At 38.0% G+C, this 288,358-nt stretch overlaps 4 protein-coding genes and 1 pseudogene across 7 annotated transcripts; 1 reads left to right on the top strand and 4 right to left on the bottom strand.

The window, feature by feature from the left end:
* Window positions 1-12,949: 12,949 nt before the first annotated feature.
* Window positions 12,950-13,824, bottom strand: LOC100729154 (small ribosomal subunit protein uS5-like; annotated as a pseudogene).
* A 60,275-nt stretch (window positions 13,825-74,099) lies between these two features.
* On the bottom strand, window positions 74,100-77,216 carry Fancf (FA complementation group F). Its single transcript, XM_005008573.4, has one exon. The coding sequence runs from the start codon at window positions 77,095-77,097 to the stop codon at window positions 76,009-76,011; it is 1,089 nt and encodes a 362-aa protein (XP_005008630.2). The 5' UTR covers window positions 77,098-77,216; the 3' UTR covers window positions 74,100-76,008.
* A 22,715-nt stretch (window positions 77,217-99,931) lies between these two features.
* Window positions 99,932-223,756, top strand: Gas2 (growth arrest specific 2). 4 transcript variants are annotated; one of them, XM_063256773.1, is made up of 9 exons: window positions 99,932-100,296; window positions 108,149-108,314; window positions 118,861-118,982; window positions 149,174-149,315; window positions 159,700-159,763; window positions 167,179-167,320; window positions 173,240-173,347; window positions 185,126-185,179; window positions 222,590-223,756. In XM_063256773.1, the coding sequence occupies exons 2-9, from the start codon at window positions 108,170-108,172 to the stop codon at window positions 222,806-222,808; spliced, it is 996 nt and encodes a 331-aa protein (XP_063112843.1). In that variant the 5' UTR covers window positions 99,932-100,296; window positions 108,149-108,169; the 3' UTR covers window positions 222,809-223,756. The 4 variants fall into 4 exon arrangements, with proteins under 4 accessions (XP_063112843.1, XP_023418737.1, XP_013002730.1 ...); XM_023562969.2 differs by lacking the exon at window positions 185,126-185,179 and having other exon boundaries at window positions 99,975-100,296; XM_013147276.3 differs by lacking the exons at window positions 99,932-100,296; window positions 185,126-185,179 and adding an exon at window positions 101,238-101,480.
* Window positions 223,757-226,942: 3,186 nt separating this feature from the next.
* Window positions 226,943-234,724, bottom strand: Svip (small VCP interacting protein). Its single transcript, XM_003465002.5, has 4 exons — window positions 234,550-234,724; window positions 233,176-233,226; window positions 232,583-232,696; window positions 226,943-229,111 (listed from the first exon to the last, which is right to left on the bottom strand). The coding sequence occupies exons 1-4, from the start codon at window positions 234,601-234,603 to the stop codon at window positions 229,097-229,099; spliced, it is 234 nt and encodes a 77-aa protein (XP_003465050.2). The 5' UTR covers window positions 234,604-234,724; the 3' UTR covers window positions 226,943-229,096.
* Window positions 234,725-239,676: 4,952 nt separating this feature from the next.
* On the bottom strand, window positions 239,677-245,970 carry Ccdc179 (coiled-coil domain containing 179). Its single transcript, XM_063256774.1, has 4 exons — window positions 245,836-245,970; window positions 245,208-245,252; window positions 242,541-242,645; window positions 239,677-239,860 (listed from the first exon to the last, which is right to left on the bottom strand). The coding sequence occupies exons 1-4, from the start codon at window positions 245,884-245,886 to the stop codon at window positions 239,849-239,851; spliced, it is 213 nt and encodes a 70-aa protein (XP_063112844.1). The 5' UTR covers window positions 245,887-245,970; the 3' UTR covers window positions 239,677-239,848.
* Between the last annotated feature and the right edge of the window lie 42,388 nt (window positions 245,971-288,358).

Raw genomic sequence — 288,358 nt, 5'->3', positions numbered from 1 at the left:
AAACCACCACGTGGCCTCCCTTACTTGTAATATGCTAATGTTGCCTAGTTTCTTCGCTTTTACAAGTAACACAAAAGTTAAGGTAATTATACGTATTGTCTTTTACCTTTTTGAAACATTCCTTTCAATAAATTACAAAGGAAATAATTATTCAGATGAGTTATACAAAATGTTTTACGATTCTGAAATTTATTGCCAAATTCTTACCCCTATTATTTCCAAAGCGAGAGGTCCAGCCTGGGCTTTTGTGCATGCCTGGAAAACCCTGTGCCCCTAAGTTGCATTTCTGGTCGCTAAATAATTTTTTGATATGTTACATCAAACATGACCACTGGTGAATGCACAAATATTTCCACAGGTTTTTAGCATAAACTATGTATTTAATTGCTAAATTAATGGATGTAAAGGACATCAGTGTTCCTCAATTTGCATTTTCATTATGTTTATTAACACTGCACAACCTTGTCTAAGATTTCTGACGTTGTACATTTTGTATCATTGTTGTTAAGCCATTTGTAATCTTCATTATTTCTTCACTCATTTGTGACTTTCCAGTATTTTTCTCTGATTTGAATTTGAATAAATAATTTCATAACATATTGCTAAATTTAAGGTTACATTATAAATTCCATTATTTATACAGAACACAATACTGACTATAATTACTTTTAGGCTGTAGTGTTTTTCAGACAAAATATTTTTGTCAATCAAGGAAGTTGTTATAAGCCGTGTATTCAAATCACATTATCACTTGTAACATTTTTTTCAAGTTAACTCATTAACATTTAATGACACTAATTCACTTTCATACATATTCCTTCAAACTATATAACATAACTAATGACACACAGATATATTTGAAAGGTATGTTTTTGCCATAAAGAAATGACAAATGTTTGAGGCTGGTAGGAATGCTTAACCTAATTTAAATAACACACAATATGGTCATGTTTTTTTTATTAAAAAAATTTTAAAGAAGGAGATTAAGATAAAAGAGGACATAACAACATAATAACACAGGTCAGAACAGAACAATTTAAGCAACGTAGTGTTTCACCACAAGATAACCCAACATAATACCATAGTGTCTCTTTCCTTGAAATATTTGAGTGTAACTTTGAATACTATAACATCAAACATAAATGACAGTGTAAAACCATTCAAGAGAATGAAAGTATTTCAGGGTATTTAGAACCAACTAACAAAAAATGAACAATGGTTTCTATATTATCTCCTTGTCTACAAAAAATTTTGTTTATACTATAACATATAATAAAATCCAAATAAGATACAACATGATAAAACCGATGGAAACAGAAGAACAAAAGCTTGATGGGACTGCAAAACAAGATGATATTAAATCAGCACTAGCTATTATATTGTCTTGTTTTCTTTCAAAATAATTGTTCATACCATCACAGATAATAAAATCAAACAAACCAGAATAAAACCATTTAAATTAATGAATGGAAACATTATAAGACCTCAAAGCAGTATAATGGGGAATTATGATTACCACATACTTTTATGTATTCTTACCATTCCTTACATAGAAATTATTTGGTATTTATATATGTGAGTTTGAATTATTTTGCTTATGAGTATGGTCTCAAGCTGGGCCAATTTATTTATAAATATCTCAATGTGATCATTCTTTATAGCTGAGTAGTATTCCATTGTATAAAAATACCACAATTTTTCCTCAGTTGATGGACACTTAGGTTATTTCCAAGATCTGGCTATTACAAATTGTGCTGCATAAATGGATCACAGATCTGAATATTAAAACAGAAACACTAAATCTATTGGAAGACAAATTGGGTAAAAACCTTGAAGACACAGGGCAGGTAGAGAATTCATGAACAGGAATCAAACCGCAAGGGAAATACTCCCCAGAATCAATAACTGGGATCGCCTCTTATTAAAAGTTTCTGCACATCAAAAGAAATCTCCAGCATAATGAAAAGAAAACCCACAAACTGGGAAAAAAATCTTAGTGAACTGTCCCTCAGACAAAGGACTTCTGTCTAAAACATATAAAGGATTTTAAAAAATCAGACCCCCAAAATTCAAAAAGCCAATCAAAAAAATGGGCACCTGAGATGAATACACACTTCTCAGATGAAGAAATACAAATGGCAAATAAATAAATGAAAATATGTTCATCATTACTCATTAGAGAAATGCATATTAAAACCACACTGAGATTCCATCTCACTCCTGAAAGAATGGCTAGGGTAAAGAAAACTACCAACAACAAATGCTGGAGAGGCTGTGGTGGAAAAGGAACTCTCCTGAACTGTTGGTGAGAGTGTAGACTGGTGCATTCATTGTGGAGGTCAGTCTGGAGATTTCTCAAAGAGCTGGGATTGGAAGCCCCATTTGTTCCAGCTATTCCACTTCTAGGCATATTCCCAGAAGAACTGAAAACATCATATCACAGTGATATATATGGTCATGTATTAAAGCATCACATTTCAGGCCATTAATATGTATAAATTTTGTTTTAATTGTCCGGTTACTTAAAAAATAAATTTAATTTTACAAAAAGCTAGTCAATCATTGAGTTGATTAAACAGTATTGAAGTAAACTTCGTATTATTTTCTAGAAGACCAATACTAATTTATGAGTTGTCACTTTAAAAAACTGATTTCTTCTCTGCTCGTAATCTCTTTATTGCTGCTACAAGACAGCTTTAGCAGTGCCATAACAGCAATTAACTACCTCATAACTTAAAATAATACCCACCCTTTTCTAAAACCTTGGATTTGAATATTAATTAAGCAATTAGAGGCACAGGGCACAGACACCAGATGATGCCTCCTCATAGAGTTAACTCAGCAGGCAAAAATGATGAACTCTATAAATACTGGGGTCAAATTAAATAAAGAATCTCATGCAGCCTAAAATAAACACTTAACAGCAGTCACAAAAGCAATGGAGAAACAAGAGAATGGTTTTTGATGTGTGTGTATGTAAAATGGGGTCATTTTTATGTAAGTGTTGGCAAATACATTGACAAAATGTAGATAATAGGTGGTCATGCAAGATTTTCAGTTTGTAAATAGTTTTTAAACCACTGACTTGAGAAACTCCTTCAGAGTGGACACCAAATTAAAACCAAGTACATAAGGTACAGATGGAAAAGTCAAGCCCTGCGCGGGTGTTTCTGTTGTGTGGAGGAGCAGTTGGCTCTGAACTGTCTGGCTTTTTAATGAATTTCCCTATCTTTACATAATCCAGACTATATTATCAGCCCCCGAAGCTCCTTTGCTGAAATTGGTCACCCTCCTGTTTACCTACTCAGTCCTCAGCTCCTACAGGGCCACGATAGTGCATGGAGTACCCCAAGTGCTCCACTTACCCACTTTATGGGCCATTCAACAGCTGGAAGTGTAAAGCAGAAATGCACCTGTGTGTAAATTACTCACCTTCAAAGCAAAAGGCATCCTCTTTTGGGATACAGAGAAATGCTCTGGACTAACAGTTTGGAGAGCAGAGCATAGATTTACCACTCTGGGTATAAACTCTGCAGTCCTATGCTGTGACCTTAAGTGAAGAGATGAGAACAAATTTTGAACAATTTTATGTTTTTCCCTGTTCTTTGGAAAAGAGGTGGAGTCTCCTGGGTGCGCTGAGAGCAGGTCTGAGGGAGACCACACACACTCACAGTAGATATAACTCTCTGACGTGGAGTAGGTGGGGAACTGGGAAGAAATTTTATGCTTATCCGTCACGTGGCTAGCAGCCTGACTTGCACAAAAATTTATGATTTTGGAAAAGTTATGACCAGTTTGTGAAAATAGCACAATTTTAGCATTGTGTCCCATGAATGAAAAATGTTTATTAGAGATTCTTGAGTTCTCTCAATATTTCACTTAAGCCAACAGCATTGAAGGTAAGACTCGTAGTAGAAGCCTTGTCATCTGTGGACAGTGACTTTGGCTTGAATTCTCCTGTTGTGTCCCTTAAAAAACTGATGGCATTGTCTTGGTTACTTTTTTCCCATGGCTGGGACAAAATACCAGATACTCCAAATGAAGGAAAGAAAGGTATATTTAGTTGACTGTTTGTGGAGGTTTCAGTCCCTAATCAGTTGGCTCCAAGGCACAGTAGCATGGCACCAGGGCAACACTTCAAGGCAGCAGCCAGCAAAAGCAGTCAGAACAAAAGAGGAGCAAGCGTAACTCTCTTTTCCTTCTTTATGTTGTACACAGGGCACCACTCCCCACCCCAGGGCAGGTGTGGCCCTCACAAAACCTTTCTGCCTTCCTCTTGCACAGAATGATGATATTTACAAAGTAAGGACCCTGGCTTGCTGCTGAGGCTCTTGGTTAAAGGATTAAATTCTCAAGTTGACACAATGTATCAACCATAACAAGCATTGGTAGGCAAAAAGTAAACAAAGCCAGAATGAGGGAACCTAGTATCTGGGAAATCTGGAAGAGTTATTTCTGGAATTACAGAATGATCAAAGATGTGCATATTAAATGACCATGGTTTGCCAGACAACAGTTCAAATGATGTGAATATTACCATGATGATTTTGACATAGTCCTCATCTCAAGTAGTTTATAGTGAAGGCACTCAAAAATGGTAAAAAAAAAAAATACAGATGAGTATAGTCACAAGGGCTTGATAAAATCTAGTGAGTTAAGATAATTATTGAACTAATCAAATATCATGAAATGTCATTTGAAACCAATGCAATTAAAGGATACCTCTAAGTTTTCTCCCTACATACCATATGTTCTATTTTATAGTTTTCATAAGCTTTGAAAGGAAATAACAGTTTACCTCGTGGCACTGACGAAGAAAAATAATCAGCAACCCAAAGCATGAATCAAAAACTTAAATGAAAAGTAAGATTTCAGGGCAAGAAATCTCAAAATCTGGGTAAAGGAAACTTGGACATTTTGCGACTACCATTGTCTCCATCAGACAGATTGCAACAGGCAGTAGGATCAGAGTACCCTAAATGCAGGCATATAAGCCGAGAGAGAGAGAGAGACAGAGACAGAGAGAGAGAGAGAGAGAGAGAGAGAGAGACAGAGAGAGACAGAGAGACAGAGAGAGACAGAGACAGAAAATAACTAAATACGGATTAAAGAAAGAAAACAGACTATGAAATGTACCTTCTGAAACCCAGTTTTTAAAGCTAGAGGCTCTCTGGGAAGGTCTGTTTTTGATGTCTGCAGCTGGACAATTTTGGAGAATGGAAGACGATGAATCACATCTTTTAACTTCAATGTCAGAAATAACTAAAAAGCAGGACACATGGAGAACATAGCTCTAAAATGTGGCCAAATGAGCTGTTAGCATTTCATCAATGCATTATATATAAATTTTCCCATCCTTTGGCTTCTTGCTACCTGTCTTCCCTCCAGCTAGAGTGAGATACCATCAGAGCGTAGACAAGAATGAAATTTTCCTGTGAATAAGACCACAGAATTTGCAGAGAACATTCTGAGCTTGGTGGAATTCATTACCCTGTCTGTTAATCAGATAAAGCACAGCTGATCTGGGAGGAGAGGGTGACAGGGAAAAGCATCCGTCATTGTTATGAGTTCAAATTCTTCATAATCACCTCCTACACTTATCCAGTCCAACCTTCCAGCCTACTCAGCTGTAGGACACATTGACTCTTGTGAGAAAGGGTATGGAGCTCCTGATGCATCTGAATGAGGAGAGCGGAGAGGAGTGTACAACACTTACTCTGTGCTGGACATTAAGAACTGTACCAGGAACCCACAGAACTTAAAAATATCATATGAAGTTTCGTTGCTTCTGTTTTATAGATAACAACAGTAAGATGCAGAGATGTAAAATAAGACGCTCCAGGTCACACAGTTAATGAGGAGCAGAGCAGAGATCTGATGGGGCTCAGCTTCCAGCTCGAGTTGCCCAGCTCATCAGTCCTTCCACTCCTCCCCAAGAGGCGCAGAGGACAGACACAGGCTTTCTGGTCTCTCAATCCTTTCCCGACCAGGGCAGAACCCCCCACACCACATCCGTCTAGAGAAACAGTGAAGCAGAGCGTTTTGTTTCCTTCATCACCACATCTATCCCCACAGGCCCTTGCTATCAGCCCATCTCATGAATAATGGCAGAGGAAGGGTAGGAAGTAAGCCCTGAAAGCTGCCCTTATTCTCGGGCTAACAAACCCCATTTCTCACAGCTACTTTTTTTGTTGCCGGTTGGCTCATTTTTCATCTGATTTCTGCATCCTTAGCATGTCACTGTGTTTTTGAGTTAGCAATCTGTCTGAAAACTTTCGAGAGACAGAAAGAGGGAGAGAGAGAGAAGAGAAAAAGAAACAAAAAAAAAAAAAAGAGAGAATCAGCTACTATCTTTGTTTTGTTTGCCTTTACTTCCCTGGAAAAGTGACTTCAGAACCTAAATATTTGGGCAATGAATTCAGAGAATGAAGAACAATGAAAAGCCAAGTGCATGGACCAAGAAAATGAAGGGTGAGTTTGGAAGGATGTGTGTTACAGCCTCTGAGAGTCCCACTGGGATGTACTTGGATTTCTGTATCCAAGGTCCAGTCACGCTGCCTTCTTTCCTCCCTTCCCGTTTCCATGAACATTTGCTCCATAAATCCAACAGTTGCAATGTTAATTACTTCTTTTTACCTCTAGTGTTAGTTCTTTTAAAATACCTTCCTCTGAGATTTATTGCACCATTCTAATCCTATCCTGTGAGTACTATCATAGCAAGTTGGCCACTGGCAATTTGTTGTGCACTTTGACTTCATGGAAGTTGGAAAGCCATCATTCCAGCTCACACACACACCTAGCCTAAAACAAAAACGGTCTGGGGGGCCCTTGTTCTGGGAGACCTCCTTTTCTCTGTCTCTACCAACACCCAGCAGTGAGTGTCTCTAGACCTCTTCACACTGGTCTCTAGGCACAGTCTCTCAATTTCTGAGCCAACCTTTGGCAAGTAAGAAATACATAGAGCAGGGTGACTAATATTGATTACACTTGAGCATCTGTTTTGTGACAGGAGGTGTTAAGCATTATTCACAACACTCTTTTTAGACCTCTTTTTACAAATGATAGAAGTAAACCAGGAAACGGTTCAACAGTCAGCCTCGGTGACTGATGGAACTGAAATTTAAGCCATCTCTAAGATGTCCACACATCCTGATTTCCAAAGACAGATCCATGATGTATTTATCAACTCAATGTTAATTATTATAGCAATCATTAACAACCCACAACCTCACTCTCACCTGGCCAGCATCCTTATTTGAGCAGGAGTCCTGTGGTTCCAGCCATGCTTCCCATTCAAATTCTCTTGAGCCACTTTTTACTTCTTCCTTAAAAATCTCACTGCTTTGTGCTCAGGCAAGAGATCTGGTACAAAAACATTGCAGGACAGAGATATCCCTGGATACAATAAATTAAGTTCTTCCATTCGCCTAAATTGGGCCAACATTTAATTCTGGGTTCCAGCTAGCTTGTCTCGCAGTAGTTGCTCAGTAGCCATCAGCCTGTCTAGCATTCAAGCTTCTTTGAAAATAGAGATCTCCCCTTAATTAGTTGTGGTGTTAGTTATCCTAATCAAAATCCTTACCAAACCCTTAGACCTAAGATTAGCTTCATGTAACCTTTGAACACTTTGGGGAACATTTTCCATGTATAAAAGACCCTGATGTTTTTGTTTGCAGTTTGACGTAGTGTGAGCTCTTATGCTTGAAAAATAGGGGCATATATAAAGGTGAAAATGTAATAGCAATAGCAGAAGGGAAACTCTCTCTGTGTGATGGTAGGGTGAAGCAGGGTCTTCTGCTTACCAACACTCTAATGAGCTCTTGGGTTACATTAAATAATCATAATAGTATTGTTATGTGACAGACCCACTTTAAATTCTGCTGATCAAAGAAATCCTGTGAAGGTCTCTTCTTTCAAGATAAGCTACGTTGTTGTTGAGATGATCAAATAATATAGGAGAAATCCTTTAAGTTATTCCAAGGCTATTTATTGAATGCCTACTGTGTACCAGACAACTGTGATTCAAATGCACAGTTCTGTGATCAGTAATGGAGCATCTAGGAGAGGCTGCTACTGAGCAACCCTTGTGCCATCGCCTCCTGTCTTACATTGAAGCCCTAATCCCTGATGTGATGCTATTAGGATCTGGGACCTTTGGGAGATAATTAGCCTTGATAGTCTCAGGAGAGAGGAGCCCCTTTGATTAGATCAGTATCCAGGTGTCTTAGTTACTTTTTACTCATCGCTGAGACAAAATACCTGATGTACCAAGTTGGGAAAGGAAAGGTTTATTTTTTACAGTTTTTTGGAGGTTTCACTCCATACTCAGTTGGTTCCAAGGCAGGGTGGCATGGCAAGGCCACAGCTCATGGTGGCTGCAAACTGCAAGGCAGAAATTGGCAAGAGAATGAGACACACCTTCTTCCTGCCATTACATTACATCCTGGCTCCACCTCTATGCTGTGTAGCACTCACACCCCCAATCCAAGCACTAGACAATGAACCAATCACAAATGCACAGTGCAAATGCCTGAGGCCTGGAGGCCACCAACAGAAACCATGACACCATGTAATAAGAAGGCGAAATACCAGAACTTCCTCTCTTTGCCATCTCAGGATTCAGTAGATGTCAACCATGCTTAAGTCTGGACTGAGCAACTCTCCAAGGAGCAAATCTTCCAGATCTCAATTTTTGCCTGCCTTGTTTCCAAAACATTTGTTTTTCAAGCTGACTAAGCTATGGTACATTGTTAAAGTAGCTTGATTTCACAAAGACATGGACACAAACCTTTATGTAACAGTCACACAGATATAAAGAATGAAGGAAATGCAACATATTTTTGTTTGTGTATTTGTTTTTGCTTTTCCCTTTCAGTGCTGGAGATGGAAAGCAGGGTCCCCATGCTGAGCTACACCTCCAAATTTTTGTGTTTATTTATTTTTATTGTGAGTCAGGGACTCACTAAGATTCCAGGAGAGATTGGGTTTGTAATCCTCAAGCCTCAGTCTCCCAGAAAGCTTGGATCGCAAACATGCATCACTACACCAGGCTCCGTGTTTCTGAGCTTATACTGAGGAGCACACTGGGAAGTGCCTGAGATTGATTCGCAGAAGAAGCAGTAGTTGAGCTGAACTCTGAAAGCCTGGATACAGCTGACTGGAGGAAAGAAGAGAGAAGATCCCAGGCTGGAGAAAGTGTGTGCACGAAGGTCTTGTATCAAGAAAGAGCCCATTAGCAGACTGAAAGAAAAGTTAAACCAAAAGTTAAACTCTCTTCTCTAGAGTCAGAGAAGAGCAGATGGGAAAGTAGGCTGACATGAAATTGACCATGGTGAGATCTTTCCAGATAACCTGTCTTAGTAGCGAAAGGTTAGCTGGATAGAGTTTCATCCCATAGGAACTTTGCGATGATATTTTAATTTAAAACAAAGTAAAACTTCTTCCAGTGTTTGTTTGGAAAGCTATGAGCTTCTCCCTACACTGTTTAATTACAGACAAGATTACAACTTGGAGGCAGTTTTATAGAGATGATTCAAAGGTAGGGAGGTTTTGTGAACCACTTACTTCCTCCAGAGTAAACATCTGATGAGAGGAAATAATATTAGTAAGAATTTCCCAAAAGACAAATGAATCATTTTGGAAATCTTTTCTGGTAAGACAATCACAAACCTTTAGGAAATTTATTGTAACTACACTTGTAGAGTTCTTGAGAACATGACATTTACATTTTTAAAATGTGGCTTTCTTCTTAGCTTCGACCCTTGCAAAAAAGGTGAAAAAATGTGAAATGTGACTCTTGCTGGTTGAGATTAAAGCCAACTACCTGCACGCAGTGCGGTGAGCCAAGAAGAGTAAGACTGGAGAGCATCCATCAGTCCTGGCAAAATCAGAGGCTTTGAATCAACTACTGAAGACTCACGTGTGACCTAAAAGCTACAGATGGTAACAGAGCTCTCCTTAGAAGTCCATTCTTTTCTTTAGTTTCCTTCTGTTTGAGTATGATAGTTTCCAACCTTTTCTGATTGTGAATCAGTGGCTACAGATAATTTTAACATCTTTTTATGCATATATACTTCAGCTAATCCCATGCAAAATCCAATGGTGCTTTTTATAAAAGCCCATACAAATTTTTACCAGTCAAACTTCGATGCTTTGGATTTTACTGAAATAAGACACTGAACCACACATATTTGAAATACACACACACACATACACACACACACACACACACACACACCTGCATCTGAAGCCATATCTGCTTTGTAATACTTTTATTCATTGAGGACTTAGACACCTTAAAATGACTTGGGATATTTTTCCCTGGATACATGTTGGAAATACAAGTTTAGATTTTGGTGAGATATGCAAAAATTAGCACTTTTCTTTGTGTGTTTTTATACACATATAAATGCTTTTCTCTATGTACCTTTTACTAAGAGGATGCCTTTAAAATGTCAGAAGACTTGGAATTATATATTCTTTTTTAGAAAGTAATCCGTGTTATCAAAGGCCTTTACAATGAATTTCATTGCTTTTAATGGATGAAGTATTTTCTATATTTTGAACTCTGAATGTAAAGCTAACTTTCAATTAATTAGAAAATCTTGTGAAATATGGTCTTATATTCCAGTTCAGAAGTAAGTATTTAGGGTTCAGTGATAAATACAATTTTGCCGCTTCTTGATGGTTTACTTACATAAGAAGAACCTAGCAAGCACAAAATAACTAAATGATACCCAATGACAAGCACTAATAAAAATATGAACAATATGCATACTGGGGATTTTTAACCTTTTTTGTTCATAGACTTTTTGAGAACATGAGAGTCTGTATTATTTATCTGTTGCTATTCAACAAATATTTACCAAAATGCTTAGCAGCTTAAAACAATGAACATTTATTATGTTACACAGTTATTCAAGATTAGTATGTTAACAGTTTTATTTTGCTGGGACAAATATCTGATACTCACAACTTGATATGCTATTAGTCATTTTCTTTTGTTAAGTAGATACCTTGTCTCAATTTGGGAAGTTTAGAGGTTTAACTAAGAGACTAGGCAGGGAGCCAGGATCCTTACTTTGTAAATGTCTTCATCCTGGCCAAAAGAGGGCACGGAGATTTTGTGAATGCTAATTACATATGCATGAGTGGGGTCTGCATAAACGTGAGGGAGGAAAAGAGGCTTGCCCACCCCCATTTTTCTCTGGTTGCTTCTGCTGGCTGCTGCCTTGAAGTGTTGCCCCGGTGCCATGCCACCCTGCTTTGGAGCCAGTTGTTTATGGACTGAAACCTTCACAAAAAGCAAGCTAAATAAACATTTCCTTCCTTCATTTTGGGTGTCAGGTATTTTTGTCTTAGCAGTGATAGAAAATTAATCGAGACAATTATTTTATGAAATTATTCAAGATCAGTGTATTAGTTATTTTCTTTTGCTGGGACAAATATCTGACACATGCCACAATTAGATCTGAGGCAGAAATGTCATGGCAGCGAGATATCAGAAGAAAGTTGCTCACTTCATGGCAGCCAGGAGAAAGAGAGAAGGAGGAGCCCGGGATAGGAATATACTCTCCTGGGGCAAACCCCTGTGACTCTAACTCTCTTTGACCAGATTTGCAGTCACAACACTGATCTGTGAACTCATCAGTGGATTAATTCACTAATGAATATGTTCCCAGCCCCCACAATCTAGCTACCTTCTAAAACTCCTACCTTTGAGCACCTGAGTCTTTTGGGGAACATTGTAAAGCCACATCATAATCTTTGATCCTGGTACCCAAAAGGTTCACACCCATCTCATTTTGCAAAGTGCCTTTAGTTCACTCCTAAGGGACTTAACAGTTCCAGCATTCCTGAAAAGTCTAAGTGCACAGCCTCCTCTGAGGTTCAAGGCAAGTCTTACATATAATCACCTATGAAAATCAAAAGGAAAGTTAAATTACTTCCAACATATAAAGGTGAAAATAAAACATTCCCATTTCAAAAGAAAAAAAATAGGCAGATAGAAGAAGTAACTAAGCCCAGCAGAGTAAACAATAAATCTTTCATTTCCATACCCAGGACCTGGCGTGGGTATGGTGGGATGAGAACTGCAAGGGCTTAGCTGGTCCTACTCTTATGAACTTGCTAACTCTGGTCTGTCTATAAGGTTTGTTTCCCTTACTACCTTTTTTTGCACAGCAGATGTTCCAATTTCTGACATCTTTTACTTATTGTGGTTTCCACTGTTCTTCAACTTTGTTCCCATAGTTTCAAGCATCACTCTCTCAGAGGCTCTTGGCAGAAACTGTGACTCTCACACATTTTTGCTTGTCCTCATAGGCATTTTCCATTTATCTGGGTGGAACCTCTATAATTCAGTATCTCTTGCATTTGGCACACCTCAGAAACTAAGCATCATGTAGACACTGCCCAGCTTTAACTCCTGCTAGAACAATATGAGGGCCCCATTGTATCATAGCTGCAGTGGCTTCAAAGGATCTGGATGACTGAACTCAGAGAAACACTTGGGGGTCCTTACAGAACCCCAAGTAAGCAGTGTTCTAGTGCTCTCTTTTCATAACAGAGTCTTTCAAATGAGTTTACCTTTTGTGCCCTTCAGCCTGTGAAGGATGAGGTCTGGCCAATTCCTGCAATGCCTTCAAGCCATCTTTGCTATTGTTCCAGTGCAATGTACTTGGCTTCTTTATGTTAATCTTTTCGGCAACTGTACTTTCCTTGGCCCCAACTTTTCAGATGTTTCCTTTCCAGTGAAACTGCAAATGTGTCACATCATCTAGCTATAAGTTTTCATTCTTATTGTCAATATAAATATGACTAAATTCAGTCAGAAATGCCCACACATAAAGGGTGAGTTCCCTTGAAACTTCCTTCACCATTTGAATTAGTCTGTAACTTTTTTTTTTTACAGACTTCATTCATTTTTATTTTTCTTATATAAAAACCCTTATGTTGTAGCTACTTCTGAAGCTTGAGTCCTCTGGACAGAGACTCTAGTGTGGGTTTCACAAGATGGTAGGTAAACTCCTGATAGGGAGCCTTTGTGAACACAGTCTCTTTCCACAGGTCAGCGGTCAGGTAGCTGTAGGTCTTTGAGATGGCATCAAAGGTGGTCTTAGCGAAGTTGCCCAAAGTAGCAGTAAAGCCCCTGGCAGAGGTGTAGCAGTCATCAATACCAGCCATCAGCAGCAGCTTCTTGGGCACAGGGGCTGAGACAATGTCAGTGCCTCTGGGGGCAGGGAGACACAGCTACACAGAGCCACAGTGGCCTGACACCTTGCAAGGGACTGTGTGGGGCTTGCCAGTCTTGTTCCCCCAGTAGCCTCTCCACACAGGAACAATGGAGAGCTTGGCCAGGATGATGGCCCCGCGAATGGCAGCGGCTACTTCTTTGAACACTTTACACCCAGACCAACATGACCATTGTGGTCCCCAGTGGCGACAAATGCCTTGAACTTGGTCCGCTGGCCAGCACGAGTTTCTTCTGCACAGGCATGATCCTCAGGACTTCATCCTTGAGGGATGTGCCCAGGAAAAAGTCAATAATCTCAGACTCCTTAATAGGTAAGGAGAAGAGATAAATTTTCTCCAGGGACTTGATCTTCATGTCCTTGACCAGCCGGCCCAGCTTAGTGACAGGAACCCACTCCTTGTCCTCGGCCTTCCTGCCGTGAGCTCCGTGGCCTTGGCCCCTGCTCCTGCTGCACCCGCGTCTGCTGCCTCAAGGCCACTTCCGAAGCCTGCGTGGAAGTCACCGTGGCCTCGCATACCTGGGCCCCTGGGGCATCTGGGCTCTCTTGCTGCACCAGTGTCATCTGCCATTTGGTGTTTCCTGGAGGAAGAAGGAGTCTGTAACTTTCATTTCAGCCTCACATCAAGTCTTAGCATAAGGACTAAATATGGACAAATTATTTGCCAAAATAAAACAAGCATGGCCTCTGAACAAGTAGCTAAGTATCCCATACGAAATTTCATGAGCCTGGACTTCACTGTCTCTACGTTCTGATCTTTTGAGGTTCTACAGTACCTCTCACCAATACCTGCTTATAGTATTCTAAAGTTTCTCTAGCTATCATCTCCAAACCTTCCACAGTGTCTGAATCACATGATCAGATACAGCCACAGCAAGATCCCCACTTGTATAGCACCAATTTTCTATAGTAGCCACTTTCCCACTGCTGAAACAATTCCTGACACCTTCAGCTTAAGAAAGAAGATGTTTGTCTTGAGATTCTCAGAGGATTCCGGGTATGGTCAGTTGACTCCAAGACAGAAACAGCGTGACAAAAAGTAGTGGTGGAGGAAAGCTGCTCGCTCCATGGCAGCCAGGAAGCAGAGAGAAGGAGGAAGCTGGAAATACAAATACACTTTGGAGGTCACACCCCAGCTGACCTGAGTCCTCCCCCTCCAGCCAGCTCCACCTCCCAAAACACATTCAGCTATAAACTCACTAGTGGGTTAACCCCCCTGCTGAGTATAATATCCCATAATCCAATCACCTGCTTAGAGTGAATGATCCCTGAATGAGACGAGAGAAAGCTGTAATACAACTGATGAGCATAGAAGCATCCCTTAGGTAGCACAGTATTGGCTGTTTGGACTAACATGCAAAGAGGCTAAACAGGGGCAGATGAGCCCTAAAAGCAGGGGTCATGGGAAACCATTGGTATAGTTGACTACCACATTCTCCATGGACCGCTTCCTAGAAAATGTAGCAGGGACCCTGGTTTAGGAAATCTTTACTAAAGAGGATCAGTTATGTAACTTGCACTTTTGCAAAAGAGATTAGTTTAGTTATAGCCTTGCAGACAGTGTTATCAATTAAAGAATGTATATAAAGTCAACAGGCTGACCCTCCAGGAAGGTGAAAAGGGAAAACAATACATATGTTAAAAAAAAGTTACTCTATGTCAGGAACACTGCCCCCCCAAGCAGTCCAATCTGATTAAAGCATAGAGAGAGTCAAAAATATAAATAAGAGTCAGATCACAGAAGACTTTGAAAGCCATGCTCAGGAGGGTAACTTTCATTGTTCATTGTTCATCGCTGTGAAGTTCTGCTAGGGCTGGATTTATAAAACCTGATCGTGCTTTTAGAAAGGTTGTCCTGGCCCTCATGCGGGAATCAGTCTGGAAGCTGTCACCCTGTGCAGTGGAATTGGAAAGGAGGAGGTCATTTCCAAGTGACTGCTTAGTGGTGAAATATAAAGGAACTAGCAATAACTTGTGGGAGGTAAAATAACATGAGTCACCGAACAAGCTTGTGCTTTGAAAACCCAGAGAATTGAGAAGTAGCACCGGGTGTCTCACCGGTGATACAAAATTACAAGTTCAAGGTTTTTTTTGAAAATGCATCTGATGAATGCTTTTCAAAACATACTTAGTGGAAGCCTAGTCACATGAAAACTTCAAAAAGTAATTTTCCATTGTTAAATAAACAGGAAATACTGTAAATATGCTTTTGGAATTTACAATACATATGAATACATTAAAAATAAAGTTTTTGGGTTTGCTGTTTTCAATAAAGACTCATATTCTCAAGGTAAAATTTGCAAAACAATATTTAGCAGTAAAACATCCTTTTTAACTTAACCTCTACTAACATACAGCAAATCTAGCATGCTAGGTAATAACATACGGTTTATAACGCTTTACTGTTTGCCCAATGCGTCGCTAATGTCTACAAAATTTGCCAATAGTGACACTGCAAGGAGGCAGTTAACATCACTTAATCTTTACATTTATCATAATGACACTTTCTGGAACCAATTTGGACTTAAATTTGCAAATAGGAGAAAACTGAATTTTATCCTTTCAGCCATTTCTGTATATTGCAGTTCCATCTCAGGAAAACATATACAATGATAGTTTTGAAACCATGCAATGAGTTTTTACCTTCAGCCACAAAATGTATCCTTGCCTTAAACCTTTTATGAAACCTTTAATCTAATTGAGTCATTACCAGCTACTGCATAACAGATATCAGTTCCCAAAGCACTATCCTGTGTTGAGATGTGAAATGGAAAATACTTCATGGCTCTGAGAGAGACAGTGATGTTTCAGCCAGTGTTTTCAAGTGACTGCTGTTTGCAAGAGGTTGACAGCAGGCTAGCATTGAAGATCTTCACCGGCTCACACATCCATCACTTAGCAGAAGGTTTGCAAAACTGACAGCAAAAGCAGAACTCCACGCTGGCTCCTGATGCTAAACCGAAAGTATTTCTTCACTTGTAATTAAATGGAAACACTGATGAAAATACAGAGAGGAATAACTTGCTTCCGGTGTACTGTGAGTGGTTTTTAAGCTGCAAACTTCAAGTCATAATTCCAAAAAGCCCAGTATGAAACGTGGAGAAGCAACAGTGTGGTAGTAGAAAGCCCAGCTCTGCAAGAAGGTCTGGACTAGGTAAACCCTGGTTATTATTGCTAAAGTAATATAAATTTGTCATGCTTGTTTCTTCCTTTATAAAATGGAGATAATGATGCCAAGGGTATATGATTCTGTGAAAATTAAAAGAATAACTCATAGAAGCATTTCATTAACATAAGCTATTGTCATTACCAAAAAAATGCAGTTTACACACACATGCACACACAAACCTCCATCACTCTAGTATAAAAACATAGACTTCACAGTAGTAATAAAACAATGGAAAGAACTTAGATTTAAATAGTGTCCGCAAATATCCAAACAGCTCCACAGCTCCGAGCCCATTAATAATAAAGCATAGTTCTCTACAGAGAATTGTGTTAGCAGGGCCGTGCTCTGCCACTGGTGGGAAACGGGTGAGCACAGAGAGCCAGGCTCACTCAGGGCCCACAGCCATTAGTGAGAAGTAACAGATGGTGTCTCATTTTTTTTGCTATAGGCAAGGAGCCAAATGACATGACTAAATAGAAAGACGGCCCCAGAGGATTGCATTTGGTCTCCTACTGAGCACAGAGCCTGAAAGGCAGGGACATTTTTAATAACCTTTCTTTGACAAGCTTAAAGCCATTTAATGCTTAAATCTGTCATACATATCCAGCCAGGAGACCAGGCCCCCAGGGAAAACCCTTCAGCACATGGTCTCACCTCCTAATGAAAAAATTAAAATTGCACACACACACATAAAAAATGCATTACACAGCCAGGACACCAAATATGAGCTATACATTTAAATAAAGACCGTCCTCCATGGCAGCTTCTGGACCTGTTCCTGTGCTATATGGGATGCAAAGTTGGGTTTCTGTCCTGTCATTATTCAAATAAAACCATCAGGGACTCAGAGCTGCGTTAGCTCAAATTTTAGTTCAGTCTAATTAGAAGGAAATGTATTGTAAATTACTATGTGTTGAAAGTCTACACCAAGAGGAAAAAAAAAAATAAAGAAGGAAAGGAAAGAAAATGGGCTCATAATTCTTTATGCCTTGGGCTTCACTTTTTCAACAAGACAAGTGAATGCTTTATTGTAACAGGTTTTGAAGTTCATGGTCGAAAATCAGTAAACATTGTGATTAAAATATTTGTTATTCTATTATTCTACTATTAAGCATTAGTGAGCAAGTGATCCTGAAAAACATTCACCATAGCAAATGTATTTAATAAATTGTATTTGTTTTGCAGCAAGTCATTGCATAAAAGCATTAGTGTGGACATGGATTTGATTTTCCCTGGAGTCTCCGGCTTCATTTTGGCCCAGCTGTTTCATTTTTCTTCTCATCACCAAATCATTATAATAACTCTTCAGTTCTCCACAACTCTATATGACTGTGAGGACACCAGAGAGACTTTCATGCTGAGCAGAGGTTTGAAGGTTTGCATTTAAATCGCACCTTCAATGTTTGTCAGAAAGGAAGAGGCAGGGGAAAAAAACTTTTTTGTAAAATATCATTTTTACTATAATTTGCCTATTATGAGAAAAATAATTTTATAAGGATTGGGATTGGGGAAATCACATTTGTAAAAGCAGTCAAATACCTGTTTAGTTCTGCAGGTTAGCAAAATTAAATAGATTAAAAAGCTATATTCACTGCTGTCTTAAGAAAGACACAAAATAACAGACGCATACTTCTTTTAATCTCCTGTCAAAATAAAAGGATGTTATTCCCACAATACCTGCTATCTGTAATTTCTCTAAGGCAGTAAATTCCACGAGGGAACAGCTTGTTCACTGACTGCTGAGTCCCCATGACAGGCTGGCATGGTAGGTGACCCAGGCCTCTGTTGAATGCCTCATGTCATCAGCAGCAGCCCTTGGACAGGAGCACAAAAATACAGTGAAGCCACAGAGCCAGCTGAGTCCCACCTGGTCCTTTACACCAGAGTCAGGCCTCAGATAAAAACTGAGCGTCCTGGTGATGGACAGGAAACACATTCAAGCCCTTCCCTCATTCGGGCTTCATCCTTTCTCATACATTCTTTCCATGTGAATGTGTGGGACGTGTTTTACACAGTCTTTTGTTATCTGGAATATCCGTGGTTATTTGCGGACCTCAGGTCATGATACCTGCTCATCTTACTTTGATGAACCAAGCGTTTACTCTGTCTGGTTGATACAATTCCTGGTAATTGGACTAAGACTGCTGCTTCTGGTCTGCTAGGCGGTACATCTGCAGAAAAGAGCTTTAGACAAATGTATTATGGTCAGCTCACAAATACAAGAATTTTTTTCTTTTTAAATCACCACACATTGTGTGCATCTTGTAAAAGCTCTTATAAGGAACAACTGGGTTAGGTAAACCCTGCAAATTTTTCTGCATATGAAAATAAATATTCCACAACTAAATTGAAACGTAGTGCTTTGTAAGACACAGTGGCACATCCCACCCCAATGGTACACAGCTCTCCACAGTGTCTTGTTCTTTTTCTGATGAATCGAAAATCGTATCTCCCACTTCAAGGCCTCCCCCAGTTGCTTCTACCAAAATGGCCTTCTCTTATGGGGCCCTACTTAAACTTGTTCATGACAGTCCAACCTGAATTAGAGTGATGCCACTTCTCTCACTAGAGTTAAAGTGGCCTGAGGACACGTCAAACCCACATGACTTCCTCTTTGTACGTTTGGGTATTGTACAACTTCCAACAGTGCCCATAAGTGCCTTCACACTCAGGCCAGAACTGAAACCCACTGCCTTTCTAATCCATAGGAGTCGAGGACTAAGACCCATGTGGCACATTACTTCAGGACTTGTTTAAAATCCATCAAGCTTATGGCTCACATTTTCACCCTTAAAATTTGCATGTTAAGTGTGACAACACTGCTGTGATGAGGAACTCACAATTGGGTCTGTTTATGAAAGGCAGCGCTGAAGTTCTGATGCTCGTCCTGGGAGAAAGGTCAGTGCGGTCCTGTACTCTTGTATTAAGCTGATGTGAAAATTGGTTTTAGTAACAAAAACAATTGATGATAATAAAACCTCATGTATGTTTGTGTGTGTGGCTTCACCACCACAATGCTAACTTATCTCAGTTTATTTTACCATGACTCGTTACTTAATTAGTGGGTAGTTTTTGAGGCCTCCTTGTAAGCCAGGTACTACACGGAGGGCTGATGCTACAAGAATGAACCAGAGAAAGGAATACCAGGTTCTCACAGAGTTTCTGATCCAGGAAGCGCCAAACTTAGGGGTGATGATTTTGGAATTAGAGAATACTATGTACTTAAAGGCCATTACAAGGAAAAATGTTTATATTCATTTTCTAATAAAAGACCTTATAGGGAAACATTATTTTCTTTATGTGTAGCTTACGCTCAGTTTCAGAGGGTCGCAGCATTATCTAGGTCTGCCAGGGTCATGTGTTAGAAAACGAAGAATCCAAGCTTGAACACTAAGGGCAATGCTTGGGCCTAGCATTTGGCCCAGTCTCTGAAATACAGGAGACATTTTGATTCTTTACATGGTAAGTGATCCCATAAGTTAATGCATCAACCAGGTGTTCTAACCTCGCACTTACCCAGTGAGATGTGTATCAGCAGCATCGTCAGTGTTTTCAGATTAAACTGCAAAGGCTCAGCGACTTCAAGTAACTTATCTAAGTTCCTTGAGAGACGAGCAGTAGCTAAGATCCAAATCTTGACCCAGTCTGAACTCAGGTTCTTAGCCCCTCTACTTTTGGTACTCTGAAACTTCACTCTCTCCTTTACACTTGATACTACCTACATATTCCAAATTTTCTGTCTGTATGCTTCAAGGCACTTTGGTCCTGTTCACAATTTTCATATTACCATGATTCCTCTTGCCATCTGTGTTTTTTCTGGATACCCTCTCTTCTGCTTTCTTTGAAGCTGCCTGATACATCTCAGTAGCATCTTCATTGCTAATAACTGGCAACTGTTCCAATTCTAAAATTACTTCTGTAACTTTTGTCCTATAATGCACGTTGCATATAAAGTTTGAGTGCTGTAGAAAGCACCTGGGAGGCTGAGGCAGGTGGAGTGTTACAATTTCAAGACGACCTGGGCTACAAAGAGTCCAAAGCCAGCCTGAAACACATAGTGAGACCCTGTCTTAAAAAGATAAATTAAAAAAAAAGAATAATGCAGAATAACTGCTGCAGAACAATAACACAGAAATCACTAAGTCAGTGTTTTGATTCAGGTTAATGTAAGTTTCAATCTCAGCCCTGCTGATGGGTGCATCTTTCTTACATCCTCTTAACTCACCCTTTACTTGTAAAATGAGTATAACATATTTACTTTAGAAGTTAGATTAAGTGATGCTTTTAGTTTCATGATTGGTGGGCATTGTTAAGAGTTCAATACATATAACTCAATGAATATCAATATTCAGATATTTTAATTAAATTGCATGGCAAGCTTTTAATAATAAAAAATGTACTACATGGCTCCAAATAAAATTAAACTCTGACTGTGGATGAAATAATGGCAATATCTTAATATTTAAATAAGGCATATGCAAGCAATTACAGATTGATTATACTATGTTTTTATAAATATGAACTTGGCTTGTATCCCAAGCTCTTTTTACATCGCTAGCCATTGACAATAGTTCATAAGGCATTTTCAGAGTTATGGGGAGGAGACTGGAAAATGCAGCAGTTGGTCTCCTAGACAGCCCTCAGTAGAGTCAGAGCTGACCTTTGAGATCAGTTCAATACCATAGATGTCATATAGAGTGATTTTCAAAGTAGGTCAGAAAAAGCAGAGCTTTTGCTCGGTGTGTTGAAATTCTCCCTCTGCTAACATGCTGTGAGGAGAGGTCCTGCATAGAAGCCCTCAAGGATAGAGAGCAGGGATTCCTTGCAGCCACTAGCACTAATTTGCGAGACACTAAATAAAACTCCTTGGAAATGGCTTCTTCTGCTATGGATCCTTTAGGTAGAGTAGCTTCAGCTGCCTTCAGACTTTGGTCTCAGGACAGAACCTAAGTGGATCCCAAATAGGTGGCCCACAGAAATGGTAGTTTAAAGTTGGCCTTGTTACTGCTTTAGAACACTCAGTGGTGTGACGTTTTTATCCCATCTTTGTTAATGCAAAAGAGAGAGACAGGTTCCAGAATTAGTCTCGTATGTGAATTTGCGCGTTTGACCCCTTGCTTGTTGTGATCCTTAATAACTTCTGCTTGTTCAACTGTCATTTCTTGCAGAGTCTCTGACTTAGTCACAGACACTCAGAGATCTTATAGTCTCCTCCCATAAGTAGGCAATTTCCAATTAATGTTACCTTTGGGCTTCTCTTGACTCTTGCTATGACTCCTTGCACATCATTTTAACTCTTAGCTGTATTCTTTGTTTTGTGTTTATATATTGATTTATAGAAACTGAACTTATAAGATCATGCTCTGTCTCCACCCAGCTTTTCCTGGGCTGTGTTGTCATGGAACATAAATCCCAATAGCCACGTTTTGTTCGCAGGGCTTCTTGGAACACATGACAGTGAGCGTGGAAGAGGAGACTCTAGGCCATTCTTGAATTTTACTTTTTACTCATATAATTATTCTACCATTTTTTAATGCCATGAGTTATCAATAAGAATCCTGCAACTGTATACCCCTGTCATTTTACTATTTACTCAGGTTTTTTCATATGAATGATCGCTCAGAAGATGGGTTATATAGTACTTTCTCATAAATCCCCTACATATCTAAGATGTTCAAACACTTAAAGTACCCGGGAAAGTTCAAATAAGATTCCAAAATAGTATTTTCACTACTGCATTTTACCTTCCTTCTGTGTCATAAATAATCAGCACAGTTCAGTGGAAAACCCAAAATAGACAAGTAATCAGAATTCTCTGTGACTCTGCACACTGTGTCTCATCCAGCTTCTATTCCTCATTAGGAAAATAATACCTTCTGTGCAATATTAGAGTGAAGAGAGGATCTCAGATTTCTCCCATATACTCCCAACTGGTAGCAGTTTGTAGAATACTTTTCCCGTAAGTCAGAGCACTGCACATTTTCCCCTGAATTGCCTGTGCAGATGCAAGTAATTTACTTTTTATTCCTTTTTAATGATCGCAAGACTTTTGGAAAATGTGAAGATGATTGTTTCAGTTAAAAGAACCTCAAGGAAGGCAACTGCAGTGGTCTTAATTTGAGTTTCGTATGAATTATTAAAGTTTCTACGAGTCACCTAAAGGTTATTATAGATCAGGAGACAGCTCACCAGGACTGACAGCTGTGGAGTGCGTCCTCCAGGTCAGTGAGCTGTTTGTTTTATGTAAAGTTTTTTTTTTTTTTTAATTTTTTAATTTTTTTGTCTTTTTCGTTTTTATCGTACCAGGGATCAAACTCACAACCGCACACTTGCAAGGAAGGTGTTTATGCCACTGAGCTAAATCCCCAGCTCCAAGCTGCGTTTGTTTTAATCTGTGCTATTTTCTCATCAATGGCCTGGAATTTGACTTCCTGGTTTCAGATTCCATCATGAACATCTGCAAGTTCGTGATAAATTACTTAATCCTCACCTGTGTGTGTGTCTGTATGTGTGTAAAATAGAGATAATAGTAGTGTCTTCTTCACCAGATTTTTAAAGGAATTAACTGTGGTGCATATTGAGTACTGGGCACAGCTTTTTTTTTTTTTTTTTTTTTTTTCTCGTACCTGAAATCGAACTCAGGACCTCATGCTTACCAGAATGGCACTGTGCTGCTCAGCTACATCCAAAGCCCATTGGCACATTGCTTGAGACAAGTAAAATTAAATACTGCTCTCCATTAAAATTCCAAGAGACACATTGCTGCTCTGGACACGGGCTCTCTGTGTCACCTTTACAATTTACCTTTCTCTTTTTTTTTTTTTTTTGCAGTTAAAATAGTAAATTCTCTAGTTTCCTATTCATTAGATAAATAGCACCTACAATGGTCCTTGTATAACACAGATTTTAAAATGTATTTAGGGTGTGCTCTGAAAAACAATATTAAATCCATCTGTAGGTCATACTGAAGAGTCTTTCAAACAGAAAAGCATTGTTTTGTCATTCTATTAAAATACTCTCTCTCTCTCTCTCTCTCTCTCTCTCTCTCTCTCTCTCTCTCTCTCTCTCTGTCTTTTTAAGACAGGGTTTCACTATGCAGTTCAGTCTGCCACTGAGCTCATTTGGTAGCCCAGACTGGTCTTGAACTCACAGCGATCTTCCTGCCTCAGCTTCCCAAGTGCTGAGATTACAGACGTGAGCCATCACACCTGGCTATTAGAATAGTCTTAAGGAAGAAGCTACACTATATAGGTAATTAGGTAAGATTTGATTTTTTCCCTCTTGTGTCTATTTCTGTCAAATATTTTAAAATGATGTATTCTGTCTGTGGTCTTTGAGGACGTTGTGCTAGGGAAGTTTTTCTAGGTCATCTCCGAAGTTTATTTGTTACAGTTTGTAGATTATCAAACATGTTTCACTGCATTTCCATCAAAGCTCCTATTAGGAATAGGAACTGATTGAGTCTCTGAGTGTGTTCTTGAAAGCCACCCACTATGGCTAGGCGGGATTCCATCAGAGAAAGCCTGGCACATTTATTTACTGTAGAAGAGATACTCCACGCACGAGTTACACACGTCCTATGTGGAATGTGCTTAGAGATGTTGCTGCACACATATTGCTCAGAATTTCTGAGTGCTGGTGTGTGTGTGTCTGGCTGTGTGTGCACATGTGTGTGCATGTGTATGTCTTTCAGCATCTCTCCCAAGAAGTATCATTGTTAATGTTTGACTTCTTCTTGCACATATTTCCAGAAAAGAATGCATATTACACATATATATGGCTACCCCTGGCTGGGGAGAACTGCATAACATTCATGTTACATCAGTCATTAAAATTTCTATTTCATCCTAACTCTGTTAAGGGTATACATTTCCCAGTCTGTCTTATTCTATTTTTTGACTGTATCAGTTAACAGGTTCTATGCAGGAGTTTGTTGTGTCATTGCTTTGATTCATGTGTCTCCAAATACAGCGTTTTTCCTCTGATCTAAGATACTATTTATTGCTTTCTCTCTCTACAAATCTCTGCCCTTTCAGTCCTACTTTCATCCAATAATATCATTTTATTACTCATTAAGAAAATAGAATTGAGCCAGGCATGGTGGTTTATGCCTGTAATCCCAGCACTTGGGAGGCTGAAGTGGGAGGATCATTGCCAGTTCGGGACCAGCCTGGGCTACAAAGTGAGCTCAAGGTCAGCCTGAATTGCACAGCGAGACCCCGTCTCAAAAAAGACACAAAAAAAAAAAAAAAAAAAAAAAAAAAGAAAATAGAATCATCAAATAGGGTGATTTGTTTATCTCCAAATAATCTACCCTATCTCATTTACATGTACACCATTTGTTTCTTCCCTCCTCCTATATTGCAAGAAACATGCAACTTTCTGCTGACATCCAATTCCTCTGCATGCACTCTATATCTCATCCTTCCTCACCTACTTAGATATAGGTAAGGATTGGACACAGCCTGTAATATCACCATGAAGATGGCCATTCCTTATCTACCTGTGTCCTCCTCTTTCCAGCACCACCATTTCTGCCTTCTAAATCATCTGCAGCCACACCTGAGCCATCTACAACAATAAGCACAATATAAAGAACCCACGTCTCACATGTCACGAGTTATTAAAATTTATTCTTTCCCAGTTTTCATGTGGAAGTGCTAACCCACAGTACCTCCCAATGGGATATGTTCTTATTTGGAATAAGGTGTTATTAGTAAAGCAAAGGAATAAGGAGAGACCTCAATGCAACGTGATTGGTGTCCATACAGGAAAGAGACTGTGGAACTCAGACACACACACAGTGCACAGGCCCACACACGTACACATGGACAATGATACGTGAAAATTTAAGCAGAGAGTAGTGTGCTATTCCCACAAAGTAGTGAATGACAAATATTGCTAGTGAACCTCAAGAGGCTGGGAAAGATGTGGAATGGACTCCTCCTCACAGAGCTCGGGTGGACAGAACCTTGGCAACATCCTGATCTTGAACTTCAGCTTCCAGAATGAAATACTCCACCAGTGGTATTTTACAGCCTGGGGGAAAACTCACCAGGAAGCCCTTCATCTAATGGTCCTTTTCTTTCTTAAAATTCCATTCTATTTCACATAAAATTTAGATTTCAACTCTCTTCACCTTAGAGTGTTTAACTCATTTGTTGTCTTTTCTATTTTAAGGAGCAATATAGTCACACAGCTTTTAAAAAATATTACGATAAAGAGGCTTATGTTGAAAGATGTTAAAATTCAGCTTCGAAATTTTCATCTAGTTTTATCCCTCGGAGACAGACACTCAATTGTAGCTGATTTTTCTCTCATCAGAATACTTTAATCCCATCAAGCACTTAAAATATATCTATGTGCACACCAGAATGAGCCCATTTCCTTTTCTACCTTGTTTTGGGGTATCTACTACTGGCAGGGGACTGTGATTAGAACTTCATTTGTATGTATCACTTTCAGTTTTCACAGTTGGATAATTATTTTCATTTAGCACATGAGGATACTCACACTCAGAAATTTGATGATACAAAGTTAACTTGCAGAATTAGGAAATTAATTCCTCCTCAGGATAATACATCAATAATATTAAGTGACATTTTTGAACAAGAGTTAGTAAAGTGCAGGAAATTTCAAAAATCTCTAATAGTATTTGCCCTCATATTTATAAATAATATTTATACACTATTACTTTTTAATAAACAATTTTATCTGTCACCATGTTATTAATGTATCAATCACTTTGCAAATGTATATAAATGAGATTTTGAATAATGGAAACATGTTAAATCATCTGTCAGTTTTATTTGGCTTTAAATATTTCTCTACCTCAGCTTCAGACTTCTCGCTGTAACATGAATTGGACAGTCCATTGACCTCATTAGACATGGCCATTCCCGTGGCTCAGCTTAAGTGCAGACTTCCCAATTCCTAGGGTGCCATCATTCTTAACCCCTGTCGTATTTCCTTAGTTTTTTGAAGAATATTCTCCAAAACTGGTGTGGTGGCTCACACCTATAAAGCTAGCCCAGGATTATACCTATATTCCCCAAGGCAGCAGGATTGTGAGTGTAGCCAGACATGGAAATTTAGCAATTTAGTGAGACCCAATCTCAACTGTAAGGGTGGGGATATAGCTTAGTTCAAAGGCCCCAGGGAAAAGGAATCCTTCGCTACTGTTGCTGGGAGTGTAAACTGGTACAACCACTGAAAATCAGTATGGGAATTCCTCAAAAAACTAGAATTGGAGGTTCCATTCAATCCAACTATTCCTCTTCTGGGTACTCTCCCAGATGAATTAAAAACATCATACTACAGCAATATATGTACACCCACATTTATAGCAGCACAATTTGTAATAGCTAAATCTTGGAAACAATCCAAATTCCCATCAACAGCAGAATGAATTAAAAAGTTGTGATATTTTTACACAATGGAATACTACTCAGATATAAAGAGGGATAAACTCGAGGTTTTTAACAAGTAAATGGATGCAACTTGAGACCATACTCATAGTGAAATAAATCAGACTCACATGTATAAATATCATATTGTTTCTGTAGTGTAAAAGACTAAAAGTGTACATATCACATATAAAACATCCCATTCTGGTCCCAGTTCCCACAAAATATATCTTTATGAGGTAAACTTTGAAATTCAGGACTTCATGGTTCACAAATGTCTAGCTCACTTTATGTGATGCCTCTGCATGCAAAGTTTTGTGAACTAAAGCAGACCATATCCAAACTTAAGCTTCAATGGTGGAAATAGAAATAGGTATCCCCTTTGTAATAAGACAATGACATCTGTGCTCCACTGCCATTTGGAAGGAAGACTGTGAGGCGTAAGTAGCCCAGCTGCCTGTCTCTCCTGCAAGGAAACACTCTCCCAGCAAGCCCACTCAGGTCCCAGTGAGTGACCGTCCATCTGCTATTCTTCACAGCTTCCTCTGAGGGGTCCTCCAGTCTTGTTCTGCACACCTCTTCATTTGAGCACCCTGAGCTCTTTGCCTTGCTTTCTGAGCAGTCCTTCCTCTTTCAAAAGGGAAAACAAAATAGGTCTAGGTTCCATTTACTTTATTTTTTTAACCTACTTTGTCAGGCTTAAATTTGGGGGATTCATTTTTTGATAATTTAAATAGTTTCTGGAATTCTTAATTCAAAATGACACTGGTATACTTCTAAAAAGAATTGTGAAGGAGTAGGGATAGCTCAGTGGCATAAGCACCTGCCTGGCAAGTGCAAGGTTGTCTGATCCCCGTACAAAACAAACAAACAAAAATTATGTGACTTCTCTATGTATACTATGCTCATCCTATGTCTCAAGCAACATGTCTATGCTTCTTTTTGTAACAGGCTGTCTGTACTTTTGACATCTCAGAAAACTGCCAAAGAATACTGATTCTTTAAATTCATTTCTTGTCACTGAGAATCACCTTAAACATTGAGTATCATCTTAGATATTAACAAAAGTTTTATTTTTTATACTCATATTTAATTGTTGCCTGACCTGATCTCTCTGAGACAATCATTCTCCAATTTGACCATTATAGATGAGAGAAATGGTTTTCAAGCTCAGCAGGTTATGGCTTCTCTATATTCTTCTAAATTCTGGTTCTAAACTAAGTTAATTCTCTAGTTCAGCCCCTCACTTCCTGCCCATAATTGGAAATAACAAATCAAATAATACAAGCATTTAAGTGTCTTTGTGCCTCAGTTGCTATCAATTCAGCCTGTGTTCATATCTGATGGTTGCTTTCAGTGGGGGAGGAGGGGCAGGGGTGGAAGAGTCTTGATTCTCAGCTGATGCACAGGTCAGTCCATGGGAAAAGTGAACTAGCATCTGTCTTTCTGGACCCTGCATGGTTTGTGCAACTTCCACGGAGGATAAATTGGCTCCTTCTTATGCTTCTCCCCGACCCAGCATGGCTTCTGCTTAACTCAGTGGTAGACTGGCTTCTCTTTTGGGTGTCAACATGGGAGTTCTGAAGCAACTTTCTTTGGATACAAGGAAATATAAAACCAATCAATAATATCTAATATAATGATGGCTTCCTCCATTTAAGCTACCATGTTAATGTTACTGAAGTGCTGGGGTCATATGATAAAAATGAAATCACAGTTGGAGGAGGTATACTGCAGCAAATTTATTTTAAAATATAAAAGGCAAAAAATCAAAAGATAGAAAGGCAAGGCAGTGAGGCTCCCACTGGCTGGGAGAGGGTTCTGAAAAGGGCATCCATTAGATGTCCTGCCAAATGTCTCTGCCAAGGACATTTAAGGCATTTAGAAGGGAGCTCAGGCTGCTTTCTCTGCAGTATAAAAGACTACGTATATTTTAGGGTTACTGCAGTGTCCGTTCTTCCTGATAACACATCAGGAAGTTCTGAGACACTGAGGGAGGTCTTGCAGGTGTTTCTGTAGATCCCCAGGAGGCTGGGACTCAGCAGACTCCAATCTAGGTTTACCACTCCACTGTGGTGCTGCTGTCCTTGCTGCCTCATGAAACCTGACTCATCGATTCCTTTTAACCAGTAACAGCTTCTCCTGTAGTCTTTGTAGCTGCCTTATAAAGTAAGTGCACACTGTTTGCATTTTACCAATGTGGGAACTTGCTAAACTGTGGACCAAAAACCTATGAGAATTTAGATTTAAAAGCAGATTGCTCCAATTTAGGAATCTAAGATCATTTTTTTTCTTGTTAAGTGCTAGATAATAATGTGTCTCTCTCTCTGTCTCTGTCTCTGTCTCTCTCTGTCTCTGTCTCTCTTTGTCTCTCTCTCTCTGTCTTTGTCTCTCTTTCTCTTTCTCTCTCTCTCTTTCTCTGTCTCTCTGTCTCTGTCTCTCTCTCTGTCTGTCTCTGTCTCTCTCTGTCTCTCTGTCTGTCTCTGTCTCTCTGTCTCTCTCTCTCTCTCTCTCTCTCTCTCTCTCTCTCTCTCTCTCTCTCTCTGTCATTATCTATGTTGAACCTGTACAGGCAATGATGTGATTTCTAGATAGAGTACCAAGGAGTACCAAGACACTTTATGATTCTCCTAGTTTCACAATATGAGGGAAACAACTTCATAAGTGGGTTTTAAAAAATCTGTGTGCATTCTATAAAATGTTTGAACAATGTGCATAATTTTGAGTGAATAAATGTTAAGAATGAATTTTCTTCATCATCTTAAAATTCAGATTTTTTTTTTTTTTTTGGTACTGGGGATCAAACGCATGACCTTGTACTTGACAGGTAGGTGCTTATGCCACTGAGCTAAATTCCCCACCTAAAATCCACATCTTTTAAAGAATTTGGTACTGTAAAACATCCACAGTTTCAAACACAAATTAACAGTTCTGTAATCAGTTTTTTTTCCTACTCTGCTATGTCTCTGCAATTAGCTATTCAAAACTGAAGTGGCTTCTTTTGTGAATGGTATGAACAAGGAATTACCGTCACAGAAATTCTTAAATGGGAAAGGAAGTCTTAAAAAACCATTTCCTTCTGTATCTAAGGGTTTTAAATGGGAAACAATGTTGAAACTGATGACTTTCAACACTACAAAACTGCTCTCAGAAGAGAATCAATGACACCTCACATTTACAAAGAAAATCTTCTAAAATTTCCCTGATACAAATACTTCATAGGCAGAGACACAGAGACATTCTACTGTACAATAAATAAAAGGATGAGTGATGAGAATGAACAACAGACATGGAACACAGAGGAAATACAGATACAGAACTCAAACCCAACAATGAAGAATCAACAATGGGCAAAGGGAAATGTTCATTGCATTGACCAGAAACATTGGCAAGACAAACTCACCATTATGAGAAAAGTGTAACCCTAGGAGAAAATTTTCCAAGGCTGTATGCCAAGGTCTGTAATGATACTATTGCTTTCTGTATAAATATATGTTCTGTAAAATGAAAGTAGGGTGATTTGATATGAAGACCAAGTCATTAGTAATATCCAATACAGAGCAGCTGTGACAGGATCTCTCTCAGGGCATCTCATCATGAGCTGAATTTTACTTCCAATATTGGCCCTCGCTACAAGTCCCAAGTTATTAATTTTGAGACTTTATAGACTCTTTTAGTAGATTCAGTATTGCCAAGGGATAGTTTTCCACTGAAGCCAACTCCAATAATTCCAATAATTCCAAAAACTACATATTCTAATTTACATGTGATTGTTTGTGCATAAGCTCTGAGAATGAGAGAGAGCACCTGGCTTAGGGTTCATTTATGCAAAAAAAATTGAGTAACTACTGCATGATTGACCGTGTCTTAGACTCTGGAGAGTTGACTGGGGAACAAGGGAATTTGTACGTTCATTCTTGTGAACATATTACCCTGGAAGGAGTAGGGTGATGTAGAGTTAAAACAATAAATAAGATATTTTCTGAGTTTGGCAAGGTGCAAAAAATAAGACACAATAATGTAATAGGAAGCAGTGATCACAAAGCATGCATATCTGATTTTTAAGAGTCCATTAAGGTAAAATTATCCAGATACATCTTAATATCAGGAAAGATGCAGCAATGCAGGTTGCATGAATTTTCCTTACTTACTTTTGATCCCCCACCCGATTGTGTGTGCTTTTTATCTTATTTTGTTTTCATGTGTGTAACCAGGTCTGATCTCTAGACCTAAATCCTAAATCCTCGCAATACATAGATCTGACCTCCCTTTCTAACCCATGTTCATAATGGCTCTTTGCACCTCTATACCAAAACCCCATACACAGTCACTTCAGAGAATTAAAGGTTTCTAGCATCCTTTTAAATATGTGGTTGAAAGAATTGATGGTGTTTAAATTTCACTTCAGGGGATAAGATATGCTTAGCTTAATAGTAACTTGCAGTGAATATAAAGTCATAGAAAATACAGAACAGGTTTTGTAGGAGGTTAAGGAATAACTAACTGATCAACTTGTACAGCCAGAAGAACAGTCAATTTTTCAAATACTGGAACATTTATGCCATTTTACCCAAGGCGAACAAAATGAATTCCAAATCCATTATTTTACTTCCTTAAATAGTGTGCACATAGTGCAAAGGATTTTTAACCAAAGGCAAAATCAAACCTATGGGGAAAAATGAGGGCATGAATACTTTTATTAATGGATTTGGCTTAGGTATTCACAGCTACACTATTTCAGGGTTGTACCGTAGATGTGTTAGCCAAACAGTATAATATTACATCTTTATAGCTGAGAAAACAGATTTATGGTTCACATATTGTGCATTTTAAAATACAACCCTGGATTATCCAATCTTGTCAGTCATTAACAAAATTGAAATTCTTTTTCAAACAGAAAAATCATTAAATCATGAAAAATTAAAAGATGTCTTAAAATTCCCAAGACATAGCAAGGAAATTAAAATGAATAGAAGATATTTTCATTAATCATTCCAATGACTTTCTATAAATGACAAAGGAAGAAGCACACTTGGAAGTTGAAATCTTTCATATGCCTTTTTTCTGTAGTTTTCCGTTTTACATTTCAGGTTTCCATCTTACATTTGCCAGTTATCTAAAACAAAAAAAAAAAATGTGGTTTTTCTTTTTTCCTGTACTAAAGATCAAACTTCACATGAGTTTTTAAATTTATCTTCCATTTTTTCTTTTACTTTGGGACAGAATCTAGAGAAATCTCCCAGCTGATAACCCGGAGCCTCAGCCTTGCAGAGTGTAAGGTTTACAAGAGACTGCCACCACACCCAAATGAAAACATCATTTTTTAATTGTGAACGTGTTGTCGGTTTTCTAGAAGGTTCTTGGAGGTAGAGGAAACCATCATCTACTCTCCAGCCTGACTCCACACTTCTCCTCCAGCCATCTCATTATAGTTCTTTCTATAGACAGAGGCTTTTGGAAAAGCTAAAATGGGACACACCACACTCACGTTCAGCCAGAGCTTCAGGTCTGATACTGGCACTGCCAAGCAGAGGAACTCTGAGGAGACAGTCAGGAGCTGGACATCTCTCACTTGGGCAGAGCCAGCGAGTGGAGTACAGAGCTGAACCCAGTCTTTCCTGCAGGGTCCTCCTAACCTCCCCATCACTGTACAGTGGTTTCCTGGATGCACTTTCCTGCTTCGGTGTCAGATAAACATCATGGTGCTCAAGACCACAGAGGGTATAATGCTGTCTCCATCCCCCAGCTTTCTGATGAAGGGAACCATAGCGGCTTGCTCATCTAGCTTTTCTAATGATTTTCCAGTACCCAAGAGGTTGCATAAAATCTCTTTCTCATGACAGACCAGCTAGGTTTAAGGTTTTAATTAAAGGAATTTTCTCTTATTGAAAAAAATCAAGTTTGTAAGTTGAGGTAAAATTTGTTACCTGAAATTAAAACCAATATTCTTGACCACTTTATGGATGAAGATAAATGGATTTATGGATAATTCCTAAAATCGGTATTTATTTATTTTTTATTCTTTTAAAGGTAAAAGAAGAACTGTGTACTTGTATTAAATTATCTTTCTTTTTTTTTAATACTCAGAGGCCTCATGGTTAAGTTTCTACTGGGTGTCCTCAATTCAGATTAGGTTTTGGTGGTGATGACCATAAAGAACTCCTTGAACGGGAGCCACACAGTCTACCTGAGGGAGGTTGTTGTAGCCTTGGTCTGGGAAGGACTCCTCAGTGCTTCTCCCATGTCAGTAATCAGCTCCCACTGTTTGGATTTTTATACATTTTATCAGTGCTTGTCAATATTCCATGATGAGGAGCTTTGCCTTGGAAAGTTGTTATATGCAGTTATCAAACCTTAATCAATTTCAACCCCCTGGCTTCCTTTCCTGTTTCTTCCTCTTCCTGTTTCTGTCCTGTCTTATTTCTAGAAATCTACTTTCTGGATTCTGATCCTCTATACTTTAACTCTTTATTAATATAAGTATTTTTCAAGTTTCTCATGTAAGACAAAAATATATGATATTTAATTTTTCCCAACTTGATGGTTTTTAGTTCTATACATTTTCATGCAAGTGACATGATTTCTGTCTTCTTTATGACTAAAATTCCATGTGTACATACACCACATTTTATTTATATGTTTGTCTGGGGACAGGCTTCTGTGAACTTTCCTCAGCTTGGCTATGGTGACTTGTGCTGCTATAAATATGGATACACATGTGTCACTACTGTATGCAGTACTTAATTCGGCTGAGTCACCTGAATTTCTGTGTTTTTAGGAATCTCCATACTGATTTTTCACAGTGGTTGTACTAGTTTACATTCCCACCAACAATGTGGAAGGATTCCTTTCTCCTACATCCTCATCAGCATCCATTGTTTATAATAGCTATTATCACTTGGGTGACTCTATAAGCCTGGCTGGTCATATTTACTGCTGATTGGATAATAGCAGGAGGTATAGCCGCCCTGTGTGCACTGCACTAATAGACAGGTAAGCCAAGTATTATTCCCTCAGAGCTGACTCAACCATCTGACATTTTGCCTCCCCTTTCTCCTATGGGGCAATGGTCAATATATTGTATCAACTTGAGAAGTTTAGAAGTTCAATGAAATGACTTGGCAGGGAGCCAGGGTCCTCACTTTGTAAACGTCCTCATCCTGTGCAAGAGGAGATGGTGTGAGGTTTTACCTAGCCTAGGGGAGGTAGCCTGCTTACAACAGAAGAAAGGAGAAAATGCTTACCCTCTCTTCTTTTTGCTCTAGCTGCTTTTGCTGTCTTCTGCTGCTCTGGAGTGTGGCCCCAGGGCCATGCCACCCTGTGTTGGAGCTAGCCAATTACAGACTGAAAACTCCACAAACTGTGAGCTAAATAAACCTTTCCTTCCATAATTTTAGGTGTCAGGTAATTTTGTCTCATCAATGAGAGAAAAGTAGTGAAGACATATGCAAATAGCTGCTAGAGACCAGCTAAAGATTCATTTTTAGTTTGAACTAACATGATAGATGGAGACACTATTTAGACCTCAAATTTCAACTGATTTTACAACAGAGCTTTATCAGAATTCTTCATTAAGTGATACCAAGCATTTGTGCAGGTATCTATCTGGCTGTTACTTGACTGTAAAGCTTTCTGGCACACCTATTGGGACAGAGACAAGCCAATAGTTATTCTTGAGTTATTGCTTTTCCTTTCACTAAAATTTTTACCTTGTATCCAAGATTGAGGAACAGATAATATAGGCTTCTTTTTTCACTGCTTTGTTAGTAATCTGGTGGCCTAATTGACACGTGGAAACCTAAGTTTGAACTATGAAATGAAGGGAAGTGAGTGATCTTAGCATATCCAAGGAAAATATTCACAAGTAAAAAGATAATATTTGCATGAGTCCTTGACCTACTTGGGTAAAGACACTTTTAGAACTGTCAGGCATTCTACTTATAACACCAGGGAGTTAGAAATGGAAAATCCAGAAATAACTAGGACTCTGGCACTGCTTAAGAAAAGGTAATGAAATGCTCTACTGAGTTCTTATTATTTTTCACTTTATTCTCTTTTTAAAAGAGATACTGATTTTCCATTGTAAACTCACGTCACGGTGAAAATACGCTCTTCAACTGGTTAGTAAATACAGTGCACATATGTTCAGCTGAGTACATGTTTTCACTAGTAAGCAAATACCATATTGCTAAAATCCTCTAAGAAATGAGTGATTTGGTCTAAAATCCAAAGTCAGACACCTTTTTATTAGTTGCATTCAAATACCTCACACAGAGAGAGAGAGAGAGAGAGAGAGAGAGAGAGAGAGAGAGAGAGAGTTTAAACCTTTCTAGAAGGACCACTTCTCCATTCACTGGACAACAGACTGCACTATACGTGAACACTTTGATTAACAATCTCATCTCTTTCATTCGTGGACTCATTTGTATCCCAACTGTAAATACCCCAAGCAAGTATCAGCTTTACTCTTTCTACCCAAATATAAAGCTTTCTCAGACTAAAAATCTAGCGAAAATTTCTGGAATAAATGAAGTGTTGATTTGGTATTCCATGAGGGTGATGACATCAGACACTCTAGCCAAATGTTTCTCTTGCTCATGTGAGTATTATTATCTGGGAATTTTCTTAAAATGCAGATTCTGATTTAGGGGATCTAAGGTAGAGCCCAAGATGCCACATTTCTAACAACCCTTGGGAGATTTTGATGTTTTAGTCGCTCAACTTCCTTTTCAGAACAAAGTTCACCCTCCAGGGTCTTATTTCTGTCAGGCAATGCTATTGGTCAGTTCGGTGACCTCTGGCTTGTAGTCAGAGATAGATGCCCAAATTCTCTTGTAGCCACTAAAACAGATTTTGGAAAATTACTAAACTTTTCTGTGTCTCTACTTTTACATGAAATATTGATAGTGGTCATGATATTTCATGTGTGCACTTTGTATCTAAGTGAAATAACATATGAAAATATTTAGTAAAGTGCCTCGTAGAAAGCAAGCAATCAGTAATCAGTAACTATATATTCTCATGATTTTTCCCTTTCCTGTGCCTAAAATTATATGGTCATAGAATTTTCTGCAGATGAGATGAGGTTACATTTCAAGCTTGACTTTTCCAAGGTAGATTCTTCCAACTACCTGCAGAAGCTGATAGCAAAAGCTGCCTGCTATCTGTTGAGACTTAAGATTGACAGAAAAAACAGAACTAATAAGAAAGAAAGACTTAGAGACACCAGATATCAATGTGGGTTTTATTATAAAAAAAAAACCAGTTGTGTAGCAAGATAAAGAAGAAAAGTGTTCTAAAACACAGCATAAAGGAGTCAGCCGATTGAAGTAGGAAATGAAAGACCCATGCTAAAAACAAGGATGTAACAATCAAAGTGTCATGTCTTTGAATGCTTTGCCCAGATTTTCAGAGAAGGTTCCATGTGCATGGTGAAAGAGGGAAAAACTGATACAGAAAACCAGGCAGACAGAGTGGGAAACTGACTGTGGTAAAGGGGAAGACCACAAGGGTGGGACAAGGTCCCCTGGGGGAAGCTTCAATGGAACCTTCCAGAACTCCCCAGAATGTATTTTCCCCTCAACATCACCTTACTTCAAGGAAAGGGAACCGTGGTTTTATTCATGGGTTACAGCCCGCACCAGAGAAGTGATGGAAACATAAATTGAAATTCCCACACATTTCTGATTTATTCCCTGTGGGCTGGGAAAGCTGGTCCCAGGACCTGAAAGTAATCTTCAGAAAGAGTCCAGGTCTTAGTGGTTCACAGTTAAATGGGACAGTAAGAAAGGAGGAGAATACAAAAATGATAGATGTTAGACGACTAAACACCAAATTACATGGAAAGTTCTATTGTTTATACTTTCCCAGGCAACAGTTAACAATGACTTATTCATCGAGGATTCTTTCAATGCCTCCAGCTTCTTCTGAGACACTGAACAGAAATCACAATGTTTCTTGAAAGTCAGAGTGATTTTCAAACATCAGCTGCTTATTTGGGTTTATTTTGTTTCTTTTTTTTTTTAATTAATTCAGAAGCAGAATGGTAAAAGCAAGTAAAATGACAGTATTAGTAAGTACTACTAGCATAAACTAAAACTGCAATGAAGACCTAAAATAATTAGATTGCTTAAAACCTAGCATGGTAAACAAGACATATAATGACCAAAACCTGTAAACTGCAATGAAAAGTACTACTTATCTAAAATGCAGTTAGTTTACGACTTTTAAAAAATTATTTGCCTCAACTTCTGGGAGAACATGGCAGATAGATAACAGCACCTACAGAGGCTCTCTGAGATAGCCAGCTTAAATTCCAGGAATGGTGCAGTGTGCAGAGTCCTAAGCAGGGGAAGATATACCCTGCTGACCCAGGAACGAACTAATGTGAGAAAAACTAATTGGAAATGCAATCCCTATGACTGGAGCAGCTAAAGTCTCAGTGCCGAAGCTGGAACTCACACCTCTGGAACTCTCACAGCTTGAATTTCCTGCCACCACTGCTGCATCTGAGTCAGCACAACAGGGATAGAGATGCAAAAGCTCTGAGAGCAAGAATCAGTGAACTGAATTCAGAGCAGAGTTGGTGGGGAGCCCTGCATCGACCTGCGGTAAATGTCAGGAATGGGGACCCTTCCATAGACTAGAAGGCTCCAACAGAGGACTTTCTGGGACCGGGCAGACTAGCCAGAACAGTATGCTGCAGTGACTTCAATCACATATTCCCCTCTCAAGCAGGATTGATGGGGAGTGCTTGACCTGGGAGAATCCATGGATTAAGACCCAGTAGGCTAGCCCAAACCAGGTCCCTGCACCTGGCAGTGCACCCTAACACAGTGAAACCTTCAGCAGGTTGATTGACCTGGAGGGGCAGGCCCAGCATAGGCTGCCCAGGTCTGTGTCTCCCTAATACACTGCAGTGGGTGGGAACTCCTAGCTGGTGCAATTCAAACAAACTGTAACCAACAAAGAAAGAGACTGGGCCTCCTATATATGCTTTTATGGAAGGAACAAAAAGTATGGGAAGAGGGAGCAACAAGAAAGTGTCCTCAGTCCCCAATCCTGAGAACACTGATCCACAAAAGGTAAATGCAAAGGAGAATGAGCACAGAAAACATGCAATATCAGGCACAGCCCGAATAGACATAAAGCAATATCTCTGGGACCTCATAGGTGAGTTCAAAGGTGAAATATTTAACCAAGTAAAGCAGGATATAAGTAGAATAATTAAAGAAATGTTAAGCACCTCCCAAGAAAAAACAGATGGTGGAATGGAAGAACAGAAAAAAAGGGGAGAATTGTTTGATGCAGAAAATAGAGAAAATGTAGAATACATGAAGCAGGTTCAAAGAGATTACCAGGAAACTAAAAACTCTATTGAAAGCTGGCATAACAGCTTGAAAGAAACTAAGATAGATTATCTGAACTGACGGACAGATTTGTATTGTGGGAGCATGAAAGGAAAAACTTCTTACAAATAACAAGGAAACAATAACAATACAAAGGCTAGAAGATGATAAGAGGATCTATAACTTAAGAATTAAGAATGTAAAGGAAGAAGCAGGGATACAAACAAATGAAATGCAAAGGCTATTCACAGAAATAATCAAGGAGAACTTCCCTAATACGGTAAAAGGTAAAGATACTCAGATCTATGAGGCATACAGGACCCCAGCCACCTATAACCCAAACAGAACTAAACCCAGGCATATAATAATCAAAATTCTAGAAATCCAATATAATAACAGAATATTAAAATCTGTCAGAGACAAGAAACAGATCACTTACAAGGGAGCACCCATCAGAATTAGAGCAGACTTCTCGGCACAAACCATCAAATCACAAAGAGCGTGGGGGGAAATAATTCAAGCTTTGAAAGACAATAACCTCCAGCCAAGATTGATATATCTTGCACAACTGTCCCTAGAAATTAATAGAGAAACAAGGTTCTTCCAGCATAAAGAGGAACTAGGGGAATTTGCAGCCACCAATTCAACTCTACAGAGAATACTGCAGGACATTATAAAAGAGAAAAATACCAAGATTCCAGAAACAGTGTCAGAGAGGCCACAATGAATGGAGCAGAAAGTGAAATGAAGAAGACAAACAGACAACTAATGACAGAAAAAGAGCTCAACAGAAATGAGGCAGAGAAGGTTGGATGGTATGAACAGTTATTCTGGAGAAAACAAGACATCATAATAGCTAGTGCTGATCTAATATCATCTTGTTTTGAAGTCCCATCAAGCTTTTGTTCTTCTGTCTCCATCAGTCTTAACATGTTGTATCTTATTGGATTTTATTATATGTGATAATATAAACAAAAACTTTTATAGACAAGGGGATAATACAAAAACTATTGTTCATTTTCTGTTAGTTGGTTCTAAATACCCTGTAATACTGTCATTCTCTTGAATGGTTTTACACTGTCTTCATATGTTTGATGCTACAGTATACGAAGTTATACTCAAAGATTTCAAGGAAAGAGACACTATGGTAACTACTTTTATGTTGGGATATCTTGTGGTGAAACACTATTTTGCTTAAATGATGATGTTCTGACCTGTGCTGTTTTGTTATTATGTCCTTTTTTATCTCAATCTCCTTTTATTATAATTTTTTTTATTTTTATCTTTTTAATTAAGGGAAAAAATAAAGAAAAAATAGCAGGATATATTACAGTAGCCCAGTTTGATTTCCTATTAACTTGATTTGAAACCCTGTATTGCTCTCACCATCTTGTTTTGACTGATTTTACTCTATTCTGTTTTGCTTGATAGTACCAAGTTTGAGAGTACAGGCAACAACTATGAAGACAATAAAATTCACTATGATGCCCATTCTGGTTTGACTATTATCTTCTTTTGAAGTACTGTAATGTCTCCAATGTTTTGGTTTAATTGGTTTTGTTCTTTATTGTTTTGTTCAATTTTGTTATAACTGATGATATCTTTTTAAGATAGCAAGAGGCATTATGGTAACCATTGTTGATCACCTTGTATTTTGTTTTTACATTATGTAGTATGTCCATCCTTTTGATTTGACTGACTCTGTTTTGTTATGTCACATTTGGTTTTATTCTCTTCAATAAAAAAGTAATAAGAACTGTGGAGTAATAAAACCCAAAATGTGCAATTGTCATTGTAAAAAACAGAAGAAAAGATCCTCTAAAGGATATAACTGCATGTATATTTAGCATATAAGATAGATAACCATATTACTGAGTTTTTGTTGAATCATTGAACACAACTGTTTGCAGTCTCACTGTTTGAATGTCCACTTTATATGCTTTAATTTTGTAACTTGAACAGCTATTTCTAAGATGACAATATGTAATCTATTAACTAGTGATTTCTTACTGTTTATTTTTTGAAATTCTGTATTACTTGTACCCTTTTTGTTTTTTCCTTTTTCTCCTTAAATAAAATTTAAAAAAAAAATATTTGCCTCAATTTTGCAGCACTACTGTCTGAAATTGAAATGAATAACCACAAGGAAAAATATAGAGCTGAATAAAAGATTTAAAACTTGTCTAAAATAGCTATAAAAACTTATATTTCTTTTATCTAGCAGAATCTTAGGGGCCTATCATAAAAATAAAATAAAATTCTCTTGTGGCTGGAGATTTAGCTCAGCAGCATAAGTGCTCACCTGCCAAGCACAAGGTCGTGAGTTTGATCCCAGGTGCAAAAACAAAACAAAACAAAATTCTCTTGATTCAAGCAGTAACATAGTTTCATAATTCATATTACACATAAACTGAATCTAAAGTGAAAAACTAAATGTACTTAATTGCTTTCTCTATTTGTTATAGAAAATATTGACACCAGAACAAAAGAAGAGATTACTTTTTTCCAGGGATAAGAATATTAAGAGTTTTATACTGAAATTTTGAAGAATTCAATTATGTGAGCAAGTTTTATATAAATCCTCAGATAGCTGAAGCTCAAGAAATGAACAAAATTATATTTGTATACATAACATTAATTTTCTCAGCAATTTTTTATTTAGTAAAGCAAAAATGTTAACTACAAGAAAGGATTGGCACAAGTGACTGTCTCTCAGAATCCTTTAAAATACCTTAAAGCAAAGATAACTTCAAAACAGCACCAAAATTAAAATATTTATGAAGGAATTTAACAAGCAATGTTCAAGATCTATTTATCTATTCAACAGAATAAATTCAATAGTATAACATATAGGATAAATATGTAACCCAAAGAACTTAAAATCACTGAACAAAAAAACACAAAAATTTCCAACATACAAAGACTCAAATGCTACAAAAATATTTTCTGTAAATTAAGATGTAAATTCAATAAAATCCTATGGAAAAGTCATTACATTTTTAGATGAAAATTGTGACACTAATTTTAAAGTTCAAAATAGAAAATTTTCTAAAAAATTATTGATCAAAAAAGTGCAAGAAATATTTTCTTGGCAGATATCAAATCACCTTGCAAATACACAGAAATTAAAAGGGAGATTTTAAAGTAAAGAAATAGATCAAACCAGAGTCTGAAAACATTTGCATGGGAATCCTAAAATACAAAAATTAACATTTCAAAGTAATGAAAAACAGCACATAGTATTTAGTAAGTGATGTTAGCATACCTGATCTCTTTGTTTCTACTAAAAATAAATAAATAAATAAGTTCAAAATGGATTAAGGATAAACTTCAAATTAATTAAACACAGAGCTCAAGAATATTATATGAATGGGTAAGAAAATGTACAGACACAGTAAGATATTGTTTAGCCATGAAGGAGGAAATCTTGTCATTTTAGCAACACAGATGAACCTAGAAGATATTATGTTAACTGAAGTAACACAGAATAGAATAGAAACATCAAAGGATCTCATGTATGTGTGGAGTGTAAAATACTTGAACTTATAGAAACTGAAAATGTAGTTATAAGAGGCTGGGTTTGGGGAGACTGGAGAGATATTTGGTCAAAGGGGGCACAAAATTGCAATTAGGTTGAATGAGATCTTCTCAGAAATTATAATTAACAAGAATACATTGAATATTTGTAGATTGCTACATGAGTAATTATGTGACTTTTTCACAATTATTTGAAGCACATGCTAAACCTGAGTGGGCCATTTTTTTGATGCATACAAGTATCAAAACATCATTTTGTATACCATAAAGATATAAAAGTAAATAAAATGATGTGTAAAAGGATGACTATTATAGGTTTTGAATAACAAGTGGAAACACAAGTATCTTTATTATGGGAAACATATATATATATATATATATATATATATTATACATGTACTTTGTGCATACTACATATGTAACGAATCTATCATAATTTAATGATCTATATATATTATAGAATATTATACAATTATTAGAAGGAATGAATTAGATCTTGATAAAGCAAGTTGAAAATAAATCAAAAACACATCTTAAATGATGAAAAGAGTCTGTTACTGAACATATGCATACTACAATATGTAGTTTAAAAATTATATATAAATACATATATTCTTTGTTTTGCTTTTCTTAGGTTTTTTGAGACAGGCTCTCACTGTAGTTTAGACAGGTTTGAATTCACTCTGTAACCCAGGCTGGTCTGCAACTTGCAGCAGTTTCCTGCCTCAGCCTCCTAAGTTCTGGGGTTGGGGTTGCAGGCGTGCACCCACACACCTGACAAAATATTTTCCATTTGGAAGAATACATACCAAATTGTTGAAAAGTAATACTCCTGAGAACCGAAGCGAGATTGAGTGCAGGTGACGGAGCAGTGTGAAGAAACATTTCACCCTTTTGTCTCTTTACAGGCTTTAAGTGATTTTTTAATAACCCCGGACAGATGAGGACCTTCTTGAAGTTGCTATGAAAGAGGCGAGCTGCGGAAGTTCCTAGCATGGTCACAATCCAAAGGTGAGTGGAGACTGCAGCTGGCAGTGTGGGTGACGAGACGCAGGACAGGATGACAGCATCCCAGGCCAGCCCAAGCAGCTGGGTGAACTCTGCCGCACACACAGCGTCCGCTCAGGGCCAGTGCGCGTCGCTTTTCAGCTGTAAACAGCGAATTGTATCTTAAACTACAAAGCAAAGGAAAAGGCATAGTCGTAATCTTTGCAATTTTAAATGATAAAATGTAACTTTGGCAGAATATATAAATGCATTTTATACAAAAGGAAAGTATGGAACAAATAAAAACATTTTATAAGTTATTTGCAGTCTACTACTTCATATGGATCTACCATGCGAAGCTACACTTACACTTTATAAATGTGAAAAATAACTAAACTAGTGGGAAACAATCATTTCCTTCAGCAAAAAACCATATGCCAGGTATAAAATCAAATAAACACATTCCGTAGTATTGATCTGAGCTCCTCCCTGCTCAGCAATAGAACTAGCGCTGAACCATTCCATCAACTTCATGTTATGGATTCTCACTTGTGATGTAACTCAATAGGATCCGTAAGTACAGAAGTCTTTCTGTTACAGATTTGATCACCTGACAATCTCCACAAATGAGATGCAGTCCATGGTAAATGTCTGGGGACCGTGGCCATGCTTCCTCCTCCCAGTGAAGCTGAAAGAAATCAATCTGCAAACACAGAACTCCTCTGCAACTCAGCTTCATCTCTGCACCCTAAGCAGTTACTGTGAGTCAGACAGTAACACCAATCTGGCTGCAAGTCAAAGAACTCCATTTGCAAGTTAGAGCTTTCATTCTATTTCAATTTTTGTAGATCAAGATATGTGACATATGCTGATTTTGATCATTGCATAGTTTGGGCAATTTTTATAGATTATGAAACTAATAAGACAATCAGATTCAAATGAGAAATTTTTTCCTTGTCATTTTGAAGTGATTTTGTCATTACTTTTATTATATAGTGAGTTTGTTAACTCACATGCATGGTGGAATGTTAAAAATTTAATGATTTGCATAGTATTTTTAGGGCCGTAGATTAAAGAAAAACACGTTTAAAATCTTTAACTTGTTCTCTAAAATAATTTTCCTTTCTACTTTCAAAGTTATCATGTCTAGTTTTTTACTTACTATATTGAAACTTGTCAATAAGGAATACTTGACATTTTAGATCATTTGCTTTCTAATCTATTTGACAAAGAAACATCATTTGCAAGTATCGTAGAACAAAAAGCAAGATTGAATAGTTTTGGACTCCTCTGGCATCTATCATTTCAGTACCTGTGCTTGTGTCAGTATTACAGCCTTTGTGCTTTCATTTGCTTTATTTTTAATATCTGTAGATAAGAAACAATGTTTATAAGGTTTCCAGTATAATGTATTTCTTACTTTTCTAATACTAATTTCCTAAATAGAACTGTATGAAATGTAAACAATCAGATGAATAATAGCTTACCAACATAAAACTACACTTACAAAATGTGTAACAGGATTGTTTTTACATTTCCATTGTCAAAACCAAAATTGTATTAAATTACAATAACCCATCAAATTTCAAGCCTTGTAATTAATTATAATTATTGTAATTGTTTTTATTACTTGATAAAAAAACACTTAATAGTATATTACATTTTTGGGATAGTGAATAATTTAAGTATTAACATACTTTTTGTGCGGGTAATAATGTAACATTATACAATACAATTATCTCTATTACGCACTTGTTATTTCTTATCATCAGAGTCTTACAACGAGGCAACTGTGGTGAGCTATTGATTGGCCAAATAATGAACTAAGCATGTTACTGGTAAAATAACCAAGAAAAACATAGCTGTTTTGGTAAATAGGTGTTATATATTGATTATAAACCTTCTCAGGCATTGCATGGAAAGGGTAAATAACACATTATGCAGTCTTATAAATTTAATGAGAATAATAGAGCATGAATTTATAACTGAATCATACCACTATTATTCTGCATGCCAACAATGATACTCAGCAGTTTATATAATCTTAATTATTTTATTAGTGTCTATTAATAAAGTTAATTATACTTCTGGGAAATGTTATTTCTTAAATTAAATGCACATATTCACATCTAGTGTGGTGGTTAACCTGCTAACAAATGGTCTCATGTTTGCAGGAAATAGAGAAGTCTTAGAACTTGTCTGACTGGTACTATGTCAAATACTCCTCAATGGTCACCTCTTTACTCTAGGAACTTGAAAATGTAGCTGGAATTGTGTGCAGACACACTCAATATTGAATCGTAGTGATGAATGGTCTGAATAGCTTTTTTAAAAATGCTGTAGTTAAAATACAGAAGGACTTGACAGATGGCATACATCACTAGAAAATTGGGATCAAAAACATTTTCTTAAATTCTACACTGTGGGTTAGTCATATATACTCAGATACTTGGTACACATATATCATCTCTCACATAATCATTTTCCTTCCAGGAATAATTGACTTAAGAGCCAGAAAGTGACTCAAAAGTAAAATATGTGTGCAATTGGAAATTTAATTTTATTAATTATAGTTTGAAAAACGAGAACACAAAGTCCCACTTGTGGTCTCTTCTTTGAATATATTTTAATATGCACTGAAATTTCATCATAGATGCTATCATTTTTTCCAAACTTACGAAGCACACTCAAGATAAAATTAGCTAATGCTGAAAAATTTACGGCCATTAACGGAAATAAAAATCTTTTTAGAATTTAAAGTTTAAAAGATAATATATCAAGCTGCAAAATGTGGTTCCTCTTGAGACCATGATTTATAGAGGAATAAATGAGACATAGAAAATTAAATGTCACAGGGTTTCTTGTAGGAGAAAACCAAAATATAAGTAAAACAGCAAAATGAAAGAAGATAAGAAACAGCAAATCAAACTTTATGGAGAAGGAAAATGATTTGACAGTTGAAGAAAAGAGCCAGGAGGAGAAGGGGAAATCAAAGTGAATAAGACAAAATATATGTATGCACCATTTCCCAAGATGAATGTGATTATATCGCATCATAAGTATATACCAATAAAATATAAATGTGCTTCATATGTGATAGAGGATATATATCATATTAAGATAAAATGAAAGTGAATTCTTTCGCATTAATAAATGTCTATATTCAATGGGTAACTAGAGAGTCAATCATTATTTCTTTTGCAAGTGTCCCCAGAAAAATGAGATTTGTTATAATTGTTAGTTTTGATTACCATATGCTTATAAAATTGCAGTAAATTCCGCATTATTTTTATTGGTAGAATTTATTCATGATTTCCAAAACTTTTTTTTATACCATGGTTGGAAACCAATGAAGAAAAAATACTTTATATTTCAAAGATATTGTCAGCTTCTAGATCACATTTTTTTTGTACAGGAAATGTCAGAATGTCACAGTGACCAGCACACAAAAATCACTGTACCAAGTAAGAAGAAATATATTCCAAGCAAGTCGCACTTATCAGATTCAAAAGACAAATATACTAAATCTACTAAGATGAATAACCAGATAAGGAAATTTGTCACCAAAATCTACTGCAAGTGTCCACAACAACAGTAGTCTGAGGTCCTGTGAGCAAAATGGTTCTGTACACTTCTTCACGGCAAATACCATATTGTCCCGCTGCGTATGTTGAATTTCTGTATGTTTATCTGTGTGTTGTTATGTGTTTATTTCATGCCTGCCATTCTCATTCATCTAGAAATCCCACAATTCTGGGGCCTCTGGCTTATTATACCCAGCAAGAGCTGTGGTAACCAATTTAAAATTTCTCTTAAATAGAAATTAGTGATGTCTACAAGTATGAAAGTTCCTGACTAAATCATGAAGAAGAACAATTCTGAACACTTATCTTACAGACCTCCTTTGAAATTAGTGCTTATGAAATTGATATTTGGAAAGTTAAATATGAATTGTGGACTTCCAAAGCCTACAAGTAATGTGGTCCATATAAATACAACTTAAGAAGATGACTGGAGGACAATCATCTACACTGAAATACGGTGTTGCCTCGTTCCATAATCTTAAATTGTTCTACATCCTGGAAAGCATGGCCACATTTGTGTTTGTGGGAAAGATGACCACATCTGTGTCCACCACCAGATGCAGAGTTTGCAAACAAAAACACAATTTGCCAAACACTCCTGTTTGCAAATCACATTGCTCACAAACCAGAGCATCTGTGAACTGAGATATCACTGCCTACATTTAAGGCAGAATGACTCTGTACTGTGAGCTGGCATGAATCAAATTCTGGCAATTAGTTGTTATATTTCATATATTTAACTTAATTTTTTTCTTATGTGAATGCCATATACGTACTGCTAGCTACAAATGAGCAAATTACTGCCTTTGTGCAATTTTAACATATATTTACATTTATGTTAACCTAAGGTATATCTAAATGCTACCATATGAATCCTGTTAATTGGTGTGCTACCTTGTATATTTATGGCATGGATTCAATAATTGATAACAGATGAGAATGCTTATATAAAGATAGCACATTTCTATTGACTAATATTTATTTTTATTATGCCGATACCATCAAAGATTTGATCTTCTAGAGTTTAAAATAAATCTGCTTCTTGTATCTATATTTGTAATCAAATTTTACCAAAATATATATCATATGTATTATGAACTGTGTTAAGTACTTGTTAAATATATCCTATAGACCATACATTAAATAACAATGTATGTGTTATGGCTTATGTCTAGCTATCCTCTCAAAGCCTCGTGTGCTCATAGATGGGGATTTTTAGAGGAGACTGGATCTAGGGTGTGTACATGTGGATTAAGAGTATGATACGTAAAGGAATCCACTGATTGGCTTAGCATAGTGCTGGCTGTGGATGATGGGAGGATTCTTCCTGTGTGTGGCTATGGATGGGTCTGGGGATTTATGGGTGCTGCTTCACGGGTTCCTGCTTATCCTATTACAGACTGTTTCTCCTCTGCGTGGTCCCTCTGCCAGGCCTTGGAGCCAGCCAGCTATGGACTGAAATTTCCACAAAGTGTGAACTAAAGTAAATCTTCTTTCTTTAACTTATGAGTGTAACGTATTTTGTCTCAACAACGAGAAAGCAATAAGATAGAGTGTATATATAAAAACCTTTGTGTTCCAATTTTCCACACTTACCTATGCCTTTGTTTTGGGTTTTTTTTTTTTTTTTTATGATTCTAAACCTATCCATAGTAGCAGATGTAGCTATTTACAAATGAAAGTATTAGCTTTAGTGACAAAATTACTAATGATAAAGAAATACAGTTTATCAAAATCTATTCAATAGATTTGTCATTCAAATCAGTAAATACACCAAAAATAGAAATGAATTACTTCCTAAAACAAAAAAATACGCATGAAGAAGAAGTAATTGTCTATGTCTTTAGGAAATTTTCGTATTCTTTCCCACCTGTGAGAAAAGTGTTATTACATGTCTTAGTTACTTCTTATTGGTCGCTGAGACAAAATACCTGATGCCAAAAGTTGGGAACGGAAAGGTTTATTTCTTACAGTTTTTGGAGGTTTCGTCCATACTCAGTTGGTTCCAAGGCAGAGTGGCATGGCGGGGCCACAGTTCACGGCAACTGCAAATAATAAGGCGGAAACTGGCAAGAGAGAGACACACACCTTCCTGCCATTACAATACATCCTGGCTCCACTCATAGGCCAGTGTAGCACTTGTATCCCCAATCCAAGTGCTAGACAATAAACCAATCACAAATGCACAATGCAAATGCATGAGGCCTGGAGGCCATCAACATAAACCATGGCGTTACATATGCAGAAATAGGTGTTTTGTATCCTAATGACACAAAGCTACTTCTCTGCATTGTAAAGTCACTTGTTAGAATTCTACCTTATGCTCTTTTTTGCACAGTTCTATGAAAATGTAAATGAACAACTACTCCTTAAATGGCCCTTATATTCAGAGGTCCCAAATGATACTGATATGGCCAGATGTGTCTAGTTGCTGCCCTAAAGCCTCACGTAGTCATGGGTGGGGCTTTTTCAGAAGTGGGTGAATATTGGCTGTGTGACTGATTCATGGTGCGATGTTAGAATTAAGGGTGCTAGGATTAAGGGTGGGAATTACTAAATCGGTCCACTGATTGGTTTGGTGCCACCCTAATCCTGGTAGTCTGGATATGATATAAGAGACAGAAAGAGGCTTTTCTACTTTCTTCCCATCATGAACTGTTTCTCCTCTTCAGGGCTTGTCTGCCATTTTGCTTTGGAGCCAGCCAACTGTACTCTACAAACTGCGAGCTAAGTAAACCTTTCTCCCTTTAATTTTTGGTGTCCAGTATTTTGCCTCAACAATGAGAGAAAAGTAACTGAGACAGATATCACATTTTAGTCACTCATATTTTATAAACATAGTAGCACAATTTCTTATCTGATGGGGAACATATTGTGATGCTGACCACCCAAAATGTTATCAGATCGTCTGAATTTGAACTACATTTCTCCTCTGCATTTTCATGTATGTCCTCTACAATTTTTTAAAATTACCTATCCCATCTCATTTGACTGCATGTTTCTGGCAATGAAAAAACCTCATTGTTAACAGTTGTATGAAGGAATATATAAAATTAGAGTAATTTGTATCTCCTACCATTTTTCCCAATTACTTTAAATTTCCTTTAGAAATATTTCTTAAAAACAACATATAGTACATAATTTTTCCAAAAAACATTAAATTATCATTTAAGACTTTAATAATTTTGGTCATAATTTCCTCTTTTAACTTAGGATTTAGATATTATTTTTCTTTTTTTAGGTTAAACTGGAAATATAGCCAGGCTTTATATGTATAAAAATTACAAATTCATTTTACAAACAAGTTGAAACTATAACTAAAACTCAGCTATTTTATTTGACCTTAGATTACTACCTGTAACCATTATTAGTGTTATTCTTGGATATTCTATATACTCTTAATTCACTAGATGAATAAGATGTAATATATAATGCACTACATAAATAGTACACAAGAATAATATACTAGATGAATATGTATACAAGATATATCTTACATAAGATGTATATCAGCTAACCTGTATCTTCTAACACAGTAGCTGCTAGCCATATATGACTATATTTTATGTAAAGAGAATTTTTAAAAAATTGATCAGTTCCTTAATTACACTAATGTAACTAATGTATTTCAAAGGCTTAATAAGTACATGTAATTATCATATTGGACAGATTACATGTATTGAATTATCATTCTCATAGCACATTTAATCATCATAAAATTTCTATTGGTCAATTTTGTTACAGAAAGGTGAGATAAAAGTAGATATAAAAATTAGAATGTATTTTTTTGAAAATTTAGTGTTCCATATAAATAAAGTCTTCCCTTTAATCTCCTCACTGTTTCAACAACAAAGAAATCCCCTACGTAAGAAGTAATGCTTCACACACCTTTCTGACAGATGTGGCAGGAATGTAATCGTTTTTCCATTTCCTAAGAGCATGTCATGCTTAAAACTCACTGTGCACTAATTCCAAAGATTTTGTCACTCTTTTGGACTCAAACTTTTCACTCTGATTGAAAATCATATTTTTTAACAGACTTGATGTAAATTACTTTTTTCCATTACTTGTTGCCAGAGAAAAGGGATCCTGGATAACATTATGTTTATTGATGCTGCAGGGTTTATTATGAGAAAAAATAGAGTTCTTCATGCTCTCTCTGTCCTATAATTAAAAATGAAATTTTTATGCCAAGATCTGAAAAACGATTTTAATTTTATGAGTTGTTTTTCCAGATGATCTTTCATGGTAGTTATTTCACACCTTCTTAACATCCCACTCATTTCCCTTTCTCACTTAAGAGTGGATGATAGTATAGTAATTTTTCTTTTGTGCAGTCAAGTCCATTAATTTGTGTGTCCACACATATACTTCCATATAACTTTAATTTCCACATATTCTTTTTTTTTTTATTTTGAAGGTAGTAAAATATAACAAAACAAGACAGAACAAAGCCAATCAAAACAACGCAGTGAAATGGGTACAGAACTTCAGGGAAGGATATCGGGATAACACTGATAGGCTCCATAGTGTATCTTATCTTCACAGTAGCTGTCCATTCAATCAGGGATAGCAAAATCAAACCAAAGACAGAACATGATGAAACCTATCAAAACAGAATATTGAATAGAACAAGACAATTGATCAGAACAAAGCAAAACAATGAAAACAATATTTGCCTTCAAAGAGAAGATAGAAGGGAATCTCCTATATGTACTATATTACATATGGTCATCCTCCCAAGAGATGCTCAGACCTCTGAACTCAGGTCAACAGAATCCACCCAGCAATATAAGCATTTTGTTACTCTACGTCCCGTAGTTGCTATCAACTCCAGCGGTCCTCAACACCTTCCATTCCAGCTGCTAAATGGGGAGGCGGGTTTGATTCTCAGCCCTTGCATTGCTAGACCCACGGGAGACACTGGCTTGTTCTCTTTCTGGCATGTGCACTGCTCTTTCCACTGCTTGCTCGTGCAGCTGCTTTCCAGGAGGAAGGACTGGTTGATTTCTTGCTGTGCCCCTCAAGTTCCAGCATGGCTGAATCTCAGGAGACGCTGACTTGTTCTCTTCCTGGCAGGCGACCTCCACATGTTGCTGTCTACAGTTCTGTTCTCTCCGCCCTCTGCTGTCATAATCTTAGATGAAGGAGGGCCTAATTTTGCTCCACAATAATTGCTTCACCCACTGTTTTAAATTCTGTACACCCTATTTGTCCTTACTGTCTTTTTAAAGTATATTTTATTAGTCCACATTTGCAGTGTCTAATGACTACATCCCTCACAGTGAGTCAGTACACGCACATGATACATCTTAATTCTTTTCTCATTCCCTTCTCTTTCCCTCCCTCCCTCCTCTCTCCATCTCTTGGTCCCCTTCCCATTTGAGAAAGATCTGTCTCCCTACTTCCTAATATCTGTATTACATTTTGCTCTTTATATTTTCAGTTTTTCATTTAAGAGAAACTGTGTGATGTTTTCGGTCTGATTTATTCCACTTAACATGATGGTCTCAAGGTGTTCTTTCCATGTACCTCTTTATATAAAGTACAATTATATGGCTGCAAACAAAATATATTTTCCCTGGCTAGTTACAAAAAAGAATTTATGGTATGGCTATAGATTCCTCACTAAATAACTGGAATAATTGTGTTCAAAAAAGGGTGTAGCCAAGAACTAGGGAAACTTAAGGACAAAAAAAATTGATGAACCAAAAACAGAGGAAGGTAAATTGATTCCAAGCACTTCTCTCTTTTTTCACATTCTTTTCATATTTTTATGCAAGCAATAGTTGAGGATCTTAATCAGAGTCCTACGAAAGGGAAACATCATTTTCTTAAACGTTATGTTACCTGAAGAACTACTTGCAACTACAGATACTTACTATACCTTCCTTCAATCATGCACAAACCATTTTAAAAAAATGTATATACGAATAGAAACACAGCACTATAATAGATCACCTTCCTCTTCCTCCTTTTTCCTTTCTTCCCCCTCCATTTCCTCTTTTCACGCTCCATAACATATATATTATTCTTTAAACATTTAGTGTTGACAGTGTCTTAAATATTGTACATTATATTATTTTATTTTATTTCAAATATTCTCATAGTAAGTGCTTTTAAGATTCTCATTTCTTATCATCTGAAGAAACATGAGCTACTGCTTAATAGCATTCCAACTGAATCTGCCTGACTTCTAATACTGTGTACCATAATATCTTAAATTGCAATGGGTTTTCAAGCCATTTGTCTGTCGTGTTTTCCAGTTTCTATTGCATTATTACATGTTCTTTAATCTTATAAAAACTGTCTCCTTTTACCCTAAAGCCCTGAGATACTACAGATTTTGCAGTTTATCAAAATCTAATTACCCTTCCTTGATTATTACAGATTGTATGCCTAAATTGAGTTATCATGTAATATGTAAACCTTCTGTCTTCTGATGACACCATGGGCCATTCTTGCCATGAATGCCCATGTTCTATTGTGTTCTTTTGTGTCTACCTCACATATTCCTGCATGTCAACCCCTGAAATCCTTCCTCCTTTTGCATCATAATGCTTCAGAAGCCAGTGGCCAAGCCAAAGAGCCTAAGGCTGAAAAACATGCCTGCCTCTTCAGGGAGCTGATCAGTCCTGTTCCACTATTTCACAGTGTTTTCCTTGCCAAATGCTGTAGTCTGTATTTAGCTCACATTCTTTCCATTCCAATCTTGTGTTTACTGTTGTTTGAAGAGCACTAGACTCTAAACTCGTACACAGATTGCACCTTCAACATCTGGCCTTTGAACGTCTCTGTTTCTATAGCAGCACCATTAAGCTACTAAATCTTATCCACTCCTTAAATTGTTTCATGACATTTGCCTAGATCATTCAACTGCCTTGCCATCGGGACAACTGTGATCGTTTAATATCCATTCTAGGTCTTTCCCCCCCATCACTCTGATCTCGTATATACACTAATTCACAGCCTATACTCTACCCTGCCCTTTTGTCCAGGAAACCCTTTCTATGACCTAGAGCTTGGGTGATGTTTTAGCCACCATAAGCTAATTTCCTGAGGGGTATTTTTGAGCACAATATCTACTCTGGTGCTTTAAAATGTATTATCTTTAACCTGTCCTAAGGAAAGTGGTCTGTTGTTCTCACAGTTTTTCTACAGTCTGTTCCAAAGAAAGGATCTTCTTTTGTAACATGGTTGTTACAAATATATAAGCTTGACTGAATTATTTTACTTTAAATTCTTCAAGTTTTCTTATCTGTGGAAGGAAAAGATAATCTGTGGAAGGAAAAGATAATGCCATGTACCAAATAATATGCTATCACATAAATTAAAAGAGTAATCAAATAAATGAAGATATAATCCCAAATAATAATAAATACTATGATAAAAATAAAACAGACTTGTCGGGGGTAAGTGGCAGAGCAGAGGTTATTTCATAACAATCAGTGAATGCTACCTGAAATCACTCAGCTCATATTTCTCTACCTGGCCCACAAAGATACCATGAAATATTTTCACAACAATAAATTTGGTCTATGACATTTCCAACAACATAGGCTTAGTAAATTTCATGTAAATGAGATGACCTTTATCTGTATGACTTATTGTTAGATAATCAACCTAACTGCCACTGGTTAGATTGTATTTTCTTTTCTTTCTTTTTTTGAAAGTACTGGGGATCAAACCACAACCTCGCACTTGCTATGCAGGCAGTTGTGCCACTAAGCTAAATCCTTGGCCTATTTCACATTTTCTTAAGTATTCACCAAATCATCTCTGTAGAAATGGGTTGGGGATTTCAAAATTGAAAATAAAACACAATATTTGTTTCTGTATTTTCTTACCTAGTCTCAAATTATTTAGAAAATTCTGGAAAATCTACTTCTATACATTTGCTATATAATCCTACCGAGATTCTGATAGGAAAAATTTGCCCTCATACTTTTGAAAATGATGTCTCTCTCCAGCTTGGACTGTTAATAACAGAGTTCCATTTTCCAGGATTTCTTCCTCAGAGATCTAGATTCCTGGAAGTCCAAGATCAAGGCTCCCCCAGATGGTCTGTCTAGTGAGGGACAGCGCCCCCTACTGGTCCTCTTCCGGTGTCCTCCCTTGGTGGCAAAGCTGAGGAAACTCTGGGGTCTCCCTCCTACAGGCAGTAATCCCACTCTTGAGGGTTCCACTCTCGTGGTCTGTCCTCTTTTTCCAAGGACCTATTTCCTGATTTCTTCCCTGTGGGTTAGGATTTCAAATTAAGAAGCATTAAGATCATATCAAATGGCAAAATGATTTATTCAAGACTGTAGTTGAGAGAGCTCAGGCTCTATCTGAACATCACCAGGGTACCTCGGGATTGGAGCAAATGACCGCAGTGTGGGGAGGTCAGTAGATGGAAAATTACCAGGCGGAGACTTCAAGGGTAGAGGTTATTGCTAAACTAATAATAAAGCGTTTCTGATGAAGAAAGGCCAGGTCATTAAATGTGGGCAGTGAAGAGCTTGATAGCCGTCACGATCAGAAGATGATTCACTCAGCCAGGAGGGATGGGAGTTCACATCAAAGAGGTCACAGAAGCTCAACTAAAATTTGGTCACAGACAGTCTTTTTCAGATCCAAATTACATGACTTGTGTTGCAAATTTCTTTGTACCATGGTGTGGGCACGGAATTGAAAAAAAAAAAATCCAAAAGAAATAACTGGCAGTAAACTCAGTGACAGGCAGTATTGTCAGAGACATTTGTAAGTCTCATTGGCAGTTTCTGGACTTAGTGAACACTTAGCAAGATCCTTTCTTTGGAATAGACTGAAGAAAAACTGTGAGAACAAATTCTCAAGCAGTATCTTGTTTTTAAAAATCTATAATTGCCTATTTTTGAAAGTCATTCTGTAAGTGTCATTGTTTAAATTATTCACAATGCATAATCATATTCCTGAAATGCTTTTGTAACATAGATATTCACAATGAAGTATTTTAAATATAGCAAATAAACTATTTAATTTCTTTACTGTTTACAAAGTGTAATGTAAAAATACATACAAGAAATTGTTAAGTGCTCTTTTTTTCCTTTTTAAAAAATTTATCTACATTTATTGGTACCATTTAGGTATCCATAATGATCACATTAATTACAGGTTGTATACTCATATTTTTCTAATTATAGCCCTGTGCATCTTAACGCATTCCATAACTAGAAATCAAGAGATAAAAATTTGCTTATTAAATAATTGTTATCTTTAAAGGCACATCACTAGTTACAAAAAGGTCACAGTCCACATTTCTAAAATTTCTATAATTTTTACATTTCTATCTCTCTTTTCCTATGAAGATAACATCTAAAAGGAATCTATTTGGTAGATACCTGTTTGTCAAAGTTATAGATAACTCACTTTCAATCAATTGAGCTGTTCAATTCACAGGTACAGAGAAGATATGCCAATTTTCATAAGCATTCAAAAAGGAATGTAGCTTTTAGCTAAATAAAATACATGTTCAATAAGATTGATTGCTAATTATATACAACTCCACACTGCAACACACACATTTTATGATTTACCCATCTCCCTCAATTTCTCATTTTTATGGTTTTATCATAATTTGACAGTAGCCAACTACTGTCACAAATACTATAAATTGATTTTACATGATCTATATTTAAAATTCACCAGATTAATTTCCCTCTAAGTAGTGTAAAAATGCCTAATCACAATTTTAAAGGTTACTAAATTGATTATATGGTAAATATATTGACATATTTTCACAATTTCACTGATTAAATATTTAAGTCATATGTATGTCATTTTATTATATATAAAATCACATGCATATTTCTTTAATTCAATAAAACCTCAAAAAAGAAAAAATAAAATCATATCTTAATATCTACAATGATCATGAAATTAAACTGAACTACTGGATAGCTTTTGTGCATAAATCTGTCTATATGTTGATATCTGTATCTGTAAACACATCATCATAGATCTGTACAGGATTAAATATGTGGATATTAAGTAAGCAGGTAGACATATAAATAGCAGTACAAAAATTTGATTCAGCAGAAGAATCCAGAAGTTCAGCTTTCGAAATTATCTATACATCTTTCCCTTTAACGTTAAGAACTGTTAATGACTTAAACACTACCAGACAGCTCCATAGAGAAGATGTAGCCATCACAATCTAATCAAGGATTAGATCTAATCAAGGAGCTCATTCAAGAGGCCCATTGGAAGACATTCGCAGGGAAACTTAATCTAGGGAGTTAGTTAGAGTCCTCAAGAAGAGCATTATAATTCAGTTACTAATAGGAGCAAGAAGCCACCACCACACAGGATACGAGGACGCAGGGGGGCCGAGCACAGATGTACGAGCAGCGCACACAGAGCTGGTTTTGGGGCGACGGAGGCAGAAGCTCTTCATGGGGAGGTGGATTCACATCAACACAGATATTGCCAGAGATAGCAGAAAAGCAGAGGAACATAGAGGGAGACGATCGTCCTTCTCAATCTGCAGCCTGTGATTCCCTCTTAACCTGTTTGAAGCCCATGAGTCAGGGAGAGGGACCCTAAGAAACATACCGCGTAGACATGAGCTTCCAGACACACAAGTGGAGTGTCAAGCAGACTTAGAAACCAATAGGCAGATCACCAGTGGCCGTCTTTTAAAAGCAGACGTGAAAGGAAAAAAAGAGTTACCAGGCAAGGAAATGTTTGAAAAGATTATGAAAATGAAGAGCCGGAGACATTTGTTACCACATTTCAGTTTTGATAGTATACTGGCTTTTTTGTTAGAAAAGATGAAGAAATTCTCTATGCCCCTGTCTCACGCTTCCTCATTCCATTTTCCATTTTTAAAAGTGATACGTATTTGTGTTACTTGGTCAAAGTCTGTAGTGAACATTATGCTCCGCGCGCCCGTGTACACACACACATAGTACACACACACACACACACGCACACACACACTGTAAACGATGGAACATTGCCCGTCTCCATATTTGTGTTCTTCAGCTCAAGAGTTCTAATAATTGGCTATAATTAGTATTTAAATATTTATTTAGAACTATTTTATATATATTACTGTGTGATGAGTTGTTCCTTGAAATGCCCCCTCCATGTGATTGCTGCCACGGCATTTAAAGACATTGGTTGTAACATTTCTGATTTAGATGTTGTCATGGTTTATGTTTGTGTCCCCCAGGCCTCATGAGTTTACATTGTTCATATGTGATGGTTCATTGTATAGTGCTTGGATTGATGGTGTCAGTGCTCCACCCACATAGGGGTGGAGCCAGGATGTGATGTAATGGCAGAAAGAAGGTGTGTTTTTCTCTCTGCTGGTTCGAGTTTGCTGTTGCCGGCTGCCATGAACTGCATTCCAGCCATGCCTGCCTGTCTTGGAGCCAACTGAGTGTGCACTGAAACCTCCAAAAACTGTAAGAAATAAACCTTTCCTTTCCCAACTTTGGGCTTCAGGTATTTTGTCTCAGCGAGGAGCATAAAGTAACTAAGACAGATGTGTTTTCCCAAAGTGAAGCCCAGTGGACTACTCTTTTCTGAAGCTCTTACACCCATCTTATTTACCTAGGTTCTTCTATTTATGTCTTGAATAAATCTCACACATAAGTAGGCTATCTTGTCAAATCTCCTGCCTTCTCAAGATTGATTATGCTCACCTGCTTCCTGCTATATTTTGCTTGACAAAAGACCAAAGCTGATGTAATGATTTCCAGCACCCTCTCCCTGCCTCAGAGCTTTATTTATATAGTCTATATTTCTGGTCACTTTCACTCTTCCCGAGGAGAAATTTGAAGCCACCTTGATCTTTTGTTTCAGAATTAACTGACTTTTCCTGCCCGAGCCCCTGAAAGTTTATCTGTTCCTTACAGTACAGTAACTTAATCAGCATACATTGCTTGGATTCTGTTGTGATCAACTTTTGTTGTATGTGGCACATATTTTCGGTCCTTAAGTTTAGTTTTTTTAGTGTTCAGGAGACTTTTTTTCTACAGTATCTTTGCAGCCTTCTATCTGTAGTTTGGGGAAGGGGTCATCTACTCCAAGCATATCAGACAGCCTTACATTAAACTATGACTATCTCACCACATTCTTGCCCTCTAATTTCATTAGTGTTTTTATCTCATACCCACCTCTTGTTACTATTTAAAATTTTTCTCTGTATCAGCAAATTAAAATTGTTTATTATCATTTTATTATGTATAATTGCTCATTTGATTCACAATTTGCTTCCTTAGTTTTTTCAGTATCTCAGTTCTGTGCTGTCACTGAGCTCACTTTTCCTTGACTGTATTAACTTGCTATGTTCATATAACATGAAGAACTACTGGAGAATTTTCCCCTTTCCTTGGGTTATACTTTCTTCAGAATTGTCGCAAACACACCTCTCCTATCCTCGTTATCCTCTTTCTCTCCTCTCTTCCCTTCTCGTCTGTCTGTCTCTATTGCCTTTGTGTCTCTGTCTGTCGGTCTGTCTGTATCTCTCTTTCTGTTTCTCTTTATCTCTCACACTATCTTTTTGTGGTGGCACTAATTTATTTTTTATTTTCCATTGTTTCTTTTTTTATTTATTTAAATCTTGGTCCTGCTAAATGCTGGCAAATCTTGTCTAGACTTTCCATTTACTTTTGCTGAGTAGTCTTGTTCGTATTTGTAATGAAGAATAGCATAAGTGAATATGACCTCGAGGACTCTCTGAAGGGAAGGAACTATATGGCTCAATGACCTGTTTGGGGCAATTCATCACAATGGAGGAAACAACAAAGTTTTAGAAACAATAGAGGTAAAGCCCTTTTATTTCACTTCTAGTTGATCTTAGACTAGAGATTTAACCCCCATGAACTCTGCTTCTTATTTATAAGAGATAATGCTATTCATTTTGCAGGCTTATTATATCAACAAAACACAATAATATAAGTATAAAGCTTAACAGAGTCTCTGACAAATGCTAGAATTTTAATAAATATTTGTGCGTCTTCCTCCAGGCACCAAGACTGTCTGCCCATCATCCTGGAATCCAGAGACAAATGAGGACTCATCCAGAAAATTCTGAGATGTATACTACAAGAAATGTCATCTTCAGTGGGGTTATGGCTTAGTCCTAAAAGGTCCCCGAAAAAGTGTCCTGTGCTTGCAAGGGTCATGGAGTGCTGTCCTCAGGCGTGAATCAGTAAGTTCATAGTTGAGAGCACTGTGAGAAGCTGAACTTGGCTGCAGGGAGCACAGGGAGTGTGATACAGACCATCTTCTAGTCCCTTGCTCTTCCTTGGTCTCTCTGCTACCTAGTGGCTATGGGCTGCACAGCTCTCTTCTATCAAACCCTCTCACCACGCTTGTTTCTGCCTTAGTGTCAGCCATCTTTGAACTAAACCCTGGAAACCATATGCCAAAAAAGTCACTGTCCCTTCACGTTGTAGGTGCTGGGTACCTTGTCCCTGTGATAAGACAGTGACTAATACTACTGCTAAAACTTCATGTTTAGCCAGCAACAGCAGTCAAGGCTTAAAAGTTAAGTTTCGGGGCTGGGGATTTAGTTCAGGGGCTGGGGATTTAGCTCAGCGGCATAAGCACCTGCCTTGCAAGCAGGCAGTCGTGAGTTCGGTCCCCGGTACCGATAAAGACAAAAAAAAAAAGTTAAGTTTCAGTAGGAAAGTAAAATTATACTTCTAAACACATGAGTATGTAGTCCAAGATTTTAAAATGTTTGCAGGGTACTCAAAAAAAAAAAAAAAAAGCTTCATCATTTTCACAGAAATTCTTATTTAAAAAATGGGAATAAAACAGTATTCATCACCAAGAGCTGTTATAATGATTGAATGTATTAATGTGTAAAAATAATGAGTATTAAATAATAGTAAATGCTCTGTGTATCCAGGATTGAGTTGATTTTGGTAAGTCTTACACATCCAAGGCCTACATAGAGCTGGAAGGGTCAACACATAATTTTTTTAAATCATTTGCCCAACTAGAATTGGAGGAAAGCTGACAAGTTCTCCTTACAGAAGGCACTTCATGAGCACTAAATTTTACATATAATTGAAGGAGTTTGTGGTTAACTCAGCCCATCCACCAAGCTTCAAAAGGCCAATGGGCTCCACGTCAAGAGTCTTTTTAACAACACAAATATCTTTCACCAAGGAATTCAATATTCAAGGAGCTAAGGTTTTTTACATCTTGCAAAAAAAATAAATTTGTATCATCAAAATAAATATTTACCTGTGGATTGAGAGATAACAATCTACAAACATTAACCCTGAGGCACCATCAATGTTGGAACTATCTGACAAATTTATTAAAGTAACAATACTAAAACTGACTCAGGTGATAAATACTTCCAAAATAAATGGGAAAACATAATCTCAGCATAGAAAGAAGAGGCATTAAGGACAAAATGAAAACTTTGAAACTCAGAACTAAAATGACTGAAATAAAAATCAGTGGAGAGCACAACCTCAAAGTGAAATGAACAAGGGGAAGAATCCATAAACTCAAGACATAATGATAAAAATTACCCATCTTTGGATAAAAGACAAAATAGTGTTGTTGGGTGCATAAACAGAAACTCAAGAACATGTGAGTTCAAACAGAAAATCTAACCTCCCTGGAGTCTAAGAAGGAAAGAAGGGTGGGGTTGAATAATATCTCAGGAAATAATGACTGACATTTTTTACAAAACTAGTCAAATATGTCTACAGATTTAAAACAACAACAACAACAACAAAGGAGCCAGGCATAGTGGTGCATGCCTGTGATTCCAGCACACAAGGTTGAGCTCAAGGACATAGTAAGTTTGAGGACAGGATGGATTACATGCCAAGACACTCTCAAAAAAAATCAAAATAATAAATAAATAAAACTATAAGAAGACTCAGAAGATCTGAAACAAGATAAATACATAGAAATTCCAAAAAGATACACAAATATATGACTCCTGAAAAGTACTGGCAGAAAAAACTTAGAAACAATATTTTACCTATAAAGAAAAAAATCAACTCAAACAATATATTAGTAATCAGATGCTGTGAATGAAAAGAATAAATAGCACAACATTTTCAAAGGCTGAAAGAAAAAACAAACATCAGTCACAAATTTTATATCTGTTTAAATTATCATTCAAAAACTAACACATTCTTCAATGAAGCACAGTGAAGACACTGGGTCACCAAGAGATGACTCTAAAATCACTGAAGAAGATTCTGAATGTACATGATCTCAATTGTTTTATTACAGGAAGATTAGTTATTCTCACTCAAATTATATAAATGAGAAATAAGAAGCTTAAAATAGGGAAATAACTTATCCAAACTTGTTTAATGATAGTGGTATAAAACAAAAATTAACTTTGAAAAGCATTTAACAAGTTTTTTTAAACATACTTCCCTTTTAGTTCCTTAGTTACCTTTTAGTTTCCAGACCATGAAAACAGTGTTTCTTTAGTCTTTCTTTACCCTGGAATGGAATACTAAATGTCTTCGAATTTTAATATTCTCAAAATAATTATAATGCTCCACTCCCTGAACTAGACAATACGGACATAATTCTTTAACAAATTATGTAAACCACATTCTTCAAATGTCCTGCCTCAGCTAAGTTGTAGAATGACAAACAATGAAATCACTTTGAATCTAGAGGGGCCAATTTGCTGGTGCAGTGTGCTAGGTTCTCTGCTTCCCAGTTATAATTAGAAAATGGTGCCTGCTCTTGATTAGTTTATGTTACTATAGTGATTCCGTGTGTTGTCTATGTCTGCTGACTAGTGAACTGTATCATGTACCTTCTGGAAATGGCTCTCGTTAGTCACTTGTAATTTATTTTATGTTTTTAACAACAATTTCAAATGTGAAGTGTCAGGAATCCATGTTTTTATAATGATTTGGAAAAACAGACCAGAGAATCCACACTGTCTATATTACCCCCACTCTTGGATATTAATGTTTAGATACATTATTGAATGTCTTTAAAGCATCAACAATGTAAACATTATTTTATGTTTTTATACTTTTAAATACAAGCTAGATAACTCCATCAGGACTAATTTTTACAAATTTTATAAGATTGCTTCATCTCTAGAAGAAATTATAAGATGATTCTTAGTCTCCACTGATTTTCCCATTCTGCATTTTAACATTTAACTTATTAGCTAAATATTATTGAAAACTTGATCATGTATTAAAATTCACTTAATATTTTTCAACTATCTAATGGACACAAAATTGGCAAAAACTTTTACTCTTTTTTCATGGATGCATTTACATTCTTTGAAAGCTAAGAGCACACTGTGTTTCTATTTTCTCTGAGCACATCCTCAACATTCATAAAATATGTATAGTCTCATACAGAATATCTTACAAAAAGCATTGATAATCTGTCAAATTCTTAGTATAATAATGAATACCTTACCAGCTTTCCCATAGGGCTTTGAACAATTGTGCAGGGAAAAATAATTCAATATTCATCAGCATGCATCTATCTGTCCTTTTCCTATTACTTTCTAGATGTGCTTCTTAAAAAAAGAGATGTGCTTTCTTAACAAAAAAAGAGAGAGAGAAATTTAGTCCCTAACTGTAAAATGTACAAACTGTAGGCCTGGCATTTGGCACATGTCTGTAATCTCAGCTACTCTGGAGATGAAGGAAAAAGGGTCATAATTCCAATTTTATCATACTAAGTCACATTGATATTTGTAGGTGATCAAATGCTTGTGAATAGATAAAATTCAGCAATACAAAATATTAAAAATATACACTAAAAGGTTGCATGTAAAATAATGCTTTTTGAGTGATAAACATATAAACTTGTTTGTAGGATAAGTTTAAATATTCTCATGTAGAATACAAATACAACTTTCAGATTAATGCCTCAATTTAAAGAATAACATGAAGAGCTCACTATATCTTGTGTGTTAGATGTTCAAATAGAAGCTGATTCTTCACATTATAGCTCTGTGCTTTATACTTCGGATTCACTGAATATAAAAAATTTCTAAACTTCAGTCTAAACTTCAGTCTGATCATTCATGAAATAAAAGACAAACCCACGATGGTACTTTAAACACTGTAAGCTCTTCTTAAATCAAACCTGAACCTCAATATTAAGATGAATAAAGGTCCTGGAGACTGCTAAGACACATTCATTATTGTAATGATCCAAGCTACTTTCCCCTAGGGCCACCATATTTCTAAAACAAAAGGGCACTGATAGCCCACTGTGACAATAAGTACCTGATGAACGATGCAGTGCCCCACTTCTAATGTAGTGATTGATCGTTTCCAATTAATTCTTGAGCGAAATCGATGGTTTCTTCCTAGAGTATTTACATTAATTGATTTATGTTAATAATGAATACCCTAAATCCACAACTTGCTAGGGAAGATAGGCCCTTTTATTTATAACTTGTTTCTACTATTGAGCATTAGTATGTAGTTCCAGAGCTCAAAAATATATAAAATATATATAAAATATTAACTAAACATAAGAAATTTAATGACAGCATCTACATTTGGACACTGGTAAATGTTGGGCTGATTCAAACGCAAGGAAAGTGTTGGAAGAGTTTTGCGTTTGTTCGGATGTAGCTTGGAAATGTCATCATCTACTGGGATCCTACTTTTAATTTGGATTCACACTCCTTACAACCACTACTAACATAATTTACATCTCTTATACATAATGATACGGAGGATAAAATCTAATCCAATATTCACTCTACTTTTGTTCTATCAAACTTAGTTTTCAGCTGTTTAATGTATGTTAGCCGTAGTGTGCAGTGCTTGGCTGACTAAAGGGGAGGAAGACAGGAGCTGCAGTGTCCTCACTCAGTGTGGGGCCCAGTACAAATGGCAGCTCACTTGTATAAGGAAACTGCAATCCCCAGGAAAGTCATTGTCTGCAGGAAAGAATGAGGCGGTATATTTAGAGAAGAGTATTATGATGCAAACACAAAGCTGCGAGTTGAAAGATCCCAGAATGTTACTGGAGGAAGGAATAACATAAGTAAGCTGCTAAGACAGAAAGGGAACAGAACAAATCTGCCTATTCCAAAAAATGAAAGAATTCCTGTGGTTTTGCCAAGCATAGAAAGAAGAATGCCAAGAGACAGGCATGTCTGGGTAAGGAGACTGCACCCTTGATCACGTAAGGCAACCCTAGGGAACTCTGGCATTTGCTCAATTTTTGGAGATATAGTTTTAAATAATTGTGCGTACACGGCTGTTTTTGTTTTGACTTTTTATTTGTTTCGATTTTTTTGTGGTACTGGGAATTAAGTTTGTACTATACTATATGCCTAACACCCTTCACTTTGTTATTATTTGTTATTATTAATATTATTTGATTATTTGATTTTGAGATAAGCCATCACTAATCTGCTCAGCTGTGCAGGCTGGGTTTCTATTTATAATCTTCTTCAGCCTCTCAGTCCTAGGATTATAGGTAAGCACCACCATCTCCAACATAATCTATTAAGAAAAAAAGAGCACACCAATGTGGCCCCAGGAGAGTTTAAAATCATGTCTCCCAGTGCTTTAGGACCCAGCTTCCAGCCACACTAGACTGTGCTCTGTAGGTTTCCCAGGCCAGACTAGACCACGTCCAGCAACCTTCTTCAATCAAGGGAGCTCAGGGCAAATAAGGTGAGTTCCAGCATATCAGTGCTAGCCCAGGGAGATCTTTGGACCATCATCCACAGTAGTTAGGAGCCCACCCAGCTTCCTGGAACACTGGAGTTGGCACAGGAGGTCCTGCAGGCCTGACTAGACCACGCTCAGCAACCTCTATTCACTCTCAGGACCCCAGGGGATAGAAGCCAATGTCCAACATGCCCAGGGGAAGCTTTGGAACATCACTTGAAACGGAAATACAGGAAAATGACAAGACAAAAGACCAAAATGCAATCTCAAACCTCCAGCCCATCCTAAGAAAGCCTAGGAGCCATGTACATAGAAGAAAATATATGCCATAAACCTGAAATACCTGAAATAATAGCAACTGAAATAAAGAAGCAACTCCAGGAAGTTTTAAAGGAATTCAAATTAGAAATAATCTAATTTATAAAAGAAGAAATGATAAAACTAATGAAAGACAGGCTGAACACATCTAAAGAAGACATAGTTAAAAAATTAGAGGAACAAAACAAAAAGGTAGAATCTCTAGATGAGCAATTTAAGAAACAAACAGAATACATGAAGCAGATTCAAAGATATAAACAGGTAATCAAAATTTCCATTGAAAGTTATCAAAACCACCTCAACAAAAGTGAAGATAGAATTTCAGACCTTGGAGACAAGATTGTAGCTAGTGAGCAGGAAAGGAAAGATCTTTTAAAAATAACAAGGAATCAGGAAATAACAATTCAACAGCTACAAGATGATGCAAAGAAAAACAACAGAAGATTGATAGGAATAAACAAAAAAGGGACAACACAAATGATATCAAGAGGCTATTTACAGAAGAGCTGAAAATTTCTCAAACATGAGAATGGAAAATGATATACAAATTAGTGAAGCATATAGAACCCCAAATAACCATAAACAAAATAAAACTACACCCAGACATATAAAGATCACAATCCCAGAAATCCACTGTAAGAACAGAATATTAAAAGTGTCAGAAAAGACAGCTCACCTATCAAGGAAAACCTGTCAGAATCAGAGCAGACAAAATACGATCAATGAAGTCAAGAAGAGCATGGAGTGAAGTATTTCAGATCCTAAAGGAAAACAACTTCCAACCCAGACTGATGTACCATGAAAAACTGTCCTTCAAAATGGATGGAGAAATAAGATACTTCCACAACAAAGAACAGCAGAAGAACTTCATGATCACCAAACTAACCCTGCAAAGAATACTGAAAGACATTCTAGATACACACAGGAAAAAAAAAAAAAAAAAAAAAAAAACACTAAGCAAGGCAGACAATTAAACAGAATGTCAAGGTAAAGATGCAACAGCAAAAGATAACATGTCAACAATAAACCAATATAGAAGGATCACATTGAGATATTTATTAATAAATGGGCACAGCTTGAGACCATACTCTTAAGTGAAATAAATAAATTTCGCATGTATGAATACCGAACAGTTTCCCTAATGTAAGTAATGATTCAAATATATAAAAATATGTGGTAATCATGATTCCCCATTATGTGGCCTTGAAGCCTTATAAAATTTTCACTTATTAATTAGAAAGGCTTTATTCTGGGCTTCTTGATATGGAAATATTTGAAGCTATAGTATATGAAGCTTTATCCAAATATTTCAAGGAAAAAGACAGACACTATGGTAACTACTATTCTTTAAAAAAATTATTTAGTTATTTCTTATGTTTATTTTAATTAAGGGGAAAAATTAAAAAAATTGGGATATATAATAGTAACTCTTTTTGATTTCCTATTAACTTGTTTTGAAGTCCTGTAATACTCCCACGATCTTGTTTTGACTGATTAGACTCTGTTCCATTCTGTGCGATAGTATCAAGTTTGAGGGTATAGGCAACTACTTTGAAGGCAATAAGATTCACTAAGATGCTCATTCTGGTTTGACTATTGTCTCCTTTGGAAGTCCTGTAATGTTTACAATGCCTAAGTTTTATTGGTCTTGTTCTCTACTGTTTTGTCCAACTTTATAATGTCTAATGAGATAGACAATTCTTTTTAAGGAAACAGACAACGTTGATAACCATTGTTAATAACCTTGTACTCTGTTCTACATCATGTGCTATGTTTATCCTTGGTTTTGACTGACAGCTTTGTTTTGCCATATTTGACTTTATTCTCCCCCCCCCCCAAAAAAAAAGTAATAAGAACTAAGGAGTAATACAATCCAAAATGTGTAAATTTTGTTGTAAAAAAGAGAGGGAGGAAAAAAAAAAAAGAGCTCTAACGGATATAACAGCAAGTGTGTTTAGGGGTGTTAAATAGCTGACTATATTAATGTTTTTGGATCATTGAACACAGCTGTTTGCAGTCTCTCTGTTTGAATGTCTACTTTGTATTCTTTGATACTGTGATGTGAGCAACTATTTCCAAGATGATACTGTTATGTTTTTTTTTGTAGTTCTGTATTATGTGTAACCTTACACCACTATGTTTTGTTTTGTGTTTTTCTCTTTTTCCTCTTAAATAAAAAAAAAACAATAAACCAATATATACTAGTTATACCCATTAATTTAAGTGGTCTCAGTTCACCAATTAAAAGAAACAGACTGGCATAATGGATCAAGCAATAACATCCAATCATATGCTGTCTACAAGAAACCCATCTAACCCAAAAGGAAACTCATAGACTGAAAGTCAAAGGGTGGAAAACAATACTTCATGCAAATGGAACCCCCACAAAAAAAAAAAAAAAAAAAAAAAAAAAACTGGGGGTAGCTATTCTGTTTGCAGACAATGTGAACTTCAAACCAAGAATGATCCAAAGAGATAAAGAAGGTCACTACATACTAGTTAGGGGAAAACTTCAAGAGGAAGAGATAACAATCGTAAATATATATCCACCAAATTCCAGAGCATCCAACTATATAAAGCAATTATTAACAAAAATGAAAAATCAAATAAGCAATAACACAATTATAATAGACCTTAACACACCATTGAAAAGACAGCTCACCTGTCAAGGAAAACCTGTCAGAATCAGAGCAGACAAAATACGATCAATGAAGTCAAGAAGAGCATGGAGTGAAGTATTTCAGATCCTAAAGGAAAACAACTTCCAACCCAGACTGATGTACCATGAAAAACTGTCCTTCAAAATGGATGGAGAAATAAGATACTTCCACAACAAAGAACAGCAGAAGAACTTCATGATCACCAAACTAACCCTGCAAAGAATACTGAAAGACATTCTAGATACACACAGGAAAAAAAGAGACACATCGACCAGACAGAAAATCAGCAAAGAAATAACAGAACTGAATCACACCTGTGAACAAATGGACTTGGTAGACATATAGTGTTCCATCCAACGATATCACAATATACACTCTTCTCAGCAGTACATGGGACATTCTCTAAAACAGACCACATACTAACCCACAGAACATATTTTAATGAATGCAAGAGTTGAAATTATCTGACGCATGTTATCGGATCATAGTGCCATTAACCTAGAATTTAATGATAAAAGAAATTGCAAAAATCTCACAAATGCGTGGAAATAGAATAACACATTCTTGAGTAATCAGTAGGTCTCAGGGGAAATTAAAGAAGACATTAAACAATACCTACAAGCAAATGAAAATGCAAATAAAACTTACCAGAATCTGTGGAATAAAATGAAAGCAGTCCTCAGAAGAAAATTTATTACACTGAGTTCCCACATCAGGAAAACAGAATGAAAACAAATAAACAACCTGATACTACATCTCAAACTCTATAAAAAGAAGAGCAAGTCAAGCCCAAAGCCAAAAGAAGGGAAGAAATTATACAAATCAGAGCAGAAATTAACTCAATAGAGACTAAGACAACAATCCAAAGAATCAATGAATCAAAGAGTTGGTTCTTTGAAAGAATAAATAAAATTGATAAGCCCCTATCCAACCTTATAAAAAAGGAAAGAAAAAGATCAAATTCATGCAATAAGGAACGAGAAAGGTGAAATCACTACAGACTCTGTGGAAATACAGAAGATTATGAACACCTATTTCAAAAACCACTACTCTCATAGGTTCCATAACACAGAAGAAATGGACAGATTCCTAGAAACATATGAACTACCAAAGCTGGGTCAAGAAGATGTAAAACTGCTGAATAACCCAATTTCTATTAATGAAATTGAAAATGTAATTAAGTCCTTACCTACAAAGAAGAGCCCAGGCCCAGACAGATTCGCTGTGGAGTTCTACAAGAAATACAAAGAAGACTTAATGCCGACACTCCTCAAAGTCTTCAATGATTTGAAAGGGAAGCAATCTTTCCTAAGTCATACCTGGAAGCAAATATTACTCTAGTACCAAACTTGAGAAAGAACCAACTAAAAAAGAGAATGACAGGCCAATCTCCCTATTGAACATAGATACAAAAATCCTCAATAAAATATTGGCAAACAGGATGCAGCAAATCAAGAAGATTATATACCATGACCAAGTGGAATTCAGCCCAGACATGCAGGGATGGTTCAACATATGTAAATCAATAAATGTAATCCACCATATCAACAGAGCCAAAAGTAAGAATCACATGATCATTTCTATAGATGTACAAAAAGCTTTTGATAAGGTCCAACATTCATTCATGATAAGAATCTTACAGATACATGGAATAGATGGTATTTACCTCAATTTGATAAAAGCCATCTACGACAAACCAACAGTCAGTATCATACTAAATGGCCAAAAACTGAAGGCCTTTACCTTAAAATCAAACACAAGACAAGGATGTCCTTTATCATTGCTCCTATTAACATAGTACTGGAAATACTAGCCAGAGCTATTAGACAAGAGAGAAATAAAACAAGTAAAGATAGAAAAAGAGGAAGTTAAATTATTATTATTTGCAGATGACATGATACTCTACATAGAAGACCCCCAAAACTCTATTGAAGGACTCCTAGATATAGTAAATAAATTCAGCAATGTAGCTAGATACAAAGTCAATACTCAAAAATCAATAGCATTCCTATACACTAACAACAAAATCACAGAGAGAGAAATAAGAGAAGCCACACCCTTCACACTAGCATCCAAAAAAAATGAAATATTTAGGAATCAATCTCATGAAAGCAGCAAAAGATCTACATAGGGAAAATCATGACATGAAAAAGAAACTGAAGAGGATCTCAGAAAATGGAAAGACATCCCTTGTTCATGGATAGGAAGAACAAATATTGTGAAAATATCCATTCTCCCAAAACTGTGATACAGATTCAATGCAATCCTAATGAAAATACCATCAACATACATCATAGATCTGAAGAAATCACTCCTAAAATTCATCTAGAACCAGAAGAGACCTAGAATAGCAAAGGCAATGCAGGAGACATCACAATCCCCGACTTGAAGTTATACTACAAAGCTACTGTAATAAAATCAATATGGTACTGGAATAAAAACAGATCTGAAGATCAATGGAATAGATTAGAAGATACAACCACAACTACAAACACACTCAACCACCTTATCTTTGATAAAGGGGCCGAATATGTTCAACTGGAAAAACGACAGTCTCTTTAATAAATGGTGCGGAAAAAATTGGCTCTCCACGTGCCAAAAACTAAAACTAGACCCATGCCTATCACCATGTACTAAAATCTAAATGGATCAAATATCTGAATATTAAAACAGAAACACTAAATCTGTTGGAAGACAAATTAAATTAGGTAAAAATCTTGAAGACATAGGAGTAGGTAGAAAATTCATGAACAGGAATCAAACCGCATGGAAAATACTTACCAGAATCAATAACTGGGATCACATCCTATTAAACAGTTTCTGCATGTCAAAAGAAATCTCCAGCGTAATGAAAACTCACAAACTGGGAAAAAAATCTTAAGTGAACTGTCCCTCAGACAAAGGATTTCTGTATGAAACATATAAAGAAGTAAAAACAACAACAAAAAAATTAGACTCCTAAAATTCAAAAACCAATCCAAAAATGGGCATCTGAGATGAATACACACTTCTCAGATGAAGAAATACAAGTGGCAAATAAATACATAAAAAATGTTAATCGTCTTTACTCAATACAGAAATGCAAATTAAAACAACACCGAGATTCCATCTCACTCCAGAAAGAATGCCAGGATCAAGAAAACTACCAACAACAAATGCTGGAGAGGCTGCAGGGAAAAAGGAACTCTCCTGCACTGCTGTGGGAGTATAATTTAGTGCAGCCACTGTGGAGGTCAGTCTGGAGATTCCTCAAAAAGCTGGGATTGGAAGTAGCATTCGACCCAGCTATTCCACTTTTAAGCATATTCCCAGAACTGAAAACATCATACCACAGTGATATATGTATACCCAATGTTTATAGCAGCACAATTTGTGATAGGCAGATCCTGGAAACAACCTAAATGTCCATCATCTGAGGAATGGATTAAAAAACATGGCATTTTTATACAATGGAGTACTACTCAGCTATGAATAATGATCACATTGAGATATTTATAAATAAATGGATGCAACCTGAGACTATAAGCATACTCATAATCAAAATAAATCAAACTTACATGTATAAATACCCGTATCATCTCCATTAGTATAAGAAATGGTGAGAGTATGTAAGATTTTATGCTAATCATGATTCTCCATTACCTTGCTTTGAAGCCTTATATTTTCATTCATTAGTTGGAATCGTTTTATTCTGTTTGATTTTATTATGTGTGATGGTATAAACACCTATTTTGAAGAAAATAAGACATTATAGCAGCCATTGCTGATTTAATATCATCAGGCTTTGAAATCCTACCATGCTTTGTTCTTGTTTCTATTCATTCTATCATGTAGTGTCTTATTGGATTTTAATATGTGACAGTATAAACTAATTTTTTATGGAAAATGAGATAATCTAGTAGCCACTGTTCACTTTCTGTTATTTGATTCCGAATGCCCTGTAATACTTTCATTCTCTTGAATGGTTTTATACTATTTTATGATGCTTGATACTATTGTATGTGAAGGTATGCTCAACTATTTCAAAGAAAAGAGATATTATGGCAGCTACTGTTAATATCGAGTTGTCTTGTGGTGAACTGCTGTGTTGCTTAGATTGCTGTATTCTGATCTGCTTTGTTCTGTCCTCTTTTGTCTTAATCTCTTTAAAATTTAAAAAAAAAAATTCCTGCAAGAATCCAAGAGATGATGGTTTGCACCAAGCAATGAGGATGTAGGACTTAAGAAAATGTAGCTAGTAAGGAAAAAGAAACTGGTAATGGAATAGTGCCGTGAAAGTCATGATTATAGAATTTCAAATCCAGTTTAAAAAGGTGAGCTGATCAGAAGTATATGTTACTCCGAGCAAATAACTGAATACCAGGAGAGAGTCCTTTGAATTTGCATGGAGAGGACTGCAGGGCAGGATGAGACCGACTTCAGAGGTGTTGGGAAAACATTAAATTGATGTGGGTTAAAAGGACATCTGCACTACTGAAATGAGGGCTAAATATTCCTTTGGTTCAACTGCTGTAAAACAAACAGAATCTCAATGCAACCCACTTTTCCACTTCCTTTACATTTCAGGAAATAAATTCCCAAGATAATCACAAGGTAAGAACACTGAAGTCTCAAACTTCTGTATTACAATAATGGAATCACAAAAAGTGCAAGTGATACAAGATTATCAAATATGGTCAGTCAAATTTGGGAGCAAGAGAGCATAGGGAAAATTTGGGGGAATTTTTGAAGTTTAAAACTCGAGGAACTGTTTAAAGATCAGATTAGACAGAATTACCAGTTCTTAACCTATACTGCTTGGGATTACAGGTAATGTGGATTTGATAAAAACACCATGAATGAGTGATTTGAGTAAAAGAGAGGTGTGAAGTGTATTTTTCCTTATGCAGCAGAATGATCTAGGCAGCTGGGCTACTGCCACGGTGCACATGTGACTTTATCTCAGTTACAGCAGCCACGGTTCCAGGCTGACCAGCAGCACACTTTTACTGCGGCCCATTTAAAGGAAGAAACAAAGGATTAAAAAAAAAAAAAAAAAAAAAAAAAAAATTTTACATTTCTAAGATGTGAATCATGTACGTAGCCAAAAACTAGTTTTATAGCGAATCTAGTATTACAGAATTGTTTCTTCCAACAATAGAAGTTGCAAATTTTGCCCTTAATTGGGGAGGCTCTTTTCAACCCAGGGGTGGCCTTGTTTTTTACAGTAAAGGAGAAATAACAGCAATTCCCACAGGGCTCAGAGTGACAGGGAGACAGAAGCCAGGAAAGGGAACTTGTAGAGTAAGTAGTTCTAACAAAGGCCTGGTCTGTCATGGGAAAAAGGTTAGAAAATGAGGAGGGAAGAAGACACTGAGGGGAAAAAGGCAGGGATATTTGAGAACAGAGAAAAAAACACATCCTTAGAAAAATGAAATATCACATATATAATGAGAAGAACATAACAATTCCCAATTAGATATACTGTAGAGAGGACCATCTGACCAGCAAACAGAAAGGAGATCACTTAGAAAAGACCTGCAGGTCCTCTGGCAGTGGCTTTCATGTCACATACTAAGCAAATTAATCCACTCTTCTCTTCATGAAACCAGAGGAGAGTGGATTAATTTGCTTAACATGTGAATCTAGAATCATATACATAGCAAAACTACTTCCAACAGATACGTCAAAACTATTTACAGACAAATATTTTAAAAGTTTGTCTTTGGGCTGGAGACGTAGCTCAATGGTGGAGCACATGCTCAGTCAGTATAGGTGAGGCCCTGGGTCAAACCCCAGCACCAGGAGGGGAAATGTTTATCAATGCGAGATCTCCAAAGGACTCACAGTAAATTGATAAAAATGCAGGTAAAACAAAATATACTTGTCTGTATAAAACATTAATTACATGTATAAAATATTAATTACAGTTTGAACTAGTTGGGTTTCTTACAAAGAAAAAACCAAACTACTGAAAAATGACTTTGAAAAAGTCTAAATTAAGTTTCCTAAGGCCCACTCATCATTAAGAAAGATCAACATGGAAGTAGTAACAGATACATTTAGGTTAAATAAAGCTTAGAAAGTAAAGTCCTAGATATGGAATGTTCTAACTGGTAAGGCAGAATAGATTAAGATCACAAAGAAACAAATATTCCATCATTCAGCAAGAATTAAGAATAATATATAAAAGAAATCAAGACAGAAGAAAGACATCTAATAGGAAAAACAGACCACAATATTTTTATATTTATCAAAGGTTTTCACATTTATATAGTCTTTCACTTTATTTTCCTCCTACTCTATGCATAGATCCCTAGATGGATAACAAGGTTATTAAATTCAGTAACATCTTCTCAAGTACTTATATTTTCAAAATGAAATATATAAACTTTTAATGCTGGCTCCATTTACTCAAACATTAGAAGTGTATGCTACGTGCCAGACACTGAAAAATTTCTGAATCACAAATAAATAAAGACAAATACGACTTCTATTCTCAGGTAGCTTTTGTGCAGGCCCGTGGGCATTTCTCTTAATCACTTTTGGTTTATATTCTGAAGATTATAGTCTTGCAGCACTAATTAAATGTGATTTTCAATACAACTATGTAAGTAACAAATATGTCATGGAGCTTAAAATAAGATTCATAACTAGTCAAGTTTTAAAAGTGAATTTTAAAATATCAAGTCTATCAGTCTTAATCGTTTTATCTTACACTGAAATGAAACTGGAGCTATGAGAAAGTGTACTGAATCTAAAATTAGTTCTCACCATAGTAGAACTCTTCCTTGGACTGTTTCTTGAAAAAAGCTCATGCAACTGAAAGAAGGAATTACCTTGAATGTTATGTCCAGTGCAATCTAAAAATGGTTTCCATCAATCAGAACCAGAAAAAAGGAAGCAGATCATAAAGAATACAAATTTGCCAATAGTCACCTAAGATTATCTTATTCCATAATGTGCACTTACTAGTGGGATACTTTATTCTCAGACCCTACCACAGAATGAAAAATTGTATGAGGTTAAACAACTGTTTTTATTCTAATAGCACACCTGGAATTAAAAATTAACTTTGAGAATACCAGTATTTTCCAAAAATGCAAGAGATCTTTATGGTTGGAAGTTCTATAACTCTAGTAATATTGACTAAGTAAGTTTGGTTCTTGGGAATCACTGAAAGTTAAAAACACTCAAGTAAACTAAGAAAATTAAGCTCCCACAAACAAGTATTCCTGTCTCCATAAGCTAGTCACTAAAGGAAAAATAAGGAAATTTAACTCTTTTAGTCTAAACACTTCATTTAACATGAACTGACGCTGTGATTTATTAACCCAGTTAATGACAGAGGGGTACCTTCAAAAATTTATTTTGATTCTTTTATATCAAATCCAAAATCTAAAGGCATGTATGTTAGTGTTTACTAAGCCCTGTGTTTCCCAGTAAATGCTTTTAATGGATATACAGTATGAGCTTTCAAAATACAGTAATTTGCATATATTGGAAACAACTTTTTCATACTACAATTTTGATTCATATTAAAACTTGTTGGAACATTAATATGGAGACAAAAAACATGTAGATAAGAAAAAACAAAAATAAAAACTAAACTAAAAGTAAACCACAATGATTCAAAAAAGAATCTGTTTGCTATTTTAAAGCTGCTTCTTTATAAAGCACATATATTTTCAACATTGGGGGAAAGCTCCTACTAACACATTATTGCTAATTCAGTGGCTTTAAGAATTCTTCCAATATGTCACTTCCTCTGGACAATCCCAGGATCTTCAAGTCAACTAATTTGCAAATTTATCCAGCCATGGCAGTGCACACCTGCGGTGCCAGGACTTAGGAGGCTGAGGCAGGGGGATTGCCTCAAATTCAAGGTCAGCCTGGACTACACAGTGAGTTCAAGCACAGCCTGGACTACATGGCAAGGCCCTGTCTCCAAAAAAGAAAAAAAACCTAAAATATAAATAAAATTAGAAAATTTATAGTTGCACTAGCCATTTTAATTTAGCACCATAAATAATTACATTTTGGACTTCTGAATTATGTGATTGGGTGAGGATACTGCAGTTTTCATTCAAGTAGTTAAGACCAGAACATTGTCAAAGAACAGGAGCTTAAGCTGGGACCTCAAACTTGTCTCCTCCCAAACACAATTTCGATGCACTACTCGGAAGATCTAACAGGAGGTCCGTCCAGACGCTAAGCCCAGCGACTTCGAAATTGCCATCCCGTGCCTTGCAGGACTCCAACAAGGTTAGAACCTCGTCCTTCAGAGGTGGAGGGGCCTGGCTGAGGCTTTGAAACCTGCGTAACAACTCCTCCCAGGGGACGTCTTGAGAATCAGCGGAAACCCAAGCACCTTCCTGAAGGTCGTAGTGCAGCTTTTGACCCCAGTCTGTTAACAGAACCAAGTAGGCCCGCGACAGCGCAGGGTGGCGTTCTGCTATCGAAGTCAACAGTCCGGCTGGGAGGCGACAAAAAGCAGCTAGGACTTCAGATTGCTCCAGAAGCCATCGGACTAGCACATGAATTTCCTCTCCGAGCGACTTGGGACCGCTCGGTCCCAACTCCTCCAGGGGCTGCAACAGCGCTACCGCCATCACTTGCAGGAAGTGAACCCGCGGCGCGCGCGTCCACAGACGTCCGAGCCACCCACTGGGGTCCCCTGTCTCTGTCTCCCCGGCCTCCTGCAGCCGCCCAAGCAGCAGCTGCGCCTGGGTCAGCAGCACAGGGTCCTCGAGGAGGCCCGGGCTCCCTCCGCGGAAGCAGTCGGTCTCTCGCAGCAGCAGGAGCGCGGCGCGGCGGCGGGCCAGGCGGACCAGGCGGGTTTGCAGCGCCTCCGCATCGGCGTCCCCGGTACCCGCGCCCGGGAAGAGCTGCTGTAGCAAGGCACGGCCGGCGGCATCACCCAGCGCCCGGTTCTGGAGCAAGTTCAGAGACAGCAGGACGTCCCCGCGCCCGAGTGCCCGGAAGCTCGTCAGACCCGACTTGGGGCCCTCCGGCCCCCAGTGGATGCGCAGCCGCCTTTCTAGAGCCGCGCGGATTCGGCCGTGGCTGCCAAAGCGCCGGTACACCTGGCGCAGGTAGCGCGCCCACTGCAGAGCCCTGCGCACCGTCTCGGGGCCCCAGGTGCTTACGTGGTTCGTGCGAGACACAGACAGAACCTCGGAAAAGCGCTCCAGCTGCTGTAGCAGGGCATCCATGGGGTCCGCAGAGGCTTAACTTCCGCGTTCACCTTGGAGACGAAGACGCTCTGCGTGCCGATTGGAGTATCCGGGAAAATGACCCGCCCTTCTACAATTCTATTGGGCAGTTCCCATGTCAACCTCACGGCTGCTACATCCGGGTTTTTAGACTAGGAAGTGTAACCTGGGCAGGAGTCCTGTCTGCTTTACTTTTTGCTACAGTTTGAAGGGCTAAATGGAGGGCGGTTTAGGCAAAAGGGCGTTGTAGCAAAAATTTCTGGACCCTATGCGACATGCTGCAGGAGAGGAAGATGTCTGCGCTTCTTTCCCTTTGAAAATATCACTAGGGTAGGAATTTTCAGAGTTTTTGCCTAAAAGATCTCTGTTGAGGTTCATTTAGGCAACCACAGAAATTTGCCAGTGTGTAGGAGGAAAAGTTTCTACATCAAATTTGAAATCACGTTTACTTGGGAAAAATGACCTTCCTCCACCACCTCCTCTCGCTTTATGAACGCCAGGCACCATATTAAATTCGAATCTTCATGTTCTTGCGTTATTAGCGCTGATTAATTGAAACAAAAACATCCACTTCAAGCTTAATATTTCATTAAAAGTTTTAGAAGAATTTAAAATTTTATTTGAGAATTGTAAGTATGGTCATATTTTCTAAGGCAAAATAACTGAATTCACCCTTACTTTACACAAATAGCCATCTGAAAGAAAATGTTATGCTAATGACTTCCGAAGAGAAAGGATGCATACTTTAATTTAGCTTTAAATTTTCCACTTATTGATGCATTCCACAAATAATACGGTAACTCCTATTGGTTGCACTGTCCACTAACCCATAAGTTTTCTAGTTTAGTGACATTACTGTTACCCTCTTTGAAACAAGATTTCTTTCCAGTCCGATAGATACTAACCAAAAATCAAAAGGAAGTGTTTTGCTTTTTGACAACAAATACAAAAGGGAAAGAGACATTTAAAAGGGAAGGCCTAAGTTCATTTATTAAAATGAGTATTTTCTCACCTTTTAAAAATGCAGCAGTTGTGTTCACACCATTAATTTTCATTTGATTTTTAACAAGTAACACAAGTTTTACTTGCTCTTGAAGTATTCTTATTTTACCCTAAATTTTTCATGAATCTTAAAATCCTTTGAGTTGACTACTAGAAATTCACAACTAAATGGGCAGGCCACCTTCCTGCAACTGTGTACACATCAGTAATTGTTTTTTACTTATTTATTCCTTATGTACATGGTGCGGGGTGTTACAGATTTAGTGGAGAAGTTGAGAGTTCTACCCTTCAAGAGGAAGAGTAAACTAATAAATCTTATAGAGTAATTTGGTGAAGTAGGGCCACCTGGTCTTCGGTGACAAAGTTTAAGAAACTGATTTCTCAGCTGAAAGCTTGAAAGACCATTATTGAGAAAAGTCATCAGGTTTCATGGCAACTGTTAATACTGCTGCAATGACTTACGTGACAGAATCATACCCAATGTAGGAAATCAAATAAGCCCAAAACAGCTTTAATCAGAATGGAGGTGAGAATGCAAGGCAAGCTGTGTGTGTAGGTTACCTTGTACAGTTGTACAATTTGAAATCTTTACTTAAGCTTTAGAATGCATGATTATATTGCTGTAGTTTTTACTTAACTTCCAATTAACGTAGCCTTAGTAAATAAGCACACTGTCTAAAGATTTTCCCTCTGAAAGATCTAGACTTCTATTTCTTTTAATTCAATAAAAATACAAATAATGTTTATTAAGCTCCTACTGAAAGTAAAATACTAGGGTTTAAGAGAAGGTTATGACAAAATTTCTCACTTCAAGCAACATTATGCTTGATGCAGGGGTGACAATGAAAGCAAAAAGCTACAATAGAAGTCACATTGTCTGTGTTAAAAATTGTAGGAATGATGCGATGAGAGACCAGATATAAACTGGCAGGAAAGTTCATTCATTTATTCACTTTTTATGTCATTAATTTAGTATAGGGCGTCCATGCTTGGTTTAGCCCTCAATCTGTTTAAAGGAAAATCTAAATGAGAAAAATAACAAGGTAACAAATGAATATGTGAGGAAGTATAACACTGTAGCAGAAAGTGCTCTCCACACACACCCAGTCAGCATACTTTGGTTAGTTGCCCTGTTGTAATTCAGGTTTCTCCTGTCTCTTAGAAAAGACTGGTCATTATGATACACACTATAAACCAATTCTCATTTGACAACTCATTCTGTCTCTGTAATTTCTGCTTGCTTATCCCATATAAGCCATAGACCACCAGAAATCCAGGACTGATTTTTGGGGAATAATCCCAGTCAGTGCCCATCAATGTAAAATTACTCTGTCTCCAAATCCTGGGTGTCGTTTTGTTTTGGTGTTTGCTGTTACACCCATGTGCTGAGAAAACAAAGGACATTCTCTCAACTCCTGGCTATGATCTTTAACTTCCTGGAGTATAATGAATTATTAAAGTGTCATTCAAACCATGGGAATCCAGCAACATAGGCTAAGAAAAAGAAGGTTTCACAAAGCATCTATGTCTGGGAAAAATTAAATGAAGTTATAAAAATAGCATGCTTCTATGGATTTTGTGGCTAATAATAGGCTTTGTGTAATAACCATTCAGTTTGGTGTAACCACAGCACGGCTTCATAGGTAAGGTCTGACAATTTTGAGCCAATCATCTGAATCTAGCTGTGTCTTACTTCATAATTTGGGAACCTATCTTTAAGCCTTTCAGTGTGTACTACTCCCAAGTGATAGAAATTTGCTCACAAGTGGACAGAGAAGGAATTTCGATCAATCAGGCATAAGCAATTCAGAGGAAACTTTTCTACTTTATTTCAGTATCAGCAGGTGAGCACTAACATGACTAGAAGGCACAGGAGAGACTGAGTATGTACAAAATGAGCACCAGGCAGGCTTATGGTTCATTTCTTTCTTCTTTTTGACATTGTTATACATTTATAGATAACATAAAGTTATCACAGACATCTTCCCAGAGCCAAAACAATCTCAGTCACTAAGAAACACTGGATTTACATAGCCATCAATCTATATACCTCTTATAATTATGGAACTCTGTAGACATAACTGCTTTTTTAGTTTCAACCAGGATTTTCAGTCATTCAAAAATAGGCAATTTTATCAACATTGCTGGTCAATGATGCCTTTCAAAGAGAACCTTATTTAAAAGTCCTAATCAGGAATTGTGACTGGCCATTTCAAATATAAACATCTGCCCTAGAAATATATTCGTCCAGCAAGCTTAATTTTTCTCTTAAAAATTCTTAAATGTTGAGATTTTCTGTAGATGTGTTTTACATATATATACTTTTAAAAAAATCAGTACTGGGGATTGAACTCATGACCTCATGCTTGCAAGGCAGGTGCTTATGTCGCTGAGCTAAATGCCCACCCTAAATGTAATATTTAAAGTCATCTCTATTCCCCATTATCAGACAGAGTAATGCACTCAGCTTTGTTTTTCATGAATGTTTTAAACATGCCTCCCAGATGTGCAGCTGACTGCCTGTTCATTGATAGGAGGAAGAGTTAGCAACATTGCTTTAGCACACATATGCTAACACCATTACCTAGGGAAAGAGGAGAAGGAAAGGGCACTATATACAAATTAACTTGCTTTAATTTTCTAAACATTGCACTGGGAGTTACTCTTCATGTGTCTTCCCACTTCACTTCCTTTCTTTGTCTGCTTTGTGCAGAGAAGTGGCTTGATCCTTACTGGCGGTATCAGCCTGCCCACTTTCCCTGTAACTTTCTGCTTAATTAACCAAGGAGAGTTGTTAGCAAGAAGTTAGAAGCACAAGAGGAGAAACAAATCAGGTTTGTCTTCCCCTGCTGTCTGCTAATGTTTCAGAGTCTGATTTTGTCTGCTCAGCATTCAATAAGACTACCCAAGCTTGGTATAGTACTCCCTGTAACTCTCAGCATTTATTGCTGTAGCTAATCCCTGTGTGTCCTAGCATCCTTTACTGATTTACAGTACTATGACTAGTCTTACCCTTATCCCATTGTCTTAGTTACTTTTCTTCTTGCTGAGACAAAATATCCAAGGTTTCAGTCCTTAATTGGCTGGCTCCAAAGCACAGTGGCACATGGCAGAGGGGCAATAGGAAGTGGCAATGAAAGACTGCAAAATCAATAGGCAAGAGAGGTAGAAAAGCTTCTTTCTGTCCCTTGAATTGAATCCAGCCTCCTGGGATTGGGGTGGTGGTGAGCTAATCCCACAACCACCCACTCTTAATCCCAACACCCATAATCCCAGAATTGCATAGGAATCAATCACACACTCTAGATTCAGCTACCTCTAAAAAAAGGCCCAATCTAAAACTGCATGAGGCGTTGGGAGGACATCTAGACACAAACCATAACACGGTGTTCTATAAATATTGCTCTATTATCATTATCATTGTCCTTGAAAAGTTACCCTACAAACACAGTTGCCCAAATTCTCAGCACTTCTGATAATTAATGTTAAGTTTATGAGTCACATAGTATCACTGTCAGTCTTCAGGGGATGATGAGTAGTCTAATTCATGGACTCTCAGATACCTGTCTTTGCCTTATATTATTGCCAATCTATGCGAAATCATCCTTACGGTGATTAATGAATAGTCCATGAGGGCAGGTGGGAAGCCTTCCAAACAACGTAATTAAAGGGCAAAAGCCTTTTAGAGTGCAGAAAAGGGAAATGTTTATATGTGGACTTCAGGAACATCTTCGAATGCATTACTAAGGAATTAGATCTGTGTTCAATTGGCAGTGGAATTCTAATGGCAATTTTCGAAGAAAGAAATGATTAGTCATGCCTGTTATAAAGAAATATAAAAATAGAGTCTCTTTTGTCATTTGCTGGCATACCTGGCTGGATTTGGAGGTCAGTAGGGAAATTATTCATAGTCCTAGGAAGCTCCATGATAGTCTCAATGGACAGGCAGCAGAGGAAATATTAAAAAAAGACTGCTCAGATCTGAATTATTTTTCTGAAAATGGATCAATAGATATTGAGAAGAGAGTCAATGATTATTCTGTTTTATTCTTTCAGTGATTGGATGATGTCCATTTACCTTTAAAATTAAAGTAGTATTTATTTGGACTGATGTAATTTGGAATGAATGAGAAAAAATTCAGAGAGCATTGACACAGTAGAAATTCTAATCTATTTGCTTACTAATCCTCTACTGCTTTAACTCATACTCTGGAGGATCCCTGGAATTACTAGCATATTGTATAATACAGATGTAAAAAACAAGATAGTTTTATCCCCTAAAATGATTTTATGTTCTGGCATTGACATCAGCATGTTTGGCTGAGTCTACAATAGTGTAGAATTTTATCTGTAGGTTAGTTTAGTCTCATTCCCTACTCTACTGTTGGGAGCAAAATTAGGAAAGAAAAATAACTGCAACTAACTTCTCTAAGACAGTTTATTTATTGCCCTGAAGCCCGAGAACCTTTAGTGATTCCATATAATTTAGACCATAGAGTCCAAGGCCCAGGTATGAGTGTTTTCTCAGTGTTCATGGTATCTTTCTGGTTGATATCCTAACATTTGAAAAATAATTTAATATAATAAGGTATGAATACATGAATAATGAAGGAATTCTAAGTTTATTTGCTAAGCTTCACTAATTCATGAAGTTGTAAGCTAGGCAAACTAGGTTTAAAATCTACCGGAAAACATGTTGACAAAATGAGGAATATTTTTTAAAATATTAAATTATGCAAGATACTTTTAAAAAAGAATTTTTCTTCTTCCTTAAATAATCTCAACTCAATTACCAGACTTTGATCATTTAAATTGATGTTTTTCAGATTGTTAATATTTAGAAACTACTCAGATACTTCAATTAAAGGAAGACTGTTCAGATCTGAATTTTTTTCTGAAGAAGGATCAATAGATATTGAGAAGAGAGTCAATGATTATTTTGTGTTTTATTCTTTCAGTAATTGGATGATGTCCATTTACCTTTAAAATTAAAGTAGTATTTATTTGGACTGATGTGAGCAAATTTCACTGGAATAAGTTTCTCTGAATTGGATCATTTTTATATTTTGTACATTTTTACATTTTTTCAGCACTTAGACATGTTTTTTTAAAATGTATATCAAAGGAACAACAATGAAATTCATATGGACATGAATTATTTTGAAACTATATCTCAATACACAAATTGCACACATTTTCCATATATATGCTTTTTATGGTAGCAAATGAAAAGAATATTTTAAGAAGATACTTAAGCTAAAACATTTAACTTATTTTTAATATTCTATTTTTCTCTTAATGATTTTGGTATATAATTTTCTAGTGTTCCAACCTGAAAGAAAACTGTATGAATTAGATTGTCTTTGCCTTTCGGTTACAAGTTGGCTTTCCTGCAGTAGAGCTCTTCAATAATGTCTCAGCACCTTTATTTTTATCCAATAGTGATCAGTGTATTTCTGCTTAGGTACCTGCCAGGAAGGAGTTTTTTTCCTGGTTCAATAACTTTGTAAGTGTCTGCTGTTCCCATTTTCAAGTCTACAAAACTTTTATGTGCATTCTTTCAGCACATTTTTTTCATTAATTCCCAACCTTATTTTCTCTGGATGGCTGAAGTTTCCAGACATATAACCTGAAATGTCCTAAGAGAATTAATATATAAAAAATAAAGCCAAGCAAATAAAAAGCAAAGAAAAATGTGCATGTAAAATGTATGTCTTATAAGCATGTAAATGCATTTTTAACTTTCCCTGAAAGATATCAGATGAATCTTATATTTTGTTATTCTCTCACTAAGTAGCAAATATGGTAAAAATTATCAAGAAAATTTCTTGAAGTTTCTTGTTCTTAATCACTTCCAGACCTAATCTCAGTTCTTAGATTGGACTGGCCTGCTAATCACATTAATGTCAGGAAATGTTTTCACCAGAGATTCCATGCAATTCAAAATAAACCAGCTGATAGAAGATGAATAAGTGATTAAAATATAATTAATGACATTATACAAGCATTTCATTGGAATATAAAAATTCTGGTATTTTCATCAATTGATCATCACATTTTTAAGTTTAAGGAAGACATTAAAGAGAATTTTCCATGAAATTTAAGGAGATTTCTTTCCTCCATGTAAAGCAAGGAAAACATGTTTGAACTTAAAAGTGTACAGATATTTTTTCATCTTATTTTTTTCATTAGATTCATGAATGTCGTAACTCTCTAAGCTCTCATGTTATTATTTATGCATATACTGGTGGATGAAAGTTCTAATTTCTTGTCTTAAAATATAGTGTTCCTTTATCTTTTCCCTAGTTGGTGTGATCTGAATATTTATGTTTTATTGATATATACTGAGGAGGAAGTATTTACCACAGCAAATCTCTCCGTAACCTGGTATGGTATCTGGGTTCCATGGAAGACTTCATATTCCATGGCCAATTCTGTATGTTGGAAAAATGCTGAGTTTAGAACAAGACAAAATCACTGAAAAAACTAGTACAGGAAAAAGTGAGTAAAGAAAACAAAGCAAAACAAAAACAAGATTAAAAATACATGTATCCTGTTAAATTTTTCTCTGCTGTGGTAAATCATCAAAATCTTAAAGATACTATCTTAAACCATAATAGATATTACAGCCAATGATATAATTCTAAGTGTAGAAATTGATATTTTATACTGAAAAAATGTATGAATCAAAACTGTACATTTTGAAGTTTAGTTTTGTGTTAGTTTAACATTTTCTCTTCTTCATTGTAAAAGCCAATATTTCAGTTCATTCATGCAATAAGAAATGTTTTGTATTTATTTTAAATTTTTGGATTAATTTAGTGGTATTCTGTTCAAGCAGGAGTATATTAAATAATATTTACAATTCTGTTTAATGAGAAACTATTAAAGTGGAACCTTACATCTCTAATCTCCTCTAGCTCTCTGTTGATATGAGTTTAATTTGTTTGTGGATTTTAGCACAAAGGAAAAAAAAGCTTAATTTAAACAGAGTGACTTGATGTTTCTATGTTGTGTTTTCAGATTCTTTTACCTTTGTTTTGTGTATATGATAGTGACTGCCAAATGTTTCTTGGTTTCATTCTAAGTATTGGAGTCCAGAGTGACTAAATCTAGCACTCAAATTCTAGAAATGCATGCATTTTCAACTTCAATGTGCCCTTGAATTTTGTAATTTCAGGTATGTAGTCAAATAACATAAACCATGAATATTAGTCTGACACCCAGATAATAGAATACTAAAGAAATTGTAGCATGACATTAAAGAAATATGGAGTTGAAACTTTCAAAGAAACAATTGGTTTTTAAAAATTATTTTATGGAAAAAAGATAAAACCAAATTTTTATAATGAAATAACAGGAGAATAGCAATAGTTAATACATTACAGGTGATTATCTTTAAAGTAGTTGCTTGGGTATAAGATCTGGCTGTAAGATTTCTCCAGATGATATTAGCACAAATCTTGCTTTTTAATGAACTAGGAGACACTGGTAATATAACCAACTTGGATTTTTTCCTTTTTCTCTTCTGCCCTTTTCCCTTTCACCCATCCTAGTTCCTTTTTCTTTTTGAACAATTTCTTCCCATTTCACAGTATCTACTATACAATTGAGAACTTATTTACTCTTTCAGTGTCTCACAACAGGGAAACAAAACGATGCTTACACATATGAGTCTGATTAATTTCACTAATGAGTGTGCTCTCAAGGTGCTTCTATTTCCCTATAAAAGTCTCAAGTTTATCCTTTTTCATGACTGACTGGGAAAAAAAAGAAACAATCAGTTTTGAGAAAGGCAGTGTATTTTGAAAACAGAGAACTGTAAGACATTTGACTGTGTTAAATTGTTCTTGCTTAAGCATCTCTGTTTGAAGATAATCCAGCAAAACACCAAAACTGGTTTTTTAAAGTCAAATTTTATTGATACACTTCAGCTGTACGCAACAGAGAATTTGTATCTATGTGTGTTATAAGTTTTCCCCCTCTCCCCCCTTTCCCTTCCTTTTTCACACCGTCTGTGATAAAAGGTTTATTAATAGGTACAGTCCAAAGTGTGATTACTAGTCCTCAAAAATGTCCCCTCTCCCTTTTCAAATTTTTCTTCCTCCCTTCCTCCTTTTCACCCTTCCTTTCTATCCTCTCTCTTGTTTTTTTTCTTTTTGTTTGTTTTCCTTTACATACATTCATCTGTTTCTGTATGTGGCCAGAACAAGACCTACAAACTCTGTACTATGGGAATACTGTCATATATAAGCACTCAGATTTAAAAAACAAACAAAACAAAAAAAATAAGTCAATATTATTTGGTGTCGTATAGAAGCTCAAAGGAGTCAGCAATGCACGCAGGCTTTATTTTACAAAATTCACTGTAAAAGATATGCTACTTGCTTCGAATCTGACTGAACTGTCTTTTTTCCCAGATCCATGTTTCTTTCTTTCCTCAACTGCTTTGTGTCTAATATTTCTTATGTTGGGAAACACAGTGTTCTCTTCCTCCTCATGGGAGATACTTCTTTCTATCCTACAATGTCCAAGTCAAATTCCTCCTATTACAAATTCTATTAAACTTAGAGTTGGATTATCAGTTTGACTTTCCCTCTTCCCTGATGTTAATGTAAGTTAATTTCTATTTGTGATCTGAACACTTACTGACATAAACCTGTTAGATTCATCACCAAAGTAAGCTTAAGAGTGCCTCTAGGATCCAATGGTCCCTGTTCCTTGCACGTGGTAACAAAAGTGCAACCTGTGTAGGTTTAACAATATTTTTAAGTGGATATGAGCATGTTAGGCCCAAGTTAGCCCTTTTCGTGCAGATATTCTGTCCTAATAGTGCTTTCAGTGTCCACAGTATTTTCTATACTGTCTTGCAGGATGTTGGAATGCTAATGGAGTGGAAAGAATCTGAACATTCTCTAATGGAGACATCTTTTATTTTAATAGAATTGAGCCTCAAAAATGAGAGATTAGTTCTTTGTATTTTGGGTTCCTAGGATGATCACATAGTTGGTATTCAGTAGGCTTCTGTTAAGCTCGAGAACATTTTGCAATCAGATAGACTTGGGTTTGATACCAGTGTTGATTTTCATATTACTTTTGGCAAGTTTCTTGACTTTTCTGGTTCTGTTCCTTAATCCACAAAATGGGATAATTATCATTCAGACTTAGTGGCTCTCTAAGCTGTGTCTCCTTCCCTGAGAATGTGGGTTTTCAAGACTCCATGTCTGGACTCAATTCTTCTCACTGTATTCTGTAAGGAACACTGAACCTTGCTCACCTCTTCTGATTCCAAGAAACAACTGTCTTGCTTTTCTTGGTTTTCCCATAAGAATGACATTTATGTCTACATTTATGGCCTGCTTCATTTTGTATTAGGCTAATTCATCAGTTTCCTTCACCCATGGAAAATTCTTCAAGGGAAATATTTTGTCTAACATATTTCATCTTTGTATTCCCAGAGTGGCCATTGTAAATATCTAATAAAGATTACCTAAATGTTAAAAACATTATAAAAACACTGTGAGTTGAGAGTTTTTTCTTTTTTCTTTTTCTAGTCCAGGAAACATTCCAGAAACGTAAAGGTCTCCATCTCTTTTTTTTCACAAATTCAAACACTGGTACTTTAAAATCAAGAACTAAAAAAAAAATCACTGCAAGTTTTTGAAACTGTAAACTCCAAATTGTAGAAATTGCCAGTTAGTTTTGAAAAAAAGCTTAGTGTCTGTATTCAGGAAAACATCTGTGTAATTCCAATGCAAAACTTCATTCCACTTGCAAACTTTGCCTTAGTGAAAAAAATTAATGTATGGTTTGGCAGGGATCATAAGTGCCTTGTCTGTTGGCTCAGCAAAGAAATTAACCCAAACCATAAAATATAAATCATATTCTATCTCAGTAAAGGGCTCTGCTTTATTTCCTCACCTTTCCTGTATCTAACAAGGCCTCAAAACCAGCACATGTAAGGCTGGCTGAGGATGTCAGATTTTTATCAGTTACTGTAGAGTTTAAAGGAAGAGTATTAAGTAAACATTTTGTCTATAGCACAGTGCTGGACTTTGTATGTCTCCTGGCTCGTGCTTGCTTCCTGTTATTGCAAAGAGCCATTTACTAAAAATATCTCAGTGGTTGGTGCCATATTCCTGAATAAAAATGTGGACAAATACATTCATGACCAAAGAACTTCAGTCATACCTATATTTTCTACATACTATAAAACCTTATCATACACCAGCTATTGATGTCTCTTCTTATTCTTGGCTTGGATAGTTTGCCAACTATAACCAACATATAACTTGGTTATATGTTCTGGGACTTGAAGCTTTTCATAGACTCCTTTTGAGCTGCATCAACGTATGTCATTAATGAAGAGTTGGGTAAGTTCCCTCACTGTTGTTTTCAATTTAACACATAACAGGCACCAGCAGCAATGAGATCTGCCGAAGACACAGAATGTTGAGAAATATTTCTGTCTAGTCAAAGATGTTTGCTGTTAAAACATAACTGAGAATAATGGAAAGAGGAAACAAATGGAATGAACAGAAAAGCAAGTTCACAAGAGGAAAACAAAGAATAGTGTCTAACACCAATGCACTATAGTTACTGGAATTTTAAAAACTTCAGTAACATCTAGAAGTCAGCACACTTACACAATTGCACAAATAAGTAGTATTCACTGCTTAAAATTATCTCCATCAGCTGTAAAATAGATCAACTAGAAGAATTTGCTGACAGTGGAATTATCATTTTTACTCTCAAATTTTTAGTATTTTCTTACATGTTTTCTTCAGTTTTAAGTTTTATGGAGGAATTGGATCTAATGTATACAAATTCCTGAGCCCTGGGGAGCATGACCACTCTTTTTTGGTATAACATAGTCAGTATCACCTTATGAATAATATGTTGGCTTTATTGATTAACCTGCTTAATTCCAATCTCGTTTCATTAAAATACAATTTCCACGAAGATGGGGACTTTGACTCTCTTAGAAAGAAGAAAGCATGTTTCATTTTAATAACATCACCAGCAGGATTAAAGAAAACAATGTGAGGGAAAGATGTTTTTCAGGAAAAGAGTCTTCCTGACTTTCACCTCACGTATATGACTTCAGGAATAGAGTTTTGTATATGAATTTATAAAACCAGGGATATATATGGCCATATTACAAGAATAGGAATAGTTCTAAGTAGAATTTGAGCATTTGCTATGTACGATTAGTTGAAAATGTAAACCTATTTCATGTTTGCATGTTAAGCAGTGTTTTGTAGAAGTATTATGAAATCATAATGCTTTGTTTAAAATAGAATATAACACAAACACTTCCGAATTTTGTTTTTCCTTCTTATGTTCAAACAGTATATGCTTTTGACATTCTACCATTTTAATCAGTGTGGACAATGAGGAAATTAGATTGGTGTGAAGCATATGGATTATGGTCGATCACCTCAGTGACCAGAACATCTTGTACTTATCACCCAGGTTTCCTGTGTCCAATTGACTCAGCCATGCTGTGCTCGTGGAACTGGTCAAACACTATTATGGGGGGTTCAGTGAGAGTGATTTTGATGAGACCAATGTTTATTCGGTAGATTGAATAAAGCACATTGCCTACTCTAGTATAGCTGTGTCATATTCCATCAACGCCCTAGAAAAAAGAAAAAAAAATCTGTCTACCTAGTGGCCTTCAAATCAGCTTCCTTCTACTTTGGACTCAAACTTTGCCTTTAAACGCTGGCTTTCCTAGGTCTCCAGCTTGCTGTCTCACTATGCAAGTCTTGGGATTTGTTGATTTCCATAATTGGACCTGTCAACGTCAGTTCCTTATAGTAAATCATGCGCACATAACACACATGTGTGCATGCATGCACATATACACACATGCATGCACACACACGTATGCACAGTTAGTTCTGTTTCTCTGCAGAGCCAAGAATAATATAACTTCTGTCAATGTGTGCAAAAGATGTACTGGATCTACTTTATTCCAAGCCAATTTAAGTAAGAGTGTATGAAAATCCACATCATTGAAAGATTGTGATAAATTTGTAAAAGGTGTTTCAAAGTGTTACGAGTAGGAGAACTTAGAGAGCTTGAGTTATTTGGTGTCTCAGGCAGCATGAAAAACCCTATAGTAAATGGGTAAAATTTGTTTTATTTTTAAATTTAAGTTAGCATATTCAGCTCTACAGATAGTTACATCCCTTCTGAATTCATTCTTAGTACAGAGCTATAATATTCATGCACAAGATACAGGCATATCCTACAGGATACAGCACTTTCTACATGAAAAAGCAAAATCCTAGCATATTCGTTCATCACAATCCTTCCCTTGTGTCCCTTCGGGACATCTCTAATCAATAGTAGACATTTGTCTACTTCTAACTCCGACATGGTGATTCACCTTTTAATATTATAGGCAGACACTATCTGCAGACTGAAATTGGCAATTAGGATAGGATTATCCTCAGACCAGTCAACACTATGATGACTGTCACGTCTGAAACCTTGATGTGTACTCATGACATTTTAAATCACTTTATTTTGCAATGTAGCCAATACAAAGTTTTACCTGAGGTAGCAACTTTAATATGAAATGACAAACTTACTAAACCTTGAACTAGAACAAAGTCCCTTCTCCACTAGTACTGACAGTACAGTAGCTCTATCATCTAACCCAACTCTGGTCATTGTTTAGTATGTTCTTTTTCTAAGTTCTGTTTGGAGTTAAGTATTTTGGGGGTTAATCATTCAGTTGGTGGTGATGTTATGATTAAAGACAGAAGTGAAAACTCTCCATTAGGGGTTCTTTTTGTCTCTCTGCTACTCAAGTCTGGCCAAGTGTGGGCAGCTAGTCAACATAGTGATCTGTGGAATTAGAATAGAGATTCCTTGAAAAAAACAAGATCAGAACTTTTCTTTGACCCAACTCTTCCCCCACAGTGATCCATTATTTATAGCCGCAGAACTCACAACAGCTAAGTTTTGCATATGGCCTACAAGTCCATCAACAGAAGAATGGATAAATGAAATGTAGTGTTGTATACAGCGGGGTACCATTCTTCCCTGAAGAAGGATGTATGTAAATCATATGTGAGAAAATGGATGCATCCTGAGACCATAATGTTAAGTGAAATAAGTCAGACACATGAGGTTAAATGCTGCGTACATCCTCATATATGAGAAACTCAGAATATAAACAACTTAAGAAACAAAATAAAATATAAACAATTCAAAACAAGTGGGAAAAGGATCGAGAGACAAGTGGAGAGGGCAGAGTAGGAAGAAAGGGAAATGAAAAGGAAATAAAAATATAATTAAGTTCATTTAACCACTTCCTAAGATGTATGTCCTTCACACATGTTGTAATAAAAAGACAAGTTGTAGATGGCTTCCCAAACTCCCATCTGCCCTCTTCCCAGAGCAGGAAAGTCAAGGAAAAAGAGCTGGAAATTTTCTACTGATTACTGTGAGTCAGAAACTGTATCTCCAGTATCTGCTGTTGTAGGTTATCGAAAGCATTTCCTCTCACCTCACCAATGCATTTGACTCTGTTCTGAGTCAATCCTGCCACCACTATGAGGCCACCTGCCTCTGAGTGAGGCCACCTTAATTCTGTGTGAGCTGTCACCAACAACATGAGGACCAGCTCACTGGCCCTGAGTTAGGATATATGACAGAAAGTCTTCCTTGTTCAAAAATGATTAGTTTATGTTTCCTTCCGGGAGTCTTATTATGCACTTAAATATTCGAATAGGAATTTATTCTAATTTTCTCTTAGAAATGTATGCAGACTTGCCCTGCAAAAAATAATGGGAAGCAAAGACAGAGGGAAGAAATAAAAGAAGGAAGGAAAATTGGAGAAAGCGAGGCAAGGAGGCTAGAAGGAAGGGAAGAAAAAGAAGGGAGAAAGGAAGAGAGGAAGTACTGGGGCACAATGGCTAATTTTGTATACTTCCCTGAGGGACAAATGGAGGACTGAGAATTCCACAGCATCATATTGAGGCTTCCCATTAACTCTTGGGATGGGCCATTCTCCCCCACCCACTAAGAGTAAACTAATACTACTAAAATGAAAAACAATACTCCAGAGCAAGATCTTTCTTAGTATAAAATCATCTTCAGCCACTTGAACCATCCCAGAATTATGCATGGCCTTCATTGTCCTCGACCTCTGAATCCTCTGCTGACCTGGAATGTTTCACTAACCCTCCTATCATTGCATACACCCACTGCATTGTGCACACCCAATAAATAGTGGCTGGTTTGGAGTCTCTGAGTCTTTGCACATCCTGAGGCACTGACCTCCGAGCCCCCCATCACGCATCACTAAATTTTTCTCTGTTTCTTATTTTGTCCTCTGCCTTATCCTTCATCAGGTAGTTGAAGATCCTGACCAGGTACCTGATAAGGAAGAAAGGAGGGAAGGAGGAAGGGTGGAGGGAAAAGAGGAGGAAAGACAGGAAAGTAGGCTTCATTGCTTCAAGGAAATCGATTTAATTCACTTCCCATTTGTGTTGTGAATTGAGCCCAGACTTTCCGTTCAGACTCAGCCAGACTCAACCAGGAGTCTGAAGGCCTCCCATCCTGTTTAACAGAGGTGGGATAAGAGATCATCTCTTTAAAGCCTGTTACCTGTCACCCTGTGAGCTCCCAGAGAGCAGGCCCCAGACTCCACCTTTATACCTTAAAAGCTTGGCACACATGAGATTGCAGGACTAATGCATCAGGAAAACAGGTTCCTAACACAGAATCCAATGAGAAGAGAGAAAGATTCATAGAAAATATGCAGCTAATGTTTGGGTTTTGTAGTTTTGATGATGGAAACAAACTTGAGGAGTTGTCATAATGAGTCAAAAAGAAAATTTGAGGGTTTGCTTAATAAAATGTCTAACATTCATTTCAAACTTGCCATATGTCAAACGATAAACAATTTTACATGCTTATATCATATAACTCTCATGGCCTGCCTGTGAGAACTCAATATTTATTTATTCCACTTTATAGATGTAGAAACAATATTAGAAAGGTTAAGCAATGTGTCTAGTACTTTCAGCAAAGAAGCTGACTTTGACCCTGGTTTTGTCTGTCTCCAAATCTGAACTTCTTGTCGCAGTGTTAACTCTAGGGACTTTTTATTGCAATGTAGGAATGTAGTATGCACCAACACTTGATGTCTTTCACTGGATTATGAATAACAAAAGTTATTTTTTTCCAGTGCTGGGCATTGATCTCCAAAGATTTTACACCGAGCTCTATCCCCTGCCCTTTTAATTTTGTTTTGAGGCAGAGTTTCATTCACTAAGTTGTCCACGCTGGTCTGCACCTTGCAATCCTATCTCAACCTTTCAAGGTGCTGGGCTCACAGAACCACCACACCTACCCCATACCTGCCTGGTCTGTCCAATTCTTTACACTTGACAACACTTGTGATCACCATGGGATGGCAAGATTTTCTTCCACCACGAAAAGCCTATTTAGTCAGTCAGTGCTTAGAGAGAAACAGATTTAATGCAAGACATAGGAATATATAAGAATTTACAAGATTGGCTTACAGTGTCTGCCCACTGAGTCAGGCATAGAAGAGTGCAAAAGAGCTGACTGTGCACTGGAGATCTGAAGGATCCAGTTCAAGGCCTGAAGCTCAGTGCAGTGTCCAGTGGGGGTCCACACTGGAGGCCAAAGGGTTGTGCTGGAAGCCAGGAGATGACACCCAAGGTGAAGGCAAAGACTGGAGCTCCTCTGACAGACAAGAGCAAGCCTTTCTCCTTCACTTCCTTTTAATACCATCCTGGCGACAGTCCTCCCTTGGATGGATTTCCCACAGCCAGTGCTATGTTGATCCAATTTAGTTGGGCGTTTCTCACTCAAGCTGACACAATCAGTTCATATCACATCTACTGACCTGGGTCCCTTTCTGAGCAATCCTCTCACTTTGGGCTCTCTCGGGAGCCATGGGACCAGTCCTACTCTTTTGCAGAACAAACATCCTTTGATAATATCATTTCAGGAGTCATTTCTCTAAGGATGTTGTATAAATCAGCAGTTATCAAAGGTTAAATATTTGTGAAGCATGTTGGGGTTTCAATAACGTAAAGTTTAACAAGTTTTCTCATCTTTCAACAAAGAAAGTCTAAATTTGGCATTAATAGTGTCTCTAAAATAAGTGAACAGCCAGACTCACCAAGAGTCACTAGAAAAGTGATAGTAAATTTTTCGTCTATAATGTCAGCTGTTCCATCAGTAAGGACACAAAATTAAGAGCTGGTGCTCTCTGTACCGAGGGGTTGCCATGCACTTCCTTTGGTGAGTATAGTCCTTCCTCTGTCTCTTCTACCACACAGTGACCCTAGCCTTTTCTCTTTCAGATGTTCAGTAGTTTTGTGGTCCATGTTAGTCATTCATTTAATCACCCAACAAGCCCAGATTTGGTGCTGTGCTAAGGACTGAAAAGGCAAACGTAATATTGTCCTTGCTTCCCAGGACAAGTGGTTTAATAGGTGAAACATAAACATAAACAAATAATCCTGTGATGGGAATGAACTTGTTGTCACTTCATTAAACATAGAATTTGATTTAGACTCAAGGTTTAATCACAACTAATATAGCATGAGTGCAATGAAAAGCAATAGAAGGTATTATTGTCACAGCGGTTTTCCAATTTTAATTGTTACCCACAATAAGAAATGCATTATATGCTCAGGGTTCTGGACCCAGAGACACAAGTCGAATTTCTGCAGGGATCAAGAAACCCCCAGAGAAAGTGGTGCCAATGGCCTCTAAAAGTACTAATCTGATGTCTTCAGAAGAGGACAATGAAAAGTCACAGACGATTCTAGTCAGCACAAAGAAAGACAAGGACTTATTAGAGTTTGATACTCTAGATGTCACGACATATTCTTACCAAGTATAGCAATGATTACTACACACAGTAACTGTGGAGGCATCTGTTCATTGACACCCTCAGTTCTGATGAATTTTATCTTGTGCTTCATTAAGGTCAGATTTTTTTCAATCTGTGGGTCATGAAACAAATTTAGCCACTCCTCCACATTTATTTTGAACTGAGACACATAAAGAGGCTAGAAATCTTGCCAACAGAAAATGTCAGAGTGCAATAACATTGTAAGGTGAGCTCTGCTGGTGAAATGGGTTTAGAGTGTGTGTCTGTGTTTCTGCGTGTCTGTTTTATAATGCATTTCTTATTGTGGGTAACAATTAAAATTGGAAAACCACTGTGGCAGTAATACCTTCTATTGCTTTTCATTGCACTCATGCTATATTGGTTGTGATTAAACCTTGAGTCCAAATCAAATTCTATGTTTAATGAAGTGACAAGTGATACAGACCTCAGTTATAAGCCTGGCACACAGGCAAGCATCTGGTTTAGTGAACTCTAGTTACATTTTACCAGATGAAATACTTGTAGCGTGGAAATGAAACCATCATTTGCTGCATTATTTTAACATTAGTTTTCTATTCTGAGTTTGAAACCACAAAATTAGATGCAATATATAAAATACAAGCAAATAATATTAAGCTTCCTAAGATACTGGCTTCTTTTATTACGATCATTCATTTATTCAGCAATTATTTCTTGAATGGGCACTATGTATCCAATGATAGTTTGTCTGCTGGAGCTTCAATGGTGCAAAAGACAGACAAAGTTTCCCAAATACAAATACAGCCATACCTTGGTGGGGCAAAATTTTGCTTCCATTTGGTAACACAACATCAGAGACTAACACGACTATAACTATCTTGCTTGCACTCGTGGAACAAATTCAATCATGAACCAAGGTACCGTGGCTATTTTGTATCACGCCTTTGTATTAAATTTGAACTTCTTGTAATTACTACAACAGATTATAAAAATATTCAGAGGCAAACCACAGAAATACATAAAGGAAGGAGAATATTTCAGCATTCAACTGCAATGTAACCAAGGAAATCATATGACAGTGCATACTTCATAGAATATTGTACTTTATAAAATGATTTTAATCTATTCCTTGTGGAAAAATTAGAAAACATATACTCATCCATAACCCATATTTTGCAAAATTAAGAGTCTTACACATTAGGGAATGAGTATCTGAACTACATTGTACTGTGATTCTAAAGTTTAACAGTTCTCTATAGAGAGTATAGTTTTTTAAAGAGAGGCAGCTCGGAATTTTCACATGAAATTGAATTTTTTCTTTGTCTTTTTAAAAAATGTGAGTGATGACGTATATAAGGTGGGAACATTTTTTGTTTGAAATTTCGGAAACCAGTCCCTTTTTTCCTAACATTATTTGTGAATACTGTGCTAGAACTCATAAAATTCAATCTGTTTCTTCTGATATCTGAAAAAAATGGAGTTTCAGTATGTTTTAGTTTTACTATGGGCTAAGATGTTAGGTAGAAAAAGATCAACAAATTTTACCTCACTGTTGAAGTATTTCAATAAAATACATATTAGGAGATGTTTCCACTTACTCTATTGCTTTACACATATTTTTCAGTGCTTTTGTCTCTTTTTATCCCACATTTCATGGATCTTCTCACTCACTTCCACAGCTACTAATCGCCATCTTTAACTGCCATTTTGAAACTTTGTAGGAACATAAGGATTTCCTGGTCATCTTTTGAAGTTAATTTTACTTACTTTAACCCACTGTCTTTTTACATGTTATTAAACTCATTATTGTAAAATGTCCTACAACTTACATCAGCTTTTGAAGATTTATCTTATTTTTCAGGAGCTCTGAGTATATATCATTTCCACTGGAAAGAAGAAAGACAAAAAGGGAACTAACATATAAATGAAGAAAAAATATTTGATAACTCACCCTGTCCCTACTCCATCCTGCCCTTTTTTAAGGAGAAAGGAATAAATTCATTTTCAGGAAATGTTGAAGGTTCAGAATGCCAGAAACAAGTTATAACAATGACACTTTCAATACTAAATTTTTTTTAATCTGTAATAATCTTAAAAAAAATAATGTTTTCTTTCTGCCTCAACTTTTTATAACGTCAAGTTGTTACGAAGTATTCATTTTTCATGCCCTTACTGCGACATCTGCCTCATTTACCTTTGCATTAGATGAGGTATAGTTGATTCAGTAGGAGGAGGGTTTCTTTCTTTTTTTTATTAGAACATGTTTCAGTGCATAATGATGACATTCGTCATGGGAAGTTGGTGCACATACACAACACATCTTTTTTTAAAGCCCCTACTGTTCCCCTCTCTCTCCTCTCCCTCTGTCTTGGTGCTTCCCTTTTGCAAAAGATCTATCTTGCTGTTTCCTATTAACTTTTATTTTGCTTTATAATTTACTTATATTTCGGGTTTCTTGTGAAAAAGTCATGTCATTTTTAAACGTGTTTGATTTATTTCAGTTAGGGTCTCAAGTGCATCTATTTTCCTATAAATGATTCAAATTCGTTCTTTATGATAGAGTAGTAAGTACTCCTTTGAGAGTAAACACCATATTCTCTTATCTATTCGTCCATTGGTGGACTTATAGGCTGGATTCAAGATGTAACTATTATGAGTTGCACTGTGGTAAACATGCATGCCCACACACATAAGATGTATTCATCTCTTTCAGAAAGATACCTAAATATCTAGGCCCAGTGGAATTCTCAGTTTTAGTTTACTGAGGAATCTCCACACCGATTTCCATAGTGGTTGTACTAGTCTATATTCCCACCAGCAACTTTGAAGTTTCTTTTTCCTTGGAGCCTCTCCAGCATTTGTTATTATTTGGTTTCTTGGTGATGGCCATTCTTTCTGGAGTTAAGATGGAAGCACAAATGACCAAAAAATATGTGAAAGAATGTTCAACATGGCTGATGTGGGAGAAATGCAAATTAAAAGAACACTACACTGTGAACTTTTTAGATGAACAGTTTGGATTGAGATCAGACCAAGCTAAGACAAAAGATTTTCTTTGACAAATGTATCAGTGATGGGTTAGCGATTTCTGAAGAATAAAAATTTAGAAAGGGAATCATTATGCATGCTGAGAAAATTCACATGTAAACACTACTTTTGTGCCTCTTCAGAAGTCTTATGTATCACTTCTCTTTTGTCACACACACAAAAAAAGTTCTAAATATAAAGGAAAGAAAATGTATATTCTTTCTTCTTCTTGATATTCCTTTAGGGTCTAAAATTAGCTGGAGGCCCAGCACAGATGGAGAAAGTAACTTTGAACAATGATGATTTCCTAGTGCTGCCCTAGGTTTCCTCCTTTTCAAATCAGGTTGAGCTTTATTCCTGAATCAACAAAAACACAGCATTACACTTTGCTTTTGATAACATTGGTCAGTACTAAACCAAAGGGAATGAATCACATCTGAGGAGGGGTAATGTTACATGATATATGAAGGCGCTAATTTCTATGAATTCTTGTTGTGTGCCCTGAAACTGCACAAATTAACATTTACTAGATGATGGTATTTTAATCATGACAAGACGCAAGGACATGAATATTTTACCTACATTGCATGGGGTTAGAAATTGAAACAATTTGGGGGGCTCCAGAACACTCAGATCCAGATAAGTTTTTAGGAAAGTTATGATTCGAATATGATTCAAGTTTATCGATGAATAGTTCGGAATGTTGTTTGTCGTTATTCGTGTATATCCAGGGAGGTATGTAGGACTTTTCATAATGCTGTTTATCCCTGAAGAATGACTTTGTTTATCTTTTTCTTTTGGGACACTTATGAAGGGCCTGGAGCTGACCGATGCAACATAAACTTGAATTTAAAAAAAACCTTAAGAGTTCGGCATCCCAAACATTTTAGTTGGCTTTCCTCCTCAGTATTTGCACCATAGTACCAGCAAATAACAGATACAATTTCTGGAGATTTTGGAGGAAATAACTAATTCCAGGTAAAAGCAACAACAAAAGCAAAATGCGTATTTTTTAATGATACCTAAAAATTTCCATATTCCTTCACTATAGTGGACATACCGTTAGTTTATAGTTTTGGGATGGGAATGTGGGAGGGTAAATAATCCAGAATTTAATTTTTTGCTACACTGAGGTTTGAATAGAGCATCTTTGCTTTGAACTACATCAAGGTCCCCCTCCCTTTTTCCACTTTTGATTTAGAGGCAGGATCTCCTTAAATTTTTGAGTTGACCAGCCTGGGCTCAAACTTGTGGTCCCCTATCGGCCTTTCAAAGTGCTGGGACTATAGGCATTGGCTACCATACCCAGTGACGGTTCTAAAAATGGTATCCCAGAAAGTTCTGGAAACCCTGCAGGGCTGCCATGCCGTGCACCAATGCAGAGAGCCATGCAGCCTCTGCGCAAGAGAAGAGCCAGAGGCCAGGAGAGGTCTGCGCGAGGCTGGGGACCAGGCCAGTGAACCGCAGAGGTGAGGCAACCTGCGCCCAGTTTCACCTCTCAATATGCCTTCTAATCAACAATGGTCAGATTTGTCCCGGATCCTCTGCACCACGCTGAACCCAGGGAGGCAGGTACAGCTTTTCCTCCTGTAAAGTGAAAACTGGGCAGCCTCTTCTCAGATCTGATAGTTACACTGCACTGCAGGACGTCGCGTTTTTCAGTTTGCAACCGGAAGTGGCTGGAAAGCCTCAGAGTCTGCAAAATCACAGGGCAGGAGATAAACTTTTCCAACACCCTATTTTAATATTGTGCTAAGCCATCGACTCTTTTTTTTTTTTTTTTTTTTTTTTTTTTAAGGAGTTGAATATGATCCTTCCCCTCCCCCGCTCTTTCTGCCTTAAGTTAGCCTTTGGGGGGCCAAGGGGGCTGCAGCTTGGCCCCAGTCTCAGACGCGCTGCCAAGGGCTTGTAACACAATCCCTGCGCGTTTGCAGGGTAAAACAGTGTCAATTGCATTTGCTGTCCACCAGGAAAAAAAAAGAAAGAAAGAAAAAAAGTAAGCATTCTCCTTCCGCCCGCTCTAGGCGGGCTGCTGGAATGTGGCAACGCGTTTCTGGCAGGGGGAAATCGATTTCCCCAGCAGCCCCCAGAGCAGCCCCGGGCGCAGCATGAAGAGGGGCGGCGCGGCGGGCGCGCCTGCGGCCGGGCTGCGGGGGTGCGGGGAGCCGCGGCTGCAGGACCTGAGCCCCGAGGAGCCCGGCGTGCGGCCCCTGCGGCCCTGAGCGCCCGCACTGACCGCACCGCACCGCACCGCACCGCACCGCACCGCACCGCACCGCACCGGGCCGGACCTGGTGAGCCGGGCCGGGCGCGCTGAGGGGACGCGGGAGGGGCGCGACCCGGGCAGGGCGGGGAGGTCGCACCGCGTGACCGCTCGTTCCCCTGCGAAGAGCCGCGTGGTCCGGGTCGCCGGGTGCAGCTGCCCGGAGCCCGGGGGAGGGCGCAGCCAACCAGGGCCGAAGGGAGGTGTCGCAGCCGCCTCAGGGCGCACATGCGAGTCCTCCCCTTGCGCTGAGCTTGGAGAAGGCCTGGGTGGCCTTCATCCCTGGTGCCCAGCACTTAAATGCGTGGAGCAAGATGCCAGGAAAGATTCCAAGTGCTGGAGGCTGGCTGGGGGAGGGGGTACCCACAGATTTCCAGGGATGGATGGGATGGAGTTGAGTTTTTATTTTACTTATTTTGTTTTTGAATAACCAAAAGCTTGCCTTTGGGAGGGCCTTGTATTAGGTGGTTCTTTTTTGTCCAATTCAAAGAGCAGACTGGGAACTGGAATTGGGCAGCAGGAAAGCCAGCTTTGCTTTAAAGCATTGATTATACGGGCAAAAATGACTTGTATCACACCAGTATGGTACACAGTATGGACGTCTGAAGTTTCTAATCCTTGGCAGGGAAAGGCAGCAAAAATCAGGAGTTTAATAGATGCTGTTTTGCAGGGTCCAGTACACAGGATGGTGGCAGCCAGTTTCCCCAAACTTTTCCTTCATTTAATCTTTCTCAGAAATCACAGTCTTTACCCTGTGCACCGTCTTTTCCTCTTGCACCTTCATCCTTTCCCACTCAGAAGCAGACAAAACTGGACTTGATCGCGTACCTCCCAACCCTGTTCATAAAAGCCAGATTAATGGGGGAGGAGGAAATAAGATCCGCAGGGGCTCAGGAACACCCGTGTGGCCTCCTAGTGTTAAAATAAAGGCTCAGACAGGTTGGATGGCCAGCCAGGCAGAGGAAGTCCGCCTTCCCTCCCCTCCTGTCCCTGGAGACTGGCAAGGCAAGGCTAAGAACTTGCACGAGCTGCTGCTTTGCTCCAGCCTCTCTCTCTCGGCCCTGTGAGCCCTGATGGCCAGATTTGCCCTGCTGGTCTTGAAGATTGATCAATGAGCTCCTTCCCAAGGAATGCTTCCCCCTAACTGTGGAGCAGGCGGTGGCTGTGGTGGGCCTGTCCCACATGGGTGTCCGAGTTCTGACTGCCTAAGAGAAGGTAAGGGCTGCAGGGCTGAGTCCTCCGTCCACAGTGTGCCGGTGCGGTGCTGTGTGCAGTGGAGCTCCTGCCTGTGGCTGAGGGGTCTCTAGCGCGGACAGGTAGCTTGGATTTCAGCCCCTGCGCTCCTAGACGTTGGGCTTCCTTCTTTACTTTATGGCTAAACACTCAGTTTTGGTGAGGTGGATTGCACTTGCTGGGGAAATAAAGTCACATGGCAAAATTTACTTCTACAGGTGCCAAAAGGATGTGTGGATGCCCTTGAACTTTCTAGTATCTGGGTAAGGAAGTTTGGTTATACTCCGTCTTGTACGCAGGCTGGAATGTTGAGTCTTGGTTGTTTTAGAATTTTACCTTAGCACTAGAAGTCTGCACTGTGGACTCTGGCAGCCTTTCAGCACCTAAATTACCTGGTTTGAAGAGAAATGATGGGGCTACCAGTCTGTTTACACGGATGCTCTCCTTTCCTATTGCAGTTGTCCTAGCATTGAGTTGCTGTTTTTGTGGTTTTGATCATGTGCCCCAAACAAGACCTACCGTTTCTTTCCATTTCTCCTAAGGATCTATCAAGGGCTGGGGCTGGGGCCGGGTGGTGGAGTTCTTGCCCCGTGTGCACAAAGCCTGGGTTTGATCCCCAGCGCGACCAAAGCAACAACAAGGACAACAGCAACAACAAATTTCTTCCCTAAGGAGCTATCAAAGTTTTTACATTCACAACTGAAAAGAAACAAAGCTAGAAGATAGATCTGGAACGAAAATAGAAAATATGTCTTCTCAAAATGCTAATATATGTGTAAATAATCTCTGTTAAATGCTTTTATGGTCAGCTTAATTTAATTTTTGTTCTATATGATTTTATATATATGTATATAATGAGTTATGTATATAGTGTTATTATTATGTTATATATATTATATATATAACTCATAATATATATATATACATATATATATATATATATATAATGTAGAACTCTCCTACCTTTTGATTTACTTTAAACTTAAGTAAATCAGAAATCTTTGTCTTATAAACAATACAAAAAAATCTACTCTAGCGTTAAGATTTACCTAACCCATTTGTATGAAGTTTTGTGCGTCTGCTGCCAAACCAGGCACAATTTAGGTGAAGCTTCGAAGTAGCCCTTTGAGTATTACAATGAATGACTATTGCATAGCTTTCTATTCCAGTGATGTTTCAGTCTCATCTGGTCAAGGCAGAAATACCTGTGCTAAATTATTTGGAAAAGTGGTTTAATAAACTTTAGAAAAATAAACTTGAAAACCCCTTGATACTGTAAAACGAAGAGCATCATAAAACATCAATGCCCGCTCTGTCACAGTTTTTGGTCGTGATTTGAGAAGGACTTGTTACCACTGTCCTGTTCAGGTCAGAGCATCAAAGGCTGGGGAATGAGAGACTGGATTCCGGGAGGGCTGAGTAGGATGGCTGGCCTGACTTTGCCTCAGTAGCCTTGCTAATTTAGGCAAAAATGTTCTTAGGCTTCCAGTCTTTTACTATCGACCAGAAATTCCATGAGATACTTTTTGTGTGTGAGTGTGTGTGTATGTGTGGTAGGAGGGATTGAACTCACGACCTCACCTTTGCCAGGTAAGTGCTTAGACCACTGAGCTAAATCCCAAGCTGAGATATATTTTCTAAGGTCCTTTTACATTCAAAGATCTTGTTACATTGTTACAAAAATTTTCCCTGAATTTTGCCTTTATATTTGGTGATTCTCTTTTATTCCTGGACAAGACACTTCCCAGATAGAGGTAGAGATTCCACTGCAAGCTGTGAAACCACTTTTCTGAATATATTGCAGGCTTTATTTTCTGCTAGATCCTTAGATTAAGACTTTGCACCCATAGCATTGGCTGAAAATATACATCATGTAGACACATTGCCATTTATCCACAAAGAATCAGGTAAGCATTAAAGGTACAGTGGTGAAACAACCATTCTTGATTGCTTGCTCTTTGAGCCCAGTTTGAAAGGTCACATTTTCTCCCTCTAAATTTTGGAAGCTTTGGGAGTTCAGAGCACATTGTAATTTAAAAACACAGTGTTGATGGCCTATACTTTTTGTTTCCAAATTATTTGATATGCGTAGCACACAAAACTGAATAGACTTGGTGAGGTCAATACTTTAGGTGGAGCAAAGAGGACTTTCAAGTCCCTTGGTTTGGGTTCATTAGGGCTCATGGGTTTCAGTATCCATAGTTGAGTGTGTGTGTGTGTGTGTGTGTGTGTGTGTGTGTGTGTGTGTTTGTGAGAGAGAGAGAGAGAGACAGACAGACAGACAGACAGACACAGACAGACAGACACAGAGACAGAGAGACAGTGAAAAAGAGAGAGACAGTCTATTAGTTTATGATCTTTAACTGGTAACAAAAATATATCATAATCTATAACTAAAACTTTAAAACAGCACATATGCACTATTCTCTTTAGACCTCAACATTTCATCCTGGGATGGCATGTTTACCAATATGAATGAGACTTCAGAATTTTTCATTGTTTATGGGTTTATTTCATTCGTATTTTGCTGGATTTCTCTTCTTCCCCTTCTGTTCTGTCTTTCTTTGTTTACAGTTTCGTAAACTGTTCCTATTGTGTAGCAACACTGTATTTCCTTCCAAATAAGTCAGTGCAAGTTTCATTTTGATGCATTTTTGGATGGTGATAATGACAATATTGCTTATAAAAGTACCAACACAGATATTGAATCCTTACAATATCATTGAAGTGTTAGCCTTCAGTGTACATACTGAACGCAGGCACAGAGAGAAAAATTACGTAGCTAGAATAGAACAGTTACTTAATGGTGACATAGTGGTGCCATTATTTGCCCCAAGGACTTCTGATTCCAGTTCTCGTAGTCCATCTATTAACCTGGTTTCTTAGTGGAATTGCACAGAAGCAGTAGTGACCTGATGCTGATCTGACTTTATCATTGCTTTTCTTTCTTTTCAGTATTTTCAGTATTTCAGCATATTTTCTATGCAACGTATTCTAACATGTCAACAGTCAGTCAGGCCAGTGTCACCAGTGCACACCTCTAGGTGTCGTGAGAGAGCCCTTTTCTTCTGCCTTGTCTTCACTGGGAATCTGGAGCAGACTAGACAGTCTCTGCACATGTGCTATTTTACTTATGGAGTCGTTAACTTTTTCTTCTTCCCTTGGGCTTGTTCAATTCTCATCATATCCATAATTGTTATTCCAGAATCATTTGACTATGGAAAGAAAGAACAAAACACACGCACAGAGTCTTTGAAGAATTTTGTATTAAGTTTCTTCGTGTTTTTCCCTTTAAGCCTTATTTTTCCAAATTCCAAGTCTTGAGGATTGAGTTATCCACGTTTTGATAGACCTGGAGAGCTTATAGGAACCACATTTTACCACATCCATGAAAATATTTAAATTCTTACCCCTTGAAAATAGTTGAACTTAATGTTTTCCAAATTTGTTGATCAAGATTTTTAAATATTTGAATCATATAAATTGTATTGGGAAGAATTTGTAGTGTTTAAACATACAAAAATGTTTTTTAAATCCTTAATATAACTTTTTAAGATCTAATCATTAATCGTTTCATTCTTCCATCTTCAAAAGCTGCATCTTGACATCTATGGGAATTTTGAAAATTTTGAATAAATTCTAAATACTGAATGATCTTTTTGTTAGTTTGTTCTTTATGATCTAATTTGATTGCTCCAGAATAATTTACCATTTGTTCAAAATCAATCAAAGGGTCAAATTCAGTAGTTATCTTTTTAGCTGGAAACTTCAAACTTGTTTGATCTTTTTACTCACAATAATTTAAGTATTTGAATTGGAATCTGCTTCACCAGAGGTAAATTCCTAAATTTTGATCATGCTAACTGCATCCCCTCTGTGTCTCCTGTATTTGTCTCAGCCAAATGAAAATCTAAGACCTCTATGTAGGGATGCTCCGCTGAGCCATCAAATCATGCTCAGTTGCTGCTGATCAGGAGAAATCGGGGTGATATCATAGTTCTTTTCAGAAAAGAGGTAAATAGCAGTATCCCTATCTACAACAGTGAATTTAAGTTTCTGCATAGTGGTCATATGCTTAATTGTTTAACTTTGGTTGCACATGAATCTCCAATTAATCTTTCTTTGTCTTGTGTTGACCTCCTGGGCAATGTACCTCTATTCTTCCTTTTGCTTCCCACTAAAATTTTGAATACATAACAAGTACCAAAGTAAAATTTTTCTCAACCATGTTTAGTGTTTTTCCTAAGTGATCATCTGTAAGTATTAGGAGATAGTTTGGGTTACATTTCTGGCAAAACACAAGACAGATTACATGAGAAATAAATGTGCTACTGTCAAGGAAAATAAAAACTTCACTGTTTAGCAGTATGGAAGAGAAGGATTGTGTCCCTCTGTCTCACTGCGATTGTTACATGCCATTAGGCTTGCTGTAAACTATCCCTTGATGAATTCTTTGTGGACAATGAGCTTTAGATGCTGAGGTGTCTTCTTGCTTTTATAGAGCAAAATAGGACTCTGAGGCTTCAATGGAAGTTGCAGATCACATAATAGGGTGTAGATAAAGTTACTGAGCGGCTACATCTCACTTTCAGGAAAATAGTGGGAGAGATTGTGTCTTGAGAAGAAAGACATTTTAGAGGTAGCTCTTAAGATTTCAGGTGGTTATTTAAATGTATCGATCATGTGCTTAAATGTTATTATTACTTGATTTCTGAGGCTAGCTGCACCTATGGAAATCTTAACTCAGGGAGATATTTTATTTTATTAGAAGTGAAAATAATGTTAGAAAATTGGAGTGGAAAATGTTTTAGGACTTGGTGTTTAATCACAGGGTTAGAAGACAACCTTAGGACTTTAAAGGAGTGATATCATTTTTAGCTGGGAGAGAATAAACAATGCTGATATTCTGATTCCTGTGTTGACAGTTTAGTAAGGGTCCACATTTGCACTGTTTTGCTCTAGATATTTACACACCTAATATTTTCAAAGAAAATTTATTTTTTTAAAAAAATTACCAAAGTTATTAGCAATGAAAGTTTGCCCTTTACTTGTGGGTTTATAACATGTATTCGATATTTGCTCAATTTCCCAACAATATCTTATACTTGGTGATGGTCACGTTTTGGTTTTTCTAAACGTTGTTTTATTTTTTATTTTCAAATGTAATCTTTAAAATAAATTAAGCTATTATAATTGAATCAGATTTGAGATTTATTAGAAGGGAATACTATGCAAAGTTTCAAAGACTAAAACTCAAAAAGAGCATGTAATTTATGTTAGTAACTTTAAAATATCATACATAAGAAGTCCTGGGGCTATAGCTCAATGATAGGGCACTTACTTAACACATGCAAGCAGCACCATAAAAAGTGAAACCCCGGTGTACCATATAATATTTTTAAAACTTTTATTTTAAAGAGAATTACAAAACAACAGACAAAGCAAATCAGAACAGAACAATGCAAGCAACTCAAGACGGCTTGCATTGGGACAATAGGACATCAATAGTGGCTACCATAATGTCTCTTGTTTTCTTCAAAATAGTTCTTGCTTGTTGCTAAATTTTTGTTGCCATTCATTCAAACACATCTGATTATTTCATATACATTCTATATTTATATACAAAGTCAAATCTTCTCTGTGGCTTAATTTTACCTGTTTCAGTATTGCTTCTGTAGTGCAGAGCCAACTATATACTCAAACATCTTTTCCATGCGTAGGGATTTGAACTAGCCATTAGGTGAGCAGGCTAATGAAACCATCGGTTTTTTATATACATGTAAAACACTTGAGTACTTATACCTGAAAAATGCTGAACTTTATATGTAAAACTGCAAATGTAGAGAGATACAAAACAAGAGATTTGATAGTAGAGGACCAAAACAAAACAAAACACACACAAGGACGATATTTGTTGAAAGTCATGTGTAATTTTTAGTTGTCAGTATGGAGTCTTCATCTGTTTTGTCAAAATGTGTCGTTGTGGGAATAATACTTGTCTTCAAGTATTAAGACCCAGATTCAAAGTGAATTCTGATGAAGTCTAGCTGTACAATTTTGTTGAAGGCGGGTTTGTTCTCCAGCTTTGCTTTCTGTGACTATCAGAGAGAACTCTGCCGGAGACTCTGCATGAATCTTTCTTTCTGGCCACTGATGAATTCTTTCATCATGAGTGCACCACTGCTTGGCCATGCTTAATCTTTGAGGAGATAACTGTAACAGTAAAGACACTAAGTTTTCCACGAAGTGCGCAAATACTGTGACAGATAATATCTAGTCCTAAAATTATGTGTAAATGGATGGTTTCAAGAATGAACCCAAACAAAAGTTACAATGGACACTCCAATTTCAATTAACCACTTTTTATTGTCTGAATAAATGTAATTTCTTGCCTTATGTTGGTCTTTTCCAACTGCATTGTTTTATGTAAGCTACAAGCTCACTGTTTGATTTTCTACTGACCTTTGCTTATTGCCGCTTGCTACCAAATGCTTGGGCAAAAACTAGGGGCCCAGGACAAATAAATAGTGTTTAATAATTAATGACCCGAACTGATGTTATAAAAATGCTCATGGATCTGGCTCAGTGGTAGCAAGGTTTTAACGGGAGAAGTTGTATGAAAAACAACTGTGTTTTTGTTTCCAAAACAGGTATTACAAGCGGATAAAGTAATGTGTACTGCTCTGAGCCCAAAGGTACGCAGTGGACCTGGCCTGTCTGATATGCATCAGTATAGCCAGTGGCTGGCCAGCAGACATGAAGCTAATTTGCTCCCGATGAAAGAAGATCTGGCCTTGTGGTTGACCAATCTATTAGGTAAGGTTATAAGATACATTTTGTGAGCACAGATAGCAGTATTTGTAAGGGCTGTTTTTTTTTTGCTCTTATAGTGTATTTCACCAAAGCATGTGATCGCACCTTGGAAAGAAAGACTTTCATTATTTGGTTTTTTCATCTGGCAAACCTGAAGCATAATGGAAAACTTAAATGAATTTCCCCCATGTCTCTCACATGCTCTGTGCTTCATAATTCCAGCCTCATGCGCTGAAGTGTGAAAGTATGTGGTCGAATTACTTCTTTCATTTATGCGTTGGTTGATTTATTTTTGTCTTTTCTTTTGTGCAGCTGACCGATATAACCTATTCTTCTGACACTATTCACAAGGCATGATCTGAAAAGTAGCTTCTAAAACTGGATTTCTTTGCCCTACTTTTATAGCACACCTATTAAAACTGCTGAATACCCACACTCAGCAGCACAAACATCTACCCTTTGTCCAGAGGAGCTGACTGGAGTCATCTAACCTTGAACTAAAACTTTTCCTCTCTATTTCTCTTTGTTTTTATGTACTTATCTCAAAATGTTGTTGGTATCTCATGCTAAAGTTGACTCTTCTCTTGCATCTGGCATGTCTATAAGATAAAATGTCAACCATGTGTGAGCTGGATTTACACGTTTAGAGGATTGTTATATATGTTCACTGACACTACTGCAACTCATCGGTTTTCTAAGTGAGCAAAGTTGATTTACAACTCAAGGAAAGGGGTGTGGTGGAGTTTATAAAGTATATTATTTGAATATTGACCAGAGACACTGACTGGTACTTTAATCATTTACAGAAGAGATTTCCCCAAGACCGTTTTATTATTGAAGCCATTCTCCAAGTTTTGTGTTGCTGTCTTTACTTTCTAGGTGAGAAGCACAGTGTCCTTCTGAAATTTTGCCAAAATTTGAACACCTTTTAGTTAGACTTTCCTTCTCACCCTGACTGTGGGTTTTTATAAAGCTTGTTGTATTACTTCTGTTTTGGGCTAGATGTTATTTTTATTTTCTTTAATTTTTTAAATTTTTGATTTAGATGTTCATTTTTCTTTTCTTTGCTAAGTTTACTCTCTTTGGGCAGATTTGTTATAATTTACCCAGAGCACAAAATGTGTGTATGTGAGCTGTACTCTTCACAAATGTGTTCTGCCAAAGAGTGATGAGGTCAGAAGGGAGCCCCAAAAGACCACTCATTCTCCTGTGGAGCTGTCTGTACCAGGAGGGAAGCGTTAGCTCCTCCAGCAATGTTTTCACACAAATGAGAAGCTTTTATCTCCAGCACATGGAAGAAGTTATTCTAGCTTAATTATACATTTTCTCTATTTCGTTTGTCTTTTCTGGGTACTGCTAAGGATTGTTGTGTTAGCAGTTTATTAACACTCAGCTGTCTAGTAAAGCTTAACAATTTTTCTCTTTATATTGATACATGTTTACATAATGCTTATATTCAACTTGGGGAATGTGTGTGGATATATATATATAATTTTTATTTCCATTTTTCCCCAACCCTGTCCTCTGCCCTTATCTCCAGATCCCAAATGGATCAAAGACCTAAATATGATAAAAAGAAAACACTAAAATAGGGAATAAATCATTAATATATGTAGAATATTTGGAACAATGTCTGGCATGTAATACACTAAATATTTGTTATTCCATTTTTATAGTTCAGGGAAACTGTTACTTGATTTTGAGTATAAGTTCATTCATCGATTATACGAATATTTGAGCATAAGTTATTCATTGAAAAAAATGGACTCTGGGATAGGAATGTGCAATTCACATCTCAGCTCCAGCCTTTACCATGGAATTCTGGGAAATATCTTTTTAACTGCACCTCAGATTTCTACTCTGTAAAATTAGTGCAACACCAGCCTTAAAGTTTTGTTGGTGGTCTGAAATGACACCCTCACCTTTAGAACAAGGTCCAGCAAAGACTAATGAAGCCCTAACAGTGAGGCTTGTGGTTGTGTTCCAGAGTCTGGCAGGTGATGGGTTCTGCTCCTATGAGACACTGCAGGTTCTACATGGCCAGTCCATCGTGGTGCTGACCCCTAAAACAACAGCTCACCTGTCCTGCACTAACTCTTGTGCTGTCTTCTGGTCCCAAAACAATGAACTTTGTGTCTCCCTTTTGTGCACTCGCGAAAGGTCCTCCAATCCCCTTTGTGACACTGCCCATTCAGATAGTCTTCACTCTATGACAAAAAAATCCTCCAGTCCTCTCCCAACATGATGACTTGTCCACTAGCGTACACTCCACCCCATCCCAATCCCATAGAAGTGACTCCTCGGCTTTGTCTCCTTGGAGGTTCCTTGCAGTCTCCAGCGGCCTTCCCTCACTAGCACTAATGGCTTTACCTCTCCCTCTCTTCTTTCTTTCTTTCTTTCTTTCTTTCTTTCTTTCTTTCTTTCTTTCTTCCTTTCTTTCTTTCTCTTTCTTTCTCTCTCTCTCTCTCTCTCTCTCTCTCTCTCTCTCTCTCTCTCTGTCTCTCTTTGTCTCTGTCTCTTAACTGCTCCATAAAAGCGTAACTGCAGGTACTAGGGGCTAGTATGATGATTAAAAATAGACACAGCAGCAAGTTTTGCAAAGCATAGAGTTTGCAAAGGAACACAGGTCATTTAACCTGTCAGTCATTGACCTTGTTACAAACTCTGAAGGATCTAGGCTTCCATTAGAATGTGAAATGGATGGGCTTAGGACAACATACTCGAAGGCTTAGGGGGGCATCCTCTCTAAGGGACTTAGATTTAAACTGAGACCTGAGGAAAGATGGATAGCTATCCAGACAAGGCAGACGGTAAGCACGTTTAGGGACTGGTGGACATAGGCTTAGGCAGGAAGGAGTTTCATACTGAAGAGCTGAAGAAAGCCAATGTCAGCCTCATGGGAAGAAGGAGTCTCCAGAGGATTACTGGGGGGTATGTCACATACTGCTCTGAGGAGCACGGTGAGGAGCTTGTCATTCACAGCATGATTAGGAGGGGGCACTGAGATGTCCCAGTCAGAGGAGCAAGTGGTTAATTAAAGCACAGCCTAATTACACAGGTGTGCCCCAGGCATCCCATGACTTGTCATCAGAAGCATTGTATTTAGGCAGTGCGATCATTTACAAGGTAGTGTGGTCAGTGTGAGCAGCCTCCCACGGCTTCAGAGAACAGAGACAGTGTGTGTAATGGAAAGATCTTGAATTCAGAGTCAGGAGGTCTGGCTCCTAACTGGGCATCAGGAGACCTGGCTCCTGATTCTGGCTCTACCATTTAGCAGGAAACTTGCCCAAAGTCACTCAGCTATCTGCTTTGGGCTCAGTGTCCTCAGCCATGAAACGAAGGGGCTGGAGTCTGTGACCTCTAATATCCTTTCCAGTTCCAGAAATCTTAAGTTTCCAAGAAACATAGCTCTTGGTATTTAGTTAGGGGCAGCTCAGGTCATCACTCTGCTCAAACAAGGAAAAGAAGATTTATATAGATAAATGACCTTTTGAAGAATAAGACTGTATGCAAAAGTATTAATAGTTATAAAACAATTTAAATCAATGACTGTGAAGTTTTCTTGAAAGAATTCTGAAAGAATCTCAAGTAAAGTATCACCTTTAAATTGACTTGGGTTCATAAAAAGCAGATTGAGTATTTATTATAAATGAATGCTTTCATGATAACAGAGAGGAGTCCAATGATTTGAGATCATTTAAACTGGCAGAACATTTGCAAGTAGGAAAGCACACGATTATATACTAGAGGGATGTTACCAAGGAAAGGAGGAATAAATATGTAGCCTTTGCCTTACATGTGATAGGTACACTAAATAATCACACATTTTTGAAATGGAACAATTAAAGCTAAAGTAAAATGATTCCTAGCCATTTTGTTACCGCAGAAATTTTTGTGGACTTTCAATTTGTGAATTTTCAAAGGTTACTTTTTAATCTACCTGAACGTTAGAGATGTCTTAAGAGTAGTTTAAAGTTGGTCCCATCTCAATATAAAGTATCCTAATTCTTTGGTGAAGTGGAAATTTGCCTAGTAAGTTAAAGTATATAATTAGGTTTTACTATTGTGATAAGTGGTCTTAATTGTGCAAGGATGGTCTAATATATAATTATTATTTTTCCAAGGGGGTATTAGTGATTCTAAATTCAGATGTTCTGATTTTACATGATATCAGTTTAAAAATGTAATTTTTAGAGAGGACTCAAATCATATTTAGATGTTTTTGACGCACACAATTATTGGATGGAGAAGAAAATGATTACCTTGGTTCATAGACCAATTTTCATATTCATGCCCAGAGGTAGCTATTATGTGTAATTTTCAAGCACTATATACTTATTTAATCAGTAACAATCACACATCCCACCCTAGACTGACTGCTAGACACAGAGTTAAATGAACAGTAGCAAGCTGTCTGCCAGCTAAATTTATAGACTGGAATGTAAAATACTGGTTGGCTTGTTGTAAGTCAACCAGTAAAGCTGAGACCAGGGAGCAGTAGCTGGATGACTGAAAGGGTACCACAACCGGACTCACGAGAATGTCGTGTAATATGTTCTGACTTTTCATATATCTTTGAGTTTATCAACTAATCTTATGGAAAATACTCTTTCTATTCCAGTGTTAAGTCAAACATTCAGAAAAGACATAAAAAGGGCAGAAAGATCCTTATCATCCATCCCTATGAAATGTATATTTGGCCCTTTTCCTGTGTCATACATTCTGTCTTTATTCTAGGCCCTGTGTTTTATTAATTTTGTTCAGTGACACACTAATGATTATTTGTTACTTAACTGTATCCTCATGACATACTGGCACGTTAATGTTATACAGTAAATCTTGGGGAAAGCTGAATTTTTATTTTGAGCAAACAATATGATGTTAAGTCAACAGCCCCAGATTAGAGCCCCCATCTGGTATTCAAATGAATTGGGCACATTCTTCTAACTATATGCGTGCTGATGGACATTTGAGGATTATTGTTGACTTAGCTTCTAAAGGATCACATTAACATGAATGTTCTCAAAGTTTTTCCTTCACTTATATTTTTTAAATAATTTGAAAATGTTAGTCTTGATCTACTATTCATTTTGTCTAAGTTCTGGAGATATAGCTCCAGATATATCCTGTGCAAAGCCCTGGGTCCAGTCCCCACCCCTGCAAACACAACAGCACCCCAAGTCCCATATACGTATATATGGTCTTGTTCAGTAATACTACATGAATCACATGGAAGTGTACCTTTGAGGCAAGATGACAGTTGTTAATAATAAAATTTGACATTATTTTCAAATATTGGAGACTTGTGGAATGCTTAGGTGCTTTGATATACTCACAAAGTGAATAAAGTGTAAGTTATATTTAAAAGGTAGTTATACTGATTTTATTGTATTTGTACTAGAAAATACACTCTCCAACTTGATGTCACAGTGATTGTTCTGCCCTTCTCTGAGTTTTCTACATGAACCTAAAAGAAAATTAAGTCATTTTAATTTAAGATGATCAGTTTTCATTTTTTCAGTTAATTCTTAGAGTAGTTTTCAACATTAAAAATTAAATATCTATTGGGGTTGGTCAACTACAACTGTTATCTAATGAGTTTAGAACAGCTTGTGCTGTTTTTCTTATAGGATTAGTAAATCCTATAAGTTTCCTGTATTCTTGATATCGTCCATAAAAATCCTTTGAAAGGTTATTATCTTATGCTTGTTCGAAAGTTTGAAGAGTCAAATTCATGTTCACAAGCTTATGCCTTTCGGAGTAGTTAGTGTACCTGATTTCTAACAGGACCCATTTGTTATATACATAGGTATAAAGCAGGCACTTTCATTTATATCACGGGCATTGGTCTAGGGTTTCTAGATATCATGAATCAGTTCCTGTCTCACAACTTTCAAACTTCGATTTCAATAAGGAAAAAAAGAGAAGGGTGTGGAAGGCAGTGGGAGAAGAAGGATACATCATGTACAGGCACAAATTCCCTTGGATGAATGTGATCACTATGGCTACAATGTGCCAACAGAAAAAAAAATCGGAATAATTTGAATTCAGGATGGTAAATGAGTTGAGTTCTGCAGTGTGAGAAACACACGGAGCACAGAGGGACAGTGGGAAGATGAGCAAGCCCCACAGGACCAGACCTGGACTCTCCGTAGAGCTCTAACAGGGAGCCTCTTGGTTCTGTAATCAAATCAAACATCGGAAGAGGACCTTCTCCAGACTCCAGGGTAATCTTCCTCAGCATCATTGCTTCATTTCAGGGTGTTCTTTTTCTTGAAAATCTTTGTGGGATATTTCTGCAGAGAATAAAACAACTGGATTTGGAAGAACACATTGTTAAAGGGAACAGTCATTTTTGTACCCAGCAAAGATTTAAGGAGTTATACATAGGTGAAAGCAGAGACACTAACCTCAGACTTCTGGGTCAAAGTCAGAGATTCCTCTATAAGAGAATGTCAGTTACCTGATCTGTGCCCCTAGGTTTTCTTATCTATGCAAAGGTGAAATTATAGCATTCACTTTACAATCTCATGAAATACATGTACAAGCAAAGGGTTTAAAACAGCATCTGATACAGAGTAATAAATATTAAACACAATCATTAGATACAATCATGCCTCTGAGAACTCAGTGCTGCTATTTTGTTGTGGAAAATTTCCTTCGCAGCACTACAGAAGATAAAATGAATTTTTCCCAGGTGGCTCCAGTGTAAAATACTTTAGATATTGATACTTAGTCTTTGTGGAAATTATGGCAGATGTATTTCTGAAAGGAATGTAGTGATATGGATGAGTATCTGCTGATTTTAGTTGCTTGATTTAACTTTCTGGTGGCAATTTCTCTCCTATCATGGAGCGCTAATGATTTCAGGAGAAATAACTAACTTGCATATTGAATCATGTACCTGATCTGAACTGGGGAGTTGTCAGTCATGACTAAATTGATGTCATGAAGATCAAACTTGATAATCATGAGTGCAGGAGGTGAAGATGGTACTTCCATCCAGGCTAGTATATTTTAGATTGATCTTCAGATCAATAGTTTTTACAACTCTGTGCAGTTCACAACTTCAAGATGATTTCATTATACCTACTTACTCCCCTTTATTCCTCTGAACATGCCAGGAACTTTCAAAGAATGCAGCTGGGAAGGAAATAATTCTTTGGTTCTAGCATTTCTACTTCCTGTATTTGTAATCTGACGTGTGAAACCAACCAATGTACATTAAAACCAAACCAATGTATATTAAAGATCTGGTCCTATGCGATATACTTAAAGTTTTAAGACTTTTATTTAAAAACTTGTAATTAGTTCTTTATAGCCTGAATTTTTCTTGCATTTGCTCTGTTGAAATCTAATTTTATATTCTGCTTTTTTCATTTGATCATTTTTCATAAGATCAGTGCAATAAAGAGTGAAGTGATATATCATCCCACAAGAAGATTAAATTTGATTTCTTACAATTATGCAGTACATTTAAGATGTATATTTAAGGATTCTTCATGGTAGGATGGAAAATATATTACATGTAAAGTTTTTTTTAACTTCTCAGTTTTGCATTTTTCCTTCACTTGAGGCAGTACATTCCAACTATAAAGTATGTAACAGTCTCTGTTTGAGCCAAAAAAAAAATCTCACCTTTTCAAACCATAAAATATACAGAATTGAAAATTGACACCTAATATATTTTTCATTAGATGCAGATGTTCAGTGGAAACTTTTCAAGTATGCACGAAAAGCAGGGTAACTAAAAGTCCTAAGGTATAAAGGACAAAACATACAACTCATACCTTTTAGTAAATTGTTCATGAATTTTTAATGAAAGTCTTTCCTTCCTTTCATAATTTTAAGTTCTTTTAAGTTTATTGTAATCATCTTATAATTTATAATTGTGAATGGATCTTTAAATAAGTTTGGAACTTAATGACATCGGAATACCTAGTTACCTTCCAAATGTAGAAAGTCGTATAATTAACTTACAAAGAAATTGCTCAACAGCTGAGTGTGATGTTTACCTGTCTTGAGATTTAAGTACATTCGAATGAAATACTAAATTTAATAAAATATTTTCATATTTACTTATCAAACCATTTTGAAAACAACTCGTTTCTTATTATTTGTCACTGCAGGCCAATACAATAAATGAACACTACAATCTGGTACGTTGGCTTTTTGTATTGTGAGACCGTTACGTTCATTTCTGGATTGAGTCGTGCTGCCCACAATTCTGAAATAAAAGTAGATTTGCACAGACTAACCTCTGTCATGAATATTTAGAGCTCTGATGTTTTACCACCTGCAGAACCCATTGTCTTAAGCAGGGGCTCAACGTGGATATCCGGTAGGGGGAAGCATTAGAAGTAATTCTTTTCACCCATCCATTCCCCCTAAAACTGGAAAAAGATCCAACTTGAGCAGAATGGTTCTGAAAATTCAAAGCTATTAAATATTGTCAGCTTAATAAATAGCTCATCTGTGGCTCTCATTGGGTTATTTGTATTTCATGGATTTGTGGAATGGAACTATGGTGCTTGTGGGGATCTCAGCCTAAAATTTTAAAATACTTATTTTTACATTTTAACTTACCTACTTTTCATAAAAGAAATATGCACATTATTTTGTCAAAGATGCCCAGTAGTCTGTTTCTTCATTAATTGCCATGTTTTCAGAACACACCACTAAGTGACCATGTCTGAGTGATGTTAGGCCCATCTCTGTAGGAGATTACAAAACATGGTAGCCCTAGATATTCTTCTCATACTGAGGAAGAGAAGAAATTTATACAAAACACATTACTCACGATAGAAAATAAAATGGTTGGTCCGTGTCAAAATAAACGACATTTATGAAAATGACTATATAAAAGAGGTCAGTAAGCCCAGGGAAGTCTCTTTGTAGAGTCGTCTGTGATTACAGCAAACATAAAATTTGCCCCTGCAGAAAGAAGGACGGCCACTGGAGACAGAAGAACAAAAGTGTAGCCATAGAAACCGAAAGGTCTGTGAGGAGAGGTGGGAAGGGCTATGATACACTTGCAGATTACAGAGATGTGAGATTAGAAGGAGGGTTAGAGGCACACAGAGAGGCTTTTGAATGCCAGGAAAAGTGTATAGATTTCAGAGGTAGAAAAGGAGATTAGGGAAGGGAAGAAAGTCCGAGGGAAGAACTCCCCAGTGAGGATGATGTCTGACATGTTAATTTAGCAGTGACCGTGGTGTGCACCCTAAATAAAAACTGAGGACCCACGGAATAGTCATTGCTCTCACTCTAGAGGATTAGGTATCAGATCATGAAGGATTTTTAGTATGACTACATCATGACAAATGGAAGCGTGAATATACAGGACTTGTGACTCCCAAGGTACAGGAAATTAAGACAATAAAGATGAAGTATTCTGAAACTTAGAAAACTAAGAAATCAAGTGAAGGAGAGTGAATGGGAGAGACGGGTTGCAAGGGATCATATAAGAAAGTAATTAATGATTGTATTTATAGAGCTGGAGAGTGGAGGGACCAGGGGTGGCAGCTGGAGGTGTCAGGTTTCTTTGGGGGGACATAAAAATGCTCTCAAATTATGGTGATGACTACACAACTCTGAATATACTAAAAGCCATGAAAATATATATTTTAAGTGGGTGAATTGGAAGCTATATAAAGTATACCTCAAGAAAGCTGTTACAAAATGAATGGAAGGAAACAGGGAAGAAAAATATATTTTAAAAGCTCTATAAGAAAAAAAAAATTACCCTTAATGGACATCCAGCTAAATGTTGAACACAATCAACTGTGATTTGTGCTTATAAGAGCAGTAGTTGAAGCTGGGATGTTAATTGGGAGGAGAGAAAATAAACGCAGATCTGACCATCGTAATTTTGTAGCTCAAGGGCTATACCATGGGAAAGGCAATAATTAAAAAGGATCTTTTTTACAGAGTTTATCAGCTGCATCCATTTTACTTGTGTTATCTTAATCAGGAAAATCAGATCAGTGGAATTTAGAAATATGGTTTTAGGCATTGGCCTTGCTGTTAAACTTGTCAGTGATGGTTGATTTTTTATACACTGTGAATCTAAGGACAATGGTAGTGTTTCTGTCTGTAGTCATGCATGTGTACCTACATAAAATTACATCTCTGCTTGTGGGTCATGGTCATGGAATGGCCTGCCAGGGTCGGGACTGCATGAGAGAGGGAAAGTTGTATGATCCCTGCTAAAGCTTGTTCTTGAAGTTTTGAGGACTGGTGTGGTTGCATCCTCACTGATGGGACTCATTGACCTAAGATATTATTTGTTGCCTTTTATGTGAAACTTTAATGAGATGCTGCTAGAACTCTATTATGAAAATCTAAAACACTGACATTCTTGCCACTAGGTGAAAGCCATAAAATTGCCAAGAAATCATTCTTCATGGTGAGTTCCTAGGTGACATGAGTCACTCATCTGGAAGAGAAAGCTTGGTGATAAAAATTGTATCAAACATGTTCTTCAGCACGAATCTGGCGTTCCTGTTGGAATACTTATGCTTGTCTGAAGCTCTGCTTGCTGTTTCAGGGAAGGAGATTACGGCAGAGACTTTCATGGAGAAGCTGGATAATGGTGCCTTGCTCTGTCAGCTCGCAGCCACCGTGCAGGAGAAGTTCAGAGAGACCATGGATGCGCAGAAGCCTGCCAAGGTAAAGAGCCCGGTGCAGAGTGGCTGTCAGCAGGCAGGGTGCATTTGCTGTGGCTTTTGAATCTGTTGCAGTCTGGGTTGATCATGAATAGATACGGATAGCCAAGCACAGAAGGTACTTTTAAAGTTATGTAACATGTTATTTGTATGTTAATTAATTAATTAATAGCTTTGGTAATTGATTAAAATGTTTTAGAAAATGCTAGCATTGGCTCTCCACATGCCGAAAACTAAAACTAGACCCATGCCTATCACCATATACTAAATTAAAATCTAAATGGATCAAAGATCTGAATATTAAATCAGAAACACTTGTTGGAAGGCAAATTAGGTAAAAACCTTGAAGACATAGGGGTAGGTAGAGAATTCATGAACAGGAATCAAATCGTACGGGAAATACTTCCCAGAATCAATAACTGGGATTGCCTCTTATTAAAAAGTTTCTGCACGTCAAAAGAAATCTCCAGGATAGTGAAAAGAAAACCCACAAACTGGGAAAAAAATCTTTGAGAAATGTCCCTCAGGCAAAGGACTTCTGTCTAAAACATATAAAGAATTAAAAAAAAAAAAAAAAAAAAAAAAAAAAAAACCAGACCTCCAAAATTCAAAGATCCAATCCAAAAATGGGCATCTGAGATGAATACACACTTCTCAGATGAAAAAATACAAATGGTAAATAAACATGAAAAAATGTTCATCATCATTACTCATTAGAGAAATGCAAATTAAAACCACATTGAGATTCCATCTCACTTGTGAAAGAATGGCCAGGCTCAAGAAAACCATCAACAACAAGTGCTGGAGAGGCTGTGGGGAAAAAGGAACTCTCCTGCACTGTTGGTGAGAGTATAGACTGATGCAACCATTGTGGAGGTCAGTCTGGTGATTTCTCAAAAAGCTGGGATTGGAAGTCCCATTTGTTCCAGCTATTCCATTTCTATGCATATGCCCAGAAAAACTGAAAACATCATAACACAGTTTATAGCAGCACAGTTTGTAATAGCCAGAACTTGGAAACAACCTAAGTGTCCATCAACTGAGGAATGGATAAAAAAGTTGTATTTTTTACAAGGAGTACTACTCAACTATAAAGAATGATCACATTGAGATATTTATAAATAAATGGGCGCAGCTTGAGACCATACTCATAAGCGAAATAAATCAAACTCACATGTATAAATACCGAATAGTTTCCCTAGTGCAAGAAATGATAAGAATACATAAAAGTGTGTGGTAAATATGATTCCCCATTATATTGCTTTGAAGCCTTATAATGCTTTCATTAATTGGAATGATTCTATTCTGGGTTGTTTGCTTTTAATGTCTGTGATGGTATGAACAGTTATTTTGAAGAAAACAAGACAATATAATAGCTACTGCTGATGTAATATCATCTTATTTTGAAGTCCCATGAAGCTTTTGTTCTTCTGTCTCCATTGGTTTATCATGTTGTATCTTATTGGATTTTATTGTATGTGATAGTATAAACAAAATTTTTTATAGACAAGGAGATAATATAGAAACCATTGTTTGTTTTCTGTTAGTTGGTTCTAAATACCCTGTAACACTTTCATTTTCTTGAATGGTTTTACACTGTCATATTGTGTTTGATGCTGTAATATACAAAGTTATACTCAAAGATTTCAAAGAAAGAGACACTATGGTAGCTACTGTTATGTCGGGTTATCTTGTGGTGAAACACTGTGTTGTTTAAATTGCTCTGTTCTGACTTGTGTTTTTATGTTGTTATGTCCTCTTTTATCTTAATCTCCTTCTTTCTTTTAATTTTTTAATAAAAAAAGGAAAATGCTGGCATTAAAAAATACAATTGGCTGAATCTAATTGTTGATTAAAAATTTAGAGAAATGACCCACATCCTCATGCAATGAGTAAGAAATACAGCCCAGACTGAATAGGAATTTGTTTTTAAAATATTCTGGTAGAGTACTGGAATAGTATAGTTACTTGAAAGATAGTTTTTTGTTTTGTGTTGATGGGTTATGTCATAGAACTAAGAAACTTTGAACAAATTATTACATTTTTGACTGCTTAGATTTCCTTGTTTTGTATATTAATCCTAATACTCTGGTAATTATAAATATAAGACAAAATACCATTTTCAATATTTTGGAGTAGACAAGAGAGAAGGAAAAGGAAGCGAGAAAAGGTTAAACAATGTTGAATACAGGTTAAAATAAAAGTATAAAAATAGATTGCTTTTGCATCTCTGGCAAAATAGAGTAAAAATGATGAGTGTGTGCATGTGTGTGTCAGCAAGGATTGATGCATTTTGCTTGTTTAGGGGTTTTTTTGGTACTGGGGATCGAACTCATGACCTTATGCTTGCCAAGCAGGTGCTTATGCCTCTGTGCTTATATCCACAGCCTCTCTTGATGCGCTTTATATCATCATAAGGTATTATATAAAATACAACTCATCCTCCAATTATTTTCACCTTAGAAAGAACTCCATAAAGGTATCAAATAATACAGTGAATTCCAAGGAGACCTGGATCCCATGCCTAAAATTCTGATTAATTCCTGTAGGGTACAACCTGGACATTTTTTGTCAGCTGCCCAGTAGGGATCCTAATGTTCAACAAAAATGGTGACCAAATGCATTCTTTCTTTCTTTCTCCTCTCTCCTTTGAGTAGATGCAGATTCTAAACAATTTGTGCAAGACTCCCTGGCCAGTACGTGACTGAATAAGACATCCTCTTCTCACGTCTAGTGTTCCCTCCGTTTGATTTACTGTGGGTAGCATAACATGAGAGACTTTTTGGTGAAATTTGTTGTGTTAAGCTTGGTGTTTTAGGATGCCAATTATTCTTTTCCTGTGACTTCTATTGCAATATAAGTCATGTTACTGCTGAGAAAACATAATGTCTGGTGGGAGGACAGCCAGGTATGGCAGCTTACATCTGTCTTCCCAGCACTTGAGGCAGGAGGATCACCAGGAGTTTGAGGCCACTATGAACTGCAGAGTGAGTTCAAGGCAAATCTGAACTACACGGGAGACCTGGCCTCAAAATGATAATAATAATAATAATGACAATAATAGGAGAAGAATTTGTGTAGAAAATTTATTCTAAAGCAATTAGCAAAGAGGAGTAATAGTGTGACCCAACATTACTAAACATATTGTCTTGATGTGACATAGATTCGGAAAGCTGTGTTTGTAGCCTGTTAAGGATCAAGAGCTCAGTGCCTCAAAGTTAGGATCACTTGAGCTTCTCACAGTAGCAGAGAATGAACAACCCAGCATGCAGTTCTCTGATTTTGGTTTCTTCTGTGAACCTGTACTTTCGAAAGCGAAAGAGAAGATCCTCCAGTTGAGTTGTGATTATAGGACTGTCTGGTGTAAGACAGGCTCAGAGCATTGGCTAAAGCTCAAAGGCTTTGATGAGTTGCTTGAATTCTTATTTTGGTATTTATTAATTTGTTTTAACTGAGTTTCTTTATTTGTAAGATAAGATTAGTAATTGTATAGATGGCATAAAATGTCTCTTGCCAAGTATTGTCCTTCGTACAAGAAAAGAAATTAAGCAATTTGATGAGAATTTTAGTTTAACTAGAAGAAAGTTAATACTTTTCAAAGATTTGTTCTGCAATGTGCAAACATGTAGATACTTGCCTAAAATCTACATGATAATATATAATATGGAGAATAGTTGTGGGTTAAATATTACTTTTCCTTTTAAGCCTTTATTTCAGTAAAACATACTTTTTAAAATAAAACACTAAAACATGAATAGGAATGGAAAAGTTTCCTTTCTAACTGAGAAATGTAGCAATATTTTATTAAGCTTGAGCTCCTTCCTTGACCCTAAGCATTTTGTCTTGTGGAATAGAAAGGTAAAGTCTATCATGATAATGATAAAGTTGTTTTACTACAAAAATGAAAGTGCATTCATTAAACAAGGGTTTAAAGGTTTAGAAATACCCTTGATAGCCTCACTTTCAATGCTCAAAAATTCCAGTGGGATCTGAGTGCCCATTTGACACAACTGCTCTTGACTGAGTCCCCTCATGTGTCCTTGGTAGCATTTGTGTACCTCAGGGCTGATTTCTGATCATATGCAATTGAAATCAAAGCAGCGTTCACCTTATTTATGACAAACGGGACCACTTTTTTTCTATATTTTGTGAGAAGGTTTTCAAATTATGAAAAGCCAAACAATTAATATCAACATGGCCATCACTGTGTATGAGCCTGAGAATGCTTTTGTGAAACTCATGCTTTTTAGATCCATTTTCTGTCCGTCAACACAAGTAAACATGTAAGATTGTTCACTGCTTTATTATTAAATCTAAATTTATATTTAATAATAATGAATTAACTAAAACCCATGTAGATAGGAATATTCCCTTTCCATAGGCAAAATAGAGAGATTTTCAAATCATGATTGACGTACAATAGTAAGGCTATTATGTGTGTGTGTGTGTTTGTGTAGAATTATTCTCCATATTCCTCTCTTGTTCAGGATGTTGTCAGTATAATGAAATTTAGAAAAAATAATAAAGATAGATTAGTATGTCAGTGCCTCCTCTGAACAGGTGTGTCCGTTCCTTTGGTTTTGTTCTGAAGATTGAATCCAGGGGCTTCCCATTGAGGTACATCCCCAACAACTCCTACCCCTTTATGTTTTGAGGCAAGGTGTCATAGGTCACAAAGTTGCCTAGCATGGACTTGAACTCACAAACCTGCCTCAGCCTCTCAAAGTGCTGGTGTACACCATCTTGCCCAGTTAGGGTAGTTCACTAAATTTTGTATGGAAGTGTTGAACTAATATTATCTTAACAAAAGTCAGCAACAAGCTTGATCCAATCCAAAGTCTTATCAGAAGAAGACTTTTGTCACTGTCTTCCAGCATTTTCATAGCAGTATTTTTATTTTTTCTGATTAATAAGTTAATTTGGGGGTTTTATATCTGCATGAACGTGTTTGAACAAGTAATTCATGTCTCATACATATGAAATACATCTGTGGTAATAATTATTTAAATGCTCTGAATACTTGAAAGTAAATTTGACATATGTTAGACAAATTATATATTTCATATTTTAGCTATCAATCCATAAGTTTTTTGTATCTTGCTGAGGCTTGATTAAATCATTCAAATGTAAAGAAATTATATTCTATGATTATTTCAAGCTATACAGATAAGCTCAAAGCAGTTAATTCAACCTTTGGATGGTGGACCATTTTCACAGTTAACATGGGAGCAATGCAGATGCTTAACACAATTTGGTAGTAGTTGGATGGAAAAATTTGAGATCAGCATGCATCATTTTAATATAAATTTTGATTTAATTAGTTTTTATACACACCATAATATGAGAAATCCACTCGATCAATCTCATTAATCCTGGAATTGAGGAGTTTTAATGACAAAAATCTAAGTGAATCTAATGTTTCTAACATCCTATTAAGATTATCAAACCATAACAAATGACAAGTGCTAGATTAAGTTTTATGCCCTCTGACTGGAGGTTAACTGACTCAAGCTTAGCATCTGGGATGGGGACTGAGTGAGCAAATATATTTATGCATGAGCATTCACTCCTTAGTCCAAATTGAGTTCAACTGCATCAGTTGCTTCTGAGTGTACATTCACCCCCGTTCTTTTTCCATTGGCTACAGCTTTGCTGATTTGTGTCCAAGATGCACTCACTTACAGAGTGACAGCACAGGGCTGCACAGGACAAAATATTCAGTGTGCAACCTCTTTTTCTCCTAACACTTGTTTCCATCTGCCTCATTTATTCTGAGAATCTTTGCACTGGACATCAGTGTCCTGGGTTTAGAGCTTGCTTTGACTTCAAAGAGCCCTGAATGTTCAGATCAGGTTTGAAGCACATGAAGATAAAGAAAGAAAAAAAGCAGTTCTGTTCTCTAGTAGAAGCCTACATTATGTTCTAAGGAAGGAACTGAATATTCACGGTTCCAGAGGAGAATCCAGCCCTTGTTCAGGGAAAGAACATCCTCGTCAGATAGAAAGCCTATCACACCTCTACCCATCAGGGATCAGAGTTCTCTGACAGCAAATAACAATCCCCCAGGATGCTGTGCCATTCAGAATTCAATAAAACATGGAGATTAGAGTTTTTCTCTCCAAAAGACAAATAGCACATTTTTGGTTAGAGAACATCTTATCATGATTGGATTCGGGGGAATCTAGAGATCCGCGGTTACCATGGATATCTCTGACTGAACAGGAAAGTCAATTAAAAGTGATAAAAGATTTTCAATGAAAACAAAAACTCTAATCTGTGACTCATTTGGAGTCTTTCACATCTAAACATCCAGCTAAAATAATATAACTTAATATACCTTAAATGTAATGTATTAAATGAAAGAGAATAAAGTACATTATTTCCCTGTATAAAATTGAATTCCCTCATCTTCATTTCTATAACCCTTGGCCATGTGGCAAAGTCTTCCCTTTCCAAATTAGACAATTTAAAGTCTGACTTCATGCTTTTCTCAGAAGTATTTTTGTTCCGTCCTGTCTAACGTGGATATGCCTAAATTGGGTTTCAATGCCATAGCTACTCGGGTTGGTGTATCCTACAACATAAGGATAACATAGAAAGGAATGTTACTTTCTTTTTCAGTCATAGTAAAAAGAAGCAAGATAAAAGACATGGCAGGGAGCACACTATGTTCATATGAAGCATTCTTGGATCTTCAGGCCTAATGGAGTTAATTCCATATGTGATACTTCTACTCGATGATAAAGTGATACTAGGCACAATTAAAAATATGGCTGAGTAAAAAAATAAAATAAAATAAAAACAATTAAAAATTTAAAAAAATATGGGTGAGCGTATTATATGGCATTGTATTCAAGAACGGTACTTCGGGTTTCATGGTCAGACCACCCCTCCGTAGAAACTCAGTGTCTGTTAGACAATAATTAGCAAGCAAGAAACATTGGCAGGGTGTCTTTTGCTAGGAAAGCAATGTCGCCTGCTACTGGACCTAGAAAGTCCCTTTAGTTGTCAGATCCCCCTTTCTGAGTTTTCATGGGCTTTACCCGCCCTGTGGGATATATGCATTTTATGAAGCTGTCTCATTAGTCTACTGTTTCTTCTCCACTAACAAACCAGGAAAATAGAAGATCAGGTGCCATCAGGACGCTGACATACTGTGTTCTCTATTTTGTTGCTTGCCTGAAAGCATTCTCAGGATGGTAAGAGTTCTGCCTTTTCCGTGAATTACATGCAAACTGACTTTCAAATTTACTCTGTATCAGAATTAAGAAAATTACATTTTCCAGACCAATAGATGAATGCCAAATACTAGGGTATTGATTGATACCCTTCTGTTAAAAGATCCACGCAAAATCGAAATTCTAATTGAAGCTGTTATTTCAGCAAAATTTCCCTGCTGTGTTCCAAGTCTCATTGATAATTTATATTGTCCTGGATTGAAGAGAAATGTGATAGAAATTATTTTCCTTGCAAAGTTCGGGTCCTGGATCGAAGTGTGAAATATTACTTGGTCTTTCAGCATTTCACATATCATCAAATAAGTTTTGACAGTTAGTAAGAATAACCATGCTAATCATGCATTTCAAGAAACTATAGCTATCACTTCTGATGAACTCAAAAGTGTTCAGGCACATGACAACTGGACTTAGATTAAAAAATAATCTATTGGCCTATCCCCACAGTGCATTTCCTCTCATTAATGCATACCAAACAGTTCAAGTCCCTCTGATAAAGACTGGAAGGAAAGTTTCCCTGCAAGGCTTGAAGTTGTTACTGTAGTCCTTTCATTCTGTGGATCTGGGGCCTATAGATTGGCTGTAGCCTGGAAAATTGGAGAGCAGAAGGAGCATCTCACTCTTGGCTATTGTTGTAGGAAATAGGGTGCTGGATTTCAGCCTGTCCTCAGGGTTATAGTTCAGTGGTACAATGTGGGGTTGGCATGTGGCATGTCTGGGGTTCAACTCTTAGCTCTAGAAATCAATCTGTACCCAGCAGCCCAATGCAGAATAGACCAGAGTTAGATTTCCTGTGGTGCCGGCCATTCTCATAGATGTGACTGCCTGTTGTTATTTCAGGCAGTCACCTCTGCCTGGCATCTGGGTGTTAGACACCTCCCTGTGCTCTGCTACCCAGAGAGTCTCCATTCACATTTAAAATGAAAGAACTTATTTTAATAAGAGCTCCTGTCTGTTCTGGAGAAAAAAATTAGATTAAACTGTTTAGGGAAAACCCCCCCCCCCCCGCCTTCGTCAGCCTCTTGGATCCCACTGGGTGACATAAACAGAAATATTCTCAGGTGAAGTATGCATTCTACATTGAATGCAACATTTCTTCCTTCTCCAAGTTTTGAAGCCCTTTCTGGGTATTATACCAAGTGATTTCTGGTCCGTCAATGTCCCAGAGTGTGGGCTGGCATTGGGTCTACACTTGCCTTAGCACACCCAGCTCCATGAATTCAGGACATCTTGTTATTGCAGTCAGAGTTCATTAATTTTGTGCAATTTAAAATGAAAGCCCATTCTTTTAAGATCCAGGTACCCAAAATCTATTACTTAAGGAGAGAAAAACCCTGCCATGATACACTTGGAGGTGCTCAAGATTTTAAATGTGTATTGAGGCTGTGTAACTAGTTTGCCAGGAATTCCTGAGTCTTGCTGTGAAATGAAACTAAATCCATCCCGAGCCAGGCTGTAGTATTTTGACACCTGGTGGGGGCTGTCAGCTCTGGCCTAAAATATGAGTCCCATATTTTATGGTTAGTTAAGACATTTAAGGATGGGGCCATGGTTCCACGAGTGGTCAGGATCGTTCTTGCACTTTTTTAAAAACCCTGGTCCAGGAGAAAAACAGCCATGGGTATCCCTGGTTCTGGAGAGGGAGGGCTGGCCATTTTTTCTCCTGGTCTGTCCTTCTATCTTCCTTAAGGTAAGAATGGTTGGCCTATCTCACTGAGAACAGCACCTGTCAGGTAATAGAGGGTAAACCAAGGACATGAGCCAGTACTAAAAACAAGTCTTATTTCTGTCTGAACACTTCATATCACAGCTATTATGTAGAAAAATTTTCCACGACCAACAGCTCACTTATGAACGAAACTTGATCAATTTCTCCAAGGTTACCAAAAGATTTCAGTGAGCTCCCAAATCTGTGCTATTTACCAATCATGATTTGTAAGTCTGAGCTTTTTCCTAAACTAGTACAATATTTGTTCTGAATAGTCATGCAAGAGGAACAGGTCCATTGGGTTTCCATTCTTGTTATAGAAATAATTTGTAAAAGTTGTTTTGAAAAGACATTCAACACAACATAAAACAAAACTCTACAGAGAAAAATAAAAATATTTCAAGAGGCAGTTAATATAAATATTTTGTGGCTTTTGTATACTTTGTGGTGTTCTGATATTTTTCATTTTTGGAAAAATATTATTTTACTGTGCTATATTTTAAATATGACATGAAGACATTCATATCTAATTTTATATCATAATCATGTATTCTTCTTTAAAAGAGAGCTCACAATAGTACAAATTTAACACTCCCCCATAACAATTTCTTTCCCAACTTGTCTACTACAGTGACCTGTTAGCTTTGTTCCACTATCAGCCTCACTACCAATCCCAAGTATGCCATATTTTTCTGAGGCTTTATGCATCTGATTTTAAAGGAAGAAAAACAAGTTTTTGCAAATATATATAGAAATAATTTATTGGAAACACATGGGGTGATTCTGAGGGAAGAAATAATTTTACAGGACAGTGATCTTTGCCTTAGAGGGCAGGAGAATTCCCAAATTCATACACCATAGGGACATGGACTATCAGAATATCATGGTTAAGAACTGACCATTTCATTGGTTAAGGGCATTTGTACAGAAGTGATTAATAGTGGGGACCCCAAAAGCAGACTGCTGAGTCCAAATCATAACCCCACTATTTATTAGTTTGAGACAATTATTTAAAGCTCTGCAACTTCATTTTCTCTTTGTAAAATACAGATATTAATATATCTAGTCAGGGAGTTATTATGCAACTAAATAAGTTAAATAAACACCTGAGTATTACCTAGGACATATGGGTGCTCATTAATATTTAGCTATTTGCTTTAGCATTTCACTTCTCAAAAGATTCAAATTTAAGCTCGAAAGAGACCAAGTAGTCTACCAACCCTCACGCTGACTAGGATATGCATTCTTGGCTTCACTGGGAGTTGTTCAGCATACATAAATTGAGCAAGAGATTGTTTACCAAAAGAAAATGAATGTTTTTGTTTTTACCTGAAGAGAGGATAAAGATCCTGGAAGCACAGAGATGTCTAGCAATCTCCACATTCCAAAAGCAGAGATGGTCTCTCCTTTAGGGTTTTGCCATCTGATACTATGCCTCATGCAGTCCCATACAGTTGTCCTTACACACTTCCTGTCCTCATCTCTTTGCTAGACTGTAAGGCCCTTGAGGGCATAGTTTATGTTTTATTCACCTGTGAATCTTACATAGTACATGGCATACAAGTACTCAGTGGATAGCTTTCGTGAATTAAATAGTAAGAGCTCCATATGGATACTTCTAGAGTCAGAATGTGGAATTTAACCTGTGGAATTTAACAGTTCTTGATTTTGATCATGGAGACGTGTTCTCAAGGAGTCTGAAATTCCTCCCTCTGCTGGTTTTGCTTAGCCCAGAAAACTTTAATGTACAAAATTATGAGGAACAAAGCCAGCATTTTATATAGTGGAGAGGACAAGGAATGGACAATTTCCAGGGAGTATAAAGAAGCATAAAAGTCTGAGAGCTTTGAAGTGCTGGCAGAGATTGGCTGAGATACTAGACCTGAGAGGTCCCAGCTGGTTAAAGGAGAGGGTACATCATGTAGCTAATTGTGGTTGTTATTGCACAGACACATTATATGTAATTGCTTGAGCTCAGAACACTATCCCAGGGTAAAAATGAGTATTAGAATGAGCAATTAATGTCCACGTCTTTGTTCAGTGTGAAGATTTAAGACCTGTTTATATGGTTTGCCATGGTTCTCATAAAGTAATGGTCAGATGAGTGATAACCAGTAGTTTTATTGACTGACTCATCAGGGAGAATTATGAAATAGAATAGTTTCACATCTTTCATGTTCTGAAGAGGTGTTTCTATTTTTTTTACATGAAATGTGTTGTTATAGCAAATAAAAGTTGTCCTTCAATTACTAAGGAATCATAAAGATAAAATCACTCTTTTTTTTTTTTTTGCATCTTTTCCTTAATAACTGCCCCCTTTGCCCAATAAAAGAGTTGATAAGTGAAGTGGGAAGTAAGAACCTCTGTTTCTTCTCAAAGCCCCAATTAGCTGTCTACCAAAGCAGCTTTTAACAACAAAGGTTAGAATAAAGCTTCTTTCTTCTTTATCTTCAGGGAAGAGCCAGAAAATTTCATTGTTAGGAGACACACACAATAAATAGTACCATTAGATTTCTGAAAATGTGTTATTTTACTGCCAATGGGTTGTGCAAAAGGAAATAAAAATTAGTGGAGTATAGCAATCTTACCATTTTATCAGCTTCAAATGATATAAAATATTACAAACTATAAGCACTTAATGATAAGTGAGTCTTATATTTATTATTTTAAAATTTGATAGAAGTTTGATGAATGTCTGTGAGAAAGAAGAGATGCTATTCTTTGCTGAGGAGGTTTATGGGTATGTGTGTTAGTGTTAAGAATGACATGATTTAAACATAGACTCAGGTTACTTCCAAAGCATGCGTTCCCTATGAGGAGGAAATACATTGTCCTTGATAGTACAGTCTTTGTGAGATCAAGCTCATAAAATGATTTGAGTAAACACACTATTTGAAAGCAATAATAATCTTCAACATGAAGAATGTAGTTTTCATATAGCTGGATTTAAGATAGCAATTAAAAATGATAGTATTTGGAGTATATTCCACCTTCTTTCTCAGTCAAAAGAATACAGTTGGAAAACTACTTGCCTCATAATCTGCATATAATATCTGTGTATGTATCACAATGTCCACCGTACTTATGAATTTCTTGCAAACATTTTTAAAGGTTTTGAATAAATTAATTTGCTTACTTTGTCTACTCACACATGATTTTATCACTTGCTCTTTATTATTACAGGGTCAAAATATAAATTACTGTTGTTTGTTTATCTTCCATGAACCACAGAAAGAATTGACATTTGACCTCTTATTCTGTTTCCCTTCTGGGAGTGGGCAGAGAAAGCCAGAGCTTTAGAAGGCAGAGTGAAGTTGGCATGAAAATTATTGCAAGCATTTGGAAGTTTGTTGGGTTGTCTGTCCATGGAATTAGAAAATGAACCAAATGACATGATGACTTTCTACATTTGAAATTCTTTAGATCAGAGTCTGGTTCTTAACCAAAGGCAAAATGACGTGATCAAACCATCCACCCAGACTTTGTGAAAAGCACTACTATTTGAGATGGCATTACTTTTATATATTGAGAAGCAAGTGACAAATATGAGAATTGTTTCAGAATTTCCCTGAAATTATAAGATATAGAAGGCAATCTATTTTCACAGATGCTATTTTTCTTAGTTTTGTTAGGTCAGTGATCACCAACCATTGTATATGAATAACAACAAACCATTAATTTCCTTAATTATAATGTTCTCTTCTTACTGAGGTATAGTATTTTAACTTTGAAAAAAATTTTTTTTAGTGCATGCTCTTTGCAATATGTAATGATTGCATTCCTTCTGTGGAGTCAGTTTCCATATAGATAGAATCCAGCTTAATCCTTTCTTCATCCCCTTTCCCGTTCTCTATCTTTTGGTCCCCTGCCCTTTTGCTAAAGATCTATCTCTATGTTTTCTTTTACTTCAGTTTTGTTCTGCTCTTTATTTATATTTTGGGATTCCTGCGGTATTTAAACCAGGAAATGTGAGTGAGTATATTTGTACTTTAGTACTGTTCTGAAAACCCCCACTCTGAATGAAGTTAGGTGAGGGGAGAGAACATAAGCTAGGGATTTGCTTAGATTTCTGTGGCCACAAGTTTGTGTAAAAGCTAACCAAAGATCTCCTTCTAGACTGCTCTTTGGTTTACTAAACCCACATTATAAGCTATCATTTGACAGCATAAATAATCATTATATTAAAATATATAGAATGTAAGACTATAATAAAACATGTTAAATTAAAATTCCAGGAAAGATTAAACATTAAATTCTGAATTGGAGAAGACATCCGTATGTAAATAGGGATACACACACACACACACACACACACACACACTTACACATAGTTTTCATCTGTATGATTTCCCAGCACCAGCAGAACTTTGCTCCTTCAGCCTGAAAGTAAATCCAACCACATTGTTCCACCATGACATCATCTCTTCCACTCCAGGCCCACATCCTGCCTTAACCACATGCAGCCCCATCTCAGGAGGAATTTGCAAAAGGAGCCTGGCTGGGGGACTGTTTTCATGACATTCGATAGCATTAACTGTGGTCACTGCTTTCGAAGCACTGCAAATGTAGATTCTATGGCAAGAAGAGTCACTCATGCCATATGGAAATTGGAATATTAATTCTTTTAAAATGAGCTGTTGCTAAATGCTTTGGAGAAATTCAAGTCGTTTGAACTAATCAATAATGAAATACGTGTGCCATTTCTTAAAAGACAGCCTTCACAGACTTTACGTGAGACCCTATTTTAAGTGACTGAAAATTAGCTGGAAAGAGATGCTTTTTTCATTTAAAATGTCAGAGGATTTCTAGGTAATTTAAATTGGAGTTCTCATTATACTTCTGTGTGGTCCAAGGTATGTGATGCTAGTACTTCACAGGGTAATGGCATGATGTTTTTTAGATGAGGTAATTGAATTTACAGCCTACAGACCTTTTCAACAGTATCTTGAGCTTTTAGGAGCTGACTATATGAATGTGCTCTATTGTTTCATGAAGCAGTTTGAAAATGCATTACATATCATACACCCAGCCATCCAGGATGTGTTTTGTGTTTACTTTGCTGGTCATGTCTAATTTCACACCAGAATAGGATGTGTGTCTATTGGCTGCCTTGCTGGGGCTAATGTAGAGATTCGCACATCTTTAAGTCCAAAGAGGAAATAACAAATACATAACAATGAATGGTTGTTAAAAAGAATGAAGACTTTGACATGACAAGGAAAAAACGTAAGTATCAGGTTGAACCAGCTCAATAACTTTAGGAAGAATTTGAAGGATCTATTCTGTCTCAGATCTTATGCTGGATGTGAAAGAAATAATATAACCTTCTCCTTCCAGTTCACCAACAGTTAATTTTGTGCCATTATCTCTAGGCAGTTGGGTGAAGCCCAATACTCTTTAAACATGAAAGCATGGCAAGTTAAAAACACAACATTAAAGGGAACCAGCATAACCAAAGTATACCAGGGATGTCTAGACAGTCTTTATAAGATTAAAAATAAACATTACTGTTAAATGCATAAATATTAAAAATAAACATTAAAGCATGATATCATTAAAGATCAAATTCAGAGTTCACCCCAAAAAACAATTCTTATTGTGAATGATCATCAGCAACTAAGCACAATTGACACAAACATGCATATCTCAAGATTTCTACAGAATAAACAACGTACAGTGGGAGAATTCAAGCAGGAGAGATAACTCTCTTTTGTTTGAATAATAAATGTGATTAGATGTGTGTGTGTGTGTGTGTGCCTGTGTGTGTGTGTGTGTGTGTGTAGTGTGAGTGTTGAGCATTCCTAACCTGAAATACTTCAAAGTGTGAAGCTTTTCAGTGACCCTACAATGCAACAAGTGGAAGGTTCCACACCTAAGCTCCAGTAAAACTATAGGCACACTAAAGATGTTGCATAAAATCACCTTCAGAGGCCAAGGATTTAGCTCAGCAGACTAAGTGCTTGCCTGGCAAGTGCAAGGTCATGAGTTCTATCCCTGGTATGAAATAAATAAATGAATAAAATAAAATTACTTTCAAACTGTTTGTATATGAAATACAAAAAAGTGTCTGGACTAGACTTGAGTCCTCCAAGATGCCATATTATGCATATTCAGATATTCTGACATCTAAAACACTTCTGGTCCTAAAGGTTTTGGGTAATGGTTACTCAATTCATACATATATAAAAACTGAAATACATTATAAATGAAGAAACAAACCATATGCTATTCCATGATCTCATATTTGCTATATTTGGACTTGTTAAAGATTGAAAAGTAGATAGTATATCTGATTTTTTTCTCAGACTTAATGAATGCCATGTGATATGATGATTAAACAAACGTTTCTAAATAGTTACTTTGTGCCAGTCAGATGTTGATTAAATCATCAGGTAATTTAAACCTGAAGTCAGGACATGTCACTTCTTTGTTCAAAATTCTTCCGTAGACCCTTGCCTTAACTGAGTGGAAGCCAAATCCTGACTACAGCTTAGGTCCTGCCACGTCTCTGCATCACGTACTTGTGTGATCTCATTTCCTGGGTCCTAGAATGCCTCCCTCTCTTTTTCTCTCTGTCTTTCTATCTCTGGCACTGTGTTTCTCTCTGTATCTGTCTCTGTCTCTCTCTCTGTGTCTTTGTCTCTCTCTGTCTCTCTGTGTCTCTCTTTGCTTGGTCTCTGTCTCTATCGCTCTTTCTTTTAGATTTGTTGGGGCCTTACTGGGTGCTTGCAGTTCTTCAAACTCAAGAGTAAGGCTTTCCCAGCACATGACCTTTGCAACTATCCTCATATTTTCCTAAAAAACAAATCTTCCAAATCTTACATATGTATATGACTTATTTCTCCCCCTCTGATCTCTACTTAAATATCATCTTTTGGTTGAGGACTTTTGACTGAACAACCTATATTCTTCAAGGGTGTTTTTTAGCTGACGAAATTTATTAAGTGCTAATTATGCACACCCTACTCTTCAATAAAAGGAAGAAAGCACTACTATCTCCCATAGAAGAGCTTACAGCTTCATGAAATAAACCCAACATGAACATACAAAAATACAGATGTTGATGGCAAATAAATGATATAAACATAGGATACTAGTGGTTCCCAAGTTTTTATCCTCACAGCATACATTGCATTGCTGACAATCAATTATTTTGACAAATATATTTTGGACACTTAAAATGTACAAGGTAGAACACTGGATCCTGGCATGACTCTTGCCTTTCTAAATTACCAGAGGAGAATGACCTTAAGCTACTAATTAAAGAAACAGACAATTTCAACTGTTATCCATAAATACAGGAAAGTCCAAGCTTATAAGTAAGTAGCTTTAAAAGAAGGCCTGATCTAGTCTGTGGCAAAGGTGTTTTAGATTATTGTGAAAAGGGAATTAGCCAACCAGAGGCACCATAGGGAGAACTCTGAAAACAAGAGACAGAACCTGTGAGAGCGCTCAGCTGTGGAGAGGCAGGACAAATCTGAGAAAAGGAACGAAGTGGGTGTGTCTGACTCCTGGTGTGCCATGTGAGAGCCTAGAGAGGTGCAGGGGCCAAGGATCGCTGGCTGTGGGCTCCTGTCCTGAGACTCACATTAGGCTTGGTGGAATCTTGTGGAAAGATGACATCAGCTTGTTGGATAATGAATTGAAAAGAAGTGAAATGAGAAAGACGTGAAAGGGAAATTGCCCAGGTCAGGTGAGAGGCAATGGCCGCTTACCCTTTGATGGTGGCCCCACAACTGGACAGAAGTAGCTGGTTTTGACTTATACTGAGACTCGGCTGAGCCGCTGACTTGTATAGCATGGATAAAACAGGTCATTCCCTTTCGTTTGTGTGTTACTCAAAATATATTTCATGTACTGATCAGAAATAAAAAAAATTTGAAAACAGTCTTTCAGTATAAACTGTTGAGATTAATAGTACTTTCTAAGTCACCAGCGTCTTTAAACTTTTGAGGATCTGGACACACCTTTGTACATTGATGTGTGTTGATCTACACAGTGGGTTCCATACAGGGTCAGGAACAAGTCAGTTTGTCAAGGTGTTCAGGGAAGTTAAACAGAAAAGGTGAATCTCAGTTGTCTTCACCAGGTGCACACAAATGGACACACAGAAATTACTGGTGATTGCAGCATAGAAAGGTACCAGCTGAACTAAACATGAACGTTGGGTTCATGCATGCATGCCGTGAGAATAGTGAAAAGAACCACATCCTGTAGTTGATACATTAGTGCTTGGGAAGAGCTTTTGACACAAGAACCTGAGTAGCTGCCAGGGCTCTACTATAGGCTGAAGTATTTGAACTTTGTTTTGTGACCATGAGCTGCAGAATGAGAGCCATATATTTAGGAAGATTGTTCTGATAGGTGGTGCAGGTTGGGCTAGGCAGATTTAAACCTGGAGAAAGAAGAATATTTTGGAAAGTTTCTTCACTCCCTTAGTCCTGAGATACTGAAGGACAGGGATAAGGATCTCATGAAAATAAATGTGACCTTGATTGGTGACTCATTGGTCACAAAAAGAAAGGATGGGGGGTAATGAAAAGCACCATGATTTTTAATTTGAGAAAAACACAATGATGAGGAAACAACATTAAAAGTAGGAAATGATGGCGTTTATTTGGGAGACAGGAAGGTGTAATAATCTGCTGGGTATCCTGGGAAGCATGTATAGATGGCAAAGATGGGCATTTTTGAGATGATGTTTATGTGTTTCAGTGCTTGTTAAAATTCTCACGAATATCATTGAAGCACCCAAATGAATTTTTTAATTTCAATTTATTAACTTTCCATTGTTTCAGTTTTGTAACAAACATGCATTCAAATTTTACCATGTGCCAAAGAGCACAGTAAGTCCCCAACTTACAAACATTTGGGTTGCAAACTTTCACAGGTGTACCGTGTAAGACTGACAGGTGCACTGTGTAAGAATCATGGGTGCACAGTGTTAGATCCATGGTGCATTGTGTAAGACTCACGAGTACACCATATAAGGCTCACATTGTTATATTATGAACGAATCCAATTTATGTACACCTTCCCAGAACATAACTCATTCATAAGCTGGGGACTTACTGTATTTCAATAAGTTCCTGTAAAAGTTAGGTGCTCCTAGCCACCCTGAGATGGACATTAACTTTCCTGAAGCTACGAGACTATAAGTGAAAACTCAGGACTCAAACTCAAGCAGTCTGTCTCCAAACACACGTAGTGCTTGTAACCACTCCACCCCGCTGCCTCTTGAGGGAGGGAATATGTTTTAGCCATACTGACATTTGTATTTATTCAATAACTATTCATAAATATGGCTTAATAGGCAGTGTGCTATGTACCGGGGACACAGCTGTGAACAAAAAACAGTTCCTATTCCCTCCCCCATAGATCTCACAGTCTACAGGGAGAGAAAGTTGCTAATCAGTCAGTCACCTGCAGGAATATGGCAGTGGGAATGCTTGAATGACATGGATTTTACCCAATCGGAAGAAAGTTAGGGAGGTGATTTGGATGACCCTTCACCTGAGCCTGCAGATAATTGGTAAAGACCTGTGGGAAAGGCAGAGAAAAACAGTCAGATGTCAGGACCACGTGACAGGGGCAGGAGGACATGGGCTAACGGGCTAAAAGAGGGCCAGGACCCATTGCACAAGGTAAGACTGTCTGTGAGTAGGATACAAGCCTCTGTGAACTATTATTGTAAGAGGTTTTGTCATTACACTACCATCTGGGTGCCAGCCTTGGTTAAAGTGTATAGAAATCTATTATTCACTAAAATACACTGGGTTTCCTGGCATCCATCTATAAGGTAATTTTGAAAGTATGAACTTTCATTTATTCATAGGATGTTTTATAGATTGGCACCAAATACAGCTTTGACTAAAGCATTAGAATAGTGATTTTGCCAACTCAAAACTTGATGCCAAGTTATTACATCTTACAACACATTGTATTTGTTGGAAATGAACAATTCATGATATTTTAAAATAATTTTCTAGTTTAGTTACTTAGGGTAATTCTCTTATTGCAGAAAGGACACAGCAAACTGACATATGTTCTCAAAAGCAATTTAAAAAGTATCTTCAGTGTGGTTGGTCTACACTAATTCACTGATCATTACTATTAATTTTATTGCAAGTCTGAGGAAGTGTCACACCTGTATCTAAAAAGCCTTTCTCTGAGCATCTTTCCTCTTTTATGTTCTCTATCTTTCTTCCGCTTGCTGTCTTCTCTGTGATTTGGAAATTTCTCCAGATAGAGTGAGCAAGGGAGAAAAAGAGCGCCTGTTTTCACTTTTGCATAATTAACTTTTTAACTTTGTTCTTTCCACTTCAATCCACCCTTGACCACAGAGACATGATCACTTTTCCAAAGCTCACGTATCATGCTGCTGCTTCCTGGTTTAAAATACTAAATGCTTTCTTTACTCTGCCTCATGAGCACCGAGATTGTAACCTGGCAGCCACATGCCTCTGATGACCTCCTGACTGTTTACCTGATGATTCACTGTCAGATTTTTCAAGTTAAGATTCTGGATTTACTAATTTTTATGAAATAAAAAGAACCAACCATATCGGGTCCATATTTCTTTATGGCACCTGTGATTTAGAACTGGTGATTCTGTGTCTCCCCACTGACTCCCTACATGCCATGTGTTCTTTGGTTTCCCAGCAGCTTCCTGCTCATCCCTGGCACTAACCATTCTCTTCTTCTGGCTTAGTCTGCCTGGGCTTTTCTGGGCCTTTGAGTTCATAAACTGTGGCTGAGGTTACAATGTCAGTAATCGTTGTCCAGTGTAAAACTCGCATAGCGGTTCTGCCTGGCCAACTAACTTGGTCTCCGCTTGTTTGTGGGTCTCCTGGCCTCCCTCATCTCTGCCTGGCTTTCCCCTTCCCAGCGTCCTGTCCTGGTTGTCTGCCATGGTGACTCCTCCCATCTGTAAGCTGATGCTTCTTTATAAGATTTTCTCCCCCTGATGCCCAGTGGTCCCAGAGTTCAGTCCTCAGAGAACACCATTAAAACCAGCACCTACACATCTACTGTCATTTTTATGTTTTTGTGTTACTAGGTTACTAGGAAATGAACCAGGAATCTTTGCACTCTGCTGTATTTCTAGCCCTTTTTATTTATTTGTTTGTTTTTATTGTGCGACAGTGTGTTGCTCAGTGGCTCAGGTTGGCCCCTCTCCTTCCCTTTAACTTCGGTGTGTTTCAGGTGTCTGCCACTGTGTTGTCATCTTACAGTGTGATAGCGTGACTTTTAAGTCTTATTCTACAAGACATGAAAAACATCAAAAAATAAAAAAAGAATCTTCTCATACTCTTTTTCACTTTTGGTTCCCAAAGACCTTTTCCAAAGGTGTTTTAATTGGTATAGAGTTATAGTTTATTAATAGTTGCATTGAATCACATTTAATTTCTATTTAAAAATTGGGAAAGCCTCACCCATTAACTGGACTTTAATGTGCAGAAGTTGGCTTCCAGATGTTTTTAAGAAGTTAACCTCTGTGAATTTGCACATGAAGAGTTAGGAGAACAGAAGCGTTTTATAGTACAGCAGCATTTGGATCATGATTTTTGTGTAGAAATACATATGCCTTAAACCAAAAGTCTATAAAAATGAAGCAATCTCTCTGCTGTCAAATTATGTAAAACTGTATCTTCTCCTTTGGGAAGCACTGGATGCTTTTAAAACAGTGATCACTGGATACTATCGTTCTGTAAACTTAATTTCTTAGCTTCTCTGTTTTATCTGTCAAAAATTTTGCATATTTTTGGTGCTCCATATGATGTTTTGCCATTTGTATATTGTGAATTAGCAAATCAGTATAGTTACCTATGTCTATCACACCCCATTTTGTGGTAGAATATGTAAGATTTTTGCTTACGATTTTCAGATCTCTAAGACATTATAGTTATGTACTATAGCCATGACCTCATCTGGTTAACCCCCGAAACAGACCCACGGGGCTGAGACCTTGCATCCTTTGACCCTTGTCTGCCTATTCTTTGCCTGCCTTCCACCAGCCCTGGGTGCTACAGCTCTACTTTATGCTTGGATGAGTTTGACTTTTGATTCCAAATATTAGAGGAACTTAAACTTCTTGTTAAAATGGAGTGAAAAGTACACCAGAATGGTACCTTTATGGGGACCAGCGAGCCTACATTAACACATCATTATCACCCAGAGGCCGTAATTTCTGTTAGTTTCTGCTCCACCTTAGGAATTCTGTGGGTTTGGACCAGCACATTATGGTGTGTGTCCACCATCATGGAATCAGATGGTGAAGTCTCCCTGACGCGGATATCTTGTGTGTAGTAGTCTCCTCTTCCCTGTTGGCCCCTGATCATTTCACTGGTTTCACAGTTTTATTGCTTCCTGATTGGTCGTTGACATCATCTTCTATGTAGCTTTGCCACACTGGCTTTTCACTTATAATACATATTTCATGGCTTTTCATGGTGTGGCAGCTTATCTGTTTTCATTGCTGAGTAATTTTTCTTTGTCCATTTCTTTAACCATTGAAGTCCTATGGATAAAGCAGATATAATCATCTGGGGAGGCTTTTCAGTCAGCATTAATGCTTTCACAAAGTACGGTAATTTTTATTGTCCCTACCTGAATTTGAAGCCGGAAGTTTGAAAATGAGTTTTAACCTGCATTTCTAACTTTTTGTATTAAGCCATTTTGCATACATAATTATTAATTTTCTAACTTAATACTCTTATTGATTGTAGTGGAAGAAAGTTTTATACCAAACTTCTGATTTAAGAAACTTCTTTAAGAAACTTCTCTTTTATAGTGTGGCTATTCTTACCCTGTTCCAACATGAAGATTATGGAAAATGTTTGATATATGAACTGACGTCTAGAATGTGAAATTTATCCAGGACAGGGAGCAGAAGAATGTCCACTTTCATTTTGAGTTTAGTGCCTTCCAGTTACGCCTGGACTAAATCACGGCTCATTGCTTGAGACAGGAATCTTCATGCAGAGCCCTAAGGAGGTGGTTATTGTACCAGAAAAGGTTTTTTCTTCACTTCCTTCAAAAAAAGTTTCTAAAATTTGACTCAGAGTATATATTTTCATCCTTTTGAAAACCACTTGGTATTTTCATTTAGGCACCTTGATAATGTAACCATTGAAGGAAATAATTTTACTGAGGGAGATTATTTTTCAATAAAATATATAGTGAAACTAAAAGCAGCACAGGGATACAAATGGAAACATTATTTCCATCATGGAAAGAATGACTTTACTGCCTGCATATTTGCACAGTACATTCTATATGCCCTTTGGAAAAGGAAAGATATTAGTTCTTGGCGAATGTCACAACTTCTTCTGTTTTATATCTGAAAAGTCTACTTGAGGTAATCAGGAGAATGCCTCAAACTTTTGTGAAGCATGAATTATTTGAACTACTAGCATTAAATTTGCAGTTCACAATACACAGAGAATTAAAGACACCATTCTCTCACATTTTCTCAGTCTTTTTCTTTTTTCCCCCCTAGCTTGAGTAGCTGAAGACCATATATAATTCTTTATTCTAATGTTACTTGTCCAAGACTTGGGACAATAAATCAAATGCTGAAGTATAGTACATTTAAGACATTGGTGGGTTACCAGAGGGTAGTTAAAAGTGTCTGGAGGTGAGAGGATAAGGATGGAAGAAAGTAATTAACATGTGTTACATACATATGTCAATTCTCTGCAAAGAGTATAAACAGTACATACTGCAAACACATACTAATAAAAATTTGTATGGATATAAGGAGTGATTTCATGCAAAGCTCAATTTTTACATCTGGAAAATGGAGATAGCATTATTTACCTAACTCGAGGTGTTGCGTTCTGAGAATTTAATAGACAGTACATATAAAAGTTGGTGTTATGTGCCTGGGGCATAGGAGGCATTTAAGATACTGGGTCCCTCCTTCCAAATCCCACTGTAAGTTTCAGAAGATACATCCGTGCTGCTTGTGCATAAAACCCTGAGTCACATAGACAGTGTGATGTTAAATAACACTCTGCTTCTCCCAATGGAGGCTTTTCCACTCATTATAAAGAGGTGCCACTGTCCTTCTGTGGTTGCAATAACAGGGATGCTGAGTTTAGCACTGCATCATAAAAGTAAAATCTTCTGTAAATGACCTGCACAGTTGTGCACAGTTATTGCATATCTGGGACCTCCTGGATTTTGAAGGAGTGAAGAGACACATAGAGATGATGTTACAGTTTGGGAAGGAACTTAAAAGTGGTTGAGTTGGGGCTTCGTAAAACTCCAAGTAATGCTTGAACTCTCCCCTCTATGAATGTGCTACCTAATATAAGGACTACTACCCATGCATGGCTGTTAAAGTTAATCAAAATAAAGTAAGTGGTGAGTTAATCCTCCACTCACACCACAGTTCAAATGTGCAAGTGTTCAGTGTGTTGGTTGTTACCAGTGTACCACTTCCTTACAGCAGGATCTGTCAGAAGAACTATTCTGGAAGCTGTGGTCTAACTTACAGGTGCCAGCCTTTTTTCTGAATTCTTTTACTCATAATGGGGAAAACAAAATGCTCAGTAGACTAAGAAGAGAGGAAAACATAGGTAAGTAACTTAGCATATTTTTATCCTTATGGGTGAGTAGTGTTTACTGAAATCTACTACCTTCAAATTACGCTAATCTGTGCTCCTGCACATATAGGCAGTGACGGATGCATTGCTTTGTGTACTGTATTAAACAGGAGAATGAAATACAGACTTTAAGTAATTTTCCCAGAATATCACAGCAATAGGATGATGTAGATAATTGGTCTCCAATGTCATAACAGGTGGTTAACATGAAAGGGAGTAGATTCAGTGAAAACCTCCGGAAAAATTTATTTATTTTTATTGCAACCACCGCCAGTTGTTATCTGAAAGAACTTTGGAATCCAGAACTCTTCTCTTGTAGTTTAACCAACCAATCTCTGAGTATTTAGGGGCTTATAGTGTTAACTAGAGATATGTATACACTATTTGGATATGTAAGTAAGCGATGGCTTTGTTTCTGTGTTTGTGGTGCTGGGGATTGAACATAAGGGTCACACTAAATTGCAGTCCTCAGTTTTTTATTTAGTTGTTATTTTGAGCTACCATCTTGCTAAGTGAAACTCGTGCTTTGCCTGCCTTGGCTTCCCAGAATGCTGGCATCATGGATGTGTGCCACCATGCTTAATAGAAGCTTCTTAATATTTAAATTTTAATACTCATCCTACTGATGGCTTACACAAGATTCCAGGGGTTTATTTGTAGTACTTTCTTATTTTGTTAACCCAAAGTAATGTATCACAGGTGATGTTCAGTAGATTTGTGAGTGAATCTAAATTACTATCCAATCTTAGTTCAGGTTAACTAGTATTCATTCATTATTCCATATCCACTAACTTTCAGAATTTTTGAAAATCCTCATTTTGCAGTTATGTTTGTCTTAACTTATGGAAATCATTTTCTGTACAGTTGTGTGATGAATTAAGTAGACTTTGAGTGCCTTGCAAACATATCCTTTGGCAATACCAACATCCTATCACAGTTTGGTCTATCTCAAGTTGATCATGCTCTGGTTTCAGGGCAAGTTGTACCTAATCATTCACTTCTCAAATTTGTAGTGTATAATCTATAGTAACATGGGAAAGTTACATGATTAAACAATTATAGAGAGTATACAATTCCAACATTGTAAAAAATCTTTGGAGAGTCAGGCAGTACGTAGAAAACTAAACTTAGCAGTTGATCTACATGTTGAGGTTCTCCTTTGAGTTTCCACTTCCTTTGATTTGTGGAATTGTTCTCTGAATATGTAGTGAATTTATCAGCTGTTCCAATTATATACTTCTGTGATTATTTAAGGCAGTTCTTTATCTTCATCTTGTCTTCTAAGGCATTTTTGGCAGGATGAAAGTTGATTTTATTTAATGCATCACTTTGTTGTTGATTTATTTTCTGATTTTTCTATTAAAGAATAAATTATAAGGTTGACATTTCTTTTAAGATTTTCATGAGACCCGAGAGAAATTTACATATTGAAAGTCACAGAACAGGAAGTTTTCAGAATCTAATAAATATTTTTGTCAAAGACATTTGAAAAGTATCTTTTAGTTCTAAAAGTATTGTGTTGGTAATATTGAAATGTTCTTTAATTCAAATGGAATCAAGAATTCTTCAGTAATATTTAAATACAAATGGTGTTGCACCTCTGACTTGATTCTGAATTTTTGGATATTGTGTTGCTAAAAGCCTTACACCACTGCTCCCTTCCAATGAGCAGAAATCCTGATTCCTAGTTCCATGTAAAAAACTTTATAGGTATGATATTTATGATATTTTATGAATCATTTGGAATACTAAAGATGACATGTTAAAGTTCTACTTAAATTTTTTTTCTTACTTGGTTGAAGATTGGAAGTTCATTGGTGCCCTTTACTCTTGTAGATGTGTGTTGAATTCAGCTGCATTGAAACTTCCAAATTATTAAATATCCACTTTGCTTTCTTTTATTGGTCCCAAAATTAATTGCATGTCTATCAATATAATTGCATGAAATTTTAACTGAATACTTAGATTTTTGAATTTGATGTTTAGACAACATTTCAAAGACTTTAAGCTTCAAGAAGAAAAATGCTGTGTTGATTCAGACGACTGCTACCTATCCTTGTAAGTCCTTGAAAGGAGGGCTAAGCAATTTTTGAGAACATGTTGCTTGTGAGTGTTTTATAAAAATGTGCCCCTTGGTGAATTAAGTGTCAAATCAATCTCTTGCTTCTCCAGTGCAGTGTGAATATTGCATTCCTTTTCGCCAAAGTGAACCTGCATCTCATTCCATTTAGCATGTTCTGAGTTATTGCTAGGGTTTTATGCTTCTTGGATTATAGCCCCTCCATGCAGGCTTACTCATGGGATCACAATGGATTCTACTCCCCTGACCTTACCCAGGGGAATAGCTGGCTGGTATTAAAACAGTTCCATGTTTGGATCAACTTGTATTCTCTTTTATTCACCAGCTTTGCTTCATGAAAATGCTTTACAACCAACTACTGAAAATTATTTTCAACAAATATTGTTTAAAACGTTTTTAGTTGACATAACTTATTCATGTTGTTTTTTTTTATTTGAAACTGTTGATAAAGTGCAAAAGTCACTCAAAGTCTTGCTACTGCTTTTGGAATTATATAAAACAAAAGGTGATCCTCTGTGCATGGGTTCACCCTTCCTCACAAATAATTGTTCTTAATTCAATGCATATCCTCCTCGAAGCAGTCCTAATTTACAGTCTCTAGTATAGAAATAGATTTACATAGCACAACATAGTTATAAGAATTTCACTTTAAGTGGCCATCTGCTTGTGTATGCATATCCATACATTATGAAATTAAATCACAGCACATATATCTGTTTGCAAATTTGTTTCTCCGTAAGATAATTTCATCCATCACACATGTATTTGTATGCTTCTTTTAAAATAGTTTCATGTAGTTCTGTTGTATTTAGCTATGCTATATTATGCAATAAGCCCTCTGCTGACACATACTTATTTCTTTTTCTCTATCAGTCAGTGTTACAATAACTATATTTGCCCATGTGTTTCAGATACTAATGCTATTAATGTCTAGATAAAAGGGCATATATGCAACGTGCCACTTGATGTTCATAAATATTTTTAAAAGAGATGTAGTATTATGCTATTTATGATTGGTTTTGCAATTTATATAGGGAAGCATTCTTTAAAACAATTGATTATATCTTAACTGAATCAGTTAAGTGATACTGCTATACAGGCAACCCCATAAATAGTTTATGTCACTTAGTATCTCTAATGTGTGTGTTTGTGTGTCTGAATAAATGTGTATAAATGCAAGAATGTTGATTATATATCTACCCAAATTCAAGTTAGGTCTGCAATATACAGATGTATTTTTGAAATTACATGTATGTAGTCTTTGGTTGATAGAGTAATGGAATGATTTTCTTATGCAGCCACAAAATCCCTGGATCTGAAGAAAACTAGTAACATTAATAGAAATAGGACCTTACCGACACACTTAAAAGATTAGTTCATTTTTATAGTCATTCTTGTAAATGATCTCGACAATCTGCATCATTTGCTTGCTTGATTCATTGCTTCACAGTGACTAGAAGAAACAACTAGTCCATAATCTTAACTAACAGTTGTTTTCCCTTGATCTTTTGCTCTTTGGGGCAAGACACTATGTAGCTCACATCACTCAAATACTTAACACATTCTTTCATATCACACTGAATCATATTCTATGGCATCACAAAGTGTCATGGAAACTGATTATATCCTATTAAAGAAATAAAAAAACCATTGGGAACATTCACTGTGGGGCTGAGGGAGATTTCCTGGTTGTTAGTAGGAATGTCTGCCCAGGTTTACATCCTTCTTTGAGTAACTTTTATCTCAAGTGCAACAATGCACAGTGTAAATAATACCTCTCAATTCAAATAGCACAGTTAAGGCAAGAATTATCTTTATATAGAAAGCAAATAGGATAGTTTAGAAAGACTATAGAATTTATTTATCTATCATAGTACTGTTAGGCCCAGAAGCTTTAGTCTTTTTTAAATTTCACAGAGCTTGAACTTGTAATCTTCCTCATCTCAGCCTCCAAGAGTGTTAGGATAGCATCATACGCTTTCATTTCTCTTTTCTAAGCCTCATTGTGTCCTTCTTAAAAAAAAAAATTACCGTTTTAATTCACGTACTACAAAATTTGCCCTACTCTTTTATTTATTTACTTTTGTGATATGCAATGACTACATTCATCTTGGATACTTGATAGTTATACATATCACACCTTGGTCATTTGTTAACCACTTATCCATGGCAGGGGCCAAGTATTTAACTGACATCCACAAGTTAAAGGGAAAAAGGGTTATTTTTGCTGCTGGTTTTGGGACAGTTCAGTCCATTCTCAGCTAACTCCAAATAGAAATAGAAGGAGGACAGAGGACAGCTGCTTATCCCATGGCAGCCAGGAAATAGGCAGAAGGGAGAGAAGACAGGGGGACAAGATTGTACCCTTTCAGGTCCTGACTCCAGTGACCCATATCTAATCAGGACCTACCTCTTATAGGAAGTTCACCTTGAGCTTATCAGTGGACCAATCAACCTACAAATATAGCCAATCCCAAGATCCAATCAGTTTCCAAACACCAAAGACATCTTAGATCTATGCTGTAACAACCTATTTTCAAGCATCAAAGATTTGATCTCATTATGAAAATGCATTTAACTCCTCTCTAAAAATTGCCAAAATCAACAGTTCTTGCATTGCTGAAAAGCTCAAGTCCAAAGTTTCCTCTAAGACTCAAAGGAAATTCTTAGCTATAAGCATCTGATTTAAAAAGAAAAGTTTAAAAAATTACCTACAGTAGCACAGAGTAAACACTCCTATTCCAAAAAGAGGAGAGTAGAAAGGAGTTGGACCAAATGTCTGAGTCACTTTCCTCACTGCTGAGACACAGCATCCAACACCTGAAGCTTAAAGGATGATTTATTTTGGCTCAGCTTGTAGTTTCAGATGGCTTAGCCCATATTTGGCAGGTTCAAACACAGAGAATGGCATGGTAGAAGAGTCTGCTGTGGACAAGCTACTTGTGTCACAGCAGCCAGGGGGCAGAGAGAAGGGCGGAGCCTGGATGGGAGGTGCACTTCCAGGTCAAGGCACCAGTGACCAGCTTCCTTCAGCCAGGCTCCACCTTAAGGGCACATTGTCCGTGAAGCCGTTGTTGAACCAAACCACCCATAAGTAATGTGGCCCCATGATCTAGTCAGTTTCCACAAGCTCTGCCTGCCTCTGAGCCCATGAGGTTTTGGGGGAACATCTGGATTGAAATCATCAACACCAAAGCAGCACAGAAACCCCACAGGGCCAGCAATAAACACACTCACTCTATATCCAGCACCGTGGCAGGGTGCTGTGAAATGTGTCCTCCATAGTTATACCCTTTGTGGCCTCTGTCTTGTCTTGATTCACTCACTGCCATGATTTTCCTCTCAGATGTTCCATGTTTGTGGCACTACCATTTCCCAAGATATCAATTGCACTTTCAGCTTCATTCTTACAGTTTCACGTATGTCCCTCTCGGGCAGTTTCTGGCCACCCAGACTTTTCTCTGAAATATGAGTGGAAGCCTTCTTGACCCCAAAATTTTTGCATTCTAGCTGGGAAAATAGCTCAGTGGTAAAGCACTTACTAGTGTATTCTGAGTTCCCAGGACTACTACAAAAATGAATGAATGAATGAATGAATAAATAAATAAATAAATAAATAAATATTTTAAAGGGCCAGAATACAGAAGTCCACAAAGCCTGGACTTTAGCTCTAGTTCTGATACAGTTGAAGGTCTAGATCAGCCATAAAATGTTATTTTTAAAAAAAATTTAGTATCTCCTTCTTAGTATCAGTAAAGATGTGATGTTTGATAATTCTGCTGCTGTATTTGATTTCATAATAATTGTATAATTTTATTTTTAAAAATGTTTTATTTTAAAGAAAATAAACAAAACAAAGCAAAACAAAACAGAACAAAGCAGAGCAGAGTAAAACAATGCAAATAACACAGGATTTCAGAACAAGACAATAGGAAATCAATAGTGGCTACCATGTCTCTTGTTTTCTGTGAAATGGTTGTCCATACCTTCATACACAATAAGTTAATCCAAATCAAAATAGTATAAAAGCAATCAAAACAAAAGAATGAGGATCTTAACAGCTTTCAACTTTAATGATATATGCTTCTATATAATCATAAGAATATAGATTGAATATATATGAATATCTATCAGCATAAATATGAATAGAAAATAATTTTCATGCACTGTGGTCTTTTGAGAAATAAATTAATAAACACATTGTGGAAAATACTGATAGAATACTTAGACAACAGAGAAAGCAAAAAGAAATAATAGAAGATAAATGCTAAAAGTGATCTTAGGAAAAAAGACCTGTTTCTATTAAGTCATGCAAGTATAAACTATTATAGTTAAGTACTGTGATGCAATAGTATGTTTTTGCAGGTACAGATTTTTGTGACCTTCTAATGCTGGGCAAGTTTCATTAGGTTACATTTCCTTTCTGCAGTTCTTCACAAGCCTGCTTATTGGCATGAGGTCATTCTGAAGCCTTTGTTGCAAGCAAAAATGTGTTTTTATGTGTCACTATGATGCTCTTTGCCAAGTACCACAGTAGAGTGAGATATCCTTGTGTTTCAGAGTCTGCCACTGAAGAAGATTCCATGCAAAACAAGCGCACCCTCAGGCTCCTTTTTCGCCCGAGATAATACAGCAAATTTCCTATCCTGGTGCCGAGATTTAGGAGTGGATGAAACCTGTCTGTTTGAATCTGAAGGTTTGGGTATGTATTTCCTTCAGAATTTTAGCTGATAAAATATTTAAATTGTCTTTCTTTAGGTAAGGTCATCAAACGTTTTTTTAGAAGATATCATTTCACAGATCATTATTGTTAAAATGAAGTTTGTTAAAATGAGTTTGTTTAATGCAAAGATGCAGATCCACTGTAAACTTGGTGCATTGAACAGCAAAACAGAATAGCACCATCTTTTCCAAGCTAAAAATGAGACCCATCATGCAAACTGGACGATGTTTGGAAAATGTAGGAGTAAATTTTATTATGAGACACTAATCTGAGTTAGAAGGGCAGTGTTTTTATGTTCCAGCGCTGGTAACACTCTGTCTTTTTACCTCTGCAAAGTAAGAAAGCTCTCTGTCTCCGCCCATCTGTGTTATCTCTACTGAAACTGAAGTTTGTTAGTGTAAATCTTTACCTATTATTCTGGAGATTTAGAAATCAGACATGCAAAGAAGATATTTAAATATCTGAAGATGATAAAGCAAAAGACAGATAGTTTAGTTCCTAGGCTTAAGGAGTATCGCGTTTTATTTTGTTTTCTGATTGAATTTTAAGGAAATTTTGGTTTCTTTTGCCTGGTGCTTTAAAAAAATCAATTTACAGAATCCCACAGTACCATTAAGGGAAGCCAAACCCTTCAGACTGAATAAGTTTGCACATTCATTGCCTTCCAAACAATTAATTATCTGTGGCCCCCTAGCTTCACAAAGCAGTATTTCTCCTGGTAAATTTAGGAGACTGGTGGTAGCTGCTGAAATCTTACTCATTTTTATATGCTTCAAATGATTTCTTCTGAGAGGAAGTGATGTGCTTTGGGAAAGCTGGTGTTAAATATGAAAAATCCCCTCAGCACAGATGAGAACAACATTAACTGAGACAGAAAGAACATCCCAGACCTGAAGGAAACCATGAACCAGAATCTTTGCATGCAACTATAGTGTATTATCCCACAGTGAGCACCTTGGATGTGAGAGAAGAGACTTTGCTGATTACCTTGTCCTTGTGTCAAAGTAAAAGGAATTTGGTAGAAGATGTGTGTGCTACCTCACTTTTGTTAGACTAGTGATAATTTTTCAAATAGATTTTAGCTTTCTGATTTGTAGCAAATGGTATAAGGGGGGAATTATGGACAGGAGTGTAAAGTAATTATTTGCAATCAAAACCCTGGAGAGATCTCTTAAACACACACTCATATGCACAAACACACACACACACAAATACACACATTTTTTTTGTAACAAAGTCTTAGTCACAAAGCAGACATTCTATACACGAAATCTGGAGGCGTGGAAAATTTATGTCATGGCTTAAAATTCTGGAGTGCCCTTGTGTTGCCAAAAAACTGTCACATGAGGGAAACTTCATTATTAATATGTTATTAGTTGGTTCATTGTACAACTTTTCATTAAGGAAGCATTTTTCATAAACCGTTACAAGCCAAGTGTTACGAAGAGCTCGATTTTCTCACAATCCGCCAGTTACTGTGTTACTTGAACTAATGCAACTTTCAGAGAGAATCCAGGAAGAATCTAATCCAGGAAGAAGTAAATTTTCTCTACTAGAAATATCGCTCTAGCTCAAGGTCCTACATTTATTCACATTAATTCCCCTGATGATTTACAAACCCAATTCAAGTAATAAGTAATACATTTACCCTCAAACTGTGAAACCTAAAACGATTTATGTGATTATTTGGTACATGAATGTATAATTTTTAATATAAATAATTAGGTCAAGAATTTTGAGATTCTCACTTAATTCACTGTTATAAAAATAAGCTGCCACTATAAAAAGTCCATGATAATTTATACATAAAGCTATTAAATGCTTATTAAAATTATTTGATTTTTAGTTACCTTCTAAAGTAAGCTTTTTTAAGAAAAAAAAATCTAGATTTGTTAAATTTTTTTTAACCTGGTACCAGGAATTGAACTTATGATTTTGCACTTGCCAGGCAGGCACTGTACCCCTGAGCTGTATCCCTGGCCCCTAAACTGGGCTCTTACTATGCAATTAAGATGCATTTAAATATCCAAGGAAGCTTGTGGAAAACAAATGTTCAAGGTTTTTAAAATTTAAAAAAGAAACCTCTTTAATCTTCTTTCAGTATGCTGCCTCATTACAGGATAAACCTGAGATAGGACACGAGGTGACCAGGCTTTAGGGACAGAGAGAAAGAGGCGACTATTGTGACACTGGCTTTAGGATGAGACACAAAGAGGACACACCTGTGCCCCTGTGTGCGCAGGGTAATCCAGAGAAAAGACAAGGAGAAATTCCATTTCCTCAAGTGGAAGCCTTTCCCCGTGGATGATTCTCCCTATTCACGGTGGCTGAGGGCGGGATGGAGCTGCTGGCCTTGGACTCTGCCCTCACTGCATTGACTTTCCTGCCACAGTAACGCTGTGTGCTCTGCTTGAGGTCTTTTCACACTTCACTTCTGAAAGCGAATTTAGGGCAAGGGCTTTCTTTTTTTTTTCCTTTTTCTTCCTACCTCAAGATTTCATTTCAGTGGCCCACGGGCTGAAGAGCACCCTTTGTGTGTGCCTGTTTTTAGCAGAGCATAGAGTGAAAAGATGCCCCGATGAAAGGGGAAAGTGTGTCTGAAAGATAAAGAGATCGCTGCCCTGAGTGTGTGTGAAGAGGCTGCTGTGTTTTTGCAGTTCAAAGTCTTTGCCTGCATAAAGCATCCTTATCTCTGTGGCAGTTGATATTCTACCCTCAGGAGCCATGCTTTTCTGCACAATTGCGTGTCAGAGGATCTTGAGTCACAACTTACTCCGACCTATTTTCTTTCCAAAACAGCTAATGACAAGAAACCCCTCAGAGTAGAGCAAGGTGAGATGGGGATGAATGGGCTGTGCACAGCTCACCTGTCCCCTGCCTCCTGTCCTGTTGACTCTTGGCAGATAACCCACGGTGCCACCTACGGTTGCATCCAGGTCTTTATCTGAAATGAATCTTGTGTGACATTTTTTGAGAGGTATTTCTTACTCCATGAAATGTCAGTCCTTAACTCCTAAATTAACCATATCCAAATAAATGAGGTAATTGAACCTTTATCAAAAGTCATGAAGAGCCTGGTTATAAAAGATGAAAATCCAACTAAAGTGTCAAGACATTGGGCAATTTCACTACCTGCCAGTATAAATAAAGACTTTGAAAAATTAGCAAAATAAAACCATTACTTTTATAAAGTGTTGGCAAATAGAGAAGAGAACTATGTCTTCTGTGCCTGTACTGCCAAACAAAAGTGGTGCTTGGTAGTCTTGCTTTAAAGGGTTATTTGACATTGTACATTAAGTTCCTCAGAAATGCTCATGTACTATTTCTAAAAGCTCATCTCAAGGACACTAGAAGAAACAGGTGCCAGAATGTCCATTGAAACACACACACACACACACACACACACACACACACACACACACACACAAACCCACACAGTTTCTCTTGGGTGGGAGCTTAAACAAACTACAGTGATCCATAGATACCAACCAGAAATAGTATTCTTGAAACCACTGAAATGCAATCTTGAGAAAAACAGGATGTACTGGGAACATGAGATCATACTTTTATATCTAGTAATTGAAAATAAAAATCTGTATTCAGTTTTAAAAGGAAAATAAACTGAATCTGTTGTAAGTGACATTTTTTTCATTTGTCTATTGGAAAACTTTAGGAAGCAAAGAGTTATGGAGTGTAGTCTGAAACACGAACAGTTAACTTATATTAAGATGTTATTAGCTCAATTTATATAGGTAATTCTTTACTGACATGTTTATTGACAATATATTTTCACACTGAGAAAGTAACAGATTTTGCATATTCTGTGGAGCATCTTCTAATTCTATGGCATATGCTAGAGGTGTTAGTCATCATGACCCCTATCATTCAGACCATGCTGAAATTCAAATCAATCTCCTTCTTTTAAATCATTCTTAATAAAGACTAATATTTGGTTACATTAGAGGACCCTAAAATATTTAAGATTGTATGATACATTAAAATTATCATTCATATTTTCTTGAGTTTAAAAGTAGATAATTTATCATTCTAAAAACAAAATAATCTCCAAATAATTGTTTTGAAACACAGACTTTTAGTTGTGAAGTAAAAAATGGAAATGTTTAGAAGGCACTTGGTGGGAAAGCATTTCTATTTTTAGTTTTTGTTACATGTGAAAGATACTAGGTTATACTGATTTGTAATCTTCCTGACATAAATTTAACATTTTAAAATATTAATTTAAATATGTAACCACCTTTCTGGGGCATATATAAAATGGCTCAGTTTTACTGCTTTTAAGATCAGAAACTTATAACATTGTCATTTTAAGAATACTTTTAAATTAAGGTATAAAATAGACACACATGTTCTTTTTTCTAATATTTTAACCTATAGACCATTTTTATGAGATTTATATGTAATTTACATTTGCACACCAATACATCAATTGTCTAGTTGATTTTTTCCAGGTGCTTCTTTATTTTTCCTGATCTGTGCCCATGCTGACCTCTGGGAGGTGGCACGGAGAGCAATGGGGAGGGAAATGCTATTCTGTTTGCTGTAACTGTGTCAATATCATGATGTTGTTGGATGCTTATAGGATTTGGAAGCCTGTGACTATCCTTCACCTATTTCTCTGAGAAAGACTCTGCTCAGCAAGAAAAGGGTTTGCTCTCTGCTGTGTAGCATGCAAATGTGTGTGATTTGTTTGAATGTGACTTTCACGTGTCTGCTGTCTTTTTTTGATGCACTGGCCCGGTGATCACTTTTACAAAGTCCTTTGTTCCATAGGACACTGGTTAGCACACTGCTAGAGGCAAGCACTGTCTGTAGCATGGAATTTATGTTGCTGCACAAAATTGAAACAGATTGTGCATGAAGTTTTAAAAATTGACACTTTCCATTCTAAAATTGAAAGTCACTGTTTGCATCAGAAAAAGAATCTATGTCTGCCTTCTCGTTTTTCCTAAATCACCTCTTGTTGTATCTGTTCTTGTCAATATGGAGGACTATAGGAGTATTTCTATTGGAAAAAATAAACATTCTTATCAGTGTGTGATAACAATTCTGTGCCACCAAAATTCTAGATTATTTATATTTATTTCATTTCTTTCCTAGGCTCATTTTCTTTGAGATTTTATTTTTGCGTGTTTTTGTAAATATCTTTTTGTTCTGAGAAATATTTTATTAGCATTTCAGTTGACACTTTAATTTTGAGCTCCTTTCCCATCTGGCCTTTCCTCTCCGGCCAGAGTAAATATAAGATAAAATAATAGTGAGTCTGAGGGAGAAAACTCAGGGTCTCCCTTGAGTGACAGCTTCACACAGGACCCCTCAGCACCAGGGCTGAACGAGGACGCGTTTCTAGGATTCTGCTTTCACTATACCAAGGCTTGTGGGCAAGAGGTCCAAGCTCAGCAGAGAGCAGTTTAGCAGCCCCCCTGGGTAACTGTCTGTCAGCTACCAGCAGCCGTCCTCTTACAGAGGAGCTGAGACCTGGAGAGTGAAATCATTTTCTCAGTGCTATTGTGTGTTCCATGCTACCTAGCTGAGATTTGAATCCAGACCAGGGTGTGATGTCCCAAGTTACGCCCTCCTGTGATGGAAATTGACACTTTGAGTTAAATGGTGGTAGGATTTCAACAAAAACAAAAAAAAAAAAAAAAAGAAAATCAACTTAGAAAGGATTTACCTCTGAGGACAGTTCTGAGTGATAGCAGTTAACATGTTAATTGAACTTGGGAGCTGAGGGAGGGTGAAAGAGAAGCCTTTGCCCCAGGCCACTTCTCAAATTGGAGCAAAGAGCAGATAACTACACACAGTGCACTCTGTGGACCTCCCGTTGCTGAGATTAGGAATGGGCACACCTCCTTTATAGGAGTTATAGGGATGCCTCATTCCATTTTAAATTATTCTGTTGAGTTTGGAAGAATTTAGATACTCAGCATTCATGAATTTGTATAATTCTTCCTTGTTTCCTTTTACCTTCTGTTTAGCTTCAGATCAGCTTCTTTTCCTTCTATTTTGATTTCAAGGGACACAGCTTCTTCAGCGGGGTTTTGTGGTTCCTGATTGCTTTGCCTAGTTACCACCTACACTTCCAACTTAGGGATTTTTCTGCTGTTTTTGTCCATGTGGCAGAGCACTTGGTGGCCATCTTGGTGGCAGAGCACCTTGGGGGCCAGCATCTTTGGTGCAGAGACATACTGACAGGACAGAAATGATTCCCTGTATGAGTTATTTCCTTTCCACTCACCTACCACCAACCGCCATCACTCAGGATTCTACAACAGGGTTCGTGCAACACGGCACATTTAAATATTTCTAGCAAAATAGGTAAGGGTGACGCTTCCTGTGACAAATGACTAGCATATGCTTGCTTATCAAACTTCAATGTGCATGCTCGGCACACTGAAAGCATGTTTAAGTGCAGGTACTAATCAGTACTGCTGGCTGGTTCCCAATAATTTATATTCCTAATGAGCTATCCTTTGATATCCATGCTGCTACTTCTTGAACCTTTCTTTCTTGTGGAGGGAGCAACATTCACTAGTTAATGTTTTGCAAGTGCTCTTAATAGCATAGCTACTTTACTGACAAAAGCAAATAGAAGGTGTGACACCTGTTCACAGATCATTAATTTAGGCAACCTTGAGTGGAATCTGCAGTCATTCTGGAGTTCCAGTTGGCAACTATTTCGGCCCGGAAACTCTCCTAGATTAGAGCCTCTTCTCTACACTAAGATTTGAAGTCATTAATTTATGACATTTTTTGTAATTCAACAATGTCTTTTCACATTCCTTCCAAGGGAAAAAACTAAAAGCAGTTTCCTTCAAAATTACCATAAATATTGTAGTCTCTAGTTATATAGAAGACAAATGGACAACAAATATTTCATGGTTTTGTCGCTTCCCCATCTGTTGAAACTTAACATACTTTGCTAGACTATACATTCATGGCCCGGTGCATTTTAATCCTTGCAGATTCTATGACATTGAAACTCTATCCCCTGCCTTAGCTGAGAGCCTCATTTTCTGTTGCTGGCACTAGCAGCAGTGTTCCAGTTGACATTTGATCCCCCTGAGATTTTTATAGAATCTAGGTTATGAGATTGAGTCTCTCGCCACATATTTTTGAATGGGGGTCTGCCTGACTTTTCCCAGAAGACTTCTGCATTGTACTATGCTGTGACTTGATTTTGATTATTAAAAAAAAAAAAAAAAAAACAGCATGCAGTATTAAAAACCTTTTGCATAATCATTGCTATTGACGAGAGGCTGTTTGAAGAGATTTTTTTTCCCAGAGGAATGACAGTATGAATGGATCCCTCCTGCACTTCTACATTGTTAAGATTTTGTTTGATCATCACAGGAAATATTTTGAACTAGGAAATATTGTTTTTCCTTGGAAAAGTGAAATTTTTATGGAACAACTTCTTAAAATGATACGAAGAGGAAAGAGCTCACATTCACTCTGGGATCTGGGTAATTTGTGTCCTATTACTGCAACACTTTCCAACTATTCAGCTCAATTTAGAATTTGCTTTAGTGCAAAAGTCAAAGTCCATTCTTAGGTATCATATACCCACCTGTAGTAGCTTAAAGTCTTTTGAATTTAATTTCATAGCAATATGCTGAGGATTGCATTGACATTCAACAAATATCTACATAATAAGCCCTCACCATTTTTAAAGCAGCTAGAGATAATCTCAGTCTTTCTTTAGTCTGAGTATGGTCTGTCCTAAGCGTTACCACCACCATCTGATTGTGGTCATCTGTGCTTTTACGAGGTGTGGCAGTAACCAAGGAATTACCGCACTCCAGGATTCTGCACATCTGTGATGATCTTATCTATTGTTTACACATCATGGGTCCCTAAGCTTTTGGCAATTTTAAACCAAGCATAGTATACTTAATAGTTAGAAGCCATTAACAAGCAAGGCAGTATTACATTTTGAAGCAATGTTATTGCTTTATTAAAAAGTAATTCTAAGAGAACTTGTTAGTAAAACTCTGTCATTCTGTCAGCACTGTCCTGAAAAGATGCTGGGGAAGAGGTTTATCTGTGTTGAATTCTACAGGCTGGTTCTGTTGAATCATGTAGTTACTTCTCAGTTTGCCAAACGGATTTTCTAATGAGTCCATCTGGAATCAATACTGGAATTTTGGCATGCAAAATGCTTTAATAAATGAGGATACAAACAGATATACCCTCCGTATCAAATTGTCTTTCTTATATGGCTTACATTATCCTTTTTCTTTGGAACAAATATGATTTTCCATAAAATATATCCTATTTTTATACTAATACTTCTATAGTCCTCAGAATACATAATTGGTTTAAAAGTCATTATAGTTGTGTCAGGTATTTATTTATACTTAATAATGCACATTGATATCATTTGATCAGTGCATTAGTAGTTTTCTTATTTTGACACGTTTCAGCGATGTGCATGAAATGGTTATCTACCTGCTTCACACAGTTTTTATTTGGGATGAAGCTCTTAACAGGGCAGTAAGAGTCTTTCTCTCAGCTTTTATGTAGTTCTTTCTCTCACACAAAACTTCTTTTTGTTACTTTGTACCAGGAACATGATTTTTAAAAAGCCTGAATCCAAAGAAATTGATCATCTAGACAGAAGTATTGATTTCCTTCTGTTTACTTCTGTTTCGTGATGTTTGTTATTATTTTGGGTTTAAAATTGGTATTCTGTGATAGTACAGCCTGTGAGTTACCTGGCACTCCTGTTGATTAAATCTGTCAAGACTGCTGAAGTTGATGTCTTTCTATCCTATCCACAGCCAGCTGGCACATTTGGGCTGAAAGAAGTCAGTATCTTCATGGGAAGCCAATTTGATTGAAATTGCTTTCCACTCAAGACTTTTCTTTGTAGAATTTTGTCAAAATTCACTAGATACTGAATCTAAAATGTCTAAAATTATCAAGAACAGAAGTATTCTGTAATTCACAGTACACGTTTGCATTCTTTGTGTGGGTTTGATAATGTACTTAGCACATTTTAATCCTTCAGTCCTTTCTCACCTCCTTTCCCTCTTTTCCCCTCTTCCTCAATTTCTTGTCCTCTTTTCACTTGAGAAAGACCTAATTCCTATTAGCTATCTTTTATTTTGTTCTTTATGTATAATTTGGATTTCTTCTATAAGAGAAACTACATAATATTTTAAAATGAACATTGTTGATAGCATGAAGCTGTAATTAAAAAGAATTAGAAGTGATGTTTACAAAATAATAATTAATTTGTATACCTATTTAAAGTCAAGGAAAATATTTCTTCCTATTCCTACATATCCCCAACAAATCCCGTTATGATGCCAGTGGACCACATTAGGCTGTTACCATAATATGTGGAGAGAAGGAATTAGAATGTCTATATTAATAGCCTGATACTAGAAAATTGGATTATTATAAAATTGTTTAACAATTAAAGCAATATTGTTAAAGTTTATCACCAAGCAAGACTTATATTAGTAACTATAAACCTATCTAAAGGTTGTTCTTAATGCAGAATCTTTCCAACACCTTTTTTGTTTTACTTGATGATAGATGTATTAACATTTAAAAATAACCTTGAATGCAAAAGAAAGTAGTGTCAGAACAGACTGAGCTCTTCTGGTAGACCAGCAAATGCAGGTATGATTTGTCATCATTCATTTGTGTATCCAGAGCTGTTGGTAAAGCAGATTAACAAATAATCAAATCAAATATATTGGAATAGAAATTCAAAGAAGTCCTCTGACTCACTGATTTGATGGAAAGAGGTAGCTGATGGTACCCTGTCAAGTGTTGGCAGAATGCATCCAGGTGAAACTGACTTTAAAGTACTATTCCATTAGATTCGATTAAGAGAAGAAGACATCTAATTTCAGGGTCTCACTAACCATAGCACCCAAAGAACTGTGGTCTATTCTGATTCATTGCATTATTTCTGCTAAAATTGCCAGGGAAGTACAGACCTGAGATATTTAAAAGTCCAATGTTTGTTCCATTGTCTTGCGTGTGTTGTGTGTTTTAAAGTAATCATTGATGTCATGATTACAACTCCATATGTAACCAATATTGACTTGAGCTAATTAAAGAAAGTATTTTCAGGATGAAAATTATGGGGAGAATTTATGAGCCTAGTAGCTTTGGGGAAGGATGGTAGGCAGGGTTCCTATATCTACATAATTCCTTCGGTACAGCTCAGCTTACTGGGGAGTAGGGTGGGCCTTGGATTAATATCAGAAGGCAAACTAGGTCTGGTACTGGAACAGTGAGGAACTGGGGTGAAGGGTGATCCCCAAGCCACCTCGCAGCCCTTTCTGTTGTAAAGGTGTTTATTCACATCTTTCTTGTCTTCCAGTCCTCCACAAGCAACCAAGAGAAGTGTGTCTCTGTTTGCTGGAACTGGGCCGGATTGCAGCCAGGTAGGTGAAGCTACTGCTGCTGGGTCAAGAAATATCTCATCTCTGTTTCCAAGCAAGTGAGAAGGTGAATGGCTTTACTTGACTGCCATTTAACTTGGATGCTGAGGAGCTTCTTATTTAAATATGATTGCTATGAACATCGTGGAGGCAGTTATTCAAACTACAAGTGTGTTAGGGATGTTTTTAGCATCATGATCTTGTCAAAGCACTATATCTAAGCAGATGCTAATAGCTTTTAATCAATCTCATTTCCCTTTAAACGTTTTCCTAGAGGGTATGAAAGTGGATTTTGTACATACAATTTTCTGACTCTCTTTAAGTCTATTTCCACCCTCTCTGCCTTCTTCTTCCTTCACACCCTTGCTTTCTGTTTATTTAATAATTTTCAACTTCCTTTTCCTCAAATCCTGCATGGAACACCTCACCCCTCAGACTTTTAGTTTCTACTTCTAAATGAAGAGATGGTTTTAAAATTATTCTATTTTTCTTAAAGGAAGTCTTACATAGAAACATATGTGAAAACTTTTTTTTCCTAGAAGAAGAAAAACAAAAATAATTTTAGCTAAATTAATAGTGAAAGCGACCTTATAGCTCAGGGAACTTGTTTTGGTTTCATGTGTTCCCACTTATTATTTCATAAAACAATAGACAGGGCGACTGGTAGTTCTATGAAAACCAAAGAGTAAGAAATAAATATATAAATATTTGAGAAGCTCTTGATCCGGAATAAAAATTCAGAATTAATTAGGGGCTTTCTGACTGATATCTTACCATCCTCAGATGAACCAGGATAATGCAGTAAGACAGCAGTAGTAATGTGTTCTTAAACTGGGAATTAATGTAGAAAATCACAGGAAAAGTACAATGAATGGATGTGAAAAAATTACTGCATACTTAGAAAGCCAACTGTCAATGCACTGACCATTTTTCCTCTCACGATCCAATAGAAAATTAGAACCTGTACTGAGGAGCAATTTCCAATTCTTTAAATTATTATTGTCATTATAATTTTAGTGAACTGTATGTCAAATGTAAATTTCATTTTACCCCAGAGATTGAACTGAGAGACACTGCTTTAGTATTTTTTAGTTCATATTAAATATTGCTGAAAATTATCAACATGGAATAGATATAAACCTACTGTGTGGTATTTGGGGATTTCCCCACCGTACCACAAAGTCATCACGGTGTCGGCCTCAGAGAGAATCACAGCTCCAGCTCCTGGTCCCTGCTGCTGCCTAGGGCACTGTTGTCCTCAGCACTGTCCCATGCTTGAGTTCTGTGCTAGAGCAGGACAAGGTTCTGCTGCTCCCAGGCCCTGCCCCAGCCCTCTGCCCCAGCCCTTAGGGCTTTGGGCCTCCAGGAAGAACAGACTGAGTCAGCAGAACCGAGGACCTGGAATGGAAGCTCTCCCCTAAGAAAAAGAAAGTTAGCAGGGAGGAGCAGGCACAAAGGCAGATCGCAGCGGGTAAGCTACTGCACCTGAAAGGCTCCCATGAGAGAAGCAGAAGTGTGGAGTAGCCTAGGACCTTCTGAGTGTTGTCTGCTGTGATTAGGCCCTGAGCTAAGCATAGCTGCTGCTTCATTCACTGCAGTAGGTGATCAACTAAGCAAAGCCTTTCTGAAGGTTTCAAGGTAAACGGAGAGAGTTGGGCTGTCTCCTGATTCACTTGGAATTTGTCATTTCCCAATCATTTACTTCTTAATTATTTGCCTGCCTCCTAGGCATAATTTTATTTGGTAACTATACATTTTATTACGCAAACTCTGCTGAGGGAGGAAAACTTTCAATGATGGCTGAGAAATCAAAGGGGAAATCAGGTTAATCAACAGAAGGAGAAACGTCTTTCATAATCATGTTGCTTCCGACTTGGGCTTCAATTGTCCTTTGCTGTAAGAGATAAAGCAAATTAAAAGGAATGGAGAGGAATTCCACTGGGCTTGTCAGTTGTAAGATGAAATACCATCTGCAGAATTCTCTTCATCATGAAAAACTTGAAAATTGTCACTATTCCAGGCTACCCCATGTCTGACCACATTTTGTGGCCATGAAAAAAAGAACATGTCATAAAAAAGTACCGATATGATGGTGGGATTAAGTAAAGGCCAAGAGAACCCTTACATTCCACATTTATTTCGTGATGTTTGCTTTTTATCTTCCTCACGCATTTGAGTGTGAAGAAGTATTGCCTACTTTTCAATGAGAAAAGAAAATAAGTTGTTATCTTAGTCAAGGTGTTACTTTTTTACTGTGGACAGCATGAGGCTGGATAATTGAAAATCAGTGAGATGGCCTGAGCACTGAAGTAGAATTCATTGCCTGTGTAAGTTTCTCTCTGAATATATTTCAAGGTTTTTTTTTTTATTTGATGAAATTTCAATTGTACTTTACAAACAAGAGCTCAATAAAATCAAATTTCACTAAGAAACTCTTGTGTTAAAGCCCAGTAGTTGGGGCAGGGGATATAGCTCAGTGGCACAGTGTCTGCCTAACAAGCACAAGGTCCTGAGTTCCAGTCCAGCCACCAACCACAGTTGTAATGTTACTTCTAAATTTCGCCTTGGATGTATCTGTGTCCATATGCTTGTAGGTTTGCTTCACCCTCCCCAAGCTCCTCTACAGAGTATTACACTGCTGAATAAATTAAAACAGTGAAAACTAGATGGGATTTGGAAGAGCTCTCAAGAATCACAATATTAATTTATAAATAGAACAGATGAGTTTTGATGTTTAAAAAAAGTCCTCAGTGAAATTTTATGAGAATTGTGTTTTTTAACCACTGATATTGGATGCTTTCTTGTATTTTGCTCTCAGTATTTATTTCTCCACATTTCATGAATATCATCTTAAACACATCAACATGGCTTCAGAACTGGTTTCCAGGAGTTTTGTGACTCTCTGAGCTGCAAGATGGGAGACATAATACTTACTTTAATTCCCATTGGTAAAATTTTTAAGTTCAACTAATAGAGCCATCATTACTGGAGAGTGGCATCTCTGCTAGTTTCAGAAATATGTCAGTTTCAAAATGTAAATAAGTATCAGTCTCATGAAAAATAAGATACTCAGCAAAAGCAACTCAGTAAGACCTCAAATTTTAATAAAAGTATTTTGACATTCATCTCCAGAAACAGAAAAAAAAAAGTTCCTAGAAATAGTTTTACAGGCTGACTGCAGATTCGAGATTATTTTGATAAAAAAATGAAAAATTCTGTTTAGTAGTTTGGTGCCATAATCAAGCATCAAACTGACAGTCAAACTGTGATTTTTGAGTGCTACTTTGATTTGGAGAACAACAGATGACTGAAAAGAAAATCCTATGTGAGCATTTCCTTTAATCTTTGGTTTCAATCCCTGGTCTATTGAAGAAAAGCATTATTTAAATGAAGAGTATTCTTATAGCAAGACTATTGATTATTCATCTTTTTTAAAGAATTTGAATTAACTTCTAAGAATTTCATATACCTCACATGGTCAAAATTTTTTCTAAACATAAATGTGTCTTGAAATTGCTTCAAAATAGGTGATAAATTGGGCAAAAGAGAATTTGTGAGAATCTATACACTGATACCTGCTTTAAAAAGAATTTGTCCACAAAATTCAATTGTCTACAAAAATTTGTCCTTTGAACACTAATAAAATATATTCCACATTTTTTCTTTGTTTCAAAACTGCAGTCTACTGAAGACTATTAAGTATGTTGTGTAAATCCTTTGGTCCCCAGTTTGAGGATCATACAGATCAGCCTCAAAAGTCATGAGAAATCCATTCGTAGAATTTCATCAGAAAGTTGTTAATCAAGAAAGTCTTTCTCTAACACTTTACTATTTTTAATGGCACAAAAATAAATACTTTCCCAGTGTATTTGTCCTAATTTTTATACGATTGAGGTCCATAGGAATGAGATTTTTGTTTGTTTGTTTACATAGATTTAACCTTTCTGGGATCATTAGTTTAACTTTTACTCAGCTGGAGAACAATAGACCCTCCCTTCTATAGCACTAAAGATTTGTAGTTGGAACAGGATGGACAAGATAAATTTGTGAAAACCTTGCAGACAAAATAGAAACATGAAGTCCGGAGCTAATCATGGACAGGAGAGTGTGACAGCCTTTTTGGAGAACAGAAAACAGTTTCATTTGGTGGCTAACTTGGCTTGCAGGTGCGGGTCTTCAACCCTAGGGGAATTTCATGATTTACAGCCTGTTGACAACGCCAGACAGACAGGAAGCCAATGAATCGTATTTAAGTGTGCATTTTGGGGCTGGCTAACTATATCTGAGGCAGCTTGAAGTATTCAAAAGCCAATATAAGCAGAGATTTGGGGCTTAGGGTTGCTTTTCTATGTTTAGTGGCATAGCTAATTTTCAGCATTTCCAGATAAAGAAAAATCTCCAGAGGCAAAGATTTTCCATGTGTGACTTTGGTACCGATTTTATTCAAACCCAGTCGGCTTTGTTTGTGTTGGACACAGAATCAAGCCTGTTGTTACATTAAGAGCATGCATAGTATTATTTGACTTCATAAAAAGGCTAAAACTTGTGCAACTTAGGTGGCTCGTGTCCACCAACAATTACAAATGAAATCATATTTTCCCTTGGCTTAATGTAAACCTGCAAATACAGTATTTTCCCTGGTGACTGACTGTGGGTTGGCTGTGAATTGTGTGTTAAATTGCTCGAGCCTCATTACCAAGTTTACATTATTCTCTTAAGAATATAAGCAAAACAACCTTCTATACCTTCATGGAACTAAGAATCCACAGAAGTAGAGAGATTGGAAAAGGGGTTCAGTCTCAGGGGTTGTGCTATGTGTTAGATACTACATTGGGCATGTACTATATGCTATGGTAATTTCTTGGGATGCTGTTAAAATACAGAAATTTGAACTTGCTTTTTGAATTGAAATACAACTAAAGCTCAGAAATAGCGTGTGTCACAACACCCAGCAGTACCAGATGCGTGGAAGATTTTCAGCAGCTGTTACTTTGCTAACTTTCCTCCTCCTTTCTTTCTCCACTGCTACAACAGATTTCAAGGGTATTTTTACCTATTCTTTCCTGATAGAAAATAGACTTTAGAGCCTAATTCATTTCTCCAATTAAGAAGTAGGTTAGTGATCTTATCAGTTCAAGTATACATCAAAGCAGGATAATAAGCAGACAGTATCTTCATGGGAGCACTATTGGTTCTTATCTGTGGTGATAAGAGCTATATAGAGTTTAGCATAACTAATGATTACTCACATATTTTCTTTAAAAATCGTTAGTTTTGGACAGGGCTAGCGGTCTTTTAGAACCATTGCTTTTTTTTCTTGGCAGACCATTTTTTTACTTTCAAAGGTGATATGTTTTATTAAAGTGATATATGCATTTAGGAATCCAAAGCTATGACATTGGGTTCACATTTGAAACCTGATATCATGGTTATATGATAATGAAGAAGCTTTGAAGAATTTATATAGTAGCTGTGAGGTGCCTACTATGTGCTAGCACTGATGGCAGATGCCACAGACAGACAGTGGTCTCTACTACCATTAGTTTTCAGTCTAGCACATGCTTCCAGGAATGTCTCAAAACTTTGTTAATACATGCAAAAGGTTAGACGTATGACCAATGCTGGCTTGGTTTTCATAGCTAATGGCTTCTCATTATGGAGTGAAAGTTACTCCAAAAGCCAGAAGTTGTCCCCAGAATGGTGATTTTTTTAGTTGAACTATGCCAGCGTGAGCTATTTTTTACTGACTTCTAATATAATTTACCAGTTCTCATAGGGCATCTATGTAAATTCTGAGGAAAATAGAAAACAAAATTAAAGAATATCAGATAAATATCGGACATCACTTTCATAACTGAAAAGGTCCAAGTTGAGCTCTAGACTTAGATGAGTTAATGCTCTAATCACAAGCAAAGATGAATCAGGGTGGGAGTCCTGTGAAGCGATTCCAGTGTATAACTTGCTCCCTAGAAGAAAAAGGTAAGCTGACTCAGACACACTCAGATTATACAGATCCTTTCATTTCACTATGGATCAGGGAGTAATGAATCAGAAAACCCAGAAATTAAATGAATCAAGACGCTCTCTAAGAACAAACCACCAAGAGTACTGCTTCCTCATTGACATTTGCATGAGGCTTGTGTTCAGTGATGCCAATTAAAATAACAAACCATTCAAATAAAACAAAAGTTAAAATTTTACATTTAACAATGCTTTAACACAGTATTCAGTCAAAGGTACAGACTGCTTGTTTTGTATATTATCTGTAACATATTTTTAATCTCCAAATGACTGTTTCCTCCTTTCTAATAAAGTCACTGGAGGAAAATGCCAAGGAAAATTGACTCCAGCTCTGAAATAAAACAAACAACAACAGAAAAATCCTCTGAATTTAAGTCCTTATTCTGCTCTTATCTATTTATTTGCCTTCTTGGAAAGTATATTCTTACCTGTTACAGTGAAAGAGAATAACGAGGTGACCCCAAAAGTCATTCACAATTCACAGTTCTAGAATCATCTTTGCCTTCCTCTGCCTGCGTGCAGCTGGTCAACGTGCCTGGGAAACTAAAACCTAGCTCTAAGTTTATCTTAAGAAGTATATGATTAGGAACGAGACAAAGCTGAGGGCAAGTGCGTGTCTCTTTTCAATTCCTGTATCACTTTTAATTAAGGAATCACGATTGTTCACACTGCTGTTATTACACAGTGATGGGTTTATTGTGAGAAGCAGGCAGAGGCATGGATCCTAATCATCCCCAATCATCCCCACCTTTTCTTTCCATTCCTCTCCTATGGGCCTCTTCCCCACCTCCTGGTTACCGTCCTTGCTTCTTCCCAGTCCCCAGCTAGTTTTTTGTTTTTAATACAATTTCCAATTCCACCCATTTTCCTCCAGATCCCAACTCCATTCTTCTTTATGGCTGAGTAATACCCCATTATATTTATATCTCATATTTTCTTCTTCCATTTGCCTGTTCACAGGTATCTAGGCTGTTTATACAGCTAAGTATTATGAATTGTGCTACTTTTCTCCATACTTAACAAACTTGTGTTCAAAATGGAATTTAATTGCAGTACAAATACTGTCAAAGCTGCTCACTGTGTAAACTCAGGATAAATATCTCAATTATTCATGTTGTTGACCCATTCATGTATTGAATTGACTTAAATCGTTCAAACTTTATTTTATCATGTGGTCCTATTCATGTGCACATCTATGCATGTATATGCACAAAGCAAGCATATGTTTTTCTTTGGTTTATAGGATGCTAATTTGAAATCTTACTTTTTCACTACCTGACATAGTTAGTATTATTTTGAAGGCAACAGTTTCCTCCAGTGGTGCTCAAAATCCAATGCAATGTGTGGTCACATCATGATGAGTTACGCATGCGTATTGACCTGATACTATTTTAAAGGTATGGTGTGGAGCCTCCTGGGTTGATAAAATTGGAAAAAGAAATTGAACAAGAAGAAACGCTTTCTGCTCCTTCTCCCTCACCTTCTCCGTCATCAAAGTCTCCTGGCAAAAAGAGTACAGGAAACTTGCTGGATGATGCTGTAAGTAAAATTGGTCAGAATCCTCACCAGAAATTCCTTTTCTTCCAGCTACAAAGCGTATTCTGTGCAACTTCCTATCAATCTGATTTTATCTTTCTTCAGTTTTCTTGAAATTGATTTGAAACCCCCATGACAAAGCTTGTAGGTTTACAGTTCATTTTGAAGTTCAAAATTGAATCCATCTTTTGTAATAAAAGGCTACTTGATTCTGTGGAGTAGTATCTAAAATTTTAGGAAAATAAGTCAACAACTTAAAAATGTTATTTGAGAACACTTAAGCTTCACTGTTACTGGTTCAGGATTCCCCTTTTTTTTATAGATAAGAAACCAAAGGCCCAAAATCTTGATGGATGTTAAAAAAAAGCAAGTAAAACATTTGACAGAGAAGATAACTGTTTTTTTATTGACTGTCTTCTATCAGCCAGTCTATCATTGTTTTACCCAGAGCTCTCCTGTCTGAAAGTCAGGTTTCTTAGTTGAACAAATGGAATCTTAGAAGTTGTGTAAGTTGATTAGAGAAGTTTAGATTCCAATAGAATTCTATCAACCTCTCTGAGGTTTCTCCAAGGAACTCTTTGAGTCACAGTTACGGGATATTTTCATAATACCCTTGTCATCACAATAAGCGCTCTCTAGGTATAACAGCAAACAGGATAAATTAAAATTCTGAAAGTCCTGCTGTTGTCTGTTCTTCACTGTTTGATTATGATTATTACCATGTTTGATTATATGCATGCTCATTCCCATGTACACTCATATTTTCAGTGCAACTGTAAAAATACTAGTGAGGATGATAAATCATTAGTGCCTGAGATGGTGCTGATGTGACATTTTAATTTATGGACTTTTGATTGCAATTCAATTTTACAGGAAATGATAATGCCAGAGACATTAGATCAAAGCAGGCTCTGCATTCCTGCAAAGACCCAAGAGACTAACAGCAGCCCTGAGCCAGCTCTACAGAGATGGCAGAGAATCAGGCCTGCTGCTCCCTACCTGGGGTTTCTTTCTCTAGATCTGAGCTGAAAAGAGGTGGGGAAATGACTGATGGATGTGATATTTTGGAGAAAGAGAGAGGGAGAATGTCTCCGTCTTTGCATCTTTTCTTTTTCTCCATGACTACATTGCAGATTTAGGTGAGCAGGCACATAACAGTTAGTCCAAACAATTAAGAGCTCCCATTTCTGATGAAGACAGCAAACTTAAACTTAGCCCAACATCAGGGTAGCAGCACCAATACTATTTTAATTTAATTTATTTTGGCTGACTGGAAAGTTCCTTCAGGATATAAAGGCCACAAAATGATGTTAAAGGCCTTTTAAGGATCAGTCACACATTGTGCAAAGAAATTAAATGACATTGCACCAACAGCTGATAATGGTACATTATTTATGAATCAATAAAAAATAAGTTTTCCTGTCCTTCCTTATACTTGCTATAGGTGAAGCTGTCCCTTTAGTCTTTCCCTTATCAATGAATTTGCTCACCTGTTACCCCTGTTGTAAGTACTTTTCCTCGCAGCTCTACCTCTGGCCACATTCTTAAAGTCTTGGGAGCTGGCTTCCACATCACTGAAGCCTGTGTGTCACCGTTTCCCTCCTCAGGAACCAGTCACTGAATCAAATAACTTTTTGAGTCCTCAAATCTCGACAGTTCTTCTTGGCCTTTGACATGGTTGATCATTGGATGCTTGAAATTCTCTACAAAAATCCCTGGACTCAGATCCAATTAAGTCTCTCAGGGGATGCCCCCCACAGCCCTCTTTAAAACCCAAGGCCACCAACATGTCCCATCAGCCCTTAGTCCACAGAGGGTTTCCCACATTGTGGTAGAGACATTATTACTTTGTTACCATCCTTCTGACTTCTGCTTTTAAATTTACTTTGAAATACCTTTTTATATTTCAAGATTCAGGTTGCATTAGCTTCTGAATAAAGCTTTTCTTGGAATTCCTCATCCAGGTCAAATTGCAGATTACTCCTTGTCACTTTAAGAATTTTGTATATATTAAAGGAGCTCTTTATTTATCTTATTGGGCACAAAAACATATTGCTAACAAAGTGAAGTCCTATTTTTCAAAAACAAAGACCATATTTTGCTAATCTATATCTATTTAATGCCATCTTTGTTGTCTACATTATCAGTGTAAGTAATTAAGGTTTAAAGAGCTCACTGTCTTTTGCTGGTTTGGTCATGTACTTTGGAAATGCATGCACTTTTAAGGCCTCTTCACGCTTTTCAGAGAAAAGAGATGCTTCCACTTGAAGCCTCTTATGTGAACCAGGGAGTTGTCACTCGAATGGCTCCCACTTTTACCAGTTCGCCTCGCGTCCTTTATCCTAGATTAGGGGAGAAAAAAAAGAGGGAAAAAAAAGAGGATCAGAAGGTAGTGAAACAGCTATGCAAAGGACTTGTGGGAGGCTTTATCGATGCTGTAATTCAGCCAAAGCTGTCTGAGATGCAGGCTTTCTGTAGATCACAAGGCAGTAACTGTGTCACTGCCCCCAGGTCTAAGGTCTCTTTTCCCAGCTGGAAACAGTGGTGGTCACTGCACAAAGCATTACGCTCTCTTTAAGAGAGAACATCATCTCTAGTGTAGGTGAGGGGTTTTACTAAATGTGAGAAATGTGCAAAGTCTATTTCTCTACCACTGCCATCCAGAATACTATGTCCTGTAAGTCTTCAGCATTTTTCCAGGAATGCATAACCAAACACCATGACCAACAGACACTCCACAGGGTGAAGCATCCTATGGTTAGGTCAGCTCGAGAAACACAACTCACCTCAGTTGCCCCCTGGAGTTTGGAAATGCGCTTTGGCACATCAGAGGCCCTTTTGAGTTCAGTAATAAGATTCTTGTTTAACCTGGAATTTTCCAAATATATTTGAGCATTGAAGTCTCTGACAGTCTCCCTCATCCTATATTAGGGAAAACTGAACTGGATAGTTCACATTCTGTTTAAGTTATAGTTTTTCATGGAAGGGCTTATTTCAGAGACAGTAGAACAGAGAAAAGTAATTTGAATCTCACTAATGACTTGAATCAGAGCTTCGTTTGTTTAATATAGAAAGGGTGCCATTTAACTCTCACCACATACGAGGCGTGCATAGACCTGAGAGTTTAACTTGGTGTACCCTGATACGTGTTTCAAAATATGGGTATAAAATACAGATTGTCTGCAGAATTCCTCTGTGTACACAATACTGATACACTGATCGAGTGTACAAATAGCTTCAACCATGAAAAGAGAGGTGATGGTGATGTGAAAGATTAAAGAAAGCAAAGGGAAAAAGAAGAAAGGAGAAAAGAGAAAGCAAGGGAAGGAACCTGGTGTTCAGCAAGCAGCTTCAGGAATGACTGCCAGATTTGCAACTTTCAGTGCTCCATCGCATTTTCTGGCTTGATACTCAAGGGAATACTGAGGGGGGAAGAAGAACAGGTGACCTTTCCCGTGGATAATACAACAACCCAGCTTCTTTAATCAAGATATCACCAAAGAAGCACAGTGGAGCCATTCATCTTAATGTATTCCCTAGATGTTCCAATAGGGCGATTCAGCTATGATAAATCCTGGGGTCCGGTTTAGTCCTTTTCTTTGTATTCCCTCGTGCTGAGCTGGTTCCCACACAGTGAGCTGAATAGGGGTCTAAGAATCCATTCTTACTTTCTTCCTCTTCGCCGTCCACTTCCTCCGTCTGGGAATGAGAGACAGTATGATTCGGAGTGATCAGGCTCTTCTTGAAATCCTATTTCAGTGGAAAACTGGCTGAAATACAGAACCCTGCCAGACTGACTGATCCCCAGGTAACATAAGAACCAAAGATGTCATCCGGCCTCTGTCTACTTAACAATGGGCTTCCACTGCCCACGCTTTCATTTCTGCCTCCTCCTCTCCTACGACAAAAATGGCCTTGCTTTTGAAACTCAAGTCCATTTTCAGAGTGACAAAGCCATTAGAAAAGGACAGGCCTCTTGAGAGTATTCCTTGTGCTTTGATTCATTTGAAACCGATAGTTTCTGTGTAGGCAAATGGTGCGAGGGGACAGTGTCATTTCTTAGACACCGAACTGCTTGGACAGCAAGTTAATGTCTGCTTAGTAAACTGTGAGGAGCACTGTGCTCGTGGTCATGATGTTTAAATTTCATATCTCACGTCCTGTGCTTTTGGAGCCTCTGTCTGATTTTCTTCTGCGTGACCCATGTTTTCTTCCTTTGCTTTCCCCTGCTTCCCTTGATCTTTGTTTTAATCATAGTTGCATTTATTGTAGTGGAAAGGCTAGCAGTGCCACTTATAGCAATGGTAGAAATGTATATGTACACACACACACATCTGTAACATGTTTAATTAATAAGGACAGAGATACACAGAAACACCAAAAACAGCACACACAGACACAGCCATTGATTTTATGAGCACCACTGCCTATCCAATGAGATTCCTCACTATTGTCTTAGTGTCATCATAGATATAAGGGATACTTAATAATATCCTTTCAAAAGCTCTCCAGGACCATGTCCTGTATTAGTAGGGTGAGTGGGCCATGCATCTGTGGCCCTAGTGTGACATGGTAAGAAAGATGACTGGGACTCAGATTCTCCGTCATTAACTCAGTGACAGGCAGTGCCCTGGTTTTTCTTCAGGTTCGTTTGCTGTGTGTGTCATAAATGAACAACTCCATTGTGGCTGAATGGTAGACTATATATTTAGGTATACAACATTTTATCCATTGATCCATGGATGGTCAGTGAGGCTTGGATATTAAGAGTAATGAATGCTTCAGTAAAATGGAAGTGAACGGACCTCTTTGACAGTGATTCCTTTCCTGTATCTAGGAAGGTAGTAATGGTCTTTTTAATATTTCGCAGAACATCCATGCTATCTTCCACATGGAGATATATTCCTTCTAAAAAGTATAAAGTTCCTTTGTTCTTTCTCTCTGACAACTTGCAGAATAATTTGGCAGAGAAAAATATAGGCTAAACTGCACAGGATCTAGATTTGTTCTATTTAGTGTCTCAAAAACAAGCTGCAGACTGTGTACAGCCTCCCATGGAAACTTCTTTTTGAAACACAGATTATTGTTTTAGGTTGGAGAGTTGATTCAATAAGGAAGGATCATTATGAAACCTGAAATCAGGAAAATCATACACAAAGTTTCATTTCTAAAACCACCAACTGCTACATTATCTTCTGATGCTATTATATTTGACAGTATTATAAGCATTGTGCAATATCATTTAGATTATGTATTTTAAAGAGTAAAGAAAATAGGTGTACATCATGCAAAAATTTGACATTCAAGCCTAAATTTCATAAGATGCAGAAAAATTCCATGATTTGACCATAGAAGGAGAATGGGGTAGGTGGAAGTCACTAAAATGAGTGAATTGTAGGGCAAATCTAAGTCAAAGAGAGAAGACATCTTAGAAAATATCTTAGCATTCAAAAGAAGATGAAACATAGGACTCATTTAAGAAAATTATTGCTCCCTTATTTTGACTATGAGTTAGGTTAATGTAGTTAAATTGTACCAAGGAAACACATAATCTATGTTTTACCAGTATTCATTCTAAGCTAATTTGCAGTCTATGTAACATACAAACACTTGCTTGCAGTTATCCATAGACTGCCCTGGTCAGTACAGTGTGTGTGATCCTTTAGTTGTCCAGAAACAGGATCCCAGCTCATTATTCCTATGATCTCGATTGGTTAATCTGTTGGCACTATCACCATCATCTTTGAGCATCAGGACTTGCCCTTTGCATTGTTATGAGAGACGGTCTTATGTTCATGTCATGTCCAGAGCTATAGCCAAGGTTAAAGACACTGATGATGGGGACTTGGGAATCTGTGGGTGGAGGACTCCCCGACCCAAAGCCTGATAAAGGAACATGAACAGCTTGCTCTTGGATTTTAGGTGAAGCGAATTTCGGAGGATCCTCCTTGCAAGTGTCCAAGCAAGTTCTGCGTGGAGCGGCTCTCCCAGGGGAGATACCGAGTGGGAGAGAAGATTCTCTTCATCAGGGTAAAGTCTCACTTTTACTTCCCATCTTGTTGTTTTAGGAGGGTATTCAGGACTTGGGAAAATATGATGAGAAATATAATAAAAAGCTCAGCAGAAATTTCCTTATATAGTTACAGTAGGGATGAAGCATAAAGCATGAAGTTTTTAAAAAAGTAGTATGCACAATCATGGATTACTGAGGACTAAATAAATACAATTATATTTTCTGCATTTACACAAACATTTAAAGAGATAGTGGGGTCAAATACAATAAAGAAAAGAATATTCACTTTTGTGTAAGCATTTAGTTTCAAAAGGACGGCCCTGGCCTCCTCTCCTGTATGGGGAACAGGAACAGCATTGTTCCCTGCTTTTCCGTGCCTTGTGTTATGGAAATGATCATCCTATTGGCTCTGGGCACCTTTTGGAATTTTCCAAGGTGGTTTTTTCAAGAAGTATATGTGAGAGGAAGGAGAGCTTTATTACAGTGACTCATTTCTTATGGAGTCTTCTGAGTTAGAAAAGAGTGCAGACCAATGACTGATTTGTTACTCCCTTGTTCATTTTATAGTGGTCCTGGTTTAAATTCAAATAGTCTTATGTTATAATGGATGGCTTAGTAAAAACAATAGTTCAGGCCTTTCACTGGGAATCTGTTTTGTTAAATATGAAGATAATGAGATTGTGACTTCTGCTAAGACTATCAGTTCCTCTTTTGAAAAATATAAGGAAATCAAAAATGTAGCACTGATACCAGACACCTACAGTAAAAGTATTTTTTCTGCCTGTTTTTGAGTCATTTCCTGAAGAGTAGAGATTACAATTTAAAGGAGCTGTTTCTGTTCTCATTTGAGTGAATTAGGTACCCCTTGCTTATTATTTACAGAGCAGAATGATTTGAATGTGTGAATCTAGTGCAATCAGTGAACATTTCTAAAATAGTCAAGTCTCTTTTGTGAATCAATGGAAATTTTGTTGCTGAAACATCTTCTTAATTTCAACTTTTACCTGAAAATTATTTGTATGACAGATCTTTTTAATGGCTGTGACACATGAATGTGAAGAACCATTTTATCATCATTTACCTTTAAAACATAACAATATCAATCATTGTGTATTTTGACCTAATTTTAAGTCAGAGTTTACAGATTTTTTTTGATTTCCAGGACATAATTGCTCCTCTGCTGTGAAATGCCAGCCAAAGGGCTATAAGAATATTACTTTAGATGTTGAGAATAAATATGGGTAAATAGTCTCACTAAGAAACAAAATTTCCTGAGGTGCCTATTTTGTTATTGTTGTTCTTTATTGAAAAAATAACATATTTTTTAGGCTTAGCTGCTTGCTTTCACTTCACCACATTAAATAATGATGAGTTAGAATCTCCATGGATGGTTTAAAATTCTACCAGACTGACCGTTCTCAGGAGAGTCAGTCTCCCTCTGAATACTGGCTCTAGAGCCTAGAATCTTTATTCATTTTATAAAGGTTCTTTTTAAAATAGAAATGTTAATAAACACATGCTTAATAAGTTAGATGGTTTTCTTTTTTCATGTAACCTCGTATCTTCAGGGAAAGTACACATTACATGAGTTTATGAATCAGCAACTTGTTAACGATTGTCATTGTGTTCCAGTGCATTATGAGGAGCTGGCGTTTACTTCTGAAAAGACCTCAGAGTACTGAATTGATTTTTAAACTATCTTAAGGTTGCTGTTGCCAATACATGATTAACTGTGTTGTTTTGGACAACTGTGTTAAATAATAAGCCCCTGTAGTTAAGTTCCCACCCACAGTAAAAGGATGATCACCTCTCCATCTTTAAAACAGCTCTATATTTTTTGTTTGCACTTTATGTCATACTTTAAAATTTGTTGTGTTTTTTAAAAAATGACACTTATATGGTCATAGTCACCTGGCTATGCTTATCTGTATTGGGTCTATAAAAAACACAGACAACAAAATGTGCAAGGTCTTCACATTTGTCCCCTAGATTTCTGCCCACCGAGGCAATAGTCACCCTGGACCTGTCCAGTGCAAAAACAAAGTGGGGCCCTTTAAGCATATTAGGACTATTAGCTTTACTCTTAAACACAATTATCACCACACTGACTTCCAAAGAACAACCCCTCTGAAAGTCACACGCAAGCCCATTTCTAACAGTTATGCTTGATTCACTCCTCTTCCTGTAAGCCAGACCTGGCACTGTTAGCCTGAATCCAACCTGTTTATTGTTGTATGATTAAGTATGTGTGTGGACATACTTTCTCTTTGTACATCTAAACAACGATGAGAGGTCAAAATCACAAAACTGTAAAACCGTGTACAGATTTTAGCAAAAGATTTAGAAAGGTATTGTCTGTATAGGGTAAGTTTGTGAAGCCTATGCTTTACCTTTTGATTTCTAGAAACTAATGTAAGGTGAAACAGTTCTGCTAAATCTGAAATGTATTTACATGCAGATGATCACATTTGCCTGCATAAATACATTTCCACTTATAGGAAAGGAATTAATCTCCATCCAAATATATATATATATATATATATATATATATATATATAACCTTTGGAGGCTTTTTACTTTACTTTTATGCAAATGTCCTAAAAATTCTGCACAGGGGAATTTTTATTGTTATTGTTGTTGTTGTTACTCAATCAAACACAATTTCCAAAAGCCAGGCTTTAACCCATATTTTTCACTAAGCAACATTGTTCGTTAAACTATCAAATGTAGCTAATTTGTATCTATATCATGCAGATAAGCACTTACTGTCCTGATAGACTATGTGTATTTCAGTTGGTCTTTGAATTTACATGGTGATGATAAAATCTCCTTACAAATTTCTGCGGTAGCAGAGATTTGAATACTTATAATCAGTCATGATAATGTATCTTTGAAATATACATAAATGGAGCAGTGGTCTAAGGTCTTGATTTCTGGGAGGAGAGAAGCAGGAATTTTTCTCTTGTGCTTTTGCTCATTCAATTAGTTGATACTACCTGGGCTCGAGTATGAAATCATTTGTCAGAAACTGAATCCGAAACTTCAAGATTAGAGCCCAACACCTGGGGTGTAACAAGGGCTCCTATTATTCTGACATGTGCAAAGTTTGAAAATCACTGATCTTTAGAAATAAAATACTCTAAACTAAAGACACTTAACTGTAACACAACATAATTAAAAATCATTTCGTGTTTGCTCATGAAAGAATATTAACACTTAAAAATTATTTTAAAAGTTTTATGTATTGTCGAGAGAAATTGTATAACATAAAATGTTCAGTGGAGAAAATGGGCACTTAAGTTATATTTCCACATAAGATAGCTTCTGTCAAAATGATGTATTATTATAATGAAGATTTAAGAGAACAAGATTAATTGAAAATAGTTTCCAATTGTTGAGATAATATAATTATGAATGAACTAATTTTTTCATTCCATATTTATTTCTTGAGTTTCTTATGATAGTAAACAAGATGAATCAATAGAATTCAGCAGTCTGAAATAGTCACAAAGCTGAAAATAAAAGTCCTTGAAGTTGTTAGTGTAACTAGTTCACTCCTCATTTTAATGGTCTTTTTGCTAAGCATCTCAAGAAAAGTGTAGAATGATTTTACTGCAACTTTTGCAGTATTAGACCTGAGAGGATTTAGCATTTTGTTATGAATTTGGAACATACTTTTCCTCGGATGAAGCACTTATGTTTTCTCCTCTTTACTGTTTTATTTCTCCATTTTGAAAACTCACATGGTTGAAAATTTGCCCTAGGAAAAATGAAAACATTAATCTACGATCTCGATAATATGTTTTCTCTTTGGAGACCTCACCTTCCTTCAGCCACACACTCTGCCTTTCTGTTAATCACTAAAGCTTTCACCACTTGGTTTTCTGTTCTTCTAAGGGCTCAGTATTTATGGACATGGGGATATCCTAATGTGATAAACTGATCTCATCTACTGACTCATGTAGGCAATGGATGCCCATGGCTCCAATGCCTGGGACACCCACAAGGTGACATCTTTACCCTTCGCAGCACTGCTCTTAAGTTATTGCAGAACTTCTGTTAGTGGAATAGGTCGTCAGATAGCCGATTTTATGTGTAGCATTCTTGGGCATTAATATGATGAATGCCTTTTTTTCAGGTGGCTAGAATTTGTCAGTACCATAAAATTGTACTATAAGGCTGTTCAAAATATATGCCAAAGAATAGTTGTTCTGGAAGATACTCAAGACATAGTTTGTAGAGTCACGGTAAAGAGTTTCAGCAGACTTTTATAATGATGTGTGTTACTGACAATCAACTTGGTTCATCTCTTCTAAACTTCTGCTGTATCTCATTACAACTTCTCAAACCTGGGTGGTGTGTAATGTTATTCCCAGCACACATTGAGGAAGGCTGAGGCACATAAGTTGAACATCTTCCCCAAACTGTAAGCTACTTACTGACAGAATCAAGATTCAAATTTAGTTTATCTCCTAAATTTGTACACTTTAGGACTAAATAGTACTAATTTATTTGCCTGGAATTTCTTGGAGGCTTCAATATATTAATATAATCTTAAGATTTCTTGTAGAAAGAATTATACTGTGTAGCATTTTCCACATATTCTTAACCATAGAAATAATGCCTTTCTCATTGTTTATCCAGAGCATTATCCTGGACTAGGAGATCATAAAAACGTATTTGAGAAAGCCATGATAAATCTAAGCAAATTTGAGGAGTAATTGGCAAGAAGAATTATATGGAAGTGAAGGTTTTCCATTTCTTTCTCACAACAGTTAAAACCGAACATTTTAAGATACTAAGAAGAATAATTCAATTTATGCCCCTTTTTGCCATAGGGCTCCACGTAGAAAAGATTATCTCCCAGGAAATGAGTAGGAAACCTTTCAAGAAAGACAACTGAAATTTAGTAAAGGCCATTTTGCCCACATTTTACCTGGTACTTTATGTACATTACCTGACACACTCCTATCTACCAGAGAGTGAGAATATTGCTTATATTCTTTTCTTGTAGGTAATGCAAAATGAAGTCATAAGGATTTAAAGTAAATGATATGATTTTTACAGTCCTGATTCCTCTATCTACAACACATGACATGCCAGGTTTTCTCTTGTGCCAAGTCTATTAAATGCAAAAGTTAATCACCAAATTAGTCTTCTGGAAAGGATTTGTTATATCATATTTAATTTTAGTAAAGTATTTCTTATGCCATATGATGGTGATAGCAATTAGAACAATATTTATGAGGTGTTCTCTGTGTGTGAGGCACTGTCCAAGTGTTCTATATTGTCTGTTACACTTACCATTCAAAGCTAACCAGAACTGTGCATATAGTGTAAGATATGTTGTTATCTATTCTTATACCCCTTTACTAAAGATCAGAGAACATAATTTTCCCTTATTTTCACTATAGGGTTCCTGGATCTTGATAATTGCAGATTTTTTAGAAGCAGATTAAAAATATTATTTTAAGACCTTTTGAAGGAGACCTGCACGTATTAGTAAAACGCCATGAGATTAGATACTAACACTGCCATAGTTTAAGGACATTTCTGCACAGCTTAAGGCATGTGAGGACCTGAAATGCCTAAGGAAAAGACCATGAATAATTTAGCTGGAAATCAGTAAAGAGATTTGCATTGCCATGGAATAACCATCTTCTTGCTACTTTTGAATTATATTGTCACAGATCCATAGAAAGGTCACACACATTGTTATTGACTCTGTAATCTTTTTTTTAACATAAAAATTCTTCAGGATTATACCAGGGTGGTAAAAATCAACTCACTATAGCAAACCAAGGGAGAAAGACACCAGAGCTGTGTTGCTATAGCAACCAAACCAGAGGGTCTTCTGGGACTGGCTCTAAGGGAAAGTCCAATGATATCGAGGGGTATTGCATTTTTTCGACTTTTCTGACACATATTGATTTCCAGGGAGTAAAAGGTAGCTTGGTTCAAATTGCATACCTTTCCTGGTAATGAAAAATGGGCTGTTGTGGGAAAAAAAAATGCCAAACAGCTTTAACAAGGAGCAGGAAAGATTAAAGCTTCCATTTGTTTTAGTAGGACCATTATAGAAACAGCCACAAGTCAGTCACTGGAAGTTGAAAATTCATTTTTTGAGGAAAAAAAAAATTCAACTAATTTGGAAGTTTAGGAGAGCAGTGGTTGTGATTTCAAAGCGAGGTGATGATTTGTGTTTGTTTCTAGGTAAGGAGATCTGGCCCTTTGCTTTGTGGGTGTGTAAAATCTCCGACGGTGCTTATGGTGCTTCTTCCATGGTTAGACACATGACTGCTGAGGATGAATATTTCCAAACTTAGTCTCTTTCTTGTTCAGCTGCCTTGAAATGGCACTAATTCAACATACACTTAATGCTTTAATTTCAGCTATAGGATTCTTTAATCTTTTTTATCAAAGGCACATTTATTTGTCATTTATTTATGTTCACTTAGGCTAGGCTAATAACATGGATGTAATTTATGCTTTGGTAACACATCACTGAAAGACATTGTGGGTGTTCATAAATCCTCCTACCCCATTCTCTGAGGAAGGCATACGTGGTGGAGAACTGCAAAGTGAATAATGGTTAGTCCTTCCTCTGCAGGATTTAGCTGGTAGGTTATTGTCTTTATCTGACTTACTTTTCAGGGTTAGAGGAAACCTTTACATTTAGAAAAAAATGAACCATATTTAATATAAGGTTTTAGCCTGGCACTATATCTACTTGATACTACTTTTAAAGGCAAGAAAAATAAAATTTGGTATTTATGAGGAGAATGGAAAAAAAGTAGCTAATGTATCTACACAGCTGTCATAGGCTAAAGGTAGATACTTCATTTCTTTTCCCAATGACTTAAGGACTTTTAATGTTCAGCAGATGAGAACTCAGTACCAAAAACCACACTTCCCTGAAAACCTGTCACTATTACCCATTTAGCAAGGAGTGGATTTCTTTAAACTTGTGCCTACCTTTGCTGACTTGCTAAGTATTCTTTCTGGGCTCCAACTCAAGTAGCAACATTCGCCATGCCTTAAATTTTATAATGCCCATGGGACTCAACTTCATCCCAGGTAATTTTCTTGTGCTATTGTGCTGAATCTAGAATAAATGGTCCTTTTCCTCCACTGACCACAGACCAAAACTGTTTAAATTTAAGGATTTAAAAAGCATCGGAAAATCAAACGACTTTACTGAAAAAATGCATGGTTCTTATGATTTGCATTCTAGTATCTTCCTCCTTGAAATTAAGATGTGTCACATTTGTACATGTGCGCAAGGATGTATATATATCAGTCTATATCTGGGTGTGCACGTATGTGTGTACCTGTGGGGTAAAAATGAGTTAGAGTTGACTTGGCATTTTAATGGATTGATTTTTATTTATTCATGTTCTATTTTTGAGACAGGATCTCACTAGGTAGTGCAAACTGACCTTGAACATGCTTATGGGGCCCAGGCTGGCCTCGAAATCACAGAGATTCTCCAGCCTCAGCCCCCAAGTGCTGGGAGTAAGGTGTGCACCATCACACCTGGGCACTCTAATGGATTTAAAAAGAGATTTTAACCTGATTTTCCTGTGTCTAAAATTTAACTCCCTAACGAGGGATATTATGATAAAAATTCAGTTTTTTCTGTATGAATGAGTTCATAAACAATCCCACACAGATATTGTTCAAGATTCAGTGAATCACTCCTTTGGATCCAATGCTGACATAGATCCATTCCTTGGGGTCTTTTATTTAGCCTTCACAACTCTTCATTTTAAGTACAAGGAAACTGAATGCTGGAGAGTTATTTACAATGGAATAAGTTGGAAATTTTTATTCAAATTGAATGTGTTCTCATGGAAGAGCCCTATTTTAACTACAGGCTAACTTTTCCATTTCAGACTGTAGTCTGTTGACATCCCGCTTCATGAGTATTACCCCTCTATCTTTTAACATCTATTAATAATTAATCCTCAATTTGTGGTAGCTCCTAATTTGCCTCTTAGAATTCAACAGCACATGCTGGTGGAGACTCAGAAAGGGAAAAGTCAGGAAACAGAATCTTACAAAACAACAACCAGAACAATAAATCAAAACTACACAGTCATGATTTTTATGAATTTTAAAAAATTATTGATTTTCTTTTTAGTGTATTGACTATACCTCAAAAGTCTACCACAGGCAAAAATTTGTTCTAAGGATAAGAAATTACTAAACAATATTCTTAATTAGAAATTGGGATTTGTAACTAGATTTCACTCTGTTAAAATAAAATTTTTAATTGTGTATGGAAAAATTTTCTGAATCAGGAAGGTAAAGTTGCCTTTTGTACATTATTATAGTTTTATCAGAGAGTCTATAATTAAACTTGTAGCAAAGTGCAAACAAAATCTGGTCTATCCACTAGTGCCTTTGAAATCAAGTTCCTTAAAGTTAAGTGTCTATTAATTTAAACAAAAACAATTTTCATAACTGTTTTTAATCTTGTTGCTTGATAATAGTCAAGATATCTTACTTTTATATGGATTATAAAGCATGTTTACATGCACAACTCCCATTTAATGATATTATCCCCATTTAATAAAAAATAATGTGGTTGTTGATTTTTGTATCTTATTGAGGAAGAAGTCATCCAATTAAGATCTAGTAAATTACCTGAGTTAATCTAGCAAGTAGTTTATCCAATTATACTCTAAATTTTTTATATCTGAATCGCATGTTTTAAATTTCACGCAGTAAAATTTCCCTTTAGAGTTTCAGTTAAACTTAGCATAGATGAAAATGTCTACTTTTTCTCACTGTATTTTAAATTTACAAACAATTTGTCTGAAATTACAAAATAGATGTTAAATTGTAGTGCGTAATTACAAAGCTAATATGATTTTTCTTTTATCATTTTCTTAAATATTGATATATTTCTGCATTTCTATGCACATTTTTTTGCAAAAGGGAAAGAAATGAAACAACTGTACCTAGTATGTTATGTTCTTGAATTATTAATGAGTTTCCTGGCAGCCAAAGACTAACCCTGTGAAAAATCTGTCACTGTGGATTGTGTATGGTTCCCCTGTGGACTGAAGTTGCATAAACAGGATGCAGCCAGATTCATTAAGAATTATATTTTGCAAATGTGACCATAGTGAGTTTGTCTGAGTGTAATCAAGCTACATGGCAGAAATGCTGCCATTTTAACCCTTACAATAATAAATTAGACCTGCATTACAGGGCGCTACCTTTTTGATAAAGTTAATGAGTTCAGTGACTATATGTGGAGCGGTTATTTTAGACCTTACCTTGCATTTCTGTCTCATAGTTGACATTTTGCATGTCAGTTCCACAGTTAAACTAGGTAATCTCGCTCCTGGACCCAGCGGGTGCCTCCTTCACCCAAAGCAGCCAGCCCACCTCTGCGGTTCACCGCAGAGCTGTGTGCCTACTTCCCTAGCGTGCATTCTCCTAATCTGCACTTTCACAACTGTCCTAGTAATGAATGCCTCATTAGGATTAATTTAAAACCTGGCTGTACACTGTCCAGTTTTACAGTCCTCTCTCATTTCCTGCCATCTTGTTCAAAGCGTGTTGAGATCTCAGGGAGAGTTTTGTGCAGCTTTTGGGAGGAATGAGGTGTTAAGAATTGGAGTTGAAGATTGGCTTGAGGATACATCACTCAGTTTTTCTAAAGTGAGATGCCTGCATTACCAAAAATATAAATAAAAGAAAATAAAACCCAGCAAGCTGCTGAGTAGTATCCTCTCTTTCACTAAAAGAACACTAGCAAAAAACAACTGCATCTAAAAATCACGTGTCCCGTGGCATAGAGTTCATGTACCCCGTCCTCTCCTCCCCACCCAGCATCCAACCCTTCAACACTAAGCTCACCCTTTCATCCTCACACTTGCTGTGAGAAAGTGTCCAGTGTCCATCTCAGAGCATCAAGTTTGGGTTATGCAAAGAGTTTAGATAAATATAAACTGCATGAAACACTAATAATTTGAAACAGAACTGTGTAAATGGCTTCCTCATTTCTCTTCCTTTCACCACCCCATCCAATTGGTAATTCATTTCCTTTCCCAGACATCACTGATACTCGATTCATAATCTCTATGTTTCATTCTGAGCGGTACAGTTTGTCCTGTTTTTTTCCGAGCTCACAGGACACAGAATACAGAGCAAGTTGATTTATCTTTCTGATGCATCACCTAAAGGCAGATCAAGGGCAAGCATGATTACAAATTTATTTTGTAACTTTTGCAATAGGCAGAAGAACTCCAAGAATCCCAATCTGGAGCTGCAGCACCCATGCCCATGCAAACACTGAAGCTGTCACCCTCTCCTGCTGTGTCAGTCGTGATCATGTTGCACATTGCAGAGCTGCTCTGTTATTGTAGTTCATCGTTGTCCTTCAAAGTCCTGAGCTATTAGAAAAATTATAGAAACTCAGGCGGTAGAGCATTTTGTTAACATCGTGGTTCCTGCCTGCCTGGTGGGCCCAAGCCTAAAGGAGTTCCTTGCACAAGAAAGCACACTGTGCCCAACACAAATCTCCTCTCCCACGGGGATCTTTGCCAAACTACTTTAAATTTCCCACCATTTCACTACCAGCCTGCCTGTCACTCGCCTGACAATTTACTAGAGGCACTCTCAGAAGGAGGGAGCTAAATTCTCAGGAGCAGAGCGAGGCCTCCCTCTGTCCAACGGTAGAGACCCCTTCTATCTCATGTTTTCCTCAACGTCTTGTAACACCACCATCGACACCAGCACCACCAACACCAACAACAAATCCTGCAGTGAGCATTCTATAGGAACGTGAATTTCAAGCAACATCTTGCAACCAAAGATAGGAATAGGCTCCTGCCTGCTACCTTGTGACAATGGATGACTTGTGGGAAACTGTGGACATTCACTTCTGTGAATTATAAAGAAAGAGAGGCTGATGCATCTTAATAGTCAGAGAGGAGGTAGCTTTGCTAGACAAGCAAACCAATAAAATTATAGCCATGATAATGTCTAAAAGTCAGGTAAACAAATTTTTCAAAGTTGACTTTACCACCCCTGATGCTGAGAGAACCGCGGAACAATTTGTTCATTTCTGCAGAAAGGCACTGGGATGAAGTTGGTTCTCCTTGTGGCCACTGTGAGATTAGAATGCTGAACTCATCTCAGATTATAAGAGGAGGAAATAGTAGGACAGAAAGAAGACCGCTTAAGAATTGCATCACTTTGTGGAGGTCAATGCAGTGGGAGGACCTCTTTACAACTCAAGGGGCAGACGTGTGGAGGGGGTGGGTACCACAGAAATTAGAACAAGATGGCAGGGTGTACCCTCAAAGTCAGCCCTGCCACCCTGAAAATGAAGACTACAGTTACTTACTAATTTTCCCTAGATTTTTTTAAACATTCTCTGGACTTTGGTGTAGGTTTTCTTTTGTGGAACTGAGACACAGTTTTGATGTCTGTTTCCCAGGCAAGCTATTTTCCTTACTTGTCTTTTGTTTTGCAACAGGAGGCCAGAGGACTCCAGAAAAGTGATAATTCTAATGTTCGTGTTTCAATATGCCGACAGCCAACGCGGTCTGTAATTCTCATGATGTGCACTTCTTCTATTTGGTGTGGATTACTATGCAAAATGCTGCCCTTGGCTTAGAAAATGAAGAGCAAATACTTGTCAATGTAGCTGAAAAGAAAAGAGTTTAATCTTGCAACAAAAGGTCACAGTTTGCATTTTTAGGTGGCGTTCCTGTGCTTTTTTGCAGTGGACACGGAGAGCGTATTATGAACCTTGTATCTTCTTGTTTCAGTAGGGTCTTCATGGTTGTTACTATGTCTCCACAGCCAAAGTAAAGCAGACATTGAAGGTAATTACTTAGATAAATAAGGGGAAAACCTCTCTTCTTGCTTTCCATATGGAGCCTGGGCCTCAATCCAATGAGGGAATTTGGGTGTCTAAAATTGAGTACATTAAGTACTTTATTCATTTCCTTTCTTCCTTTTCCCAGTGAGGTAGTAAACGTTATTTCTCTAGTTTTTTCTTTTCCGTAATACTCATAAAAATTACAATATGGGCTGCATTGGAGGTGAGTGGAAATCTTAACCTGGTTGTTTTTATCTTTGTTTCTGCTGAATGCTCATGTGTTAGTGCATTCATTCACAGAACTTATTATTAAAATTATTTCAAATATTAACCTGAGTTTTGCTTCCATATACAGTACCATGTTGATTTTTTCTTTCAATTAGTTTAAATAATATATCCACAGAATTAAAATTTAAGTATCGTTTAATTTCAGAATATTTCAATTCTACCCTGTTGCATGGATCACCCTTTGTGATTTAACACGTGTGGAACTAGGTGGATTTTTGCTAAATGTGTGCCCCTAATGCTGGTACCTAACCTGCAGTGGTATCCACAGGCAACATGTGTGGTTTATCACTTCAGTAGGATAAAGCTCTAGGAGGACAGGAGTTAGATAGGACTGCAGTTTGGGGTCCTATGTTTGCCAGTGGGTAGCAGGATTATCACCTTTACAATTCTTAACAATTATGAACTACAGAGAACAGCTCATTTGAGAAAGTCTATCTGTCACATACAAATCCAAAATAACTTTCAGTGCAACTTTATACTGTCAATGTTGCTTTAGGCGTGATGCTTTGAACCTGCATTTTAAAAATCAGCTTGGATTTCTAAGGGTATAATGAAATGCCTTTCTTCACTCATCACATATTCCTTTATTCCTCTACCACGTGTGCAGTGTGTGTAGCACATGAATGAGAATAGCAATCTCCAGAACATAATTTCTACGCGACCACTATTTCTTTGTAAATCCAGTGTGCCTCAGTTCCCAAACTTAATTCTTTTCATGATTCTGGTTGTAAACTCAATTGGAAGAGAACTGAATCCTATTTCCCCATAATGTCAGTGTTACACCCAAGCACTGAATTTGCTTGGTTCTCAATCAAATCAGTTATGTGACATGAATTGTGGAAAGAATCAAGTTTGGGAATAGAGGTCCCACAGTAATGTAAATATTGGCCATGTACTAATTATTCTGACAATTCAGTGTAGTAGACTTGGTTATCCCCATTAGCGGTTGACAAGGAGGAGAAAGAGACAGCTCCTAGCTGCCTCTTCTAGAGCTTCTCCAGTGCACAAGCAGATGTATGACAGGACGTGAATGCATCGCGCAGACACGGCTTTTCTTGTGCTTGCTGAGGGATGGTGTCTGGAGGTGTCAGAAGCAGGCTGCCTGTGAATGAGCGTGAAACCTGGCCCGCTGAGCCAACCTGACTGTGGGCAGTGACCTCATTGTCACCGAAGTTGGCTGTGCTGCTGTTGTAAGCTGGTGTTCAGTTTCCCGTTGCACTCTTTGGGTGGCGCTTGGTGCAAGGAGATGTTGCTGGACGGGTTTGTTTGGTTATTTATTTTCTGATCATTTTTTGTTGCTCAAAGAACATGAGTATCTGTGTCATTTTCTACTTTAATGGCCCACACTTCTTCCTTCATTTAAAAATAGCTCTTTTTAAAAAACTTTTTATAACTAGCTTGTAAGAAAAAATATAACTGAACTAATGAGACAAAAAGATAGTCATCTAAAAACTCTTTTAGATTCTTCCCATTTGAAAGTAAGTCTTTAAAGAAAATCTCTGTGATTAGTAAGATTGCAGTTGGCATGGATTTCACATGGGAGGTTCGCAATGGAGTTGGCATGTTAATTATTTTAAAAATCATCTTTGGAGGAATCTGATGATGAGGTGGGATTTTCTTGACTGCTTTTCCTGCTGTCTTTTTTTCCCAAAACAGAGAAGTAGCAGAGCGAGGCTGGGTGGCCAAGTTTCAGGCTGATATTCCCATCTGGATTCCTTGGTGTTTTCTGTGTGTAAATACACGCATGGCAAGATAAGCCCAAAACTGTTCTAACTGAAGTCAAACACACTGAAATTAAGAGTGAGCCAGTCTTGCTGCCTGTGGAGTACCCAAAGCAAGCATTTGCTATGGAGCTCCGTCAGCTGGGACTTCTCTGGCCCTGGAACCACTGCATCTTCAGTGGGTTCACCCCTTCCAGAGCCACCTTTCCTTCCATGCTTGAACTCAGGAAGTTCCGGGAAAGTTTCAGAAGCTTTCTAGGCAGTGGAACAGTGATTTTACAGGGATCAGAAGGCTTTGCTACCTCTGGAGCTGAGGACTGAGACACCTGGACATCCTGAGAGGGCGACGTGGTGCCACCTCCTGATTCTTCACTCCTCCTCTGTGCTGCAATCTGCTGCTCACTGCCCAAATTCACCCCGTACTGTTTTCTCCACGGCTGGACAAGCTGTCTTCATTTCTGAGTTCACGACCCACATCTGTTCCTTTTTCAGTTCTCGCTGCCCCAGTTCCAACACATTTTGCAGCCATTACAGTGGAGGTCCGTCCAACTTGCCTGATTTGGGGAGGCCCCTCAAAATGGTGGGTCACAGAGGGGTGGCTTTGGGGTCTTCGCATGGTCTGATCCCTTCTGTCCTGCACTGTTCCCTGCTTTGCTTCCTGCCACTCTGAAGCAGCTTTGCTCTGTCACATCCTCCCGCCAGGATGGCTCTGCCTGAGCACCAGCCACAGACAAATTAAACTTCTCTTCCTTCCAGTCCTGGGTGTCAGGTATTGCATCGCAGTGACAGGAACGCCAATTCACCTTCCCAAGATGAGACTTCTGTGCTCCGTACGTCCTGTCCCACATCCGAACCTCCACGGTGCCGCGTTAGACCTCTGCAATCTTGTCACCTCCATTAGGACTAGGATTGCCCCTTCTCCTGGGAACCTGTGTGGTATGCAAGGCCTTCTCTCACTCTCTGAGACAAGGTTAACTTCTTTGCTTGCTTTTGTTTGCTTTTTCTTGATTGATCCTTTTGAATTGCCATTTCTTTTTTAATTTTAATTTTTGTCAGCACCTGTTTGCCATGCATAGTGACTATGTTCTTTGTGGTGAGTAGGTGCATGTGCAGAACACATCTTAATTCTCCCAACCCTCTACTTCCATCTCTTGGCCCCCTTTCTTCTTATACGAGATCTCCCTGATTTCCATTTTCTTTTATTTTTCTCTTTAATTCATTTATATTTTAGATTTCTCATATACTAGAAAGCATGCAATATTAGAGTGATCCCCTGCCATAGCATGTGTCTAAAAAAAGTGGAAAATATTCTTTTAACTGCTTAGGTCCTGCAGATCCCACATACAGCAGAGTGAGGGAGGTTCCAGTGTACTGAAAGTCCTCGCTGCCCTGACAGTCACAGTTAAATACATCAAAGTTCCATTGCCATTGTAATTTTATACTATGTGATCTCCACGCCTATTTACTGTACTACAAGTCTTTCTCCAAAAAAATCCAGGACTTTCTTAAATTACTAAGTATTAGAACCACCACAAACAACTTGGCTCCACTCTGTTTCCTTTAATATTCTTAACATGAAGAATGTATATATATATATATATATATATATATATATAATATTTAATGTAACTCTTTAAATAGGGAGCTTCTATCCTAATTTGAATTAACAATTGTCAGAATTTTGGAGTAGCACAGCATTGTAAGATTTAACCAAGAGACCCAGAATTGAGTCATTTGAGAGAGGGCTTAAACTAGTACTTGGTACATTGGCTTTGACAGTGGGCATGTTGTTGGAAACACGGACTGAACATTAAAATTAGACTTCAGATGTACTTCTTCATCTTTCATGAGATGTATTTCTGAGAGTTAGATGTAGGACTGAAATTGCCAAACGAGTTACTTACCATGAGGTTTGTCTCTTAACTTGAACTTCAAGAATCAGAAAAGGTAAATACAAAAATTTTGGGGATAAAGTGTAGAGTGAGTCTCAGGGAATAAGCAGACGTTCATAAAAGGGCTGAAGAGAAAGTGTTCCCATCAGCATCCCCAAAGGAAATGTCCTGGGAAATGGCCCCAAATTCCCCAGAGAAGGAGGGGGCAGGGAGATCAAACAAGAGAGCTTCAAAGCCAGTGGAAGGGCCGCCTTTCACTCAGAGGAGGAGGGACGGGCACTGGTGTGAAAGGGAAGTGAGGCGCTCTTGTTAGGAGAAGGCTGTCACTGCCCACTGCCTCCTGGAGGCCAACGGGGGTTCCAGAGAGTGGAGGGGATGTGAGCAGAGTGCGTGTTCAGTCACCGAGGTTTCAGGGCTCTGAAGAATTCAAAAGGGCATCAGGGTCACAGAGAGCCACCCAGCCACATTAGCTTGGGAGTGGGTGGCCCCTGACAGTGGAACCCAGCCTGCAGACCTTCCTGATACGTGCTGTCATCTGCTAAGCAAGGCTTTCTGTCTTGATGTGTGTAGATTATTAAGATGGAAATTCTCTGAAGTTCCTCTTTGTTCACTTAAACAGTGACTGAAAGGCAGCATGTTGGTGCTGGCGGAGTCTGCAGCCTGGTGGCGGGAAAGGTGCTGGGCTTCAGCAGGTCACAATTTCCAATCGTTAATAAAAAGTTTCTTTGGGGAGAATTTTATGTAGGATAAAAATACAGGCTAAGAAAGACTGACAGGAAATTGCATTTTATATTTCATAATCATGACTCCTTTTCTTTGAACTGCTAGGTAATATCAATTGACGAGAGTGAAATTAATTAACAAAGAGGCACAGACTGGTGCTCCTATCAACAAACTTAAGAAATTCATTACTCAATTTACTCCTGCTCTCCAGATGTTACCCAGATCCTCAGTTGCAGATTTGCCTGGTGACTTAGGACTTGTTACGTTTAGCATAGCAGAGTTGTAAAACACAGTTCTCTGTTCCCAGTAAGCCTCGCAGCGAGACCATTGCACTTACATTAAAACTGCTTCTTGGACCAAAAATCCTCCTGGGAGACTTCTTCAGCCATTTATGAATTTCTTTACATGAGTTCATTATGCACATACCCAGGAAGCAGTGATTCCAGACACTCTGGACACAGGGTAACACAATTTAGTCTCTTCCTGGGGAATCTAAAACTTGTCATTAACAGACATAAAGCATCTACTGTGTACCAGGTACTGGCATGATCAAAAGAGTAGCAAACAAAGTGGGCAATCTCTTCTCTTAGTGGGGCGACAGACAGTAAACACACAGCTCAAGGGTTAGATAGGAACCCATACATAGTTAATTCAAACTTTGGGAAATACATTTTCGTCATAACTGCTTAAGTTTATTCGTTTACCTATTCCTTGCAGTAAGTAATGACTTAGCATGCTTATACTCCAGTAAGAATTTATTTATAAGTATAAAGTATAGGTCAGAATTGTCCTATGGACTGTACTTTGTTGACCTCTAATGTACATTACTAAATATGCTTGTCCTAAGATGGGGTAGGATAAGCTGGATGAGATATACTGACAGTGGTTATAGAATTCTTCTCGTGATTAGGTTAAATTGATGCCTAAATAATTAAAGAGTGCCCTGCTATGCCATCTATTTATCTTTCTCTTAACACAGAGGTCCAGTTGTGAAGTCAAGTGACAGGTTACCCACTTATAGAAAGCAGGAACCGTAAGACTTGCTGAGTTGTCCAGAAAGTCAGTAATTCTTACACAGTTACGGAAAAGTGTCTGATAATTGTTTCCCATTGGGTCCCAGCTTTGCTGGTTCATTCTGACTTTTAGCAGTATCTATCAAATCATGCTACTCATTTAGTGCGGAGAAGTGTAGCATTGACCAGTGTGTGTTTGTGTGTGCTGCCCTGTGGAGTGGCCAGTGTTTTATGCCAGTCCTCGCTTCCTGCTTTGGGATTTGTTTTCTGTAGTTGGTCATATCAGAACTATTGGATTAACATTTCATGAGAATAAGAAAAGTTATAAGAAGGCAGGTGGAATTCCAGGTGGACAAATTCCCTTCATGATACATCAACCCAGGTTTACTTAGATACATCAAAAACATTAACGGGAGAGAGAGGAAGGTCATACTTCCGATTCTCACACATTCTTTGTCATAAGACTTGTAAGGTTAGTTGTGTTTTCTTTTTGTTTTGGTGAAATAGGGTCTCACTATGTAGTTGAGGCTGGCCTTGAACTCACTGAGTAGCCCAGACTGGCCTTGAACTTATGGTAATTCTTCTGCCTCAGGCTCTTAAGTACTGGACTTACTACTGTGCACCACCATGCCCAGTCACTTTAGGTGCTCTGTTTGTAGTTCTTAAATGCTGAGCCATACAAAAGAGAACTCTGAGAACACAGGTAAATCAGTGACCCATGACTGGTTCTCTTGCTTAGAATCCATTTCTGCTTCCTAATACAAAGCTTCTCACTGACAGCATTGATATAATCGCACATAAACAGATCTGAGTTTTAGTATGAAAATAAAATATAAAATCTGTTTTTAAGAGTTATTTCTAAATGGAACTTGTCTCCAATCCTAGTGTGATACAAATGTGTATGTTGATTATGAGAATGTTACATTCTCTAGGATGTGACATTTTCAGGGATCTAGAATTACTATATTTGTATACAGATTACCACTGCAAAAACTATAAATGCTACCCTCTATGGATGCTATAAATAGGATAAGGTGGTTGTTTTCGAAGTGTTGATGTAGTCAAGCAATGCAAAAATAGTAGTAAGAGTGTGGCACTTCCTCGCAAATTTAGGCATAAGGATAGGACTGTCCTCCGAGAATTATCTCAGGGTAAACACTGTAGTTCCAAGGAGGGTCTGAGAGTAGTCGTGGTACAAACCAGAATTGGATTCCCATGTAAAATACTTTGTCAGAAAGTAGATAGCCTCTACTACGTAACGATCTGCAAGGAGTCATGACTCCCAACCTCAGAGATCCAGTCAGAAGGAGAAGTTATTGACACAAATGAAAAGAGAAAATGAAAGAGGCCATGAGGTGGAGCATAAGGTAAACTGCAGATCCATTCATTGTTTTAAGGGTTTGTTGGGCACTTGTAATGAACTGGGCACTGCTCCAAGCTCAGAGGGATTTAGACAGGTGAGGTCAGTGTGTGTTGTCTTTGCATGGACTGCTTTCAAAGAATGTTGGAAATTCACCAGCGTCTTGAAAGACCCACGGTTTGAATGTTGAGAGCACTTGTTGGCAGGAAGATCTGCCCCGCAGAGGAGTAAAAAGGACCCACAGGATGTGGGAATATGGAGTGGGCCGGATTGGCACAGATTACATAGAGAACAGAGAGACAATAGTGTGAGCGTAAGTGTCTACTTTCTGTTCATGACACCATAACACAGAGAGGAGGGCAAGTTGTAAAGAAAAGACTTCTTGTCCCTCATGATTCTGCAGGTCAGAGGTCCAGGGGACATGTCTCCTGTCAGCCTTCTCCCTAGCAGAGTCCCAGGGTGGAGAGTGCCATGGTCTGCTTGCACGGGACTCGGCGTCTCCATCCCTCTTCTTGTGAAGATGCCAGCATTCAATAGTGGGGACTCTGTCAGATGACCTTGTCCAGCGCCAGTCACCTTCCAAAGCCTCCAACTCTAAATGCTGCATCCTAAGAACTCATAGTTTTCTTAACACCTCACGGTGGGGACCTATTCCAAGATGGGCTTGGGTAGGAACAGACCATTCAGGTCACAGCATGGGAAAGACAGAGCAGGGGCAACTGTAAGGACTTTGAGGGTAAAGCCAGAAAAGTTGACCTTTAGTTTAGTCCACGGCACAGCAAATGAAGGTGTTGAGCAGTAGTATAAAATTGAAATTTGGGACATGCTAGCAGGGTCTTTGTATATAATTATAGATTGGAGCCGAAAGGACCCCAAGAAAGCTACTGTGGTTGCTCACAGGATGCAATAATTCAATGAAATTGTAGCAAGGAAAATAGAAAGGGATAGAAAATGGTTAAGCATTCCTAATCCCCAAAATCCCAAATCTATGCAAAACCCTTTAAGACAGATTTTGGAGCATTTGCATTTTTTAAAGGGACATTCAATCAAATTCGCCTGTAATCCTGGTAATCTGGAAGAGGCAGAAGCAGGAGGATTGCAAGTTTGAGACCAGCCTGGGCAACTGAAAAATTTAGTGAGACCCTGTCTCTAAATAAAGATTTTAAAAAGTTCTAGGACAATAGCTCAGAGCAAAAGAAAATCCTAAGAAAGAGAGGAAGAAAAAGCAAGAATAAAAGAAAGAGCAGAAAGAAAAAGAAAAGGAAGAACAGTAAATATTTAGCAGGGACACCTTCCCGTCCGTGTGCGCACGGCTTCTTCAGACCTGTAACAGGCTTATCTTCTCTCCCTACTCAGAACCACAGAGTTTAAAAATGTATGCACACACATTTATTCTGAGAAATATTCATTTTTATGAACATAGGAAAGAGGAAGAAATTTCAGGCAGACAGGCCCAGTGAAGAGGAGAAACATACTGATTGATGTGTGTGTGTCAGTGGAGGATCAGCAGCAGAGGGGAACAAGGAGCCTTCTGTTGAGAGGTGGTGGCTTTCCTATTTCACTGTGCTCTGTTTATTGTTGCATAAACCCGGGCAAAACAATGGGCCCATTAAGTGTTATCTCTTTCTCATTTCGGTCTTTCTTTGTTTGTTTTTCTTTTGGGGGAATTTAGAAAAGTCATGGAAGACTTTGATTTTTGTGGTGTGGGTTTAAATTCTTTCTCTTCACCCACAAGAATATTCTGAAAAAGTGGGTCCTGGAATGTTCTGGAATGTTCTGGTTTGTTCCTGCTTGCTCCCTCGTCACCCCGCTCAGGGTGCCTTCCCCCCAGCTTGAAGGTGACAGAGAGTAGAGTAGGAATCGGGGGACCTGCCACATCTCCACCTGGACCTGAGCTGCACGCTCATCTCTTGCCCCACGGGACTTCTCTTATTTATCTTTTCTTTTTTGTATCAAGAATTGAACTCAAGACCTCATGCATACCAGGCTGACACTTAAACAACTGAGCTACATCCCTGGGCCCTGGACTTCTCTCATTTAAACATATAGAGCTGTTTCCTCTGAGAGGCTTTTGGAAAGACAGCTCCCTACTTACTAGTGTTTCATTTTATGAATATACCCATTTTCCTGTTTATGAAACTTTGAATTACTTCTAGTTTGACTCTTTTATCACTTAACTTGATTTACATATTTTATTTCAAGTCTGTGTGAAAATACATTTTCCATTTGGTAAGTACTTAGTAATGGATATACTAGGGATTTGGAAAGATGGCTATTGATTATTTTGTAATATAAATTATTTCCAAACTATCATAACTGTTCATGGTGATGGAGAAAAAATACATTTTAAGTGTCTTTTTCCTCTAGGTGTTAGTAAAAGAAAGAATAGCTATTTGAAATGATTCCTTTTGTAGCTAAACAGATTAAGTAGTAAGTGGTTTATCAGTGTAGAGTACAGATATCCCTGGAATTGTGATAAAGTTCCATCATGATAAACCCTTAAGTTGAAAATGTTTACGACAAAAAGCATTTAATATGCCTAATCTGCCGTGATTCATAGTTTAGCCTGAATCTCTGCCGATTATCTAACATTTCACTTATTTTATTTTTTATCTGTTACCCCTAACACCCTGTTCTGCCTAAGCCTCCTCCTTCCTAGAGCTGGTTTCCTCCGGAGGGGTACTCAACCCAAGCACCCACACTTCCCATTCAAGGCTTTCCTGACCTCAGAATTAGCTCTGGTCGTCTTTTCTTCCTCCTTACTTCACTGTCACAGACCTCACAGGCATAGTTTGTACCGGAATGGCTCACTACACTTTCTGCTGCTTGGGCCAATGCTTGTATGGCCTGAGTTACTTCATAATCACGTGTGAAGTGCATCAAGAGAAAATAAACAATATGGTCCAGACATAACATAGGGCTTTTGAAAATCTGGACATTCTGAAAACAAAGATGCGGAAAAGTAATTTTGTTAGTTGGGATTGGGCTTGGCAGAAACAGAAATAAATGCAGCAGCAGCAACGCAATAAAGATGAAAGTTTATTTCTCATCCTGAAAGCAGGGCTGGTTTGATGACCCTGCTCCTGTGAGTCTCCTGGGACTGCCTGGTTGCTCTGTCTCAGTGCGTTGCCATCCCTAGTCACAGGTTCCAGACACGTGACAGTGTGTCTCAGGTCAAAAGGTGTGGGGTAGCGTGGAACGCGTGTGGTCCCTGTAAGAAAGTTTCCGGCAATGTCATTGGATGCTTGTTCTTATCGCTTATTAACTGCTACTTTAGCACAAGGGTACTTGTAGCTTCAGGGGAGAGAAAGTAGTTTTTCTTCTGCCAATTAGGTGCCCCGGTGGAATCTCTGTTGCTCTAGAGGAAGGAAAGAACTATCAGATGCTAAGTCCTTGCAGGTGGTCAGGACACACATCATGGTGGTCTGTCACTCTGAATGATCTCTCTGCAGGTTGTCATCAGCAGCTAAGCTGCTGGTCCTCAGCTGTGATTCTATAATTTGTGATTAAAGTTAAAGGGACAGAGTTGCTAGAGTTATAATATAATTCTTAGGCATTTTCCTCATTGCTGAAACACTATACCTGATACCCACAGTTTAAAGGAGGGGAAGTTGACTTTGGTTCTCAGTGAGTTTTCAGTTTGTAGTCAGCTGGCTCCAAGGCAGGGCAGCATGGCAGAAGGGCATCACAGAGGGCAAGCTGCTCGCCTAGGGCTGACCAGGAAGCAGGACATGGAGGGAGGAGCTGGAGAAGGAGATAAACCTGTCCAGGTCACACCCCTCCCCACTTACTTCTTCTTACCAGACACACCTCCTACTGGCAAGTCAGCTGTGGGTCCCACAACCCAGTTACCTACCCCAAACCCCGTGTATGACCACAACAGGCTCATGGGGGACATCTATACATACCCCCTAATGGTTCCTTTAAGTCGTTATTTTTATTTTGTTTTGCTTTCTGGAGGAATCCATACAGGAAACATACACATCAAGGTTGATGCTAATAAGGAATAGCATGTTTTTGTGAAGCAATGTCCTGTCTTGCAAGCAGCTAAATTCTAACTTGGATTCAGGATTAAACTTGGTCAGCCATGTGTGTCTTCACCTTTCAAACAGTAAAGGAGTAAGAATGGCTGAGAATTAACGAAAAATAGAGTCACAGCAGCTTATGTTTACTTAATGTCTGATCATTTTCAAAGCACCTGAATTAAGGGATTTGAGCTAGTAACAGCCTCCTAAAGCTGGACGGATTCACAAACAGGAACTTGGGAAATAAAACAAATCAGGCTAGAGACAGAGAAGCTATAAGTGATAGAATTAAGACTGAGCCAGGCTCCTGTTATTTTAAGTTCATTCTCTTTGTCTCCAGAGACCTGTCACAGCTTGATAAGAGAATATGTGGACACAGGGTTGAGAAATGGTGTTTTTCCTCCATGTCTTTCCAGTAATGCAGCAGCCCAGGTGGGGGCCCGGTCACGATGATGTGTCTGTGGATGGCTTGTATTCTTCCTCGTAGCATGCAGAGACACTGCTGTGGACTCTTGCTTAATGACTGCAGTGAAGCCAGAAGAACGGCATGGCAGGATATTTGGTACTTTGACAAACAAGAGACATCTCCGCCATGCTAAAGACACCTTCCGGTCTACACTCCAGTGTCCTAAGCAACCAGGAGCAGATCATTTTGTATACTGAGCTTTTGCTGGGGGAGGCATTCACCTAGAAGGCCTTTCAGTCCCGGCCTTGCAGAGAGCTGAGTGAAATGACATTGGAGGATCTCACAGCTGTGGTCAGTGGTGTCTCTGCCTCTCCTATTGCAGCAGGTCACGTAAGAGTGCGGCTGCCACTCGGCCTGATTCAAATTTTTCATTCACAGGCTTAATTAAAATTTCTAGCAAGCACCATCTATCACTCTCTTTTGTAATTTTCCCGGCTCAGAGAGAACAGCTCGGGGCTCATAACCTCTGCGTGGTCCCATTGCTTTTGTTCCTATAAAAAGATTAGTAACCCCTTTCAGGGCTCCCAGTTTGGCATTGGGAGCCTTTAATGCACAAGAAATCATAATTGTTGTTCTGGGATTTGAGTTCAAAGTAAGTGAATAATAAACCTTGAAGTTTATTATTTAACTCAATGCAATGTATACTATAACACAGAAATATAACGTAAGCAAGAATTATTTTTACAATCATCTAGTACTTTTTGTTCCTTGAGTCTCAGCTCAAATCAGCTTAATAACCGTTTCTTTACATAGATCATTCCATGGAACATACGTGTTTTCGGTCAGTTACAATCGAGATTAAGTTATTTCTTAAGTTTTCTGAGAGATTCTTTGGGTACCATATGGAAAAAATAATGGGGATTTTTGTGTACAATGTAAGATGGAACACTAGGATTGTTCTGTTTCATGGAGTGAGTTGTATGACTCCTGTTGGAGTAAATTCCCTCATGTCAAGGGGATTCATAATATCCACGACATATTTGTTTTAATAACCAGAGGAGATTCTGGCCCATAAATGTACATATTTGCTACTGAGTAAAGGATCATTATCATTGTCACTGTTACTGTTATGATCCTTTTATTTTTTAAAATCCTGACATTTGAAAGGAAAACAAACAAAAAGATTCCACAGTTCTCAGCCAGTTAGGAAGCACGATTTGAGCACCCAACACAACTGGGAAGCATTTATTCTGGGGTTGCCTTCTCTATCATGGACATAGTCAGCTTGGGAACATCAGTGTCATTTAAGAACCCCTTGTTGGTGGTGAAAAAGAGGGAAGCCTGGCAGTGAAGACCCCTAAAGTTCACTCAGTACTTTTGCTCAGGTAGCTTATCTTTTCTCTGCCAATGAGAGTGCTGGCTCAGCTGCATACAGGGTTTCCTGGCAAGTCGTGGCCTTGGGTTTCTGCCTGCTCGTGTTTTCTTACATTACATCGTAACATGGATAGAGAGCTCGGCATGATGCCATATGCCTATAATCCCAGCACTCAGGAGGCTGAGGCAGGAGGCTCTTTGCAAATTCAGGATCAGTGAGCTCAAGGCCAGCCTGAGCCGCATAGTGAGACCTTGTCTCAAAAAAAAAAAAAAAAAAAAAAAAGACAGAGGTGATTGTCTTCTAGATCATTGTACATAAAGAGCCCAGCATATTATACAAATGGTTTACCCTGTGTGTGCCCTGGCCCCCTCCCCCCACCCACTGTGGACCTTGACGTGCTCATGGTCCTTCAAACGTATCATCAGAAATGGTCCACAATTCCTGTGCATCTTGTGTCTTCTTATCCTACACGAGATCGGTGACCTTCCTGTGATGTCATTTTTCTTTTACATGGTGTCTTCTAACTGCAAAGCCTGAGGGCATGTCTGAGACTCTTCTGGGTACTCTCTGTATCTTCTGGAATGGCCACAGAGACTGCAGGACACCAGAGACAAGGGGAGATCAGAAAAGGAGAGGGGAAGGTGTAGGCGGAGGCAGGAGGGGTGGAGAGGACACAAGCAAAAGAAAAGAAAACAAAACCGGGTTAGACTGAGGGACATTCTCACGTGTCAAGGGCAATAAGGAGAAAAGAACAGAGAAAACCCTGAAGCTCGTCTATGGCACTCTATACACCACCTCTGCAGTGATTCCAATGCCAAGGTCAGCTGGTTTCTCTTTCCTGAGTTGGGGTGTTTGCGGAGTAATCCCAGCCTACTCTGCAGATCATGGCCTGGCGCGTCATGCCATTGCCAAGGGAAAAGGAAAAAAAACAAAAAGATAAAAAAAAAACAACAACAAAATCCCACAGACCTGGAAAAGTGCATCCTTAGAGCATACAGAGGAAAAAGGAAAATGGGTCAGCAGTTGAAAGCACCTGGTAGCCTGCTGCCTCTCCTTCTCTACTCCTCATGTGGGAGGGATGATTTGTCCTCTCACACTCCTGCCTGGCCTCTCTGATTCACTCTCGGACACCTTGTTCCCTTGGACATTGCCCTGGTTTATCCTTGACACATTCTTAACTGTACCAGAGCCCAGGGAGTGTCAGATGGCTCTGAGTCACCGGCTATTTAATATTCAAAAACGATGTGATCCACAGAACGGACAGTGCTCGCTCCCAGTGCTGATGGAAGGACACTGCTGGCATCTTGGGGCCCAGGGAATGCCCCAGTCCTCCTGCAGCTGTACTTTGACAGTTGGCGATGGATTGAAAACTTCTGCAGGCGTTATGTGCTAAGTCCAGGAGTGAAACAATTCAAAGCCAACTTGCTAAAGAAGTCCCTGTGAAAGACTCCATTTTCCATGAAGAGTCTGGTTAAAAGCTAAAACAAACCCAAACGAAAAAGCCCAAAAACTTATGATTATACCTTTCCAAAGACAGATTCTGCCTGTGAGCCAGCAGCCTCTGAATAACTTAAAATGTATTTAATAATGTCTGATACAGCTGTTAAACTACTCACAAACCTCTCCAGACTTCTACTTCTGAAAGCAGATCTGCACCAGTTGAGCTAAAGATCTACAAAAATGAAACTTATCTGAACTGACGCCATTTACAGTACTTTTAAACCAGCTGATCCAGTACTAGTGGAAATTACACAGTGCCATACAGTAGGCTTTGAAGATTAATCTGTGAGATTAGCTATGCATCTCACTACTTCCACAGTACCCTGTCTCTGTCCTCCACTTGTTGACAGATAAATACAGATTCATAGACTGAGTCACGAAACAAAAATTGCCACTTGCCCATTATATGCAAAGTTCAGTGTTCAATAATATTACAGTAGTACAAGTAAATAGTAATAATTTGAAGCAATAATAGAATTCGTATGAATAATCACATCTATAAATATATTGAAAGTTGTATTTATGTTCTAAAGGAATATAAAGTTTAAAAGAATGTAAAATAACAAGAACAGAAATCATCTGTCTGACACTAACTTCTATGAATGGCCTTGTGTGCCAATACCCTTTGTAGAAATAGACAAAACAGTCTGTTGCCTGGTCTCAGAAGCCACAAAGCTGACCACGAAAGCATCAGATGTGATGGGTGGAGCACTGTTGGTTTTGTTAGGTTGTGAACCCTTATCACCATCTCTACCAAACATCACGGGCCCTAACCTTCTCCAGAAATGGGTGGCCGTTAGGGCTTTATCTCTGAGAACTTTTAAAAAGAAAGCCGTTGCATATGTAACTTATGCTCTTGTCTGGCCCAGAATGAAACACACACGCACACACTTGGTTACTTCTATGTACTATGTTCCCATGTGTGCATCCATCATGCTTACCTTTGTAATTTTCACACAGATGTTCCATGAATGAAAAGCAGCTTGTTCTGAAAACAAAGGCTTAACTTAACAATTTTGAGCCTGGTACAGTAAACAGGAGATGCTGGGAAGAAACGCTAGGGGAAAAGATGCTTACTTCTTTTGTTCTGATAGAATTTTTAAAAAATTTAAATCGTGCAGCTCTGCATTTTTTTTAAAATCAGGAACAAACCCACGCTGTGTGCTGCTGCCCCCTCGCGTCTACGTATGATAACTGCAGCCTTGTCTTTCATCCTCAGATATGCAAGATTGAAAGACAGCTTGGTGCCTTCGTCCTTTTGAAATCACTGCTAAATGATGTTGGTAGCTATCTGTGGGAATGTATTAATTCCCACTGCCTTGCGATGTTTTATTAGCCCGTGCTTGCAGTACATTCCTCCTGGCCAATTAGCACAACTACGCAGCACCCTGATTCTCCTTCCTTCCCGTTCCTCTCTGCGCCTCCCCTCCATCTCTTGAACCCCTCACTGTGCAGAAAGATCTAGCATGACCTCTCGGGGACCGCAGCACGGATTAGATGGCTGTCCGCAGTGCAATGCTTTGCTGCTTCTCGCTGGTCTTTCTTTAGGGTATCAGGGCACCTCTGCGATGCAGAAGACTCCCACCCATTCATTCCTCAAGCCCTCACTTCACAGGGGCACCTCCTCGACTTCTTGTTTGTTCCAGTGGGAAATTTTATTTTGAGCCATAATCTGATATTAGTAAAAAGTGACTCAGGAAAGAGAACCGAGAAGTGAGAAATTACAGTTGAAACTGAGAAAATGATGGAAACACAAAATTTCCCCATCTACTGGAGACGTTTCTGGGTAACTTGACTTCTTAGTGTGGATAGCCTTACACAGAATAGGATTTCACAAACTCGGTACTACAGAAGTACGAAAAGAGAACCGTTCTCACGGGGATTTGAAGGGTTTTTGTGCCCTGTTGGAGTTTTCAGGGTGCCTCTGGTTGTTCTTCCCCCACTGAGGCACTGTGATCCGCCAGATAGGTAACTATGAGTCTCTCTTGAAGCACTCGGGCCTGCTTTGAACACACATGCCCCTTGTTGTTAGTCTCTTTCCGAAGCACTTCTAGCATACGCTCTTTCATGAATATTTTTAGTTGTTGCACTCCGTGGTTATCTCAATGTCCTGAAATGATTACAATTGGCTTTTTATGCTCATTTTTATTTTGGAAGAGAGCTGCGAAACGTACTGCTGGCTCCAGTGAAGGAGGTGGACGGGACACACTGTAATGGTTTTATTAGTCTGCCTCGAAGTAGAAGTGCTCAGCAGTAGCCTTCACTGTAAGTCTTACTGCCCGTTACAAAGACTCTGGTGGAAGAGCACTTTCAGAAAGGCTTCTGAAAATGGCAAGGATGATGGGATGAGTCATAAATATTTTTATTTAAGTGTTGGTCATGTTGACCAAATAAATGTCAGTGTGACCATATTGATCACAACCCATATCAACACTGGTTTCTTCATTCTTTGAAACTAAGCAGAAAATAATTATTTGCCCTATGAAGGCTCATTGAGCTATAAAATGAAACCTTTATGGTAAAGCTTCACTGTAGCCCATAAATAGTGCCAAAATAGTTTTCTAGCTTGTTATTATATGTGTAGTATTGTAGGCCTGGGTTTCAGAGGACATCCTAGAAGTGACTCCAAAATAAAATATTTGGTAAGCCACTTTTCCTTCTGTGCACCATCCTGCCCCCTGCTAGGTGGGGTGGGCACTCCTGCCCACCCTTCCAACGTCCCAGCAGGGAAGAAGGCAGTCTCTGTCTGTGTATCCGCAGTGCATTCTGGGAAGATGAACTCATAAATCTGTCAGGAAATGAGGTCAGAAGGAAGTCAGTGGAACAGTGTAAGGAGTATTCTAGCACACGTGGCAGCCCTGTGTGAGCTCTTTGGCTTGGGCACCTGAGATAAACGCAGAATGGCCTGCTGTTTCTAGTTACCTGTCTGCTGGATTGTCATAGCACAGCAAGAATGGATTTGAAAGGAATATAAAGCTGTGCTTTCATCCTCTGAGTCCTCGAGGGCCAGAGTATCTTCTGCCGGGCCCTTCAGGCTCCATCCATCAACTCGTCCTTGGTTTCTTTCACGGTCACCACCACCTATACTTGGTGGCACGTTCAGTGAGTGAAGCCTTAGCCTACCTCAGTCGCCATGGCTGCAGTGTCCTTCCTCACCTCTCCTCCCCCAGCTTCCTTTACCAGACCAACAAAAACAGTTTGTACAGAGGGGTCACCTTCCGGCACCTTCTTGGGCTTGTCTACACTGTCAGTTGCCCTGAGGACCCATTTATCTTGCCTGTAACTGAAAACTGGGTGGATGGTGGCTTAAAGGTCACAATGCCATGAAGTTCAGAGATTGTCACTGCTGCTTTTGGTTCACTGAATCAGGGATCTCAGTAGAGACAGAGGATTCTCTGTCTCCTGCTCCGCATCCTTCACTGTGAGGGGCTTTGCATCCACATTTCTGGCTTCCTGATCAGAAAATAGCCACTGGGAGCTGGGGGCATCGATCTGAGGTTAAGGCAGGAAAAGGAAGGAGAAGGAGAAGCTCTAATCCTGGCTTCCTTCTGATAGCGCACACGTAGCCCCTGAACTCATGCCCACCAAGCTCCATAAAGAGCCAAGGAAGTGGGGTTTTCGAATTCCCTGCCTCTAGAGCAGAGGTGAAAGATGGGAATCGGAGGTTGACAGAGGTCGCCCAGTCTGTGAACCTAAATTGGATGATGAAACACAAGTTTTTGGCCCCTTAGCTTCTTGGATTTGTGCTTACTGATGTGGATTAAGTTGTATTCTTCAAGATCTATTTAGATCTTGAAGAAGATCTATTAGACTTTTATTTAATAGACTTTAAAGCTTCCTGAAGACAAGGAAATGCTAGGTTTATTCTGTATGATATAATTAGTGGTTAACATATTATTTGTTAGAGTAGTAAGTATCTTTGAAAGGATGAATAAAGCATACAAAAGAATCTAAGGTTGGCGTTATGGAGAAGAGGATAGGAGGTGAGACTCCTTGTTTACAATAAGTTCACTTTTTTCTCTTAATCCTTCTTTTAATAAGCAAAGTAAATAATTATAGAAATTTTCTGAAAATTATGAGTGAATGATTCAAAGGAAGGACAAATGGCCTCTGACTCAGATATGCAGAATGTGAAAACTACGAAAATATCTATGAATTAAACAGGTTTTTAATCACTTTTTGTAGATCATTGGGAAGTTCTGTTTTGTTAATTACACCATTCAAGAAATAGTAAGTAATACAGTTTGTCTGATTTACAAGGTAGGCATAAATGGGGAAGAAAAAAATTATTTTGTGGTGTTTTAAAGGATGGAAGATGTGTGTATCTGAGATTTTCTGAGTAAAAGGTAGTTCAGCCTGCTATGCATGTGCATATCAATTGGAAAAAGGGTTTTTGTGTGTGTGTGTGTGTGTGTGTGTGTGTGTTTTATTACTTTTTAAATTAAGGGAAGAGAACAAGAATCTGATAATACGTGATGTGAGTAGGAAATTATGGAACTGATTTCAGAGAAATTGCAGCCTCCTGGGCTTGGTCCCCTCCTGTGTTTGGTGTTCAGCTGACCGGTCTTGTTCTCAGTCATTTCGCCCTTCCTTTGCTCAGAGATGCATGTTTTACGACAGTGCCTAAACCTTGCTGTATTCCTGCCTGCAATATTTTTCCAGCTCATTCCCAAGAACAAACTGTTTCAAATGCTGAGATCCTATAAACCAGATCTGAAGGAGAGTGTAACAAGAGGAATTGAAATGTAATGCTCAGAGTTTTACGTTGTTTCCTGAAGACCAACAAAAGGCTGGAAGACTGAAAAGGATGTATGCATGCAGAATCTTGAAGGCGAAGGCACAGCAGAGTCCACTTTGAGGTGTTCCTGCCTCTTAGCTCAAGTCTCAGCCTTTCACCCATCATTCTTATGTCCTGTAAAAGCTGTTGACCTGGTCTCTCTTGCTGCAAACCTTGATTTTTCTATGGATCTCCCAGAAGACTCTGTGTAATAGAACATTAGTCATGAAAATTCTTTGGTCACAACCCATCAGTGACCTTCCCTAACCCACGTGCATAGAGAAACATTTGAGGTCACCTTATGCAGAAGTCTGCAATAACTGTCTCCTTAAAATCTGTCCTCATTCCACTCACATCCTAGCAGGATTAAAGGTAATCTATCCAGCCTTACATACAGATTTTGGTACCTTATATTTCTGTCCAGCTGCATATGCCTTTCTCTTAGCCAGAGTTAACTTTCTACTTATCTAACAGAATTCTGCTTTTCTTTGAGACTTAGATCATTTATCTTGAGAAACTTTCATAAGACTGTTTTTCTCTCCAGGACCAGGCCAATGTACTTTCTTAGCATGCTTTGCAAACCTTTATCAAAACAGGCCTGACAAAGGTGTGTGGGAGATGATTAGAACTTCTTCCTAATGCAGAGAAGTTTAAAATGACATGTGTAGGGAAGACCTGTTTTTGCTTCAAGATATCAAAGAAAATTGAAAATAAAGCAGCCTATAAAAGTGAACTTCAGAGAGGAAATAAAAATAACCTTGAGAGCACAGACAACAATAAACCCCCTGCAAAGCTGGAAGAAACTATAACAAAAATAGCTACTATCAGGGATCAAACAGATCCAGGATAAAGAAGGGACAGGGCTCAGGCAAAATTATATCCCTTTCTTCAAGCCCTCATAGTAGGTGAGAGAAACAGGAGAAAGAGAGATGGGCTGGGGACTTGAGCGAGAATAAATAGGAAGCTGGAAGACTGCGGAATGGAATTCTCTGTGGAACTTTCTAAAGAGGTAGAAATGATACTGAGGAGAAGAAGCTTTCTCTAAATGGAGAGCAGGCCAGGAGAGAGCAGCAAGGCTTCACGGTGATCTAACACTAGAAGACCACATCTGTGTTGGCGTGCACAGTGTCTTATCCCAGATGGCTGAACTCAGCTCTGAGCTCTTCGAGGTGACAATTCCAGTTCTGACAATGACTTTTAAGAGATAATGGGCCGGTAGTGGCAGCGCTCTTTCTGTTACTTGTTGCGTTTTACAGGTTGATCAAAGCATGCACAAGGAAGGGATCTTGGGTTGGGGAAACCATTAATTTGACTTTAACATTAATTACAACCATTTTATTTAGTTTTGCTCTCTACATAGACAGGAATGGTTGTGAACCACAAAGTGGCAGAAAAGAGCTTTAGGTGGTCTTGAGAGATGAAAGCAGGGAACAGAGAATATCTAAGAAAATGGGAGAGCCAGAACCAGAGTGAGTCACAGGGCAACAGCCTCACCTCCCTAACCTGTGGGACAGATAGAAGGATGGCTTCCCAGGGACAACTGTGGTGCCATTTCTGTTACTGAAGAGGGATGGGTCCGTATTTGAACCTGTTAAGCAGACAAGCACATTTCTGGAATTTTGACTGAACTGGATGTAAAGAATTAGCTTAGATTTTTCAGTGATGAGAGGATTTTGCTGTTCCTCCAACATCATTAGTTAGCTTAAAATGAGGGCCACAGATAGATATTTATAGAAAATCTGTGCATATTCCCTGGTTCGATGCAGGTATGCAAGAGAGTCCCTGAGATAGGTGTCAATATTTGCACAAAGAGGGAAATACTGCATGTAATGATTTGCTGGGAAAAGAAAAGGAATTGGCCAAGGGAATCACGTGTCTGAGGACTTGTGCCATAGATAGGACAATTAACAGGAAAATGCTATCACTTGAGAACAGTTAACAAAACAAGCAAGCAGAAAATAGCCCAGTGTGGTACCCACATCCTACTTAGAAAAAAACAAAAAAAACCACCTCTCCTGTTAACAATAATTGAAGAAAAAAACACTAAGAAATGAGGTTGAATGTGTGTATGTTTATATCAGGTGAGCTAGAAATATATGTAATTTCTCTAGCTGTGTGTTTGTATGTAACAACCCTGTATGTATGGCCATGTGTGCTGAGGTTCACGTGTGAAAGACTTTAGAAAATGATGGAAAATTATAGAAAAGAGAGGACAGAGGCATAAAATCATAGAAGCACAAAAATAAAATCTGCCTGCTGAAATCTTAGAGTAAAATTTGGAAGGAAAAGAGTTACAGGGGTTTTGAAGGTGAAAGTTGATTTCAGAACAAAGAAAGTCGATTTGGATGCTTTGAGGGTTGTCTGAAAACAAGGTGGATTTCAGCAAGCAGTTTCTGGCCACCTTCCCAGGGCATAGGCTATGTGAGGCTTTTGTAAACAGAATCAGTGTCACCCTCCCTGCAGGGACCTTCAATTAGTGCCAGAAAATAACAGGCTGGCTTAGAGGCCAGGTGAGGCCAACCCTGAAGGAAAAGCAAATAGGTGGAGATGGGTTCTTTAACACTGTGGGTGCCCTCTGTCTCTAAGAAGTTATCACAGTTCAGAAGTCAGCTCCAAGCTTCCCTTCCTCACACTGCAGAATGAACTGTGAGATGGAATATTCAAACTCAGAATAGGTCAAACTATTTAAACAGAGCAATACGTGTGCAGAAAGTGCAAGCAAATAAGGATAAGCCCAGATACATACGCACAAGTGTTTTTTAGGCTTTTATTAGTGCATGAGATTATAATTTTCTTCTATGTTTATAAACTCTTTAAATCAGATGAAAACGATCTATTAAATCCTTGAAATAAGTCATCAATTACGATAATCTGGGCTTAAAATGACTGAGAAACAGGGAGTTACAGGATGCAGAAAATGTGTCTGTGTGCTCCTGAAAAGCTGTTGGGGGCAGTTAGGGTTATGGGGTACACAGTGATCGAGCTATGGGAAGTGTGGAGAGAAATGTGGAGAGCAGGGAACTCTCCCGAAATGCTGAAGTGTGCAATTGGTGGAGAGTGTGATGCATCTTATGGCAAAGTGAAGGGTGAAATGGGGAAGCAATACAAACAGAAAGGGTATGAACCGTGAAGTTCATATTGACATAGGGGAACGAAACTCCCCACCTACTAGATGTCCATGCTCTCTAAAATCAAAGAATGAACTTTAGAAACCATGGAGGTTAAGAGCAGAATCTATTGCGAGAAAGAAAGCTTCTGTCTGAGAGAGAGACAGAAGGGGTCCCCAGTGCGTTGCCAAAGACTTGTCTTTTTAGGGACTTTTATAGAGCAAAACCACCAAGTGAGGCAGGTCTAAGGTAGGAAAAACATGGGAACTTGGAAGGTGGGCATGAGGTGGGACAGAACTATGGTGAACCAGTGGATTAACTGCTCAGGTAAAATTGATTAAGTCGGAACAAATGGGAAGCCAGTCACTTAGTAAGCAGGTATGCTTAAGGAACAGTGACTTTTCCCATAGCGGGTTGGGTTGGTGATTCCTGGGTGATAGAGACCTATTTAGAATATCAGTACTTAGGATGTGGGTGTATTTGTTTGATCTTCGTGTTGAGGGCTGGCCCACAGCAGAAGGTATCTCTCTCCCACAAAGTTGAAAGGTATTTGGGCTTCCGCATTAGCTCCATTGAGGGCCCAGTCCTGTCTGACTGACTATAGTATTTCTATCTAACTCAGCTGCCTGAGACAATACCATATATTTATCTGTAGCTATTACGAATTTTGTTTGGGGACTGGAAAAATTTGAATAATGCATAATAGGAAAGTAATTTGAACATGAAGTGGTTCAGGAAAGGATTTTACAACTATAAATTACTGTTGAACTGGGCTGGGGATTTAGCTCAGCAGCATAAGTGCCTGCCTTGCAAGCACACAGTCATGAGTTCAATCCCCGGTACCAAAAACAAAAACAAATTACTATTGAATTGCTAGAAACTAAATGGAATTAGGTGATCACACTGTGATGAAGGTCTGACCTCTTGTATTACCTGCTGTTCCTGAAGTGTGTTAAGGGGGAGAAAATATCATTGGTTTTATAGTGATTTCAGGCAAAATTGCGTCTTCATAAAATGAGCAGTCTGAGAGCCCTGCTAGCTAATTACTCAGAGAAGAATAAGGTTTGCATAGTAATGAAGCCATTTTCCTAGTGAAAACTAGGATTTTTTTTTTTTTTTTGCTTCGTAGGTGTTTTGAAAACCCATTTCTCTCCTTTTGCTCTCGTTTTCTTAATTAACAAAGCTGACCATTGTAAATTTAAGTATTTATGAAAGTACATGTATGCATTTAATAAAAAGGTGCCGTAAACCTAGAAACTTAGACACACAAAAGTGAAGCATTTCCACCCCTCCTCACCTCTCACCATCCTCTTTTTCTGGCTTCCACCCAGAGGCAGCTAGACTTGCCTTTAGCACTGTTTCTTTTATTTTTCCAGGAGTATCTGAATCAGTCTGCCGCTCTATCTTAGCTAGTAAGGTCGGGACAGTTTTTTTGCGGTAACCGTAAACCCATTGTGGTGGAAGAGGAAGGTGGTGATCCCCCCGGATGCTGACCCTTCGGTCCCCTACACCTGCACACATCTTCGTCCTGTGTTGGTCAAATCACCGGCCAGCATTCACGGTGTGTTACTCACAAGGACTCTGTCGTGCGCTGTGATTACACTTGCTTTTTGTAGCCACCCTTTGTCCTTGCTGTCAGTGGTGTCTCACTTTGTTGTTCTAAATGTATTCTACGTCGTCCAAAGCAGCCCTTTCCAGATCTCCATGATAATCATATCTCCTTTCCCATTGTCAGAAGCAGACTTAGCAGATAATTTGCTGGTTTCATTTCTGGCTCTTCTGTATCCCCCTAGTCTCACCCTAAGTCTGCAACTATTCCTCCATGGAATAGTAGCCTCCACTATTTCCTGAATGACAGTCTGCCATGGGTTATGCTCTCCTTTTTTAGAACTCACTGAAACGAACTGTGTTATCATTCATTCACTCAACATGTATTTAAACAGCATTTGCTATACAGCAGACAGCATCACAAGAATTAAGGATATATCAGAAACAAAAGAGGTGATCCTCAACTCCTCAAAATATTAGGATATTTTGTATGTGAGGGGGAAGGGTATTTGGCTACACTACCGAGTTCCAGGCCGCATTTCAATAAAAGATAAGCAGCAGATACTGTTTTTTTTTTTTTTTTTTTTTTTTTTTGGTCTTTTTCGGTACCAGGGACTGAACTCACGACTGCCTGCTTACAAGGCAGGTGCTTATGCTGCTGAGCTAAATCCCCAGCCCCGAGCAAATAGTTTTTTAAAAAATGTAAAATAATTATTATTAAAAACTCAGAATTTTCAACATTGACTTTCTTGATATACAGTTTTAAAAGAACAATGCAAAGAAATTCTTGTATGAACTACAATGAAAATACCAATAGTATCACACCAAAGGCACACATGAGATACACTCATATTATTTACAGTGACAGCACATGTTTTGCTTTCCTGGACTTTTTACAGGACATACTTGAAATCTCTGTGGCCTTACTGTTTCATATGATACAGGGCATAGTTACCAGGAGCATAAAATATCAATAAAACAAAATATTAAATTCTCAATATGTATCATGCATTTAAAAGACATCAGCATTTTCACATCAGCTGTGTACTTGCTCACAAAACCTAAAAGATCACATCAGAAATAAATTCCTACATGAACTACAATGAAATACCAATATAACTCTACCACAAAAATAAGCTTTTCTTCACACCCAAGGCAGTCTTCACAATAAAATTGCATATTTTATGCACGTCTCGCTCACACCGAAGCATACTTTTTAGTGTGAGTATATTCTAAATATTGCATGGGACAGATTAAGAAAGTGTATGTTTTTATATGAAATTCAAATTTAACTGCATGACCCACACTGTTAGATATGAAATCTAGTGGTCCTATTTATGCATGATTGGACTACATAAATAAAAGTATATATGATAGGTAAATAAAAAGCCTGCCAGAAAGTGGCAGATGCTGGAATGGAGTAAAGAAGCAAACTCTGGAGCTGGTAAGTGAGTGTCAATAAGGATTGCTACTTTAAAAGAGAGGTTGCAGTAGGTTTTATTGAGAATACAAAGCATTAGCAAGGTTAGGAAGAAATGAGGAGTTAGGTCTGCAATTCTCTGGTGGGAATAGGTCCCCAAAGGAAAAACAGCATGCGTAGAGTGCAGAGGGTCTGTACTACCCTGAGAGTTTCAGAAAGAGCACAGAGACCAGTGTGATTACCCCAGGGCATATGAAGGGCACAGAGGCAGGACACTGAGCAGGGAATTCAGGAGACCACAGACCTCCCAGGAGAATGGGCAGGGTGAGCTTTGGACAGGGGTATGCCATGGGGTGACCTCTGTTCCAAGGAGATCCCTGCAGCTGCTTTGGTGAGCATACAGTGAGGGGCTAGGATAGAAGTCTGAAGACTAACTGGAATGTTACCATGGCACTGTAGGGAAGATGCAGGAACCCTAAGAGGGTGCAGCGGAGAGGGAGGCATGAACTGGACCCTGGATACACGTTCCTTGTAACTTTCTAGGGTGAGAAACTTTCAAACAGAGGAGCTGTTTCCCAGGTAAACTGTCATTGAGTGTTGCAAAGACCATCATATGAATTAGCTTTATCTTCTATCCATGCATCTTTTCATTTGATGCCTATGTAAACTCCCAGTCTGAAACATCTCTGGTTCTGGTTCTGTAGAAACAGAACCCAACTCTCTCACTGTGGCAAGGTAGTCACTGGTAGAAGGAGATACTCTCTGGCAGAGTAAATCTGCCATGACTTGGGGGTCAGGGTGGGGCACAGTCATTCTGAGCAGCTAAATAACCCTCAAGCTGATCTTCAGACTTATCTCTCTTTGTGGCCATGGTTTCCCTCATCTAATGGGTGATTAGATGGTTCCCTCATTTAATCTGGTGGCTCTTAGACAGAAGGTAGTTTCAAGTTTCAAACTGTAGTTTCAAGGCTTGATGTGGCTAGCTTATTTCAGACATTTTTTGTTTCAGACTTCTACCTCTTCCTGTCAACCCTGAGTTACCACTCACTGGTTTTCTGTCTTCTAAAAACGTGTTGATTGCTTTTGTGTTCTATTTCATCTATTTCCCTTGGTTCTATGTTTTTCTAATATTTTATTTATTACTTTTCATTTGACTGGGACTTTGGAAAGCAAGAGACCTGTGTTTTCAAACACTTTTCCAGTTTAAAGAGCTAAGTGCTTTTAGAAATGTTTACATTTTCACTTTCAATGAGTCTAGAGATTTACTAATGACACATGAATATCATGGGCAGCATAATCGCTTTTTCAAAATATCTGGATTGCAAACTCTGTTTTGCCTTGTGTTATACTCAGTGCTTGTGAGAACAATTGTTATCAGCACACAGAATTTATAATATTATTTATGATGGTCACCCAGAGTTAACACAAGAAAGTGCAGGAAATCTGTCCACAACACTAAAGACCCAGAATATTTAGCCAAGGCCTTGGATCCCACAGCAATATCCTGCCTGAGTCCAGATGAAAATCCAGAGCTCATGACAATGCCTCCCAGGTTTCCAACTAGAGGTCTAGAGCCCCCAAGAAGGACTCACACCAGTCTATTTTATGATTCTGTGCTGGGAAGGCCCAAAGGTCAGTGGTGGAAGCCAGAAAATCTATGCCAGCAGGGTGAAGGAGCTGTGCTGGTAGGTTGAGGGTTCTACACTGGAGCTGAGAAGTCATGCTCACAGTAAAGACCAGGGCTGTCCTCAAAAGCACCACAGCCATCCTCAGCAACATGGATGCCCCGAGCTCCTCTGACGATAAGAACAGTCCAGTACATGCCAGAAAGCCAGCATGATGAGTTTCCCCTGGAGATTAAACAGCACACATCTTCCCCTCCAGATCCAGGAAGTGATGCTAGATGTAAGAACCAGTGCTCCCCCAAAGTGTACCACAGCCACTCTCACCAACAAGGTCCCAACCTCCTCTGATGACAATGGTTGAACTAACACTGGGGGAGCTAGTCATGATGAGCTCCTTCAGGAGAACCAAAGGCTGAAAACAGCAACATTTAGAGAAACCCACAGTGCCTCACTGTTCTACATCTCTATGCTGGCAATTTTGCTCAGGTGGACCATCTGAGCTCAGCACCATGCTGATTTGATTCCGCTGGTGTTAAGTTGACCACCAGTTTTTAATCCATAACACATTGAAACCCAGTTTTCTGGCTTGAAGAGATTCAATGTTTTTGCTGCAGATGAAATTCAGTTGCTCTCTAGTTTTGATCGAATACAAATCCTGCTTCTAAACAAGCCTTCTCTTCGGAGCACTGGAGTTTTCCACCTGATTGCCTTCACAGTACAGATTGTTCTATGAAATATTGATTGTGAGTTTTCTTCTCTGCTTGAAATTGTGCCATACGCTGGTGCTCAGACTGCTGCCACACCGTCTTAGTTTCATTTGGTGCAGAGCTGGGGCAGTGGTACCCTTACATGACCAGTGGATGAGCACTGCCACCAAGGGCTGCTACACACTTTCCAAGCAAACACAAATGCAACTCCTGTCCACCATTACATGTCATTTGTTAGCTGCTCCCAGAAAGAAGGTCACTGTCTAGAGTCACTATCTCTACAGCAAGTCTCAGGAGCTAACTTCTCCTCCCAAGAGGAAGCAACAGCAGCGGACTAGGAACAGCTTTCTCTCTAGTGCTAATTGTCAGGATATTTCTGACCCAAGGCTCTCTGCATGTCAGGGAAAGGACTTACCATTTAGGGCTCTATAATAATTCTCCCCTCAAAGGAAGGTCTTGGAATTGCATTGCTCCTGTGGATGATTTACTGCTGGGTCACGCCAGTCACTGGTCATCAGAACAATAGTGTGCTGTGTTCCCTCAGCCACCCTCTAGGTTTCTCAGTAATCGTGTACCAGCACCACCATGCTGCACCTCTGTGTGGCTGTGATAGTGAACTGAAGCGAAGTAGGAGGAAGTACTTTCAGACTGCCTCTGCCTTCATATGGCTTCTTTTTGCAATGTGAGGACCAGGGCAAAGGCCTCTGGGAGCTCCACCTTTCGGCTTGTTTACAGGGTAAAACAGTGAGGTTCCCATGAAAGTAGATTCTTCAGAGACTGTGACAAAGCACCTTCTGTGTTCTGGTTTGCTGTACATTCAGGGCAATGTGATCATCGATTTGAACCCCACAAAGTATGCATTCCTAAAGAAAAGAGGCACTATCTATGAAAAAAAAGTCTGGCTTTAACCCCAGCAAATACAAACCCACAGTGCAGGCCCTTTGTGGTATATAGGCGAATAGTTAATGAGCTCTGTCTTTGAATTTGGAGAGACCCTGGATTTAATCTAACCTTTATTTCTTCCTACCTGTGTAACCTTGGGACCTGACTGAGCTTCTCTGTACTGTTCTTTCTCACATAAATGTGAACTATAATGCAAACCACTCAGAGTTGTGTGAAAAATTCATTGAAATAAAATCTGTGAGGACCCTGGTATAATCAGGAGCAGCAGCATCACAGCAGTATTGTTATTTAGGGGATAACAATATCAAGCTACTGTCCATACACTACATGTCACTGGCATTGTTCCTCCACAGTTACATGGATTCACATCTTTCTCACAAAGAAGCTAGGAGCAAAGAGTTATTGTATTAATTTGCATAGGAGAAACTGTATTAGGATCATGAAGCAAGTTAGTAGAGATCAGCTAAGCAATCTGGCAAGGACCAAAAAACAAAACAAAACAGAAAGTGTAATAAACTAAAGGACTGTTGGGTAGTTAAAATGAAAGAAACATGAAAATGCTAGTAGACTATAAGTGCTAACTGCAGAAGCTCGTTTATTTGGGCTGTGATTAATGATTTATAATGTCACATAGCTAGAGAAACGGAGATAAATTCCCTGCCTTCAGCCAAGAAGGTTTTGAATGTCATGTTTGTTAGCAGTGCCTCAGTTTACCCTGCTAACCAGTAACCTCATTCTTCATCTTGAAAATGCTGGCATGAAGCCTGCAGCATAGCCAAGGCTCATTGAACACCTGCCATCTCCCCTTCATGTGTCAGGGTACCCCAGGCAGACAGCTCAACTCCCAGATGCACAGTTTAGAGCATATGCCATTTCAGAATAACAGTAGACGACAGGGTCTGTTGTCTCATAAATTAATTTAACAGTCCTCCTCTGGAGAACAGATGACTGCCTTCTAAAAACAATATTTTTGCTCAAGTTATGATGGCTTATAAAAACAGCAGGGAGGTGGGGATGACAAGGAGGTGCCAGGAAGCAGATGACATCCCAGGAGACTTGAGCTGAGCTCCTGTTTAGGTGGGCGGTCTTTTCCCTGCAGCAGTCTGTGCAGACACAGTTGACCTTTGAAAGAATGGTTCCGGTGCAGAGCACTTAACAGACCAGGCCGGAAATGTGAGCCTCCGTGGTCCCCGGAGCAGGGCAGGTCTCAGTGGGAGACAGCTGAGCTGTGGGACCTGCACCACTCAAGCAAGGAGAGAGGTAAAACATTTATAAAGCAAGTTGTAGCACGATGAGCCTTTAAAAAAAATTATGCTGCAGGTGGAAAGAGGGTTTGTGAAGGTCATGAAGAACAAAGCACTTTCTTAACTGATCTGTCTCATGGTTTTTCCTTTCTCATCCTTTCCCATTTCCTCTTTCCTTCTGTCCATTTCTCTCTCAGTTCATCATCCACTTCCCTTCTTTCCTATAGGCCTTCTGTCGCAGCTTCATTTTTGATTGCAAGTGGATTTTTCTCTTGCAGAAATTCTTCCAATGGCAATTAATGTGAATTCTCATTGGTGCCCGATTTTCAGGGGCACAGTTGTTTCTCAATAATGTCATTATTTTTCTTTCTCTTCCTTCTGTCTGTCCGTGAGTAATGAAGACAGATTTCAAGCAGCCACTTCTGCTAGGAAGGAGCATCAGGATTAATTCTGTTGGTTCTTTAATTGGCATTTGTTCACTTAGCATTCATTCATTTGTAAAGTATTTAATAAGCATTTCGTGTCTAAAACTGTGAAAGACCCAGAGTTTGAAATTTAACAAAGAATAAGCTCCTCTGGCACTCAGATATTTGCAGATTGGTCCAAGAAAAGGACTCACTTCAGTTCAGCTGGGGTTGTGGAACAGGTACACAGTCAGGTGTGGCGGAAGGTGTGAGGCCTGGAGGTTTGAGGTGCTCATGGTATCTGTTGCACAGGTCACATAGAGCAGTGGTGGGCCAAGGCAGGGAGCACCACAGTATCCTTGAGCTCTGCACACTCACACCTGGCAGCTCTGACACAGTGAGAAAGGAAGTGGGAAAGGACAGTAGAAACTGGATTATAAAATCCTCTGGATGCTTATTACTAATTTAACAGGGCAATGGATAGTGAAAAAGGATAAGAGAGGAGATACCAAAATGTCTACCTAAATTATATGCTTCCACCCACCCTGGGGGTGCTGACTCTGACCCCCCTCCACACACACACACATACCCCAGAGCTTTGCACTCTGGAATTTGCTTTGCTAAGGAAGAATGAGTAGTGGAAGTCAGCTAGGCTGCAGATAGGAGTGGCAGAGAAGCTGCACACAAGGGAAGCGCTCACGGATTTGTCACTGAGACAGCTACAGGGTCTGATTTGCCTTTTGGAAAGCGTTGGAGGATTTGCACAGGGAGAGGGAAGATGCAGGTGTGCTGCTGAAGGGCTCCCACAGCCTTGGTCTAATGACATCAGTGTCCAAGCCCTGGAGGATGCACCCGCTGCTCTTGGCTCTGGGAGCCACCAGAGGAGATTGGAGTCTGAACCAAACAGGTTTGCCAGTGGGGCCTGACAGGTCCAGGGCACCTGAAGTCTGTCCTCATTCTGCTTTGGGACAGACACAGACCAGACATCTAAGCAGCTCTCTGCAGGGGACTTTATTACACAAAGCCGTCAAATGTGAACATGAGTCACTGCTGGACTTGAAGCTTCATTCATTCAAGAAGTGCTCCCTCCAGGCCCTGCCGGCCTCCTTGATTGTTGCTGAAGCAGCATAGCTCAGCTGTTACACAGGGTGGTCAGCTTCACAAGCAGGCGCAGTGTGATAAATCCATTATGGTGTCCTAGCTCCAGCAAGGGAGTGTTTTTCCTCAGACAGCAAAATGCACGACTTCCTGTGATCTGTCTAAATATAGGCATTTGTTTTCAGTGAAAAGTGAGTGAAGAATTCCCAAGAAGAAAGAAAATGCTAATTAGAATTTCCAAGAAGAAAGGAAAAAAAGCATTCTTTTTCTTGCTGAGGCTCCTTGTACCTACACAGAAGGTGACCTGAGTCTGTCTTTGTTAAAGGATAAAAATCTATTTAAAATCCTGTAACCGCATATCCTAATGATATGGTTATGACCTCCTGAAGATTTATGGGAAGCTGCCCATTAATCATTTGTGCAGCCTAAGAAATTTCCATCTTCTAGTCTCCATCCCACATACTTATTATCGTCTATTTTATCATTTATTTATATTTCGGGTTGGATGTCAAAAGAGAGGAGAGGGGGAAACAGAAAGGGATGAAAAAAGAATCTGTTACATACACGTACCAGTTTCCAGGGACAATGTAATGATCATATACTGCAAATGTTTCCTAATGAAAAAAGAAGTTTAAAAAAGAAGCTAAAATAATGCCCACTAAATTCTGAATGTGCATGAGAGAATTAATGTAATTACTTTTGACCTATTTTTCCCCTTAGAATAAATACCGGAATGAGTTATATAACTTGTCTAGTTATAGGATTGTTTCATTTGAGGCTAGGGAGTTAAGACAAAAACGTAGTGTTAGAAAGCAGGAATTAGGTCGATACACTATAATTCCATTAGACAAAGATGGTCCCTTTTCTGACATGCTATAAAAAGTGCAGGATCAATATATTAAGTGATTTACTCATTATTAAATATTAAAATGCCCATTTTCACAATTAGACTTACTAGAATAACACACTTTTTGATTATAAAGCTGTGTGCTAGATTGAGAATAAAGACCATGAGATTTCTAGCCTGGCTCTGACAAAATGACGTATGATCTTTCCTTGCTCACCACCTCACTGTTTCTTCTATTAATTTCTAAAATCTATGTTTCTTGTTATCTTCTTCATTTCCTGTACATGGTAGGCTCCCTTAGTGTAGCACTGTATGTGGCACCTAAGGAGCATGGCTCCCTCGTACTCTTACATATGAAGAGATCTCCTAAGACAATACAATTTTTTTTTTAAAGACAGGATCTTACTATGTAGTTCAGGCTAGGTTTGAACTCACTATGTAACCCATCCTGGTCTTGCACTTGCAGAGATCCTCTTGCCTCAGCCTCTTGAGTGCTGGGATTACAGGTGTACACCACCAAGGCTGGTTGACAGCAAAATCACAACAGGACAATATCATAAAACACAGTGGCCTTGAAAAGAATGAGAATACTTTTCTCACTTGGAGAGAAATTATTTTTTAAAAAAAAACACAAATCTGAGGCAAATCACTGTTCTTTCTGGGTCAAGAGGGTCAGTTACAGACTTGGGAAGGCCCAATGTCTGCTGTCTGCAGCGTGGGCAGCAGCTGGAGCATGTACCTATGGAATTCCTTGGAGGCCTTTGGGAAGGAGGATGAAGTAGGATTTTGGTTGTTTCTTGCTTTTCCCCTCCAGCATTGAGAAATGTCACCTGAATGGGTAATGGGTCTCTTCCCCTCTGCTGTGGTCAGAAGCACTGTGGCACTGGGTCAGACCATAGAGAGTGGTAAAGGTTAGGACAGGCCTAACCTACCTGGTGACATACACTGTCGGAGGACATCTGTGGCCACTCTAAGCTTTACCTTGAGAATAAATACAATCAACGAACAATACACATTAAAAGCTCACTAATGCTTATTCCACAGATGTGTGCATTGGTACACATTGTCCAGAGGGACGACCTTTTGTAACAACAAAGCATCACATGTGAAGGATCAAATAAGAAGCACTGAGATACACACTGCACACAGCATCCAAGCCAGCTACCTCATATGGCAACAGATGCAAACTAGAGATCTACCCCATCCTGTCATCTACCGTGGACATGTTTCTGCTCAAATACTCAGGGCATCTGTAGAGTCATCTTCTGCAGTGAAATTCCTCATTAGATGATACCTCTGTAAATCATTTCACACAAGCAAAGCTACTGTGCTTAAGCTCTGGTGTCAGTGCTGCTTGGTCAGTGTGGTGCGCTGACTGGTAAGTAACTGAGCATGAGTGAAAATCAAATCCAAGCCCTTCGCAGAGTACATGGGAGAATTCTCATCACAGTACTGCTCACGCTTTCTTAGGCAGTCTTGTACAAGTTGTTCAACTTCTGCAGGCATCAGTTTTCGGATCTGTGAAATGGGCATGGTGCTGATAGTGATGTCATGAATGAGGCAAAGTAAATCCAGCATGTGAAAGTGTCCATGAAAGGGAGCCTGTGTGATTACAGTTTTGATATTGTTCTGCGTGTTTGCGTTGTGAATTTTCCGTCATGGGAAATACGTTGTCCTTCTCCTCAGAGAGCTCACCCTTTGTTATGAAAAGGTACACAGAGACAAGCCAGCAGGGTGAGCCTAACAGTGAGTCTGTGTGTGTGAACTAACACCCACTCTGTATGGGTGAAGGACACGATCTGGGCAGATCTTTCAGGTGGAGAGGATATTTGACCTGGAGTAAGCTTGGTGTCCTGGTAAGTAAGGAGGGTGTAGTAGAAATGATATTCCATATTTAGGAACCAGGGTTCAGACATCCAGAGGAAATATATATTACCTGAGAGAGAAAAAAAAAAAAAACCCTAAAAGAATTCATGAGACCCAGAGCTCAGAGAAAGCTTTACAAGACTGGCAGAATGGCTTGGCAAATAATTCATGAAAATAATGAAATCTGAATCTCAGCCTATGGGAAAGACTTAACTAATGAAGTTACTGAGATGGAAGACAATTAGATCAATAGGAAATCCCTTTGGAGATGTTTCATTCAATGTATCAGAGGAAGAAACACCCTTACAGCTTGGGCAAAAGATGAGGTGCTGAATTAAGTAGCAGCAGTCGTATCCAAGTCCCTGAAAAACCTTTACAGGTAAATGAATGTTTTCAGTATCTAGATACAGAGAAAGCCCACACCACAATCCTGATTAGGAAAGTATGGGAGAACGGCCCAGGACTTTGCATTCTGAAGTCCATGTAAACTGAGAGATAAAAGTAAACGGTAATGAACACCATACGATCACAAATGGAGAGAGCTAAGCATGAGAAAAGCAGTAGAGCAATTTCAGAATCATTCCGAATCCTTTGAAACAGCAAAACTTGGAAAAGTAGATTAAGTGGAACCTATGCAGAAGGCAGACAGCAATGAATTAGGTAGGCAGCAATGCCATCTAGAAAAGTCTCCTCCTAGGTAGTCGGGCACAGAGCAAAGAGGGGGCAGCCAGGTATTATAGAAATCTTGCTGGCAGATTAATCAAGATGTAAGGAGTCAGGGCTATCAGAATTGGCACATCTAAAAACCATGTTTCCTTTTCTCAGTGGGGCAGAGACCATGTGCATTGTGGGTTTGCACAGTGACTAAGAAGACAGCAGGACACGCACCAGTGTGCACTTAAGAAGTTCAGATGTAAGAAGAAAGTACAAGAGCAAGAATAAAAAAGAATGGGGTCAAGATGTTCTGGCAGAAACTGACCTTGGAATTCTTTTTGAGAAGAGCGGTGGGGAAAGGGCCAGTGAAGATTTGGATAAAGTAGCTGGCAGAGGTATCCAGAGAGAGGACGTGAGCTCCAGGAAGCCGAGCTTAGCCTCCACTTTACAATGCAGAAAAATGAACTTAGATATAGGAGTATTTATTGCTAACCATCAACTATTGACAGTTTGAAAAATATTGCACTGAAGTCTATATCTTCCCTAGGAAGGATGTGGAGCAGATGGGAAGAAATGAAATTCCTGTGTTCACATTCAGTCACACCTCTGTTTCATGCTGAATCCACTTAACAGGGTGCAGCAGACTCATGAGAGTATCTGTAAATAAGCCAGACCTGGTGGTGGCAGTGCAGGCCTATAATCCCAGCTCTCTGGGAGGGTGAGGCAGAAAGACCCCAAACTCCAGCTCAACTCTGGTAGTCCAGCAGATTCACAAGGTGCTACCATAAGATTTAAAGAAGAAAAAAAGAAAAGAAAAAAGACAGAACAAATAAACAATAGCAAAAGAAAACAAACAGGTGTGGCTGTAATCCCAGCACTTAGAAGGCTGGAGTAGGAGGATCAAAGTGAGTTCAAGGCCAGCCTGGGCAACATATGAGTTCAAAACCAGCCTAAACTACACAGTGAGACTCTTTCTCAAAAAACAGCAATGAAAAAGGATTAAAAAAATAAAAACTAAAAAGGGCTATGAGATGGAGCTTAGAGCATTCTGCAGTACTAAAACATAAAAAATAAAAAAAAAAAAAGTGCCCAGAAACAGATTATGTGCCTAAATTCTCAGTCTACTCCAGGTTCAAAGATATATCTGTTTCCATTACTGTCTCCCAGAGTTAATCATTGCGAAACTGGTCTTACTGGTGGTTCTTTCTCTTTGGAAAGCTTGTTCACAGTGCACTGTCTGCTGAGGGTGTTTGGAACAAACACATATAGTTAGCAGGGTTGCGAGGTTGCAGAACTTCTGTGATGAGCACGGCAAAGTCTGGTACAGTGTTAGGAAAGGTCGTACGCTACCGGCCTTTGTTAATTCTGTCCCAGGGTCTTAATGTTTGCAGTAGAGGAATATATTCCTGAAATAAGGACACATTCATCTCCTCATAAAAGCCTTAATGGATTTTACTGATGCAGTAGGAACCCTCATGAGAAAAGCATTAGATTGGAGCCAGGATATCTGAGTCCCAAGCAAATCACATGGACCACCTGGTCCTCAGTGCCTTCACATGTATGAGAACGTGGTAAGGCTGGCCGGCCAGAACTCGAGAGGCAGAGGAGTTTTGTGCAAAACCCTAACTCCTCCACGGTGCTTCCCATTTCAGTGGTTCTCTTTGAGATTTTATTCCACGGGCAACTTATAATGCTAACATAAAGAATTCCAGCAGAAAGGTATTTCCTAAGTTTCCTTCTGTTCTAAAAGCCTAAAAATACTCTAATAACCAATAGAGTCACACTCACTGTTGTTTATTGTAACAGTTCACATAATATTTTTGATTTTAAAAACTAATTCTTATCAACCATGAGTCAGAGCATCTAGTTTGATTCTGTAGATTGATGTGTTAAATTCTGTGAGAACCTGAAACACATATGCAAGGCTTTGTGACTACAAGCACAGGGAAAGCAGAGTCTTAGGTTTCTTCAGATTCTCAAAGGTTAAATGAAGGTAGTGTGAGCCCAACCCTCTCCCTCTCACCATGAGAGTCCAGGAAGTCCTGATGTCAGGCTGACAAAGATCAAGAGAAATACAGTGGGATTCCACAGGGATCACTGGCAATTCACCCCCTTCCAGGATTATATGACCCTTACGTGTCCATAAATTTGTAGGCAGGAAAGCAGGAGAGTGGGACCTTTAGTGATAATGAGATAGACTTCCTTTAACTATTTGAAGAACTCAAGGTCACATTCTTTGGCTTTCCATACCAGATCTCCACAACTCTGGTATGTGATGACAAGATTAAAAAAAAGAAGCATGTGTTGTTCACTTTTTAAATCTACAGCTTTGTTAAACTGGAGCTCTAGAAGGCTCCTGGGTCAGAAGGTAAGTTGTTTTCTTTTTTTGTTTCTTTGGTTGGCTTATTTGGAAATATATTCTAAAGCAATGAAGAAGTATAACACTAAAGGAAAACATAAATGGTTAGTTATCTAAAAATATCTTGTCCTGAGGGCTCAGAAAAAGCCTGGGGAAGGTTCCAGTTTCACTGAGTGCATTTTCAGTTCTGTTGTGTCACAGATTGGCGGGAGAGTTAACATCACAATGCACAGGGTCCCCCAATCCCTGGGTGAGAGGGAAACCACCTGGTGGGAAGAAGGAAGCCCTGGTTTGGGGAAACAGGCAGAAGCCACAGGCAGTGTTGAGAGCTCCAATGGAAATATTAGAGAGAAGCCTCCAAATCCACACCCACTTGCATGGCGATAACAAGGCTTCTCTCATAAACCACCCGCTGACTGCCTCCAGTAAATCACGAACGCAATGAGGCATGAGATGCAAGACAAACAGCACTTATTCCCGAGAACTGGGGCTTGATTCCTGACATAGTCGGGATTCTCTGAGTGTAACGCTTTTCTTCTTCTCTCATTTCAGATGCTGCACAACAAACATGTCATGGTGCGTGTGGGAGGCGGATGGGAAACTTTTGCTGGGTATTTGTTGAAACATGACCCTTGCCGAATGCTGCAGATCTCACGTGTGGATGGCAAAACATCCCCTATCCAGAGCAAATCTCCAACTCTTAAGGACATGAATCCAGATAACTACTTGGTGGTATCTGCCAATTATAAGGCTAAGAAGGAGATTAAATGAAACTCTCGGTGGCCACAAAAGGACTTTGATAGGGCCCTATATCCACATTTCCAGTGTAGTCAGTTTAGCCCACTTGCTCTGAAAACCACTTTGGAGAAGGGTGTAACAGACAGAAAATGTCATCATACTGAAATATAGTAGCACTATTTATTTGTAATGCTTCTGTAGGAAATGACACCATTAAAGTCTAAATCCAGATTTAAACTAGTGAAATCATAGGCAAATTATTGTTTCTCAGTATCTGAGCACAGTATTTAGGGCACACACAGTATTAGGAACACAATGCTAGCTATAGATGCTGAAGACAAAACTATTACGAGAGAAACACTTAGAATTCTTAGAAAAGTCAACAGAAAGTGCCTGCTGTGTGTCTATGAGTAAAAGCACCCCAGACATTTTTATAATTCTGGATTTTTAAGCTATTTTTTACAAAATGAGTAGTGTGATAATGTGCTACTAAAAACATGGAACAGTACTCTCAGTTAAGTACAGGCTATTCACAGCAGTAATGCTGTCCTGGAAAGGCCACTTCAGAAAAGTTTACATTCATTGGGAAGATTGCCTTAAGTTTCGCTTTTATCTCTGACCAAATATCTGGGGTACTTTTGGAAGTTTTTGGTACACCCCCCTTAGAGAAGAGCTGATGAATTTCACACATTCTTAAGCACATGGCTGGTGGTTAGAAAGAGTGTAATTCACACACATGAGCTGACATACATTTATTTTGATGACTGAATTGTATAAATGGTCACTGACTTCATGTTACTTTAAAGCATTTTCTTATTAAAGTATATCTTCAGTTACTCCTATTTTGTTATGCTGTCTAGTAAATTCATTGTAGCTAAGGATGTTACAGGCTTGTGTATACCATTGTATACCTGAGACAGGGCAAACAGCAAAGGATTGTCCTCACTGATGCAAAAATTAAAAAGATAAATTTAAACAATGCTTTCTGTCTCTATTATCAGTTCTTAAATTTGAAATAAAGTAAGTCTTCAAATAGCTAATTTACCTGAGAGTCACAAGGAGAGCTAAATTATGGCTACCTAGAACCTCTTCATACTGTGGTGATGAGTGTGTTCTTGAGTATAGGTACGCTCTTAGCAGAGGGGTTAGATTTTATCATGGATAGTAGACCTAAGTGGCTCTCTCAGTATCAGAAATACAGGTAGAAGTAGCTCGTCATTTTTTCTCAAAAGGAAAACAAAGTCACTTTTCTCCCTCCAAAAACTTGGGGAAGAGGAATCTGTCATGTGACCAATTTAGTTACACAACTCATTAACTTGGAAATTTTATAACAGCATGGTATAAAAGGGTGGTAATCATCTTTGAAAACAAATGTCAATGCAAAGAAAAAAAAGAATAAAACCTATTGGTTTTGTGGAAATATATTTTGACCAAGTCAATAACCCTAGAATCTTTTCAACTATGAAACTGAGTTAATCATACTATCAAATTAATATTAATAATTTAATATTTAATAATTAGTATCAAATTAATATTAATTTTCTATACAGTCATTGAGCTTTTCCATCAAAGCTTGCTCATGTGGTTAAATTTTTCCCATAAGCATACTCATGTCTTTTAATATTGAAAATTCACATCATTTAGTTCAAAAGCAAGGGCACAGCAACAACCAAATCCTGGTTTCTTTGATGAATGGTTTTTCTGAGCACTGAAGAAACCATTTCCCTGTCTTCTCCATCATCCAGAGGTCACCTCACCTCCTCTTCACGGTCTCCTTTCTGTCTTCAAGGCCAGCCATACAGCCCCTCTCTGGACCATCTTCCTTCACATTTTCTCAATCATAAGTTGGAAAAGTCCTCAGCTTTTAAAGATTTTTTTTTGGATGGGGCTCACCTGAATAATAACCTTTAAGGTTAACTTGATCACATTTACAAAATCACCTTTGTTCTGTAAAGTAACATAGCATAGGTTTCTGGCCATGGAGCAGGAATATGTTTGGGGGGAAAAGAGAATTACCAGGCCTGTATCACTTCCGGTAGTCTTTTTTCTAATTTTGATTTTGTATTAGTGTACTCATAGTTCATGATGACTGTATTCCCTATGCCGAGTTGGTCCATGGACATAATACCTTCAACTGCATTTTTCAGCTTTCCCGCACCATTCTCTTCCAACTCTTAGCTCTCCTTCTGCAAAAGATTTAGCTCCCTATTTCCTATCATCTATTTACTTTGCTCTGCATTTATATCTTGGGTGCTCTGTGTCAGTACTGCTGAGGACTTGGTCACAGCTGACACTGGGATCTGGCTGCTAAGTGATCATGGAAAAGGGATGTGGAAAAAAAAAATCTGGAAGCAAATAAAAACCATAGGTGGCTCTTACTGACTGGCTCCTCTGTGAAACCAGGCCAGGTTGCAAGTGGCTCCTCTGACCTTGGTCTCAGGTAGACACTTACATCCCATGAAAGGGTAGCACAGAGAGAGGTCCAATGCAAGTGGATAAAGGACTAGAAAAGTCTCAGTCCAGAAGCTGGCCTGACAACAGCAGAAAGGAAGTGGCTGACAACACAAATCCAAGCCAATGAATAATGGGAAGACCATAGTCAGAAATGCCACCAACGCACTAGGCAGAACACACGTGTTCTGGGGTTACCAAGCAGTCCACTGCCATCATAGTCACTTAGCTTCTTCTAGGGCGGCAGGGTGAAGTCCTACGCAGTTCCTACAGGACAAGTGGTGGATACACTGGCATCTTGGACCCCCAAGGACTGAGTTCACTTCAGAACTCTGGGGGCTAATCAGTCTGAACTGTTAAGAATTTATTTGCAGAAACTCTTAGCTGCCTTGTCTAGGGATTATTCTGTAATGCAAAAACAACAACAACAAAAAAGTAGATGGAGGGTTAATAAGTAGAAACCTCTGGCCATCAAAGTAGCTCAAGGGGAAGAATACTTTTGTGACAAAACTATACTAGGTGCAATGCCCCACCTCATAAAATGCTGGGTATTTTGTCAGTGAAAAGACAACCATAATTTTCTTTCTTTCCTTAAATAGTTATAGCTACAGGACTTTAACTCAAAACTTAGCACAACCTAAATATGGTGTTACAAAAATAGCCAATATAATTCAGTATACAACAAAAGTACCACATCCAGGTCAAGGAGTTTATGCACATTCAGAATTTTTTTTTTTTTTTTTTTTTTTTTGGTACCAAGGATTGAATTCATGACCTCGTTTGCCAAGCAGGCATTTACATCACTAAGCTAAACCTGGGGCCCGTTGCACATTCAGATGTTAGTGCAGAGTGGTCATAGTTGCAGATATTTGCAGAAGGAAGCCTGGAAGAGAGGACAGTGCTATAAATAGCTGGGAATTTAAGTTGTTTTGACTCACTGGACACAAACTTCTGCATCTAAACAAAACTTCTTTAAAACCTGCTATACACATAAATATTCTGTGCCCATGGCTTTTTACAAAACAAAGAAAAGGGCATCAGCATATCTGAATCAGTTTACAGCATGGGCAACAGTTAATGGAACTGGAGAAGCTTGCCTACAGATGCTAAAGAAATGTACTCTAAATCTCAACATAGACTGGCATGGATATCTTTTTACCTCTTGTTGACTTACTGGAACAGAAACTGTGATTCAAAACTGACAAATGTTTAGCTTCCAAGGGAAAAGTATGATTATCAGTGAAAAATTAACGTGATTATCAGTGAAGCTTCTGAAAAGAAGGAAAATTCAAAAGTTATGTCAATTCCCCTGGGGTACTGAGTATGATACACAGAACCTTTATTACGTCATGATTTCTCTAAAGAAAGGCAGGGACTAATACCATCACTTCTTTACAGTACAAGCAAAGGAACATGTCTATCTCTAACTCTGGACAGTGTACACAAGAAACTGCCATTAGCTCTTTTGTTGTTGTTAACTGCAAAAAGATGAAGCATTACTACCAACCCTAGTTCTAACGAAGCTGTAAGAGAGGAAATTTTGTTAAATAGAGGCAGGCAAAGGCAATCCTTGTACAGCAAAACATAAAATTATGTCTCCAAAAGACAATAATTTATAGCAAAACTCTATGTGGGAAATGGGTTTCATTCTTAACACAACTAATCAAACAACAGAATGACATACTTAAAACACACACACACACACACACACTACAATGTGTCACAAAGCAGCTGTGTAACAGCTTTTTATTATCAGCCATAGCAATAGTTTAATGCTGAGAATGAAGATGAGGTTTAATATTGGTATTTTAACACAGTTAACATATACACATCTTGCTGTGCTGGGTGTTTTAGTAATCTGGACAGAGAAGCTGGGGGAGGTATCAAACATTATGGTCTTCTCTTATTTAAAGTCTTAATTGGAGGACTCCACTCCAATGTAGGTTTTCATACCAATGCATAACTTTATGAGGAAAGTATCTGTACGTGCATGCATTTTGTTTTAGTGATCACTGTTTCTTCCTCAAGCATCGTTTTCAAAATCCTTGCCCATCTCCTTCCTAACAATGCCGCTGAGATGTGCGTGTCACCCGTGGATTAGTGCCTGCAGCATGTGTGGCTCTGAAGCTGCTCAGACCACGGAAGCTGCCACGATCAGTGGGAGCCGTGGAGCCCACTTCTCCCAGAAAGCAAGGAGTGCCAAGCATTCATATTCCAGCAGTACGCTACTGGGATATAAGCTGTGGTCAGAGAGGACGTTATCCCTGTGCATACAATCCACATCCTAACTCCTTAAGATGCAGTAAAGGAATAGTCATTCTTGCTGTCGTGACACAGAGGGCACAATTCAAGGAAGGGATGGTCTGGTTCTAGGTCCTTAGAACTACTACTTCTCCTTGTTCCTTCTCTTAAGAAATTTAATCGTCTTAATAAAGTAAAAAAAAAAAATTATCTATAAAGTGCAGCTCAATGATTTCACAGTCTTTTATGAAAAATATCACGGATCCTCTAAAGAATGAAGGACACTCATTTTATGTTTTGCTTAATCACTGAGTACTTCATACCACAGTAGAAAAAATAATTTATAATACACACAGAGCTGAGGGACTTGTATTATAGTTCAGCTTTAAAATAAATATGTGCAGTACATTGCAATATAACACAGCCTTCGTGGGAGAGTTGAGAGAGAACAGTGGCTCAGTTTTTCTTTGTAAATTATGTGAGCTACTCTTTTTAATTTAATTCCTGTTGGCATCTAGTGTCTGCAGTTTTAATTCAGGGCTCACATATGTGGCCTTGCCATTCAAAGAAGTATAATCTCTGACAGTTAATACCAGTGCTTCTATTTTAACACATTATACAGTAAAAGGAAAAACCAAAAGTGTAAATGTTACATGAAATGCATATACTTTGTGATAAAAATCTAAAATGTCTATGTATCTTATAGAATTACCTCCTAATATTATTATGTTTTAAAATACAGTCCCTACATCTTTCAGATGTTCATACTTGCTTTGGCATTTTCACGCCTGTACCAATCTAATAACTATTCTTTAATAAATATAAAAAGAAAAATGCTTATGCAATTTAGACAAATATATTACCACTCACTGTAACTCACCCAAATTCTTAGATTAATTTAATTATCACACAGATATTTAGAGAGCCGAATGTGTTACTGTACAATAGCATATCAATGCCCTCTGATGGTGTCCACCTATGTGTAATTTTAAATGCAACAAAGAAAGCCTTTATTGTATTGTAATACATAGTATGTTAATTTTATAAGGTATAAAAAAACAGACAACAAATTAGGAGAAATTCAATACTTGCTTTACAAATATTACCCAGTAAGTTATAAAAGTTTAGTGTTCCTTCAGATAAGCCCTTCAAATGAATTTTTAAGATTTTCCCTGATGATCAGTTTAAAGGCACTAAGTCTTTAAGCAAAAGTCTTCATACATAGGTGAAAAAAAGTCAAACAAAAGGCTATGTACACCTATAAATAGCTAATATATTTTAAAGGAGGAGAATTTATTTGCAATTTTGGTAATAGAAGTGTATGCAAGATTTTTATATACCATTTGTATATGCTATTTAGATCGGTATTTTAACTATGAAAGAATGTTAAATCACTTCCTGCAGCAAAGTGCAGAAACAAGAGAATTTAATAAACTATCTGGTCATTTTCGAAGTCTGAAAATCAACCTTTTTCCCAATATTGGCATAGATTTAGTACTGCAATGGAGGGCACTAACGTTACAGAAGTGTACTCGTGTATCCAGGGAGGAGAAACTAAACAGAAGATGTCCACTTGATTGCAGATGCTGGGCAATGACTGGCAGTGGCCTCTTCCATTCATGTCATGCTTTATGAAACTGTCCACTAGAAAAGACGAAAGTAGAGAGAAGCGAATTTTATTTAAAGTTATATAACAATAGTCCAACGTGTAAACAGGTAAATACAGTAAGATGAGATCTAAAACACAAAACACAACAGCTAATCACCAAAAGGAACACTGTAGCCCTGTGTCCGAAATCATAAGGTTCATCACCATGGAAACCCGACATCAGGCTGACCGTGGGCAGCTGTAGGCCAGCTCCATGTGGCCCGGGACAGACCTGCTTCTCTCTACTCTCAGGAATAACCACCCTGTGTGCTGGGAACTGATGCCCTGAAAAGGGGCCTGGCCAGGGGCCCGGGATGTTCCCATCCCCGTACAAACAGGATGCCCTTCGTGCTTTAATCCTGCCAGTCACCAGTCACATAGTCACACAGTCACATAGTCAATAATCAGTAAAGGGAGAAAAAAAACACTGCCAAACACAAGGAATAAGCAATACAAGTGCACCACACAAATCAGGGAGTACTTGCTAAACAATGTGTGACAAGGTCCTTTGCTTTCATAATATTCCACCTATTGCTTCCTTTAACCAAATCTACTGTGTCTGTCACACTAGGTTTTGAAAGAGTTCCTGGAAAGGGCCCACTGATATCTAAATCTTTCATGTAATGCTTTCAAAGTACAACCCCCAAATATTTGGTGTTATGTGTTTTTCAAAACAGCTATACTGTGAGTACAAGCACAGAGTTAATGTAAGTAGACTTGTTCTTAATATGGGACTTCCTAGAGCCTTCAATCTTGTGCCCTTTTTAATCTGTGACAGGGGACACTGTCTAAAACATACTATTTCCTATTATTGTACACTATTCAGGAATTTCAAAGTTTGCTTTTTTTTAGCCACTGGACTCTACCACCCATAACATCTCTCTTAATACCAGTGTTAAAAATCATTTGGGCAGTGATTCTGAAGTCTGGGTTTACATTAAAAATATCATGGGGAGTTACAAATGCCTGACAGCTAAAGTCCAACCTGGCAGACTCTGCTCACATGAAGTTCCTTTCCTAAGCTCCCCTTGACTGGGATGCACAGCAGGTGATGGCTACCACAGACACTGTTGCTCCCAGCACAGAGGGTGCTTTGCGCCCTGATGCAGTCGCTGTGTGACTGCTACTGCCCCTGCAGGTCTGCTGGGCTGCAGTGAGGCTGATCAGAGAGAACAGCATGAGGAACAGAAAGAGGCACAGAAGTGTGACCTTCACTCTGCGCAGTGCATGGAACAGGCAGACAGCATCTCAATACAGGATCCTAGGCCAAGGGCTGTGAGCAGAAGCTTCTCTGCCCTGTGCTGCCCTGAGGCTCCAAAACTCTGCTTTTTAACTTCTTGTTCAGGAGGCATGGTGCAGCTGGCAAGGGTAGAGGGGCAGCCCTGAAAGCCCGTGAGTGTGGGTAGGGGGGAGGGGCCCCAGGGGCAGTGGAGCTGCAGAGGGAGCCTCCTTGCAGAAAACCCTCCTCCTGCCACCACCAGTGTACCGCCCTGGGACCCCTTTATTAGGGAAGGTGGAGAGACTTATTTCAAGAGTACACAGAAAGGACTGCTTCTTAAAACAAACGTCTTTTGTGCTGAGCACCTCTGAGGGGACCAGAAGCTTTGTTTCTTTTCAATCTGCAGGCTACAGGATGTGGAAGCTACAGGATGTGGAAGCTACAGGGTTAATTAAGCAAGCCCCTTTCTTTCTTGGAATTAAAAGAAGGTCAAATTCATTAGCTTACAACAGGTAAAATAAGTTATCTCAATGCTGACTACATGTACATTAAAGATACTTTTCTTATAAAATTATATGTGAGTTCCTCAGTATCTTTTATGAATGATGGACCTAAACGTCATTTCCACTTTTGTTACTTACTTTTTGTATATACTGGTTTGTGAGAGAATTAAACCTACTGATGTAGCTATTTATATCAGCAAATGTTGATTGAAAGCAGTGATCTAGATTTGCGATAAAGATTTGACCTTATCAGCTCCCAACTTTAGACTGGACCTATTTCATTCCTTTATGGAGATATAAAAAAATTAACACAAGCAAAATGGTCCTATTACGTATATATGTTAATACTGAAGCCAATTATTATACACACTCTTAAAAGTTCACTGTGAAGAAAAATGGCTTTTAGCTTCATCCACTAACGGAAAGTAGACAGGATAGCACACAATGATAATATGACATAGATAACGCTTATCTCTACGTGACACTCCTGAGCCCAAATGTACTCCACTCAGAATACCCTGAAATCATATGCCCTATAATTTAGAGAAATGGGAAGTTGAAAAATACTGAGTTTTATGTTATATATCCTGAAAATAGAACATTTTAGATAGTACCCCTTCCAACACATTAAAAAGGGAGTAAGATTCAGGCCTCTAAAAAGTCCTGTGGTAAAGACATACATGCACAGATATGATACATATGTTTATGTGGGGCTGTGTAAAAGCAAAACAAAAACTGAATTATAAAGAGAGTAGGTCAGCTGAAACACATTTACAAATCACTGAGGACGTCAATATGAGCGACTGGAGCTCCAGACACTGTCCATTTCACAAGTGTGTTTACTTAAGAAAAAGCTTCCTTTAAACATGGACCACGAAGGGGGTGGGCTGTAACTCAGTGGGAGACACTTCGCATCACACTGCCCTGGGTTCAATTCCCAGCACCACCACAAAGAAAAGAGGAAGAAGAAGAAAGCTTTACTATCTGACCCCTTGTTTTCCTGACCAATACATGGAAAATAAAACCTTCACTCCCCTGCTAGACTGTCAGGATGGCTTCATTTGTCTATCATTATATACCAGTACACAGTTCTGTGACAGACACTTGGGGAAGAACGTGGTCACACTCCACCTGTAGATCCCATGGTCCAAATAAACACTTCCGTAGCTATGACAGTGAGAACGGGAAGATGGAAGACCTCACATCACAGAGTGCAAAATTTCAGCTACAAAACAGAACTAATTTATGGCGTAAGGCAGTAATGTTGCATGTGGAAGTGGAGATTAAAAGTCATATCTGGTGAAAGGGTATTGAATTTGGATACTTTGTATATTTTTCACATTGCCCCATTCTGCTTGGGTTTTTGACACACTGAAGACTAGTAATGCCAGGCGTAGTGGTACATGCCTGTAATCCCAGCACCTGAAGAGCTGAGGCAGGAAAGCTAAGAATTTGTGCCCAGACTGATGTACAGAGCAAGACAGTCTCCAAAAATCAAAAAGAAAGAAATATTTCAGTGTTAAGTACTAAAATATAATGTTACGTAGAAAAAATAAAAATTATTTTCACTTCAGATAAAAAAGCAAATCTATTCCAATGAATGGTAAATAAACAGACACGTTTTCTAAATTAGTGACTGTAAACTTTTCTCCCATGGATTTCCAGAGAAAATTATTTAAAAACTGCTATGTAAGTTTTCAAAACATGCCAGTTAATTTAGACTTCAAATAAATTTTAATACTTACTCTAAGGCCACCTGCTGGGGGAGGCCCAGACGTAGCAATCTGTTTTTCTAGTTTTTCCTTTTTCTTTCTCTTTTCTTCCACAGATCGAACATCTAAAATCCCCCGAGATGCAGCCTTTAAGAAATGTGATAAAGGATAAAAACAAACATACAATTGGTATCTGGTGTCCAGAGGGCGATTTTGCTTTCCAGTTTGTCCTTGGGGAGTTGGCTTACTTTGGAAATAGCACATTTCCACAGCAGCCTTATGAAAATACACTCATTTCTTCATTGACTATTTTGCAACCATACAAAAATCTTCCTTAAACTTCACAGTTAGCAGTGTTTTGCAAGACCCAGACACTTTAGTGCAAAAGAGAATATTCTTACTGGAGCATCTCGGATTGGGGAAAACACCTTTATGGCAATTTTCACACATTCAATGACAAAAAAAGACATTAACACACTTCAAGGAACATAGAAAAAATGGGTGTCTTTAAATATTATCTAGAGTATCAGACACCATGCACATAGAGAATACTTTTAGCGATAGTTCAGAAGAGTAAAGTGGGACCCTTATTATCTAAACAGGTAACGTTTTATTTTTAATCTCACCTCCTTCTGTCTTCTCTCTGCAGCCTCTGCAAGTTTTGCTCTTTTCTCTTCCTAAAGAAAATGAATAACACTTTAAAATAAAATCATGCATTCTCATGGATAAATTATACACCTACATTTTTTGTCAGCAATATAATAGTTTACAAAAATATTTAGCACTGGCCCAAAATGTTCCACTATTACAGTTGGATGTAGTTATATGTAGTCCCAGTTAATCTGGAGGCCTAGGCAGGGGAATCATTTCAACTCAGGAATTCAGTGTTAGGCCTGGGCAACATAGCAAGATTCCTCAACGAAACAAAACAAACAACCAAAAAACAACAAACACCACTATTAGAACGATTATATGATATTCACTTTTCTAAATTTTAGTCTGTAAATCAATGTATCTTCGAATTTCACATAAGTAGGACGAACTACGATATGATCTATTTGCTTTCCTTAGTTAAAATTGGGCTTACACAGCTACCTGGGTAATAAACAACATCCTCTTGGGGAGCACTGTTAATAGTCCCCTCATTTCCAAGCCTCACTGGGCAAAAGATGAAGCACCACCATGCCTCAGCAATTTCCTGCAAGCTGGGAAAACAACCGGGGGTGGGGGTCGGGGATATGGGTCCACCCCCATGCAACCTAAATCCCAAGGAAGGCGCAGAGGCAAACAAGATCTCCTGAATGAGAGAAAGAAGTGCGAGCAGGAGCAGCACAGGGGCGATGGGCGGGCGGGGTGGCTGGCTGCAGTAGTGGGAAACTGAGTCAGGGGTGAGCAGAGGGAGTCACGTGGGGTTAGCACAGGGTAAAGGTGAGGCCTGGGCGGAGCGCGGCCTGAGCGAAGGCTGCCGGACCCGCTGTTTCCTCCACATCAAGAAAAAACAACACGCTGGAACCCTTCCCCATGGCATCACAAGTCGTTTTCAGGACCTGGGCCTCAAGAGCGCACTGACAGCGCGCACGCCTAAGCGGATCACTTTTTCCACTAATGCTTCGCCAGAGACAGGTGCAACAAAAGGAATAAAGTTATTATAACTGTTACTTTAAATCTGACGGCCCGCTGCCTGGAATTCTCAGAGCTGACAGCAGCACCGCGCACCAGGACTGTGCCACAAGTACCTTCCAGCAACCGGGACCGCAGTCTCTGAACATACCCGCCATAGCCCCGGGGGACCCCTGCTAAACGCGTTTCCCCGGTTTTCTGTCAAACTCGAACCCAACTGGAGGCGCAGCACTCGGGCTCCGTTCTACCCATTGTCGTAGAAAACGGCTTCGTTTTCAAGGAAGACGCGGAACGTGAACGACGCACCACTAAGCCAGGTCTCCAGTGGACACGGCACCCTCCTGGATCACCTGGTCCCCTCGGCCGCCCGCCCCACTTACCGGGCTCGGCGACGGCGGCGCGGCCTCCCCGGGGCAAGGGAAGCACAGCCCCATCCGCACGACGCCGCCGCGCGCCCCGAGCAGGAGCCGCAGCCGCAGCGCCACAACTGAGCCCACGCCGACGTCCTCGTAGCCGACTCCAGCCGCACGTCGCGCGTCGCAGGTCGCCGAAGCCCCGCCCCCATAGTCCCTCGGCCCCGCCCCTTAGACAATGTCCAATCCGCGCCTCAAGGCTCCGCCCAACCAACCCAATTCCCTTGCTTAGCTCCACCTTCTGAGATCACGCTCTTCAGCCAAAGGATTGCGGCTGCGCAGTGACCCTCCCAGCCCCGCCCCTGCGTGATGATGCATAGGCCTGGAAACACCTGCGCGTGACAGGTGCGGGCTGGTGCGGGAGGCTGGCCAGTCTGAGCCGGAGCTTTTCCTGCTCCACCTGTCTGCTCGCTGGTAGGTGAGCAGTAGGACTCTGGAGTTTCCGCTACTTCTTTGAGGCGGTGGGATCTGGCCTAGAAGATATTAAAGCCAGATTTGCAAGCTGAGATCAGAAGCCTTCAATATCTTTTCTGTGGACCTCGCAGGCGTCAGCAGGGGAGAGGGTAGAGGGTGATTGCGCCCTCTGAGGCGATGCATGTGGACAGAGGCACCTTGTCTGGTACTGGGGAGCCAGGGATTCCTCCGGATCTATTCAGAGCTGTTTTCCTCAAGTGTTTCCTCAGATCTTAATAAGCAGGTGTATCACCAGGGCATCTCGTTAAACTGTTGATGCTGATTCAGGCGAAACCTGAGGTTCATTTCCAGTGAATTCACAGGTGATGCTGAAGTGAAGGATCTCCTCTCCACACCAGGTCTTCTGTTTTACTTGTCCTTGCATTTGGTGAGGTACCCGTGTTTGTGGGGAAACTTTCAAAAGCTGCCAAAAAGGCAGTAAAGTGACAGTTAACATCTCAAAAATCAGTTAACATTCTATGTATATTCTTACAGGTATTATGCATAACTTACGGGGAATTTACATGTCATCTGCCCTGTTCTCTAATTCACGAGGTTTCAGTAGGTGTGTACCTGTGTGTAAACACTCCCACAATCAAGATACAAAAGACCACTTCAAAAAGTTCCCAGGTTCATTCCTGATCTTGTATTCTATACGCAGACCAGGCAACCACTAAAATATCTCTATACCTTTAATAACTTTAACATAAATTGAACATTCAGTTTGTAAATTTTAAATATGACCTAATGTTTTTGAGATTCTTCCATGTTAATACATGAAACAATGTTTTGTTCTTTTAATGGTTTTGAAATTTGTGAACCTCCAACTAGATTTGTATTTTACATTTCTATGAGATATAGGTGAGAGTTTATTTCTCATCATTGTCGTACTTGCTATTTTCAGATTTTACAAATTAATTTGCATTAGCATTTTATTGGTTTTTTTTATTTTTATTATATAAATGCATTTAAGGCAACTATCTTAGGTTAGTGTTAATGACCAAGTTAACCTTAATATTTTCATCAATTTGACCGGGTTTTAGAATTTTCTTCCTGATTATTGACCTTTGGCTTTCTGTGAGGTTTAGATCACTTACATGTGAAAATGTATAAATTTAAATTCTCCATGGTCCCTTCTTGGTTCTGAATGATTTTTTGACCAAAAGTCTTAAAGTTTTATTTTTAATTTATTGCTCTGGAGGACTGCCATGTTGCTGCTGTTGTAGAAAACTTGGGAGAAACTCCCGTCAGGCTTGCTGTGTATAAATAATAATACATGTGTGTCACTCTGGAGCCAAGTTGGGCAGGTTTGCTAGTAGTCTGTTACTTAAGATAGTGATGTTCTTACCTCTGCAAGAGAGCTGACAGAGCACATATCTGCATTACCCTCAGAGGACAGGAGAGATAAAGGCCACAAACTTCAGCCTGCGTTTGATGCTGCTTGCTGTGCAGGGAATAATCAAATTCTTTGCTCTATATGTAGTCTCTTTGTGTTTTGCAGTGTCTATGAAACTGTGAAACATTTTTCTGGTGAATAAAGAAGAATCTCAAATTCTTTGAGTTTCATGGCAGTGACTTTTAAGTTGGAGTCCTTAGACTACGTCTGATGTTATTCATTCATTTGAAATTAAATATGTCATTTTGCTGTTTGCTTTTATTTTCACATCAATTTTTTTTCTCATTTCTATCTTTGTTTGGAGAGATTTTTAGCACTCCATTCTACCTGGACTATTAGTTTATCTTTGATTCTTTTTATGGTTTTTTTTTTATATTTATAATATGTATCTTTAAAATACTCAAATATACCATCAATATATATAAATAAAATACATGAAACTTTGAATAACTGCACTGCCTTCTCTCACTTGTCATACATTTTTCTCCTTCCTGCAAGTTACAAAACCTACCATACCTTAATTTTGCTAAAATCAATTGACTTTTTAAAAAACTAAAAAATGATTTTGTATTTTTTCAGATATCGTTTCCAGAGCTCTTTGTTTTGCATAGATGCAAAGATCTCCTATTATTTTCTTTCGTTTAAAGAACTTCCTCTTCTTGGTCTGCTAATGATAAATTTGGGCTTTGTGTTTTGAAAAAAGTTTCTGGTTTTATCATATCAGTCCTTCAAAGATGTCTTCCATCACCTTCTGGTCTGCCTAGCTTCTCATGAGGTTTGTGGTATCCTTACCTCTATTTCTCAGCCTTTATTGAGATGCAATCCCCTGATGTGTCTCGCTTTTCCCCCAGAGTTTCTCAGAAATTTTATTATGAAGTAATTTGGAAAAGACTGACCTTCATTCTTGTTGGTGTCATTAAAGTCTTCAGATATGTGGGTTATTTTTCATCGAATTTAGAGACATTTTGAAATGTGATTTTCACTGCCACCCCACCTCAGACATACTGTGTATGTTTGGACCTCTACATGATGTAGTTTTCAAGACCAGTGAGGCTCTCCTTTTCGTAGTCTTTTCTTTTTTAGGCAAGGGGTCCAGGAACCAAACTTGGGACCTCCCACTTACCAGGCAGGAGCTGCCCCACGGAGCTAAATCCCTAGCCCTGGCTATTTCAGTTTGAATTGTTTCTATGGCTAGATCATCTCTTTCTTCAGTTTTAATAGTTTATGCTTTTAATCTAATATGTTTAATCTAATATAGTTTAGGTTTTAATCTAATATTCACTTCCTGCAGTGAATTTTTAAATATCAGATATCTTGAGGTTATTTGCTTTTTTTTTTTTTTTTTTTTTTTTTTTTTTTGTTATCAGCAGCGTAACTCATGACTTCGCACTTGCCAGGCAGGCGCTGTGCTGCTGAGCTATACCTCTGGCTAAATATCTTTCACTTCTATGAGGTCCATTTACTACTTTTTACATACATGTCAGTCCTCTTTTTATGGTCATGTTTTCCATTATGGAGCATTTAATTATTTTTTCTATTTCCACTTTCTCTTTCCTTTCTATCTGTTTCTGTGACATGATGCCCCCCTCTCTGGTTAAGTGTTTCATTTTTTGGCATACGTAGTAATTTTTCTTGGGTGGAAAGCATTGGACATATTATATGTCTTGGAATTTTGTAGTTTTCCTCTAAAGTATTGGCCTTGACCTTGGTGGGCACTTAGTGTGGGTAAGTCAGATTGCATCTGTCCCCTTCTTGTTCCCTGTATCCCTTTTCACAATTTCTGCTACCCACATTCAACCATGGGTAACAGAAATGAAACCATAGTGTAAAATGTTCATAGTTGCCTTAACTCAAGAGAGAGAAAAAGACTACAATTTATAATATGTTGACAGTATATTATGTTGTATTCTATTTCTGAATAGCTTTTGTTGTTAATCTCGTGTGATACTTTATAAATTAAACTTTATCATATGAAGCATATGTATAGAAAAGCATAGTTTATAAAAGATTCAGTGTCTAATGCAGTTCTGGCGTCTACCAAGGGTTTGGAAATACCTCAGTGGTGGTAATGGAAAATTCCCCTATTCGAAAGTGGGTAAGCCTCTGTAGGCTGACCTGATAGTAGTAATCTCCTACTAGACAAGTCCTGTGGTATCTCCAGTACACACCATGTGTGTAAATGACGTCTCTATACGCAGTCTTGTCAATACTCAAAATATCTGTCTGTGTTGGTGTGAGTGCTGGAGACTGCTCAGGTTATAACTGGCCAGGCCTTCACTCCCTGCACAAGGCCAGTTTAACCTTGTCAGTTTAAGCCATGCACAGACAGCTTAGCTCTCAGCAAAGACTCCAGCCAAACAATATGAAGGGCAGTGAGGTTCTCTGCATAGTCTTCACTCACTGTAATTCTTCCATACAACATCCAGCTAAATGGGACTTCCTCGGTTCTTATCTCTGTTCTACAATTCAGCCTCAACTCAGGAAAGTCATCGTGTTCTGCTTGTGATCTCCTTGGATCATGATACATATAGAATCCTCCTCCAGGCGATAAATGAATTAATCATAAGCCTCACTATCCTTATTTCTCTTATCTCAAAGACCACAATTCCTTTTTTAAAAAATTTGTTCCAGTTCTGAAAACCACTATTTTTAATATTTTGTCTTCCTGTTATTTACAGTGGGCTGTATGCTTTGTACTCTCATCATTTTTAATAGCAGAATTCCCTGAACTTTGCTTTACATTGCGCATTAGAGACTGAAAATCAGTTAACAAATGCACTGTGTTAATCCAATAGTTAGTTGTTCTTTAATTTAGAAGACAATTGTGATTATCCCATTTGCAACTTGAAAATCACTTATGTGATTAAGCATTTTAGAAAGACATAATTTATACACAAATTTAAAATTTTAATTCTGTATTCAGATTTTATCATAATGGAAATTATACACTACTCCTTACTTGCAATATGAACACATAAAAGGGGTTTTAGTTGTGTGAAAACTCTCTTGTGGAACTCTTTAAGAACTTTTTAAAAATTTAACTACAAGTCATTATGAATAATGTAACAGAAATCTATTTCTCTTATTAAAGCATAAATCTTAATGACTAAAGTCAATTGTAAAAGTGTAAATGAGAAGTACATTATTTTCAAAAAGCATATATATGTATTTTTTTTTTTTGCAAAGCAGACTGTCAGATTTACCACAGAAAAGAAAGAGATGGTGATGTGTGGTATTTAATAAAATCTGAGAGCAATTAGCTTTGTTGTTAAATGCTTGCCCTGTGTTTATTTTGCTGAAATGGCAGATTAGTCTCTTTATTTTTCAATGAAATCAAACCATGATATGCCACCCGATGTTAAAAATCCATGTATTTTGGCTTCAAACATGGTTTCTTCCATACAGACAACAGCTTAATCAAGATGGCCACTAAAAGTTAAAAGACACAAAAGAAATTCAATTAAAATCTATAACAGAAAAATGTCCCACAACTATAAATTACCAAGATGAAGCCTTTTATGTAAATAGCATTGCATATAACCATCTTTAGTTGCTATGAATGCTATTCTTATTTTGTTAGCACATTTGCAATACATAATGACCGCTTTTACTGTGAAACTTTGCATGTCACATTTTCATTCTCTTTTTTTTTCATCTCCCTCCCTTCCCCTAACTCTCATAAGTCTTCCTCCCTTTTTCTTTTGCACTATACTTATCTCCTTGTTTCCTTTTATCTGTCTTTTATTTTACTCTCTACATTATTTATTTTTTGGATTTCTCGTGACAGAAACCAGATGACATTTAAGCGTGTGTCTGATTGATTTCACTTAGAATTATGTTTTCAAGGTGTGTAAGTTTTCCAATAAATGACTTAAAGTTTCTTTGTAGCAGAGTAGTGCTTTTACTGTGTGTACATACCACATTTTCTTTATCTATTTGTCTGATTTAGCTCTTAGGAATTGTGCTGCTGTAAACATGGGTGTGCATGGATCACTGAAATATGATGTCTTTTCCTCTTTCGTAAAAATGCCTAGTAGTGAAATAACTGGGTGGCATGGAATTTCACGTTTTGGTTTTTTGAGGCACCCCCATTCTGTTTTCAGTAATGGTTGTAACTAGTTTACATTCCCACCAGCAATGTAAGAGGGTTCCTTTCTCATTATAGCCCTGCCAAGATTAGTTAGTATTTGTTATTATTCCTTATTGATAGCCGTTTTTTCTACCATGAGAGTGAATCTCAGTGTTTTAATGTTCCATTTTGCTAATGACTAAAGATGTTGAATAATTTTTCATGTGTTTGTGGAGCATCTGCATTTTTTCTGAGTAATGCTCTTATAAATTTAAGTAAGGGCATATTCAGAGGAAAGCCAGAAAACATTTTTATCAAATAAGTCCTAACTGAACGTGGGTAAGATATTAAAAAAAAAGTTCTCTGTGAATCAGACTTCAAACGCTGAAACTATGAAGCTAGTTCAAGAAAAGGTCAAAGTTATTTCAGAACAAAAGGGATGTGACGTACATGATAAGCATAGTAATTTTCTTTGCCAAGCCTTATATTTTGTGATTGAGAAAGCATTTTGTACCTATCTATTAAAAGTCATTAAGCCCTGATAGGTTTCAGAATAAAATGAGCAACAGGGACAGATTCAGTAAAATGTAAAGATTACATATATCTCTTTTAAGGGGTTTAACTGTAAAGTAAGATTTCAGGATAATTTCCTATCCATCAACATATATACTCAGGAGTTTATTAGGGTTACAATTTTGTTATGTGGACTGAACACACAAAATATAAAAAATATTTTCAATTTTCTTTTCACAACTTTGTGTTGTAGTCCTAATCTTCTGTGCTACTAGGCACCGCCCACTTATTGATATTTTATAAACAAAGGCCTTTAGTTTCATCTTGAATAATTTATATTTATTATTAAGTTACTACTATTTTTTTCTGAAGTCAAAAATCAGTTGAAGCAGAAAAGCATGAGAAGAGGTATTCATAAAGACGATGCTTCTAACCAAACAACTTGCAAAAGATATAAGAGGAGAACACGTGAAGGAAGAAAGATCAGTGTGGTCCCAGCATCACGCTGTATGGTCTGGATTCTGGCTCAGGTCTCATTTTCAGTGTCATTTGAGACCAACGTTGGTAGAGAAATGACAATCATTTATAAGAATCTGTTAATGCTAGGATCCATTGATTTCACTTTACAGAATTATCAGTCCACAATGGCTTTAAGATTAAAGCAAAGCAAAATAAAAATCAAATGCAACTGGTCTTTTATCACATTTGAGCAGCATTAAGATTGACCAATTATTTGAAATTTAAGTAAGGTCATATTCAGATAAAAGCTAGAAAATTTTTTTATCGAATAAATCCTATCTAAACATGGATGTGATATAAAAAACCACAGTGAATCAGAATACAAACACTGTAAGGAGGAATGATTAAAGCCAGGATATCGGCATAGGAAATGTAAGTATGATCCCGGAGACTGGCTGAAAGAGGAATAGATGAAGAATCTGGATATTTAGCCTGCAGGAATTTCAGAAACTGGAGGAACGTAATAGTTGTCCTTAATTGTCTGAAGAACCTTCTAGTAGACGTGCCATGCATTTATGCCTGATTACCAGAAATAGAAATTCATACCACCTGTTAAAGGTTCTGGATAACACATAATGTGAGAACTTAAATCCTTGACAACATTGAAGTAAATTGTGATTGTGATGGTCCCCTGATATTTCAAGGATTGCGCATTAAGCTAAATAGGTCTTTGTCAGGGGATTTTATAATTTATTTTCTGAATAATGTAACCTAAATGGTCAAAGTGATTAAGCGTGGAGAATACATGACTTAGCAAACACGGCATCTGGAACCCAGCACTGCGTGGGTTCCATTTTCGTTAGCCCACGATACCTCTAGGGAAGAACTGCAAGAAAATTTAAGTTCCGAGTACTGAACAGAGGAGGTGTAAGGGGCCTTCCCAGGCTGAAATTACAGGTTTCTCCGGGGAAAAGGGGCAAATAAAATTTAGTGTGAATGCTTTTCTGTGCAGAATGAGGCTGTGAGTCGCATCAGGGAGCTGTTCACCTCGGTGGCAGCCCCACTTACCAGGAGCCCTGGCTCTGGGATAGGCTCTGGTCTCATAAACCGCTTATTTAATTTCCTCTTCTCTTTCCTCAGGTTACGCATGTAAACAATGCGCTCATCTGTAGACTGAGGGTTAAGGAGAAAACCAAATTATACTCTCTATAATATGTGGTACACAGCAATTTTTGTTTTGTATCAGTATATAACAATCAACAGGATTGTATGGCTAACAGAAGAAAAAGAATCCCTTTGTGTGAGCCACAGGTTAAACAGACAAGCAAGCAAATGAAAAAGCTGCCTGCAATCCCACCACTTAGGAGGCTGAGGCAGGAGGCCCACCCCAAGTATGAGGCCAGTGTGGGCTATGAAGTGAGTTCAAGGCCAGTCTAAATTACAGAGCAAGACTCTGTTTCAAAAATCGAAAATAAATTAAAAATTCCTCCAGGCCCCACAAAACTTAGAGAATCAGCAGGGCTTGGACAGGAAAATACTCCTGATTCCTACCTGTACACTGTCCATATTTCTATAAATCCAGATTCATGGATTTGTGTGCCTAGTTTCATTTTAAGTATGATATTATTTAAAATCACTAAACAGATCTTCTTTATAGAAATAACAAGTATATTATTTATTCCTCTTAAATGTTGCATTCATGTATAGCTTTTTTATGTTTGCATTTTATAGCATTTACAAGTAATAGGAGACCTAGTCAATTAACCTAGAATTCTTTGAAGATAATAAAATTCAGTACGAAAAAGAGAAGATGAAAATCAGAATAAGGTAACTCCTGCCTCTACTGCAATTTCACGGCCAGCCTGAGCTGCATAGTGGTACCCTGTATCTAAATACGTAAAAATATGAAAACTGAGAACCCTTTTATTTACTGGCAGCAGCAGTGTAAATTAGTATAAGTTGTTCAAAAATAATGTGGCATTATTTTTCAAGCAATGAAAAATATGCTTTCTTTGTATTCTAGATTATGTTATGTCTGAATAATCTAATGAATCTCTTGCCCAGGATGAAAAAAGAAATGTACTAGGTGTTCAAAATTGTGCTGCTTGGCAGAGGAAATTGTGCAATGACGCAATGCCTGTGAGTAATAGAGAATAATGAGCTGTGATATGTTCTATAATGAAATATTAAAAAGTAGTGAAGATAAAGGTCACTTAAGTGTACAGCAACATGGACCATCTTAGGGAAACTATGTTGAGAAGAGAGTAAAACATACACTGGATTTTGTATGATTGCATGCTTATAAACTTAAAAGCAACCAAAACACAAAACTGCATGTACAGAGACACATGTGACAAGTCTATTAAAAAGAAGAGATGAATAGAAATAAAATTCAAGTCAGTAATTGTTACCTGCAAGAGAGATGTAAGGAGGTAAAATACCAAGTCCCTAGACAGGTTTCACGTATACTTGAATGGTTTCTTTTTTTTTTTTTTTTTAATTTTATTTAAAAGGAAAAAGAGAAAACAAAACAAAACAAAACAAAGCGGTGTAAGGGTAATACAGTAATACAGAACTACAAAAAAAAAAAAAAACAGTAAGAAATCACCAGTTAATAGATTACACATTGTCATCTTAGAGATAGTTGCTCAAGTCACAGTATCAAAGCATACAAAGTGAACATTCAAACAGAGAGACTGCAAACAGTTGCGTTCAATGATCCAACCAAAAACATTAATATGGTCAGCTATTTAACACCCCTAAACACACTTGCAGTTGTATCCTTTAGAGCACTTTTTTTCCCTCTCTTTTTTTATAACAGAATTTACCCATTTTGGGTTTTATTACTCCTTAGTTCTTATTACTTTTTTTTGGAAGAGAATAAAGTCAAATATGGCAAAACAAAGCTGTCAGTCAAAACCAAGGATAGACATAGTACATGATGTAAAAACAGAGTACAAGGTTATCAACAATGGTTACCATAATGCCTCTTGCTTCCTTAAAAAGAATTGTCTATCTCATCAGGTATTATAAAGTTGAACAAAACAGTAGAGAACAAGACCAATAAAACTTAAACACTGTAAACATTACAGGACTTCCAAAGGAGACAATAGTCAAACCAGAATGGGCATCTTAGTGAATCTTATTGCCTTCAAAGTAGTTGCCTATACCCTCAAACTTCATACTATCATACAGAACGGAACAGAGTCTTATCAGTCAAAACAAGATAGTGGGAATATTACAGGACTTCAAATCAAGTAAATAGGAAATCAAAAAAAGTTACTATAATATATCCTGCTATTTTTTTAATTTTCCCCTTAATTAAAAAAACCATAAAAAATAACTAAACAATTTTTTTAGTGAATAAGGGAGAGATTGAGATAAAAGAGGACATAACAACATAACAATACAGGTCAAAGCATAACTGTACTTGAATGGTTTCTTAAAGTGGAAGTAAATTGCATTACTATATTTTACAGGTTGTAATGCTATACATATCTATATATATTTGTATATGTATCAAATGTTATATTTAACATGACAATGTAAGCTGTTTAATTTATCCTAATCAAGATGCATTCCAGTAGCCTTTTCAAGATCTAAGAGTTTCAAGAAAGGTATCATGGGACTGCCTAATTAATAACACTGTTCTACCCTAAGGGACCACCACACATAAGAGAATAAGTCAAAAGTACAGTATGGAAACAAGTAGAATTTAGATTATTTAAATATTACCTGTCTTTTAGGGATGTCTGAAGGGTGAGGATGTCTTGATCTTTCCTGCGTAATATGCAAAATTAAGGTGCACATGTAAACACATTGAAGAATAGAGACTGCAGAGCGATTGATTCTTCTAACAGGCTTGTGCTACATTTTATTTAGGTTGTATATGAATATTATATCAACTGTGAGACATAGGATAACAGGAAGAACAATCTAAACTCAAACTGAAGCTGGAGAATGGGAATTGCAGTGAGAAAAAAGAACCATCTCTGAAATAAACTGTGGAAGACAGATAGAATACTGAGATTCATTCTGGGGAGGAGGCACATACAAACATTTTATTTTAAAAATCACCTTCTGGTTGATGTTTGATTCTGGTGGTGCCCCTGCCTTTTGTGAAGGAACCTGGCCTTTAATCTGTCTTCCAAAGCCTGGGGAATCTGGGGTGACCAAAGTAGCAACGCTCAAGGAACCTGGCTGTGAATTTATGAGGTTCTCATCTCTTACTCCAATTTTCTAAACCATTCTAGACTCCCACCCCATTGGGATCCAGTTTTTTAGCTTGAAGGTGGCACTCATCGCCGCAGCTCAGGTTGGGAAGCAGGGCTGTGGATGGGGTTAGGAACCTTAGGGCACTCACAGGGTAGGGGTAGACTTGGGCAGGTTCATCATCCTGGAATCGCAGACACATGCTGCTGCAGGGCCCAGCGCCCCTGGGCGCCTCCTGCCTGCCTGGGGCTCAGGTGACCTGCACTTCCTGGCCCCCCAGCCCTGCCCCATCTGGCACTGTCACAATTGCCATTGTTGCCTTGCCAGGCCCCCGCCCTACCCGATGGCCCCAATCTGGAAGGCACCCCCCCTCCCCATTCGTAGAGTGTGTGTGGAGAAGGTCATGCTGATTCCGGCTGAGCCAACCCCAATGCCAGTCTGCTCTGGGCCACAGGGAGGAGGTGGATTTGTGAGGGTACCCGCCCTCAGTCATAATCCGAGACTACAGCGTTCACCCCAAGGTAAATTAGGAAGTACAGTCCAGACCTAGCTTCAACATTTGCCACTGATAGAGCCGGGCGGGGTGGCTCATGTCTGTAATCCCAGCACTCGGGAGGCTGAGGTGGGAGGATCCTTGCGAGTTGGAGACCAGCCTGGGCTACAGAGTGAGCTCAAGGCCAGCCTGAACTGCATAGTGAGACTCTGTCTCAAAAAAAGAAAAAATACTATAAAAAAGGAGCTGAGGGGCTGGGGATTTAGCTCAGCAGCATAAGTGCCTGCCTTGCAAGCAGGCAGTCGTGGGTTCAGTCCCCGGTACCGATAAAAAGAAAACAACAAAACAAAACAAAAAACATTTGCCACTGATTATCCTGCTTTTATCACTTTTGCATCGGTTTAATGAATCAACAACAATAAACAGCCATGAAGAACAGTTCTATATTGCATTTTAAGCCTGACAATCAGTTGGATTTGCTTCGTGTTTATGTGAAATTAAATGAACACTGCCAGTGAGCCTCGTGGTGGGTTCCTGAGTGAGAAAGGATAATCGGGTCCCCACCATTGCTCATTATTTCTTTTATGTTGTGCTTGCTCTTTATTTCACTGTGGAAGAGCCCCCTCAGGAGTAACTCCCACAGTACTCCTTGGGTAAAATGTCCCAACCCCATTTCTCAGTCACTTCTACTGGAACCAGGACAATCCTTCATGCACTGATAAAGAGCTACACAACACCGCTGAGCAGTGTTGAAGTTATATGTATTAACTCATCACTTCTTCCAGCTGTGCTGTGCAGTATCTTGTCCACATTGCAGTCAGCAAGCAGTGAACAAAGAGTCTGTCCTGGGCCCACGCTATTGATCACGATTGTGTTACGAACTGCTTTGGAAGCTCCCACTAGAGCCCCTTTAATACCTCACCATCCCTTAGTCCGTGGCTTTGTCTGTGTCACACTATCCTCTTCCAGTAGTCTCCTTAAAATGGAAAACACAGGTGTGCTTCTTCTTGGCTCAAACACAGACTGCCTATTCTGTTCTCATGTTATTTCCCCTCCCAGGAGCCTCCCCGTGGATTTCCCTGCAAAAACTTTTCCTTCTCAAAAGAGACCTAGAATAGCAAAAGCAATTATGGGCAACAAAAACAAAGCAAGAGGCATTATGACTCTGAACTTCAAGTTATATTACAAAGCTATACTGATACAAATGGCATGGAACAAGTGGAACAGAGTTAAGATACAGAAACAACTCCCAGCACACTCACCTATGTTATCTGGGAATAAGAGGCCAAGTCTCTTTTCTAGAGGAAAGATAACATCTTTAACAAATAGTGTTAGGACAACTGCCATCCATGTGGTGGAGGTTGAACTTAGATTCGTATCTTTCACATGCAATAAACCAAAATTGAAAGGGAACAAAGATCTAAATATTAGAAGAGAAACAATCTGTTGGAAGACAAAATGGATAAAACTTTTGAAGACAGGTGTCAGCAAAGACTTCCTGAGCAAATCCCCAGATGCACAAGAAATAATACCAAGAATCAACAAATGGGATCATATAAGAACAAGAAAATTTTTCACAGCAAAAGAAACTGCCAAAAGAGCGAAGAGACAGTCTACAGAATGGGAACAAAATTTTATTAGCTACTCAGAAAAAGGAATAACATCTAGACTATATCAAGAACTCAACAAGTTTAAATCTCTCAAATTTATAGATTTAATTAGAAGTGGGCATATAATGAATAGACATGGGAAACAAGTCATAATCAGCTAATAAGTACAGGAGAAGTACTCCATATCATTGGCCATTGGAGAAATCCAATTAAAGTGGCACTGAAATTCCGTCTCACTCCAAAAAGCATGGCTGCCAGCAAGAAATCAACTGATAACAAATTCTTGTGAGGGTATGAGGAGAAAGGAACCCTTCTGCATTGTTGCTGGGAGTGTAGACTGGTACAACCACTATAGAATTCAGTATTTTTGAGTCCTCAACAAACTAAAACTGGAAATCCAATTTGATCCCTTTCTAGGCATCTTTCTAAAGGAGATGAAGACACGATGATACTGTGATATATACATACCATTGTTGATAGCAGCATAATTCATAATAGCTAAACCTTGGACGCAGCCTGTATGTCCACCAACAGATGAGTGGGTAAAAAAAAATGTGGTATTCATACACAATGGAGTACTATTCTGTCATAAGAATAAATGAGTAATTTGTAGGAAAATCAATGCACTCTGAGACTATAATGTTAAGTGAAATGACTCAGACACAAGGCCTTAAAATCACATGGATTGTCTTATAAGAAAAACTCAGTGTATATAAAGTATGAAATAAAAGACATAATAAGGAGAGACAGACAGATGGAGAGAAAGGGAGAAACAGAGAGATGGACAGAGGGATGGAGGGAGGGGCAGAAAGAGAGCTTGGAGGGCATGGACAATGTGCCTAAAATTGTACCTTGTCTTGGTACATTGTCTTAGATGTTTTCTATGTCCTTTGGTCTATTAGCATGGTTTTGAATCTTTGTATCTGTTAATTAGCTTTGTAAAATATATAAGAAAAATGAATCTGATTCTGGAACAACAAAAGGAGGTGGATGGAAAGGGAACTATAATAATTAAAATGTCTTACATACATGTACCAACTCCCTACAGTGAATGTAATCATTACATACAGCAAACACAAGCTATTAAAAGTTTAAAAAAAGTATGATAGAAAAAGGAAACTTGTTCCTTCTCATTGTTAATATATATTCTTTTTCTCTTTTCTAAACATTTATCTACTCAGAACTCTCCTTAACAGTACTAAAAGAAATTGCTTTAACTACAGAATTTCATCAGTTGCTGCTCCCTCTGTTTAATCATTCATGAGAACTGTACTTTCATCTTCTGTTTATATTCACACGGCTAAAAATTCCCATTTCCCTCCTCACACATCACCTTTTCTCCAGAATCTAGATTTTGGATACTGTTACCATTGAGATCCAGAATGTTCCCCCAAACATCACTGGATGGAAGAATCAGATCACCAAGCTGATGAGATCTGAGGATCTGAGTGAATGATGAGGGTTTTGGCTGAATGGGCTGTTAGAAGATGGTGCCCGGTTGCAGGAAGCAGTCGCTGGCCGCATGCCCTTAGGGTGCATCCTGCCCCCACTTCTGTCCCTCTCTCTGCTTCCCCTGCTTTCTGCTTCCTGGCCTACATGAGGTGAACAACTTTCTTCCCCCACTCCATCTACTCACTTACTTTTCTCATTGCTGACACCCAACATTAAGGGATAAAAGGTTTATTTCAGCTCACAGTTTGTGGAAGTTTCAGTCTATAGTCGGCTGGTTCCAAGGCAGGTGTCATGGCTGAAGGGCATCACAGGAGAAACAGTCCATGGCATGGTAGGCAGGAGGCAGGCAGCAGCAGGCAATGATAGTAAGCCTCTCTGTCCATTCCCAAGGATGGATCTTCCCAGTATCCACACACAGAAGTATGCTAAGCCAACGAGTGGGCTAATTTAATACCACACACATCCTACTACTGCACACACTAGATCCAAACAGCTCCAAGAGCTCTCACGGCAGCTGTTCCCCCAAAGCCTTTTGTGTTCAGAGGTGGGGCTTTTGTAATGTGATTGGGGCACTGTGCTCAGCATGGATTAATCCAAGGGTGAGTTGAGAGCTAACCGTGCAGTTGAGAGGTGGGGCCTTGGGAGAAGAGGCTAGTGGCCAGGCATGTGACTTAGAAGGCTGTATATTCTTGTGCCTGTGGTTCCTTTCTCTCTCTACTTCCTGGCTGCAATGGTCTGAGATCCTTTTCCTATTCCATGTTCACCATTTATTCTATGTCTGCCTTTGAGCAAGCCAGCCATGAACTGAAACCAAGAGCCAAAACACACCTCGTCTCCTCTAAACTGAGAGTTCCAGGTAAACTGTCCAGTGGTGGGAAGGTGACTAAGGCAGGCACTGGCAGGCATGGGCTGGCAAGATGAAGGGAGAGCAAGGAACCCAATCAGCGTGGAAAGTCTAGGAGTCTGTAAACAACTGCTGATGGAAACACTTGCTAAGGCCAGGTAAGATGCCTCTACTAGTAAACAAACAAACAAACAAGCAAAAACCAAAAACATGAAAAATAAATGAGACTGTAACCCACTCAAGGATGATGGAGACACTGCCATGAAGAAGAAGTTTATTTGGAGAGGTTGTTTCCTAGACAGACAGCTACCCCAACGGGAAGAAGTCAGGGGCATAATTATATGCCTGAAAATCACAGTGGTGGGAATGGGTACATGCAAACCAGAACAGGATCTCAGGAACACATAACGGGGTACTTTTCGGGGTGGAGCTATGAATCACAGGACAGCATTGGTTTTGGTGGTCGCTGTAGCTCTCGGGAAAATGTGCAGGTGTCTTTGCGGTGGATGCCATCCTGGTAAAAATCTGCAGGGGTGGTTGGGCAGCACCCTTTAACTCCCTCCTCCCCACACACCAGAGCCCACTGCTCTTTCAAAACAGAAATAATCAAAACCCATTTTCCCCTTCCACCTCCCTGTTAGGCTCTTAAATACCAATGGTTGGCCAAACCTTCCAGGACTATAGATAGCCAAATTTTCAACTACTTTCTGGCTGCAATAGTTTGAGATCCTTTTCCTACTCCATGCCCACAAGTTATTTTCTAAAGAGAAATTAGATGTGCATAACATCAACCTTGACTTCATAAAGATTACAGAAGCGTGGATTTAGAGGTTAAAGATAGTATCTTAGTAAGGTGCACAGGAATTGTCATGCTCTAAATCACACACGTCCTTTTCGAGAAGGTTCAGTTGTGCCCCCATCCAGGTTGACAATGGTGTCCTGAGCAAGACCGAAATCTCAAAATTGTGAGCTGGCCAGGTGAATGTTGTAAGGTTAATGTTATGTGTTTGCTTGGGTATGCCACATTAGGAGGTGAGTGTGGGTGTAATGTTGTGTATTTTAAGAAGATATTAACACTGAAATCAACAGACTGAAGACAGTTGTCCTCCACGATGGGGTTGGAACTCATCTAGCTGAGGGACTGAAGACATGAAGAAGCAGAGCTTCACTTGTGTAAGGGATTCTTTTGCTTGTCAGAAATCGGGCTTCAGCCTCAGAACCATAGAACTGCAAATAGGTTTGTAAACTTTAGGTTAAGTTTGCTGAATATTTTTACTAGAGAACCTTTTAGAACCTGCAATAAGATGATGAATTGAAAAATAATTATGGTCTTTTTTATTTAAAGGGAATAAAACTAAAAATGAAACAAAACAAAATAGTAGGAAATACACAATTTTGTTTCCTGTGGGCATTTAGAGACTTTATTTAATTGCTTTTAATGTAACCGAAGCTACATTATCCCTTGATCTGAAGCTATTTTTCAGATTAAATTCTAACTGTCTTTATAGTTGCATAGATTTTGGGGGAGAATTGTGAAGAATTTATATCTGTAATATGTTCTCATGACTCTTTAAAGTAGCATTTGAAGAAGTAAATCTTACTTCAGAGCCTATCATCCTCTAAAAACTGGGAATATTTTAATGATTAATGTACATTTCCCTCCCAAGCCAACATGATACACTCAGTGTAGTAAGTAGGATGTTGAGTTACTTCACTCTTATCTTGTGGTCATTCCTACATTCTATCAACCTACAGACTTCTCGCTGCCCCAGACTCTGTGCGTTGTACTGGAGTTTAGCACTGAACTGGCAGGTGGAATGCAGGTCCCCTGTTCAGAGATACCAGCATGCAGTGCACTTGTGGGGTGGGTGACCTGTGGGTTCTGGGGGCCTCACTCATAGAAGACAGAGTGGTGCATTTTTGCAGTCTCTTACTCAAATTGTTTACTTTTGAACAAGTGGCTCTGCACATCCATTTTCACTAGAACGTGCATATGATGTTAGCAGCCTTGTATCTACCAAAGAAAGTTTGTGAAAATTTGATATCCGTCTAGATAAAGGACTTGGCATTGGGGAGCATTTCATGTCTTAAAAACAAACAAACAAGGAGAGTGTCATATTTTTTCTTTTCTATACCTATGGAGTTGATTTGTGAACTCCAGGTTACTGAAGTTTTATATATATATATATATATATATATATATATATATATATATATATCTGCATCGTCTTTGATTCAGTGTATCACACCATCCTGACAGGAACTGCTTTTATTCTTTTCTCTAGCATAGCACTTGATGTCATCTCCTTCCCAGGCCAGCACACCACATCAAGCGATTGATTTGTGATGCAAGCCTTGCACACAGCGAACCTCCCTGAAGCACGGCACAGGAAGCTTCCCTGAGCATCTCCCATGACTGAGCATCTTCCGTACCTGAGGGAGGATTGTACACTCACCCAAGGGAATCAACTAGTTCTTATTATATGTAGCTCACCTGCATCCATTTCATGGATGGTTGTTGCAGTCTTGGTGTATGTTAAGTCTACTAATGCATGTTGAAAATTGTTCAATATTGTCTCACTAACTAAAGATAACTTAGATTAAATTCAAAAGAGTTTAAATTATAAAAGGAGAAAAAAATCCAATAAAGACACAACAGGATAGGACTGGGAAAGCAGAATTTTTTGATGAACTTTTCTATGTTTATTCCTTGGTTTAGTATATCAGCTTCCTATTGCCACTATAACAAATCCCCACACATGTGATCATTTATAACACCAGGAACTATTCTCTCATAGTTCTGGAGGTCAGTCTGACACCCAAGTGTCAGCAAGGCCTTGTCCTCTCCAGTAGTGCTAGGGCAGACACTGCATTCTGCGATTTGAAGCCAGGTTGCTCCAATTTCTGTATCCATCTTCCCATTGTCACTGTTTCTGTAGCTTCTAATCTCTGTCTCTGTCCTCTTATAAAGAGAGTTGGGATGGCAGAAAAGGCCTATCTAGATAATCCAGTCTGACCAATTCATCTCAAAACTATCAACTTTTAATCATGTCTGCAAAGATCTCTTTTAAATTAAGGTAAAATTCATAGATTCCAGGGATTAAGAAGATGTGCTGGTGGGAACCTTGGTCTACACAGTAGAGTTAGCAATACCTTTTACGTTTGGATTGCATACCAGAAGGGCATCAAGGATTCATCCTTAGGGCTATGCTACATATTAGCCTGGCCCCTGACAGGGAGATCTGCTGGTTATTTGTATCACTTGGAATAGTATCCTCTCACCTTTGTGGTGTAGATATAGTCACACTTACTACATCCATAGATCACTAGGCCATTGCAAGGAGTAATTAATACTATAGACACATGGCCAGAAATGACAAATGACATCATTTTCATTATTTATATGGAAAATTGTCTTTGACAATTATCTCTTTTACATTTTTGATCACTTATCGCTCTTGGTAGGACATTTTGCAAACCTGTATCTCAGCTTCTAGTTTCTGAAGTCCTTGCAGAAGAGCCGATGGACCAGGATTTGACCAAGATGGGAAGGGGCAGCAGCTGGCAGACGTGAGCTGCTAAAGACGGTGGGGTATGTGGTTGAAAAAGGTTAAATTAATTGGGGAAGGATGGACCTGAGAGACAAAGTTAGAAAAGCAGAAGCAAACCGATTGGAAGATCCACAAACTAGTGGTGATTGCTGAGTTTCCGCTTCTCTCCTCTGCTTTTCTCACCCAGCACTCAGTGTCTTGGATTTTCAGGAGCCTTTGTGCTACTAAGCCCACCATCCCTGCTTCTACCGGGTAGTTTCTCCTAAATTGCTGAAATTTGATGTGCAGCTTTGATCTCCTTATATTCACTGAACTCTGCCCCTTCATCCCTACCCTAAGAGATCAGAACTTTGTGCAAAATTATGCCACTAAAAAAGTGCTCTTAGCTTTCATGATGGTTCCATTACAGATATCCTCCTCTATTACTTTATGATCTTCCAGGAAAACGCATTAGCTGCAACTGATGCAAATGAATACATATTTCAAATACTTTTTGAAACTATCTAGCTGGATCGATAAAAACCCAAGGTAAATAAATGTTGCAGTTCCCTCTAGGAAGACCACATCATATCAGCAGTTCTGAAAGTCATTACAAACAAGCTTTGAATTATCATTAAATTAATAAAATAAATCAATAACTATGTTTTGGTAATGGCAAGTACACACCTGAAGAATAGATGTAAACAATTACTCCAGTGCTGGGAGAAAAGCACATTTAGGTAAACACTGGTTATATTTCAGCGACATGGAACAGAATTAAGCTAGGATTCTCAAAGTGCTGTAACTCAAGGCCTGACATGGGGCTGAAAATGTCACATCTTTAGAAATTGCTGTGTGGGAAATCAAGTTGGCTCGAGATTAAGACAGTCATGTTGCAAATGTGTAGGAAGAGGCTGAATAAGATTGTTCAGTGAAAAATCAACCTGGAAATAACTAGTATTTCTAAACTAACATATTACTTCTACAGTGTAGGCATCTATCAATTCAACCAACTGTGGATTGAAAATTTTCAAAAAGAGATTGTGTCTGTAGCAAATGTGTACAGACTTTTTGGGTTCATGAATTCCTAAACAATGCAGCATAGGCATGAATGAGATGACTTTTAATATTGTATCAAGTATCATAAGCAATCTAGAGGTGATTTGGGATTCATTTTTAGGTCTACTATTTCACTTAAAACTGTAAATTTAGGAAAAAGTAAAGTGAGTATAAGTAATTTTATAACTAAATAAAGGACTGAAACAAAGAATTTAGGAGAACCAACTAAGATCATTCATGTCAACACTTATTGTGAATAAATATATTTGAAAAACCACATTATTCTTTGATTTTAAGAGTAAAAAGACTTATGCAGATAAGAAACTGAAAGTAATATTATTTTTGGCTTCACAAGTAGAAACATTAGAGGAAGTTAAGCTCAGTGAACTAATACAGTAATTATTTAGGGTCCTGTGAGCTCTGTTTCCTCCTGTAGGCTGCTGCATTGTGGGAGTTACTTTTCTGCAAACCAGGGGTCTGGTCTCACCTACCTAATCCTGTCACCCACCCCCTGTCTTGACAACACCTCAGCCTCACTGCCAGCTGTGACAGGAGGCTCTTGAGTATATTATCAGTTAAAACAAATTTAAAAATGCATAACTAAAAACTGTCATTCAATCACATTAACTAAGATTAGCATTAGTGAATGAGCTGAGCATGTGTGTTTCAACTGATAGGAGTTTCAGTCTTGAATTTAGCCAGCATTTTAGTACAAGTGACACATTATGCCACTTTCCTTTGAACTTTTCTATGAAATACCAAGAGAGACAATGTGAACTTGATTGAGAACAATGAGAACAATGATTGGTTTTAGAGATATCAAGGCAGAAAAAAATCATTAGCAATCAAGAGATGTTGCATGCAACCTGTGAGAAAATTAATGTAGAAATCAAGTGAATTTTGGGATAACTGTAAAGTTTTGACAAGTGCATGGTACCAACTGAAGTCAGAAAACCTCTTAGCAGCCTTTTTGAATACCTTTACATGCTATCCACATTTACCTATGCCTCTTAAGTAATAATGAAAATAGAGTAGAAAAAGCAAGATTTCCAGTATAAAAGCACTTGGGTTTAAATTTTTCTGTCATGTGCGTTCTGTTTTGGAATAAGCAATTGATACGTTACAATGCATCTCCATTTTCTTTGCCTTCAAATTTTATTTTTGGTGTCACATGTTTGCACCGTGTATGATCCCATGCCTTGTGGGAAGCTGATACGTGTAGAGGACGCTCAGGGTGCTTTTTAATCCTCTTTCGCTCCCTCTGTTCCTTTCTCCCTCTCTCCATCTAGGAAATGATATTTTTAAAAGAATTTTAAGATCTAAATTATAACCTATTCTAATATGCTCAAGAATGAGTTTGTTTTCCTCCCAAGTTAGAATAACTTCATGTATAGTTAAAATTTTCATGGGAGGGGGGGCTGCAAAAGAAGAAAAAATGAGTCTCCAAAGGGAAGTATAACAGCATCTTTCTCCGTACGAATAAACAGAAAGCACAAGTGCTTGTAAGACTATGTGAATAACTTCAAATGACTCTGAGAAACAGAATTTCTAGGTGCTTTGAAAATATTATGTTTCATAGTGTGATGAGAAATCATATTCAGCTTTCTTTCTAGCAACAACCCTGCATTTATTTGCTTTTACAAAAAACCCCAGCAGGTGGCGCCTAAATCATAGTATTTATTTCAGTAGAAATTCCTGGAACAAGGAGGATTTAAAAACTACTATTTAGACAAAAGGTGGTGCTAAGTGACCACTCTTTAAAACCCAAGCCTCCCTTTTAAATATGGATCTTCAATTTCTGGATTCCAGAATTTATAGGCTGAGTGTTGTGGATGATACTATTTAAAAGTTTTCCATACCTTCAGTATCTTCAAAGTTAAACGTAAATGTTTCACTTTCACTACAAAAAATACTCTGACCAGTTCCTTAACAGGAGAAAGCCTTCCCTACTTTAATTTTTATCACATATAGCCTTTCAAGGAAAAAATACAGCATGTTTAAATATTTTATTTTATTATTTCTCTCATATCATTCAATTTACTTTTTTATTTAAAGAGAAAAAAGAAATAAAAAACAAAGCAGTAAAAGGGTACAAGTAATACAGAATTTCAAGAAAAAAATATACAGTAAGAAATCATTATTAATAGGTTACATATTGTCATCTTAGAAACAGTTGTCCAAATTATAAAATTAAAACATATAAAGTGGACATTCATACAGTGAGATTGCAGACAGTTCCGTTCAGTGATCCAACAAAAGCTCAGTAATATGGTTTTCCATCATTCAATTTATTTTAAAAACATGTAAACCCTAACAACCTTTAAATTTTCTGCCTTTTATGTATTTCTCTATTTGCAATACTGTGGATTGAGGCCAAAACCTTCACGCTGAGGTTCATCTCCAGCTCTTTTCTAAGAATCATAATTGCTTTCCTTTTGAGGCTGGTAAATTGCACAGGCTGGGCTGGAACCTGCAATCCTCCTGTCTCAGCCTCCCAGAGAGCTAGGATCACTATTGTACACCATATTCCAGGTTTTTCTATCTTTTCTTCCCAGGAGAATTTGTTACAGATAGAAAACACTCAACGAAGAAATCTAGAAACCTTTAGAGACACTTTGTGACACATTTAACCAGGGAAAAGAGTGTTAAAATATTTTTAATTGTGCTTCACCGACCTTGATAAAATATCATTTAAATTTTTTGCATTTTCTTTTGCCAAATTTTATATTTGCATTTATCTTAATCTGTCTTGGGCTACTGGGCCATTCCAGTGACTTTCTAGGGGACTTCCAGCTGCTGCCATCCCATCTTTCCATCAGGAGATCAGAGATTGACACCGTGTAAATGCAGATTTCATATTTCAGCTCTGTTCTTAGAAGCCTTCAGTAAATTTCCACTTCTCTTAAACCCCGAGCCCTACACATGCCCCCAAGCTGCCTTTCTAGGTCTGTCTCAGATGATTCTCCCTATTCTCCATATCTTTGCTGTGAAAAACGTCAGCTCCACCCCCTTTCACAGATGGCCCTGCTGATCCAGGTGACATGCTCCTCAGGCTTCTGAGCCTCCCCAGAAGAACAAAAACTCCAGACAGCCAGGAGTCCTCCCCAGACTCTCTCCCTGACCTGTAGTTTTTATGCATGTTCTTGGAGGCAGAAAAACTCTTCTGTGTGTCTTGGATTTGCTTATAGACTCAAAGGTCACCCCCAGAGGAAAGTGCATACCCCTCTCCAAACACCGGACCCAGGTCAGAAAAAGGGTGAGATATACTTTCTGTGCTTCGGGGCTGCACAAATACCCTTGCTGGTGAACCCATCTGCAACTGGACATAGTTTTTGGAGAGAGGAAAATCCATCACAGTCTGGTCATCCTGACTCTTCTGTGAACTTCACGAGGACCGAGGTGTATTTGTCACAACCACTCTTGTGCTTCCCTTGAAAGAGGCTGTTGCTCTGAATGTGTGGGAAGCTATCGATACATATGGATAAATTGATAGGGTGAATGAACAAAGAAAATAGCAGAGGACTTTGAAAAGTGTGATTGATTGGTAGGGCTTAGAGTAGCGCTTATTGATAAGGTTTCTTTCTTTCTTTCTTTCTTTCTTTTTTTTTTTTTTGAGACAGGGTCACACTATGTGCAGGCTGGGATTAAACTTTCTACATAGCCTAGGTTAGCATCAAACTCACAGCAACCTTCCTGCTGGGGATTCTAGGCTGGCATTATCATGCTAAGCCCTGGACAGGACAGTCACCCTTAACAGGAAGCTCGGGAAGAAGATCCCAGTCATTATCTGGGATCTGCCAGGTTGCCCATCAAAGAGGAACAGAGCTGTTTTTCAGTTTGCATCTCCAAAGAGACTATCAAAGACCAAAGCTTTACAGGAAGAATTAATCTTATGATTTAAAAAAAGTGTCTAAAAGTAAAGCAAATTCCGGGCATAGGTGGATGGCTACCCACACTCAGAAGTATTCAGACACACTCAGTGCTTCATTTGAATTCAGCGAGCCGCAGCCTACTAGCTGTGAAATCTTGTGGAGGCCCACACTGCGCCTGGTGTGAACGCCTCCTCCCAATCTTGGAATTAAGTTGCATTGTGTTTAGGGCTTTGAAGGATGCGCTATTTCCTAGCACCATCTGCACCGCCAATTACAGCTTGAGCTCGAATTGGCCAACAATTCTTGGAATACACTTGAAATAAAATGGGACTAGAAGTGTTTCCAACATGTTATTTTCTTGGAGAACTGAAAATTATCTGTTTCAAATTTCATTTTTCATGGTCTGAGTTTCACTGAATTACTGATAATATTTACTGAAACACTTTTGAGAATGCATTTGGATTTTGAAGCAATAAAACATGTTGAATTTGGTTTTGGAGCTAGACTTCATTCTGTATTTCAAATATATTAATCTTAGCCATGAATATAAATGGCTAATAAGTTCCCTGTGAATCATAGCAAGACAATAGATTTATTTTTAGTCTATTGCAGGAAAACAGGGTGAAGTGTTTTGTAATCTATCTTCTGACATTTATACCTTCACCCATATTTTACAGCACAAATAAAAACAGCAAGGAACATGCCTGATAACAAGTTATACAGCATAATATTTTTCATGTTTAAATTTTCTGTGTATTTCTTTTTTAAAAATTATTTTTGATTGATATGTAAAAATTAAAGTTTTATGATGTACCTTGTGATATCTTAATAACTTGTGTAATGTCCTAATCAGCATACTCATACCTACTTCCTAAGTGTGTGTCATTTCTTTGCTGTAAAAACATTGAAAATTCTTTAATTTAGCTTTTCAGAAATCTATAGTACATTTTCATTCTCTATAGTTACCTTACTGTGCAACAAAGCACCAGAAACTCTTGTCTTTATCTAGCTATAACTAGTAGTTGATAACCAGTGTATCCAAATTTCCCCATGATCGCCCCAGCTTCCTGTACCCAAATGTTAATAATGATGCAGCAAATATAGGAATTCAGATGTTTCTTTGACAGTAATTTCATTTCTTTGGGATAAATACCCAGTGCTGGGATTGCTGAATCCTATCACCATTCTCTTTTTAATTTTTAAGAGACTTTCACATTGGTTTTCATGATGGGGATACTATTTTATATTCCCACCAACAGTGTGTATGGGTTTCCTATGCTAAAACCATGTCCTACTACTATTAAGAATCTTTTATTGTTTTGATGAAGGCCACTCTAACTAGAGTTATATGACATCTCGTTATAGTTTTTATTTGCCTATTATTTAAACAGATCATTGTTGCTGTTATTACATTGTTTGAGTGTCTCATATATTCTCAATGTTAAAATAGTGGTCAATGGTATGCATTGTGAATATTTTCTCCTAATCTGTAGGTTGTTTTTAATTTGCTTTCAGTTTTTAGTCTGATGATTTCCTTGTTTCTTGTACTTTTCCAGTTATATCCAAAATAATAATAATCTTCGTTTTTTTTTTTTTTCAAGGTCCTACAGTGTTTCTTTTATGTTTTCTTTTGCTGGTTTCATGGTTTCCAGTCTTAAATTTAAGTCTTTTGTTCATTTTGGGTTGATTTTTCTGTAGGTTGAAAGATAGGATTCACCTTGTGGTAGACAGAAAATGTCAATTGTACTTGAAAAGTTTTTCAGATCACTTTAACACATACATACATGAAAATCTATATTCCTTCACTGTTCTCAGCAGAAAACAGCGATAAAGATGGGCAAAATGGTAAACATTATCTAACTACATATAATAACACTGGAAGCAATTAGATGAAGGAGGAACTTAATACACAGTGACAAGGAATGTGTCCACTGCGTGTGTTGCAGAGAAAGAAAGCATCACGTGTCTTTCTTGTCCGTATGTTCTTATTTAAAAACAAGTGCAAGGTAAGGGAACACATCTTAAAATGTCAGAATATCTGAACCTAAAGTGTCATCAGTCATTACAGGAGGGACTGTGAGATTATGTATGATGTTGCTCCAAGAAGGAGAGCTGGAAACTTCCTTGTTACATATTACGAAAACTTTATTCTGGGCCACATGTTTCTCATACGCATTTACATTAAGAAAAGAAACCTAATAAGGACACAAAATAATTCAATTTAATGTTGATGTTGTCTTATGAGAATGAAAAGGAGGCCGTAAATCCTAACCAGACAAAGAGGTAGAGTATCCTAATTTCCAGGGCAGATTGTCTTGGAATTCTAGTGGGAAAAGAAGAAGAATAGGAATACTAATGGAGTCATACATAAAGATTAGGATATATTAACATACATCTCTGATTCTTCAGGATGAATGAGTTTCTCTTGTTGTGACTACCTCAAAAAAAAAATGTGAGATTTGTAGAAGTCTCTCTGCATCTAAAGCTTTCAGGGGGTGTTTCACATCTCCAGTTCACTCCTTGTTTACCCAGCCATGGTGCACGCATTGGTTTCTCCCTACAAACTACTCTTGTTTTAAGGACCCCACTGGATAAGAGAACTCTCTGCTACAGTAGGAGAAGACAATTTCTCTCAGCTAAGCCCGTGCAAACAGAAGGGAGACACAGACATTGCGGAAGCACAGAGAGGGCATGACAAGGAGCTAGCATTCAGGACAGTTTCCTCATGAGTGCAGGGAGCAGGCTGATGGAACAGATGAGAGAAGAGGACTGGGGCATCAGAGGACTGTGAGCATGTGTTAGCTGAGCTGTTCAGTGATTACAAGTGTACATTATAATACTTCTTAAAGCGCATGTTGTCTACATGTATGCTGTATATTTTTAGCAAGTAGGAAACATTTACAATAAAATGTAAATGTGTGCATAAAACAAGCCCTTGGTCAAAATCATTTCTCCTATTACAGCATAATTGAGATGTTCATTGGATGATGCATAGTTTTGTTTGAAATGTTCTTAGTAGTTCAAAAAATTAAGTCTATTTTAATCTTGATATTAGGTTTAAAATAATGCTCAGGTTCGAAGTATAGGAGAGAGTTTCTTTTTGAATATCAAGATATTACAATATGAAAAATAATGACTACCTCTACTTAGGAACATGCATGCATCATTTTTAAACTCTTCTAACTTGTTTGTTCAAAGCTTTATCTTCATATTGTTTTCTGAACCAAAAATGATATAGCTTTCATTGCAAATGGAAAACATCCATCATACTTAGAAATAAATGGTGTGTATTTAGCCTCCAGCTCTGCAAGTATCTGTTCTTAAAAAAAATTTTTTTTTTTAGCCTCCAGCTCTGCAAGTATTTGTTCTTGAGCAAGTTTAGGGAGTGTATCTGTAACTGTTGATACACTGTGTCAATTTGAGAAGTTTAGAAGCTTAACTAAGTGGCTCAGCAGATCTTCAATTAGAGGATGGAGGACATGCCCTGGGGTGACTCTTTACACTTTAGGATGCTGTAATGGTTGTTTGTGTCAATTTGCAAAGTTTAGAAGCTTAAGTGACTCAGCAGGGAGCCAGGGTCCTCACTTTGTGAACATTCTGAGCCAGTACAAGAGGAGGGCAGGGAAATGGTGTTACTGTTACACTTGTCCCAGGATGGTAGCCTGCATACAGTGCCCTGCCCCTTTTTACTCTGGTGGCTTTTGGTGTCTTCTGCACCATGAACTATTGCTCCTGTACCACTCCACCCTGCTTTGGAGCCAGCTGATTATGGACTGAAACCTCTACAAACTGGGAGCCAAATAAACCTTTTCTCCTTTAACTTTGGCTGTTATTTTATCTCATCAATGAGAGCAAATTAAGACAAAAGTAAGAAGACTGTGAAGTAAGAGGTAAGGAGTATTACTCTAACATAAGAAGACTACTGAGTAGAGATCATCTATTTCTAAGTTCCTTGATATTATATGCTGAAAGATTTCCATGTTAAGCCTCTCCATTATTTTTCTATTCCTCTTCTTTTTTGATCTCCACTCCCTTTAAATTCTGAAATAATATCTGGAAGAGCATTTATAAAAACCCATGGCTTGCGTTTAATATAAAATAATCTAAAAATATAGAAGACAAATCATTGTTGACTATTTTCTTAGGCCCTGATCAGATCTCTTATTGTTGAAAATACCTTTCTGAACAAATGATATATGTAATATATCATTGCGAAAAGACTCAAGCATGATTCCTTTCTGGGTTTGCCAATTATATTAGGCCTGTATTTTCTTGTATATTTTTAAAATGATCCTGTTAGTAATTTACCTAAAAGAATGAGTATACTTCAAATATACCATACTTTGCCTTTTAGATACTCAGATGTACTTATTTAGGGAAGGGAGGAAATCACTGTAATACTGTAAATAATTTTGCAATGATTTAGTTTTAGAACACAGAACCTATTTTATATTTATCAGAAGTGCATTTGTTCATGAGGGGAATGGCAGAGAAAAGTGGGCTGAATGCAGCCTCATTTATACATTGTGAAAGCAATTCAGGTGTCAAAAAGCTAATAGTTATACAATATGATAAGTATTCTTTTTAAGACTTGCTGTTTTGTTTAAAGACAAGTAAGAACACTAGGGCTGACTCTACATTTATAATTTTTCAGGTATCAAAGACATTTGCCCATGTATGTTCATAATTAATCATAACATCTGGCAAATTCTGCTCCTGGGAGCTGGAATATGTGTAATTTTCCCATTTCTTTCAGCTAAGGGGAACACCAAACCACAGAGGGAAATATAAACCATTCTCTCTATACTTCTATTCTATGTCTATCTTCATCCTCATCTTGCTGAAATTATGAAACATAGAAAAAGGACCTATTAGAGATCTTTGGAACCAAGGAATGATGTGATGGTCAGATTGTTGTTTTTGCCTTGCTTTGCTTTCCCCATATATCTGAAACTCAGTATACTTCCCCCAGGATCCAATCACCTTCCAAATACTGCTTTCTGAATACATGAGATTTGGAGGTATATTTTAGACTTAAACTATAACACCAAATTTTTCTAGCCAATGGGAAAAAAAGAGGCAGCCTAACAGGGTAGAAACTTTTAAACAATAGAAAAAGGACATTGTAAAACAAAGAAAAGTATTATATAATGACATTGATTTAAGTATCAATCTGCTTATAAGGCATAGAAATCCTAATTTCATATGCTTCAAGAACTTGAGACAAAAACTGATAGAATGGAATGAGAAATAGATAAATTCAAAATTGGAATACAGGGGCCGGGGACTTAGCTCAGCAGCATAAATGCCTGCCTTGCAAGCAGGCAGGCGTGAGTTCGATGCTGGTACTGATAAAAAAAGAAAATTGGAATACATAACTCATTAGGAGATCTTAGTAGAAAAATCAGAAATCACACAAGAACTCAAAAACACTATTAACTAATGGTATCTGATTAATGATTTTAGGATACTACATTCCAAAAATAGACGTATATTAGCTTGTATATTATGGAATATCTGCTAAAATAGATTGTAAATTTCATGACAAAAGTGACTTCAAAAAACATAAAATAAATGAAAACATACAATATGTGTTCTTTGATCACAAAACAGAATCAAACTAGAAAGAAGTGACAGAAAGGATGTTTGTCTGTGTAGGATGCTAGTAGCAAAATAGTGTAGCCTTTTAGGGCTGTCAGTAATAAAATATCACGCATTGGGTAGCTCATAAACAGTAGAAACCTATTTCTTCCAATTCTAGAGGCTGAGGTATCCTAGAAAAGGCACTAGAAGTTTGAGGTTTTTGGTTCAGATACCCATTTCCTTGCTGTATCTTCGAATAGTAGAAAGAGCAAGAGCTCCACATGCATCTCTTTTAAAAATCAACAGGTGAAAGCTACAGTGGGAGGAAAGGGTGGTAAGGAGAGGATCAAGACATGATATACAGCTGTGCCAGCTGCCCAGAATGAATATAAGTGTTATGTATAACAAATATGAACTGTAGAACCAGAAATTTAAAGGTTAAAAACAAGATGCTGTTTCTCAGCTAGAAACAGCACTGGGCCTCGTGACTCAGTCCTAACTCAGCCCTGCAGAAATAAAAACAACCTCTGTGGCTGTGATATGCTGGGGATGTGCTGTGCCAGGGAACTCAGAGATAGAGCCTGCCATTATGCTAATCAGGGTTGTAAAATATGTCAGACTCAAGTTTACAGAAACCAGGTGTCTTAAAGACAAGTTGTGCAGAACAAAGACAGTTAATTAACTCTGACCTGCTGGTCACCCCTTATGAACTGACCAATAGCAGATAGATAAGATGCCCACCGCTCCACACTAACTGTAATGATTGGCTTCTGTAATAAATGCTTACATTGCAGTTTTTCCCCCTTAAAAACACCAGCCCTGCCCCAACTCAGGGTTCTCTGTTTCCACCTGTTTGGAGGACCCCGTGTACACGGACAAATAAAAACCCCATTGTTCTTACATGAGAGCGAGGCCCTTGGAGTCTTCCTTGCAACACCGGTCTTACAGAACCAGTCAATTTTAAAAATTAAAATAGCACCAATTCTTTTTGTGATGACTCCACCCTTGTGGTCTATGCCCTCCCATGTTCCCCCTTATCCTGCTATCACTTGAGGGGTTACAGTTTCAACACATGGACTTTGGGTAGCAAGTGTAAACACTCCATCCACTGCAGGAAGTCCAAAAGAAAATCTCCCCATTCATGGAAACGAGGCTCCACACCTCGCAATAACCCACACACAGCAAAGGGGCCTCAAGGGAAAATTTACAATGGACCCAATAAATGAAGTACAAACAGAGCACATGAACATACATGAAGCATAACTAAGCAAGTGTGGGGTTGAGATTTATAGCACAAAGACATATATTATAAAAGAGAAGCATCAAGCCTGTAACCTCACTTGTACTTCAAGAGCTTAAAAATCAGAGCACAATAAGCAAAAAAGCAAACAGAAGAGTATAATATTAAACAGCAGAATATAACTAAATTGAAAACCAACAAAATTGATGTAACAGGTATAGTTTATTGAAGAAATAAAAGAAAAAAATTTCTAGCAGGATCGACAAAAAAAAGGGAAAAAAAGAATAAAAATCACCTATATCTGGAAAAACATAAAACACTAGATTTTTCAAACACCATAAGATGATAAAGGAACATGACCAAAAACACTACCCATAAAACTACAGGTGAAATGGATTACTAATTCCTTGGAAAAAATAAACTGCCACAATTCACCTACTTTAACATCTATCATTTGAGAGCTTCTATGACTGTGAAAGAAACTGAAGTCAAGATTTAAAAACTTCCTTAAAGGTAATTTCCAGTTACATATAGTTTCAATCAAGAAGGGGCAAATATATACATAAGAATTGGCATTAATATTCTCTATTAGAAAACATTGAAAAAAAGCTGCCTGGTTCATTGTATGCAGCTGAAGTCTGATGTCAATATCATACAACCATTGTAGAAAACTGCATTACTATAGGAGGCAAGGCTATTTTGGTGTATTATGAAATTAATCCATTTATTACAACCTAAAAGATTAAGACAAAAATTTACAAGGTTGGACTAATGTACACCAGTCATTTAACAAAAGTCAGCAATCTCAGAAAAGCTGAAATAGAGGTGAACTTCTTCAGCTTGAAAAGACGATGAGCAAACTAACCTGGCTAACATTACACTTCCTGGTGAAGGCCACACCTTTCCCCTTTAAGTCGTGAACAAGGCAACCGCATTTTCTTTCGCCATTGTGGTTTCACGAATTGAAGACAGGGAAATAAGACAAGAACAGGAAATAGCAGCACAGATACTGGAAAATGGCATATAAAACTAGTCAGTTTATACATGATCTGTGTATGTAAAAGGTGCAAGAAATTTTGTAAAACTAAACAAAAACATGTTCTAGGCCAAATACTAAGTCCAACAAGGGAAGAAAAACACAAGTCACACATATCTGTGTTTCATAACAATGATCATCAGGGCATCTCAGCTAAGCACACGATACCATGTACAAAAATGGAATTATAGGCACAGATCTTACAAGGATGTCTAACATTTTTTGCTCAAGGTTGAAACAGAAATCAAATTTGATTCAAATAAATATAGAAATACACTTTATGGGTGGATGTTTGGGATCTGAAATTAGATGAGCAAGTTTAATTACATTTCCATCAAATCCTAGTGAGTTTTTTTTTTGTAGGTTTATGCAAGATTCTTTTAAAACATGTAAATGCAAGGGAACTAGAATACCTAAATCAATTTTTAAAAATTTTTATTTAAAGGGAAAAATAACAAAACAAAAAGGTTACAAGTAATACAGAATTTCAAAAAATAAACAGTAAGAAATCACTAGTTAGTAGATTACATATTGTCATCTTAGAAATAGTTGTTCAAGTTACAAAATTAAAGCATGCAAAGTGGACATTCAGTGAGACTGCAAACAGTTCTGTTCAATGATCCAACAAAAACTTAGTAACATGGTTATCTATCTTACACACTTAAATATACATGCAGTTATTTCCTTTAGAGCACTTTCTTTTCCTCTTTTTTTACGATAACAATTACACATTTTGGGTTTTATTACACCCACAGATTTTTTTTTTGAAGAGGATAAAACCAAATGTGACAAAACAAAACAGAGTCAGTCAAAACCAAAGGTTGGGCATAGTACATGATGTAAAAACAGAATACAAGGTGTTCAACAATGGTTACCATAACTCCTCTTGCTATCTTAAAAAGAATTGCCTATATCATCAGGTATAATAAAATTGAACAAAACAGCACAGAACAAAACCAATAAAACCAAAACATTGGAGATATTATAAGATTTCAAAAGAAGATAATAGTGAAATCAGAATGGGCATCATAGTGAATCTTATTGTCTTCAAAGTAGTTGCCTATACCCTCAGACTTGATACTATCAAACAAAACAGAATAGCGTATAATCAGTCAAAACAAGATGATGCTAGCAATACAGGGGTTCAAATCAGGTTAACAGGCAAACAAAAATGTTACTATAATATATCCTGCTTTTTTAAAATTTATTTTTCTCTTACTAAAAAATAATAAATAAATAAATGAATAAATAAATAAATAAGAAAAGGAGATTGTAATAAAAGAGGACATAACAATATAATAGCACAGGTCAGAAAAGAACAATTTAAGCAACATAGTGTTTCATCACAAGACAACCCGACATAATAGTAGTTACCATAGTGTATCTTTCCTTGAAATATTTGAATATAACTTCATATATTATAGCATTGAACCTATCAGGACAGTGCAAAACCACTCAAGAGAATAAAAGTATTACAGGGTATTTAGAACCAACTAACAGAAAATGAACAATGGTTTCTATACTATCTCCTTGTTTATAAAAAATTTTCTTTGTACTATCATGTATAATAAAATTCAATAAGATACAACATGATAAAACCAATGGAGATAGAAAAACAAAAGCTTGATGGGACTTCAAAACAAGATGATATTAAATCAGCACTAGCTATTATGATGTTGTTTTCTTCAAAATAGCTGTTCATACCATCACAGACAATAAAATCAAACAACCCAGAATAAAACCATTCCAATTAATGAATGAAAATATTATAAGGCTTCAAAGCAAAATAATGGGGACTCATGATTACCACATATATTTATGTATTTTTATCATTTCTTAAACTAGGTAAACTTAAGTATTTATACATGTGAGTTTGATTTATTTCACTTATCAGTATGGAATCAAGCTGTGCCCATTTATTTATAAATATCTCAATGTGATCCTTCTTTATAGCTGAGTAGTACTCCATTGTATAAAAATACCACAACTTTTTTATCCATTCCTGAGTTGATGGACACTTAGGTTGTTTCCAAGATCTGGTGATTACAAATTGTGCTGCTATAAACATGGGCGCACATATATCACTGTGGTATGATGTTTTCAGTTCTTCTGAGAACATGCCTAGAAGTAGAATAGCTGGACCAAATGGGACTTCCAATCCCAGCTTTTTGAGAAATCTCCAGACTGACTTCCACAATGGTTACATCAGGCTACACTCCCACCAACAGTGCAGGAGAGTTCCTTTTTTCCCCATAGCCTCTCCAGCATTTGTTGTTGTTGGTTTTCTTGATCCTGGCCATTCTTTCAGGAATGAGATGGAATCTCAGTGTGGTTTTAATTTGCATTTCTATAATGAGTAATGATGATGAACATTTTTTCATGTATTTATTTGCTGTTTGTATTTCTTCATCTGAAAATTGTGTATTCATCTCAGATGCCCATTTTTGGATTGGATATTTGAATTTCAGGGGTGTGATTTTTTTTTAATTCTTTATATGTTTTAGACAGAAGTCCTTTGTCTGAGGGACAATTCACTAAGATTTTTTCCCAGTTTGTGGATTTTCCTTTTACTATGATGGAGATTTCTTATGAAATGCAAAAAATTTTAATAAGAGGTGATCCCAGTTAATGATTCTGGGAAGCATTTCCCGTGTGATTTGAGTCCTCTTCATGAATTCTCTACCTACCCCTATGTTTTCAAGATTTTTACCCAATTTGTCTTCCAATAGATTTAACGTTTCTGTTTTAATATTCAGATCTTTGATCCATTTAGATTTTAATTTAGTACATGGTGATAGGCATGGGTCTAGTTTTAGTTTTCGGCATATGGAGAGCCAGTTTTTCCAGCACCATTTATTAAAGAAATTGTTCTTCCAGTGAACATGCTTGGCCCCTTTATAAAAAATAAGGTGGTTGAATGTTTGTAGTTGTGGTTGTATCTTCTAATCTATTCCATTGATCTCCAGCTCTGTTTTCATTTCAGTACCATGATGATTTTACTACGGTTGCTTTGGAGTATAACTTCAAGTCAGGGATTGTGGTGCCTCCTGCCTTGCCTTTGCTGCTTAGAACTGTCTGCTATTCTAGGTCTCTTCTCACTCCAGATGAATTTTAGGAGTGATTTCTCTAGTTACATGAGGTATGTTGATGGTATTTCTATGGGGATCGCATTGATCATATAACAGTTTTGAGAGAATGGCCATTTTCATAATATTGATTCTTCCTATCCATGAGCAAGCGGTGTCTTTCCACTTTCTGTGATCGTCTTCAATTTCTTTTTTCAGTGTATTATAATTTTCCCTGTATAGGTGTTTCACTTCATTCATGAAAGTAATTCCTAAATATTTCTTTTTTTTTTTTTTTTTTTTGGTTGCTAGTGTGAAGGGTATGGCTTCTCTTTTTCTCTCTCTGTGATTTTCTTGTTAGTGTATAGGAATGCTATTGGTTTTTGAGTATTGATTTTATATCCAGCTATATTGCTTAATTTATTTACTATATTTAAGAGTCTTTCAATGGAGTTTTGGGGGTCTTCCATGTAGAGTATCATGTCATCTGCAAATAATGATAATTTAACTTCTTCTTTTCCTATCTTTACCCTTTTTATTTCTTTCTCGTGTCTAATTGCTCTGGCTAGTATTTCCAGTACTATATTAAATAGGAGTGGTGATAAAGGACATCCTTGTCTTGTGCCTGATTTTAAAGTAAAGGCCTTTGATTTTTGGCCATTTAATATGATACTGGCTGTTGGTTTGTCATAGATGGCCTTTATTATATTGAGGTAAAGACCATCTATTCCAATTTTCTATAAAGTTCTTAATATGAATGAATGTTGGACTTATCAAAAGCTTTTTCTGCATCTATAGAAATGATCATGTGATTCTTACTTTTGGTTTTATTGATATGGTGGATTACATTTATTGATTTACGTATGTTGAACCATCCCTGCATGCCTGGGATGAATCCCACTTGGTCGTGATGTATAATCTTCTTGATGATTTGCTGCATTCTATTTGCCAATATTTTCTTGAGGATTTTTGCCTCTGTGTTCATTAGGGAGATTCGTCTTTAGTTCTCTTTTTCAGTTGGGTCTTTCTCAGGTTTTGGTGTTAGGGTAATTTTTGTTTCCAGGAATGACTTAGGAAGGATTGCTTCCCTTTCAATTTCATTGAAGAGTTTGAGGCGTGTCAGCATTAAGTCTTCTTTGTAGTTCTTGTAGAATTCTACAGTGAATCCGTCTGGACCTGGGCTCTTCTTTGTAGGTAAGAACTTAATTACATTTTCAATTTTATTAAAGAAATTGGGTTCTTCAGCAGTTTTACATTCTCTTGACCAAACTTTGGTACTTCATATGTTTCTAGGAATCTGTCTATTTCTTCTATGTTATCAAACCTTTGAGAGTAGAGGTTTTTGAAATAGATGTTAATGATCTTCGGTATTTCTACAGAGTCTGTAGTGATTTCACCTTTTCCATTCCTTGTTGCATGGATTTGAGCTTTTTCTTCCCTTTTTAAAATAAGGTTGGCTATGGTCTTATGAATTTTATCTATTCTTTCAAAGCACCAACTCTTTGATTCATTGATTCTTTGGATTGTTTTCTTAGTCTTTATTGCATTAGTTTCTGCTCTGATTTTTATAATTTCCTCTCTTCTTTTGGCTTTGGGCTTGACTTGCTCTTCTTTTTCTAGATGTTTAAGGTGTAACATCAGGTTGCTTATTTGTATTCATTCTGTTTTCCTGGTATGGGATCTCAGTGAAATAAATTTTCCTCTGAGGACGGCTTTCATTGCATCCCACAGATCCCGGTAAGTTGTATTTGTATTTTCGTTTGCTTGTAGGTATTGTTTAATTTTGCTTTAATTTCTACTGTGACCAACTGATTATTCAAGAGTGTGTTATTCAGTTTCCATGTGTTTGTGGGATTTTTGCAGTATCTTTTATCATTAATTTCTATTTAAGGTGCTATGATCCGATAACATGCAAGGAATAATTTCAACTCTTTTGCATTTATTTAAATATGTTCTGTGAGCTAATATATGGTCTATTTTAGAGAATGACCCATGTACTGCTGAGAAGAATGTGTTTTCTGATGTTGGATGGAACACTCTGTATGTGTCTATCAAATCCATTTGTTCACAAGTGTGATTCAGTTCTATTATTTCTTTGCTGATTTTTTGTCTGGTTGATCTGTCCCTTGGTGTCAATGATGTGTTAAGGTCTCCTGTTATAATTGTGTTACTAGTAATTTGGTTTTTCATTTCTGTTAATACTTGTTTTATGGGGGGTTCATGTTGCATGAAATATTGTTTTCCATCCTTTGACTTTCAGTCTGTGAGTATCCTTTTGGGTTAGATGGGTTTCTTGTAGACATCTATGGTTGGATTTTGTTTCTCGATCCATTCTGTTAGTCTGTTTCTTTTAATTGGTACATTGAGAGCATTTACATTAATGGTTGTAACTGTTATATGTTGGTTTATTGTTGACATGTTATCTTTCTGCTGTTGCATCTTTATCTTTCTGTTCTGTTTAATTGTCTGCTTTGTTTAGTGGTTTTTTCCTAAGTGTATCTAAACTGTCTTTCAGTATTCTTTGCAGGATTGGCTTTGTGATCATGAAGTTCTTCAGCTGCTCTTTGTCATGGAAGTATCTTACTTCTCCATTTTGAAGGACAGTTTTTCAGGGTACAACAGTCTAGGTTGGAAATCATTTTCCTTTAGGATCTGAAATACTTCACTCAATGCTCTTCTTGACTTTATTGTTTGTGCTGAGAAGTCTGCTGTGATTCTGATAGGTTTTCCATTATAGGTGATCTGTCTTTTCTCTCTGCAGCTTTTAATGTTCTATCCTTTTGTTGGATTTCTGGGATGGTGATTATTATATGTCTTGGTGTAGTTTTATTTTAGTTATGGCTATTTGGAGTTCTATATGCTTCACTGATCCTGATATCAGTTTCCAATTTCATGTTTGGGAAGTTTTCAGCTGTTATTTCTCTAAATATTCTCTTGACATCCTTTATGTTGTCCTTTTCTTTTTCATTTATCCCTATCAATCTTACATTGTTTTTCTTGGCATCATTTTTCAGCTGTTGAATTGCTATTTCCTGATTTCTTGTTATTTTTAAAAGATCTTTCCTTTCCTGTTCACTAGCTGCAATCTTGTCTTCGAGTTCTGAAATTCTTTACTTTCATTGAGGCAGTTTTTATAACTTTCAATGGAATTTTTGATTTCCTGTATATCTCTTTGCATCTGCTTTATGAATTCTGTTTGTTTCTTATTTTGTTCATCTAAGGATTCTACCCTTTTGTTTAGTTCCTCCAATTTTTTAACTGTGTCTTCTTTAGATATGTTCATCATCTGTTTTTTTTTTTTTTTTTTTTTTTTTTTTATATTTTTACCGGTACCAGGGATCGAATTTATGACCACAGGCTTGCAAGGCAGGCTCTTATGTCATTCAGCTAAATCCACTGCCCCTGTTCAGCATCTCTTTCATTTCTTTTATCATTTCTTCTTTTACCAGGGAGATTATTTGTAGTTTGAATTCCTTTTAAGCTTCCCAGAGTTGCTTCTTCATTTCAGTTGCTATTATGTCAGTATTTCAGATGTATAGCATACATTTTCTTCTATGTACATAGCTCCTAAGGTTTCTTGGGATGGGCTGGAGGTTTGAGATTGTAATTTGATTTTTCATTTTGTCATTTTCCTATATTTCTGTGTTTCAAGTGTTATTCCAAGGCTTCCCCAGGGCCTGTTGTAAATCCTCTTTAATGCCCTCATCTCCTGGCACTCTGGCCGCCCAGTTCCCAGATTGAGAGTGAGTCATTGGGGGTGAGGCAGGCCAGCTCAAGACCCACCGACCTGGTCCAGTGCACCAGGAATCCGTGAAGTTCCCTGTCTAGGACCGAGGATCCCAAACTAGCTGGGCTTGGGGGATGGTACAGGGACACTCACCCCAGGCCACCGAGCCTCTGGAATGGATGGTGCCAGCAGGCCCAGAACTCCAGAGTCTGCCAAGCACCGCAAGGAGTGACGAGACCTGTACAGGCTGTCTCAAGACCTGCCGAGCTGGTCCAGTGCAACAGTAATCTGTGAAGTTCCCTGTCCAGGGCCAAGGATCCCAAACTACTGGGCTGGGGGCTGGTGCGGGGACACTCACTCCAGGCCACCCAGCTTCTGGAACTGATAGCGCCAGCAGACCAGCCAAATCTATTTTGAAGAATAATAATGGAAGGAATTATGTTTACTCAGTTTCAAGACTTCTTATAGAGCTACAGCCATCAAAACCATGTTATTAGGGAGGAATAAACACATAGATTAAGAGAACAGAAAAGATTAATCAAAAACACACCAATAGAAATATAACCTGCTGATTTCTGTTTAAAAAGTAAAGCCATTTGATGAAGGAGGGACAACTTTTCAACAAATGGTGCTGAAACATAGAAAAGTATTTGTCATGAAATCAACTTCTACTTATATTTCACAGAATGTGGAAAAATGATATCAAAATGAATCACAGACTTAAATGAATGCTTTATAAGAAAACATGAGAAAATTTTGAGAATCTAATGAGAAAAGTTTTTACATCTGATGTTCACAACATTATGCATAAAAGCAAAATCTGAAAGCTAGTCTTCATCACATTAAAAAATTTTGTTCTATAAAATCTCTTGGTAAAACGATAAAAACATCAATTGTGGACTAAATAAAAAAACTTTAGAACATATATCTGACAAAGAAGGAATATCTAAAACTTATGAAGAATTTTCCAAATTCAAAAGTAAAACAATAAACTTAAATCATAGAAATAAGACAAAGACATGCATAGTCTTTTAGTAAAAGTTATATATAATACACATGGGGACATGTTGGTTATCATTGGCCATTAATACAAATCAAGAGTACAAGGAGCTATGGATAGATAGCTATCAAGTTACTAAAACAAAAACAGTACAACAAAATGCTGGTGAAGGCAGAGACTGAACATTCATGTATTCCTAGTAGAAATGTAGAACAGCACAGCTATTCTGGAAAACAGTCTTCAGAAGGCAAAAGAACACGAGACTAACAAATCACTCTTAAATGGTTCTGCTCGGCATTTCTATAAAAAACCCATGTTTACTAACAGTACAAAAGCATGGTCCTGAAGCTCTAATAGTTGAAATACTTTTTCTTACAGTCACTCAAAGAGGAACAGAGAAGAACTGGCTTCCTACTGAATGAACTGAGCACATCCCATCCCAGTTTTGCTCAGTAGCTGTGTGTAGTTTGGGTGCAAAATAGTTTAATATCAATGCATAGTCATGAGCAGTATTTTTACTAAAACTCTTTGGTTAAGTGGTTTCAGTTTTTTCCTTTTTATTCTGTAGGCACATATTCTTTATGCCTATAATCCTTTTGGAAGAACAACTGTAAATATTCCTGACTAGGACAGGATCTGCGAGCAACAAGTTCACTCTATAGGAACTGCAGTGCTCAGATTATTATTATTTTTTTTTAAGACTAGTCAAGTGCAGTAGTGAGAAGGTAGATTATTTTTGATCTGTGCAGTTTTTCTTTATCAACTCAAAAAGCAACAGTGAATAAAGAGGGTGTTAAAATGTAATAATATTTCATAGCCTGCTATTGAAGCTAACGGTATAAAGGAAGCTATAATTATTTTTCCTATTTAGCCTCCCCTTCTTTCTGTAAATATAAAATATTGGTACATATATTTATTTGTGCTGCCATTAGGTTTCGGTGACTCACTCTGTAGACTGTAAGACTTTTCAGAACTGAGTAGTTTTATCTGTAACCCCAGAGCTTAGCAAATCTATGTATTGCATATTAGTAAATTTTTAAGAGAATAAACTATCCTTAAGATATTTCTATTAGTTAACTTGACTGAAGAAAAGCCAGAATATTCAAAGTAATGATACAGTTGCTTAGCAGTGAAAATATCAAATGCCGATTAAATTCTCTATGCTTTTTTTTTCTCATTATTTAGAGTAGCATTTCTCAACTGCTAGTCTTATGCGGTGGAGACAACTTGACTCAGCCTTTCCCCTGTGCTGTCTCTGCCATCACAGGATGAGACTGAACTCACTTTGCAACTTTCTCTTCCTGTTCTTCATGGAAGGCACTCTTGGTTCTTACCTGGCCTGGTGACTCGTTTTGTGGGAAATGGTAGATCATACGAAAGAGATCTTAAATGAATGCTTTAGAAGAAAACATATGAGAAAATTTTGAGAATCAAATAAGATATCTTTATAGTCGGACACCCTGTACTTTCTTGGAGGCCACATTTCCTCAATTTTTAGTTAGAAAGTCCTGAGGAATCACTTTGAGTTTCAGTTCAGTTTCTTACAATGCAAAATTTCAATAACAGTGAAAATAACATAGAGAAATTGAGTAGTACAGAAAGGGCTAACACTGAAAGACAAGTCACCACATATTATAAAGCCATTTTAATCCATTGAATACTGCATGACAATTGCTTTCTGTACTTTTACTACTATCAATGTTATCTATCTTAAAAGTGAATCACTAATTGCTATAGTCAATTATGTGTAGCAACTAACTGAATGTATTTATTGGATATGAAATATGGCTCAAATCAGATTCAAGTTTGTTGTCTGCAGCAGATGAGAGAAAGAAGGCATGAATTCCCCTAGAAGTCCCTCTCCTGTGAGGATTACCTTCAGCCCATCCCGTTTCAGTCACATGGGCCACTGCAAAGTGTATTATATGGGCACTACTTGCTATTGACTGAGAACTTTCTGGAATCTAATAAGATACTGATTTAGATGCCTGTTTCAAAGTTTTCCATTTTAGCAGCTATTTCAGCAAGTCAGCAGCCTTCCCGGAGGTGCAGTCAGTGTTCAGTTGAATCTCTGTCTCCCTGGTAACGTTTATCATCATGGGCTACCTCTCTCCAGGGTCCTCAGAGGATTACAGCCCACATGAAACAAGGTGCGTGTCTGCCTTTGGCTCATCCCATTCTGCATGCTGCCTGCATCCTACGACATTCTGCACTGTGGGCCAGAATCCTTCAGAGGAAAGCCCTGTGTGATTCATTGTCTCCTCGGGGAGGGAGGAGGTCTCAGCTCTGCCACTGCCTGCATCACTTCCAGCTCAAGATACAAAGCAAGGAAGGCGCCACAGAGTAGAGATGCTGGTGGCAGCATCAGTGCGGATCTCTCAGGGGATCAAAATGGTCCGACTCTGCAAACTGCAGATCCCAACCTTAGGCTTCAGACTGTCATTTGCCTACATAAGGACACTAAATATCTCCGGTTGAATAAAACTTCATTTCTAGATTTTTGACTTCTGGGTCTCGGGTTGCTTTGGCGGTGGGCAGTGGTGGCTATACTAGAAGTAATACACAGGCAGCCATGCTTTTTTTTTCTGATCACTACTATATGGCAGATTTTTTGGCCTCATTTGCAATGCTATCTTTTCCTTTCTTAGGAGCAGAGATCAAAACGAATTTGGGACTAAGGGTGTCAGCCCTTGGACGTTTATTATTGTTACTGGCCGGGGGATTTGGAAGCAGTGAGATATAAAGAGAATGGTAGAACCATCTAGGGAAGGATTTTTCTCCTGACTCTCTAGAGAAAGCCAAGTGCAGAGGAAACCAACTGGCTTTGCCTTCCCCCCATGCTGTGTCTTTAGCTGCAGTGGGCATTTACAACCATACTAAGACCCATCGGCAGCACTGGGAGGATCACAGGGACCAAGTATGAGAAGAGCCTGGGTCGTGGGTGAGCTGTTCCATTGCTGGCCTTGTTGTTCCTGGTCCTCTGGTCAGGTGAGATTGTATCAGCGCTGTTTAAGGGGGTTCTGATAAGAAATTTTGTTCTCTCCACAGCAGGCCTGTTCATGACACACGTGCTTCTTCTGTATATCCCTATTTATATTTGGAGAGAGCTGAGGCATCATTTCAGCGGATTTGTGTCCAGATATAGAAGCAGAGGGCAGGGTCAGGAAGAGGTGGAGATCTGAAAGATCCAGATGAAGAGAACGTCAGCAGGAAGTCCAAGATAATTTCCAGGAGGCTCCGAGATACAAAGCCACGCACAACCGTAAGGTTGAAGTACACTTGAAGCTGAGAGTGAAAGATAAAGCAGAGAAGACCAGAAATCTCCAGGTGAGAAAATAAGCAAGGGCACAGGTCAAATAGGGCCCAAGCGAATTTTCATGGAAAGGGTAGAATACCTAGGGCTGAGCACTGCAGGATGATTTCTTGGCTGATGAAGAAATGAATAATCCTACCTGAACACTACAGCTACAAAGAGTTAGGAGTCACTTTTTCTAGTGTCCTGGTGTCTTTTGAATTCACCTGTCTCTGAACTCTCAACCACAGAATGCATCTTGGGTTAAGAAACAGATTTGTTGGAATCTGAATAAAAAGTTCTGTTTAAGAATTTCTACAGAGCATTTCCTGTCCTGAAATCTCCAACAAAAGCAACTTTCTCTTCAGGGGGTAGTACAATATGATTAGGAATTATTCATAGAGCATGCTTCATATTGTCAAATTATGGAGCCCTTCCTGGGACACTTTGATGAGCTTGGCACCAGAACGGTTACCACAATGTGAAAATGACAGTGCCATGATGTACACGGGTTATAAAAATTCATGTGAAATACAGCAAAGGCATACTTTCTTTTTCTGTCAAGCTGTTCTTTTTTTTTTTTTTTTTTCCTCTTCAGACACATATGCCCAATGATGGATGTTCACACAATAGCCAAAGATTTTTTAGTTTTGATTTTTCAATTTGACTTTTTAAAAAATTTTCATTCTTCACTTCAATTATACGCTTTCTAGATTTTGTGAGAAAAGATATATAAGAAGAAGATGTAACATTCACTACTAAGAAAACTTGTTTAGAGAAGTCAATAGCTTGCCAGAGATAATAGAGATAATAAATAGCAGAATCATGGATCAAAAACACTACAAACTTCAAAGCTTGGGTCATTCCGTTCTTCCCTGGCCTTCTTCCATTACAGTCTGGGAGCACAGGTGACACATGTACAATGTTATGGTTATTAGATGTAAATGCAACAGCTGAAGTATGAGTACATCATTCTAATGCCGTTGATATTATTCTGATGTTAGCTGAGTTGATACTGCAGTACACTCAAAAGCATCTCACACCTCTAGAGGACTCAGGGATCTTATACTCCTTCCAGAAGAGTCCAAGCCTCTCGCAGGAAACTGAAGGTGATAATCTTAAATTAAATGAGCAGCTCATGGCTGCTTCCTCAGGCCTGTGCCTGGAAAGTGGGAGGCCTCTAAAGCAGCAACGGCATTCATTAAAGGAGGAGGAGGAGGAGTAGGACCATTTTGGAATGTCCCCGGCCTCCCAGGGGCTTATCTGAACTTTGACTCCAAAAGCAAAGAGAAAATGCATTTCACAGATAAAAGCAAGTGCTGAGGTTTTGCTTATATCTGGGAAAGTCTGCAGTAGGCTAGAGATACAGACTGAAAACGTCTACATGCCAATGTGTTTCAGTTTAGACCATTATTTACACTGTAAGCTATTCAGCTGGCTTTCATTACATTTTTCATATGTTAATGTATGCCTTACTCACTGTCTTATTGCTGGGACAATATACCCAACACGAAGCATTTGAAGGAGACAGATCTATTTTGGCTCATGGTTTCAGTCCATAGCAGGCTCCAAGGCAGAAACAGGATGGCAGTGAGGTGTGGCAGAGGAAATTGTGCTCAGCCCATGGCTGCCAAGAAGCAGAGAAAGGAGGAGCCAGGAAGGAGATACACTTTTCAGCTCACACTTCCAATGACCCACTTCTTCTGAATAGACCATAACTCTATGAGCACTTCAGTAGGGTAATTGCCCAGGAGCAGAGTATCCTCATAATCCAATAGCCTCCCCAACCCCAGCCTCTGAGCACATGAGCAATGTGGGTATTATTATAGATATAAACCATAGCAATGCCCTAAATTTTCAAAAAACCTCATGAGAAAAAACATTACAGATTTACAGAAAAGGAGGCTGGGAACCAGAGCTGTTAGCCATCGTGGCACTGTTACATAACAGGTGGCAGACTTGTACCTGGCTCCACACAATTTTAAATCCTAGGCTCTTAAAAGCCACATTGTATGTTTCCAATCAGCCCTGGGTTTCCTGTTATGACTGAGTCGTTATTGAATTGTTGTCTCTCCACACTCTTTCTATTTGCGCATTCGGGAGCAATGCATCACCTGGGCTTCACAGTTTGCCTCTTGGACAACCACTATGGGCGCCATTAAACTGAAAGAGGATTTAAAAGTAATGCAGAACAAAATCCTGGCTCCTTAACCCACTTTGTTCTTACCTTCATCAACACCAGTTTTATTGCTGCTGTGATTTTAGTTTTCCTTCTTAACTGTAAATAACAGTACATTATTAATGCTGACCTGTGGATTGATTGACTCAGTTCTGGGGTAGTTCTGCTGCACATACCATCAACTGGGTTGGCACAGGACGTGCTGTCAAAGACCTCCTCTTGTTCTCTATGGCCGGGGTGTTTAAAGTAACAATCATGATCTTCTAAATTAGGTTCTTAAAACCACTTTAATGGGACATAAACTGCTTTAGGTGCAACAACAAAAAGGAATTGACTAACACATAAGCTCGAAGAACATATCAATAAGGATATGGTGAGATCCACATTGTCCAGAAAGGGTAAAACCGTGTAACCGTTTTTGTGTTTTTCCTTTCTATTTTAGTGGAGCAAATTGAGAAGGCCTCTAAATGTAAAATACATTCCTTAGGGTGGACCACATGGATCACATGGACAGTCCACTGTGGGACCTACCCTAGGACATCGTGAATCATCATGATATTGGTTGACCCAAGGAGGGGAATGTGAATAGAAGAGAGGTTATCATCTTAGAAAAACAGAGTGTAGAGAAGAAATTTGGTTGTTGAATTCAATGCTATGAAATACAATGTTTGAGAAAAAGGAATGAATACACACACACACACACACACACACACACACACACACACACATGCATTCTTTGATTCAGAGTCCCTTAGGAGTCTATTACTGATGCTTAAGGAAGCTATCCTGCCACACACATCATAATTTTGTGTATTTCAGGAAGCCTCGCTCTGGGGGAGCTTTCTGCTGGGAAGACCAGTCTTAGATCACGGGCTCAGACAGTCTCAACATTAAGGAGAATACTTCCTGTTACAAATGGAATTGGGTGAACTCAGGTTTGTCTGTGTGTTTTACTGGAGTTGACAGCTGACTATCAGGAAGACATATATTTGAAGAATAAAAGCTTTTCAGCCTATATGTAGCAGAAAGGCCGTTTCACTGCTCATTTTCAATGTCCCAGTAATCAGCAAAGCTCTGCTCCTAAGCAGGGCTGCACCTTCTCCTCCCGCCCTTCTCACTGCCTGCTTCTGTTGGCTGAACTCAGTGCTGCCAGACAGGCACACGGCACAAGGTTAGAAGTGGCTGCTGGGAAGAAGCTAGGAGCAAGACAAGTGTCTTTTCTTATAAATGTGCACCTGTCTATAAAATATAAGACAATAACCGCGGTGTAGCAACAGCACGACAGGTGATTTTCAGCCCTTGCACATGTAGCAGCCTGCTGTGAGGGCAGAGTGCACCCAGGTGGCTCTGACTTATGCTCCCAGATCGGTACACACAGATGATGGTCAGCAGGGAAGGTGTCACAGTCATCTGCTGCTTCTGATACACATTCATCTGAGAGACCACAAGATAGTCAGAAAAAGTTACACTAAAAACACCAAAATATTAATGTTTCCAATGATTATTAGTTAGGAAATTGGGAATAAAGCAATTACTTGATCTCTTCAACTTTTTTTGCCTCTATCTATTTGACTACGTGCATGATAGGGTACTACTCTACTTTACTATAAAGAAGGATAAATTTGAGTCATGGATAGGAAAATAGATGCTATCTGAGACCATAATGTTAAGTGAAATAAATTAGACATATAATCTTAAATATCATAGCATTTCTTTTATATGAAATATTTAAAGTATAAATGAGTCAAAGGACAGAATGTAATATAACTAATAAGAATGGAAGAGATAAATTTTTTTGCAAAAGGGGAGGGTATCAGAAGGATCAGAGGACCAGAGGATCCCAAAAGAGGGAATAGAAAGATAATTAAGATGAATTATAATATGTACTAACTCCTCATAATGAATATAATTGTTATGTGCTGCAAACATATTAATAAAAATGAAAATTGAAAAATGGCTGGTAGGTGAGAGAAGAGAAAGGCAAGGAAATAATAAAATGTATAGAAGTATTAGAAGAAAATAACGTGGTATGTGAGGAGCATTTAGACCCATGCTTCCATCACAGTAGGTTCTAGTAAAATGTCCACATCTAGTGAAATTTTGATACAACTGTTTTACATATTTTATAAAAATACAGCAAAACAATAACTGCTGCCCTAAATTCTGCACATTCTGAATTTATTCTTCTATTCATTCATTTTATTAAGCATGTCCATTTGCAAGCCCTGAGTTCTGGAAATATAAACATGAGTAAATTATACTTCCTGCTTGGATTTAGAAGCTTGGATTTTCTGAAAGGAGAAAACCCTGTAAATTAGTAACTATAACAACCACAAAGGAAAGTATAGGGCAATAATTATTAAAGATATTAATCAGAGGTATGCAATAAAGTGCCAGAAAGAAGAGGGACCTTGTTATATTTCTACCCTCACCATGAGCTATGTGATGTTTGGGACACTGACCAAAACAAGAATGAGTAGAGCAAGAAGGGCAGACTCATTCCTCTGTCTGACACACCTGCCACGCGTGTGCACACACAACACACAGACCTCTTCACAGAGCTCTTCTTTTCAGTTGCAGCTTCCCCAGATTTGCAGGCAGAACTCAAGAAATCTTGCAGTTTTTGTGCAACCGCAGAATACCTGTTGTTTTCCATGCTGTACTCAAATTATTATAACCAAGGGGCAAAAGAATTGCCTGATTTTTCAGATACCAACTTGAAGTGATATGGTAATTCTATGTTTTTTTGTCCACTTGAACAATTACCATTATTTCCATTTTTTGAAGACAGCACCCTCTGCTCTGGAAACAGAGGGATGCCTCCCCAGTCACAAAGATTTGGGCTGCGGATAAAAAAGAGAGGGAGTCTGTGCAGCTTGGGGAAGTTGGAGTTATTTTGAAGCTTTGTGCTGGAGCAGGGAGCAAAGTCTCTCTTCTCTTTTGAGCAGTGGTGTTATGGACGGGAAAGCAGAGCTGAGAGCCACCTTGTGTATACCACAGAAGAGAGCAAGGGAAGGTCAGGAAGTTATGCAAGCAGGAAGTAAAAAGTTCTGCTTGAGATTGTTTTCTCTTCCAATTCTTGGATTGGGCTTTTGTGTTTTGTTAGCTATTCAGTGACTTACCACCAATCTCCATTCCTATGGAAAAACAAAGTTGAGTTTGTTATTTGCCATATTGAAATTTATAACTCAGAATACACAGCTGCTGTGCAGACATCTTGAATATGAGCCATTTCATCTGACTTTAAAATTTACGACTTTTCATTGAACTAATACTTAGTGTTTTACATATGTGTAGAATATGGATTTTTTTCCATTTAAGCACCACAGTTTGTTACTGATTATGTCTTTTCAGCTCGTATCATGTTTTAAGCAGTGATGAAGTGAATGACATAATTGTCCCTTCACAATATTAAGGACAAAATGACAATTTGCACCTACAGAAAATTTCATGTTCCCAGATCAGTAGAGAAGAGGCGCAAAGTATGTGGGCCAGGGGCTGGTATTCCTGGACTCAAATCCTGGCTTTCTTGTGATTACCTGAGTAACCTGATACAAATTTCTATCTCCTATGCCCCTCATTTTATTTTCTTATGAAATGTGCCTGCTCCAGAAATTATTGTGGAAATTAAATCAATTAATGCACAGAAAGTATTTAGAATGGGTCTAGAATACAATAGTTGGATAATATTGGATGTAATTATTTTATAAGAGTATTGATTTTCATAATTTTTCTCTTACATAGTTAAAATCTTTTTTTTTTCATATAGAATATTACCACACTCTGAATTTTAGCATAGCTGCTTTGGAAGGTAGGATGGGGTGGGGTCTGAATTAATCATTTTCCAATCACAGGAACAAAATACATAATCTGAAACTAGAAAAATAGATAGTTCTGGCTTAATAAATCAGAGAGCTTAGTTCATGAACAGCATACATGAAGGCAGAACTAGCATGGCAAAAGAGTCTAACCAAGAAAAACTGCTTAACCCATGGCAGCCAGGGAGCAGAGAGAAAAAAGGGAGGAACAGGAGACCGGAACGCACCCTTCCAAGTCTAGTGACCTCCTCCTCCAACCGGGCTTCACCTCCTAACAACACATTTACCTACGATTGCATTTGTAGATTAAGCCACTGATGAATATAGCATCCCACAATCTAGTCACCTCCTCAGAGCCTTATCTATGAATGCATGAGCATTTTAGGGAATATGTTTGATCAGGTCCATGATCAGCTCCCTGAATTTTCCTTAGTGTCAATAATAGAGTTTATTGAAATTTTGCTCCATATCAGGTACTATAATCAGTCAGTCTGCATTTCTTTTCTGTTAGCATAATGATCCTTTGGGGCAGGTATTATCTTCATACACAAATTCATCACATTACAGATGGTAGGACTGAGAATTTTGAGGGACAGCCATTAACTTGCAAAATTGACTGAAGCCACATCTAATGGCTCTGAAGCAAAACCCTGCTCTTAACTACCTCACTACATTGCCTACTAACCGGGGTCCCAGTGTCTCCTTTTTAAAACAATTGTGTCAGATGATTTCAATCATTCTTGTACCTTGTTTGTGAGTTGGTGGCACTCTGGGGTTTCACCCAGTAATTATTTTGTAGACACTAATTTACTACAGTGTGGGAAGTAATTATTTTGTAGACACTAATTTACTACAGGGTGGGAATCTTTATTATTTCAGGTGATAAAAAATGGGTGTCAAAGAGGCTGAATCTAAAGGGAGGAGTATAAATATTTTATTGTAGAAGCCAAGCAAACACAAGGAAGGATTAGACATGATTTTACTGGAAAGAAGAAGCAAAACACTTAGATTATTCTAAAAGAGTAAGTTTTTACTGAGTACTGATTGTCTTCAGATCAGTGTTTAGCATCATAAAAATCACACAAAGCAACTGGAAGCACTTGGAAATTTTGTACTGTTTGGGGAAGTGGGTCACCCGGCTCGTTTATGGCTGAGCAACCCAAGCAGTGGTTCATCACTAGTGCTCTTGATATCTATTTATCTCATTTCTATACTGAATCATTCAGCAGGAAGTAAATCTTTTGTTTTGCTGATCCCTGATTATCTCTTCCCACGGCATGTAGAAACATGTCATAGAGGAAGTGTAGCTTTCCCTGCATGTTTCCTTTCCACGGCTCCTTCGGTGTCAAAAAAGAAATGTCCAGATACCAGCAGCATTTTAAAAGATAAAGAAACTCAATGATCCTTTCCCATCTCCACAACCCAGGTCTAAAGAAATAATGGCAGGACATTTTCTCAGGACCATGAACAGAGTCCACCAAAAGTGCTAACCATACCAGCAAATTCTTTTGATCAATGGATTCAGATTACCTGAAACAGGACAGTAAAATAAATTCCACAATTTTACTCTTCTGTAAGCCACATGTAAGTGAGAGAATACTGAAGTCATTTGATATAGTCTATAGAAGTTGGACTCCAAAGGCAAAAATCAGAAAGGAGACTTTAGCCTGGGTAAAGAAATGGAGTCCACGTAGTATGAATGTCTGTGTGTGCTTATGTGCACTGAGACACATACTGTAGTGGATTGGTAACTGGTGGTCAACTTAAGCACCAGCTGAACTGAATCAGCCTGGTGCTGAGTGTAGAGGGTCCACTTGGGGGTGGTTTCCAGCATAAAAAGAAGTGAGAGGAAGTGAGGAGCATTGTGGGTTCTCCTAAGTAGTGCTGTTGTTTGAAGCTGTTGATTCTCCTGGAGAAGCTTCTGAAGCTTTTTCCCTGATATGACAGTGGTTCACTTTGGGCGAGCTCTGGTCCTTACGTTGAGCATCACTTCTTAGTTCTGGAAGGAAAGATGTACACTGCTCAGTCTCCAGAAGAAGCTTGTTATGCTGGCTTCCTGATATCAACTTGGCTGTTCTCATCACTGGAGGGGCTAAGGACCTTGTTGCCAATGAGGATGGCTGTAGTACTTTTGGGGGGAGTTCTGGCCCTTATTTTGAGCATTGCTTCTTGGCTCCAGTACAGAACCTTCAACCTACTGGCACAGATATTTCACCCCGCTGGCACGGACTTTCTATCTTCCACTGCTGACTTTGGGCCTTCCCAGTGCAGGTTTTGAGCAACAGACTTGCATGAGTCATTATCATGTACTCTAGGCCTCCAGCTGAACTTGTGGGAGGCATGGCATGGGCTGTAGGTCTTCAGCTTGACACATGAAGGACACTGCTATGGGATCCAGGCCCTTGGCTGGATTATCTAGGTCTTCAGTTTGTGGACAGATTTCCTGCACTTCTTGTATTTGATTGTAGTTGACAATCATAAAATAATGCTATAAATTATGTGTCTCATCCTCCTTGAAAACCCCTGACTACAACATATACACACTTGCAATTCATTCCTCACCAGTCATTAGTACAAAATAAACCCGTTAGCAGCAATAAACAGACTTTTTGTCTATAGAGCTGGCCTGGTTGGAAGAACTCTTCTAAAATCTTAGACTCTTGCTATTAGTCATTGCTCTAAACCAGTCAGGTAGAAAACTGAGAACTAAGTTAATTTACTGCTAGAAGATTGCAAGTAATTGCCTCAGATAAGATTACAGAACAAAATCCCAGCAGTTTCCCAGGAGATAATTTCTGTAATGACATGATTAGAGATGGCAGTCATAGGAGCTGAGGCACTGCACCAGTGGTCACAGTTATAATCTCTCTCTAGTTCTTCCAGCATGGATGATATTCAGCGGAACCACATCTTTTGCATGGATTAAATATATTTCTGTTCCACATATTAGCTTGAGTGACCATCAGTGGACACAGCTCTCGGGTGAGTCACTGAATTGTAATCAGGAGGATTAGTCCAGCTAATTTAAACTCACTTTCAAGAAAACTCAAGCACAGAATCTCTAAAGCTAGGAAACAAATATGTTCCTTTCTGAATAATAATAATAATTATATATATATATATATATATATATATATATATATATATATATATCTGTAGCTGCAGGTTTGCATTGGACCAGGTTTTTCAGGATTTTTGATAAATGGGCATAAGTTTCAAAAGGTATCTCATGACATAAATTTGACTTCATTGTCCCTGGAAATCTCAACATTTTCAGGCTTTGAAAACACTCTTTAAGAGGTGTGAAAATAACCTCCTTTCAGGTGGATTATGAGAGACAATAGCATTGCTCCTATATTTGACTATGTAGGGGAGTGGCTAGCAGGTAGTTTGTGTGAAGCAGAAAATCACACAGCTTTGCTGAAACAGTGCTTGGGGCTACTGCTTGCAGGATAATGCACCAAGGGGGAAGCTACCTTGAAGTCCTGCCCCCAGCTCAGAATCCCAGCTCCCAGGTAGCACATGAATTTCTCTCCTGATTCCACTCACTGGGGGATACAACCCTGCCCATCAAAACTGACAGCTCTATACCTGGTTCTGGACAGAGATACAATCTGATGCCACAGGACCTGAGGTATCAGATAAACACAAAGCAGGCAGCAAGGTTCTGGTGAGAAAGCACTGTGGAAACTCTGTCCTGGCTCCCGGGAGCGTGTGGTGAATTTTCATTGCCTTAGTAGCACTGTTGTCTTTGCTGAAGCTATTCAGTGACTTCCTCCACCGCTGCCTTGGATTCTGTGTCTCTGCAATCATCTTCTGTGGGAGCCTGCTGAGAACCTGACTAATCTGTGCCTTGTGCCTTGCAGATGGCCTGGAGAACTGTGCATTTCAATTGGATGACTCAAAGGAGAACGTGGGATGGCATAATTCAGGGCTTCCCAAAGTTCTGAACTATTTTCCTGTTCCACTTTTATGGACTGGTTTTATTGTAATTCTACCAGTGCAATTATTTTTACAGTGATCTTACTTAATAGTTTTCTTCAAATTTATTGTTTTTGTTTAGCATATGCTTAATAATAGTCATAAAATGATAGGTTTGAGATGCAAAGTATATTTCTTCTCTAATGCATATTATATATTACACACATGAGTATTAAAATTAAAGTGCTTTTATCTACCACTATTTATACTCATATCATGTTTTAGAAAGTACTGACTTCTCTGCGGCCATGTTGTAATAGTTTCTAGGAGAGTGTCATTTAAAATAAAAGTGGATCCATTTCTCTGTTCCGTAAATAATTTAAGGACATGGCAGTTAGTTTTCTAGCTTATTTGACAATTTCTGAAAGAGTCCCATCTATGCCAATGAACAAATCTTTTTAACACCTACTATTTTTGTTATTTGAACACCAGCATTTCTTGCTGAGAATATTGGAAGTGAAGGAAGATAAAGAAAAGTAAATTTTAGCAGTGATATGGAGCAAATGTAAGTGACTTCTTGGCTACCAATGGTGGCAAGAGGAAATCTTTTGGTCCTTTGCTGTACAGTTAAGAAAAGCAGTGAACAGAGCAAAGGAGAGAATGTAACAGGATTACTAACAAACACTTAGAAACAGAAACACGAGTCCCAATTTTAAACATTGCAAATTTCTGCAGTATAATTCATTTGACACCTTTTCTAACTCTTAGCAAATTCTAGTATGCAACAAAAGGCCTGTTGTGTGTGTGTGCATGTGCGTGTGCTTGTAAATTCCACCTGCTTTTCTCAAAGGCTGAACAACTAGTTTATGCTCCTAACCACAGAGTGTAAGCATTCCCTTTCCACACCATCTCTGTCACACCTCTTACCTTTTGTAACACAGTGGCAGGAAGAA

The sequence above is a fragment of the Cavia porcellus genome, unplaced genomic scaffold (assembly GCF_034190915.1).
Source record: "Cavia porcellus strain 051 isolate PalLab524CR breed Dunkin Hartley unplaced genomic scaffold, mCavPor4.1 scaffold_9, whole genome shotgun sequence".
NCBI classification, from domain to species: Eukaryota; Metazoa; Chordata; class Mammalia; order Rodentia; family Caviidae; genus Cavia; species Cavia porcellus.
The sequence above is the reverse complement of the archived record's forward strand: the minus strand, read 5'-3'. Positions and strand labels throughout refer to the sequence as shown.

Coding starts and splice junctions, on each gene's coding strand:
- Fancf (XM_005008573.4), bottom strand. CDS start 77,097: ATGGATGCCCTGCTACAGCAGCTGGAGCGCTTTTCCGAGGTTCTGTCT.
- Gas2 (XM_063256773.1), top strand. CDS start 108,170: ATGTGTACTGCTCTGAGCCCAAAGGTACGCAGTGGACCTGGCCTGTCT. Junction 108,315..118,860: donor GTGGTTGACCAATCTATTAG/GTAAGGTTATAA, acceptor TTGCTGTTTCAG/GGAAGGAGATTACGGCAGAG. Junction 173,348..185,125: donor AGAAGATTCTCTTCATCAGG/GTAAAGTCTCAC, acceptor TTGTTTCAGTAG/GGTCTTCATGGTTGTTACTA.
- Svip (XM_003465002.5), bottom strand. CDS start 234,603: ATGGGGCTGTGCTTCCCTTGCCCCGGGGAGGCCGCGCCGCCGTCGCCG. Junction 233,227..234,549: donor CGCCGCCGTCGCCGAGCCCG/GTAAGTGGGGCG, acceptor CATTTTCTTTAG/GAAGAGAAAAGAGCAAAACT. Junction 232,697..233,175: donor CAGAGAGAAGACAGAAGGAG/GTGAGATTAAAA, acceptor CATTTCTTAAAG/GCTGCATCTCGGGGGATTTT.
- Ccdc179 (XM_063256774.1), bottom strand. CDS start 245,886: ATGTGTCTGCGATTCCAGGATGATGAACCTGCCCAAGTCTACCCCTAC. Junction 245,253..245,835: donor CCCAAGTCTACCCCTACCCT/GTGAGTGCCCTA, acceptor CATATTACGCAG/GAAAGATCAAGACATCCTCA. Junction 242,646..245,207: donor CAGACATCCCTAAAAGACAG/GTAATATTTAAA, acceptor CTTAACCCTCAG/TCTACAGATGAGCGCATTGT.